Source organism: Dufourea novaeangliae, unplaced genomic scaffold (genome assembly GCF_001272555.1).
Source record: "Dufourea novaeangliae isolate 0120121106 unplaced genomic scaffold, ASM127255v1 scaffold147, whole genome shotgun sequence".
In the NCBI taxonomy this organism is placed as follows: domain Eukaryota; kingdom Metazoa; phylum Arthropoda; class Insecta; order Hymenoptera; family Halictidae; genus Dufourea; species Dufourea novaeangliae.
The window spans coordinates 1-225,814 of NW_015374029.1; the positions used below are offsets into that span (position 1 = coordinate 1).

General features: G+C 38.2%; 12 protein-coding genes and 1 non-coding gene across 16 annotated transcripts; 7 read left to right on the plus strand and 6 right to left on the minus strand.

Annotated features, from left to right (window-relative positions):
- Window positions 1–442: 442 nt before the first annotated feature.
- Trnat-cgu lies at window positions 443–514 on the plus strand. The gene has a single exon. It is a non-coding gene; the product is annotated as a tRNA-Thr (tRNA).
- Window positions 515–31,743: 31,229 nt separating this feature from the next.
- Window positions 31,744–45,765, plus strand: LOC107189405 (interferon regulatory factor 2-binding protein 2). Its single transcript, XM_015577930.1, has 5 exons — window positions 31,744–33,253; window positions 42,629–42,780; window positions 42,970–43,156; window positions 43,836–44,077; window positions 45,458–45,765. Exons 1-5 carry the CDS (start codon window positions 32,542–32,544, stop codon window positions 45,596–45,598), a joined length of 1,434 nt encoding a protein of 477 aa, XP_015433416.1. The 5' UTR covers window positions 31,744–32,541; the 3' UTR covers window positions 45,599–45,765.
- A 20,478-nt stretch (window positions 45,766–66,243) lies between these two features.
- Window positions 66,244–67,993, plus strand: LOC107189420 (inositol-tetrakisphosphate 1-kinase-like). Its single transcript, XM_015577949.1, is given in 6 exon segments — window positions 66,244–66,666; window positions 66,811–66,909; window positions 66,974–67,115; window positions 67,199–67,335; window positions 67,407–67,956; window positions 67,959–67,993. Coding segments are annotated over 6 exon segments (1,074 nt in total). The 5' UTR covers window positions 66,244–66,555.
- A 1,133-nt stretch (window positions 67,994–69,126) lies between these two features.
- On the minus strand, window positions 69,127–72,478 carry LOC107189397 (protein crooked neck). The gene is made up of 14 exons (XM_015577922.1): window positions 72,288–72,478; window positions 71,981–72,056; window positions 71,802–71,891; window positions 71,551–71,711; window positions 71,272–71,468; window positions 70,901–71,202; window positions 70,503–70,617; window positions 70,256–70,431; window positions 70,074–70,174; window positions 69,903–70,014; window positions 69,651–69,797; window positions 69,491–69,567; window positions 69,288–69,405; window positions 69,127–69,195 (listed from the first exon to the last, which is right to left on the minus strand). The coding sequence occupies exons 2-14, from the start codon at window positions 72,014–72,016 to the stop codon at window positions 69,127–69,129; spliced, it is 1,701 nt and encodes a 566-aa protein (XP_015433408.1). The 5' UTR covers window positions 72,017–72,056; window positions 72,288–72,478.
- Window positions 72,479–73,129: 651 nt separating this feature from the next.
- Window positions 73,130–77,764, plus strand: LOC107189414. Of its 4 annotated transcripts, none has more exons than XM_015577941.1 (8): window positions 73,130–73,190; window positions 75,390–75,590; window positions 75,749–76,192; window positions 76,289–76,476; window positions 76,564–76,686; window positions 76,810–76,917; window positions 77,018–77,316; window positions 77,589–77,764. In XM_015577941.1, the coding sequence occupies exons 1-8, from the start codon at window positions 73,164–73,166 to the stop codon at window positions 77,669–77,671; spliced, it is 1,473 nt and encodes a 490-aa protein (XP_015433427.1). In that variant the 5' UTR covers window positions 73,130–73,163; the 3' UTR covers window positions 77,672–77,764. The 4 variants fall into 4 exon arrangements, with proteins under 4 accessions (XP_015433427.1, XP_015433428.1, XP_015433430.1 ...); XM_015577942.1 differs by lacking the exon at window positions 73,130–73,190 and adding an exon at window positions 74,568–74,624; XM_015577944.1 differs by lacking the exon at window positions 73,130–73,190 and adding an exon at window positions 75,030–75,067.
- Window positions 77,765–82,172: 4,408 nt separating this feature from the next.
- On the plus strand, window positions 82,173–89,482 carry LOC107189424 (zinc finger CCCH domain-containing protein 18-like). The gene is made up of 7 exons (XM_015577953.1): window positions 82,173–82,363; window positions 84,515–85,545; window positions 85,654–86,147; window positions 86,238–86,500; window positions 86,600–86,995; window positions 87,746–88,126; window positions 88,472–89,482. The coding sequence occupies exons 2-7, from the start codon at window positions 84,531–84,533 to the stop codon at window positions 88,881–88,883; spliced, it is 2,961 nt and encodes a 986-aa protein (XP_015433439.1). The 5' UTR covers window positions 82,173–82,363; window positions 84,515–84,530; the 3' UTR covers window positions 88,884–89,482.
- Window positions 89,483–90,449: 967 nt separating this feature from the next.
- LOC107189425 (FIT family protein CG10671) lies at window positions 90,450–92,055 on the minus strand. Its single transcript, XM_015577954.1, has 2 exons — window positions 90,548–92,055; window positions 90,450–90,474 (listed from the first exon to the last, which is right to left on the minus strand). The coding sequence occupies exon 1, from the start codon at window positions 91,860–91,862 to the stop codon at window positions 90,648–90,650; it is 1,215 nt and encodes a 404-aa protein (XP_015433440.1). The 5' UTR covers window positions 91,863–92,055; the 3' UTR covers window positions 90,450–90,474; window positions 90,548–90,647.
- Window positions 92,056–93,021: 966 nt separating this feature from the next.
- LOC107189419 lies at window positions 93,022–95,322 on the minus strand. Its single transcript, XM_015577948.1, has 4 exons — window positions 95,078–95,322; window positions 94,649–94,979; window positions 93,994–94,545; window positions 93,022–93,901 (listed from the first exon to the last, which is right to left on the minus strand). The coding sequence occupies exons 1-4, from the start codon at window positions 95,213–95,215 to the stop codon at window positions 93,201–93,203; spliced, it is 1,722 nt and encodes a 573-aa protein (XP_015433434.1). The 5' UTR covers window positions 95,216–95,322; the 3' UTR covers window positions 93,022–93,200.
- A 2,730-nt stretch (window positions 95,323–98,052) lies between these two features.
- LOC107189412 (phosphatidate cytidylyltransferase, photoreceptor-specific) lies at window positions 98,053–101,723 on the minus strand. The gene is made up of 10 exons (XM_015577939.1): window positions 101,523–101,723; window positions 100,544–100,668; window positions 100,329–100,425; window positions 100,082–100,258; window positions 99,274–99,476; window positions 99,044–99,200; window positions 98,809–98,961; window positions 98,587–98,718; window positions 98,381–98,515; window positions 98,053–98,180 (listed from the first exon to the last, which is right to left on the minus strand). Exons 1-10 carry the CDS (start codon window positions 101,562–101,564, stop codon window positions 98,091–98,093), a joined length of 1,311 nt encoding a protein of 436 aa, XP_015433425.1. The 5' UTR covers window positions 101,565–101,723; the 3' UTR covers window positions 98,053–98,090.
- A 492-nt stretch (window positions 101,724–102,215) lies between these two features.
- Window positions 102,216–103,592, plus strand: LOC107189421 (glucose-fructose oxidoreductase domain-containing protein 1). Its single transcript, XM_015577951.1, has 2 exons — window positions 102,216–102,842; window positions 102,919–103,592. Exons 1-2 carry the CDS (start codon window positions 102,356–102,358, stop codon window positions 103,590–103,592), a joined length of 1,161 nt encoding a protein of 386 aa, XP_015433437.1. The 5' UTR covers window positions 102,216–102,355.
- Window positions 103,593–105,692: 2,100 nt separating this feature from the next.
- Window positions 105,693–198,788, plus strand: LOC107189399 (potassium voltage-gated channel protein Shab). Its single transcript, XM_015577923.1, has 10 exons — window positions 105,693–105,782; window positions 122,733–124,147; window positions 142,755–143,601; window positions 160,284–160,588; window positions 179,872–179,955; window positions 188,824–189,093; window positions 190,906–191,139; window positions 194,273–194,501; window positions 196,238–196,639; window positions 198,419–198,788. The coding sequence occupies exons 2-10, from the start codon at window positions 122,993–122,995 to the stop codon at window positions 198,655–198,657; spliced, it is 3,765 nt and encodes a 1,254-aa protein (XP_015433409.1). The 5' UTR covers window positions 105,693–105,782; window positions 122,733–122,992; the 3' UTR covers window positions 198,658–198,788.
- A 9,231-nt stretch (window positions 198,789–208,019) lies between these two features.
- On the minus strand, window positions 208,020–216,025 carry LOC107189423 (opsin, ultraviolet-sensitive). The gene is made up of 5 exons (XM_015577952.1): window positions 215,776–216,025; window positions 212,040–212,255; window positions 210,847–211,228; window positions 209,103–209,287; window positions 208,020–208,273 (listed from the first exon to the last, which is right to left on the minus strand). The coding sequence occupies exons 1-5, from the start codon at window positions 215,997–215,999 to the stop codon at window positions 208,165–208,167; spliced, it is 1,116 nt and encodes a 371-aa protein (XP_015433438.1). The 5' UTR covers window positions 216,000–216,025; the 3' UTR covers window positions 208,020–208,164.
- A 2,283-nt stretch (window positions 216,026–218,308) lies between these two features.
- Window positions 218,309–222,756, minus strand: LOC107189413 (FAD synthase-like). The gene is made up of 7 exons (XM_015577940.1): window positions 222,608–222,756; window positions 221,686–221,697; window positions 220,460–220,613; window positions 219,922–220,168; window positions 219,352–219,787; window positions 219,117–219,258; window positions 218,309–219,002 (listed from the first exon to the last, which is right to left on the minus strand). Exons 1-7 carry the CDS (start codon window positions 222,700–222,702, stop codon window positions 218,577–218,579), a joined length of 1,512 nt encoding a protein of 503 aa, XP_015433426.1. The 5' UTR covers window positions 222,703–222,756; the 3' UTR covers window positions 218,309–218,576.
- Between the last annotated feature and the right edge of the window lie 3,058 nt (window positions 222,757–225,814).

Genomic DNA, 225,814 nt, shown 5'->3' on the forward strand with positions numbered 1-225,814 from the left:
CATATATAGATTTTTTTATTTTTTTTTATTTTGGCGTACATTTTGTTTTATTTGAATAGCCAAATATGGTGTTTCTGAGTGCTGACACTATGTCGTAGCATCTCAGAGAAGGCATATTTTTTGGTTCCAATATTACAGAATTACCATGAAACTTTTATGTTCGCTGTTTAAGTAATTCAATTCCAATATTGTAACTTAAATAGTAAAAGTAATGAAAATTCCAATGTTACAATTTAATTAACACAAATTATACCACGTATAATTTCATAGCACTGTACTAGAAAATGCTGATACAGGTTTACATTGAATTTAATATTTCTCTTTTAATTTTGCATTGATGTTAATGCATACTTTTATTATTAATGTTTCGGTATTCACTGTAATTGTTATACACGTGGAATCCACACCTGATTACTTATGGATCTAAACAGGAAAATCATCAGCCTCTTTAGCTCAGTGGCAGAGCACTGGTCTCGTAAACCAGGGGTCGTGAGTTCAAACCTCACAGGAGGCAAGGTAAATTTTTTTCATTGGGGTTCACCTTTTTTTCACGATTATAGATGCAAGGGAGAGCCAAAAATTATTATTGAACCCCTTTTTCGGATAAAATGAATTGTTTTCCCATTATTTATCTGCCAGTCTCCAATTTTTTATCAGACGATATAGAAACTACACGTGCTTTGTATTGGTATGTAATAAGTAATTTACTATGTGTTACAGTACATATTTCTAGTCGATATTCATTTATTACATATTTGTATGTTTAATGTTAACTTATAAAAATATTTGTTTCTATTCGATTTTGTGTTTGATAATACATTACTGCTACTATAGTTTTCACTGTTACATCACTTTTCAACCAACATTCTTATGAATAAATTATTTAAATAAACACTGATCATAATTTAATATGATCACTTAAGTAATTATTTTCTGTGCAGTAGTTTAGAAGAATATTGAATATTACATAACAAAAAGCGGCACATATCTGATATATGATATTTATATTATCAAAAAATACATATGCATATACAGGGTGTCCTTTTTAACCGGAAACGCTGGAATATCAATAATACTAAGGAACTAAAGACATAAAAAAAGTGTTCTTACAGAAGTTGTTTGGTATGCAGAGGGACATTATGTGGTATACATAATTTTTTTGCAGGTAGAGTATTGGGGCAGATTGCAAGGTCATGTTAATTTTTTAAATGGAATGCTATATTTTTTTATTCATAATGTGACAGCATTTGTTGAGACGAGTTATAGATATATATATATATAGCTGCCAAAAGTTTCTGACTAAACTGTAATTTTAACATATCTTTTTAAAAATATACAATACGAATAAACTCTTAATATATTTACACATATTGAGGATATACTGGTTTCTCGGATTTGGTAATATTAAAAATTTTCTTGCATAAAAATAATCTATTCTCATGTTTCTAACAAAATATGGGCCTGACGATAAGTTATGACAAAGACACTGAAATTACAGTTTGGCCAGAAACTTTAGGCAACCACTGGTATTCATATAGGTAATATTCCATATCGCGGTGAACGGGTTAAAATTTGCATCGCCCAATTTTTCCATAATTATTTTAACTTTGAATATTTGAATAATTTTATTAAAAATAAAAATTGAACTTATCTTTCTTTATAAATTTCTTTTATTTATATTTAAAAGATTTACTTCCGTTTTCTTCGTTGTACAACTGCACATAAAACAAAATCACTATCTGACGTCATAGAATCCTATCAACGAAAGAAAAATCAATTTCTTCGAACGAAGTGGTAGAAAATGAAATTTGTGCGTTCGAATTACTTTCGAATTAGTCTGATTAAATGGAGATTGATATTGGGCCAATGGGATGGGATGGGGGAGGGGAGGGAAGTAAATAAATTAGGTAACGTCAATTATAAGAAATCGGTCTGAAAGCGATGTGCAATTCAGAATTCAGGCCGCGTGGCCCCCCGGGAGTCTGCGAATGCGTCCCACGTAGCACGAACCTGCGCGTTCTCGATATTCAGGAGTTACAGCGAGCAAGGAGGGCCGTACTGTTTCCGTAAAATGTCTGTAAAGTGGGAAACCGGCAGGTTACCGCGTAGGTATACAGGGTGTCTCATTTAAATTGACCCACTTGAATACCTCTGAAACTACTGACGGTATTGAAAAATATTTTAGACAGAAGTTAAATGGTATCAGGGGTCACACTTTTTGACGTGAGTACCTTTTTTCTATGTAGACGCGTAAAGGTCATATGAAGGTCAACTTTGTTTTTTTTAACGGAATCGTATATTTTTTAATCGTTCTTTCGAATCGTTTTTTCCTAAATCGGTTTTTTCTTTCAACTGAAGCAGTAATTACAATGCAGAGAACTGCTTTTCTGACCAATGACTTTCTCCGTCTTGAGAGGACGAACGGAATATACAGGGTGATAAAAAAAGCGTTCATAACTACTAGGGTAGACAATACACGCCAAATGTTGAAAAAAAAGAGTCCTAGTAATTGTGAGTCGAAACATTAGTATTTTCGAAGTTATAAACAATTTGTTGTTTTAATCTTCTTTATTTGTAATGCTATGGGAAACGTTTCAAACACAGTTCGAATGGTTTGAATGAATTTTGGGAAGGAAGTATCGTACGTAGAACATTTTTTTATGATCTTCTTTTCGAATTTTTTCTCTCAGACTGACGGTATTTTTTGTCAGAGAGCATAGATTTTGTTTACTTCAAATTCACCTCAAGGTCATTAGTTAGACACATTTGAATGCGTCTTAATACGTCCTACATGATGCACCACAACAAAAATACATGCTGTTTTACAAAAAAATACCGGCGACCTAAAAACAATTCGAAAAAAATCATAAAAAGAAACGTTCCATATATTATACTCTTCAAAATCATTCAAACTGTGTGCTGAAATATTTCTCATACTATTCAAAATCATTCAAACTGTGTGCTGAAATATTTCTCATACTATTCAAAATAAAGAAGTTATTTAGGTGTTCGGTCTTAGGTAGGGCACCCTGTATATTTCGATTTCGATGTTCCCAGTGTTCGCGAACATTTGCCGATTGCGAATACCACCGAGCGATAGACACGGTCCTGGCCCCGGTGTTCAAACCGGTTTTACCCGATCACGAGACTTTAGGCGATCGCTTACGACGTGGGCGAGGTAATGGTCCGTTCAGCTGAAAATCAAAATCCCCTGTGCAATTGATGCGCGTGTACCCTCGAAAAATAAAATCCATCTGTAAATCTTCTATCACTTCTTGCAGGATGTCAACTCCGCGAAAGCTGGAAGTTTCACACTGACTCTCCATATTTCTGGATTACTTGTAATTTATTATCAAATAATTTTCGAAACGTTTGGGGCGCAGTGAAATAAAAGTAAAAAAATTAGAAAATCGAACTTGAACGAAGCCTTTAAACGAGAATACTCGTATTTATTTTCGTCGGTGGATACATTCAGCATCGAGGGACGAACATAACCTTCAAAGTTCAGTCCCAGCGAAACCGCCGTTCCTTTAACTGTGACCTTGATTGACCGTGAGTACCTGTATTTTCGTCAACGGTAAGACACACTACACATTCATTGCGCGACAAGCATGTGTGCCTCCTGTTCATGATCGTTCAATGTAAAAAAAAGAAAAAAAAACGACGATCAATTTGCATCGACAGAGGACAGCTACGACTGATGCTTCAGTATGACTGTGAAAAATGTTAATTCTGTCGTCGAAAAAGCATAATCACAAGATTACGGTTTACTTGAACCACACCCCTCGTATTTTCTCAAAATTCAAATATCACTCCACCAGCACACACCCCCTCCCCTGCCCTAGTTTAACATTAGTCTGAACGCAGCACAGTGGTCCAGAATCAAAATTTCGCGGCTCATATGCTAATTTAGCTCGAACAATAAAAAATTTTGTAAACACATAAACTTCATTCAAACAGAAGTAGATAAATGAACGAATTTTTATCAATTTTCGAAATCCCCTTCAATGACGTCATCGTTCGCTGAACAGTGTTCTCAACATCTTCAAGAAAGACCTGAATTCTTAGGGGATATTTTCTGTATTTTCAATCGAACAAATCTTCCATGGTTAATAATAAGTCAATATGAGTGAACATTCGGGGGATAAAAGAAATTTCTATTTGACTATTCGAACTGCTAAATTTCGTTTCTGTATCACTGTGCATCACCTCGAACGGTTCCAGAGGTATGGACACGCGTCTACATATAATCTCCCGGCGATAAAATTGCGAGAATTACGCTCGCCCGTATCTTCGGCGGCGTCTATCGACGTCATAATTTTTCACTAACTTCCGACCGGCTAGGAGAACCCGAAAATTATGCCGGCTACGTAGGAGGGGGTACACAGGAACGTTTAAGTAGATAGAATACATACAGGTACATACGGTGGCGCGTCGAAGCGTGAGGGGCATACCGTAAGAGTCCTCTGATACGCTCGTGAGCGAGCCCCGAGCTTGCGACCGGTTACTCACGTTCTGGGTATGCGCCGCACATTCTCGCCGCTAGTATTCTAGTATTCTGTGCCGTGCTCAGGGCACCCTCGGAACTACGGGGCTACGTGACCGGCATGGGCGCCGCGCGGCTCTTTCGAGAAAGGCGCCTTCCAATCCACGAATCGCAAAATATTCCACAATTACGGAACTCACCGCGCGCGACGTACCTACTAGTACGTGGGCCGTTCCTTTGCCCCTCCCCCCTTCCGCTGAACGGAAGCACGAACGGTGGTCCACGAATCGATTTTTCGTGGGTGATCGAAACACGGAGACGCAGAGATGAGGTTAGGAGTGTTCGATTCGATTCTTCAGAAGATCGATTCTATTGCATCATATGTACTAACAACCGACAGTATGGACCAGGTCTAATAAATTAAATAAAGAGGTAAACATTATTCTATGAAGGGTTAACGAAGGTAACGTGTTTAAACTGATGGGACGTGATTTGTATATGTAGTAAATCCGTAACTTTTATTTTATCGTAACAGATTATAGAACGAGTTACTGTTCCATCAATCATGAACTCTGGTCTCATACTTTTGGCTGATAGTTGTATGTGGTATACAGGGTGTCCCATGCTATCGTGAGCACCTTTAGTATCTAACTTCGATATATTTTTGCACTAATCCCTCTCTTGTCGGTCTTTTATTATTTAAATCTACTCTCATACATTTGTGGATTTTTCATACTCAAGGTCACACGAAGGTCACACTATTATAGGTTATTGGATTGGTTTTTATCTCAACTATTACGCGTAGCTGAGAAAAATATGTAGTCCTATTTAAAAAAAACATTGATCACCTTGAAATTTCGAAAAGTATGACCTTGAGAAAAATGGTTGCTTATCATAGTATTTATTCCTCCTAACCAAATAATAACTTCCCCTCTCATTTGTCTGTATTTTCAAAAACGAGTGAGATATTGACGGTGCACACGTTAGATGGGCCACCCTGTACATGGCAGTGACGTGTTACCCAAGGGAGTCGATCTTCTGAGAAATCGAATCGGAATCGAACATCCCTAAATGAGATACGCGTCAGACAAGACTATAACCCAATCATGGGACTGACAAAGAGGTTAAGTGTAAGTGTGACGAAAGAAAACAATGATGGAGGAAGAATGATAATGATAAGAGAACCTATTAGAATTCCTATTCCTCGTTCTTTGCTGCTGCGTGCCAAATGTATGGCTGTTTGAATTGTGATTCAAAGAATATCCTTACACCGCTTCCATTCACTTGTGTAATCTTCGGTACCAATGGTATGTTGTGTAATATACGGAGATTTTTTTGGCATGTTTATTTTGTTCCTTTTACAGGTATAATTAATTTTCTCACGAATAAATTATCGAATCTTCATTAACTATGGTTCGATTTATTTCTCTATCTAGTGCGATTTCGAATTATTTCAAAAGGGAAACAGTAAACAAAACTTGATTCAATTCTTTCCTGACATACAGACTCCACTCGATTATTGTCCCGAACTCGGGTCCGCGCCGGGACAATAATCTTATAGGGAGAAATGCTTCAGATCTTCGTAAATTTGATTTTTGCCCAAAGCCCGAGTCTCGGCAACAAAAGCGGAGGGGCGACATGACGCCTGGACAATAATCGTGTAGAACAAGCCAGACGGTAATCGAGAGGAGTCTACATAAATCTTCAAAAAATGAAATTTATTCTAAATAAAATTAAATAACATTCAATCATAAAATGGAAGACCTAGATCTGGACCTATCCTCCCCCCCTACAAAATGGGGCCCCGGGCTGCAACCCCCCTAGCCCCGCCCTCTAATCCGGCGCTGTCTCTAGGTGAAACCGCTCGCGGTACAGTCACGTGCCCCCGTTTGGCGAAGCTAGGAGACTCGAGCAGCAGCAGCAGCAGCCATCTCTCCGTTCTCTTTATTTCGTGAGGCGACTCTTGTTACGCGGGCTGTGTGTATCGAAATACGCGATAAACCGCTTATCTCACACTGGCTACGACACAAACGTCGCGCGGGGTCGTGGCGAGATTCGGAACGGGGGGCTAGCGCGGGTATAGGGGGGTTACCTGAACGCGCGGGGAGGGGTTAGGGGGAGGGGACTTATCGGTATTGACACGCGAGGGCAACGTGACTTTCTAGAGAACCAGGATCGATACAAAAGTTTCTTTTACGTGTTGCACGCTCGTAGGCAAACGTACTTACGTTGCTGCTGTTGCACGCGCGACGGCGGCCGTTTTTCGTTCCGTGACCGCGGCGGAGAAAGGGCTGAAAAGAGAATCGGTAAACTTCGGTTCCGATTTCTTGTTGTCAGTTAACGATTTTTCACACAGGAAAGCCTGTTCATAGCTTAATGACTCTTAATATTCTTTAAGTAAAATGGAAAATGGAACTGTTTTTGCATTAACGTTACATCAGTTGATTTATCGGTTTAGAATTAATTAACTCTTATCCAGGGCTGGGATTAACCATTAAGCAAAATATGCAGGTGCTTAGGGCGGCAAGAAAAAAGGAGCACCACATAAATTTTTCATTGCTAAAACCATGGATCAGTTTCAACGTATGTTTTCAAAAATATACAGTGATTCTTCGATGAGTGCGGCACGAGCAACCGCGTTATTTCCGTCAATAGGGGAGTCCTAATGTGGAACCAATCAAAACAGCGTACACGGAAGCTAAGCAGAGGCTTACTTAAAACACCTTTCCACCTTACCACGAATGCTCTGAAGTGGACCCGAGCACGTCGCACTCATCGAGACATTACTGTAATACGAATAAACTCGTGATACACCCATATTGAGGATACATTGCTTCTTCAGATTTGATGATATTAAAAATTTTCTTTCATAAAAATAATCTGTTCTCCTGTTTCTAATAAATACCAGCCTGACAAAAGTTATGATAAAGGTATGGTGGAATTACAGATGGGTCAGCAATTTTTAGCAGCCATTGTATGTACACGCACGAGCAAACTCGGCTTCCACTAGGTGAAAAAGTGGCGTAAGAGTAAAGCCTCCTACCATTTGGTAAATTTATTTCAAGTACGGAAATAAGTGGTAAATTGAATGTTAATTTGACATAAATTTCAGTAATTCCCGAGACCAAGTGATAGAAGGCCCTTCTCCTACACTGCTTTTTCCCCTAGCGGAAGCCGAGTTTGCTCGCGGGAGTATATGGGGGCACCAAAATCTTTTCAGTGTTTAACACTAGGTTTACGGGACGCGTCATTTTGACGCATTTCGAATGCTTTCTAACCTCGAAATTCTCTATGTGGTATACCTATCTCTATAGCTATGCATTAATTTCAGAGATCATAAATTGTGTATTAGATAAAGAAGTTGTTTTTTAAAGAAAATCTGCGGGTTCGTTGATGCGTGCCGTGGAGATACCTACACGATAAGTGCCCGTAAACCTAGTGTTAAGGACCCTAAAGATCTTAACCGGCCCTGTCGTCATCTCCTCCCTTGAGTCAGTCACGAGTCGTGACTCACGACACATTTGTCACCTAAAAAATGATGTTATTCTGTCGTGCATAGGTAAATCTAACCAAGGCCCAGTGACTTTTATTTTCAAGAATTTGCATGTTAAACTGTTTCATTCCTCGTTATATTAATTTTTGTTAAGTTGGGAGAATGAGGGTCGGATAAGGGGTAGTCGCTGGTTCAAAAAAAGCTTATTGTATAACCTCCGGTGGGTAAAGTGTTAAGGCGGTGTTTCCATATAGACGGGTGTCGCAAGAGTGTGAAACACAGGATATGTTTGATATCGTATGAAAAATAACTTATTCCTTTAACGCGCCCGATATGCTTTGGAATACACTCTCGCGGTAATAAGCTTCTGCTTAACTGTCAGTCATTGTGAATCTACAAAGGGACTGATCGACAGTCTGGTTACGATCATTCAGTAGTCGCCAAACCGCGCCGAATTAACGCGCGCTTCTTTCACGCGATTCATCGGTGTATCGACGTTTTACGGTTATATTTAAAATTAATCTCTCCTTGGTATCGCCAGCCTGCCCCTGCATCGTCGTTTCCACGTACCCTCTCGATCCACTTCACTCTGAACAAAGAGAGTTGCTCTGAAATTATCCTCTGCGCGCTCTCGAATATTCGATACTCGTCGATTCGATAATCGATTCACACCGCGACCGATGGATCCACCGCTATGGCGCTAACAAGTGTCGCTGTAATATACGCTTTACTTTCGAAACTGCTGCGACGAACCAGGCATTGATCCGCGAGAAAAGAATATATTTCCCATTGAAGTCGAACCTTGGTGGAAGTTCCAAATAGAATTGTCGTTTCTGGTGATGATTAGACGAGGGATTATTAGCCGACATCCCCACATTGTCTGGCAGCTCACTTACAAAATGATGATACTTGAAGGCAGAAAGAATCGATCATACTTGTAGGGACTGATGACTGTGTATAGGCTGAACCGATTGCTCGACAATTTCAAAACTTTTGTTCTGTCCTCGTTAAACGATGATATCAGGAAGCTTGTTTACATGGTTCGAGATTGTAATATGGAAACTGGGAATGCTAGAAACTCAGGGGAGAACCGATGTTTCGGAGAAAGTTGTGAAAATATGGTATAGGTTAGGATAACGTACTTCGGTGTCCTGTTGTGTGTATTAGAGAATGGTATTTCTGTACCATTGGACATTTTACAAGGAACGACACCAAAGAAAATTGCTCTGTGAATGGAAGTATCGGATATTTTTGTGTCTATAAAAGATGAAATTGAAAATTAAATGACATATTTGTGGTCAGTGCCGCGTGTCGAGTGTTTTGATCCGTTGTGTTCGTACCGCGAACTTTTCACGTGTATAAATATACGTAAAGAGCGGAAACAGATTATGGGGCCTGATATGTCATCGTTATCAGATAGTAGTATTCGCTCATTCTCGTTCGTCAATACACGTCGCGCGCCACGAGTGTACGTATTTTTAGTCGTAGGAAATTTCCAAAGTTTATCTACGATTCATGTTTGTATCATTGATATACGTTTTATTTACACGTGGTCCCCATGCTCGTGGTGTACTCGTGTGTACTACGCCCGGCGTGGCTGTAGATTACTCCAAGACGGCTACGCGTCAGAATTACAATCTTACGAGCCGGATTACGCGGCTTATAAATATATGTATGTATATGTATATGCAACTGATCACGGCCGTTACCTCGACACTTACTCAGTTTCAGTTCTTCGAACGAAGTATTTACATGCACATTACCGCTCATAAGTATCAGAAGACCTGGTCTGTATATGAAGAAAATGTGAGGTTTCATATAAATGATATATTTCAGACAGCTTTTATCATATTTTTTTATTTCTTACTTTATGGTAACATAAGCATTGTCCATCCAGCTTTAACATTCCCTGAACAATATTTATTTCAGGCTCTCAGCCAATTTTGTAATGCCTTGATACATTACTGTATATTCGAGCAGGCCTGGATTAAGATTTCTGGGGCCCGGTTCGAGCCTTCTGAGACCGTCTTGTTTAAAAAATCGGGGGTGCGACAAATTTTTATAAATGAACCATAATAAAATAAATAAATCTTCAAAAATTGAAATTTATTCTAAATAAAATTAAATAACATTTAAACGTAACGAAATGAAAGGCTTAAAGGTTCCACCCTAGAAAGTGAGGCCAGGGCTACAGTCCCTCAGCTGTCCTTTGATCTGGCGCTCAAGTCAACAAGTGCCATAACATTTATAAGCAGGAGTGTATGTGTTCCAACGAAGTAATCCAGTGTTTTTGTTTTTAATAGAATCCATATTTCCCGTTGAAAATATAGGAAGCACTTTTGAGTTACCCTGTATACTCGGTTTGCTTACCATTACGTATCCCTATCTCAATGTTTACTACCCGCCAATTATCCATAAATGAACCTGCACTGAAATCCTTTATCAATATATTCTATGAATGAATTTTTAGGGGATCAGCAGATTCATGAAACGCGCTATCGTATTTCAAAATGTACACGAAAAAATATCCGCCAGACCCACCTTTTTTTTATCCGATCCTCGGTCAGCAAGGCCAGTGTGTAAGTATACACATTTTCGGGCAGAAATTAGGATGGACGACGTTTCGAGCATACCCAAGGTGATAATGAAATATTTATCTACGGGGCGCGAGTAGTTGCGCTTTTGCGCGCGTGAAACGCTAATTGGCTCATAATATTACGCGATAAACCACAGACACCGATCACGACATTGTAGCATACTCTATTTCGGAGCGTTGTTGCGCGTCGCGATATTGATAAACACACTATTTGAGAATGGGTAAAATAAAAAAAAATGATTGTTGGTTCAAAATATAATTTGAATATTTTTTTTCTGGAAGTTGATATTATCTTTCACAGTGTTCAATTTTCTTTTTTATTTTTTCAAACACAACACAGATACAACGTAAATACCGTTCCAATAGTAGGATAGAGATTTTCACTTAATTGATGCCTTTGTATGGTAGGATCATCAGCGACCCACTGATGAATACAACCACCGAGAATTGTTTACGGTGACAAAGTCTTGGCATGGCTTACAATCGCACAGAGTCGCCGAGTTTCACGATTCGTATTCCGAGGATTATGTCCATAGTTAACGAAAATAACTGTTTTAAAACAAACATTTGAAAAAAAGTTTTAAAAATAGAACTCCTTTTTTTAAATTTTTAAATTATTAAAGAAGAAAACGCGAGTGTAGAAGTAACTTTGACTGTCGAGAAAAATCGAAATTGTATTTTATTTTTATTCGGTGCAATTCACGGAAACGATCGAATGAGAATTACATTGGTTCTCTTATGAGCGACGGGGAAGCGTCGAAAGCGAAATTTAAAGTTGACGGTTCGATTATCCCGGTCCCGATCTTCATCAGATAACCCGATGGACAGGAAAAAAAAGGAAGGGAAAAGAGAAAACGTTAGTTTGGTTCGCACCCTCTTCTTTGTTTCGAGACGTGCGGCGCGCCGTTAAGCCCCTGGCTGAAGAAAACACCTGACGACACGCCAGGCGGAGGCCCGCCAGCCAGCCAGCCAACTAGTCAGTCCGCGCGTACGTAAGTACATACCTGTGGCAGGTGAATCGAGTCAGGTGCCCCAGCAGATGGGCGCCTTTACTCGAGAAAGCGTTATAAAAGCGGTCTATCATAAATGTAGGTTACTAGCTACGACCAACCGTCCGCTAGAGTAACTTCTCGCTATTTACGCGTCGCTTCGGATTTCATATTCAATGATTGACCAAAGAATTCACGCCTTGCGAGCTAATTTACGTATATATACTTGGGCACGGTTTGGATGCGTTGCAGCGAGGGGAATTAAACTCATGCCGGCAGAAACACTTTTTTTTCTAGATACACAGCGCGAAGGACAAAAGTATTCGTCTGGACATTAACACGTTGAGCGCCACGCGTATTTCTAAGACAATCCCGTTCAGGCCACAAAACAAATTTTATAGTTCTCATGTTACACGCTGTCAGCCACCGATGGGTGACGCGGCCTAAACGGAAAGTCTAGTGTCAGCCACCGATGGCTGACATGGCGCTCAACGTGTTAACAAACACATTGAATCATTGTGGAAGCATTTTTGGAACCGGACATGAAAAAATTATAAAGCAAGCCTACTCCATAAATCAATTGCTAACTTCTAACCTCAACATCGTACCAAGACACGTTGATAACATTCTGCAAGAGTATTGGAATTCTCAACACTTATGCAAACGTTGTTGAATCATCCCTCCTGATTCTACAGTTTTCAATCGCTTACCCATAATATGTATCTAAATTCAGTTAACAGTCGCTAATAAACCTTGTTGTTTATGCGACTTTAAACTTGCCAAAAAAAAGTATTCGTATATTGAGTGTGTAATTAAACCTGCCAATGGGACACACTCCGCTATTTGTATCGATAAGCTAGTCAATATCTTTTAAATTTGAAATATTCCATCGTTCCCTTCCCCCTGCTTTAAAAACAACTGACAACGGTTCGAAAACCAGGGATACATTGTATTAATGAAAAAAAACATTTCCATCGGTGTAAAGATTCTTGGTAGCCCCGCGAACTCGATTCCATTTGGAAACATAACCTAAGAAGCTCGCGTGATTCGCCTCTAACGCGACAGCTACGCCCTCCTCGGGATCCGACATTTCGGACGTTAATGGATGGCTTAACAGGAAATAGTAATTTTCTCTCGGGTCAAAGTAAAGAAAAAGATTAAACGTCCTTCGAGTCGTTTCTCGTCGGACGGACAGATATAACGAGTGTATATGCGCATCTTTTTTCTTTTTCTGTTCCTTTGGGGGACACGTGGCACGAGTCGTAGGCACGCACGTAGTGTATATACATATACTTATAATACGCGCATTTCTTGGTGTGCGCAGCAGTCGCCGCGGACGCCGCGCGTACGAGAGAGTATGTGCGGTCACGTGTAAGAATGGAATAGCGAAAACGTGATGCGATTATGCATTCTTCCGACGTCGTCATTTCTGGCTTGATATGGCCAGACTTCGTCGCTAGATATACATACGTATTAGCCTAACGTTTTATGGTAATTCCGTCGAAACGTTTTCTTTTTTAAAAGACGCGACGTAGGAACGTCGGAGGTCGGTAACACGACTATTAGTTTTTTTCCGTAACGGCGGGATTAACGCTGTCGCCGTAGGTTATGTGTTGTAACGATGGATCTTTGTGAGAAACATTGGACACGGTGACGTATAAGGTCATTATCGAAAGCGAAAGGACTGTGAGATAATAAAAATTTATGATTTTTTTTAGGTATTTGAAAAATTTCTCCAGGCATTAGAATTCTTTTTACAAAGGTCAACTAACCCTCCGTTGGCAATGTGAGTGATTAACGACCTAAGCGAATTCTCATTTTTACCGGATTTTACTCCGAAATTTTGTTTTTACTGAAAACAAAATTGAGACATTTGACTTAACGAACGATTGTGTAATATAGTAGAGACTTTGAAAAGTATCCCAGAATTTTGTCAGATTTTTTGAAAGCCTAAAATAGTAATGAAATTAGGTTTGAACATAAACGACCGTAGGTTACTTACGGAGTATGAAAGAATATGGTCTGCCCACAGAGGGGTAAAAATGGTGAAAATTTTATTTGATATTTATTTCGTCATATTTTTACGACGTACACGGAGGTAATGATTTTCGCTTCTGAATGTTATTGACGAAATCGACTGCTGCCCAATACCGAAATATGGATCGATCTAAAATTTCGACGGAAGGTAAACACAACGATAACGACATTAGCAGAACAGCTGCCCCGGAACATTCGATTAGATGCCACTGGAAAAAATTGTACGCCAGGCAAGATTTTATCACGTCAAATTACAGCTGGTTCCCATCCCGCACCTCTCGACCGTTCGTTCGAACGCGTCCATGTAGGCGTTTAAAAAAAATCGTCGTACAAGATACACTTGACGAATCACTCGAAACTGTTTTTGTTTTTCTTATCAGCTTTGTCATGTCAGACGACATGTAACATCCTACGAATTATCGTATGATCGATGATCGATGATCATCGTGGTCCTTTATAGAAACTCCCGATAAAGAATACGAAAAAGCGGTTGCACAGATAATTTCTTCAGGAAGAAGTCGGAAGCCTTATTTCTTTAGTAGTAGTGAAGCCTCCTAACCCTCCAGTTACACAGCCCAACGTGGGAACCGTGTTCTTGAATTTTGTCAATCTTCAGGGGGCTTCAGTTTATCGTGAACCTATCGAAATAAGTTAATTTTTGACAAAGGATGTACACAGCGATTTTTCTGTGATTTTGCTCGATTGTTTATGAGACCAACCGAAGAATTCTGCCGTACTTAGTTGATGCTACTTTTAGACGTTAAAGGTGAAAACACCCTTTTTATCCGAGCAACCCTTTTACTTATTCGCCTGTAATTTGTAAACTACAAAAGATATCCAAAAAAAGTTTAGACAAATTTTATACCGTTTTTAGCTATCCATGTATCGGTAAAAACAATTTTCAAAAAAATAAGTTTTTCGAAAATTTTTGTTTGTAAAATAATTTTGTTGAACATTTCTTCCTACCGATATAAATTTGTCTAAACTTTTTTTCGATATCTCTCGTAGTTTACGAGTTACGAGCGAATAAGTAAACCCTATTAGTAGGGTAGCCGCTAGACGCGTCATGGACATTTGAACAGGGACGTTTCGGATAGGAAGGATGGTTTCTTCCTTAATGTTTAAAAATAGCATCAACCAAGTACGACAAAATTCTTAGGTTGATCGTATAAACAAACGAGCAAAGTTACAGAAAAGTCGGCGTGTATCACTTCGCGAACATCTCTTCTGAGTCATTCTTTTCCGCAGTGCACTACGTACATATGTATGACCGTGTCATTCTGGAACGCTTTCTCACGACTTCTGGACAAAAGAACCACACGTACACACGCGTGTACCGGCCAAGTTCACAGTCGGCAAGTGCATTTTCACTTCGGGAGATACGCGAGGCTGCACAACGTGTATTACGCGTAGCGTTAAGAATACACTCAAGGGGGAAGTAATAGGGACATCCCTGGATCTTTGGTATATCGCGAAACCGATTTAACAATGCAACGAGAAATAAAAATAAGTATTTGAGCACACAACCTATTTTTCAACTTATTTCATAAATCTCGAAATTTCCGTTAATTGCAATAAGTTTTTGCGTAAGGTGTGATGCATATTTTAATTACCATTATTCAAAATAAGAGACAGTAAATCATCGATGATTGGTCGAAGGCTTTTCGGCACTGAGTGTTCAGACGTGATCCCCACCGGGTGCTTCACCGGTTCCACGGGACCCCCCAAGTGGTGGGGATGATAACTAAACACCAAGTGCCGAGGAGCCTTCGTACACTCATCAACGATTTACTGTATATTGGGTGTACCAAACGCCATTCCAAACTTTAAATTCTAACAACCTTCGAATGAAAGAAGTTACATCGAATTTTTTTACTTTTTTAAATTCATTTCATCCAATCGAATTTTATGATAAAATATTTTCCAAATGACCACAGTTATTGGCAATCACGTTACCGATTCTTACCTCAAATGAGTATAGAACACGAAGAATGTCTACTTCCAGTTTAATCGATAAAATTTCTGTCCGAATGGCCAGTGCCAGATTAAGGAGGGACTAGGAAGGGCTGCAGCTCTGGGCCCCACTTTCTAGGGTGGTAGGTGTTTTAAGCCTTCCATTCATGTCAAAAAATAATTGAATTACATGTTGTTTACTATTTCCCTTATGAAATAATTCGAAATCGCATTAACCGTAGAAATAAATCGGATGGAAGTTATTAAAATATAAGAAGTATCGTTAAAATGAAAGTTCCCAATAACATACTCCCATTCAACCAAAAGGGGCCCTCAAACGTATCATAGCCGGGGCCCCAAGAATCTGAAACCACACCTGCGAATGACCGATTTTAGTTCCTCCAAAGTGTTCATCTTAGCGCGAGCGTTGCGATCTTTCAAATAACCTAAGAAGAAAAAAAGAATCAACAAAAATTTCCATACTGTGAAAACACACATTTCAATTGAAATATCCGATAATTTGAAAGTCTCGAGCAATCGCTGTTTAAAGTTTGGAAAAGCGTTCAGTACACCGTGTAGGTGAAATTTACGCGTACACAAGAAACGGGTGGTTCGAACCGGATTTTCGTGATTACTCGTGTGTACATGCACGGCGAGAGCCACAGAGATCGAGTCGTCGAGCTGTGTTATTATCCAGAAAAGCGAAAAGCAATCGTTGTTGCCGAGTGATACACGGTTTCCTTTTTTTCTGTTCCATTCGCGGTGATGAAATTTATAACTCTTTGTCGTGCATGATAATCGTCCAATCTCGAGTCCGCGCGTAAAGTAATGGGGAACGTGTGCACGCGGTATCGCGAGCTTAAGAGAGGTTTTAAAGGGGTTAGAAATTAGACGCGTTGCGGAGGGGGGTGGGGTGGCGAAGCAAAATGAGAGGACGCCAGAGAGAGCGGCGAGGGCGGCGTCGTCGTGCGGTTCGTGCGACGAAGCATTTAGCCGAGAGATCGCGTGTAATACTCGCGACACACGCGACCGGGCAAACATTGGACACGCGACATCGCGTTCCAGAGCCGTTTCATTTCGGTTCGGTTCGTTTCGTTCCGTTCCGTTCGTCCCGCCTCGCGGCGGCAAGGGAGGGGGGCGTGCGTGTACACCCGATGTCACGCCATCACGCCATTAACCGTCCACCAGTGCAATATTGCACTCTCTCGCGGACCATCGTCTTGGTGGCATTGCCCCGCGGAAACTACTAGAGGGGACCTTAAGAAAAAAAGAGGTAGATGAAACTCAAGCACGAGCACCGCCTTGATTCGATAACACCGTTCGCCATTATTGTAGCCCCCGCCCCTCTTCCCCTCCGCATCATTGAAATGTATTCATCGACGTTTCGAATTGTCTTGAAGTTTCATGTTCCTCTGGTAACTTTAACCCCTCGAATCCATCCGAGTCTGAATTATACTAGAGTCGTGTGGAATACTTCGTGTGTGTGTATGTATATGTGCTTTTCACGTTCGTTCTACTTCATTCAGAGATAATCCTTTATCAAGCTGGATTAAGATTTTTCGGGTCCGGGTCTATCAAACCTTCCTGAGCCCTCTTTGGTTGAATAGCGGCAGGGAGGGGGGGGGCAACAAATTTTTGTAATAAAACACACAATAAAGTTCATAAATCGTCAAAAACTGTAATTTATTCTAAATAAAACAAAATAACATATAATCTCAACGAACGCTCGATTATAACAAACAATGCTTCGTTATATTTCAATAACTATGGTCTGATTTATTTCTACATTCAATGCGATTTCGAATTATTTCAAAAGGGATACAGTAAACAAAATTTCATCGATTATTTTTTACATAAATGGAGGACAGATTGGGGCCCCCGTGCAAAGTGGGGTCGTAGCTGCACCCCCTGTAGCCCGCCCTCTGATCAGGCGCTGGCCTGTGTGTACGTATGGTATCATCTTCGCAAGACGGAATGAGTAGCATCGACCCGCTAGAAAAACGGTAACAGTGGGACGGAACGTAAATTTCGTGTGTATAACAGGTGCATGACCGAGAAGGGGCTGATGTAACCTATTCTAAAAACGAGACCGCCGGCGCGAACCGTGGTGGCATTAACGCGCACTGCGCGTAGCCTGGAGAGTACGATGTGATATTGACCGAGGCGGGAACTGTAGCGTGGCGGGAGCACACACGCTGCATGCTCTCAGACAAATGGTGTGTAGCAGCCGAGAGAAAGAGAGAGAAAGAGAGAAATGAGAGAGTGAGGATAAAGAGTACGCCCCGCTAGATGACCGCCGGGGATCGGGCGTCGAGCTTGAGAGGCAGAGAGGTTAGGTTAGAACATACACATACACACACACATCACCCACACATTATACGCGAGGCTTCGCATCGTTGACGAAAGAGAACGAGAGAAAAAACATATGTAGAATATACAGGCACGTCTCGAATGGTAGACGGGGCCTCAGCCAGCCAGGCTGGTCTGCTGCCATCGTTTGCGCATGATACCTCGGACCACGCAAGGGGGAGCAAGAATGAAACGTGAAGGGAAAAGCGAGAAGGAACCAGTTGGGGAGGTTGGAACGGTTCGAAAGAGAGATGGGTTTGAAAATAAAGAAAAAGAAATGACTGGAAGGAAGAGGACGACCGAGGGGCACGCGAGGGGGAGGGGGGAAGGAGTTTGCACGCGGCGCGTAACCGGTTACGCTACAGAGGTAGGCGCGGGTAAGGTAGGCGAGAGGATAGGAGGAGGCAAAAGCAGTCACCCAACGAGCCAGCCGACTCAACAGCTACACACGACCGATGTCACCGTGCTAGTACATTCTGCATGCAGCAGACCTCCGTATGCAGGTAAACCAGCCGATCCATCGACGACGTTGCAGCCCTCTGTACGCGCGCGCGCACCATGTGCACGGTACATTACCCACCATAAGTTTCTCGATATTTCCGACTTTTCAAGGAAAAGAATCTGAAATATATCATCGAATAAAACCAATTTATTTATTTCAAATAGCCTGAATGAAAATCGTATTGAACATCAATCGGGATACTATCTACAGTTATATGGAACAATTAAAATACGTTCGAGTTTTCAAACAATAAGTAGTTTGCAGAATGTCAGTTATTTATTAGTGACAAATATGAAGCGAAGAGAATGCAAGGAATAAATAAGTTCAGCAGTACAAGTCGATCAGAGTTACGACTATGACAATGTAATTACCGCTAGAAAAACATTCTTCTGATGTAAGTTTAACAAGAACAAAAAAAATGCAAATACAACAAAAGTGATGGCTCTGCACTCCATGGTACAGGATACAGTGATGAAATTCAGAAATACAATGATAATGAAACGTTCCGTATCGGATTCCACCGAAGATCCAAATACTTATGGGCAATAGTGTATATGCATGCGCGCGCGGTTTCTTCATCCCCACGTAACGTCCCCCCCCATCCCCGTTCCTCTGCCAGCTACTCCCAGGGAACTTGCAGCATGACGTCACGCTCGTGTACGAGAAAACGAGATGAGCCATGCTGCGTAGGGAACCTCGGGACGAAGCCGTACGAGAACCGGGCGAGATGCTGCGCAGTTGGAACGGCAAGGTGCCTGACACAAGGCTCTGTCTCTCTTTCTCTCTATCTCTTCCTCTCTCCTCCCCTCCCCTTCCCCTCCCTCTTCGATCTTTTCCCGCCTTCGTTGCTCCCCGTCATGTGTTCCGTTCTCCGTTCGTCTTTCTGGGCTGTTTCTCTCCCGTTCCCTCTGCCTGTTTACAAACACGCGTAAACTCGGCCGAATACATGACATCATCGCGCAATCTCGTGAGTCCGACGCGCCGACGTAAGGACGACGTTCGGAGAGACGACGACCGTGTGGCGGTCCGCCGTTCTCTCGCTGGTTGGATCGATCTAAAGGCGAACGCTGTGTGTGTACTTTCATTTTCTCACGTCTCGAACCTCTCCAGTATGGAATCAATGTTGCCAGATATACATATAGTTGCACGCCCTGCGCGAAGTAGAAAATTCTGTAGTATTAAAGATGTATTCACGATTATCAAAAATGGGTGCCTACATAAGTTGTTCCAGGAAAAAGAACAAACTGTCCCTACCCCACCCCCCCTCCCTTCCGCGCGTGTTGGTGTTACAAGGGATCGGTGAAAAACGGTAACGTAACGCGTAACGCAATGTAGTGTACCGCCATTATCGCCACTGCTCATCGCTACAGTTCGGTCCCGTGTCACGTACTGTCCGTGACTAGTAACGAGTAGACGAGCTATCATGACGTCATCGTTATCAGTAGGGTACTGAATTAGGTCGCATATCGCGCGTATATTCTCTTCCCTTGGTCCATTTCAAACGGTAAACACACACACAACACCGGAAGGAGGAGGAGGGAGGGAGGGGGGGGTTGATTTAAAGGATCGTTCGTATCCTTGACGATTCTTCATCACGCGAACCGTGCAGATCGTGTCGTGTTGCAACTTGGAACAAATTTTAAAAGGTGTTATTTTTCACTTGCAACAACACGAACGTATAACCAGTTGGAAAGAAATTTTTCTTCAAAACGTAATACTCGTAACAACTTTGTGAGTATACTGAAAAAGCAACAGTATAATTGTATTATATTTGTAACGAAAGAAAAATTAGGTAATACATCTCTTTAAGTTTCACGTAGGTCGGAGACACGCCTTACCAATTTAAGATCTTATATTAAATTATAAATACAAAGAAAAAATACAATTGGTCTGTGAAAGGACAAAAGTCGTGCCTTTATTTTTCTAATTATAAAATCAAGAATGCTGAAATAACGAATAATGGTTTCAATTCCCTGTAAATTTTTAATGACGTATTAGGGGGCCAGAAAGTGCACATAGAGAAGAATTCACTGTATCTCTCTTATATACCCTCTACAGGACATTACACAACGTTTAACCGTTTGGGACTGTCCACAGGAGGTCAAGGACACGATCCAATGATAATGAATAATATAATATCCATAAATTTTCACCGATGTATGAGTATAAACGTGAACAAACAGTCAGGAAGTGCAATCGTAGAAATTCAAGCGTTTTACCTGAAAAGGTACATGAACCCCCCGACAGAAATAACCTAACGCAACCTCGGGTCAATATCGCAACGGACCCTTGAAGAGCGCCATGTTCTCGAGCCGGATAGTACACCGGTGAGGGTCGAGGGGGGGTGGGGGTAACGCTGTTCCGGCAAAAGGTTAGTAGAGAAGCGCCGGATTGATTTTCTCCGACCGAAGCGTACGTGTGTGACGTGACAGAATGATATTATCTGCTGTGAACAAAACGCGCGCGCTGCCTGTCACTATCGAACGAGAAAGGGCTACATTTTTGAAAGGAATTATGGAGAGAGTCTTCGCTCGGTGATGGATCTTTATAATTTATAACTTCCTCGACGAACAATGAATGTAAGGGGCGTATGTGTGTGAGTGTGTGTGTATAACGATATTTCCCCGCAATCAAGCGAATCGTTTGAGAAACAAACAAGGATTCACGTCAAATCTGCATAGGAGGCGATCGTGGCTCTGAATTTCTGGGCAACATAGAAGCGGGATCGACAACGCCGCCGCCGCCGTGGCGCGCGGTCGTTCGGCGATGTTGCCGTAGCCTCGGATGACGTCACAAGACACACGACTCCCGAAAGAGCACGTAAAGCAGCTCGCCGGCAAAGCCAGACTTACACTCGGGAAAAGTACAACGCTCTTCTTTGTTACCTCGGGTTAGGAATAATCGGGATATTGCGTCTGGTCGTTTCGTCTGCAAATAACAACGCGATTTCCTATACCGCGTGTTCGGGTTCGATTAAATGTATATGATCGTACACGAGACTTCGAGAATAATCTCCATATCATACATGACCTTATCATTCAGCAATCGAATGATATGTACCTTGGAACACGTTTGCCACCGATTGCCACATATACCACTACTCACAAGGCTTAGGACACCCAGTCTGACGAAGAAAATGTGACGTTTTATAAAAATAATGTTATTTTAGGCCACGTTTATTATTTCATAGACGCATAAGCGTTAACCATCAAGCTTTAACCACTTCAGGGACAAATTTATTAAGGCTAGAAGAAATATTTTTTTACTTTTCGGGTGTTTAATTAAAATATATTCATAAATATTAATAGCAATCAATTAGTAGAGTACTTTGTTTTGTTGGGGAATTTCCTAGTGAATATTTAATTACCGTTTTGGAATAATGCTTGAATGGAAGAAAATATAAACTGTACACGTGCGCACCAGATCCCTCAAGAGGTTAATATCCTCTAAACAATATTTACTTCGGACCCTCCAGTAATTTCGTAACGGCTTATAACTAGACTGCGGATGTTTATATATTTATAGTATCCCTTGACTTGCAAGACTTAACGAAATAAAGATTCCAATATAATTTAACATTATTTATGTATTATTATTCACGTATCAAACTCTATAGTATAGAAAATAAATTACTGCGCAATTTTGTTTCTTTCTATATTAATATCCAAAATTGTAAATTTGCATAAACATCCGCAGTTTACATAGAACACATTTACTGCATATTCGATAAATGTCCTAATACTTACAAGTGGGAGTGTATTTGTGCGAATCAAGATTGTTTGTATGTTACGTGAAAAAAAATCAGACGATGTTTATGTGCATGGGTACGTTTAATGTTTAAATGTTAAAGAAACACAGTAAGATCTGTGGAGATGGTCTACAAAAGAAACGGCGGTAAAAAACGTGTTACCCAGTTCCGTGTTTTTTTTATAACCTTTCGTATTGTTTCGCGCGTTTAGACTTTGATATCGTGTCACAATGTAACGATGCTGTAAATTTATGGACGATGCACAGTAAATTACCGATAAGTGTTCGAAAGCTTCTCAGCAGTGAACATTAAATATTTCATAAACTAATGACCGTATGTGGCTAAAACAAATATCGTTGGCTTCAGAATTCTAAGTTCTATCACTGTGCCAAACTACATTAAAAAAGTCAGCGTTACACCTGGGGTTCTCTAATTCTCACCGGCGAGGAGTCTCGCGAACACTCATCGATGATTTACTGTATCTACTGTCGACACTGTCAACAAATTTTCCAAATATTCTACACAACATATCCAGAAGACTCCTGCTTTTTAAGTTACATTGAATAGGTATAATGTAGATTGGCTAATTAAAAAAAGAAGGAGGTATCGTTTCCACACCCGATAAGAGACGTAGCCAGAAATTTGCCCTCGGTTAGGAGCAGCATAGTAACACACACGCTCTGCGTTAAAGAGACTTTAAATTCCGTTACGTAATCGTTCAACCACTGATAACCCTACGACACGTACCAGGTGTGTCCGGATATTTACTGTCAACTTAACTTATCAAACATTAACATTCGAGAAATTATCGTATACCGCTAGATAGAAATCTCAACTTTTGCAGTCCCCGGACTCGTGTATACCGTCAACGACGATCGGTGGAACGATAATAAGCGTTCGGCAAGATTGTAAACAAAGAGCTGTCTCATTCACGTAACTAACGAGTTTGTTAAAAAAAAATCATCCGTTCGAAATCGGTGATCGGCAAAAATCGAGATAACGGAAATTTCTTAACACATTCTGTTGATTTCTTTTATTCACTACATCACATAATGTTGTTTGTCTTTTTTTTAAACGTCAAATAATACATTGTAATTAGGGCTGTTACGAATAATTGAATAATTCGAATTTTTATTTTCAATCATTAGAGTTTTATAATAATGGTATAAGATATATTTACGTTTCAACGAAGAATTTTTAGTTTAATGCTTATTATGGTTAAAGTAACCAGACGTCCCGGATTGAAAACTATCCCGGAAAGTGTCTTGTTAGAATATATAATTCAGTGGAGTGTATAAAAAATTTTATATGAATAAACACAAAAAGATAAGTCCAAAACATATTAATGACGCATAATTAAATAAACTGAGAAAATACTATTCTCAAAAATGTGTTGACATTGTTTTGTGGACGTGTCCTGCATTGCAATGTAAAACGTCCGGTCATATTAGTTATGGTGATATAAAGCGTCACTAAATTATCCGCCATTTTGTTTAAAACAAATCCATCGATTTTGTCATATATAAGTCGATTTATTCATGAATAAGAACCGGATATTATTTTTTTTTATTCAAAGAAAACGTCATTGAGCGCGATCTGTCTACTGCGTGTCTCGACGTGGCGGAAACAATTTTGCAGTACGTCGAGTTAGATAAAGTCGCGTCCTATCAGTCGTTCCTATGAAATATGGTAACCTCCCACCGGTCTGTACTCGTGCATGCACACCTATTATCAACGATATGTAATGTCTTTCAGTGATTCCTGTTGTTACTAGGGCCGGCTGTTGTGTATAAATTAATTCCAATAATTACATATTTCACTTCACATTATTCACATAAATATCCATAATTCACACATCACAATGACACATTTTTTTGTCTGAAGCTTAAAATTCGTGCTCAACGAAACGCGTACAGTAATTCTTCGATAAGTGTTCGAAGGCTTCTCGACAGCAAACATGAAATATTTCATAAACATCAAAAAGTCAGCGTTCTACTTGGGGACCTCTCCTTCAGTGCCGTGGAGCATTCGAACACTCATCGAGAATTTACTGTAGTGACATATGTGAAACCGAATGAAATATAATCTACTAGAGTTTCGAAGCGGTTAAGAAAATAAGAATTGGGGGAATAAATAATGGAACATACAATTTTCGTTTTGTTAAAGACATGATTCCACGACTATGAATATTTCGTAGAAGCTAGTCAGATGAACAAAGTGTTAAAACTGAATAAATTACGGGATTGTTAAATACATAGCATAATCCACGATAATTACATGCAAGATATTGTAGGTACATAGACGGTATTCGATTCAAACAGACGATGAAACTTTCCATGAAGATTTACATTTTATTTGTTTTTTGTTTTTTTGCAACATTAATTTCTATTAAGATCTACGGTCAATTTTCGTTTACAAGGTGTCCTATACCCTGAACGAAGAAACTTGTGGTTAAAACTTTAATTGCAAACATCCAAATTTTCCGATAAACGATGCATCTGTCACGCTCAATGAATTCTTCATGCTTGACCGCGTAGATGGCCGTGCAACCAGCCACGAATATGGCCGAGTTATCATCGAACAGGTCACACCGAAATTACCAATCGATCGAATCTCTCTGTTCTTCTCGTTGACTCGTCACGTGTATGCAGGTTGTAATATAAGTGTTGTAGGACTCGGAAATGGGAGACTCGTCAGGTGATTTGAAACAACTTTCTCCTTAGCAAAAATGTCATCCGAGGCTTTGTTAACGAGGTATTAACGAGAAACCCTGACCAATCAGAGCGCGAGTCTGCCAGCCGAGCTCTGATTGGTCGGGGTTTTTCGTTAATATCTCGGTAACAAAGCCTCGGATAACATTTTTGCTAAGGAAAAACTTGCTCCAAATTACCTCACGAGTGACCCATTTCAGGGAAATACAACATTTTTGTTACACCCAGTATGCATAACATTTATACGGTAAGAGCTAGGGATATGTCCTCCACGCTGTACACTTTTCGTTGTCGTTTCGACCGTGGCTGTGAAAGGTCTGAAGTATGCAGTAATGAGCGATACAGTATCGATATTTCGAATATTGATACTTTTCAATTCAAATATCGATATTTCGTATTGATATTTAACGCGACAATATATTCCAATACCGATACTTAACCCATAAATATCAAAATTTCGATACAATCGCTGCATTTGCCATAACGTAAAGGTGCGTATGTATTTGTTGGATGTCCTCGTATCGTATCTCCATACTATACATTTTAATGCGCAACGTTGCAATGCTTGCCCGTCCATACGCAACTAGTGGATACGCATCTTAACAGGTCGTAAGAAAAATCAACCATGGCGAGCTCCCCATAAAGTTTGCGATTGATCAATTTCTTTTCCACATACTGTTATCCGAGAATCTGCATTACTAAATATCTACTCAAAAAAAATTATTTATTTTAATTTTTGGATTTTATTACTTATAATTTAATTGCAAGTCCCACCGAACGTGAACAACCTTTAGTATCTTGCTTGCTTTTGATTTGCAGAAAATTAATTTTAATAAAATTCAAATGTATCACCATCACCAGTCTGAAGTAAAAACATCGAATATGACGACCAACTCGCTATGCGCTCGTTCCAAGTCCCTGATCTGCGAAGTGGTGTCACACGAAGGACCCTCCCACTGTCCACGGCTCGCTGCTACAAGTATATCTGATCCAGCTCCTCAGCCTTGTTATCAATGTAATCTCCGAAAGATAATGGTCGATTACGGTTTTACGATAACAGAACATGACACGACACTTTTGCGTTCGAGTGGAATTTTCGAAAAATCGACCAAGTAAACGTAAAAAGACTCTGCTTGACGCCGAGACACAATGTCGTAACGTGTTTGCTTCTGGTCGTTTGGGAACAGGCTCACGGCAGTCTGAAAACACAGGAAGTGTCATTGACTTTTCCGCCAACTTACTTGGGTTCAGCTGACAGACTTTTTTTTTTTGGCCCCGAGGATTGCATCGAAAGTCCGCGGTTACGTTGGTCGTATCAAAACTATGATGTCAGGTGTGACGTCACCTTCTCCAGATACACAACGTTACTTGTTTAGCAAAGACACACAACATGCGAGGAAATATTTTATCAGTGATTGGAAAATGTTACTTCCTTTTTCGTGTCTTTAACTCCTTCGTGCATTTATGCATCGTGCTATTATATTTTTAGGTTACACAACGCGGCCGTTGAATTTTTTCAAGGTCAATTCATCTTTTTGTTAATACCACGTTGTTGGCAATAGAAGGACGAATTCATCGACATATAGCATGATGGGTATTAAAAAAAAGACCTTGGAAAAACTGAAGGTCACCTTGATGTCTAAAAAAACAAGATATGAAATCAAATTGTATGCATTCGATGCGGTCCTTACAATGCTATACAAGTAATTAAAACGTTTTTTGATACAACTCAGAAGTATGTGTTAGTTCGTATGTAGAAGTATGAGTTATTTTAAGTAATAGTTCTTATTGACTAACCCTGTATCTGTAAAATATTAAGTATAGAGTATAGATGACCGTCAACTTTTAGAGGATTTTTCCAAACTTCAAGTTTAAATTTTCCAAAAGTTCATGGCCATCTACACCCAATATTTTAGGTTAAGGACCTGCCCGCTACTTTTCTGCAAAAGCATGTTGAAATCGAAGTAGGACACTTCGTGTACTTGCCTTGTTGGTGCAGCGAATAAATGGTTGTTCGATTCCAGTTTCTAATAAGTTAGGCCATGAAAATGTACTTTTGCATTAACCATCCAGTTATGAATAATGCAATAAAGTAAACAATTTAACAGACTCGGCTGATTCTGTGTTTCTGATTTTATAATCATTTCAATGTATATATTCCACTATCCGTCATGGTTATGGACCCCGTACCGTAACGGACATATGAGGTTCCACTGTGTAGCAGTAAATACGATCCTTATGAAGCCATATTTACTAAATTATAGTATGTATTAGTCTGAACGTCGCACAGTAGTGTATACTACCAAAAACGTGGCAAAAATTCGATTCCTATGGAAACATCGTTTTAAAAAATTTATAATTTAAAAAAAAACTGACATCCAAAACAACGACGGTATAAAGTATTTAAGACAGACATTTTTTTCCATTTTTTGTCGGTTTTATCTTTAAATTTTTAAGGTTTATCATGTGGATATTATTCAGTGCGATAAGTACTTTATTCTAAATTAGAAAAATATAAAAAAATATAAATTTAGACGCTAATTATCACTTTTTTGTTTATAATTAAGGTCCTTCCAGTCCCACCGAATTTTTTTTCTGTCAAAACTAAACGTAAATATGAACATTATAATCTAAAAAAGGTCTGCGACTTTCTGTGACCTTCCTAGAAATAAGATCACAAAGTTTTTGAGAAAGATGTGATCATCCTACCTGTTCTTTTATCTAAGCAGTACATCCCCAAAATAACTCATAAAACAATATTCGAACGATGTCCTTCAATTATTCAAAGAACCGGTTGATCAATGAAATAATAATAAAATAATTTAATCTATTGAAAAAATAATTTTGTTTATCAGTTCCCTATTAATTAATTTTTTCCACGTTATTTTATATCACAAATCACAAAATATCACAAATGTCTGCTATAGAAACATTTTTGCAATTTTTTCCACGTTTCGGGGATTTTGCACCACTGCGCGTCGGCCATCTTTCCGAACGATCGAAATTTAGAGGGACTCTTATTTACGGTACGCGATAAAGAATTCAACGGTTCAATATTTACCAATTTTGTAATGTTACGATTACACTCGACGAAGCTTACAATACGCAACGGTCTCGGTGCAGATTATGTGAACATTTTTTTGTTTATCGTGCTTTTGCTCGACAGCGAGATATCAAAATCGGTTTTCGACATCGCGGTGCCCCGTTTACAGATGACGAAAACGATATTTATTATTACGGACGGAACAATAATCGCAGCACAATTTAATATATCTCCGCCGATAAAACCGTTGCCCCCTAACTATCTTATCGACGTTTTTTATCTTCGTTAATGCCCCGTTCTCAATCGGCTCGACGTAGAACGAATTCTTTTACGACTTTTGATTTAACGTGTACGGACGTACTGCCAACAAAATTGGTAGTACTATACATCTCTCAACCGATAACGGTCAGCAATACGCAAGCCTGGAACGTCCAGGCAAACGAAACGTCGCGATACGGATTTTATCAATGAGAGAGCTCGAACATTCAATCGGAAGCACATCTCCGATGGGTAGGCACTGGTTTTCGTATCTATGTAACTACATAGTTGTGTTTTTGTAAAGGTGTGTATTCACCGGCGAACAGTTCACGAACAATGTCATAATTTTTATATGACATTTGTATAACTACTTGAAGATATATAGCAAGAACAGGTCCAGAACACGATTCTCAGAAAGAACAATTCGTATGTACTGTTGTTCGCGAAAAACCAGTGGAGACGCGCCTAAAGCCCCTTTTCCTTTTCGCGGCCCGAGAAAAAGGTGATATTTAGGAATTTTTCTTGAAGACTGCAAAGAAGAATTGGTAAAAAAACATCATGGTATTTATTTATTATACATTCAAGTAATTAAAACAAATTTTACTTTCAAGTAAATAAAAAAAGTAGATATTTTTTTTTATTTACTTGAGTGTATAATAAATAAAGATCACGAAGTTTTTTTATCATATCTTTATTGCTATCTTCCAAAAAAAAATCCTCCATGTCACGTTCTTGTTGAGCTAACCTGGTGATCGAACTGTGCTCGCCTCTGTACGCCAAGCCTCCAACGATCGTTATCGCTTCCAATACCCTTATCGCGAAAGAAAACCCGATAAAAATGGCAGGCCAATATGCGATCACCGGGCTCGGGTTATGGTATAGAATGGCCATTGTTTACGTCATTCACTCCGTGTAATTTCATCCGAGTGCGCTTTAAAGGGCAACTATACGTAAACGCGTCACGACGAAAAATCACGCTCGATAATATTTTTCTTTCTGTAAATTCGTTTCGAAGCATTGAAAATTAACGGCAAAGTACACTGATAAAATCAGTAACGATACAGCCTCAATCCTCGGAATACGAACCGTCAAAGCAGACGGCTGGGTCAATCATGACCCATAGGTAACATTTTCACGAAATATTCGTTTCATCTGTTCCGTGACTGTGATTACTGACGGGTCACCGATGGCCCAGCCACAGGAACGCAAGGGGTACAGTAGAAATGGGAAAATTCATTATCTAGAGACGAAGAGTTTCGAATAATGAATGTACGATAAAGAAAAACAGTACTTCGTAATTTTTAATCCATTAAACGTGGAAATTTCAATTTTTTACAATAATATTTTTCCTTGAACGAGTTGATAGTTGGAAAACGATTATTTAAATCCCGTTAACTGTTTAAAGGTCAGCGTACCAATATTTGTTTACAGACGCACGTGTGTATAACCCTTTAAGATCACGGTTCGTGAGTAGATTTTCGACATAAAACCTAACCACTAATCAAACGATAATCGCGATAACGATAAGGCGAGATTAAATCGGTAAAACCAGTGTACACCACATAGGCACGAATAATCTGTATCTAGATTTTATTGTGAAAAGAATTATCGGTTTCGCTTCTGGTACTAACTTCTCGAGTCGTATGGATTATTATTTCGACATTTTGCTTGTTTCAGTAAATCAATTGTATTACAATACATTTTTAAAGGGATTAAGTAGTTATCGTTATAGATATCAGATAATAAAACATAAATCTATTTCAGGATTTTCTGGGGGGTAATAATTAGTTGATATCGTGTATAGCACGATGGAGTTTCATAATAAAGCATTTGAAATTTTAATCGTTACATAACAGGTTATGTCCAACGTAACATTAATCACATCAAAGGTTGTATATGTAACGTAGAATTTAGATCCACAAATGCTACAGTTTGCTGGATACCATCTCGCACGCAACACCGACACACTCACACACACATGATTACGCGGTATACCGCCTCAGTTAAGTAGATTAACAAAACATTGAGCTGAATTAGAGCGTAATCGGGTATTAGATCCGAGTCCGTGTTCTGTTAATTAAACCGGCCGAGAGACATCTTCATTCGATGTAAAAATCAACGAGATACCGTAGGAGTAAGGTTTTACTCGAAACGCATAGTAAGAAACAATATTTTTGATGTATTCTCCGTTGAAGCAATTCGTTACTTTCGAAGAATGAATATTGTTTATTGCTTACGATTTCGAAACGTTGAATAACAAATGTAGTTATTCCTTTGACAACGTATTACTATAGAAATGGGAATAATACTATCTCACTAGGTGACGATACGTAGTTAAAATAAAATACAGGCAAATATATATTATAATTATTTTACCCTTCTATAAATTATTTCACAAATACCAGAGAGTAAAATAAAAATTTCTCTCGTTTTTTGTAAGTAGATTTGTTAAGTAATAAATAGAATGCGGATGTTTATGAAAATGTAGATTCTTGTGCAAAAATTTATATAAATTGCAACTAAAATAAAAACTGTTCACTTTATTAAAAGTTCTATTCGCAAATAAAATAAAAAGTTCAGTGAACTTTATCAAAGATTTTGTTGTACTGAATTATAGACCATTATAAATATTATAAATGCATAAAATTCGCAGTGTAGTAATAAATAACAATATTGTTTAACTCGGTTTAATAGTTCAGTTCCATTATATTTTATAACCTAGTACATTCTATAGATGTATAAACTTCGGCAGTCGAATAATAACCATAGATCACAGGCGATAAGATATAAATGAAGAGAAGAAATAACAAACGAATTTTTTATTTAAATAACCACGTACAATAAAATGTCGTGTCAAATAATTGCTGCACGCCAGAGGTTACAAATGGGTGGGGTCCTTTTCCAATTTTTATGCGCCGTGAGATTTGTCTCGTCGACTTCTCCTCGCATTAAAACAAAAAAAAACGAAGCAGGAAGAAACAAAGACGGATGGTTGAAGTATATATACTGTATTAAATAATCTAACGGGGATAAACAATCGTCGGATTCAATTCACAGTACACGTTAGTAGAACCATCCATATTCAGTGGAAATCCAGAGTTAGGTTCGTTAGCAGCATTTTCTCGAGTGTAAAGTGGACCTCTCGTTGCGAACAGCGGGTATACACACGACGTGAGAGTGCGCGCGCCTTCTAATCGCCCCGTCTCTCTCACGCCAATGGGGGTATCTCGCGATCCTTCTCCCTCCTTATCGGTCTGCTGTGTTCGCCGCCGCGCTCAAGTCCCGGTCGCTGACTACGTGTCCCCCTAGGGCACCGGGCGATGCGCATGCGCAGCCTCGCGATTATGACGTCATGCACCATGACGCCACAACGCCCGATTGGCGGAGCGCGTCGTAGCCGTCGTTGTGTCGTCGTCGTCGTCGTGTCGAATCGTGCACCGTGTAAGTGGGTGGAGGGGCAAGGGGCTGGAACGAGCAGCAGCGAGCCAGAAGACGGGAGGGAGGGCGCGGGCAAGGGAGAGAGGAGAGCGACACCCGTAGCTTCGCTTTACCGCCGCATTCTCGAGCGTTCGTCTCCTCGTACGGCAACCAGACGAGCGAGCCGCACGTTGTCGTCGTGTCCCGCGAACCGCCTCGCGCATACGATTATTACTTTCGGTGTGTCTCGTGTTCAACCTAGAATACAGTTCCCTGCGCCTACCTGTGTGTGTGTGTGTGTGTGTGTACATGCATATTGCATTAACAACGCTTCTTCGTTAGCTGTTTTTTTTTTCAAACACGTCGATTCATACAGCTAGAAGAGGCGCACAAGCCGTGGCAAAAATAATCCTGGCGTCCGAATAATCGTGCTCCTTTTTCTTTCTCTCCGCGCGCGCTCCGCCAGCACGGCGCGCGTAGCCTATCCTCTTCGGGTTCGGCCGGTCGTAATTATATGCGCTTCGCTGCTGAAACCCCGGCGTACGGAATAATCGACGAACTACACCTCGAGCGTCGTTCTCGCCGCGTCGATTCCCATGTAACTGTGCGGCATCGTCGAAGAGTGGAAAAAAAAGGAGACGGTGGTGAAACATTCTTGGTGAGAATACGTTATTCAGCGCAGTGATTATTATTACCCTGACGGGTGTGAAGTTGGTTTACTTGGTGTTTTATACGCCGGAGGCTCGTGTTGCACGGTTTCTCGCGAATATGCTGTAAAAAAAAAAGGAATCGTCATCGTCTTTGTGCGCGTCGTTTCCGAGTGCGTGGGAAGAAGGATCGGGAAACGGGGGATATATAACAGTCGTGTTAAAGTGGATGTGGAGTGATAACTGGTACGGATCGTGACTCGCCCGTACATATATATACATATTCACAGACGGTACAGCAGTCTGGCAAAAATGATGGGGAAGAGAACGCAGTGCTACTTGTGCGATCTGCCCAGGATGCCCTGGGCCATGATCTTGGACTATTCGGAACCGGTGTGCCGCGGTTGCGTGAACTACGAGGGTGCCGACAGAATAGATTTGGTACTGGAGTCTGCTAAACAGATGAAAAAGGCGCACGGTTTTCAAGAGGCTAGATCCTCGACGTCGAAGACGTACAGAACGACCGGTCACGCCGAGCACAACGGCGCCACGAATTTGGACGTTCTACCGATACAGAACACCAGCCAGAGCCATTCGAGGCATCACAATATCGCCGGTTACTCGCAGCTTCACCATCGAAACTCGATCACCGAATTCAATTCCGGCACCTCGAGGCAACAGATCTCGCGGCAACACGAGGAGACTCATGAAATCCAAAATGGCATGAGGAGTAACAACGTGAGAATCCCGAACGCCCACCTAGCCGCCGTTGCGCATCACGTGAACCTCAGCCACAACAGAGGTATCGCACAGTTAAAACGTGGTATCTCGACCATCGACGAGGACGAGCACGCGGAGAAGAGGCTTTCTTTGGAAGAACAGCATCCGGTCAGGCCGCCATTGACCAGGGGCGATTCCTTGCCAGCTGTGAGCCTGGCCGTCAGCTACGTTCAGGACAGAAGCAAGGAGAAGCATCCTGTGAGGGCACCCAGTTTCGAGACCGCCACTACGTTCAAGTCGAACGGTGAGTTTCGCGGATGGAAACAAGATACGCTCGTGTTGTATTTCCGCCCGTGAAATCTGACAGTATCACACAAAGACCCCCCTCATTTTTCTCGGAACTTTATTTCTGTAGACACTGCCGTCCATATGTAATTTTGACACTGGGCGGAGTCCCGACCCAAGGAGTCTTTTATCACTGTTATTGATGCCATGAACAAGCTAATGGTATAATTATTTTGGGTTCGATATAGTTTCAGTGTAACGATATAGTTTATTGTTACGCCTAATATAGATTAATGGTTATTCAAGGAAATACTGTGGAAATTAGAGAAATATCGAGAGACAAAGAAAAAATTATGTGTGTCCAAATATCAATGGATGGTAGTGTGTATGACTGAACTGCTTTCGATTCACTGCGTTCAATGAAAGGCTAAATGATCGTTGGAAGACAATGTATAGATATCCCTAGGCATTTTAACGTTCGGATGTGTATAATTAATTGCAACCTGGACAATATCCGTTGTCCTTATATATATCACACGAAAGTAACGTATCTCGAGCGTTTCTCGAGCAAACGGTCTTTCTCGCGATTTTATCGGTTGGTAGTAAAAATAGGAATGCGTTTCAGTCGTGCGCGCGTGGCCATCTGGCAAGAGAAAAGAGCCGCATGCGTGTGTGTTAAAACACGCGTGTGCCTCCACAGCCTTCCTTCGGGCTTCGAAGAATCATCACGGTTAAAGGAAGTCGTGTCTTCTTTCTGTCTTTCTTCTTCCTACAGCTGGTTGGGGCTTGCCGACAGGCTTTTCCCTCCTCCTTCTGTTTCACAGCCGGTTCCTTCATTCAGGACGAAACAGCCAGTCGTCCAAACGCGTATACAGTAGACGACGTACGTTGAGCACGTGATGAGACGACCAAAAGATATACCCCGAGTTGCCGCGCCGTGACGTCCAATCGAGTGACGTCACACGGTATTTTTAGATACAATGAATGAGACCGTTGTGTTGCTTAATACAAATCTCATCGTTAAGCGAACATTTTGCGAGTATAATTTCACTAAGCGAATCGTAACGAAGAGAGTTGGGGGATCAGGCTAGTTAGAAAATGTACAACCAACAACAATGTATATGTTCCCAAAGTCCAGACCTTTGTACTCCCTGCGTATTATGTTTCATGAACCAAGCAGTGTTTACTACCTATTATGGATCGTGAGCCATATTACTTTCGAAACATGTGTATATATATATAGCATCGAATAGAAAGTAACATTTTTTTTCGACGTAAAATCATTCGTGCTGTTAATTTGTTAGTGTCAGTGTGGAGTACTTTCGTGAAAACCGGTTCTCGTGTCTGTAGCAGCGCGATTGTATTTTGCTGCATCGCGAAGGTAACTGTAGTATGGCCCCCTTTTTCTTGCGCTCTTTTTCATAGTAGGCTCTCTCATTGACGAGGCAGAGTTGACGTTGCTAGAGTTAGTTCGCGCTGCGCGTGTTCGTCGTCGTTCGTGTTGCCCGCCACCTCTACGTACCTACGTACAACCGGGGTGACCTTGGTCATCGACCGTTATTTCGACACTGGCCACTTTCTAATTCGACCTTAACGCGTGTATGTGTGTGTCTGTTTACGGTTATCGAATGGCACGCTCGCCGCTGCAGTGCCCGTGCAGGACAGTCGTCTGTTTCGCCGCGTCTGGAAATTTTTCACTCGTACTTACACGGGGGTGGGGGGGGGCTCAATTATTACCATGTATTCTGTTCAAATATATTAGTTATTTACCCCGTGGTGTTGTTAACGCCGTCTGTGATATTTCTGTCATCGACGAAAAAAGTCATATTGATTTTCTTCATTCACGTTTTTATTACGTAACCGAAATTATAATCGTGTTTTTTAACCTAACCTGAAACGTAACACGCGTCGCACCAGCTGAAAGTAATACAATACATCTAACGTGAAATTCTATAAAAACGAGGGATTTGCACTAATTAGTGAAGAAATTCGCAAAATTTATTGGACTTTAATTTTATTAGACATGAGTAGAAATACTTCTGTGAACTAACGGCAATAACAGTGTGGGTTTTACCTCGCTTCAGGTATTTTTGTGTTACCTGACCTTAAACCGTTCCTCCGAGTCCTCATAGTAACGTCGAAGGGGGTAATTTACAATTTTATTATCAGCCCTCGAAACGGTCTAATGGAAAAATCAAGCGTCGGTAGGATCCTGTTCCAATGACCTAACGGATTTTTAAAAACCGTTCCATTTAAATTGCCTGGAGGGGAGCTATAGAAATTGTACCGGATCAGGTATTTTAGAAACGGAATGCACGGTCCGTTGTCTGTACGATATAGAAATTCATTTGTAGCCGTTCAGGGATAGCTAGCGAACCGTTACCCTTGTTGTAAATACTGTTGAGCCGACCTGACCCAAGATACGTTAGAATTCTCGCAGAAAAATTTTTATTCCGGCCTTTTTATTTTTATTTCTGTGCTTTCATTTTATCTTCGAAGGTATCGTTTCCGCTCGAGAGACAACATACACGTTTACGTATGCGCGTTTTTGATAAAAATAGATTACGGTTGGCAAAGATTAGGGTCTGGAAATAAACACCGGCTAGGACAGAAAGTTTCCGAAAGTGTGTTCTGTCGCCATTTTTTTTCTCTCTCTTTCTCTTGCATAGGCTAACGCTTGGTCCCGATCGAGGCTCGTGCCTGATAAATTCAAATCGGAAAAAACGATAAATTTATCACGTGATCGGTTTCGTAATTGTATTTATTGTACACGTTACGAATTTGAATAAATGTGCGCGCCTCGGGTATCGTGAGCAGACGTAACAAACGCTCGCCTACCTCGTGGCCTTATCTCGTTAAACAGTGTATGTATATCTATATGTAATTCTGTGCGTAGAATTGTCTGACCGCATGTATACGCCATTGTATTTTCCCGTCTCGGTTATACTTCAATTTATTTTTGTCCGTTTCACGTTCTGTCCGTGCACATTATAAACTCCCGTCGCTCAATTTTCCATATACGTATATTAGGTGTACAAATTAATTCGCGACTCCCACAATTAAATATTGATTCATCACCGCCATCATTTTTTCGAGAGGGTATTCGTCAAACTACCCCAGAAATAGCGTAAATGCGCAGAGAATGGTGAAGAATATTTTCAAGACTACACTGGTATTTTGGTTTTTTGAAAGTAAATAAATATATGAAAAGGATGCTACGAATTAATTTGTACACCTAATAGCGAAGGAAGTTAACTTATACAGGATGTCGGCGCGAACAGTGTACACTCCATGTTTCCTAAACTATTAGAAATACAAGGAAATTGTTTACATAAGATTGAATGGCACGAGGGGGCTAATTAACGGCCTAGCACAAATGTCTCTTAGCATTATTATTTTAAGATATTGAAGGTCAAGTTTGGTTTTTTAAATGTAATTGTATATTTCTTTTTAGATCACTTGATAATTTGTTTCAAGACAAATTCAGAAACCTTTAATATATATACCCTTTTTCAAAAAATTTCTGAAATATTGCGCTTACAAATTTACTGATTACGTGGCACTGAGGCGCTAACAAGACCACCTCCGATACTTGCTACTCGAGCAGGTTTTCTTCCGTTGAAAATCAGTAAATTTGTAAGCGCAATATCTCGAGAACTATTTGGAAAGGATGTATACATTAAGGGTTACCGAATTCGTCTTAAAACGCACTACAAAGTGATCTAAAAAAGAATGTATAATTCCATTTAAAAAATCAAACTTGACCTTTATATCTCTTAAAATACTAATGTGAAGAAAAATGTGCCATAGTCCGTTAAAATTAACCCCCTCGTGCCATTCAATTTTATATAATCAATTTTCTCGTATTTCAAATAGTTTAGGAAATAACTGACTGCAGACGGTTCGCGCGGACACCCTGTATACACGTCGAGCACTCCTACCCGCTAATGGAGAGTAAAGTGCATAAAAGGCTTTCATCAATTCCATAGATTAATCTGATACAGGAATATATTGAACCGAGGTCCTCTATCATATATAATATCCTTCCCCTTTATATTTATTTTTTTCTTCATTGTTCAAACCAATGACCTCTCTCTTCTACATTCAATCATGCATGCACAGCCGAAGTAGGTTTTTGGAATGACAAGAATCTCGCGCAATTATGCGACGGAAACCACGTATCGTTTTACGCCCGATTGGTCCGATACACGTACATAATAGTATATAAGTATATACATATGCATGCGCAACACGAAGCAGAGAGAGACCACCGACTTGTGAGAAACGGCGCACTCCGTCAACGGTAGTAACAAGAACGAGCTTTGTCTTATTTCGAAATGATCGCTGCTACGCTTCGCGAGTTCTCAACTGTACTCTCCATCGATCCACCGTGTGCACAGGCACAGAGAGAGAAAGAGAGAGCACGTACACATACACATTGCCTTCGTCCTACGTCACTGAACGATTATCGCGTTCGTCCCGTCGTGCGTGGCTGCTCGTCGCGTATCATATACCGGGTAGTTCTGTAAAACACGTCATAGAACTAAATTCGAATAAATGATCAAAATATCAATTTTTCTCTCGATCACTTCGAGGAGCAAACAATTTCACGGAGCTGCCCATAACGTGTATGTCACCACAGTAATATAGCAACCTAACCCCCCACATTATTCTTACTGTATCGTGTATACTTTTATTGCGTGTTCATCCCTTACAAGCCCGATAATTTTGTTTCCCGAGCCCATAAATTCAACACTACTTTGATTCCACTATTCGCAAAGAAAAAACATGTTCTTTTCTCGTTTCATTAACAGTGCTTTCAAGGTTATCTCCGTTGTGTGTTCCTAAAAACTTTCGGGCCACTGTGTCTAGAGGACGCGTCAGCCGTGCAACGCGTGTGACAGCGGCGTCAACGACGTGCGGGGCTGGGTTGGGTCATACTTTCGAAACAAGGCCACCGTGTATAGTTGACCGGTTAGAACAGGCGATATACAAAGTGCAGAGTGTGACTAAGCCGGGGGCCGCCTACGTGCGTGATGCGATGTTGTGTCTCTCTGTTATAAAACCGCGCATGTGCGTCGTCCTCTTCCATGCCCCGACGACGACCGCTTGCCTCCCTCCTCACCCTACCGCGTGTCAACTAGTTTGCTTCGCTTCCTCTCTGTGGCCGCTGCAGCAACGTGTGCTACGTTTCTTCGCATGATTCAAGACGGATAGAGAGGGACGCCTCGGCCAGCCGGCGGTCCTCGCTCTATCAGAGTCACCGCGTCACGGAAAAGTACCGGTCACACGTCTTCTCGATGACAAACCACACACACAGGCACACACGATCTCTCTAGTCGTGTATGTGAGAGAGAGAAAGAAGACCTTGCGGTGTGACTCGTACGCTTTGGCTCCGTCAGGGGGTTAGGAGTGAGGGGGTGAGGGTGGGGAGGATCTACGTGTGGATGCTGCGTTGCACTGGAATAGCTGGGGATAGGAGGATATCGCGTGTCACGGTCCTACCGTGGAACGTGACGAAATCGTGCCTTTTAATATCGATTCCGTGCTTATCTCGCACTGGGGGAATACGATTCTCCGTATAGGAGGGGAACGGGAGTTTGGAAACGTGTAAACATCGCTTGGAAAAATAATGAGATGATAACGCCGAGAAGTAGTGCGTTGTCAGTAAATTCAGAAGAGACCGCTGGGAAGACTGTGTAGAAGATTTCTGAATCCGGTAGCTTTCCTGGGAATTAGAAAGTGCCTTCGTGATTGATTGCCATGAATGATTGCAATTTATTAGAGTACAACCACTTATAGAAAAACCTGTTTTTTTTCTCTTTCTTTTAACCCTCCGAGTACTTAATCTTTTGTGTACCGTCTAGAAATACCTTGGAAAATATGCATTCTTGAAGATATCTATTAAAATTGACACATTTGTTTTAATAATTATTTTACGGTTTTTTTGTATTTCGTATTATATAAAAAAAGTGGAAAGAATTATTCTTTCGTTACTTTGTTATATCGGCTCAAGGTATTTGTGGCCCCAAGATGTTTCGGCTTGTGGCCACCAAGAGAGTTAAAGAAAGTGAACATGAAATAGGTTATGAAGGCACGCTAAGTGTATATTTTTTACTGTGCGATACTAATGTTAGATAGTTGTCCAGGGTCGTGACGATATTCAACGCGTGGGCAAGAGCAGACACTTTTTTTCGTTCTCGAATATTGATATAAGAGTTTTGTAAATTGGAGAAAACCAGGCGGCCGCGTGGTTGTTTGTTGACCTTTCTTAATGTATAATCGATTCGGTGAAGGAAGAACGCGCGCTTTTAACGGCGGCAACAGACAGCACGTTTTCATGAAATATTAAAGAGGTGGTTTAAATACCTGCATGTTGTATTTAATGATCGATTTTGAATAAAATTAACAATTTAAAGTATGTATCGTAACATTTCATGAATTTACTTTATATATACGTTTTTAAGATTGAATAACGTATCCTTGAAACAAAACAGACTATTTCTTCTGGGAGTGTAATGATATAACTTTTTTGTAGAGGCTTTACGGTTAATTTGAAGGTTACATGGAATATTCTTTGGTGTTCAGTAGGTTAAGAAAGAAATACAATCTATATAATTGTAGTAAAATCATACTATTTTTGCTATCGTATACATATCTATAACATCGGCACTATTTGAAATTATGACAACGTAATAAGAAAATATTATAAAATTATATGGTAATATGTTATCTAAAATAAAATATTATTTAACCCTCGATGACAGACGTGAAAGCCTATGGCCAGGTCACGTGTGACCCATACTAGGCACTATATACACACATATGAAAATATTACATTCCATTACAAACATTTTATGAAGAATAATATAAAATTTGCATTTTCGTGAAAATTGATTTTCGTTAATTCGTCAGACACATCTTCATTCCTGAATCAACATCGAGGCATACTGAACGAAGTGACCCAGCCATTGTTATGCGAGGGTTAATATTATATGTATACATGTATATGTCACCGTATGGCAGCACACGATAATATATCGTTAATAATCATAAAATATCCATGATATTATCCCTCCGTTGTCACACACCTTTATTTTTTCGGAACGAAGTCGCCACATACTGGGTCGATTCGACCCAAGCTAATTTTCAATCTGACTGCTGTTAAAAATCTGTTAAATTAAGTCGAAAAAATTCTAAGATAATGTTTATACATTGCAGAATATATTTTCATTGTACAAATTAACATTCAAAGTATCATTATGTTTAAAAAAAATTGTCGAACAAAGTTTCTTTTACGATACACTGAAATTATTACATGGCGCCAGTAGCACCATATTTTCAATGATGTCACAATAGCACATATTTTCCTTCAAAGTCATATTTCGGGTCATTTCGACCCAGTGTGACAGCCACGGGTTAAATTATGATAGTGCGTGGTGATATTGTACACTGTCGTGCAAACTTGACTTCCGCTGGAATTAGCGTTACTTCAAATACTGAAATAAATGTTAAACCGAATGTTAATTTGGTATAAATTTCAGTAACTCCGAGACCAAGTGGTAGGAGGTCTTTCCCTTACATCACTTTCTCCCCTAGCGGAAGTCGAGTTTGCTCGCAGGGGTACACAATCATCGGTTCGTATGTTCCTAAATATGTATAATATCATCATGTGTATTCTTACATGATATCTTACGATATCAGCATAATACACGACACGGTGGTATCATACGAATTGAATTTATGCAACGGGATCCTCGATATTCACGTGTGTCTGGCATTAATGATTTATCGGTTGTGGTTGCCCCAAGATGGCCGAAGCGCCGTGGAATCGTAAACAATGCCAGAATGCGTAACCTCGTCCCTGTAGTATTCAGGCACCCAGGAGGGGGGGATACTCTACATTCCGCGGTGTGTACAGGCGACGATCGCGTCCATGAAAAGTAAATAAGTCACGAAAAGCAATTCCGTACACAACTCTCGACCCGATATAACACCGAAGGCACGTTCTTCTTCCACGGGCGTGTCTTCTCCTTACGGAATATAAATCCTCTGCCCCCGGGAGTAATATTTGAAATTCGCGCGATTTAACGGACAGCTGATAATTCAGCAGAGCCCGTAGTGTGTGGCGTGTTCGTAAAGTCGGTCGAACTCACCCCCCCCTCCTCCCGCGTCTTTGAGCGCGTTTGCAGAGAACGGCGTTCCCAGGACCGATGCGACGGACAATAAAAAAAACAGTCGTCGTGCGTGCTCCCCGTCGTCAATCCGTGTGTAATCACGATTCGACGGAGGGACCAAAGGATATCTATGTATTTCTGTCTTCCCATCTGAATCATTTGCCTTGTTAAAAAGTCGTGTAGCCAGAAATACTTTTGATGGCTGTGTTTCCGAGAAAAATGGTAAATAGATAAGAAACCAGCTTCGGAAGATCGTACGGGCTGTATTCGACGACGCGACTAGCGATCGCGTTCCGTCACGTCACGATAGATAGCACCGCGGACTTGTACACATGGAACCAATACGCACGGAACCTACAGTGAGCAGAAAAAAGTATCCATACATCCATGATTCTTTCCATAAACTAACAATACTGTTTGTAGTGTAATAACAGGTTAAAAATGATCATCGGGTTATTATACTTCTGTATAAAGCTGACTTGTTTCAGTATACTTGGGAGTACATTATTCTTGACTTAATACTGTAGATGAAAATAGTATCGTTGGTTTGTGATGAGTAGACAGCGGAAGTTTATACAAATCCACAATTTCAGATACTGATATCTAAAAATTAAAATGTAGCAGAATTTTGAATTCTCTACTAGAGGCTTTACTGCGTTAATAGTAACACATAATAGCATTAAACTTTATTAAAACCTTTATTTTATTGCATTTCCCAAGTTAAAAGATGCTATAAATGCATAATCATCCCCAGTTTAGAGATAAGTCACTAGCGCATGGATATTTTTTTCTTCGACTGTATATGCACGGAATCGGTACGGACGGAACCTATATCACCGACGAGGTATAAGAATAGACCTAACATGCAATGTAATTTTCTGTCCCATGCTTCGGGGGCGTCAGAAGCCTCCGTAACATTTCATTATTCCATTCCTTGCTAGCGAAACCGGGGTAATAATGTATGTATGTATCGCTATATGCAGTCACGGGTGTGTGTGTGCTGTGCGTTATCACGGTGTCGAACGTAGTTCCTGAAATCGGCAACTTTTATGTAGAGGTGCGCTCAAACCAGCGTGATTTCCATGGGACACTAAGTCCCATAAGATGTTAGGTCTATGCTTATATCTCGTCTGTGCCTATACGAACGGAACCAATAGCGCGCAAAACGTGTGGTGTATGCGTGTCTAGGTGGTCCATTGAACTAACTCGAATTTCAGGATCATACGTTGGCCCCTCCATCCCGTTGGCGCCGGCGAACGTGGCGGCGAACGGCGGAGGCTCTCCGCTTCGTCCACGAACGAGTCCTCCGCCACCGCCACCACCCGCCCAAGAAGGCTCGAATGATAATCAGCAATCAAATCACCACCAGGTAATTAAGTTCATATGATAATCTTAGGAAAGTGGGGGGGGGGGATTCTGGAAATCCCATTTGCATGTCCAACCGATCCTTAAACGATATTACATATTCGCGGGTTCTCTTGGCGTGCAAGGTTGTTCTATTTATAGATGTTTGTATCCGCGACAATGCAAATCGAACCGTTAATTATTTACTCTTCAGGGTTCGACGAATGGCCCGTCGCCGATGGCCGCGCTAATGTCCGTCGCTGACAATCTTGCGTCACCGGAATCGGTGCCGCAGCCACCGAACAATCCAAGCCCGACCAGCAGAAGCCCTCCGACCACGGCAACGAATGTCCAACAACGAAGCGCATCCAGAGGTTCGCAGCACAGCCCGAACAGTTCAGGTAAAAGACGACAATACAGTTCCGCTCATCGAGTATTAGGACGTGTTTATCGAGTACGCACTATAAATTTGACGAGCCCTTACGAAATTAGTTGTTTAAGGGATATACAAGGATGTCCCAAAAATGTGGGACAATCTGTAACATGCATATTCCTCATGCAAATACAAATCGAAAAGTCCTCTACCATTTTGTAACCTTTAGCTCCATTTCTGAGATATCAACAATTAAACAAACTCCAGTTAGCTGAGCGGTCGGCCACACGTGCGCGCAGGAACAGTCAAGAAGCAGAGGCCAGTCAGCTGGGTCGCGCGCTTCATAACTGTGTGTCTGCGCACACGTGTGGCCGACTGCTCAGCTGATTGGGGTTCGTTCGACTGCTAATATCTCCGAAATGGAGCTTCAGATTACAAAATGGTAAAGGACTTTTCGACTTGTATTTGCACGAGGAATATGTATGTCGTAGTTTGTCCCATCATTTTGGGAGACCCTGTATAATTCTTACGAAACACATCATATTTTCTTTATCTGGACCAGTTGGTCCCCAATACTTATGAGCGGTAGTGTATATTCGTATCCTGTCACGAACACTCTTCCTGTTCTGTTCCTCGCGTAACAGTGGCCTCTTGGAATACGTTTAAATAAGTGTCTTGTTTTTCTTTCTTATTTCTTTTAAATGTAGGATCAGGTAGGAGGTCCAGTGGCTCGAGGCACGTGTCGTCCACGACCGTGACGACATCGACCGAATTAGCGGTCGCTCAGGTCCCCGGAGCGGAACAAGTGTCTGCGCCGATACTGAAATGCACCCTGTGTCAAGAACGGCTCGAGGACACGCACTTCGTGCAATGTCCCAGCGTACCGCATCACAAATTCTGCTTCCCGTGCAGCCGGGAGAGCATAAAGAGACAGGGTGCCGGCTCAGAGGTACGTGTTCTTTACAGTTTCTTCATTTTTTCGATTGGGGTTAACACTTTACTGACCGGTAGCCTATTTAATAGACTCCTAAATTTAAGTACATACAGAGATAAGAAGCTTTTTAATTTACTCTTAGATTAGGGTTAAAGCGCAGTGCCACATAACCACTAAGCAAAATAAGTACGTGTTTAAGGCATCGAGGGAAGGGAGCGCCACAGACATTTTCCATTGCCATATATTTACCATGGACCAATTTCAATATATCTTTTTAAAAATATGTAATAAGAATAAACTTTTGATACACCAGTATCGAGGATACCATTGCTTCTTCAGATTTAGCGATATTAAAAATTTTCTTGCATAAAAATAATCTTTTCTTCTGTTTCTGACAAATACATGCCTGGTAAAAGTTATGACAAAAGTACTAAATTCTTTTAGGTGCTTAGGTCTCTGAAGGTCTTAATCCGGCCCTAGGTTAATGAAGGAATTGTTACGTTTTTCTATTAGAGTTCTTGCTATTTTTCATGAATGTAATTTGCTTACTGTGAAATTGAACCTTTCAATAATAGTTCCCTGGCTTTTGATTGTTGCGGATCTACCGAAAATCTATTGAGTTGCAATCCGGTGGGTAATGCGTTAATACACCACAGACGAATGTCCTTCGGTATTAAACCCGTGTTACGCCACAGTCGGTATTGTTTGACAATTTATGTGCATCTATCTTTTTCTATTGCTCGAAGAATTTTAAAAGCGAACGAATGCATGTACGTGTGATAGTCGGGCGGAAACGAAGTCAGCCACAACTGGTTTAAGTGGTTACCCCTTTGCGGTCCTATGTCTAGTGTGACTAGGGATAATGATTTTGGTCTAAAAGGTCCAATGCCCAGTGGTAAGCTGGACAATGATTTTATTCTATTGTAGTAGGTACAATGTCCAGTGTAACCTGAACAACGATTTTATTCTAGTAGGTCCTAGGTCTAGTGGCGACATGGACAATGATTTTATTCTATTGTGGTAGGTACAGTGTCCAGTGTCAACTGTACAACAATTTTATTTTAGTAGGTCCTAGGTCTAGTGGTGACCTGGATAACGATTTTATTCTAGTAGGTTCTATGTCTAGTATGACTAAGGACAACGATTTTACTCTAGTAAGTTCAATATTCAGTGTGATTAGGGACAATGATTTTGTTCCAGTAGGTCCTATTTCCAGTGTGACCTGGACAACGCTTTTATTTTTACCCTGCGTTGGTGTGTGTACACTATTAAAATACTTACGGACCGCAAAGGGTTAATATACCGATTTAATCAGCGCGTGGAGGGAGAATCCTAAAACCGTTCGTGATTCGGTTCGGGGGTAGTTCATGCAAATCGTCTTTTTCATTTTTCCAGGTTTATTGCCCGAGCGGGGAGAAGTGTCCGCTGGCGAACAGCCAAGTCCCGTGGGCGTTCATGCAGGGCGAGATCGCCACCATTTTGGGCGACGACACCACGGGCTCCGGTCTGAAGGTGAAGAAGGAGAGAGAAACTTAAAGGGATTCTCCGTAAACAAAATGTTCAATCGGGGCTCAAATTTTGCACCCTCGCCAAAGGAGGGTTGGAATCATGGTGGAACCGTGAGGGTTCCACCGAAAACACACAAAATACAATTTTGGTAAATGGTGGTGATCGGCATGTTTCGGCCTGGGTTGGTGTGTGGCCAAACATGCCTCGACTCGAGCCAAAGACGTTGTCGGTGGTAAAAAATTGGATTTTCAACGAGCGTTTGTTGTCTTCTGACGCGCGTCAAATATTGTTCGAGGGGTTGCAGAAACCGGACGATTTCAGTTTCCAGCGTGTCGGACGCGTACCGTACGTGTAATACGTCGTCTTCATCGCTGGGGGTGAGATGATCGTTCGGTTCCCCTGGCGCGAGACAACGAATTGTGGTTTCGATCGGATCCGGTCCGATCGAATTGTTTTTTGACCGGTCTTGAGAAGAAGTCTTTGGCAAATTTTGCACGCTGGCGTCGGTGCTGCACAGACACAAGGTGGCATATATAGAGAGGAGGAAACACATACGCGTTGTACATATATGGGATTATCTGTAGAACGGTTAATTGCCCGCGGCGAAAGATGTGGAATAAAGAAAAAAAAAAGAAGGCGAGCAAGAAAAATACACGTGGGTGGTTTTTGTCGGATTCCGTACGAACAAAAAAAAATGTATAGAGAGGAACGTCGTCGCCGGAGTAGGCGAGACCTTGTGTCCGGTTTGGGTTTGTACTTAGGCTCGATGTGTGGCCTTTATTGTTTGTTGTAGCGCGAAACAGTTTTCGCGTAACTTTTTCTTTTTATTGTACAACGTACCAGCACAGACACACACACACACACACAAACAACACACATTCGTACACACACAAGCCATGAAGGTGCTTCACACGTATACATTCGTACACACACACACACACACACACACTGATAGACACACATATAAACACGTAAAAACATGATGATACCGTCACAGAATTGGACGGTTGTGTATTGTACTTTATTTTTACCACGCTGCATATCGCGTGATTCGCGGATTAACCGAAGTCGAGCCGCACGCGTGTCGCTTCGGTGGTTGAACCGATCCGGCGGCCAGGATACCCCTCCGACGGGTTCGTCCAGTTTCTAATCGTTTATTTGTATACTCTTTCTACTTGTTACACAACTCGTTGTATCATAAGAGGAAAAACAAAAAATAAGAGAAAGGAAACAACGGCGGATCGTAAATATTTCAGGACCCAGCGTACGGGTTTTTTCTTGTACATTGTGTATATGTGTACATACCACATTAATTAATAAAACGTATGACTAAAGGAGTAACCATTTTTAAGTGTACAAAAGAAAAGTTACATTCGTTTTTTTCGCGTGTTATTATCGATTTAAATTATTATCTTTCGTTTCTGTATATGTATATTTTTTTTTCGTTCATTTACCATTCTCTCTCTCTCTCTCTCTCTCTCTCTCTGTTTCGTTTCGACTCTCCGGATTTAATGGGGCCCGATTGTGTACCGCGCCGCCCAAGAGAGCCGTTTCTACGCTTTAAATTTTCCTTCTAGTTTTCGTGAGACGTTCGAACACACGCATAATATCGTCTTTTTCTTTTTGATCGTTTCCCCCCTCTCTCTCTCTCTCTCTCACTCATTCTCTCTCTCTCTCTGTGTCTATCTGGAGAAGATTACGGATCGATTGCGTGGAATATCATAAAACCTTGTAATCGAAAACATCATTGAGGGGGAGGGCTAGCATCGTTCTTGTCCAATATTGTGCTGGAGAAAACGAAAGAAAAACAATACGAAAGAAGAAACTGATCACGATATATCTGGGATTATTTGTGTGTGTGTGTGTGTGTGTGCGTCTGTCTGCGTGTGTAACGTTCACTTTTCGCCTTTAGTTAATCGCTAGACTTTAAGTGAGGGCCTTTTGGTTTTTCATTTTGCCGATGAAAATAAAGTAACGCCCGTCAAATAGGAACCATACACTCGCTAATGTCTAAAAAGAAAAAAACGTTAAAAGGGGGGTGGGGCGATAAGAGAGGAATCGATAATGCAAGAGAGAGTAAAAAAAAAGCAAAGACAACACACGTTTGTCGGTTATCGTGTTCCCGGGGTGGTAGAATCCTCGTCGCGTGTGTGTGGACTCGCGGGGCGTGTCGTGTGCGGTTCTTCTTTTTGTATATACGAATTATATATTTGTACAAAACGGATCGGCACAATGATAATGATGAGCGGCGAGAAGACGGTTCTCGCGACAGATACACGATCACGTCGTCGCACACTGCTCCAAAATCAAAATATAATAGTTCAAATGGTCAAAAACAAAGAACTTCTATTCTAAAAAAAAAAAGTCAAATCAACTTTATTATTAATTATTGAAGATTCGTTCCATACATTAATGTTCTCTTTCGACCCTTTTGTATCACTAATCTGTCAAAAGTATAAAAATTTCAGACTCTTTCACACGATGACGTCATCGAAAAGGGGGTACCTAAAATTGACAAAAATTGTGTTCATTTACCTACTTCGATTTGAGAACAAAATTTTCGATTCCTTAAGCTGAATAACCGTATGAACCGCTACATTTTTATTCTGGACTACTGTGCGCCGCCCCTCAGGAGCTTAAGTTTTGCGGTCCTCCTCCCCCTGCGCGTCATCTTGTCGCGCTGGCGGGGGTGATGAGAGAATAGCTTCTCGGGGGATATCAGTTTGATCGTGAATCACGGCGTTGTGTTTGATTTTTCACGTTGTATCCGCGGCGAAACAACCATGTAGAGAGGCTATCCGCGTAGGCGTAAGCGAAAACTGTTTGTACCGAAATATCGTGTGGAAAAAAATTATCCGAGAGTATGGGAGAGAGAGACTGAGCGCGCGTGTGAATGCGACCGAGATACCTAGAGAGAGGGAGAGGGAGAGAGAGAGAGAGAGAGAGAGAGAGAGAGAGAGAGAGAGCTTGATCGAACGACAGAGAGAGAGAGAGAAAGGAAGAGAGGGAGGGAAAGAAAAACCGAAAGGGTAAGGCCGATGATAAAAAAGGAGCACAATTGATCCGTAGCAATACTTACAGAGGCTGTACGTGATATTTTTTAGTCCGAGGCGCGCAGGTAGTTTCTACCTTCGATGTAAAAGAGTTGATCACGAAAAAAAAACTTTAGGGTCTCAATCCCCCCTGCCACCCATCCCCCTATGCAGAAGAATTTTCGTAGGTAAACAGAGACGATTGAAAGTTAACGAGAAATAAAAAACAAACAATGGCGGTTGAAACTTTCTCACGCAGAGACGAGATCTATCTTTGTGTTTTGTCACCAGTACACTGGGATCCCCTAGGGAACCGTGTGCGGTTTTTTTTTTTGCTGGCTTGTGTGTGAAAGAGGGACATGGTTTTGTTCCTCGTGTTCCCTCTGCCGCACCGGGGTACAGACCACATCGGAGGTTTCCGATTTTAGTCGTCGAATTCGTCGTCTGAGTGCCGATCGTTGCCCAGTTTCCGTTCACGACCATACCCTCCCCTTAATGTCCCATTGTCTTTTACCTCCCCCCGCGTGGATCGATCGTTTTTAAATCGCTTGCTCAATTTCCCGAAACTATTTTTGGACGGATGTTTTGCGGATCAGGGCGATAATTGGTTCCGGACGCGCGGACCTGTTTATATACACCACACACAAACACACACACACACATTGTTGTTCTTAACTACCCACGATTCTCGGTCGGTCAGACGAGCGAAATTTCGGGGGGAGGATCGCCGCGAGTAATAGACGCTGGACCATCCGGTTTGTGTACTGCCTCCCCCCCTCTCCCCTTCCTGTAGGCACGCACGCGGTCATAGCCGATTGCATTCTGTACTACTTTGTCCGGGTCTCGGTTTGTCGACGACCAACAAGCCATTTTTTTTTTGCGATGAACTTTTTTGGAAACACGTTCTTTCGGATATGAAGAAGCAACGCGCTCCGTTAAAGCGCACAAATAATTCATACATACGTTTGTCGTGTGTGTACCGGACGACACGAAATCTCTGTTCTTTGCAAAAAACCGCAGTCGTGTTTTCCACGGACACACGCATCACTTGTATCCGTTCGTTCCGTTTTATTTTATTTTTTTCTTTTCTTTTCTTTTCTTCTCTTTTTACTTTTTTTTTACGGACTTCTCATATAGTCACGCAGGACAACTACACACCGAACGGAGATAATGCGGAAGTACGAAACAATACGTCGAATAGCAATTGTAGTAGTGGGTAATGAAAAAAATTTTCTAGTATACCATACCTCGAGGAACGCGTAACACTGTACTGTTTATCGTATGTATGCAAACAATGCAAAAGCAAAAATATATGTGTTGATGTGTAACGATTGTGCGTTTTTTTCACCCTCCTTCATGTTCCGTCCGTACACGCTACACGGCGATTCTTTGATTTCCTCCTTCGTCCCTGTGCGTGCTCTCGAGAGACGCCATTTTTTTTATTGTTTAAACTTGCCTGTAATTTTGGCCCGCCGCACAGTGGTATATAATGACTTGTTTCTTTTCAGATCAGTCTACAGGTCGTAATTTTTGCGGAAATTTGATACTCTTTTTGTTTTTTTTTAATAAATTTTTCGTAATGAAATTCTCTATCGATCTGTTAAGTCGAAATCTTCAATTTCGTTGCTACTTTGTTTATATTTAACGAAACATACAAATTTTTAAGATGATCAGTATCTGTAGGTTTTTGTAGTGGCTGGTTACGCATTTGAAGTCAGATTTTGGAAATAAAAAATGGCGAATCCAATATGGCGAAGCAAAATTTCAGAAATTGGGCTTATTTGGAAGAAACCTAGTGTGTATAGATTTCCGGGGGCGCTGATTATGAATATGAAGTAATTATTGTGAAAGAACAGGACAACGAAATGCGTAAATTTTCAACAATTGAGATTTTTTAAATAAAATTAAATAACATTTAATCATAACGAAGTGGAAGGTTCAGAAAAGGGCCCTAGAACATGGGCCCCAGGGCTACAGTCCCCCGTAGACACCCCCGCCCTTGATCCGGCGTTGAATTGAATTGTCTGTTGTCACATGTTTTGAATTTTTCGATATTTACGACGATTCGTCTTCCTGACTGTAGTTCGATACTTTTTTACGCAATTTGTAAATTTCAATACAACAGGATCGAGATATTCGACGTGTGACTTTAAATGGTTTTAAACGAATCTTTTACTTGTTCCAAGCGTTGTACTTGTTACTATGATTTACTACGAAGAATTGTTGTTTATCGCGTGTGCTTTATCGTTTTACGTGCGCTAACCGACGACCACCTTTGATCGTGCAAGCACGAGTGGACAAAACAGGTATCTCTGATTTACGCGAAGTTTCCGCAAAATAATGAATTTTTTGTGTAACGATACGACTCTGGTATACTCGATGAATTTATCGTTAACGACAGTAGTTGATTACTACAGTGTTAAAAAGCCAAAGTAAAATTGAAATTCGATTCTGGCAAAAGCAAGTTATTAATCTATAATCTACGTTCATTGCATGTACATTTTTTTTTAGTCAATTTTAGTACAGAATTATTCGTTTACTGTTCGAAATTTAAAAATTCCCGCCAAATTCACGGGTCAATACTGGACACGAAGGACAATGTCGATGACAACAGGGGAACTTCCGGTGTATTCTATATTCTCTAAAAGAGCTGAGAACAACCTACCACCAACCCTGATACATTTCGAAGTTTATAAAAATTAACTTGTATCATCTGAGTTACACGTTTGCGACATTTTTTAAAATGACATTTGCCTTTTTAGAGAGAGTCCCTTTCAACAGACTAAAGTTTGAAGAAAATCGAATATACCGTCCGAATTGTAAACTATTACCCGAAACCTGGACAGTTGATGTTCTTTCCCTGTTAGATACTGCTGCTTTTCACTAGATACATATGTATCATTCGAATAAAATTCTGCCCAACTCTGGCGAGGATATGGAGCATCATCGGATCGTGTGTCTCTTCGTCCTTCAGTGCGTGCTCCCCCCCCCCTCCCCCGTCCCCTCCCGAAACGTGTGTGTATACACGCCTGGGGACACGTACGTAGTCCGCGTCCGTCCATCCGGTCATAACACTCCGTTACAGGAGGCTTCCTGAACTTTGTGAAAATCAATGCCAATGTTCAGCTGTTGTGTGCATGAGATAGGTGGGCCAGAGGCGAGGGAGAGAGAGAGAGAGAAACAGAGAGCGAAATGAGTGAGACAGAACGAGGGGTTGCCCGGGGCCGTCGAGGGGCGAGGACGGAAACGGGAAAGCCGGGGCCATATTGATCTGTCGCTTCCAGACGGTTCCCGAATGCCAGCCACGCTTCGCCGTCTGCGCAACGGGTCCGTGCTTTAAAGCGGATGGGACGGGCCGTGCTCGGTCCGTGCACGCGCAAAACGTACGATGATACCGGGTGGCACGTGCGTACACGCAACCAGAGATTATCGTCGTGGGTACAGTTTCATCTGCGAGGTCGGTTCCCGAGAAATCTGTCGCGGAAAAATTTATCCTCTCTCCCTCTCGACCCTGTGTGAACGACTATCGCCATTGAACTTTTCTCGTTTTGCAACGCCGCGTCGCTGTGTGGGTCGATATGCGGATTCCTCGTTCACTGTTGCCGCCGTCACATGATGGAACTGTATTAGACATCAGATATAGCCTTTTAATTTTTTTGGTTTTATATGTAGGTTTGGATTAAGATTTTGGGGCTGTCGAACCTTCTGCTAGAGCCCTCTTGGTTAAAAAAACGCGAAAACTTTAAGGGCTGATTTCACTCCTTCAGAGTGAAAACGGGCACGAAAAAAATATCGTTTCAAGCATAGTTCAATATGCTCTACAATCGTGCGAAGTTTCATTAAAAACAGAATTGTCGGGTTCGGAACCTTTCCTTGTTAGAAGAGAGAATGTGGGGCCAGGAGTTACAGCCCCCCTAACCTCTCCCTTGATCCTGCGCTGAATGTACGCGGCTACTATAAGTGGTCTCCCGCTAGGTCATCTTTTGGAACGGCACGTCACTACATAATAATATTATAGTAGTTTTCCTCGTATGTGACAGTTTTCAACGATACGCCCCACTACAGTGGCTCACTTGTTTATTTCGTGTTGAAAAGGCGTGTATGTACTGACCGTCGTTTACGTGACAATCCGTGGCACAGCTGTCCGTACAGCGGTACAGTTGCGCGACAGGTTCCGCCGAAGCTGAGAGGTTATAAGTATACGATTGAATAACTTTTCTTTTTGCACGGAACTCCAGAAAGTCGTATGGACAAATATAGTCCACTAGGGAGTCGACTAATAGCATGAGGTGTGGGAATGGAGAAAAGGTGAAACAGATACACGAGAAAAGGAAGAGGGGAGAAAATGGAACGTTGGAATATTTATTTAGTTAGGGATTGCAGGGAAATTCGAAAGGGGAGTTAGGTTAGAAGATGTAGTTGACAGAAGAATGGCTTGGAAAGCTGGAATTGAAATGAAAAGAGAAAAAGGGAGAAGTGCGATATGGTTATGAGAAATAGATAATAAGCAAAACGATAAGTAGAGCAATAATAGAAGAAGTAATGGTAAGTTAGGAAAATAAGACGGAAAGGAATGGAAAGATAACGTGAACGAGACCGAATGAGTGGATTAAATTAGTTCTGTGGATTTAGGTTAACTGTAAACCAAATGCAAATTTTTTCTCTGTGAGGCTGAAATAAAGAACATACACACACGAAGAGTCCAAGGGAAAAAATGATCATAGTCACGAAATGTAAAATTTTTAGTATTTAAAAAACAAATTTTGTGAACGGGGCATTCCATACAAAATCGGACACTTTTTGGAATAACATTTTGGATTTTGTTGACACTTGGATATGTTGTAGTCTTTAGTGATATATGAACGTATCTTGAAAGATTTTTGGAAATCATTTAAATTATTGATTCTACAGCTATCTGAAATATACTGTCAACCTTCTTTCAATAAATCATAACTGTTGAACTAACAAACTAATCAAAATGAGCTTTGTGGGTGCTTATGGTGGAGACATAAGAGTACCTAATAAAAATTATTTCAGTTAAAACAAATACTTTTTAACCATTTATTTTGCAATTGTTTTAAAGAAGTGCAATTTTATAATAGTAGGACCCAATTTGAAAATTTGAAAGAAATGATGATATAGTCCTATTTGTTCTCTTTATGGACAAACTTAAAAATATGGATATTTAAAATTGGCCATACCATCACTATACACAATCCAAAATTTACAATTCTTCTTTTATAATCCGTGTCTGAATCTTTTCAAGAATATTAATCATTCATAAATTTTACGAAAGTACAATTTGTTTTTATAGTCCAAACTTTCGATCTATTGAGTTGGACTCTGATAATTACAATTCTTGTGGCATTGATCGTTCATTCCCGAATCCACGAATCTTTGGCTCTTAATTTTGTCTGGCCTATGCTCGTTTCTCCTATAGTTCTATCAGATGATGCTAAAATCTCAGTTTCGGTTTAGAATGGACTATGATCGTTTTTCCGCTGTACTCTCCACGTATGTAACGATATTCGCGTTGACATTGATGTGTGAACAATTTGATTAGCGATCACCCAACCATAGAAGCACAGAGGTTAAATAAATATGCAAAATCTTTGAGACAGTTTGTGTTGTTTTTTTTGGGGGGGGGGGAAGTAATTGTCTTTCGTGGTCTTTTTCCATTCCGAGTTTGTAAATCGATAGTGACGCGGGGGTATCAGGTCCAGTAATCCCATGAAAAATATCGTCCTAGGCAAGGGTGCCAACGAGAAAAAAACAAAAATCGCGAAATCCAGGAAATAAATATTTTTGTAAAACACAATTAGTAGGATTGACGGGAGTAATAAAACTGCTGGGTCAAAAAATTGCGACGTCGAATAAGAAAAAAAAAAGTTAATTATATGCACGTTCCTAATTCATGTCATTCGTAATTCATTCATCTTAAATAGTAAATACCACATTTGTTTTTTTTTTAAATTATTTTATAATCTATAGTCAATGTATTTCAATATTGCCGCAAAAAATTTGTTAAAATGCTGTTTGCATGGAAAACGAATTTTCGGTACGTTTTAGGGATTTTGCACCACTGTGCGTCGTGATACGTGTCTTTGACGTATTGTTATTGATCATAGAGTCCCGGGGCCATTAAAGCCGGAAGCCCCGTCGGAGATGCACTAACGTCATCGCCCACGATTTTCTTGCTACACGTGTACTTTCCCCCCTGTAAGAATCGATTCCGCCATTTTGTATAGCGTGTTAGGTTACACCGCGTGAACTCTATCGATGCTCGATATAGAGAAAATCCGTTGGAAACGAATCTGTTCCAACGTGTACATACATAGTGCCTGTGAACTGTACAGAATTGAAGGTAAATGAATTATGTTAATAGAGTGGTCTGAATGTTTTACAATGCTTCAAGCTGCACCGATTCAAGACTCTCAGAACACCCCTCCATTACTTTATACACATTGAACACCATTGAACGCCATCTGCAAACGACATATTTATTCTGTAATTTGTTAACACGTTGACTGCCGCAGTGAAAAAAGCAGTACGTAGCTAGACACGCTAATTCTTAACAATTCTAACTCCATTTTTAAAAAAATTTCTTTAATCAATCTATGTGCGTGTCATTGATCCAAAGAACACAAATTCACCATAATATAAAGAAAATTCAACCGAGAAAATAATAAATATTCTTCCGAGTTCTAACTCCGAAATTTTGATAGTATTTTTTTTTGCTTAATGGTCGTATCTCCAAATGCTAACAGCAATCAAAAAATTATCTTGACAATAAGATAAAATTTTGTTAAATATTGTAGTAAATATCTATTCCGTAGATGATGTTATAGTGTCTTTCATTAGTTCACTACTTACCTTAACATTAAACTTCGTAAACTTTAAACTCAGTTTCCTTCGGTTTAGAAACTAGTAGAGATAGAACAATTAAGAACTAAAACGACGTAAGCGACGATAACAAAACGATTATTTGACGTGCAACAATCGAATATTATCGCGTATAGTGGGCTGCAAGAACCAGTATTGGAGGAAGTACCATATGATGAATATGTCAATGGAACACAGTGGAACCGTTACAAACGTCGTTGTCGGAGTCGACACCAGGAAGAAAGAAGCGGCTCCCTTTAAGAAGGATCGATATTTACTATATATAGAGTACAGATATATGTACTTCTCGGCGTATCCAGGATAGAACGTAGAATGCCTGACGACGCCAATGCGCGATGGGAAGGGGCGGGGTAGGAGGGGGAGGGGCGAGGCTTGATTTTCTGCCCCGCGGAAAGAGGTGGAAAGCCCCGAGGGCAACCACCCCGAGCACGTAAAACGCATAACTTGATTGTCATCGATTCGTGAACTTGTATCCTGTAGCTATACGCTCTCCCTCCCCATTTCATTCTTGTACACCCCCTTCTGTGTATCCTTATCGATAAAATTTCTTTGTGATTACTAAAGTGCGGATGTTTATGCATTTGTAGCATCCCTTAACACGAAAAATGCAACAAAGTAAAGATTTGAATAAAGTTTAATATCATTTGTGTGTTAATACTGACGTATTACAGCTTCTGGTACAAAATTCAAAATTCTGTTCCATTTTAGTGTTTAGGTATTCGTATCTAAAATTACGAATTTGCATAAACTTCGGTAGTCTAGTAATTACATATTCGAGTCCAGGTTTTTGTATCGGGTCACCGAATGATGATTGATTATTTTCTGAAAACAGTAATCGAATCAATGTAAATAGCGTACGGTTTTTGTTACGGGAGCGTGGAATTTGTTGAAACAAGAATTTTTAGTGTTATATCGCTTAGCCTGTACAATTGTACATGTACAGACTATCCCCAAGAAAGTAATCGATCATTTTTTGTTTTTTCTTGGATGAAGTGATTATAGATTTACGATTCAGAATAATGTAAATGCATTTGTTTTTCATATAGCATTCACTTGTAATGTAATTTGGTTGTAACAATTGTTTTCCGTATTCTTCCCTTTCTTAACATTAGAACCACCGACGATAAACGTATCTATTGCTGTTGGATTGATAAACACGACGAAGTTTTGAAAATATACAAATTCGTAAATTAACGAATTTCTTCACTTTCATATTGCGATAAAAGCTGTGAAAGCTCTGAGATAAGCATTGTTGTAACATTTTAAAAATCGTCAGAAGAAAGTAGTATGTAACAGGTACATTTTGACTGTTTTGGTGGTTTTAGTGTTAAACCCCGAATCTGATAACGATCGCGCATGTATCTTTGAACGGTGGTACACGCGATTGTTCGACCTCGCCTTCTTGTTTAATTATTTCCCATTTTTTGTTTTTCTATTTTCGAATGTTTAATCGAGAAGGTGGAGTGTAGTTCGTTTAAGGGGTTACACACCTTTAATTTGTTAAATAAAAGGGAAAATTAAAAAGTTTTTTTGTATATGCAGAAATATTGTTTATTAAAAATTTAATATATGCATCTTATTATATTTTATTTTCTTAGTGATTTCTGAAAATAAATGAGTTATATATCTATCAACAGAAGGAAATGGTTGCCATTTAAGAGCGTTTTACTGGAAATACAGTTTTTAAAATCGGTCCCAGAAATATTTAAAAGACTACTGTACCAATCTGGGATCAAACTTTGTGGTAATATTCTTAAGACTAAAATCTAGTACTTGACGAAGCAAATTTTTTATTCGTGTATTTGTAATGTTTTTAGTAACAAAAGAAGTTGACAATTTTTGACGGAAACTACAAGTTTAAATTTAAACAATCAACATTTTGTAAAATATGGATATTTTCAAAATTGGTTTCGGCAAGTACTAGTTCCTTTTATCTACTTTAATTGTCCAGGCGTTATCCCCACCACTAGGGGGGGGGGGAGGCCGTGTAACCTGTCAAGCGCATACTTTATTGCTTCTCCGCTTTTGTTGCCAAGGCTTCGGCTTCTGGCAAAAAAGCGAATTTACAAGGGTCTGAAGCATTTCTCCCTATAAGATTATTGTCCCGGCGCGGACCCGAGTTCAAGACAATAATCGAGACGAGTCTGTATTATCATTTTAGAGTCGTGTTGCAATTTATTCCAACAATTTACCTTAGATTTAAAAATATGTATTACTTTGGGCCAGGATTTCGACGAAACCGGCCATTGTGTGATGCCTTGCCCATCTAGTACATATTTTTTGTTACTAATGATTTCTTTATCGTTGGAACAACGTTATGGTAATATACAAATGTTTATTTTTTAAATTGACAAACTGCCTGATTTATGTTGCAGGAAGAAACATGACGCTCTAGACTATTTGGATCTACCTAAGGACAACGTTTCGTCGGCGCCCTGCCACCTGAAAATGCGCTCGCAGTCTGCGTGCGATTGTTATTGCAAAATTGGCGAGTCAACTGCTCGACAGAGGAACGGGGCACAATCGGACAGAAGCCGGGTCAGGCTCGTGACATCGAAAACTTCCATTTCGAGGACGGACGCCATCAGGAGCGCGAAGAATGTTCCGTTTACACCTGCGAATTCGGTTCAGGAAGACCAGGTGATTTGCTCGATTAAGTTTATTTATAGAATGAAAAACGGTATATAGGGTATCCCACGCAATTGGGGCGAGGTGTGTCTTTGAAACGGAAGGAGATAGAAAAAAATTTTCGTTAAGCAAACTTGAACGGTTAGAGTAACAGCACTGAATATGAGACCCCATTTATGTTTGATTAAATATCATGGTAATTGAAACGGAAAAAATTGAAAGTGTTTATGCTACTATACTCGTTATTCATTTCAAGATAGGGTAAGGGAGATTTTGTAACGGTTAAAGTCGAATTTTAAATGATAATAATATTGATAATTATTTGGCATATGAAAATTACATTTTTTAATATCTATGGATTGTTATAATATATAGATTTCAATTTGAAAAATTAGAAAAATATAATTAATTAAATTAAAACGAAAAAATACAGATTTCACTAGTGAATGAACAATATTAATTATTTGTTCAGGTCACTCGAATCAATAACCTGAAAATTGTTTGAATATCAAACAAGGAATTGACAAAAATCAATATTTAATCATTTGCTCACTTTAGTCACTTAATTTACTCGGTTTTATATACAATGTTCATTCACTGGTACGTGTTCATGTACTGGTGCGTTCAGCCTACTTAGTGACAATATTGAACCTTGAGTTTTTTCAAGGTCGGTGCATCTTTTTTTTTAATATCACGCTGTTGACAATAAAAGGACGAATTTAACGACCTATAACATGATGGTAATAAAAAAAAGATGCATTGACCTTGAAAAAGCTAAAGATCACCTTGATATTTGAAACAAAGAGATAATGAAATCAAATTGTCTCTTGAAATGGTATATGTATAAGTCATTGAAACGTTTTTTGATACAACAAGTAGGTTATGAGTTATTTTAGATAGTAGTTTTTGTTGAATCATCCTGTATAATTTCTATAAATGGAATACACAATGATTTTCTACTCATTCCGGTTTCAGCCTGGCACTAAAGGGTTCAGCGTGACGGTTTCAGTCTCTCCGGTCCTCAGCCCGGAAACGTCGGCGGCTCTGGAAGACGTGGAGAGACTTGTGAAAGACGCGCAGATCCAGATCAACGCGATTAGCATGGCCGGCAGTTTCAATCGTCCGCAGACGCCCTTGAATGCGTAAGTCCCTTTCTTAATGTTTAGTCTCATTTCAATCGTAAGAGTCCCACCTGACATGTTAAACAAATTTACTGATATCTCAAAAACTGTTCACTTTAGATCTTATACGATATAATACTTTTTTATGAAGTATTTGATACTTTATCGAAATTCAGGAAGAAATACTGGGCATGCAATTAAAAGTAAACCGAACGTGATCATTATATCTTGATAAAAATGTAACACAATAAAAAACATTATTGCATTATATGTACTTCTTTATACCATGCAACTTTTGTTTAAAATATTTTTTCACACGACCAATAATTTACGAGTAATTAGAGGTGATCGCGTTAGGTGAACCACCCTGTACATACAGGATGTCCCAAAATGATGGGACAAACCGCAACATGTATATTCCTCGTGCAACTACAAATCAAAGAGTCCTTTACCGTTTTGTAATCTGAAGCTCCGTTTTCGAGAAATCAGCAGTCGCACGAACTCGAATCAGCTGAGCGGTCGGTCAAACGTGCGCGCGACCCAGCTGACTGGCCTCTGCTTCTTGACTGTTCCTGCGCGCACGTGTAGCCGACCGCTCAGCTGATAGGAGTTCATTCGATTGTTAATATCTCGGAAATGGAGCTTTAGATTACAAAACGGTAAAGGACTTTTCGATTTGTATTTACACGAACAATGTGTATGTTGCGCTTTGTCCTATCATTTTCAGACAATCTGTATATTAGTGTACGTATAATTCAAATGTAAGGTTCGACGAGACAAAGGTATAGATGGATGAACGAAAGTTCTCATTTCACAAACCAAACCCACATTTCCATATCTGTCAGGATAAATCAATAATAAATAATAATAATACCACATCCTGTATAGGTACCCGGAGGAGATATCCTTGGACGACGAGAACGATCAATTGTTGTACATCCGCGAGCGTGTCGCCGATAAATTTCAAGAGGTGAACGGTTGGATCAACCAGCCGGATCCCAATAGCCAGACGATCGCCCACGAAAGAGGCATTCAGGTGAAGCTGAAGAGGAGCACCGATTTTTCCGCGTCAAGATTCAAGACCTCCGTGGAACGCCACAAGGAATTCTCCCATTACGGTCGAACCGTGATCCAGGATCCAGGAATCTCTAGCGTGATTCCCCTGGGCAAAGAGAAAGGATCCAAGGAACCAAACGGGATGCCCTGTCGCGAGCTCGAGAGGAATACGAGGATGACAACGTTCTCCGTTCAAAACTGTCCACCGGTCAGCATCAAAGGGGAACTGACCTCCCAAAACCTAGAAAACATTCGCATATCGCCTGATCCATCATTCGTCCAGGAGAACGTAAACGTTGGAACGTACATAGTCTCCCGTGATCCGTGGATCGAGGATCGGCCCTCGGTTCGGAAAAAATTCGTGAGAATCCCTGGAAAGAATGAGGTTCCCAAAGGGAGGAGAAGATCGACGCCTGTGAAGCAAAAGGAGAAGAGAACGTCCAATGAGACGGATGGTAGTGTTAGTTCGACGCTGAGCTCGGTGTCGAAAGTGAAATCGGCGGAGGCTTCTAAGGTTTCTAAAGTAGAAAACAACGAAAAATGTGGTGACAGTGTGAAGATAGCGGATGAGAACGTGGAAATCTTGAAATCCACGGGTCTACAGGATGTCGCAGTCGGTACTGACGAGCAGAAGCTAGAAGATCGGGAGATACAGGTGGAAATCGATCTTGTCCCACGGAATACAGACGATCAAGTCAGTCAGGGTCAAGTCACAGGTCAAGGGGCTTTGGGTAAAAGCGACCAAAAACAGGTACGGTTCAAAGAGGAGATTTTGGAGAGGATCGAGGGGGACGTACGGGACCAGAGGTCGACTGTCGAATCGAAAAATGAGGGAGAATGTCAGGAAATTGTCAAAGAAACTGTAGAAATATTCATCGAGTCGGAGAATGAACAAGATTCGAAAGAGAATCTTCGTCGATTCGTTGGTCCGTCGACTTCGAGGAGGCTCGATCTGTTCCGTGATTGTTCGTCGTTCTGTGAACCGAACGGAACGATACAGAGGAAAAATAAACATATAAAAAACGAGAAACGCGAGGACGAACATTGCAAGATCGTCGACGAACAGTTCGCCGATCTGCTTCGCAAGTATTGCAGTGAAAATGAAAGCGCGGCGGAGAATGGCGGCCATCTTGTTTCCTCGAGCGTTGATTCATCCGCGGCATGTTCAGATGATTCAGGGGATCTGGACGATCTCTATTGTCCTTCCATCGATCGATTGGACAACGTTTTGCTGGCTTATAATAAAGCGATTGACGATGCGTCACGAACGACGCGAACGATCGAGAAATACCTGTTGCGGCCGGAACTCGAGGAATTCTTAACGAACCACGTGACCACGGAGAGCAGCGAGTCGTTCAAGATGGCGGCGTTGAATCGTCGAGAACCGGGAATAACGAAGCCAGATTCCTTGAAATATTTGCACGACAAACAAAAAGTCGAATTAATGAACTCGACGAAGGATCGACAACCCACGAGGAATAAACAATCGAATAAAGAACACAAGTGTCGTAAGCCTCAGCCAAAAATCACCGAACCGACATCGTTGAAAAAGGCTCGATGTAACAAGGCGGATAACCAATCGAGAAAAATGTCTGCCCTCTCGAAGAATCCCCGTAGAGCTCCGTTACAAACTGATTCCACTGTTGCGAAACGATTCTCGGTCGGTAATTCGAGAATGTTATCGACAGAGATCGAAGATTCGAACCGTTTCCGCGCAACGGACGACAGCTCGAGCTTGGCCTCCTCGATGAATCCCTCGAGCACGGAAAATAATACGGAGGCAATTTCGAAAATTTCGCTGGACAATTTTCCCGAATTATCTGCGGATCGAAGAACCAATATGGCATCCATACAGGACGATGGGACGCAAATGGACAATTTCGACTGTACAGCGTTCCGTGACGTTCCGTTTCTCGATGTTGTAAAGGAGGGATCGATGGACAGAACGAGGATTACTGAGCGTTTGATTCACCGTGTCCTCAAAGAGGAGACCAGGGCGATAGAGGACGGGATCAAGAATGCTCTTGGCGTCGATCGGATCGTGCCTTTATTGCTGAAAGGCTTATTGGGGAACATACGAAACGGCAATTCGCCACAGAATTTGGAATTATTGATCACGGAGAACGGATCGGTGAACAATGTCGCATCGAATGTTGACGCGATCGAGACCGCTCGAGTGACGGACAATGAAGAGAAACAACAGTCGAGATCAGTGTTGCGAGCTGATACATTTCGGAATAATGGCAAAGCGATCGAAACGAACGGCGAAACGGACGGTAACAAGAATCCCAAGATCGATCCCGTGGACGATGTCCAAAGCGAATCGTCCTGCACCAAACGAACCGCGTCACGCTCGAACCATGAAAATTTAACGATCGACGAGGTCAGTAAAATTCATTCCGACGTCGAATCGTTGAATGATATCTCTTATGGGAGTGGTAACAGTGACTTGAACAGAGATATTGATAATAGTGGAGAAAATTTGGAATGTTCGAAACGAAAAGGAAACGATGTTGCGACCACGAGAAAAGTTTTAAGCATTGTTAATGAGAAAATGGAGGACGAAGATAAAAGTGGCAATGATCAGCGGAACAGCGTGTCGGTAAATACAGATGAGAATGTTGGTGCTGTGGATAAATCATCGGGGAAGAATGAAGACACCGGAAGTACGCAGCGAAAAGAGGCCTTGAATGTTTTGGTTCCGTGTAAATTAACGTCAGAAGCGAAAAACAAGAAATCTGTTGGATCAGATTTGGACCAGAATAATGTCCCCGTGGAATTTAATGATAACGTCGGAAGAAATTCATCTTGCGATTCCTTGCACGATTGCGTGTCCATTCAGTCCTCTCCGAGACACCTGCCGAAAGAATCAAAGATGGCGGAACCGTTTCGCGGAACCGACACGAATGAACGAGTTCCCGAAACGAATAACACGATCGATGGTATCTCGAACGGAGTCACAGGCCGTAGAGGCGCGTATTGTGGCACGTTCGCGAAAGAAAAATTTCTGTCGGACCTGTACGACGATATACGCGAACAACTTTTGCGATCCACGCTCGACACGAATCGTTCGAGTGCGATCGAACAAAATTTTCGGTACGAAAATGTTATACAGTTTACAGGGTGGATGCACCAGTAAATGAACGTGCACCATGGAATGAAAATTATATATAGAAACGAGTAAATTAACCTATTAAAACAAGTGAATGATTAAATATTAATCGTTTTCAATTCCTTGTTTCATATTCAAACAATTTTCGCGTCGTTGCATTGGTTATAAATGTTATTATTATTAGAAATAAATTACACCTTTTCCAATTTTTCAAATTGATATAGATTTATACGTCACAAAGGACTACAAATATTAAAAAATGTAATTTTCATGTGTCGAATGTTTATTAATATTATTATCATATAAGATTCAACTATAATAGTTAGAAAATCTCTTAAGTGTTCATTTATTCGTGCGTTTACCCTATATAAATTTTAATTGAAATCGACAATTTTCGTTTGCCTTTAATTATTGATACGTTTACTACATGTAAGTTCGTTTTATTGCAGATCATCCAGAAGTGTACCAGCGACAGAATCGAACAAAGTAAGCGATCAAGTGCTGCTAGTCGAATATTTTTCACCGCGATTATCGATGCAGAATTTCTATGAAATTAATGTTACCAAAACATTAGTCGAACAATCGAACGTCTTGAAAAAGACAAAATGTTATACGAAATAAGAAATACGGGAATAGCTTCGACGACCGTTTTGTTGAAACATAGGGTAAATTCAGGAGAGACGCCTCCCTTTTCGGTTGTGGGCCAATACAGACACCTCTCGATTATTATTCCGAACTCGGGTCCACTCTGGAACAATCATCTTATAGGGAGAAATGCTTCAAACCCTCATAAATTCGTTTTTTGCCCGAAGACCGAGCCTGGGCAACAAAAGCAAAGGGGCAATAAAGTATAAGCTTGGACAATAATCGTGTAGAACAAGCCAGACGATAATCAAGAGGAGTTTGTAACTTTTTTGGTTTTGTACTAATTGATACGATATTATTATTATTGCAATAATACACTCGTGTACTACGAAAAAATAATACAAACAATTTTAAACTTTTCTCATGTAAAATTAATCAAAATTTTAAAAAACGAAAGATTGCTACAGTGGCGTCTCTCCCATATCGTGTAAGAGAGATGCCATATCCACGAGATGAGATCTCACATACACAAACTTCTCTTTCTTATATTTTTTTTCTCTCATATTTTCTCTCCCGCAGTTGTTGCATCGTAGGGCATACATTGTGCAGGGTTTGTGGAACCATTTTTGGCATTTGATCCAGTCAGTTTTCTTGGTGGTAGGAAAATAATTTTCCCAACACTTTACGCAATATTATATTTATAGTTTAATATTATAATTGTATTTTAATATTGCATTTCGATCATTGTCTTATAATGATCGTGACGTCTCTTCTGAATCTACCCCAATCAGTTTCGCGTGAAAAATTCTTTATATTGCTTCGCATTTTCGTAATTTTTGCAGACAGAAACATCATCGAATACATCCCGTTCCGAGGGTGAACTCTGCGTGCCAAGCTCCAGTTCCTACTCTCTCGGTGAAGTTAAAGTGCTCGGCACAGAGGAATGCGACAGTAGCATTACAGTTTTCATTACGAAAGAGATGCTGGCTTCCTGGAACGAGTCGTCGAAAGTGAGTATAACTGTTCCAACGATGTGATTATTATTATCATTTATTTATCACGATCTCTAATCCAGATAGCACATGACGCCCAATGACGCCTTGAAGACAGCTTAAAGGCGCCTTAGACCTAAAATAGCCGTAAAATGGGCGTCTTCAAGGCGTCTTGTGCTATCTAGAAATTAATGTAATATTACTACCAAAATATGTATAATTAATAAACTGCAGACTCTCTGGAGTTGTGAGTTGCGTGCAACTGTATAAAAGTCAGGAGAATCATCATTTTTTTACATCTTGCCGAAATTGTAATATTGCTTTTTCCAACGAAATGGCGACCATTCAAATAAACATGGGATTTTTATGAAAACGTTTAGGTATTCGTTGAAAAATTGTAATAATTGAAGATTAAATCTTGTAAATAATTGAAATATTAGAATTGAAATTTGAACAAGCGTGATCACCAGAGACCCTATAATGATACTGAATGTATCCTTCGCGGATTTCAAGTACATAAATCTATCAATTATTTCGCAAAATGTAATGTCCGCCATCTTGGAAAATTGTACGTTGGGAAAGGCACGTTTGAAATTTTGTATTGTAGTTCGAACACTTCACCTTCATCCACTTCTAAACTGTGGAACTAAGGTTATTTTGTGATTTATCGAGCTTAAAATTTTCATGATATATTGTTGAAGCTTGAAACTTTTCGAATATAGGTATGGAAATAAAAAGAAAATGATATATTCTCCACTTTTCTACACAGATATGTACATAAGTACAGCCCCTTAAACTTTACCAAGCTACTATTTTTAACATTCCTGTATTTTATAAGCGCATAATGTATTCGTACCAATTATATATGTTAATTGCACTTTTTATATTTCCAGTCGTTAGTACAAAGTATGGGGGAAATTTAGAGTTGCTGATTTGATGAAAAACCCGCTATCTAGGATACGCCAATATGGAATACGTCGTAATATTGCAACCAAAAATGCAACGTCGGTGACGTAGTCTGTAACATGTATTCGTGCTTCCAGATGAATAGAAAAAGAAATGCTTAACAGCAACACCGGATCATTGTAAATAAAAATCTAATTTCAATGGATTATGTAATACACTAGATTGCCACGAACCCGTGTGTAATTAAACAAGAATATCGTAATAAAGTCATGTATAACATGTGACCGACACTGTTATCTCGCTAACCTATGATCGTTTATCGCGTTACATCCACGAAAATCACGTGTGTGATGTCTGTGCGTTCCATTTAAATATAGAAGAATGAATATACGTTGTAAAAACTGGGCGCTAAAAGCTTAATGATTCACAGAGCGTAATAGCGCGGTGACAGATGGATTTTTTTGAAATGTCACAAACATAACCTCATGTTTCGGCGAAAATATGAAATTATTCAATACATAGGACTCTTGTAGACAACACGATTAATAAAGTACCGTTCATATAACGCGACTGGTAAAATAATGTATTGTATACGTTTTAATGGATAAGCATTTTATTCGGCGTGAGGAAACAGTAAATAGAAAATAAAATGTGCGACAAGCATGTCATCGGTTATTGGATATCCGAAAAGAAACGACAGAAGTTCAATTGGAATGATTTTTATAATCTCTGTGAATCCGAAGGTTTTCAGTTAAAGATGGTAAGTAGATTTACTACGGTTTTCTTATTATTATCGAATAATTATGGCATACAAACTATCGTGGTAGTCCAAGGTTATGTATACATACTTCTATTTTGTTCTTTTTCCTAATAACGTATCCTAAAAGGAATTCTTTGGTTTCAGATTGATGTAAACACTGATCTTGAATCTCAGGGACCATTTCATGTTTTTATACATAAACTGACGCATAATCTAGCGCATGCAGAACATGGTGATCAAAATGTATGATAAAATTCTTTAGTTTCGTTGTAATTCGAGCTCTTCTAATAATTTATTTCTGTAACAGGCCAAAACAGTTATTTCAAAAATAGAAGAGTACTTCTGCCAGCATCCTGAAATAATAGTTATTGACCCTTTGGACAATATTAAGATTTTAATAGATCGTTATAAATACTATGAACTCATAAAAGAACATGTACAACTTAATGGTAATTAAAAAATTACGTCACTTCATATAATTTTACAATATAGGTGTGAATCGTAGCAACTAATTCTGAGCCTTAATTTTTAGATGTATTTACTCCAAAATTTGTAGAAATTACGAGTAAAAGTACTGTTGAGAATATATCTCTGTTAAACAGGGCAAATATTAAGTTCCCATTACTCTGCAAACCAGTTCTTGCTCAGGGTTTCAGTGACGCGCATAAAGTAAGGATTTTATTCTATCTGGGGAAGTGTATTTGTATACAAATACATGTAATTTTACTTTCAATTTTCAGATGATGATAATTTTCAATGAACAGGGCTTGAGTGATTGTCAGCCACCTTGCGTGGCACAAGAGTTTATCAATCATAATGCAATTGTTTACAAAATATATGTAGTTGGCGAACATTTTCATGTAGAGGAGAGACCAAGTTTCAAGAATTTTTATGAAGAAGACTGTACTTCGTTAAACACAATATTTTTCAACTCGATGAATATATTTAAGAGTGGTTCTGAATCGAAATGGTCCATCTTATCGGAAGCAGACATTCCATTAACAGTAAAACCGGAACATGAAACATTAGAGAAGATTGTCAAAAACATCACAGAACTTTTCGGACTACGTTTATTTGGTGTTGATGTTGTTATCGAAAATCATACTGGAAAATATGCGATTATAGATGTAAACGTATTTCCGGGATACGTTGGTTATCCAAACTTCTTTGAACAGTTACTAGAATGCATTAGGAAATTGTTAGTCGAGCAAACCAATTCGCGACAAGATTCTAAAAGCTATACATTAAAAAAGTGTTTAAGCGATGATCTAGATTCTGGTTTTGAAAGTGATGAAAAAAGAAATATTCTACAAAGACAAATAAATAAGTATGACAAGCAACAGGTAAATTAAAAGAATGGATAACTATCAAATGATATTCCGGTTTACTGTATTCTAACAAGTACAAAAAAGTATTGTTTAAAGAAATAATACACTTTTTTTTTATAATACAACATTTTCATTTATTCTTCTTTTCACAAACAACATTTTAAATTGTTGCAATCAGAAATATTTATTTTTTTTGTACATTCTTTATTTGATTATTTTTTTAGTACCTTATACAGTTGTAAAAAGAAACTAATTCGTTTGTTGTTGATATTCAGTTATTTTAAGAAATTTGCCCTTTGTGGTTACAAACGCGTAAAACGCTGACTGCCAAAAAAAATACTTTTCACTTATACATACACTGTGCTTGGCAGTGATCGACGGAAAGTTCGATGAATAGAATTTGCAGTTTAAATTTACATTTTCATAGTAGACTATAAAAGTGTACATCAGCATTCAGCGAGAGCATTGAAAACATGTAATAACAGAGTTATTAAATATCGTTAACTTCCATATTTTAATTATGTAGTTGTTTATCGTTTATTACACCGCGATTCGTTTCATTATTGATACGTAAAAGTTCCAAGTACAAATATTATGTCTAACAAAACGAATGTGGTATCATAAATGCTGGTTATACTATGGAATTTTCTAAATATACATTTTTTTTAAAGTTCAAAAAACGTGTTCATTTATTCACATGTGTAAAAATAGAATATTAACTTATATATACAGAAGCAATAGGAAACCTTTACATTGAAAGATACAGTTACACTCTAACTGTTAGATTCCGATTGAGAAGTATTCATGCCTGGATTAGTTTCAGTTTTGTCGTTAAGTTCTTTTTGTTTCATCCAGGCTTTTGCAGACGCCAAGAATTTAAGATTGGGCCTCTGGGACTCGTCTTCGGGGAAAACAAAGTCGAACACTTCTTCCCAACCATCGTCACTCTAAAAATGAAAGAACAATGTCTTACTGTTTCCTTGGAAGAATACAGAAACAAGAACAGTAGCTTTATTTACCCCATCTTCTCCCACGATGCGTCTTCTACGTTTAATTCTTCGAGGCATTTTCTCCATAATTTTAGTGCGAGTTTCGTCATCTCCTTTTTCATTTTCAAAATCTCTCCATGCTTCTAAAAGCAGCGCTCTGCTTTCTTTATCACCACTTGATATAATTCAAATTTGGCATACGCGATCCAGACCTGAATAATATGTCGTATTCAATGATAGTGTAAAAAAAAAGAAAAATATTACGATTACATAATTCATGTTTCAGTGCCATTGTCAAACTTACCTTCACGTGAAGCGTACGTTCTATCAATCTTTCAAATAATTGTCTTGCATTTTCTGTTTCATCCTGCGCTATTTCAAAATCAATATAGGACTTCCATAGAAGTTCCGGCATGTCCAATCTACACATTAAAAATAGGAATGTACAATTTTAATAAAAACTACAAATTAAATACTGTTCACTATAGTTACTTTTAAACATTTTACCTAGGCTGCGATATAGCTAATTCGTAAATAGCTCTAGCACGCTCTACATCACCTAAAAGTGTTTCCAACTCTGCAAACTGTTTGAAACAAATTTCAATAAGTACTCGATAATTAAAAAAAAAATTAAGACAAGTGATTAGTAAAACTTTGTTTCGCATACTTTCATCCATGTAGTGCAATTCTCTGGACCAAATTCGAGAAACTTTTGGTATAAAATTCTACATCTATCGAATTCTCTCAATTGTATTTCTAAGTCGATGTATCCACGGTATAATTTGTCTCTAGAAGAAATACCTAATGCCATACCCTAAAACAGTTTCAAATAAAATAAATAAATGTTTTAAAATTGCAGGTGAATTGTACAAAATGCAGAAGTATATATTCTGTCAAGTTTTAAAAGTTAAATACATACCAACGTTTTTCTAGCCGCTGTTAAATTTTTTTGTCTTATCTCGAAATACGCATAGAGCAGCCAAATTTTTGAAAAAGTGAAATGTTTATGAGGTATTAACTCTAAACATGCCCTGAAAAAATATTGATTTATAAATCGCTGTTACAGTTTTTGAAAAAAAGTATTAATTACCTGTAGACCTGTCGACATCTTTCTATATCTTCAGTATCGAGTTCTTCAAAAAGAGCATAGTTTATCCAAAGATAAATGTATCTTCTCCAAAACTGTTTTTCCTGTAACATGGAAGTATGGTAAACTTATATTAGCCATTTCAATGTGAAATATAAAATTACATAAAATGTGTCATCTCTTACTTTGGTCGGAGGTACATTAGCTATAGCCCGTTCGTAAGTTTCTCTGATAATATCTACATTTCCTTCAGACTCCACTAATCTCAAGTAGTCAAACCAAGCATCATAATTCGAAGGATTTTCGTTTACTTCTTGCTCATATTGATACTTCCTTTTGCTGACAATTACATCCTCAATACCTATAACAGAAAAGAATGCAATATATAGAAAATTAGTTACAACAGTTTATTATCATAATAAAACGTAGTACCTGAGCGATCTCCATATTTCTTTTCATGTATGGTATATGCTTTATAAATTTCTTGTGTCTTCTCTTTTGGAATATGATCCAATGCATATTTGTAAATTACTCTGGCTCGATCATGCTACAAGAAAACATGTTTAGAATATTTTACCTTGAAATGGAATTACTTAACACTAGGTTTACGGGACGTGTCATTTTGACGCATTTCGAATACCTTCTAATCTCGAAATTCTCTATGTAGTATACCCATTTCTACGGGCACGCGTCAATTTGACGCGATCATAAATTTAGTATTAAATACAATAAATTGTTTTTTTAAAGAAAATGTGCGGTTTCGTTGACGCGTGTTCGTAGAGATAGGTATATAAGAAATGTTCATAAATCTAGTATTAATATCGATTTACCTCTCTTTGTCCTTCTTCAAATTTCGCAAATGCAATAAACAACTTTTCATCCAAACTTTCATCACCGTAGAAGTTAATAGCTCTCTCATAAACACTACGAGCTCCATTTATGAATCCGTGCGATTCCTCAAACCGTGCATACTTTATCCAATGTTTAACATCGGGGTGAACCATCACAAATGTCTCATAAATTTGTCTGGCTCTTTGTATTTCTTTGTACCTCAATTCGAACTTAATGTACGTTTGCCAAGCCTGTTCATCAGGTTCCCATTCCATCCACCTTTCGAATACTTGACGTGCACCTAAATACATCTACATGTTAATAACTTCTTACACAAAACATCAAACGATCGATGAAACTGCAACTTTACCGGCAATATTTTCTAACATTTCTTCCATATAAGTATATTTATACCAGAATTGATTTGCTCTAGGCAATATAGTAACTGCACGGTCCCATAAATTTCTGGCATGGTTTACTTGACGATTTCGCATTTCCATCTCTGTGTACTTCAGCCATAATGTAATGTTTCTGTGATCTACATCTAATGCTCGCTCATAGATAGAGCTAAAAGTTAAATACACAGTTTTCAAATAATCTACGTCAGCAATTTCTATTCAAAAGTAACAATGAACTGTATATATCATACCGTGCCCTTTGTATCTGCTTCTGACTTTCTTCCCACTGAGCATACTTTATCCAATTTGAGATTACCATACGATTCTTGCGGATATTGTCTTCAAAAGCTTTGCGCTTACGATGTTGATAATCAGCTAATTCATGAGGATCAGAAATTTTTTGTTTTGGTGGCTAGAGAAACATATTAATAGATTCATTATAAATTATTCTTTTAGTATTTTACTTCTTCATAAAATATTAAAGATCAACAATAATAGTTACCGGAGGTAAAATCTCAAGATCTCTTTCTTTAGCCTCCCGCAAAAGCTGTTCTGCTGTTATTTGAATTTCAGCAGGCGCTTTATTCTTAACCTGCAACAATTTTAATAATTCCATGTTACAAAATCATTTTACTATGTTGAAATATATGAATATACATTTGAAAAGGAAAGATTAAATACCTTAGCAACTTTTGGCATTTTCTGAGACTTCTCCATGGTGTTTGAATTAGTTACACTTCTTTAAATATGTAAGCCGCTGAAGTAAATAAAATAAATAAAAATTACTTAGCAAATACAAAACAGTTCATAAGTGTTCTGCAGTACAACCTTAACTTCCACATTTTTGGCGGTGAAGTAATGGATAGTTGTAATAAATTATCATAATGTTATTGTTTTTTTACATTGCATATACTACATTTCTTCAATTGTTAGAACGCTTCAGGGTACTTTATAGTAAATAAAAATCGATAGGTTAAGTTCAACTAACCTATATTCCTATTCTTGTCGTTACTTTATGGTAAGCAGCCTTTACATGTCATTGATGACTGCATTTCCAATATTTTTATTACTAGACTCCGAATTTTATATATTTACGATAGGCATAACTGAATAAACGACACAAAACAAAAACCTCAAAAAAATTTGCTACAGCTTGCTTGCTACACTTATTTTATTCTAAATACATGAAGTGGCTTCTACCCCACTACATTTACAGAATATTTGGGGCGAATACACAATTTATTTCAGTAATTTTTGTACACTAAGATTGCTGACACTGTAATGCTATTGCACGCGCGAACATTGCACTTTTTTAAACAGTTCTCGCATACAATGATGAAAATTCATACGACATTAACGCATTACTGTTTCCAATACATATGTGAATTCATGTAAGATGAATAAAGAATTCAATGCCCGTGGAACAGATCTAAAATTAATACAAGATTGATGAAGAAGCATATGATTCGTCGGTTGTCATAAGTTAATTTTCTCACAGTGAAAACAGTCGCGTGACTGGTATGATAGTGACGTTTGTAGATCCGTGACGTTTGCACGGGAAACGTTTAGTTGCAAACGGAAAATTGTCAGAATAGCATTGCTCGAGCGATTTCAGAGCGACGTATCCCGCAGGTCCTTCAAAATTGACCATCAAACGAGAACGAATGAAAAGATCGCGAGGGGTTTACACGAGAATTTTCTTTCACGTGGGCTGCACGAAACAACCGTGGATGAACGCGTCGGGTCGAGAGAAAGATAGAAATAGTACGTAAGAAGGAGAGGTTAATTTGTGCACGGAAAAGAGCCAGAGAAAGAAAGCGAAACGTAGAGGAGCCGCTGAGTGAATTGTCAAGTGAAATCAGAAATGGCTGCCAACGAGCAACAACGCAAGGTGAGTAGGGAGAAATACATTGTATTTTTCTCGAATTCCGAATGACATTACGGTACGTTCCAATGATCCGTCCGATCCGTAATATCGTCCGGAGGCAATTTTTTCGGTCGGAACGGTCGAACGCGAAATTTGTTTGCGACGATTTCGAATGAAAGAACGGGATCTGTACGACGTCTTGGGGACAGTCATACTAAAAGAAACAACGATTGCCGAACGTTGGTTCTGAGTTGATAAATATTTGACAGCGCGGGGGATCGTGGAATAGAGTGTACGAAAAACAACTCGAGTCTTACGCGGACAGGAATTCTTCAACGATACGTTCCACTTCATTCAAATATTTGCCAGATCATCGATGCATAGAAAGACATATAGATTGCTGTGTGCAGTATTTACATTCGTACGAGCAGCTGTCAGTAGGCGATCGGAAAGGTGTCATGAAATCATGCAAAACATACGTAACGCACGGTTCTCCTCGACGATCAGTTCGCAGAAAATGTTCCATCATTTTTGTCAAAATTATTAGAAGTTCGTACAAAATCTGACAGCGATCGCGCGACTTTGTCAGTCAACGTACAGTAACGTTAACGAAAGTTGCTACGTATGACAGGCGACGTACCCTGACAATTTTGATAATGCTTCCTCCATTATTTTCTTCGTCAATATTCTAGATCGACGATTTCCTCGCGAGATAATTCGGAATTTATAGAAAAAAAAAAATAAAATAATAAGATGATTAGTTGACATAATCTGGACTTTGTGCGCTCGAGGTAATTAGACACAATACGAAAATTAACATATGCCTGCTATGACGACATTATATCTGTAAAATTTTTATTTTTTTCTTCGTCAAGATCGGACTGGTCATTCTTTAACAAATTTTTAATTACCTACTATCGCGTCGCTGTCGATCGAAGCGAAAGATATTTCGAGAATACGGGGGAAATGCAACATTCTCCCGAGATTGAATTTTTACCAAATCGAGCATTTGTAAATCGTTCTCCTCGTTACACCATAAATAGACACGATTTTCCACGGATTTATCGCGGAACGGTCTTTTTTTGGAAAAATCGTTCGTGCATTTTCATGGACGTCACGTAGCGCTGTTAAATACCATTCTTCCAACGATTTATAGATGATGCTGCAATTTACATTCGATTTCATAATAATGCACGGAATACAAATTAATGCTTTTACTACACGCCATATTTCACAATGAAGTTTACTTATCAGAAAGGTGAAAACATGAAAATGATAACGATGTCTAACAAAAAGGCTGTTCTCGACCGAAACTAATATTTTTCTTTTATTTTCTCCTTATGTACACACGTATTATGTGTATTACATATATATGTACAACGATCTCTTGTTGTGTTCATTCGTTGATTCACGTTTACATTTCGCGATTACTTGAATAACATTTAATTAAGCATGGAGGTGAATAGAATGGCAGATAGGCCAAGAGATATTTTAAGGAACTTATATCATTTTATCATGTACATTGCAATAAAGTATTTTGAGGAAATTATTGTATATTATTTTTTTTTATAAAATATACCTCGTAGAAAACGGCAAAATATTTACATAACTTTTGTTTCCATATATTGGAAGAAACAATAATTAAAGAAACATATGTTATTTATTGCTGAAAGCAGTATATGAGTCACAGTTGATAAATGCCCTATAACAACAATATGGGAAAAAATTTATAAAATATTCTAGTGCAATTTCTAAGAAAAAAGTGTGTAATTGTTGGTGACACTACAGTAATAAGAAAGTCATTTTTAAAAATTATATTTGATACAAATAATAAGTTTCAATGGATTATCATTATATATTGAACTTCTACATAAGTATATGTGACCTTAGAAACTGTCAAGGTATCTGATTTTGAGGCTTCACAAGTGCTATAACATGACTGAAATTGTTGTGATGTAAAGATTACAAAAATATATTTATTTCTGTACTATTATTTGACTGTGTCACATTCTTATAGGTAATAAAATAAATAATTGACCATGAAATGTTATATATATATATACACACATGGTATGGAAATTCTAAACATACAGTAATACTATGTGGTTATTGATTTATGTAATATTTTGGATTTAAACAAAAATAATTATTTTATTCAAATATCATTATTAATAAGTGTTTATGTTTGTGTATATATTTAATGAAATTGGATTGAATAATTAGGAGCCACGGGAATTAGGAGAACCAGCCCACCATGCAAGAAGACCTATGAATGCATTTCTTATTTTTTGTAAACGACATCGTGGTTCAGTGCGGTCTGGTTTCCCACATTTAGAAAATCGAGCAGTCACAAGGGTTCTTGGGGAATGGTGGGCCACCCTTCATCCAGATCAAAAAAGTTCATATACAAATTTAGCACAGGAGGTAAATCATTTACAAAATGAAACCTTGAAAGTCTATAAGGTATTCGAATGTTGTCTAAATTGTTGATAAGAATCGAATGTATTTGTTCAATTTTATTGAGTGCATGACATTTGGTGATTGGATTCAAGTAAAGTAATACTAGTTTAATTATTTTTCAGTACAAAGATGCATTCTTGAATGCAAATCCTGATTTTAAATGGTACAAATTACCGGCACCTCCTTTACGTACTTTGAATACTAGGCCTACAAATAAAAAAACAGAAACAAGTTCTAATGAGCAAGTTATAGAAACTGTCAAGTCCGAGAATGAGTCTTCCGATTATTCAAAAGCTGACAAGCAAGATGGACAATCAATTCAGCCGGGTAAATTAGCAGATGAATCCCAGATTGGTGGCCTCAGTTCTTTGTTCACACCTCAGAAACTGCAAATAACTGACGAGCAAGCAATTGTGATTGAAAATGATAATGAAGTTCCAAAACCTCCTCAGAAAAAATATGCAGATTCGTCGTTTTCACCCGATCAGAAAAAAGAATGCAAAGCTGATCTTTTTGATGCAAAGAAAAGGAGAAAGTCTGAATCGAATAACAATGAGCATCAATATGTAAGAGTGATTGTCCTTAACATGTAGTTTTATAATTGGTATAGGTACTTTATTTGTTGAGATCATTATATAACTGTAATTAACATTAAATTTTAGGACACAGATGATGACAAAATGGAAATAAGTAATTTTATAACTACAAATATGCCTTCAGAAGAAACTAATTTTAGAAGCGAACGAACATGCAAAGGTTTACGTTATCAAAAATTCCTTGCAGAGCAAATGAAGAATATTAATGCACCAGGGCAGCAACCGAAACGAAGACGACAAACTGGAAATCGTAGGTAAATATTTCTTTAAACTGCTGTGTACAGTCAAATTGTTAATTCATTGTTCATATTATAAATTGCCTTAACTAATACTTTTGCTAGCACTGATGGACAAACGAACGAAAGAAGACATTCTATTTCATCGAATGTCAGTGAAAAAACTGATTCTTTGAGTAGTGAAGGTGGAAATAGTTCTCGTGGTGAATTGGAACATCTTGTAGAAAGGTAAAATTAACGTCTTTCTTTATATTCGAAATTTTTCAATTGTAAATATAACTATATAATACAAATGTAAATTATAAATAAATGTATATACAAATGAGAAAATAATGTGAATACTGCTTAAAGTGCCGAAGGGAATATTGAAGCTTCAAAACCAGAAGAAACAGAAACAGAAGGTGCAGAAGGAGAATTAGATTTTGGACCATGGACAGCACGTAAAAGATTTCGAGCTGAGTAAGTTTAATGTTGTATTGATTTGAAGATATTATGCAATGAAATTATACGTGCGATGAGCATACATTACCGACTTTTATGTGATGTCTTTCTTGTTTAGGGATTTTAATTTAGAAAAGAAAATCGAAGCATTACCATCTTTAAGTTTAGAAGAATTTCAGGAAAAGAAGAAACAACAACGTACGAAAAAGAAAAAAATCGTACAAAAGTATAAAAACAATTTCAACGCTAATGGTCAAGCGAATGGTTCAAATAATCGAACAGAACATGAAAATGAGGATATCGAGAAAGGGCTTCTGGTTGGAAGTCAAAAGAGGAAAGCACGGAAACAGAGCATTACGCGTAATGCAGCAGCTATTAATGATTCCACACAAATTGAAGCAGATGAATCTAATAAATGTAAGTATATATATATTTAATTAGTACTACAGTGGTCATTTATTTTTATGCATTTCGTTTTATTATACAATAAAATCGTGTACAATGAAAATATGTTGTATGAAATGGAACAAATGGAATATAGCTTACGCGTTACATTTTTTACAACTTTTATTAAATATTAATTGACCTATTATGGATATTCACATGTCTACGATAAAAAAATATGTCTACATTATTATCTACAAAGTAATTATATGTGTTAATATAATTATTCATGTAAATATTAATAGCATGGTGTGCGTCGCCGGACTTGGAAGCGCTGGCATGTCTTGCAGCAGTTGCCGCCAACAGAACAAAACTTACGAAAAACTAATATACATAAGATATATTTTTCGATGTGTAGCGGCTATTCGCGATAAGAGTTTGCACTATGCAAAGCTAAAACCATATTCGTTTATTTCTTTAATATAATTTTTTATTAGCAAAATTATTGAAATAATTGCTTTCGATTGCTGTTAAAAACATAATAACAATTCCAACCGATCGAAACTGTACCACGTTATTATTGTTAGTATCTATGTCGTTAATTGCTGTTAATATGAATATTACTATTTTGACTGCTACATGTTTATTTCACAACTCAACATATAAAGATATTTCTTTTATGTTGCATAAATATCCTAGAAACGTGGTCAGATAGACAGTTTCGTCTCTTCTTTTCTTTTTTGTATAGTTTGTTAACGAATAATGTTGTTACTATTAAATACTGAAGGAAGATTCTAGTTTTCACTTTTGCGTTGCGTGTAATTATTAAAATATCTCGTCATATGTTTCTATACTTGTTAATAAACACCTGCAGTGCAGATGATAGCCATTTTATCTAATTTAGAGAAGAAAAAAAAAGAAATGCCCGCATATTGATGTTCATTGGGAAATGTTTTGCTACTTTCAACAAAGAACAAATGACGATTATTTTCACATAAGACCTGATTAGGCAAAATTATCAATGAACGAAAGGAAAAGAGTATACTTACAATAAGAGAGTGTTAGTCAATGTGTATTATATAATATGATGTTGGAAAGGCAGGAGTCGGATCTTGCAAAGTAATTTTTCTAATTACAAAATATTATAAATGTGATCGAAAGGTAATAACAACAAAGCCGATGAACAGGGCATTTTTATCATATCGATGTGTAGTAATGGTAACATGTAATAATTGAAAAGTCACTTGTTACTATTTTTGTTATTATCATCGGCATACGTTTAATCTATATTTCATTATGTTCTGTAAACATTTTATGTACATAGAAATAGGTGCAGTATTATGAAAGATATCCTTCACGATCTGAATATCAAAAAAGGATATAATCAAAATATACATGTATAAATATATATGTATATATATATGTATATATATTTATACAGATATGCAAGACCACTGTTTATACGTTGTACATGCGTACATCTAAACATACGTAACAATGTAACTTGCGAGAAAGTATAGAATATGTAAATTTTATTGTTAATGAGTGTTTCGTGTACTACGAGAACGTGTGTATATATGTACGCATGTAATTTGATAAGACTACATATATATATATGAATGTATATTTATAATATTTATATTAACTAACTATTATTTTAGTATTAAGACCATGAAAATGCGATTCTGTGCTCTGTTTGAGAAAGTAAGAGACTCGTCTGTGATTTTGGCTAAAGGAGTTTTTAATATTTTATATTTTTCTATTGATTTTTCTCTCCTTTTCTTTCTCACCTTTTTATGTTCAATGAAGTCTTAACTCCAGTCACTCCAGTAAAATGATAGGAACAACTAATGTTAGTAAATTCCTGTGTAATATGAAACTAGTATAACTGATTATATTTCAAATGTGCCTTGAAGATATATGAACATAGATATTAATCAATGACCAACAATATATTTTCGATTCGTTTCACAAATTTAACTGTTTTTTGGCTTCTACATTTATACCTCTACATTTTCTAAGTGTGGTTAATGGTACATAACTATAGTGAGGCTTCATGGCCAGCGTCCGAATACGGGAAGTTTTTGAAAAAAAGAATATCAAGGGAAAGTGTTTCGAATTTTACTGCACAAACATCTATGTACCTAGCTTTAAAAATATAATTTACACGAACATATATATTATATATGTATGTATATATATATACATACACTCACATACATTTATGTATATGTATATATGCTTGTAACATATTGTATACCGTTTATATGAATAATAAAGATATAATATTTTGATGTAACTTTGAAGTTATTTGTTATATGATAAACATATAAAATTGCATTACTTGTTATGGATTTTATATATAATTTTCATAATTAATATATATTGTCAGAAAATATTGCGGTAAATAATTTTTATTAGTAATAGACTTATTTGGTTTTGTTAGGATAAAAATAGTAATTTATATTTGTTGAAATGCATCATTTTCCAAAAATATACATATGCTGCTTATACACTCTCTTCCATTTTCTGCGGATTCATGTTTCTTTTTACCATTATATGACTATGGAGTGAAGCACAAAAATAATAATTTTACAATTTCGTTTTATTGTTCACCAATGTTAATGTATTGTAAAATGTTACCGTTCTCTTCTCTATTAAGACTAACAAATCAATGTGTGTGCATGTGTTACATGAAAAATTAATTTCTGCAACATGCTACTAATATGTACTGTGTATGTAAATGTATATTAATATTATATATACGCATCGCGTATAACAAACGTAGAAAGATTTGTGCTTCAATTCAAACTTATTTAATATTAACTATATTCCTTATTATTCTGTTATACTTCAAATTTGTTATATTTATTGGATCAATCATTAAAGATAATATGTTTAAATTAATACAAGTGCACGGAAACCGCTATAAGTGTTTTGACTTTCTAACAATGGAATACGTGCTACCATTAAATTGTTACTACATATTTAAATAGTTGCAAATCGAAATACATTTGGGTGCTTTCCGTATGTGTAGTAGTATGAGCATATTTTTTTCGGTAGAAAGGAATTCATCCATGGTGATAAAATCTATCATTTGAGGGGAATATAACTAGATTCCCTTACTCTTTCTTGAGTTACTACTAGAATTTGTAAATAAAGTCCTTTGTTACGGAGGTTGTGTAGCTGTAACTATTAGCTTCATGCCATAGTCATAGAAATATAGACCAATATAGACTACGCGTCAGTCTGAAACGGACGTCCCAAGTGTCCAAACTGGTATCAACTTTAGAAAAAAGTAGATAGTTTTCGGACGAGTTGGCATCTCTTTCTAATATACCTAAGTGGGGAGCGCCTGCGCATTAACTGGAGGGGAAAAATGTAGAATGACTTTTAATCTATAGAGTGTAGTGTATAAGTATGTAGCAAAACCATGAAGTTTTTAGATTCGTATCTTCAGTTCTATAAATGTTTAATTCACTTACTTGTGAACAATACGCATCGAATTTATCGTCGAATTTTTTTTGGCTCCTCGCCACAAATGCAACGAGCTGCAGCCATTAAACAAATTAATACTTTTAACCTTTTCGAAAATGTTTTGATATATTCTTGTTTACTGGTTGCCATGGATGTCCCCTACGGTTGTTCCATTACTGCACTCCTCAGTATGCCAGCGGGAATGAAAATTTCGGCGACAAACTTATGAAACCTTTATGAAGCTTTGAAGATCGAACGGAAGATTTGCAAGTTACAGAAGAAGAAATTATTTGCGACGGATAAAGTACAATATTTTGTAAGCATGAATAACATCTGAGCGTACTTTTACTGAATCTACATATACAAATATTATTATAAATATATTGTGAAATCATGTACATAAGTAGTACTTAAGGCAATTATTGTTCAATTTATGGAAATACTATTACAATATATTATACCTTTCACTAACTAGCCCATATTAACCATAAACAAATAAATAATAATTGTTAAATTTAGGTCAAATTGCAATAACGGTAAATTTAAAGTTAAAATTTGCTAAATTTTTAATTTGAAATAGCGCGGGAAAACTGCAAAATCGTGATTTTACTAAAATTATGGTAGCCATCTGGTAGCGGAAATTGAAACTAATCCAGAATTTTTGCAAAACGCGCGGGAAACTGTAAACGGGGGGCGCCATCTTGCGCCGTCTTCAAAGCTTCATAAAGGTTTCATAAGTTTGACGCCGATTACAAAAGGACGCTTAACCACCAAATATTCTAATTGGGCCACCAATTAGGAGAAGGCGTTTCTGCTTCGACTAAGCCCTCGTAGAGCAAAATCGGTTAAGAAATATAAGTTTTATTCACCAAAATGTATTTCAATATTGCTGTATTCACTTCTCAACCTATCCCAGGTTTCGATGCTTGCCGTACTGCAGAGGTACGAATTTTTATATATTCTGCTTTAATTACTGGCTACCAAATGTTTCAATTAGGTTACCAATCATTAGCACACCTTTCTACATCGATCGATTCATCCGAAAAGACAATCAATCCAGAAATATCTGTTTTATCAACTTTAAACGTGCGTTGGTACACCTGTATCCTGAAATGTCAGATGACCACATCGTTTTTTTCATTTTTTCTAGAAATTAAGTACCACCAAATGTTGTAATTAGGCCACCAATAACCACCAATCGACCACCAATCGATTGAGTATAACGAAACGTTAAAAAGTCATAATTGTCCAGCTATCTTTACAGAGGAAAAAACAAAGGGTACGTGCAGTTTCGGAACAGAATGTCTATTGGAGTCTACCGTGTCTACTATGACGGTGGTTCATGGTTTGCAGTAATGAAGGACTTTCGATTCCTGCGTTCCATGAATTTTTCGTTTGTGCTTTGTCCTCTTTAAGACTGATTCCACGGCGATCAATTAATTTCGGAATTAACAACGTTTCGTCTTGGGATAGAATTAATCAGACAAACGATAAAACGGAGACGCATCCGAAAAGTCTAATCGTTTTATCTGGGTGACGCCGTCGGCCTAAAGCCTCGGAGCCTTAAAATCTCCAAAGGCCTACAGGCGTACGCGCAACCAAGGTAAGAATCCTACAACACGTTCTTAGCAGATTCACGAAATATTTTGTACCTTTTTCGAGAACGGTGCACGAAATTCCGTGAAATCGTTCGTTTGGAATTTTACAGGTTGATTTGCAATAATGTCTAAAATCAATACAGTGTTAACCTCAATACACCCATGAGAATACTTGAATAAACTTGGACTCAATGTAAAGATTAAAGTGCATTAGGGTTCCGTAGTAATGACTTCTCGATACAATTAGAAATTTGTGTTCGAAGAAAACAACGATATTTTTTTACTTCTTGACGAATTCAGAAATTATTTATTAAGAAAATATAGTATAGTTTGACTGAGCACAGCTGATGGCCAAAGAAGGAGACAAGAGGACTAGGTGGAGAAGCAAAGACAATTGTAATAAAATTTTTGGCAATCAGTTGAGCAAATACTGTTCCATTGATATAATGCTCATTTCATGTGAAATATACTTGGAGGTGATAATATGAAGAGGTAGTGAGTCCAATAGAACTATAAAGAATATATGGATTTAGTAGTAAACGAAGAACATTATCAAAATAGGGAACTCATGCCTCACTTAATGCTGTGCAAAACATTCATATATTATAATTTCTTTGTAGATTAATTCTGAAAATTTTTAAAGTATTAAAGTTGGTTCCGGGCCCTAGGACTTTTTAGCAAGGCATAGTTTGCAATTGAAGTAATTGGAGGTATATTATTTGTATCTACATATAATATTGCAAATACATAATGAATCATTGCATAATATTACAGTTGATGGTTTATTATCTCATTATGTTGTTATCTCCAGGTACACATGTGCTTACCTATAAATAATGATTTGAACTGTTGTTTACTACACACAGCTAATCGTAAAACCCCTTGTTGAGCTTTTATTTCATAACTAAAGAGAGATACATACATGAATAGATAGAAAGAGAGAGAGAGAGAGAGAGAGAGAGAGAACAATCATTGGGCCTCCTATTCTTCTACCTCTTGTCTCAGTATGCACTGATTTCAACACAGGTGTATTGCCCAGCTATACCACCCAGCTATACCATTCATGATCTATGAAATCTTATCTAAAGTATGATTCAAAACTAATTATTTGAAAGCGATTTTGATATTTTCAGATTATTACATTTATGTAAGGTTATATTCTTAATTTAATTATTTATCCTTTGAGTTGCAAGAATATGAAATTGTTTAGACGCAGAATCGATAAAAACAGGCGCATTTGAATAAAGCATACATTGATTACCAATTTAATAGTATTTTTCATGATTAATACTGATTTGTCAGACATTATTATTGCAGTTTGTTTGATATATACATGACAAGTACTAGATATGTTAAATTAGTAATGTAAAGTCTAATGTTTTTAAATATTGAATGTTTCTATTACCTTTCCTAGTTGTAATAATACAGCTTTTACTTACTGTATGTATATTAATGTAAAATTGTATTTTCATTATTTTGCTATAGTAACAAATTATTATTAATCTTTTTATCTCCATTGCTTCTTTAGTACTCATGATAAATGTATGATTAATATTAGTGTTGTACAATCTTGTTATATTCGCTGACGAGAACAGTACTTCAGTTTATTATTTCCTAAATTTTTCCTCTCTTCCTTTTTCTTTGTCTTTCCATATGCCCAAAAGATATTCTTACAGGTTGAAAGTCCGTTCGTTATAGTTTCTAGTGCAGTACAAAACGGTTTGCAGTTTACCGGTATTTCTTAGTTTGTGTTGTGTTCGAGTTGAAAAAGTTTAAAACGTAAACAAAAAAGTTCCGGGCAAGAAATCCTGAAAAACTAACAGTATTTATTGTATATGTGAAAAAAAGTTCAGTTTAAGTATAAAGTATAAAAGTTGCTAGTAACGAAAAAGTTATCGACGTGACATAAAAAGTATGTTCGACACGGTATGGATCGCGCGCGTTGTGCCTTCAAGAGCGAGTACTGCACAGGCTCTTATTGATACAGGTAAGCCCTGCGCTGCTACTGATGCAGATTTTACAGTGCTACATTCGGTCGGTACGGCTAATAAAAATTCACTTCTCAAGTAAGAGGAAATAATGAATTGTTTTAACGATGGTCCCGGTCTTGCATTAAATTTTATTACAAGTATTGTAAGGTTATCACTTGTTTACAGGCTAGAATAATTCATCATGTCAGACTCTGGTTCAGAAAGTTCCTCCTCAGACGGTTATGATGGAAGAAGAAATCCAGTCACGTCTGTTGACAATGTCGCATCGCCGACATACTCGCATCACTCATCTGTGTCGGATCGCAAGTCTAGAGGAAGTTCTATTTCTTCAAGAGGAAAGTCCCCAGCATCTATAATATCTGAAAGGGATTCAAAATCACCAGGATATACACCAATATCGCCTAAGTCTCAAAGATCTGGGTTAGCATCTCCTAGCGAAGAATGTTCTCCCAGATCTATACGCAGTTTGTCAAAATCACCACCTAACACACCGAAGTCGTATCGTTCAAGAAACAATTCTTTGGATTCACCTAGAAGCGATCGTAGCATGTCTCATTCACCTATACCAGATGAAAGATCATGCCCATCCACTCCTAATGACTCTAAATCTTTGCATCTCGAAGACACAGAAGCCAAACAGTTTGACCTGGATATTGATGCACAAAGGTCTGGCGATAATTCTCCTAAATCGTATTCTTATAAAAATAGTGAATCAAGGCAAAGTTCACCAAAATCTCCAAGGTCTGGACATAGTTCACCGAAGTCATTAATGTCTGGAAGAAGTTCTCCAAAGTCAGGTCCAGCATCTCCTATGGATGATCAAGAGTCAGACAAACATTCACCACCTCATTCCCCACCAACGAAGAGTGGTTCGTTTAATGAATTGGATGGAGAACAAATTTCGGACGGAGATATTGAGGACGAACCCGAGTCGATAGCTAAGTCGAAGCCTGCACCAATTACACATGGTGAAGATTTATCAGATGTTTCTGATCTAGAGAGTATGGATGGAGTCGATGGCAATGGTGAACGTGAGTCAGAACTTCAAGAAAATAAGCATAACGAAGAGAGGCGTATAGGAAGCAACGACGATAAAGTAGAGAAAGAAGATAAAAATGCACAGGTTGGATTAACAGAGGAAAGCGAACAGTTGGACTTTGAAGCGGACGGTCAGTGGAAGGATGAACGCGATGACGGTAAATATTTTACAAATGTTTAAAGTAAAGAGTAATTTTACATAAAGTTTGAAAACAATTGATACAATTTACATTTGATATAAAAATAATTAAATATACTATTCTCAGGAGAAACGGATGGACCAATTCTGAAAGAAAACAAAGACGAGAAGGATGGCAAAGATAGGGACAGAGATAAGGATAAGATCAGGTTAAAAGATGGAGGTGATGGAAATGACAAGGAAGAAGGGGAAGAAGATGGAGAGAAAGCGGAGTCTGAATTAGAAGAAGGCGAGCTGAGCGATGGCGATGATGCTCGCCCAGAAGAAACAGAACCAAGGCCCGTTTGCCGGTTTTATAACCGCGGTCAATGTACATGGGGCGTTAGTTGTCGATTTTTACATCCAGGTGTAACAGACAAGGGTAATTACACCATGTTCGATATGGTGAGACCAATGGCATATCCGCCACATGCAACCACTCAGCATGAGTTCAGACCACATATCGATAGGCCAAATATGGTGCGACCATTGCCTGGTTACGGTGCACCGTCACATACGCCAAAAATAGAAGAGCTTCCTACCGAATCTGCATGGGAACGTGGATTGCGACACGCTAAAGAAGTCAGTTTGTGTCCCCACAAAGTTATTACACATAATCACAAATATTAAACCGCAGCATTATAATTAATGTTTACTTATATCTTCGTATAGATGATGCGCAAAGCGAACAAGCGTAAAGAATCGGACATGGACTTCGAAGAGAAGAAAATGAACTTAAGCTTAGGACAAGATGAATTGGACAGAGAAGCAGGTTATTATGTAAGAGCTGCTAGCCCAGAACCACCTGTTGAAAGGTGGCCGCCTCGGGAGGCTCCTCGAAGAGTACCACCGCCAAGAATTACACCTGAACGATATGTCGAAGAGCCCGATCCTTACTATGCACCGCCGGCAGCACCTCCACCAGAGTATTACAGGTAATACTCGACGACTGTAAAACAGCTTCTAAACACATTTGTTTCCTATTCTTAATCATTTCCTTCTAAAAACACAATATTCGTTCATTTTTTCCATAGGAGAGTACATTATAAAGCAGATTCTCGCGTCGCTGAGTATCGAGAACGTATCGATTACCATGCAGTACCTCGTGGAACACCCCATTCTGTTTCTCCACCGCCACACACACGAGATCGTGAACGAGAAAGGGAACGTGAACGTGATAGGGAACGAGAGTATTATGAGAAATACGAAAAGAAACATAAGCGTCCATCAAGGGAAGTTATAGTGGAGCGTATTCCACCGACAAAACCATGGCGGGAAGAAGAACCACCACCGGTAGAAAGGGGTAGAGGAGATGAATGGGCAGATCCTTGGATGCGGCGAAAGTCGCCCAGTGCTGTACGACGAAATACATCGTCCCGACGTTCACGAAGGCAATCGTACTCCTCAGGTTCTTCATACTCGTCGTCAAGGTAATATTTATAGTACGATCATTTGAGGGCTCCAGTACAAGAGGGAGCTGTCACAATAGTATCGTTGTGAGATATTAAGGCTATTACGAAAAGTAGTATACACCATAGTACATATATACAATCATAGTACAAGCAGAAATTTTGCCACGTAGTTATAAATTAAGGGAAAGTAACTAGACATTCAAGAGGTGCCAGGATGAATAAAAATCTCAGTTTTTAATTGCACTGGATCCCTCATTTAATTTTTCATAGATACAAATTCTCTGGCAACAGCAGCGTTCTCTATTACCACCAGATCGTGTTGTTATTAGCACTGGTGGTTATATAAAAATTTTAGTGTCGAATTCAAGTTACAACCATGAATCGTAGGGGAGTCCAATAGCAGCGGGCTTTCCAACATTTGAGAAAAGTGAATAGATATTAATTGCTGCACTGTATATTGTGACAAGTGGTCTGTTCCATACATAAATTAACATTGTCTTTTATGGTTTTCTGTTTCTTGATTCTAAAACAATAACAGTTAGAGAATCTTAAGCTTTAAGGTTTACATTCCTCACGCTATTTGTTCTGTTGTATGACCCACTATTGCACTGACCCCTTTAATTTATAAGTGATAAATAATAATACGATTCATTTGGAAATATTGTATAACTTGTACAATCCGATTAAAATTTTTTTTTTTTTTTTTTTTTTTTTTTTAATATTTCGTGTCTACAAAAGACATACAAGTGTACTGTATGCTCTTTTTAGTTCTAGCCGTAGCTCGAGCCGTTCTAGCTACAGTTCTTACGACTCCCTATCCAGGTCCCGTTCACCATCCCCTCCCTCTAGAACCCGTGGTGCTGGCAAAGGGAAAGCAGTCGTGTCGTCGCCACCCACAAACCCTTCAACTGTCGCAGCTGCTGCGCCACAGCGCGGTGCGATGCTAATGAACCCACCTGCCCCTTCTCCTCGTCCACCCAAAGGTTCCATTTCGCCCACAACCGGAACGTTGCACCGGCGTGCAGGACTCAACCCTCCTGCGCCGAGCCCGCTTTCCTCTCATCAACGACACCACGAGAAGACGAGGGACAAAGCGGCCATAGCAGCGGCAGCTGTAGCAAAAGTTATCAAAAGTCGATCAAGATCCAGGTAAAAAAAAAATTGATAAACAATGCACAGAACATACACATTATCAGTACAATGAGATACAGACTCTAACTATATTGCCACTAGACATATTGCATAGACAGAAGCACTTCCTCTTTCACTAGTACTTTCGAGCACACAGATTTGCGCAGGCGCTAAGACCGGGGCTATGACGACAGAACTTAACACGCAGGGGGCTCTGAACTCATTGCCATTTTACTCCCCTACAGCCCTGACCATGGCAGTATAGTTAGAGTCCATTGTATTTACAGCACGCAACAGTTATTCGATGAACGTGTAGTGCTTTCGGGCCGTTTGAGTACGTAGCAAACATTTCTTTTTGTCTAGATCTTCGCACAGCAGTTCAGGGTCGGAGAGCAGCGGTAGTAGCAGTGATTCCAGCGAATCGAGTTACTCGTCCTCTTCCAGCGAGACCCGTCGTAGAAAAGGTTCGACTCCGCCGATAACACGGAAAGATTCGAAGGGTATCGACGCTTTAAAACTGAGCGGCACCAAGCAACAGATCAAGCTCACATTGAAGCCGACTAGCAATGCCACGGCTGTAAAAAAAATCGATCGGTCCGGTATGATGGCCGGAAAGAAGAGACCGTTAGAATCGCCGCCTTTGATCGACAGTAAAGCGAGCGTCGCTGCCGCTGCGGCGAAAGCAGCCAAGAAAGCGAGTTCAAGGCGAGAAGAATTGTTGAAGCAACTTAAAGCGGTGGAAGACGCAATCGCTCGTAAGAGATCAAAGGTCTAATAACGCGGCTTGTCGCCTCGAAGGTAAATACGTACCTACACGCGTAAATATTTCGTAGATGTATCGTGTAATTAATTAGCCGCTGTAAACGTAATGCCGTGATACGCTGACAAAAGATCATATTGGAAACGGATGCGTTTCCAATTACACAGATTGTTCGAACCGCGATATCAACGTTATATCTCTTAATTTTTTTTCTTGTTAGTAATATGTAAACAGATACAATGTTGAACAAGCCTGTCATATTGTACAGTTTCTTCATCGCTGGAAGTTGATACCCATATGTGTATTTTCACATATAAGATATTCTACATGTACATGTGAAAACGTCGAGCATTGAAGGTTTTTTTTTAAGGATCGATTAATTACAACGATCTGTAGAGATAGAACGAAAAAAAAAAAGAAAAAGAAAATAAACTACTGGACTACGTCGTGAAAAATGCCAAACACACGTAAATATAAACGAACGTGTAATTTATTTATGTATGAACGACGACGGTTTTGTTGAAATACGCAAACTATGTATGATCATCACAAATCTAACATTTTCTAAGCACGATATGCAAGCAAGTTTGGTGATATTGAACGACAATAAGATGTCGCGCCTGTACAAATAATCTATAATTTCTTCTTTTTTTTTATTTTGTTAACAAATTAAGTATACATTTTTTAGAATAGTAGTTGAAAAAAATCTGATCATTCGTGCAAAGTAAAAGTATTCACAGATATTAAAATCAGAATGATCCGTAATGAAATAGTTCATTCGTTGTCAGATTAAGGGAAGGACATAAATTCAATATAACTAAACATAAATACACAATAAAATGTACGTATCTTATATTGCTGCTTTTTACGACGTTATATGTGTGGAACATAAAAAGTTAAAATCTTAACGCTTTCATCACAAAGCATTAAAAAACGAGTAACTACTAACTGTCGGATTTTATACTATTCCTAGAATAGTAGTTGTCATATTAAAATAAAGAAATTTGTTGGACGAACGTAGCGACGCAAAAGACTATTAAGGAAAATGTATTCTTTTATACAACTTTTATAGGCTAGTAAATTAATCCTACATGCAACAGCAGTAGAGTACATAAAATCTGATAAATTCGTAAGAAAAGGAGACACAGATGTGACAATGTATTTTGTACTTTCCACAACAGATTATATTAAATTCGTATTACAAGCACCTTATCAACTTATGGGACAAACACTTTGTTAACAATAAAGTTTATTAAATACAAATTACAAAACAAGGACATACAAGATGTATCCATAACAATAATTGTACTATATAACTATAATCTGATTGGTTAAACAATCCATACAGAGGTAGAAAAAGAACACGTATGTCGTTTAAATATACTGTATAGAAATCTACATAGGTGCAATTGTTTGCGATACTTACGTAATTTAAATTTTTATCTTGAAAAAGTAGTAATTTTCTCATTTATGCAAAATATCACCAACACCGCGTATAATTTATGGAGAATTTCAAATACGTATCTGGTATGAATCAGTACACCGAGACTTAAGAAAAATCCGTTCCCCAAAACCTGTTAGCGTTCTTTTTAATAAGTTACGCCTTCTGAAACATCGTACAATTAAAAAATAATGCTATTGTAGATTTGGGGAAACGTTTTACGTTCGGTACACCTTACATTTGCATGTAATATGTGTATAAGGAAGCCACTTAAAAATATCAGAAACTTTGACCAATCCAACCAATAAAGAAAAGAAGCTCAGAGTCTTTGACAATTTTCATATTCTAGAACTTGTTACATCAGAATCCGATTGTCTGTTGATACTGCTCGTATCGGCATTATCTTGGTTCATGCGAATAGGAAATCCCATAAATCTATTTGTACCATTCAAAGTGCTGCGTCTCGACCTGGTCGAGGTGTTGTTATCGTAAACCTTCACCTCGTTATATTTAAATAAACCATCACCAGGCGGGGGTAACGAAGCCTTCGACGACTTATACCACCACTGGTACGTAACGTACCACGTTAAAACGGCGACTACACCGCCGATGAATTTTTCTATCATAATGTGATAATACAGCATCGTAGACACCAGCATAACATCCCAAAGTAATTGCTGTAACGTCATCGCGACGAAAAGTCCCCTGAGATAAGGCGTGAGCGCTTTATGCGCCTTCTTCAAGATTTCCAAATCAGAGTTCGATAGATTCCGAAGTGGTCCGCTGCTGGGATCGTTTGGAGTGATTCGCGAGTGCTCTTCCCGCATAACCAGATCTTTTATACCCTCCCATCCGACTAACGACGAGCCTTCTTCTGCCAGAATTAAGCTCGAGTATATCAGAATGAACGTGTGTCCGGATATATCGAGACCACTCCAAAATCTACCGGACTGAAGGCATTTCGTTTTCGTTTGCAGTTGAATGTCTCTTGTGTTAAGGCATCGGCCGTAAGTCGTCTCGATGTAATTAAACAGTCTGATCCACATTAACCATGCAATTGTTGCTAAACCCAGTCTGGCAAGGTGTTTCAATAAAACAGATCTACGGCCGCAGCCAAGTGTGTGCGCAGTCAATGCAACCCATGGAACGGTTACGGACAGCAGCCATCCCCATCCCCACTTCACGAAGTATTGGTTAAGCGCGTTATCTGAACGCGAGAAATACGTTCTTGGCATTGTCATAAAGTCTGCTATGAGCGATACTACGAATATCGCTCCGCAATATATAGCAACCTTGAGTCTTGTATCGAATAGTAATGATTTCTTGCAAACATGTAAAAACATCGTTACGAGGATAAGTCCTATGGAGCTCGGAGCAGCGGTCGGTCGTGTTCCGCCTCTGTCCTCTTGAGTTGAATTTGGACGGAAGTTTAAACGACTTGACCTTACATTACTTGCCGTTGAACCAAACATCGTGGAATTTCCAAGCGTCGTATGCACACTTCTTCGCTTTCCCGTAGCCATCGTATAACCAGTACAAATGTTATCGCACATACGTCTATTCGTACCTCGGACATACGTTACGTAGCCGCATGTCGAGTGATTTTCTCTTACACGATTAAGGTTAGATTTTTATTTCCTTTTATTGTTTCTTTCACATAGAGTTAACACAGCTTTGATATATCAGTTATATGGATCAACAGCTGGTACAAATGATCAGTAGGATTCACACGCACTGTATAGAACACCCGTTACTGAAAATAGGACTAGATACACTGTGGGCAGTACGAGTGTGTGACCCACACTGATTTGCTCTGTCATCCATGGTCAATCATCCCCACTACTATTCTGTAGAAATGAATTCAAAATTTATCGTTGTTTTCCTCGTTTCTTTATTCGAATGCAAAATATTTCAAATCATTTTATTGAGTTTTAAATAAAGTTTTTGCACAGCTTGTAAAATTAACCTCCATTGCCGTGTGTTACGAACTTTTTAATTTACAGATGGTATTTTCATAATGATTACGATTATTTTCATTAAGATTCTTTTATTGCAAGAAAAAAGACTATACAATTGAACATTTATCAAAATGTAATTTTTATAATAAAATATCATACGTAGGGTCATATACAGTTAGTACCGTTTATTTTGAAGTTAGTATACTTTCATTTACAAATGAGAAGTTTTACAAGAAAGAAAACAGACAAATAATATTGCAGTCTGGAATGGTAAATGATTAACTTACAATAATATATAAATATATAATCTCCAATGAAAAGAAAAAGTAATACAAGTTTGACTAGAATTAGATTTTCATACACTACCAAGATTCTACGATACTGCACTAGCATTAGTGTGCAATAAGCTCTATTTTATGTAGGAAACAATTCATTCGAAGTGAACGGTAGATTTACATGAAAAAATCTCACACTCACTGTTAAGTAATATTAGAAAAGGAACTTTGCTATCTCTTTCAGAACTTTGTTAAACATATGTAATTTATAACATGTTCCTTAATAACATGTCAGTAGTTTTGCAAAGTTAAATTTTATACATATGCTCATGAGTCTTCTATATAGCTTTTGCAAGGCACCATTGAGAGTTCATTTAAAATATGTAGACGTTAACAATGGCTGCTTATTATGAAAATTATTTTTAAAATCAATTAGGCAACTATGAAAACTATTGTTTTACTATTTTTAATGTGTTGACTAGTTCTAATAGATTTATGACCAGCCACCGTTAATAACTTCACATAAATATATTCATGAAACGAGCACACGTTTTCGTTTCCTTTCGTTGTTGTTTATTATACACAGTTTCGAGCGGTGAAGCTGGACAAGTAATGTATGTAGAAACAAGAGTAGCTGTTAATGAAACGTAAAAAGACATTAGGCATTTAAGCGCGTGAAGTTAGTCACGATTGAATCTAATTTTACAACTTGCACCTTAGACGTTAGTACTTTTGGTGATTCTATATCGTATGATGACCAGTAAGTTATTAATTCTGGAAATCCATCGTCACTGATATAATCAATTTTGATTGAACTAAAACGAGCACGCGAATTCAAATTGGGTTGACAGTCTGAACCGTGACACAATTGAGTAATATCACTCTGACTTGTATTCATGACTTGCACCTCTGTATAATTTACAAAAACTATTAGTACACTTTCTATTAGTCTTCTCTCTTTAATTTCTTTTACTTTCGTTGTATGCTCAGACATTGTGTCAACCCACTGCCAAAATTTAATGGCGAATCCAGAAGTGTAAGGATTCTTAGACATAACTAAGAAAGCTGGTTTCGATACAAACGAATTTGGGCTAACATGATCCCATATGGTTACTGGTTGGTTCCCAAATTTTTGCAATGTCAGATTTACACTAGCTCTGCAAAATTCTCCAGGACACGAACCTTCATTTTCTATAGATAAATAATGATACGGTGTAGGCTTCCAACTGAGTTTATCATTATCAAATTTTAAAGTTTCAAACAGCCGGAATGTTACGGATTTTGTTGCAGTCTTCATGTATGACTCTGGTAACTTCATAGCATGAAGTAATCCAACAAAAGTCATTGTGCTAACAACACCTGCAAAGAAGTAATATAGTTTAATATGGAAGAAGTTTAGCTTTCTAAAATTATTTTTTTATACAAATTTCTTTAAATATATTAATATTTACTTTTTCTGTTACTGTCGGTGCAGATATAAGATATAGTATGATTAGAGACAAGATTATATATATTGATCGATGAACAGTTTCCAGGTGAATATCTTCCTAAGAGATGACCAGTCCCTCCAGATAAAAGAACAAGATTAGGCATATTCTTTATTGCTACTTCTACACTCAAAAAATCTGCAACTCTATCCGAATCAATATCTGGCAAAATTACAGGTAGTTTCTCAAACGTATGAATTTTCGAGCTCCAATGTATAGTGCCTGCAATAGGTTCAATACTAGCTAAAAGACCTTGATCACCAGCAACTATGCAGTCTGGTTTTCCAGATCGGTCAGTATCAACTGAAATGCAGTCTATTTCAGTAGGTGGTCTTTGCAATGAAACCAGCCATAATGGTAAACCACTGTTTCCTTGCATTGACATAACTCCTCCTCCGTCTGCTGATATTTGTCCTGGATCTTCATTTGAATCATTTCCCCTGTATTTTTGTCCACGAACAAGGAATATAAGATTCGATGGTTTTTGTCGAATAATAGTGATAGGCCCGTGTAATTCTAAAAATATTTAACAAACGTATGTATACATTTTTTTAAACAAGCTTTCCTTATAGTACAATTAAATCGAAGAATTATACGCATTAAATATTGTTAGACTTACCTACTCCTTGCAAAGTTTTATCCCATGATATGGATGACTGAGGTTCAGCAATGGTTGGACATACCATAGAGTTATCGCATGGTAAAACATACAAAAATACAACTATTGTTACAATACATAATAATATCGATATAACCAAGCAGAAACGTCGAAGAAGAGACATATCACGTGGTTTCCATAAATCATTTTGATCGTTCCCTTCAATTACCATTATTGGTATATCGTCTCTATAATATTTAAGCATGTTTTGTCCGTTTTTCATGCGATTAGCTGCATTTTTTGTTTCATCCAAGGGATAATATACTCCATTTTCGTGAACTATTCTCGATTCCTACAATTTTTTTTATTCATGATACATGTCTGATTTCATTTAGAATTGTAACATTGGATATCGTTGTGAAAATAGGATTTCTTCCAATTTCAACTTACCGCTAGTGCATCGCTAGTATGGTCTTTAGGAGCTTCGTTTTGATGGGCCAAACAATCTTCTTCATCTTCGGTATCAGTGTTACTTATGCTTTGCGGTAAAGGCGTATAACCCTTACCACCGTGATGATCAGTGGACATGTCAAATGAATTTTTTGTGAAATACCACCAAATTCGAAACCTTAACTCGGTGTTTGTATATGTACATATATTTATGTCATTATTGTGTAGTAGCACTGTCGACTGCAAAGTATTAATAGAGAGTGAACGCAGTCACAATTGGATACAATCAAATAACAGATTACAGAATTACCAACGAATGTTCGTAGCAACTATACATATACTTATATACATATATGTGCATGATATCCGAAGGAAAGCGGTAGCCGTGAATTTAACAATATTTTACATTTATATGTCACATGTATATAGGTTTTAAACTAGAAAAAGTTTTCACTGTGACATCAAATAAAAAAAATACTAAAACTCAAGCTTTCATTTCGACAGAACGATATTTTGGTTATACGATTCAAGTTCCTCGAATGAGATATCCTACATAACTATTTTAAGCGCGAACATTGGACGGATGCAACGGAACTGATAACATTTCTGATTACTTTTGAAATAACAATAATTTTCTTATTGTTATCTCCTATATTTCAAGAAAGCAATTATGAAATGTAGTTTACTCGTTGAAGCTTATATTCAATACATTTCAATAAATGAAAAACTTTTATTTCGGATGTAAATAAACTTCTATATAATTCAGCTCTGAAACGGTTAAAATTACACTTAGATGATGAAGTAAGTTTCTTGTCGATGAGATATACAAGTTTCAAATGTTTAAAAATTCATATGAATGTGTATAGATATACATATGTATGTATAAAGATGATCGCTGCTACGTCAATGATACAATGACGCTTCAATAAGTGTACATAGATATATCTATATATACAATAATTATGAGCCGACTTGTTTTCTCTTGTTTGTCTCGTTTGATCTTGCTTTTTATTTCATGTATAATGTTAACTCCTATGAAGAATAGTTCTAATAGTTTTTTTTTTAACTAAATTTTTCAATAAAATAAATTATATTACATTCGACGGGGTAAAAAATGGAAACACAGAGAATAACATTTACAAGAATTGTCTTTATTTCTTTTCACTACTACATAAATATATTATTATATTTACATTTAAGTCACCTGTATTTAAGAATCTATAGTTGTAATAACATATCTGCTATATCATAAATCTTCCATCTATACATGTGTATTTTATTATGCTTTCTATTAAATAAATATACTTACATTTATCTATTTACCTACTACTGTTCACTCTCGTTTTGTATACACATACATATATGTTTAACATTGTATTTTCAACATTGAAACTTTCCTTAATGTATAAGCATGAGGTGATAAAGGAAAGTACAAATATTCAATTTGGAATTAGGTACATTGTGTAATTTGCTTACAAAGCATACACGATTTAGCGTTGTTCAAAACATATATAAAATTTCAATTGGAAATGTAATGTAATCACACAAAAATATTACTATTTGTGCCATGCTGACATTTTCTTGTCTACAATTGTATAACATTCATTTAAAGATCTGCTTATTCCTACAAACAATTGGCACAATTTCAAATAGGATGTGGAATAACTTGGAACACAATACTTTACCATATCTCTGAATACTTATAATTCTAGTAAAATTTTCCATTCTTCTGGTAAATCTAAAAACTGTTTTACTCTTTCGTTTACTAGTCTACAATATGGAAAGTAATCGTAATGCGCTAAGTGAAAAAATTCAGAATATTACAGTAAAAAAATAGTTACTGTGAAAAACAGTTACATTTCCATTTAATTATTTTCTTTAGTTTTGTATCTAATAAAATAAAAAATATATGGAAGTATATATACTTTCTTTCATCTTAATTTTATTATAAACTTGAGAGTTAGAATTAAAATGTAAGCAATGGTCAGTGTCATGTTCAGTAAATATACATTTGATAAATTCATACGTACCACAATTGTTAATAAACACGGATACTATTATTTATTAGTATTTACAGGAGTACTACATATGTTGTTATATTTAAAATATATTTCCAAAGAAAATGTTGTCCCAAAACTATTAATCTCGAAGTTAGTACCATAAAGACACACGAACATTAACATGACACTGACAATAAAAAACATGTGATAAAAATCACTTTGTTGATTTCTGTTGTTAACATTAATTTATACACATTAATTACACATACATAATGTGTAGATTACAGAGGTAAGCTAAAGAAACACTTTTCCCATTAATGTGGTACAATCAATAATATTCTATCAAAAAATATGGAGATATACTGATTTCGCAAATAAACCTAGTAATAAAACTATTTAGTGTTATGCTGTGTTTAAAATTCTATGCAGAAATACATGGACTGTATGCGAGATTCATTTCTAATACTATGAATCTTAAATGCACAATTAGGATTTAAAAATACATTGAGATCTGATTTAAGTAGATACATCTGGTTATGGACCAATACTTATAGAAAGTTTATTTTCATCGATGAGTTTACTATTATGTTGTGATGTATAAAGCAAGAAAACATGTATTTCAGATATCTGTAAGAAATTGGAAGTTTTTCTATAACACACAGTGTTTTCAACATTCTTTGGTTTAATCGACACAAAAGAAATTCTTCATCGAATTTCTATCATCATCACAGTTTAATAAAGATTTTTCCTCGATAAAAAATGGATTGTTTGTTGCGGAATGCAAAGAAACTGCAAATGTTGCATGGCATGTTTCTTAATCTGCTAGTTGTAAAATAAGCCATCATAATTTAATATGAAGTTGCGATTGATATCGTTAATGCAGTCTGTATAAACATACATTGCACACAATATTCAGTTACATGTTAAAAATGACAGGACACTGTCTTTCCTAACAGTTCTGTTTACTTATAAATAAATCATTATTATTAATAATTTCAATCAATGGTGGAGTATTAGTAGACATTCAACAAACCCCTGTTTTGTAGAGAATCCCTTAATGTTTGAAATAGCTGTAGCTGCTGTTCCGGTTTTAAGCTGTACACCTGTATCATATGAAGTCGAAATAGATACAAAATCAACAAAAAGTATGTAAATTATGTAGATCATTTTATAGATATTTAAACTTGCTTATAAATAAATGCAATTTCACTCTGAATTCGATATAAAAGGCTGTAAACAGTAATTCGAACTGTACTTCTAAATGGCTTTTTCCAATAAGTTATTATTTTATTATACACTTTACCTGCTGCAAAAGTTTCTGAGGTGATGAAGTTTGAATAAATGAAGATATATAGACGTTCACAAACGTTGCCATTAAATACTGACAATCGAATCTATCCATTATTCCTCCATGACCAGGTATAACATCTCCAAAGTCCTATATCAATTACATGGGAATGAAAAGTATTGTCATTTATCATGAAATTTTTTGTACAAAAGAAAAAATACCTTAATTTTGAATGCTCTCTTAAAACCGCTGGCAAAGAAGCCGCCGAAAGGTCCGATTACAGAACTAAATACCGACATTGATAATGAATGAACTAAAAAGGGATACAGTGTTATAGCACTCCTTCCGCTAATCTGTGACAGAAAAATATAGAATTAAATCCTTTGATAGACGTTTTCATAAAATGTAAACATTCCTAATTTAAAAAAAAAAAAATGCATTACCATTTTCCATACAAGTTGCATGCTGTTAGGCAACGTGTATTCCTGCGGTTGAAACAAAATGGATGGTTCACAGTCCATAGTCATTCGTCCTAAAGCTTCACTGTATTCAATAGGACAGACGAAGTAGCGGTATTGACACATGATGTACGATACCTAAAATGTACTTTTTCTTATTTATATTTACAAAAATGCAATTGCAGACAATATTTTTGTTTCGATGTAATGAGAACATTACCACTAAACCAAGTACAACTGTTGAAAAACCACCACCGATAAAGCCTTCCCAAGTCTTTTTGGGTGACAATTTAATTAATGGTGTTTTGCCAAAGAAGAAACCAAACATGTATGCCATCACATCGTTTATCACTATCATACTAACTGGAACAATAAACCTAAAAATAGAAAAAAAGAAAAATTATAAAATAATTCGTGAGAAAGATTACTTCATGTTGACGAGAGACTCACCATATCAAACCTTCGAAAATGTTCTTAATTATAAGATAACTTTGCGTCACAACAATAAGCAGAGCCACATGCGTCCAAGCAAATAAGGAAAACTGTTTCATATAGTATTTCTTTACAAGTGACAGTACAAACCATACAAAGCCAACAATGTATAGACAAAATGAAATGAAACGATGATAGGTAACAAGTACACGTAAATATTCCTGGAAAGACAAAAACATTTGTTATTAATCATTGTATGTACATTTAGAAAACTAGAGATACGTTACTAGAAATTCAATCAAGACAAAGTTCAGAGGAACTATAATTAATGACACACAAAGATGTATCAATTTTATGCGTAATTCGTTTCTATGAAAGTATAATAATAAAACTAGTAGACTGTTATAGGAAGTATTACGAAAATATGAAAACTAATGTCTTTTGTATTGTATAAAAGAGAAACAGCATCTCATATGTACAGATCTAACAGAAGCCTCACAAAATAGAACTGGAAGCCATACAAACTATATAAAGATAATACTTAAAGGAGCTTTGTCCATTGATTTTATGCCAGTACTGTGTATATGTTCATAAAAATGTATTTCATGATCTAATTTAATTATTCATTAATACCAGAATGGACTGAAAAGTTTTGCCTTCTCTATCATATGTTTTGTTTCAGCTAGTTTCTTTATGTTTTATTTAAATACCTTCCTCTATTTATTTTTTACTCAAGTAGAAACAAAACTTTTCAATTTCGTTCTGTGTATATTCAAAATCTATCGTGTTAATAATATTAGTTATAAAATTATGTTACAGTACTCACTGTTCGATTAATCACTACAGCAAAATAGTCCATTAAATTTTCTCCATAAAAGAAGTAATTGGAAGTAATTAAGAAATACCACGACAGTGACCTAAACCATGGTAAACCATGAATTCTATAGACAGCATATCCAATGTTAATAATTTCTTGGAAACATTTTACTTGTACGATCAGTGTCTATCAAAACAAAAATATACAGTATTACCTTATAAGATTATATCAGAAAATTCACAGAAAAGTAACTTACTGTAGCCATCAGTGCTAATGGTCCAATATAAATGATACCACAAAATCCAACAATCATAAATAATGTAAAAATACTCCTAATCACCCAATTTTTCCAGCTGCAAAATTTAATAACCTTTTATATGTAAATCACGCACACATTAATGCATACATTAACATATGCAATTCACACTTATCGTTGTCAAATAATTGGAATTGTTAATTTGAGAATTATACCGATCGGGTAAGCCGGAAAGAGCTGAATCCAAAATGTGTGGAGTATGATCGGTTCCTTGTGGTAATGTCTTACCCAGTTCTTCCACTTCCAATTTTGCATCATCCTCAGACTCCACATCTTCCTTCTGTATAATGTAATATGGAAATTGTTTAACAATATCAGTGTAATAAATGTAGGTATAATAATATACTTTTCTAAATTAAAATTAAAAGTGACTATTGTAAAACTTTATTCATGAAGGTTAATTTATAAAAATATTATTAATATTTTACTTATCTATAACGTAACTTCTTAAAAGGAACTTTACATTCATTTTAATTTCAATGGTGTACACGGAAGCAGTGTTACAGATATTTTTGTGAATTTACATTTTCATACATTAATTTATACAAACAGAAAGTAAACTGTTTTATTTCCTACACTAATGATTTTGTTAAAATAAAAATGAAAAAACACATTAAATTTTTCATTTTATTGTTTTGCATAATATTATACTATTGTCAATATTTATAAAAATATCTACAAAATTATTAATTAACAATAGATTTCATATATATTATTCAAAGCATAATTAAATGGATAGTTCGAATATGTGATTCATCTAAAAAATTAAAGTTTACTTATACATCAAAGATTTCATAAAAAATATGCAGTTTCCATCTGGATAAATTTTTCGTATTCTTAAAAGCTTGAGAGATATTGTAAATGTATAATCGCTACAGTTTACATGCTAAATACATTTCTATAGCTACATCATAAAAATAATATCAACAGCTCAGTGGTAGTAGTCGTAATGGTTTGGCATTAGTAGCTGTCACAGTCGTCATCCAATTCGTTTAATATGTATAACATAAAAGACAAAGGTCAACTGGCAGTTAATTACGGCTAACGATACCGGGATGCAGAAATAGCAGGGCAAAAAATTGTCACGCGGTCGATTAAAGACAAAGTCTGGTCGCGAAATAGAAGTCCATTTACCTGATTGTCATTTTCAATAATTCTCTTACGAATCTCCGACATATTTCTTTCTTTACGTAGTTAATGACTTGCGACACGTGCACTCGTACAGAAAACTTAAAATAAAAAATAGCACTGTGACCACTGATTCGTATGGTTCGACGGTATATTTACATGTTTAAATAATTAATTGAAGGGAGCGGACGTGACAGACTACTATCATCTTTGCGCAAGGCAAACTGACAGGTTAGCGCAGGCTACAATCATCGTTGGTGCTCGGTTTGTTTCGAGCTCTTTCGGAAAATCAATGATAAAAAAGGGCTGAATGAAAACTAACAGTGCGTTTACAATACCCCTTTATCGAGCGGTGTTCGGAGAGAGAAAATATCAGTGATGTATACAAGTTGTCCAAAAATAGGTGTAAGTCCTTGAAAGGGGTGATTTGAAACAATTTTTTCCTTAGCGAAAAAGTTTTTCGAGGCTCTGTTAACGAGAGATTAACGAAAAAATTTGACCAATCAGAGCACGAGATTGCCGGCTGAGCTCCCGCGGTAGCGTTGGCTACGCGCTGCGTTTATACTGCGAATGTAATATGAATTTCATAGAATATCAAGGCGAAATAAAGATACATGTAATACCGCCCATATCGTCTCAATTAAACGCGTGTTCTGTCTTGAATACTATATATACACAGTTTTTGACAATGTTCTGTTTGTTATGTATACGAAAGATAAGCAGAGAATACCGATAGAAGTAAACACGAAATTACTTTGAATTATTTAAATTGTGTTTTCAATTAAATCCTAGATAAAAGTTCAATAGAACCAGAGAATAGAAACTTAACAGAACTGAATATGACACTGCCAGGTATTGGAGTGTTTGGTACCGGGAGTATCGTGAGGATCATTATTCCGTTCTTAAGGGAAAAAGGGTTTAAGATTGAAGCTATCTGGGGACATACCCTGGCAGAAGTATCAGAGGTTGCAGCTGATCTTGAAATTCCATTTCATACTAGTCGAATAGATGATGTACTGCTTAGGAAAGATGTTGATTTGATCTTCATCATGTGTTCCCCTAGTTTACATGCACAAATTGCAGTGAAAGCTTTAGGAATTGGAAAGCATGTTGTGTGTGATAAACCTGCTGGTTTAAGCCAAAGTGACGCCCTAAAAATGGTACGGGCTGCGCAGTATTATCCTTCCTTAATAAGCATTGTCAATCACAGTTTAAGATTCTTGCCAGCATTCGTTAATATGAAACAGGTTCTAGAGGAAGGATACCTAGGTGGTCTTGTGACTGTAGTAGAAGTTAGAGTACACATGGGCAGTTTATTACACAATGGTTAATATCTAAGTGCAGGATCTTTGTAAAGAATATCTGAAATTTATTTTGAATATAATTTCATACATTTTTATAGGATATGACTGGTTGTGCGATGATATAATGGGAGGAGGAATTTTAGCTTTGGTCGGAAGTCATGTAATAGATTTAATCTTTCACTTGACTGGCCAACGTGCCTCTAGAGTACATGCAGTAGTTCGTACTTTCACCCAAACTACAAAGCACATAAATGGAATAAGGCATGTTACATCACCAGATTTTTGTAGCTTTCAAATGGAGTTGAGTGGTGGTACTTTGGTAACAGCAACTTTGAGCAATCATTTACAAGGTCAGCTTTCCCAAGAGGTATTAATATGTGGAGGTAGTAATCATCTTCTTGCACGTGGTGGTGACTTATACGGCTATCGCAACGGACAAGAAGAAATGTTGTATGTTGATACGGACGACTTGCAAGATGTGACCTTTTCTATTACTGACTCTGTTCCAAGACCTTATGTCAAAGGATTAAGAAACATGATCTCTGCATTGAGACAAGCATTTCAATCTGTAGAAGATAAAAGAGGTTGGATAAAGGAACCAGTATTCTCTGCTTCAACGTTTGAAGATGGTTTGTACGTTCAAGCAGTCATCGATGCACTGCGACAAAGTAATAAACGACGGGAATGGGTAAAAGTTAATATATTAACAGAAGAACCGGATCCAAACCCTTTGTTAAGTGCAGCTGTTAGAGCTACAGCAATTTCAATATAAAGTGAATGTTGTATAAAGACTGTTTTAAAATTGAATGAAAAAGTTTAGAGCTTTTAAAGAGTTGTATTCTAAAGAAAAATCTAGTAATTGTTAATTATAATTTTCACTAAAAAGGCAGCTCTACGTATAAACTAACATATTTTACTAAATTCAGATTTTCAGAAATTATTTATTTCATTTGATATATTAAAAGTACGTGAATTACATTGTAAATATGTGCATAAATACGTATTATATTTAACAAATTTTGTAACATATATGCATTCATGTAGGAAATAATACTTACACTAGGGTAACATCTTGACATTTATATTAACAAAACGACATACACATCATGGAAATATTTATTTATGTATCAATGAAGCTATTTATGTTTCAATAGTCTGAGTAATATAAAGAAATATATTTTCTTGTAAATAAAATTTGGTATATCTATATTTAATATTATCTCACTAATCCATTATTATTAATTTATTTCGTTTTATTATTCATTCAAGTTTTCAATGAAAAAGGTGTATATTTAACAGAACAAATAAAACAGTAAATAAGCACAAATAAAATAGGATTGCAATTGCTTTTTATGTCTTAAAATGAAATGTCAAATTTTGAAATTATATACATTTTTACTTATTTATGTATGGAATGAATAACTCAGACCTTGTTTATGACATAAGTCGGTGGAAGTGTTTATTTACTAGAATCCTTCAAAGTTATACTATTCAATAACAGGAATTAATTACAGTGTATTAATTAATTATTGGAGAACGATGCTATTTGGCATGGGAAAGAAAGTAGAGAAATATAGGCTGAATTAAATAAAAAATATACTGTGTTAATATCAAATTGTTTATTTCAGTTTTCGGCATCGATATTGTTCAACAATAAATATTCGTTATTCTATTTATTAATGATATTTTGTAATAATGTTTGATTTTGTTTACAGTCGAGCGCCCAATGAGCGTGGTGGGGTCATCTTGTAGTGAGATTGTTATACTGTTTGGCTAGCAGCTTGGACATTTTGTCGTAGATGACGCCAGCATTCATTTTTCTGTGCTTTATTTGTTATTTCCATACACATTTCATTATTGTAGCCTATACTACGGTTTTTGTTGCTACATATCTTTTTTGTGGAATAAGTCCAATAAGTAATCTAGATTTTTGATTGTAAATATGTTAGACTTTTAATTAGATCATCGACAAACGATAAAACTGAAAGTAACCTTTTATTGAATCATTGAACACTATACTGAGTTATAACTTCCAGGTCATAAACATTATTCATGATTCCTGTAACTACGAATGTTTTCGCAAATATACAGTTTCATAAGCCAGTTTACAAAAATTATCACGAAAGCAATCATAAAATCAGTCGCATTACGAACCAACAACGCCATCGATTCGAACGTACCGCGTGGGTCCCTCGGAGGACGATACGCCCGTTCTGCGCATCCGGTGTGCAGGAACGCGCACGCGCAAATTATCCTACAGATTCAAAATTGATATCGAGCTATCGGAAGCTCGCGAAAAGTGGAAAGCCGAGGCGGCATAGGTGGAGGTCAAGTTTTCATCACACGCGCGATAGACACAGGGTAGCATTACAGTAATCCTCGACGCAGGCGCATATCTGGCTGAAGTCCAAACAATACCTCTGTCGGCGACACAGCGGTCGCAGCTATAATAGTAGTACAATTCGTATCGTCATCGCTACCGGATACACGATCGGCGACGGTTCGTGGGTAGCCATCTGTCGTAACCACCGTCTCGCCTCGAACGATTCGAATAACATCAGATAAAAACGATTCTCTCGGCATTTTCTGATACGACATCGAATCGTTCGCGCATCAATATGTGCCGTACACATATTTAAGACTCGTCTCGTCCGCTCGGTTCCATCGGGGAGATGGAGAAACGTGAAGTCGTTCTCTCGCGTTGCACCTAAGCTCTCGGAGCTATGCTACATTGTCCATCTCCTAATCGATAGACGCGCGAACGTCGATTGCAGCGCTTGGTGTGGAACAAGTGGTGGTAGTACGGTGTACCCCTCGTCACTCTTCGTCACCGATTGTCGCTACTCGTCATACGGTGCATTTATTCGTCGCCGCGGTAGCCCACGACAAGATGCGGTGGTACACCATGGTGCACAACGTCTTGTCTTCACGGGGATATGGTGACCGTGCTTAAGTGGAGGAGGTAAGTCAGTGAAAAAATTTTGCGTGTCCCGCTGCTTCGTTTCTACTGGCTTACAACGTCTATTTCCGTATAGTAGCTGCTTCGTTATAGCACCGTGTGCCGGCACGCGTCAAATACTGTCCCCGAATAACGCGCGTACAGACCCAGATAAAGTCGGAACCACTCTCAGCTGCTTGCTCTTGAATCTGTCAGAAATCGTCATAGTCCGCGCACGTTGCACGGAATTCCACCAAAAATGTGCTGCCCTGTCACTGATCTGTCAGTACACGACGTTCCGTTGTTTCACAGTGATGTGCGGGTTATATTAATAATTATTTCCAAAATTTCGCGGCTCTATCCTCGGTCGAAAACATTTCTGTTCGCTCATCGTTTGCATTGCTGGGTGACATTTAACCTTCTTAGTGATAATATTTGGTCAGATATCTGGTGAAGATTATTGAGACTAAATGAATCAGGATATTAATTTTGCTTGGAATAAAATGAAATATTTGCTTGGTGGAAAATGAATGGACATTTGAACGTACGAAGGTGACCATTGTCCCCCCTCGCCCCTCTGTTATAAATGCAAAGCATGTAGAACTTCTTCAGTTATTTTTATGGGACGACGGGATGGTTAAACTTTGCGTAGTTAAAGTGGTACTTCGATCTGTGTAACTGCATAGAATTTCAAAACCAGAGACATGTATGGTGATCTGCCGTTTATTTCTTACTAACCAAATATTATTTTGTTGTCATCGTGGCTTAATCGTTACAGCAAATTTACAGAACATAGATGTCCTTTTTCTTGTGGTAAATTATTAAGAAATAATGTGACTTAGGTGACGCGCAGTCGCGAAGGGAAGGCGTAAGGTGAGAGGTTAACTCTCGTTTCGAATTTTCGAATTCGAAAATTCAAGATGTCACCGAACTTTCTATACAACCTGACAGTTGATTCTACGTAAAAAGAGAAACAGCTGGACAAGGTATAATAAGATTTTCTCATACTGGACGTTAATAATGAAACGTAATCCGCATACCTGTGCAGTCGACAGTCGTTTAATTTATACGTCTGACCAGCACAAGACACTTCTACTTATTTTACGCAACTCCGATGGTTTCAGTATCGAATCAAATCGGAACACCCGTCCCTGTTCACTTACATAATAATAACAATATTACGAATTTATTACACGTATTGTCATGTAAATACAGATTTCGTGGATGTACACGACTATGTAAATTATTTGTATAGAGATTAATAGTTTACCTACCAGAGATTATTTTAGTAAATTTTCAGTTTAAAAGCAACTTGTTAATATTTTCGTTTATTTTATGCGTTATCAGTAGTTGTCCACGATAATTCAGTGTAAAGTGATAGATGGATAATTGATTAGGGTATACTATTATTATCATCGGTGACTAGAGTAAGTAGAAAAAGTACGTACTAATCAGGCATAGGACTGGTGGCTCGAGGATTCTTCGAAATCGATTTGCCCAAAACCTGTATTTTTGTTTTGTATTTATTTTTCATAAATAATCGCCGGCTTGACAGGTTGTCCTAACAGTTTGGTATCCCGTGTAAAACCGCTTTGCAGATCACACAAGGAACCAAATTCGTAGGAGTCACAAAAAGAATATTATACTCAAAAGACGAAAATACCGTTAGTAGAACGTGAACAAAATCTTGCTTGAAATGGAGCAATATTGATCGATGACAGTTCCAGTAACGGATCGTCATAGCCGGCGGCTGGGTCAATCTTGGTCCATAACAAGATCTCACAGAGAGACACTTGTTATCGCATAAATCAAGTTCGATGACTGCGTTCGTCGGAGGGGTCAACGGTGACCCAGTCATAGAGAGTTTGACCCAGATCACTTGTCTCATGGATGAATTTGAATTTTTCTTCCGCTATCACCACCTAGCGGAGAATTTCCGAAACTCTAGCGTTCGAGTACCTTCAATTGACAGTAAGCGGGTACGCTACTTCCAAAACGGTAACGAAAATTACCATTCCGTTAGATGTCAAAAAGTGTTAAAAAGCAAGTCATTGTCGGATTATTCGTCCACGAGAAGGGTTGTCTTTAATTAAGGGGTTAACGAGGTACATTTCCATGTGATTTCGGTTTCTGTGAATTTAACCATGAAAAAGAATCTCGCAGACACGATTCGCGATCTATTATTTAGTTATTTAAGGGGAATATACATACATAACATTTAATGAAAATAAGATTAGAAACAGTTACAACAATATATTATACAGTATGAAATTAGTCGCGATAGGAAATTTTTAATAAAATATTAACTGAGATTAAACAGCTCTTAGTGCTCTATGTAGGGATGCCTTAAAATATTCAATAGAGCCACTGAAAAAGTCAATCAGATTCGTGAATTTATTGGCTGATTTCAGGATTCGATAAATTGGATTACCTGAACATTATTTTAACAAGTTTTTACTATAGCATAATAAAATATATGATTCTTTCTAACACACCTTGAAGGAGCACAAAAGTAAACGAGCTGCAACAATTGAGGACATGAGATCGGACCATTTATAAGCTTGAATAAGAAAGAAAGATCGTTGACAATTCTGCGATCAGACAAAGAAATCATATTTAGTGTGTTTAATAAAGGTTCATAGTCGTGATCATTACGCCGCACAGAATTATCCAGTCTAAAGGCAATGTACCTGATAAATTTATGCTGCACTCTCTCTAATATTAACTCATATTTTGAAAATTGAGGAGACCAGACAGTTGAAGCTAACTGAGGCCGGACTAATTTTTTCAATTTCTATAAGGGTAGGGCTTATACAGGGTTATATAGGGCGAAGGTACGACTGAAAATATCGGTATAATACCGGTATTTTACGTTTCGGTAGAAGTCCTTGGTTGTACCCTCACGAGCAAACTCGGTTTCCACTAGGCAAAAAATGATGTAGGGGAAGGGTCTCCTACCATTTGGTATCGGGAAGTATTGAAATGTATGCCAAATTAACATTCTGTTTAATATTCATTTCAGTTCTTGAAATAAATTTATCAAGTGGTAAAAGGCTCTTCCCCCATAACACTTTTTCCCCTAGCGGCAGTTGAGTTTACATATCAGTGTACCTATTTCACTATTGTTCGACTAGGTTCACCATCGATCTTCACCACTGTTGCCTACAGGGGGTGTGTGCGAATACATAGAGCGATTCGACTTCGCTTGACCATTCGAAGATGGACGGTTCCGATGGTTATACAAACATCCACGGAGTCTGGGTTCCATTTGGGCCCTTTGTGTGTCGTTTCTTTAAGTGCATTACCGAAATGTATTTTTCCATTGAGAGATTGCCATGCCTTTCTATCGGGACTAATATAAACAACCACCACCGTTGAATCAGCTGTCTTCGGGCTCTTGTGTTCTCGAGAAAGCGAAATGCCAAATTCCATTATGTAGGGGAAAGTGTTGTAAGATTTATTATATTAAAGAGAACCACTAATTATTTACATTAATTAAAACATTATTTAATTATATAATAATATAACTTTTCTGAATATGCATTTATAATTTATAATTCGTAATTATTAAATTATGTAAAATAATGACTTAAATGATGGAAATTAATCGTTTTAATTTTTCTATCTTAATATTTTATTTTTTATTGTTATTTTATTTTTATTGATACCCCAACATTTTATTTCTTGTTGATATTTTATTTAAACCTTTTGATACATAAACAAAAAAATTTTTTAAAATAAATTTTCGTTGTTCATTACTTTGTCACATTTTAAAACAGGCGAATTTTAATATTTTTCAATATTTTCCCCCAAAAAGATGCGTGCCCGATCTCAGTTTTGTGCATGTTATAAATACAGCCCACTCTGAGCGTATGATCTTACGTTAAACCCATCCGGCCAGCGAAGCGTGAATAAAGTGCATAAATTTCTTTAAAATTACCTTCAAAGTTATCCCATCAGTTTTGGCCTATTAGGTGGCCGTTAGACCGTTAAACACGCGGGGCAGAAAGAAGAATGCCCTACAATGTCGGCATTTGACCAAGTGACCCGATAAAACCAGAAGCCAAAGAGACGAAAAACAATAATAATAATATTTATGGAACCGGCTCGTAGCGTCGTAAACGATCCCCCGGGTGTGTTACGAAATTTTACCTAGTTTCGTCGTAATTTCTTCTTTTCCGAAATTCACGGTCCGATTCTCGCAGTGGCGCCTCGCCACTCAGATGATTTGGACCCGGTTTCGAACGTTCTTAAAAGCTAAATTATACAGGACGTCTCAAAACAATTGTAAGTCCTTGAAAGGGATGATTCCGGGGGTGATTTGAAACAACTTTTTCCTTAGCGGATAAGTTCTCCGAGGCTTTGTTAACGAGATATTAAAGAAAAACACCGACCAATCAGTGCGCGAGTCTGCCGGCTGAGCTCCCGCGGTAGCGCGTAGCCAACGTTACTGCAGGAGCTCAGCTGACAGACTCGCGCTCTAATTGGACGGGGTTTTTTGTTAATATTTCATTAACAAAGCCTCGGAGAACTTTTTCGCTAAGGAAAAAGTTGTTTCAAATCACCCCCGGAATCATCCCTTTCAAGGACTTACAATTGTTTTGAGACGTCCTGTATACCCCGAGACCGCCGACTCTCTGTGTATCTTACGACACTCAGCGAATAATTTTGCTGGCCATAGAACCGTCGTATTGACGCCCAGCCAAGATCCAGACCCTGGCGCATACGCACAATGAATAATAATAACAATAACAACGTCTTCATTACACAAACAACGGAGCTGAGGGGGAGTAAAATAGAGGAGGGGTAGGGTTGAACAATAAACTGCGAGTAGCGATTGCATAACAGGCGAAAGGTGTACGTACCTATAATTTCTACTGGACTGCGGATCTTTATGCAAACATCGATCTTTAGAGATTTATGTCCAGAAACTGAAAACCAATAAAAATTCCTTTACTACACTGAAGGTTCTACGAGGTCCCGCGTAAAGTGGAAATTATACAAAAATTTGTCGAACTTCGCAATATAATGAATTTCAAATAGTCCAGTAGGTACGTCATAAGTGGATAAAATCCGCAGTGTAATTGTCACATAGGGGAGATTCTGAACAAACGTAACTGTTATAAAACAAATGCCAATCGACCAACAATCCTTTCATCCCATCTTTATGCACAAGTTCCATATGTCCACCTCAGCTGTCGGGATTGTAATTTCGTTAAACCAATTTGCCGGTTTACCGGTAATACAGTTGTTGCCCCCCCCCCCCATTTTTATTGCCGAGGCTCGGACTTCAAAGAGTTATGCGCTATCTGGGCTAATCCATCCGACATCACAAAAAAAATTCAAAAGTTACTTAGTCTAATTTTAAAAAAGTTATTCTGTTTTAAAGGATGTACGGAGACTTTTTTGACTGACTGGACATCTATATTATACTAGATTGCTAGCTTCCTTATATAAAATGTCAATACATCATACAAACCATCTCATTCTGCGCATGCGCAGTAGTGCGATAGATATTGTTAATAGATTCTTCATAATACAGTTACTCTAACCTATAATTACAAACAAAGTTTGTTTTTAGATAATAAAATTATGAAAAATTCCTGTTAAAATGATATAAGTATATGCTGTTTAACTATATGATGAAGATTCTATTAACTATATATATCACATTGCTTCTGCGCATGTGCAGAATTAGATACTTTCCAGATAACACATGACGCCTTAAAGACGCCCATTTTACGGCTATTTTAGGTCTAAGGCGCCTTTAAGACGTATTCAAGGCGTCATTAGACGTCGTGTGCTATCTGGGTTTAGTGTACACGCTTTTAGAGGACATTTTGTGCAAGCGAAATTTAGGGATTCAGCAGTGTAGTATATAATTATAGAAGTCTGTGGTAATTATTCGATTTAGTAGATTCTTGAATATTGGCGGGAAATCATATAGTCGTTTGAACGCGTTTTACGGTCGTTATCGTCTTTGCTTGTAAGGGGTGAGTTTACCCTGATTGCCTGAGAATCAGAGGTATCATCGTGAATTTTTTTCCAGGAATACAATAAAGTAAACTGGAAATAAATAATTGAAGCCTGTAATATATGGGGTGTTCACAAGCCAAAGCGACTAACTCCATTTTTCTCGAATTTTGTCTCGTTTCAGTGCCAAAGCACTGTTTGATTGCTGCTACGCTTATCATATTTGGAATCAATTTTCGTTACAAATTTTATGGAGTTAGTCACTTTGGCAAATCAACTTGTCTCGTATATGTGCGCTTAAATATACAGAAACATATAGTTTTTTTATAAAAAATGGCGGTGCTAGCGTCGCATCTGTAGAACAACGTGTGCCGTGTTGGTTTGCGTGTTTTTATTCTACTTTGAGTTCAATTACCAACCCTAATTCGTTGTTTATGTTTTTTTTTTAGATTACAATGTTCTTAGATTCGAGGACGGTTCACTTTCAAAGAAAGAAAATGAGGAAATTAAGTATTTCGAATTTTTGAAAACACGATTTAAGGGACGGGCTCAGAAACCTTGATACTGTAAACTTCGTACGGAGGAGAATTAGGTTCGGTTTCGATCGATTAAATTAAAATTAGATCGTCCAATAATCTGAAACGTAACGGAAGAGGAAGGGTAGTTATCTATTAATAGTAGCATCGATATGCCGAGGAAAAGAGTCTAGATAGGAATAATACTCGTTCGAGTTGGATAGTTCTTATTTTATATAGAGTGAATGTCCGTCTTTTTTTACAAAAGATCGATGTAAATAAGAACATATACGCAGAAGAAAGAAATGAATGGGATGAAGTGTACAGTGATAAATATGTGACGACTACTTAAGAGCAACTTGTAATTCAGACGGTTAAATGCGTTTAAGGGGTTAGCTAATCCTGACCGCTTGAAAATTATATACGTACGACACTGAATGTTGTCTGGGAATACAATAAAATAAACTGGAAATCAGTTGCAAGGGCCCCAATATGTGCGTGTTTAAATATATACAAAAATATCTTTGTTTTTCATACAAAATGGCGGTGCTGGTGTAATGGGTATAAGAAAAACAAACTACCTTGTTAACAAATCTTTAATTAACTAAGATTTGAATCTAAAGTGTATTACAATTATTTTAATTATATGTATCTGCACATAATATACTCTTGAGTTTAATCAATCTCAAATTTCTTTTATTTTTAAGAATTATTTTTTTATCCTTCTATTGTTTGTTTTAGTATTACACAAATTTGTAAATAATTATTGTAAAATGTGTAACTTTATTTTGTGCAACTCACACACCAGGTATAAATTACGTAGATGCCTGATGGGGAGTGTTATGGGCGAAAGTCAGGGGACTTGGCTTCACCCCCCAAAAAAAATTCTAGTTACGCCAATGCTTGACCGTGTAGATGGGCCTTTTCCTGAGTTGAAACTTCACGTAGGACTCAATATTCTCAAAGGGATTCGCATCTGGAAACGATGCCGGTCAATCCATCGTAGTGATACCATTTTGCGTTTTCGATTCCGTGCAAAGGCAGCTGCCATGTTTTGGGTCGGTGTGTCCCTGAAGCTCCCAGTTGCTTCTGTCTTGGTTAACCCTTGTGTAGGCAACCGGGTAGCAATTTCTAAATTTGCTTTCACAATTTTTTATGTTCTTGTCTAAAACAGCACTTGGTATATTACAGATAGGGCCGTTCCTGGCGGGGGTGCTAAAGATCCCCCCGCACCTGGGTGGCCAAACCCAGGGACGGCCGCAGGCATAGGCTTAGCCACGGGTGGGCCGACGGAAAAAAGTTGCTTTTGCCCACCCTACAAGAAAAAATTGCATTTTACCCCCCCCCCCTTCCCAGAGTTATAACATTTTTGCGCAATATTTAATATTGCAGTATAATTTGAAACACGGTCAACAGCTCCGATTAATAAAACGCATACATTTTCAACGATTTACCACTTTAAAAATAAGATAAAGTGTGTCTGGCTACGTACAGCCTTTTAGCCACCCCCTGTATGGGAACCTGGCTACGCCCATGGCCGCAGGTCGTATATAATATGTAAAATTCTAATTAGCAAGTATAATAATCAAAACAGTTCTAATAATTATGAAAATTTTGGAGAAACAGAATTTAATCAAATTAATTTTATACATAATATGTGTTACACTACTCATGTACAAGTATGAACTATCCTTAGGGACAGTCCAAAATAGCATATGATATTTAGTCATATTTATTGGATGAAATTCGTGTAGATTATTAATAGTCTATATTATCAACTATAACACCATTATTACAAAAGCTATACGTTAGTTTTGTAGTTACATGTAGAATTAAATATTCATTTTAAATAAAACCATTTATATTTTAAGGATCTTGGTTTCATTCTATCAAAATAAAAATTAAAAAATATACCTTTTACATGATAAATGTTAAAAAAAACTATGTATATGTATAGATGTAAAATAAACACTACATATCAAAAATTTAAATAATATTAAATTAATAAGGGCGGCGATACTATTTTTGCACCCAGGCGGCCTACAACTCAGGACCGGCCCCGATTACAGAAAGGGAAAACTAAGAGTTTCGGAAAAGTATGAAAGTAAAATTATCTATGTTTATCTAATCTGTCAGAGTCCATTCTGACGTCTACGTCCGTCCTACGAAGCTGAACCGGAGCTTGATGTAATGTTCCCGTAAGGGTTCGTTGGAAAATGCAAACGATCACTGTATCCTTGTCTGATAACATCGCACGGGTTAATCCTCTCCCCGGCAATCATCCACGGTTCCAATTTTTTTAAAGCAGGGGTCGGCAAACTGTTTTTGTAAAAGGCCAAGTAGTAAATATTTGAGCCACTAACAGCGTTATAGCTAAACACCCGTTATAGCGCGTACTTTGAAATTTGAAAAAATTTGAAACTGTAAAATCTATTTTTAGCTCGCAACCCGTAGTTTGCCGACCCCGGTTTTAAAGGGTTGTACTCATTTCTGGACGAACGTCGTAGACTTCCCAAATGCCTTTGCAGCTTATCTGAAGGGGGATTTTTGGTCCATTTGCATGATCAACGAGAAACACTGCTTCATAACGCTTGAGATATCTAGTATACATGGTATAAAATGTTTATTTTGGCAAAACTAACGACTACCTTGACAACAAAGCTGACATTGAGCAAAATAGCATAATTCAAGCTTTCAAACGTCTCGAGATAGATGGCGCTGCGATTAGCCGTTTAAAAGTTCTGGCGTACACTTTCTTATGGAACGGATTGTAAAACGATAAAAACAGGGATCTTTTATTTCCTAGAAAAAAATTTGACGGGGTTGGTTTGTTGTTTGTTATCAAATGGATAGGAGGTGGTCGTCGAGTATCTTCCCCCCCCCCTCTCGTTGTTGGTTGCATCGTGGGCCATCGTAGACGATCGAAAACGTGCCCCCAATAACCAACCTGGAGGGATAATAATTCAATCGATAAACTCGAGACAGGTCGCGCATAACGAGCAGGCTACACGCCCAGGTTTACTCGTGTGGAGAGAACCCCGTGTCTGGAATTATGCCACCGATAAATGCCACACTCGGTGACATTTTAAGTTACACACTACACGCGAAATATATCGAGTGAATAGGAATTTTACGTGGTCTCGTTCCACTGTACAGTAAATCCTCGATGATTTTCACTTTAAAGGTTATGTTTTGCGCGCGCGGTTAGCTAAGTGTTAATATATTACACAATTTAACTTAGCATACTGTCAGTGCTGGTAGTTGTAGTGTTAAAAATGCAGCGTTACAAGTGGGAATCTCTCCTTGTTATTGCCGAGGAACCTTCGAGCACTCATCGAGGATTTACTGTATATCCAACCGACAATCGTAATATTTAATGTCGTGATTTGTTCCTGTTCACGCTAGTGATTTTGAATGCGAACCTAAACAAAAGAAAGAAACTCTCTCTCGCTGTAAGATCATGGTGAGCTCTGTTTCGCGCAGTTCCTTCCGCCCACGGAGGATCGATCTGCGCGAACCGGATACCGTGCAGTGTATGCGAGCCCAGTTGTTGCCTCTCCAGTCTCGCCAGGAAGGCTCGCGGGGGAAAAATCACGTCTTTGTCCGGTTCATCCCGGAGATGACTCGCGACCGGACCGTGTTCCGCCGCGACACGCTGACTGGGGGCCAGTTCGCCGTTGCTAGAACGAGATCATCGATCCTTCTCCTCCTCCTTCTTTTGTCTTGCTCTTCGCCCGTACTCGTAACGGCTTTTCGTTCGTTCGTCGATAGAGTCGGGGACGTAAGGACGGGTCGAGCCGCCCGCAGGTGTTTATTTTGCTACTTAGGGTATGTTTCCCAATTTTCGGAGGCTTTAAGCCAGTTTGCGCAATTGCATATTAACGAAAAAATACTGCTACATGAATTTTCATACTCTGAAAATCAATATTTGTTGCTAAACAATTCTGTTTGTTTTAAAGAATTTTTTTTAATTAATAAAATTAAATCTTTGTAATGTATTGAGTTAAATAGAAACAGATGTTTTTGTGGGTATTACGGAGCTCTTTCCGTAACTGCACGTGTATTTCGGTGCCCCCAGTTTTGGAGCCTGTCCACGTTTCGGTGCCCCGGATTACGGTGTCTTTGAATGTCGCTCCTAACCTAGCTTTTGGGAAGTAGGGCTGTTTTGTTCCAAATATTGTTGATTTTTGGTAAATCAATTAATACAAAAAGACACACGTAATGTAATAAATGTAATTGATGTAATATTTACAATAATACACTTTTGGTTTAACGAGAATGAGGTTATGGGGATGACTCACGAAGGCTCCGTGTTACGGACAAGATGGAAAATCTCGCGGCATTACAGAATTTATTTAATAGGAAAAATAAATATGTTTCTAGTTGCTGAATTAATTTTTTTTAATTATGTTATACTTTTTTAGGATATAATATGCATTTTATACAGTGAGTATGCTGTTTAGAATTTTATTGATCTGTATGAAATAGTTCAGTAAGAATTTCTTAAGGTTCAGGACGTGGAATTCTATGAAATCACCGAAAGCGTAATGCATATACATAACTTCTAAAGTATGCATTGTATGAAAAATTTTTTTATAGAAAAGTTGTATGGTTTGGAGGTCTACATAATGTAATGCATATATTTTTTTTGTAAGTGGAGGCGTCTCTGAGATTTGAAGGTCAACTTCGTTTTTTTAAATGGGATGCTATATTTTTTATGCCAAAATGTCGAAGAGCGTTAAATTTTGAGTAAAAAAGTACTGACCTTTATTGGCGGTAAACCTAATAATTAACGAATAATTTCACATTGTTTCTTGAAAATGGTCTGTCTCTATCAAGAGAAAACAGAATTAAGTTTGAGACTTTATCCCTTCTTGCCGAAATTTTCAATTGAACGTCTCATTTCTTTAGTAATCAAACTTGCAAACTAAACTCAAATTTCGCTTAGTGGAATTAGGTTTAGGATAAAAGTGTATACAACAATAATTGTAGCTTGTTCTTTTCTGAAACACAAGCATCTTGTCCCATGTTGCTGCGATCAGAAAACACTGAGATATTTTAATTTCCGTGAACCCCCGAAACTGCAAGAAATGACGTTCCCCACAACACAAATACGGTTCTTACGTGCACACAAAAAATCATTAGGATAAACTGACGCTTGTTTTTAAGTGTCAACACGTGAGGGTAAACATACATAAAAAATTAGATTTTTAAAAAATAATCGAGCAATAAAATTGGACCAGTTCGCTTAGAATGACCCAGAAGAAATATTATTTTACTATAAAAATTGGAATTTCCAGGTTTAATCAATTCGAAATTGGCGAAGTACTTTTTACTATGACCCTTACACCGGAACATTATTCTCGGATGATAGCCCTCTTTCTTCCGTGTCGTTACAAATCGGCGCTATCGGGCACACTCGGGGTGTGCTGCCAGCTATTTAACGGAGATCAGAAATAGTCCCATGATCACAAATTAGTCACACAATCCGCGGTAAAAATAGTTATGGCCGCCCGCTACAACAGGCCGACTGGTTGTCTGCAGTTGCTATTGGTCACTTCTCGTCTTATCGGACACCGTTCCGATCGTTCTTTCCACAGATCGTGGATGCAGGGGTACGGATAGTACCCGTCGACTTTGCGAAAAACAAAACTTGCGTCAAACGGAAATTTCTTTACTGATAGCAGACCTGGGCAAATTTTATTTGTAACGAAAATAGGAAGTAATGATTTGAAATAATTTCTTTCGGAACTTTATTTTCAACACGATTATTTGAAAATCCAAATATTACCGATTCATTTGAAATAATAGCAATTTCAAATAATGAATTATTTTGTTACTTTTGTATTTCAAATTTGGCAAAAGAAGTAATACTCAAAATAATATGCAACAAAGAGATTTTATTGTAAATATCGATACTTTTGTTTCGATACCGAGTATTTTTAGTATCGATATTTTCGGTTGCGTTATATACTCGGAATCGAAAAAAAGTACTCATACCGAATGGAGCGAGTAATCGATATGAAAGTTAATGAATGCGAAGGTGCTTGTCGTCCAGTTATATTACTTTGTTAATATATGTCCGTTAATAAATGTTTATTAATAAAATATATCTTTGTTAAAATTAGACAGGGACAAATTCATTATCTAGATCAAGAATTTCGAATAACAAGTAAAACATAAAAGAGCAATTTATCATTTTTCATCGTTTAAACGTAAAAATTCCAATTTTTATAACACAATAATATTTCTGCCTGAGTCGATATTTGGCGAACAGTTATTTAATCTCATAAAGTGTTTAATGTTGAGGATGACGCCTTTGAATACTGTAGCTTTCCACTATATATTATTAAAAAAAATTCTGCTCGATTCTGGTTCAAATATATTATATTAACAAAAAAAATTTGTATTCATGTTCCTTCGATAGAAGTAGGTATCGAGACTTCTGATACGAGACTAAGTAAATATCGATAATTTTTTTTCGATACGTGTTACGAGTAAAAGTATCGATACCTTGACGGTACCGGTTTATCCCTACCTAGGCGATGCTCCAAATTCGGCAACCTTTCCCTATATATCACGCGTGGTCCACCTGTCGACTCATTAGCGCGAAGTCTTGTCGCGTGAAAATTCAAAAGAACGACTTCCGTTCCGTTATCGAGGCAGCAACGGTTAATGGTCGTCGTGGCCTTTCGTCGACACGTGATCGTTCCCGTTGCATACTGATCTTTCGACCCCACGAGCGCGCGCGCAATTTAATCAGGACTATCGAGACAGGTGATTTTCGCGGTGTATCTGGGTCGGGGAGAGTATATTGACCTCGCCTCGGTATAAATAGTACCCAGCCGTGTACATAATTGTTCGCGGGAAAAACGATTTTCGGGTTTCCATTATCGAAATATATCACGCTAGTGTTCGGGACTGATACTGGCCGTAAATTTCGATTTGGTGTCGAGTAGTATCGAAGAGATAGGTATCGAAAAGTATCGATATCCCTCTCGATACTCGTACGAAAGTATCGATACTTGTTTCCATACTTATACGACAGTATCGATAAATCTTTCGATACATATACGAAAATATCAATACTTGTTTCAATACTTAAAGGAAAGCATCGATTACCTCTTTCGATACATATACGAAAGTGTCGTTACATGTATCGATACGCCTACAAAAATACTGGTACCTATTTGACACTTCTAGAAAAGTACTAATGTATATTTGATAAGTCTGGAAAATAGTGATACCAATATTGTAACGATGACATAGAAATTCATGTATTCATAAAGTCCTCGAAGAATTCCGTTCTATCGTTCATGGTATCGATACCTACTTGGTTGCTTTCGAATTCATGTATTGCTTGGTATCGCTTCAAAGGACATCGGAATGTCGATTGAAGAGGTATCGGTATTGAAACGCTGATACGGAGTATCAAAAACTTCGACGCTCTGCGAATACGTAGACGTATCGAAACAGGTTTCGATACTTTCGTGTAAGTATCGAAACAGATATCGTTGCTTTCGTATAAGTATCTGAAGAGGTACCGATGCTTTCGTGTCAGTATCGAAACGGGTATCGACACTTTTGTATAAGTATCGAGAGTACTTAGGTATCGAATTGTTTCAATATCAGAAATACGTATCCTATCAGTCTCATCACTAATAACTCCCAGCAGCCGTCCCTCCGTTCCCCGTTCAACCGCGTCTTCGTTAGGTTCTGTCTTTCGTTTTTTTTTCTTCTGGCGAGCAGTAAAGAAGGACTGTGGCGACGGGGGTGTCACGCACGAAAATAGTAGCACGCCGACGATGATATCAGATTTGATATTTGGCCTCATTAGAAACGACCCAGGCAACCACGCCGTTTGTCTTGCAGCTTTCATTCGCACGACAGGGTACCCGCAGCACTCCGCCGGTGTCTATTTAGTGACATTCTTCCGCGGGCTGGCTCACGTGATATACACAGAACGGTGTTTAGCTACAGGTGTTGGAAGCTTCAATACGTTGGCGCCTGTAGTCGCAGATCTCTGCGTCACGGGCGGGGGGGGGGCTAAAGGTGTAACGCCACATGGGTTCATTTCACGCGAATTCGGACACTTCTTAGAATGACGTTTTGGATTTTAGTCTAACTTGGATATGTTGTAGTCATTAGTGATATACATATAAACGTATATGGAAGGATTTTTCAAAATTTTGACAATTGTTGATTTCACAGTTGTTTAAAAGATAGCGACAACCTTTTTGAAATAAATCATAACTGTTGAACTACTAAACCGTTCGAAATGAGATTTGTGAGCACTTACAGTGGAGATATAAGTGTACCTAATAAAAATTATTTCAGTAGAGAAAAAATACTTTTTAACCATTTATTTTGCAATTTTTTAAAGGAAATTCAATTTTATGATAGCAGGGCACTGCTGAATTTTTTTTTAATGAGGATATAGTCCTATTTGTTCTCTTTATGGACAAATTTTGAAAAATATGTTCATTTCGAAATTGACTATATGAAAAGTAATTGAAGTTAACCCTTTAAGCGTTTTATTTCATTTTGAAAACGTGCACTTCTGTGCTTAATTATTTTTAAGCTATGACGAGTATATTCGACAAAATCAGAGTGAATGAATTTGCTGTAGAATTGGAATAAAAATTGATAGCACAATAGCCGCACGCCCGGTATAAAGTAAAATTTTTAAAATTATATTCTTATATTTTATGTCTAATTATATAATAATAAAATAATTACAATACAAAAAATAAAAATATAAATAAATATAAAAATAAATATAACACCGTATACTTTATAAACAAGAAAGTATTTATAAAGTGACTCATAAAAACAGGAGCAAAAGTAAGAATTTCTATCTTTTCTTAAATATCTCATTGGATTAAGAATAAAATAGAAATATAGTCCTATATTATATGTATTTCACAGAGCCCGTATATAGATTATTAATGCATCAAATGAGCATTCTAGTAAATGAAAGACATCATTACTAAAACAAAGTGTCTCTCGTGATTGCTCATAAGTTGTAAATAATTCTCAAGCGAGAGATGTTTTTGTTCGACGATCGTATAATTTTTTCTCCATTTCGCTTGAGTTCGTTGAAACCGGAGCAATCTAACGATGTAGTGACCAGTGGGTTATTCGAGGCTGTTAGTGTCGCTATATTTTATTCCGTTGTATACAGTATCCTGGCACGAAATCGAGCTAATAACAAGATCGACATTACGGTATCCGAATAATTTATTTTTCTAGACGAGAGGCGAAAGAGAGAAACAGTATTCGTTTCACGTTCGTCTCGACACCAGTCGTCGCTCTAGTTCTTAATCATTCTATCTCCACTAGCTTCTGAACTGAGAAAACAGAGTTTAAAGTTTACGAAGTTCAATATTATCGAAGCAGGAAATTAGTGAAATAATCAAACATACTATAATATCGTCGATTGAATATCTGTTTACTACAATATTTAACAAAATTTTATCGTATTTTCAACATAAATTTTTAATTGTTGTTAAGTATTTGGAGGTAAAACAAAAAAAAAACTTTCAAAGTTTCGGAGTTAGAACATGAAAAAATATTTGTTGTTTTCTAGGTTCAATTTTATAACTGTTGAACTAACAAACCGATCAAAATAAGTTTTATGGGTGTCTATAGTGGAAACATAAGAGTACCTAATAAAAATTATTTCAGTTATGTAGGGAATATGTACGGATCGATGTATGTGTGTATGTGTATCGAGGTGACTCGACGCATGATATACGGCGGATCAAGAGTGTGGCGAGGCGATTCCGTTGGCATCGGAAACAAAAGAAGCGCGATTCCAACTGTCACGATGCGTCGCGTCTTTGGATGCCAGTTCGTCCTTCACTGCTCATCTCCATGCTGAGATCGAATAAACACCACTTATAATATACAGTTTTCTTTATTATCGCCCATTCTACAGTTAAGAAAAATATTTTTGAACCATTTCTTTTGCAATTGTTTTAAAGAAATGCAATTTTATAATAGTAGAACTCAATTGAATTGCAAAATTTGAGGGTATAGTCCCATTCAAAAAGATGCCCACTCTCAGTTTAGTACATGTTATAAATACATGTAATTAAGTTAAACCCTCCCGCCAACAAAGTGTTAATAGTTGTAAACATTGCTGCAGTATCACAGCATTTCTTTATGAAAACTCAGGAAATCATCGATGAGTGTTCGAATGCTTCCAATGCTTGCAACGAGGTTTAGCACAATGATACAGCTTGGAATGACGATGCCAATGATCTCTGTTTCAGCCGCGTATGGCCATTAGTTTGTGAAATATTTAATGTTCAGTGGCTGAGGAGTCCTCGAACACTCATCGAGGATTTACTATACCACGGTATCTCGTATTAGCCGCATGTTTCATATTCGGTGCCGTTGCTCTCTGCTATTGCACTGACCCACAATCGTTCATCGATCATTCCCCCCTCTGCTGACATTTCCCGAACGGAATCTGTTTCAGATTATGGCGCGGTCAAGCCGGGCCAACGCGAGAGGACAGACGTAGGCACGGATGAAGCGCAAGAAGGGTATCGAGGACGAGGAGGAGGAGGAAGACGAAGCAGAAGAAGACGAAGACGAGGGCGACGAAAAGGAAGAAGAAACTGACGAAGAATCCCGAACGAATACACCAACCACCGTCGTACGCGTACACGTGACACGCGAGCACAGTAGAACACGCCCCACTCCTCTGTTATCATCTCGGCCCGTGGGGGCCGTTTGATGCTGACCAAAAAGAGATTCGAGGACGATCCAACGCTGGCGGACGGGGAACGTAATGGGGGCACCGTGGTCACGGGCCCGGTCCTCACCTCGTCGTCCACGTGCACGGTGCCTTATATTGGCACAGATCATCATTATCATCATCATCAGCAGCAGGGCTTTCTGTTCGAGGGTGGCGGCACGACGACGTTGCAGTGGGCCGGTGCAACTGTCCCGAGCTGCACCGGTATCGGCGGAGGCGGCAACTTCGGTGTTGTCGGCACGGGGGGGAACGGCGGTGGAGGAGGGGTTCTTGCGTTAGGAGTGGTGAACATGGGCGGCGGAGGCGGAGGAGGCGTGGTCGTCAGCGGTAAACAGACCGTTGGCGGCGCGGGGGGAGGAGTCGTCGGCGTGACGGGGGGTGGTGGGCCGGCGATCGGTGGTACGGGTGGGACGAACAAGGAGGTCCGTTACGCTCCGTTCCCCTCCTCTGTGGGCCAAGTCGGTGGTAACGCGGTCGGATCGGTTGTGACGTTGCCGCCTCTGCCGCCGCCTCTGCCACCGCCCCCTCCGCCCCCGCCGCCTTTGCCACCGCCGCCGCCTCTGCCGTTGCAGATGCAACAGCAACGGGCATTTTCGCGATCGATGACATCGCTACCACCCGAGCCGTTCATGATCATGCGATCGAAAGCCCTGAATCGTCGCGTCTCGATCAACGTGGGCGGGGTGAAACATGAGGTCCTCTGGCGTACCCTGGAACGGTTGCCGCACACGCGTCTCGGCCGTTTGAAGGACTGCAACACCCACGAGGCGATCACCGAGCTGTGCGACGATTACTCGTTGATCGACAACGAATACTTCTTCGATCGTCATCCGAAATCGTTCAGCTCGATACTGAACTTCTATCGGACCGGGAAGCTGCATCTGGTCGACGAGATGTGCGTATTGGCGTTCAGCGACGATCTCGAGTACTGGGGCGTCGACGAGCTCTATCTGGAGAGCTGTTGCCAGCACAAGTACCATCAACGTAAGGAGCACGTGCACGAAGAGATGCGAAAGGAGGCGGAGTCCCTCAGGCAACGGGAGGAGGAGGAGTTCGGGGAGGGCAAGTGCGCGCAGTACCAGAAATGGCTGTGGGATCTGCTCGAGAAACCGACCACCTCGATCGCCGCAAGGGTGAGTTGCTGATCGTCGTCGCGAAAACGCGCGCCGCGAAACATGAGAGAACCACGTGTGTCCCTCTTCGGCGTATACAGGGTGTCCCGAAATGATGGGACAAGGCGCGTCATGCGTATACCCCATGGTAATACAAATCGAAAAGTCCTTTACTGTTTTGTAATTCGAAGCTCCATTTCCGAGATATTAACGGCTGAACGAACTTCAATCAGTTGAGCGGTTGGTTACATATACGTGCCGGCCGCTCAGCTGATTGGAATTCGTTCAAACGCTGATATCTCTGAAACGGAGCCTCGAATTACAAAACGGTAAAGGACTTTTCGATTTGTATTGGCACAGGGAATATGCATGTCATGGCTTGTCCCATAATTTTCGGACATCCTGTATGTATGTACCTTTTCTTTTAGATCTCGACGATTCCGAGATATGATATTCGTCGTCGCGCTCGTGGATTCGATTAGGGCTAATATATCAGGGTTATCAAAAGGGGGGAGGGTATTAGATGCTTCCGCGATCGTGTATCGTTCTGGACGGTGAAAACAAATTGTCGAATGGTATTCTGAGAATCGGGCTCTGAGCCGCGAGGAATTTGAACTTGGGCCAAAAACCCGGTTGCTTGCCGTAACGACTGCTGTGTGTCACACGGCATTGACGGTTACCCTCGCCCCCCTCCCCAAGGAGTCGGCCGTGTGTGTTGTTGATCGTGCTTGAAATTCTTTCAGTGTGTCGCTTCGTATCGGTTCGGACCTAGTTTCTGTGTCACGACAGAGCGCACCGTAGGGGGTCCACGCGCGATTAGACGCTATTTCTCGCTGTTACGTTCCTTGGGGATCAGATTGGAGAGGAAGTTTTTGTCACCCGCGTGTTTAACCCTTTCAGGGGCAAATTGTTCTGCCGAAGAAAATATGAAAAAAGAGTAGGTCATTTGGCGTGGATGCACTAGTGAATGAACAGGTACCAGTGAATGAACATTATACAGGGTGGTCGGTAACTGGCGTTACAACGGGAATGGCGGTGATTCTACGTGAAAAAATAAGTCGAAAAAGTGGAATAAAAATTTTTTCATATGAGATTTTGTTTTTCGAGAAAATTGACTTCGAAAATCAATCTGAAATGCGTGTATTCATCGTGTGGTAGTAAGTAGAAACGGAATGCAATGCACAGACGCGCTGGTCAAGGCCTGTTCAATTGCACCGCGTAGCCAACGGATTTTCAAAGTGGATTTGCTCGAAAACAGAGTCTCAGATGGAAAAATTTTATTCTGTATTTTCGACTTATTTTTCGATGTAGACATCACTTTCTTTTCCGGTTGTACTACCAGTTACTGACCACCCTGTATACAGGGTGTCCCACTTAACGTGTGCATCTTCAATATCTCACTTGTTTTTGAAGATACAAAAAAATGTGAGGGGATAATGTTATTTAGTTGGAAGGGGCCAATACTGTAATAAGCACAATAGTTTATATCTCGAATTTTATAGGTCATCGGTGTTTTTTAAACGGGCCTACATATTTTTATCATCGTGGCGTAATAGTTGAGATCGTTTGAAAATAAGTAATTGATTAAATATCGATTTTTTAAAAATTCTTTGTTTCATATTACAACAATTTTCGTGCCACTGGTCAAAAATGCTCATTTACTTAATATTGTTCGTTCACTGGTGACATCTGTAATATTTCTTATTAATTTAATTAATTATATTTTTCCAATTTTTCGATTTTAAATCTATACGTTATAAAGCGATATACATAGATAAGAAATCTAATTTTCATGTGCCAAATATTGATTAATATTATTATCATTTAAAATTCGACTATAATAGTTATAAAATCTTTTAAGTGTTCATTCATTGGTGCGTTCACCCTATAGGTCTTCGAAGGTTGCTGATTACGATTCTGAGTTCGGAATAACAAAATTCAAAATGGCAGATTCAATAATGGCAACTATTTTTTCGGCTAAATTCAACATTTCGCGTTCAATTTGTACAAAACCGAATATACAAAGATACTGACTGTCAAATTGCACAAATAGATCGGAAAAATTGAAAAAAAAAACAGAAAAAAGGGGGTGGTATGTACACATACCATAACCCCTGAAAGGGTTAACTGACGACGAACCATAATTTTGGTAATCTGTGACCTAGAGTTTTCTCTCGATTTTGGTGTACGATCGATAAATTCGATTTTCGATTCCCCTTGCGATCGAGGGAGGGCAAGGGGTGAGGGAGCTGATTTTCATTTTTAATTTTTTTCTATCTCTCTATCCGTTCGTCCAGAATTGATTTGCACGAGACGCAAAAAAAAAGTATGAAAAATCAAAGGATAGGATCTGCCCACGCGGTTTTACTTATCACCCGGGAATCTCGTCGCGATTGTGTTCACTAATCCACTTACGATGTCTCTCCACGTTTACAGTTCGTACTTGGAGCCCCTCGGTTTGACGAAAGGTACATGGCTAAGTTGACAGTAGAGCATCGAGTTATTTTCGACGTAGCTCACACCTTAATCATACCAAATAGACGAGAACGTAGTTGGGAACGTAATGTTCTTCCCGATCGTATGCGATCTCTTCGACACAGTCTCTCTGTAGATCGTTGAACTTCGCGATAGCGTATTCGGATCGAACGGGATTTCGATCTTGGCTTATCGACGGTGTTTTCGTTCTCTTCTTTCACCTCGAGGAATGAACCGAAAATATGATTCTTTCCGTGTTATCCCTTTTTTTAGTTTTTAATTTGTGATCCATACATTATTCTTTTTTCACCTCGAGGATGAACCGAAAATATGATTCTTTCCGTGTTATGCCTTTTCTTAGTTTTTAATTTGTGATCCATACATCATTGTTTTTTCACCTCGAGGATGAAACGAAAATATGATTCTTTCCGTATTATGCCTTTTTTTATTTTTTAATGCATGATCCATAATGCTCTGTTAAGGCTAATCGACGTATCCGCGAAAACGCTGTTACAATAATAATTATAATATTTATTCATTAACGGGTTATAAACCCTTTGGTACAATATACAAGTATGCGGAAGTGTAGAGGACAAATAGATAAAATTTAGATATAAATAACGTGTAAAGATATACGAGAGTTTACAAAAATTTATAGTGCTATACGGAAAGTTTAATTAAATTTAACATAGGCTTCATAGAAAAAAAAAGGTTGCGACAAGATCGAAATCACGTGGATTCGAGCATAGTTGATCGATACCCATCAATCAGACTTGAGTTTAGAGTAAACGCCCTCATCTTGTTATATACATAGTGTCGATGCATTCGTTCGTTCACATTGATCGAGTTCTACTCTTTAGAATACCATGTAAATATGTATACACGCGTATATACATGTATTGTGTAAATATATAAACCTTATATCTATATATATGTATATATGCAGGATGAGTCATTAAATCGATCCCTGCCCGCGAATATCTTCGAAATCGTTAACAATACCGAAAAATGTTTCAGATAAAAGTTGGACGGTTTCGAGGGGCGAATAATTCGATGTAGCAGTGTTTTTTCTAGGTGGACGCGTAGAGGATATACGAAGATCAAAATTGTTTATTTAAATGGAATCGTATATTTATTAGTACATTATTCGATGCAGCCGGTCATTCCCTTTAAAAGAGTATTAACATATTTATGCCGAAAAACCATTAGTTTCGGAGATATTTTAGTTTCAAAATTGCGAATTGGTACTAGTAATACGAATGTTTACCATTTTAACACCGGAACTACCAAAGCATTCGAAATGTCTCAGTCGTAAACTCGTCGAAAGCAAAACTTCTTCAAAATTTCTTTTACATATCATTTAGCAAACGAATCTTCCTAACTCCACAAAAAAACTCAAGTCACTTGGTAAAATTTTGAAAAAACGTTGGTCTCTTTGTGCCACGACATTTTCTACTCACTGTATCTCCTAAACTGAATTTCTTTTTTTTAAATAAAGAATTACCAACTGCATCGATTAACGCATCACAAAAATATACGATCCCAGTTAAAAAAGAACAAATTTGACCTTCATACATCCTCTACGCGTCCATCTACAAAAAGAAACTATACTTAAGTCAAATTATTCGTCGCTCGAAATCATTCAACTTTCATCCGAAACATCAGTCGATATTGCTAACAGTTTCGAAGATATTCGACGGAGGGAGCGATTCAAATGACTCACCATGTATACAGGGTGAGGCACCTAAAACAAACCACTTGAATATCCTGGCTGTTACTGGTGACAGAGAAAAATATGTCAGACCAAACTTCCATGGTATCTCGATAGTACATAATGTAATGTAAATACTCTTTCGATGGGTGGACCCGTAGAGGTCATATGAAGGTCAACTTGGTTTTTTTAAACGGAAAGTCCTGTTATTTTACATACCATCCAGTAGAGCGTTTTAAGATACATACAATTTATGAAGGCACGTAAACAAAACATGTCTTTCCATTTAAAAAACACCAAACTGACCTTCATATGACCTCTACGCGTCCACCTATCAAAAAACTATTCACATCAAATTATGCACTCCTCGATACCATGCAAGTTTGGTCTGACACATTTTTTTTCTATCACCAGCAACAACCGAGATATTCAACTGGACTGGGTTAGGTGCCTCACTCTGTATGTAAATGCGTGTGCGTGTGTGTGTGTGTTTATGTACAGAAAAACACACGTAGAGAATTAAATAGAAACAACGCGCGAATAAGACACACACCCACACACACATATAGAGAGAGATCAAAGACTGCTAGACGACGCCGATTGAGTATCCTGCTGATTTAACTGCCGTGCCCGGTTGTGTCGATGTCTGTAATGTGTATTTTATTTCTAGGTGGTGTTTACTGACCATCTCTCCCCCCCCCCAACTCCGTTTAACTAATCTCATATATACATCACGTGTAATCCAGCTTCTTATAGTTGTTTGTCGCGTTCAGAGTGTCCGTCGCCTAGAAAATAATACATCGTCATCGTCATCAACATCATCGTGTCCATAATAATATAACCACCCCTTAGTGAATAACCGAACCGGCGGTGCTCTGTCGGTCGGTGATCACCGTGTATGATGATAATGGGAGTGCATAATACGCGATTACCAGGTATCACGAAAGGACTCTTTCTCGACACCGCTCCCTGTGAGATGTCATATTTGATGATAACTTCGAAAAAAGAAAAAGATGAAAAGAAAACAGCAAAGACAAAACCCGGAGAGCAACAAGTCTCTCGATCGGTAACCGTCTAAAGCAGTGTTTCCTAACCTTTTTTGGATCGTGCTCCACCTGAACACTTAAAAAATCTCGATGCTCCCCTAGAATAATAGCGAATTAAGTTCTGAAAAAGCTTAATAGCTAGTTGAAATAACAAAAAGGCACAAATGAGGTGACGAATATCAATAATTCGCTCATTGTCCCCTGGAAATATTCAAATTGCTCCTCGGTCGGGCGTACGCCCCACGTTGGGAAACACTGGTCTAAAGGATTCGCGCGTATACGAGCAGCTGGCGTGTCCAAACGCGACGAATCCGGCGTTGGTACGAAAAAAATAGAAAAAAGAAAATTACACATCGACACGATATTTAGATCTGTGTTATCGTGTGCTGTAGCTTTAATACCCTAACTCCTAGAGGAGAAAGTAGAGCATGTATAGAGGATAGCCCTAGATACTTTAGCTACCTGCCCCAAGAGGATATATGTCCCATTTTCGGGTCTGGTAGACGTCGGATTCGGTGCGGGCGCACGGCCAGTTCGATTCGGTCCTTTTTCCAAGGCACTCGGGCGGCGCAGTTTCATAACAAAATCTACCCAACACACCACAGACAATACACATTGCACACACTGTTGCTCTATGGAATGATACAACATGATGCGGGGGATAAATGAACCCAGCATAGCTGTGTGTCTCACCCCCCCCCCACCACCACCACTTCCGAAAACGCCATCGACATACCAATCATGTCACTTTCTCTGAATGTGGAGCAGTCTCTATCTGAACCCTCTCTCTGTCTGTCTCACTCTCTCCCTGTTCACTTGTATCCGTTTTACTGTGTCCCCGCGTCGGGGGGAACCGACACGCGACGACCAACGACCCCATCATCACCATCAAGGATCAGGGGGTCCTAATCCCGACGGGTAGTTTGCTTTGATCTCTGCCGCGATCACCACCATCCCCCCACCTAGCCACCGCTGCATGCTGTGAAACGCTTCTCCACGGATCGCCGCAAAATAGGAATTAGCCAGATCCCGTAGAAGAAACTCTCCGTGGGCGCAGGGTTGCCTGAACTAGGGCGAACGTAGGGTGGAAGGTCCGTGTGACGTAGTAGTAGAGAGTAGTGGACGGGCGAATTGACTAGGACTGTTACAAATATTCGAATAGCAGTAGAATTCGAATTTTATATTCGAATCATTCGAGTATTTCGAAGTATCCGAATCATTCGAGTATTTCGAAGTATACGAATCATTCGAATATTTCGAAGTATTTGAAGTATTCGAAACATTCGGAGTATTCGATATATTCGAATTATTTGGAGTATTCGAAACATTTAGATTATTCAGAGTATTCGGATATTCTATGTGATAGAATTTTGGATTGTACTGAATAGGAATCTGTTCTAGGTATCTGATCTAGATCGCAATATTCGAAGTATTTGAAGTATTCAAAATATTCGCATTATTCGGAGTATTTGAATATTTGAAGTGACTGAATTTTGGACTGTATTGAATAGGAGTCTGAACATAATATATCATTTCACACTTTATCATGAAAGTCTTTTCACATTGGCCTTTACAATTATTTGTTTTTCCAACGTTAAATTTGAATTTTCGCTATTCTTTGGTGAAGTTATAAATTTTGAAAGGAGAGCTATTATTGGTATTATTAAAAATTATTCGTATTCGAAATTATTCGAATCATTTGAATAGTTCGAATATTCGGATACTTACAATTATACAATTATAGCGAAGTTTCTCGAACTATGGTATAGTGTCTCCAGGAGCTACTGTGACTTTATAAAAACAGTAGAGGTTCAATGTGTGTGTTAGTATGCATCGAGTCCGGTTATAGAAGGAACATGTAAAATACTGGAGGATTATTCACTGTATGAGAAAATAGTTCAGATAAGAAGTGAATGGTTTCAAGGAGGGCATAATCTGGCATGATTAGTTTTGATTGCAGATGGCCAGGTAGAGGCCATACGAAGGTGATATACGTTTTTTCAAAGGGAACCATACAGTTTTAGATACAATACTCGAACCGCCTGGGTATATTCTACAAAAAAGTATTAACCTATTTATGTTAAAAAATCATTAGTTTAAGAGATATTTAAATCGTAATATATATCTCCTAAATCTGAACTAATGACTTTTCGACATAATAAGGTTAATACTTTTCTGTAGGGTATGTCCAGACGGATCGATTGTTGTATTTAAAACTATACAATTCCAATTTAAAAAACTTATCTTACCTTCGTATGACCTCTACTTGACCATTTACAAAAACTAATTACACCAGATTATGCCCCCCTTAAAACCATTCACTTCTTGTCTGAACCATTTCCTCGTGAAATAGATAGTTCTCTAGTAATTGGCATGTTTCTTCTATAACCGGACACCTTGTATAGCTCTATACGACACCATGTGACGTCACATGGCCTTTATTTTGAAGCCTCCGTCTGGTAACTCTGCTCCCCGGCGAGACCACCGTCCATCGTATACACGTGTGTATTATGCGTTGCTGGGAAGTTGTCCCAGCGGGGGAGACAGCGCATGAGCAATAGGCGCAAGTGCAGGGTGAATCTTTAGCTGCTGGGGTGGAAAAGTAAGCCTGCTTTGTCGTCCAAGTGCCGTGACCCTAAACGTATCATCGGTAGCTTACCCCCCCCCCCCCCCCCCCCCCCCCAGACAAACCGAGAGAGAGAGAGAGAACAGACACTCGGTCTGTGGCTGTCATACACACACACAGGCTGCTCAGCAGGTGGGTAAGCTACCGATTGACACGTTTAGGGTCTCACGGTACTTGAACGACAAAGCAGGCGGAGCTTGCCTTTCCACCCTGGCCGCGAGAAATTCACCCTGTACAATAATGTACCTCTCTTACAAGGGAAGGACCCGAACTGTCCGATTCTAACGGGGTTTCATCAAATTATAGTATACAGGTTCCTAATGATATACAGGGCGTCCCACCTAACGTGAGCACCTTCAATAACCTTAAGTTCTTGAAGATACAAAAAAATGCTAGGGGAAAGTATTATTTAGTTAGAAGAAGCAAAAATACTATGATAACCAATAATTTTTCTCAAGGTTATATTTTTCGAAATTGCAAGGTCATCGATGTTCCTTTTAAATGGGACTACATATATTATCAGCGTCGTGAAAGACCAATCGAATGATCTATAACAGTATGACCTTTATATGACCTTGAGTACGAAAAATTGATAAATGCATGAGAGTGGATTTAAATAATAAAATAACTACGATGGAGGGATTAGTACAAAAATGTATCGAAGTTGATGGACATTACTTTGAGCATTTGTTAAAATAAATTTTCTGCAAGCCGAAAGCAGATAAGGTATTTAAGGTGTTCATGTTAGGTGGGACACCCTGTATTACTTTTACGAAACATCACATTTTCTTCGTACAGATCTGGTGTTCCCGTGCTTATGAACGTTAGTGTGTAGGTCCCCGGCAAATTTACGATCTCTGCACAGTACATTTCAACCAAATAGGGAACACATGTGTTCACGTTTGCGTCAGAAGAGGGCGGGGCCTAATGGGTATAGAACCAATCTGACCCATCGGGTTCCCTCCGCGCGACTCCGCTATCTTCCGAGCAACGCATGATACGAGAACGTGTTTCTTCTCCTTGATGCCTCGATATTACGGAAACTATTATTATTGATTTTCCACTATATTTAAACCGCGTTAGGGCCGCCGAGCCGCCGGTCAATAACTGCTGCCCGGCCGCTTCGGACAGCGGATTGGGTGTAGTTGTGTATACATATGTTACAGTAAAAGCGTTAATTCAGTATATCTATACATTTCCTAGTTACTGTATGCACTTACTAATCTGGTTAGTACATGTATTGACAGGGAACGAAATTTATAATTTTACTAGTTAATTCATAAAATGTACATTTTTGATTTACTGAAACTGTGCACAAACAAAAATGCGTTGATTTCGATAAACACTTTTGCTAGCGTTTGTTCATATGAATTATACAACTTACAAATTTTTGTTTAATAGGGACACTTCTTTACTTAAAAAAAAAAGATTTGTTACGATACTGGCCGAAATTCGTCTCAGTATCCGCTAAAAGATGAGCGTAAAAAATAGATGTATCTATAAAAAAACTGAAGGTGACCTTGGAAACTCTGGAAAAAAGGATTCATAATAAATTTGCTAGCATTAGAATAATCGCAAAAATCACTAGTAGACAAAATGAAAGAATCTCTTCTTGTTTTCGATTGTTCACGTGATATTATTGTTCGACGTAAATAATACAAAAAAAATACAGGAAAATTATGTTGTGCAGGGATCAAAGTTTTCGTAATTTTTATCCGATAAAGTCAGCTTTCACTTATTGCTGCGCCCACAAATGGAAAGGTTCACGTGTACTGTTCATTTGAAAACGATAAGAATCACCTGATTTCAATTTTTGTATATACTGTCATGTTTAATTATGGTGGTTCATTCGAAACAACAGATTGCTATATAACCGTAAAAGTGAAAATACCTTTCAAAAACGAATACTCTCGTCTCTATACAGGGGGCTTCTGAAATGGTGGTACAACCCGACAGGATGTGATTCCACGTGAAAAAATAAGTCGAAATTGTGGAAAACATTTAATCGTGCGATGCTTCGTTTGCAAGATAATCAATTTTTAAAATTCCTTAACACCTGTGTATTCACACTGACAATAAGTAGAAACAGAATGCAATAAACAGACGCATTAACTAGGTCGTATTCGATATTAGCACGCATTAACCAAGGCCTATTCGATAACTGCGCGCGTATTTAGCAGACTTACAAACTGGATTTCCTCGAAAACGAAGCATCGTATGAAAGAATGTTATTCTACATTTTCTACTTACTTATGCATGTAGAATTACATCCTTTCGAGTTGTACCACGGAAACATTCTGTATTGTTCACGGTATCGACTTTCGGCACAATCGATTCGAAGTTTACATCAAAATTCCGTTTATTTATATCTGTCAAACGTCGAATTACTCACGGTAAGCTGTGGTCCTGAAAAGAGAGAAAAAAAAATGCACCACTGTGGATACACCCTAAGGGTGAATACCTGGCGTGGGATTCGTTCATTAAAAAGTTACCGCCGCGAGGAAGTTGTCCAAGTCCGATTACGCGCTTTGTTGTTTTAGGTGAATCACCTACGCCGAGTGTGTAGAGCCGGTTCACTCGATGGTAAAACCTAACTAGACGATAGCGTAATTGAATTAGAGAAAACTAGAGTGACCGAGGCGTAGGATGATCGACGTGTTTGATAACGACAGGGACAAAAGGAATGGGTAATTGCCGCCCGTAATATTTCACGTCACGGAAACTCATTAACGTAACTTTCCGCGCGTAATTTAAGTGCGGTGTATAAAGTATGAATGGAACGACGACTGATAACGAGAAAACAAAAAGGATCGATTTTATCGTGTCGAACGAGAGAAAGAACAAAAAAATACACGGAAAACATTGCTTAGCGAAAGATCTTAGTTTTCGACGGGATCGATTTTGAGAACTATTCGATCGGGCAGTTGATCTAAGGTTTTTGGTTCTTGTCCGAAAACTAATCTCTACATTATAGTCTGACAAAAATTGTATAGTCACTTTGAAACCACAATTATGAAACCCTGTTGTCACTTCTTCATAAAAGTTCATAGAAACAAAATCTAAAATAGAAATGCAAGAAGATGCATTTTGCATGTTTTAAAAAGAGTTCCCAATTTCATGCCTCTGAATTTTATTGCCTAAACTGTTTTCAGTTGGTTAAAATATATATATGACTTTTATATGTTTATTAAAATGTTTTGTTTACGAAAATCAAAAAATAATGTTTTCATCGAGTAAAAATAAAACAAAGCTGCGGTAGCGTGTAGCCAGTGTTACCGCGGGAGCTCAGCTGACAGACTCGCGTTCTGATTGGTCGGGGTCTTTCGTTAATATCTCGTTAACAAAGTCTCGAAGAACTTTTTCGCCAAGGAAGAAGTTGTTTCAAATCACCTCAGGAATCAACCCTTTCAAGGACTTACACCTATTTTGGGACACCATGTATAAGTAGACCATGTGTTGAATATACGGATTTAACGATTATAATATCGATTCTGATGTTTCGATTAGCAATTGGAAAATAATATTCGAAGTAACGATATCTCGAGTGTGCTCAAAGTGTTTTCAAAATATTGCCACACGTAACAATCAGTCGAATATTTATCTGGGATAGGTTTTGATCATCAGTCAAGTGTCTCTTCCGTGAGTCAGTTCTATTCATGGAACACTGTCGTCTATTTCCTACGCACTATTTTCTACTTCGTGTTCCTAGGAAACAGGAAATAGATATAGGAAGTGGGAAACGAACGGAAATCGCGTAAAAACATTTAAATCGAGTCTGTGTCTATAAATAAATATTGAATGTTAATACGTCCTATGAACTTGAAAGCATTAACGTAATATTCTTAAATTAAACAGCGTTCATGGCCTGCGTGAAATTAGAAATCATTCGACTCGCCGTTCGGTTAATTCGTTATTTTGTTTTAAGAACATACCAGAACGCGTAAATTCGCAATTGTTTCAAGTAAACACCAGTTACATACATGGTTTGTTTCCAAAGTTTCCAAATTAATGTTAAAATAGAAATTTTTTGGTACGATATTCACGCTTTTTTATTAGCAATCATTCAAAGTGTTGAATATACAATCGTTCATGATAATTATACAAACACGGGATATAATTCAATAATTTTCCTTTAAGATGACGGAAACGGTTGTTGTCGAAGCCCTATGAATTTCCAAATGGTTTTCAGTTATCGTTTCTTTCTCTTTATTTCTAATTTTTGGTAACATTCTATATGCAAAAATAACAACAACATGAAAAGTTACGGCTGAGGATGCGAACAAGTAAAACTGCATGATATCATAGGGAAGCTAATAAACTTTTATATTTCAAACTCTCAGTAATAATGAAGAACAAAAGGGTAACTAAACCTTTGGTCTAATTGAACATTGATATAAAGTAACGATTTTGTTAGGGTACAATTTATAAACTTAAAAAAACAAATAAATAATACAATTATTTTCTCATGTGATCTATTCAAGCAAAAAATCACATTATAGGAACAATCATCTTTCGTAAATATCGATTCTAAGTCTTAAAATTTACTGATAGCTTTTTTCCTTACATTTCCAGAGTTTCTATAATCATTGTGAACAGTCATATCTATTTAAAAGAACACGATATTTATTATTTGATAACGAAGGACATCATAATCAGAGGCAGTTTTTCAATGCTAAACAATTTTCAATATATTGATACCGATGAAAAGCTCTGAAGTCCGTTCAAACTTTCCTCAGAACTGTTAATTATTTTCGCTATTGAATGAATTACCATCGAGGCAAGATTAAGGTGCGAATAAACAGAATTCCTTCGACCCTCGACGCAACCAGCATAAAAATGGCGTCTCCCGCGAAGTTCCCCCAAAACAGAGTTGGGCACGATTTTATTCGAATAATATATACATAGTGAAAAGCAGCAGTAATTAACAGCTGAGCTTTAAACATTCAATGAGATTAAATAATTGTTTGCCAAGTGTCTAGACATTCAAGAAGAATGTATCACTTTATTATAAAAATTCGAATTTTCCACGTGTAATCGATGAAACCTGGCGAAGTACTGTTTTTATCTTTTATTCGAGACTATTTATCTAGATAATGAATTTGCCCATCTCTGTCTTCACCCTATGTCCTATTTTCAAAACTATGCCTAACCTATTTCTTTTCTTCATACTTGAATCTACACATTCAAGAAGAATATCATTACTTTATCATAAAAATTCGAATATACCACGTTTAATCGATGAAAAATAGCGAAGTACTGTTTTCATCTTTTATTCGAAACTATTTATCTAGATAATGAATTTATCCATCTCTGCCCCGGAAACTTTCATCTCGAGATTTCGCTGTTTCTCGGGAACGAACCTTGTCCACCTGGTTTCCTCCCTCTCACCTGTCTCCCCCCTCCTCTGCCTAATAGAACCAATCGTAGCCATCATAATGCCACCGCACTACACGCAGCTTTCAGCAACAAAATTATTCCACTGTCTAGCACAATACTTGCGCCGTCGTAAGCCTGCTCAGTAAATCCTGGATAAGTATTTGAAGGCTCCACGGCACTAACAGGGATACGTCCCCAGGTGTAACGCTGACTTTTTAAAGAAGTTTAGCACAATGATAAAGCTTAGAATTCCGAAGACAATGATATATGTATCAGCCGCATGTGGCTCTTAGTTTACGAAATATTTATTGTTCAGTGTCGAGGAGCCTTCGGACACTCATCGAGGATTTATTGTACGTAAAAAATGTCACTCGACAAACCTACTGCTGAACAAATTCTCTTATTCGACGATATCCTACCTATTTGTCACTGTATGTGACAGATCAAGAAACCTATTTCGCCGTAACCAAGTCGTGTACAAGCAATCGCGGTTTCATTGCATGAGAAACCGTATGGCGAGTTGCGACGCTCGCCATTTCGTTTTAACTATCTTTGCTCGTTTTCTTCACTTATTGCTTGGTTGTAACAGTTACTGCTATTCAGCTCGAGCGAACTCGGATGCCAAGCACCCAAAGCATAACCTTTGACTGGTCATTTGCCTTAGAGTCACGTGGGTCGGCCACCTGGGGTTTATCAGACCCTATATGAAAAACGTGCCATAATCTACATTATTATTAATTATTTATTAATATTTCTAAAATATTTTTAATAAGAAATTTATTGTATTATTAACTATTGCGAACACGTACATTATGATTGGTACATACAAAGTTATGTTTTTCAAATTAAAACATAAAACATTGTTTTTAAATTCTGAAAACAAAGCAGAGTACAAAAGAGCACTTTCTAACCAACAAAAATTAGAAACCTTCTAAGTTCTTATAATTTAATGACGTAAACTTTACAGTCATGCGGTGCACAAAATTCGTACGACTGAAATACTGTAAATCCTCGATAACTGTTCGGAAGGATCTCTACGTTAAATACCCGCGTTTCCATGCCCCACTATTAGGGGGTTCCACACTGGAAGCTCGGTCCTTTCTACACGACATGAACTGACACACAATTCATGTTGTGCAGAAAATCGTGTCCATCTACGATAAGTGCTCCAACGTGGTCCCGAGTTTCGAGTGTTAATCGAAGATTCACTGTATTACGAAAGTGTTTAAAGTTGGGCTGTGGGTTTATTAAACCACACGTGTCCAGTCGAAGGTGAAACACGTATACAGAGGGACGGGGAAAAGCTTTGATTCGATAAGTGCTCGAGAGTAACAAGAAAATAATACAAAACGCACAAATCACGTGATAATTATCGATTGCACGATCACTAGACTGCGAAAGTTTATGCAAATTCACAATTTCAGATACCACTACCTAAAAGTTACAATGCGGGTAAGAATTTTTTAATTTTACGATAAAAGATTTGCTACGTTAACGTTAACGCATAGTTGAACTTCATTAAAATCGTCGTTGATAACATTTTCCACGTTAAGAAACGCTATAAATGCATAAACATCCGTAGTTTGGTCGTCGCGGGATAGTGTTTCGCAAGATGGCCGCCGCTTGGCTTCCGGGCGCGCGTACGCGTCTCTGCTACCTCGCAAGTCCAAACAATGCGTGCGACGCAACAAAAAAATAGAAAAAGTAAAAACGCCTGGTTTTTTTTCCGCTCGTGGAGGGAACGGTTCTCCGCTATGACCGTTTCGAGACGGAACGAATTGATTTCGCTTTGTAGCGATTGCGGCTAGCCTGCCAGGGTAAATACAAACAAGGCCCACGAAACCATTTTTTTGGGGGTGCATTGTGGGCTTGCACGAGGGTGGATAATAAAAAGGGAGCGGGGTTTTGAAGGGACAAATCAATATGTGTTAATACCGCTTGCCGAACAATGTGTATTTGGCGGAGGAGATACAGCGACTCTGTGGGATCCTGGGGGATGGTATATATCCGGTGTAGTGTACCAAAACGACGGGACGACACTCAGGAGGGAGATACGTGTGGTAAACGGAACCACCATTTTTGGGCTGTTTAGTCTCGACACTTCAAACGGCTTAGCGGCTATAGATCTGTTAATTCGATTTTCGTTTCGCTACGTTGAAAGATAAATAGTTCAGATTGGGGATATTTTCTTGAGCGTTGAAAATTGTACGAATAATTGACTGTTTATTCCGGTTGTTTCCATGTATGGTAAAGACGCGCATAAAGAATATAAAAAGGATTTCCGATTGCAGAATTCATTCAGACGGGGAGACTATTGATTGTTTTTTCAATAAGAATCACTAGAAATACTAATAGTTTTAGCCGTATACGGTTGGCAACTTGATTAAACGAACTTGTGAATCGCAATTGTTAGTGTTGTAACGTTCACCAAATATGTTTCGGTAGGCAAAGTTTTTATTAAATAATTTCACTTTTTATCGTTAACCATTGTCCTCCTTCTAGATTACATTGTAATTTATTATTCAAAACTTTAAAGCTACATGGAGTCTTGATACACTAAAGAATGAATATTAACTTTGTGAAAATACTGCAAGTACATTACCTTTCTTAAATTTAAATTAATACAGAAGAAAAAAAAATAACCAACAATTTCCATTACTGCGTCGGTACTCCGAGCATATACGGAGGGAGTGAACAAAAAATAGCCTCGTGATCCCAGAATCACCGCGATCAAGAAGCAGATCGAAGTACCGAACCAGACAATCGGGGTCGCTGTACGCGTCTCTTCCGCCAAGTATACATACTTGTAAATGAGTCGAGCGACGTCGGGCAGACAGCCTTCAAACGACGAGAGACACACCAACAGCCCCATTGGTGTGCCGAAACGCTGCGCGTTAATACGTTTCTACAGCAGTTTTCAGCGACTCTGTTCCTCCATTGCGAGTTCTCAGTTTCGCGGAAAGTGCTTTAGAACGTTGATTAACAGTCCGCAGTGTGCTCCCTGCTTTCCCTAAAAAACAAATTCGACGTCGTCCACTGGCGTTTGTTTGTTACGAACAATACGTTGGTTTTTTTTTCGGACTTCTTTCTCGCGCACGGTCGCGTTTTTCGTCCGAAAAATGTTGTTCCCAGCAGCATCGCGAATCGTGGCGGCGCCATGTTGGATCGATCGTCGCGCCATCTATCGACGGTCCACTCAGTCTTCACGATCTTGTGCTTCCGATCGTCGTCGTCGTCGTCGTCCTTGTCGTTGTCGTCGTCGTTCTCGTTGTCATTTCGATGTCGGTTTCGACGTCGCGACACGCTTCTTTTGTACGTATTTATACGCAAAAATGTTGTTGCTTGCTTCCGTATATATACGTTTTTCGGTCGTCTGGTGGCGTTTGCAGAAGGACGACCGTTTTTTTGACCGCTTTTCTCTACCTGTATTGACGGTGATTAAGTATTGTTGTGTATTTTGGTGTGTACCACTTGAATTTTTTGCCGTAATTTTGTAGCTGTTGAACGCTTCACGTCGCAAGTGAGAGCTTCGAGTGTTGGTGTTTACTACTGTTTTTTCTGCGTAGCCGTTGTTGCGTAGAATCCAGCAGCAGCGCAGAGAGGCTGAGTAACCGTTGATCCCGTTGTTTGTTGATTTTTTTCTCGTTCGGCGGTGCTTGTCGATCAGAGATCCCCCGTTCGTAGCGGTTCCACAAGGGTCATACGTATGTATAGGGGGACTTTTGCGTCCGTTTAGGGTCCGCTGATTCTTCGTCGAGTACTATTTTTCAGGGAACTTTATGAAATCTTACCGTGCGATGATCATTGGTACCATGTGATTCAGAGGTGTTGGAATTTTGTTTTGTATTTACAGTTCGTAGCTAGGAGGATACACTCTTCATCTTGATCCACGGAGGTGTGCAGATTGTTGGATCAGTATTTTCCCCATTTGCTTGCTTTTACAGAAGTACCAAGAAATCGTGGTGAATACCGTTATCACTCTCGAATCCGTAATTTTAATGTTTCTTTGAGACGGCAAGAGAAGTTCGACAGAAATGGTTCGTTCTATATTTTTCTAAACGACGGTTCTTCTGTTCTCGTGTAACCGAAAGTGTAAGTTGAGTATTCCTTTTGGACTATACGATTTCCATTATTTTTCGTAAATTAATGAAAACGTCAAATTTTCGCTACATATTAGTGTGCCGAATACCAGCAAGCATCGGGGATGTCTATGTACACGAAAGTACATACACTTCTCCAATACGTTTCTCTTGTCTGTTCATTGTAAACTCTCGTGTTCTGTGTATGCATACGAAATTTCGAAAATTTGCAAAATTACCAAAATAATGGTACCTCTGGTCCTAACCTTCAACTGGCTACGCGACATAAAAGTGACTCCACTTCCAAACGACTATTTTGTGCTACATAGTAGCTGTTCACAATTAAGTACCCAACCGATTTCTGTAAAAAAAACGCACTTATTATATTTGTCGGTGTTTTTTTGTTATCACCATTAGTGATAGAAAAAAGTGACGTCACCAGTTGAAGGTTAAGGGCCACTTCGACCAACTTCGATTAACTTTAATCGACGATTATCTCGATCAGCAGTATGGCCAACAGTAAAACTTGCAACTGATGTTGTTCTGAACCCATCTCTGCAATGTGCCCTATACTCTGTGAATATCAAGTGATGCCTTGAAATATCGAAAACATAGTTTTACCATGAAAGAAGTTATTAAGTTTTTTTTATTTATTACGAGGGTTACGATATAAAATGGTACATAACGAGAAGATAAGTAAAGAACGACATACAGTCAAAAGTTTCATCGTTGGCTGTACTGTCGATCGAGCTAATCATCGATTACAAGTTAATTCAAATTGGTCGAGATGGCCCTATATGAGTATTTAATCTCCGCACGGTACGTTTGAAAAGCACACCGAATCGTATCGAATAATCAATTCGACAGTGCAGTATCGACGTTCGAACCTGTCTCGAAGAAAACGTGGCCTCATACAATCCAATGATTTGCACACCACGGGTACACGGAACTTTCGTTATATCAATTGTTTCAAGTAGTACGGGTCAGTAGAAGCAATTACCTTACCTCGAGTAATATCTCACCCTTAGATGATTAGTATTTCCCGTCTGTCGATCAGAATCACAACGAGACGCACACACACATACAGACACGATTCAAGAGGCTCAACGTTAAAATACAGACACAGAGGACAACCAGACAGATCGACGACGGGTTAGGTTATGTTTCTCGGTAGACTGTAAAAAAGCGCGCGCGTGCGCTCTTCGAGGCCAGTGTTCGATATTTTTTTTGCTCTTAGGTTGTTGTTGTTGTTGTTCTCGCCACCGATCAGTCGGAGTGCCCGTTTTTTTGACCGGTTGACCCGTCGCTTTTCCAGGTGATAGCTGTGATATCAATACTCTTTATTGTGCTTTCGACGATCGCACTAACTCTCAACACCATTCCTAGTATGCAAGTGAATGATGAGAAGGGGAACTTTCAAGACAATCCGCATTTCGCCATCGTGGAGGCGGTCTGTATCACTTGGTTCACGCTCGAGTACGTACTCCGGTTTAGCGCGTCCCCGGACAAATGGAAGTTCTTCAAGGGCGGTCTGAACGTGATCGATCTACTGGCGATACTGCCGTACTACGTATCTCTGTTCCTGGTCGAGACGAACAAGAACGCGACCGACCAGTTCCAGGACGTGCGCAGGGTAGTGCAAATCTTTCGTATAATGCGGATCCTGAGGATTCTGAAACTGGCCCGCCACTCGACCGGGCTCCAGAGCCTCGGCTTCACGCTACGTAACTCGTACAAGGAGCTGGGCCTGCTGATGCTATTCCTGGCGATGGGCGTCCTCATATTCTCGAGCCTCGCCTATTTCGCCGAGAAGGAGGAGCCCGGGACCAAATTCGTAAGCATTCCAGAAACGTTCTGGTGGGCGGGCATCACGATGACTACCGTCGGATACGGCGACATCTACCCCACGACCCCGCTCGGCAAGGTGATCGGCAGTGTGTGTTGTATATGTGGTGTCCTGGTAATCGCGTTGCCCATTCCCATTATCGTGAACAACTTCGCCGAGTTCTACAAGAATCAGATGAGACGCGAGAAGGCGCTGAAACGACGGGAGGCCCTTGAACGGGCGAAACGCGAGGGCAGCATCGTCTCATTCCATCACGTCAATCTGAGGGACGCGTTCGCGAAGAGCATGGACCTGATCGACGTCATCGTCGACACCGGTAAGCGTACGGGGGTGTTTGTGTGTGTGTGTGTGTGTGTGTGCGCCACACTAACCAGGAATGGTATTCTCCCCACCCTCCACACCGGTGGTTTACGTTAACCGTAAGCTCCACCGCTCGAATTTGGAAATTGATTCGAATGAATTTCTGTTCGAGTGAAAATTCCTTTGAGTCGATTCATACTCGAATTGCAATCGACTCGAATGAAAGTTTATTTGAATCGGTTCTTATTCGAATTGAAATCGACTTGAATGAATTCCTGTTCGAGTGAAAATTCCTCCGAATTGATTCGAATGAATTCCTGTTCGAATGAAAATTCCTTCCAGTCGATTCATACTCCAATTGCAATCAACTCGAATGGAAGTTCATTTGAAACGGTTCTTACTTGAATTGAAATCGATTTGAATGAATTCCTGTTCGAGTAAAAATTCCTCCGAATTGATTCGAATGAATTCCTGTTCGAGTGAACATTCCTTTGAGTGGATTCTTACTCGAATGAATTCCTGTTCGAGTGAAAATTCCTGGATATCGATTCTCATTCGAATTGAAATTGACTCGTGAATTTCTATTCAAGTGAATATTCCTCCGAATCAATTTATATTCGAATGATGTTTGAGTAATGGGAACCATTTAAGAATAAATAGAATAGTTTGTTAGAATAAGAATTCATTGAATGGATATTCTAATCTCATGATATTAGAAGTAACGCGTTAGAATAGAAGAAACAAATTATATCCATTGCATTGAAAATTTTTGTTTTACAGCATTTTTTTTACTCAGAATATCCGTGGAAGTAATTTTTTCAAATCTTTTAACGCTCATTCTGAATGATCTTGTATAGAATTTTCATGCAATTACTGGCCGAAGTTCTGCTCGTGGATCGTGAGTGCACGGAAAGAAATGAAAGTTAGAAACGTTTCATTCTGTTGTAACATTTTTTGGAATATTTATTAAATTTGCAATATATTTCAAATGACGATGGTGACCTCGAATTCTTTTAATGAAAAGTTATAGTTTTTTTTTACCATTATCGGGAGCGGAATATGCTTATAATGTTTCAGTCCCTATTTCAAGAGCACCCTCTACATCGTACTTATATTTTCATCCATTGGTGGCGTGCACATTAAGCGTGCGATACCACTGAACATTTATAAAATAATATCAAATCAATCAATAAACAAAAAACGGGCCATCACTCGTACTATTATAAAGAAAGAATATAATTTTCTATTTCAAAAGAAAAAACACTAATAACGGCTTTCGTTGTTCGAGGTATGTTGCAAATTAAAAAAATAGATATATACTTATAAAAAACGATATTTTTTTCTCCCCACACGCTTACTATTTACGAAAGAAAAGCCATTAATCGCGTGAACATCCTGTATACCTTGAATTTTTTCAAGATATCTGTAGTTTTAGTTTCTTTTCTTGATCCCGGACAGGCTGTACCAACTGACCCCGATCATTCCGAGGATATCAGAAAAGTGTTCTGACAATGAAACTAGGGGGATACGAAACTTTAAAAAATTATTTGTTTAAATAATATATTAAAATTTTGAATTTTTTGTTTAAGTTTCTTATGTGACTAAATTCCCCATTCAGAAACAGATAATTGAAAACAAAGATTGTTTCCCAATTCCCTCTAGTTTCGGAAATATTCCAAACGATATATTTTCATCTCTCAACTTTGGGGGCTTTGTCAACCTCATAACATGGACGATGGCTGATAAACAAATACGTGTTAAACACGTTTTGGAGCACTATCTCCTGTATAGTTTCATTAAAATCGGCATGTGAGGGTTTGGTATGTTCCTCTGTAAGACAGGGTCTGCTAGATGTAGCCTTACTGATCAGTCCACTAGCCCTAGCCTTTTCCCTTTCCTTCCTGTTGCCTTTCCTTTTGACCTCTTTCATTGCAACCGCCATAATTTATTTCTGGTTGGACACTTCTCTGTACAGTAAATCATCGATGAGTGTTCGAAAGCTCCTTGGCACTAAGTGTTAAGACGTCATCCCCATCGTCGAACGCTTTATTCGTTCCACGAGAGATTCCCAACCCCCCCCTCCCCCCCCAGTGGTGGGGATGACGTCTGAACAGTCAGTGCCGCGGAGTCTTCGAACATTTGTCGATGATTCACTGAGTTCTCTTGCTGAACAGTAGTTCTTGGTTGGTCGCGTGATTTGGTACAGTCTGTACCATATATGTGTACAGTTTGCGACATGGAATTGGCCTCGATGGGTGGGGAGAGAGCGGCCTACTTCACGCATCTTCCTCTCCTTGGCAGCGCAAGCTTCTAGTCGTCGCGTAGCTGAAACGCATTCGCATTCATTGGTTAGATTGTTTTTTTTCCTTTCCTTTTAATTGTTAGTCGCATTTGATCGCGTAAGTGTGTGTCTAGAAGAGGGGGAGAGCTCGTCGAGTCAAATTCCATATCACATACTGTATATTGTCTCTGCCAGCTTTCGTTTGGTCACGAATTTCATTCTTCGACTGGAATTTGATACAAGCCGATTGAAAGGGTATCTATCCTGCTAAAAATTGGTAAAAGTAAAGGTTATAAGGAACAAGTGCATTTATACATGATCGTTATTTCGTGTTCGTACGTGATTATTTGAAGACAAAATGAATATATCGTAAGTTTGTTTTTCTAATAAACGAGGTGTGTATACGTCGTTGGACATCCGTTCTCGAAGTTTTTGTCCCTCGAAATTTGGAACTTTGTGTGTGTAGGTAACACAGGTAGACGACCGCCATCCTGTATAATATTCGAGAAGTTGTTTACAGTAAAGTCGCGCTAACTGCGCGAAACTCGGTACCACATACGGGCAGTAAACGTGGACTGGTCGAAAGTTGCATTAGTGTAGCCTCTAATAATTAAGGCGTAAATAATTTATACGCCATAATTACACGTATAATTATACAAAATAGTTTATAATAAAAAGCGTAAATAAGTTATACACTCGCCTGGTTCCAAGGGGGATTTCCGCGCAGTTAAAGCGACTTTACTGTTTCAGACATTGCACGGAATCGTTGAAACGCGATGCATCGATTGTAATCACGCGGTTTTTTCGAATTCGAATTCCAGTTCGAGAATGAAGTTCCCAGGATCAGGTTCGTTCGACCATCTCGATCATCTGTTTTTGTCCATTCATGTGATTTACTAATATCGATGTCTGAACAGTGTCCCCGAAAGGAAGTCGCAAATACAATGTTGAACAATTTATCAACCCTGACGCAAGAATGATAAATTTATCAGTTCTGGCGCAGAGGCAAGGTGATTGGGTCGCGGGTAAAAGGTCCGTTGCGTGTACACGGAATCGCGTCGGGACTCGAAGTATTACTTTCGAATAATTATCGAATTTAAATAAAACGGATCTCACACGCCGTTCGAACGGTTTCGAAACGAAAGGCTAGAAGTGAATCAATTTCTGATGAGAATGCAGGACAAACGACACCTTGAATTCGTCGTGTCCAACGAGCTTTAAGGTTATTATATCGGATTAACTATTATGGAGCTGATCGCAGTAACAATTTTTCCAACTACCACGAACGAAAACTATCTTGAGATTTAAATTTCGACGTTTTGAGTGTTCTACTTATCGAAGACTGTCATTTTCGAACGTTGGATAGAATTTTAAAAATATCTATAGAGGTAAGGTAAGCTTCTATACTTGGTTCCACCAGAATCTGTAACTGCTATTACTGTATTTTCACGCCGCGTACCCTCTACCGAAATGTAAAACGCCAGCAAATCATTTAAAGCGTGTATAACGGGTGAACAGTTTCTAAATCATTGACGACATGTAATCATGAAATACACTCTTATACTATGCATTCATATTAGTGTTTCACTGTGTATATTAATGCAGTGAATAGTACAGTGGAAGTGGTGGCGCTCGCGACAATTCTCAGCTCAGTCGTATGCGCAAAACAGTTACAGACTCTGGTGGAACCAAGTATAGAAGATAACGAAGTGAATGCGTGTTAATTGCGGGGTTAGAAATTCGAACGGAAATCGACGAAGAAGCGATCTTTACAGCGAACGGAACTGGCTTTATTGAACCGCGAAGCATCGTGGCAAAGACGACGGACCTTCTGCACCGATCTAATAATACATGACCACGCATATACGAACACCGCCCTCACTCTCTCTAATCGACTTTCTCATTAACGCAACTGCACCGTATCCATTTACGTACACGAGTTCTGCGAGACACAGCATCGGAGCAATCGTTGCACCGCGACCCCACCCGTCTGCATATATCTTGACATATTGTCTCACCGGGTACATGGGAAAGTTCTGTCATTCTTACCGTTCCCCTTTTCGTTCAGTACACCAATACATAATCCATTGTTTTGTACATATATACAGTATATAGAATATATACAAGAACATAGTTCCGATTCAAGACGCAAGTCCGCCATTTTCCATTACCCAAAATGGCGGACGGTGATGAAGAGGAGGGACGAACGTTACCGACCCAACTTGGACTTTCTATAAACGTGAATCATTGATTCGACAAAAGTTTTGTATTATTAAAACTTTTATGTTATTATTCAATTTTATGTAGTTATTAAAGTATTATTATACTTTATCTGTCGGTCGGTCAGTCCGCTTATAAGTCTATATATTATACATTAAGTCTGTAACTTAATAAATTACAGTTTTAGAGCGTAGTCGAATTAAAATTTCACGTAACCATCTTTGACATTCATGAGCGGTTGCAGTGTTCCCCCTGAATGTTTTACACGAACCCTTGGCAACTCGCCCACTAAGGTATACTCACAGTGTATACATTGTTGCGAGTATGTATACATTGTCCGATAGACATCGATGACGCTACCGAGAGAAGTGGAGCTCAGACTTTGAGAATTACAACTTACAAACACGTGATATTCAACTTCCCTTTCGTTCGATTAGATTATTTTCCACGAGAGTTTTCATAGAGATTTTCAATAATAGTTAACCCTTTCATTGCCACTGTTGCCATACGGCTACGAATTCTAAATTCCGAAATAAAATATTAGCAGGGTGGGTGCAGCAGTGAAATGAACACGTACCAGCGAATAAGCATTATATATAAAACCGAGCAAAATTAACTTAATAAAATAAGCAAATGATTAAATATTGATTTATTTCAATTCCTTGTTTCATATTCAAACAGTTTTCGCGCCATTGATAAGAAATCTTAATTTACTGGCATATGTTATCCACCAGTGAAATCGGTATTTCTTCTTTTTAATTTAATTAGTTACATTTTTCTAATTTCTCAAATTGAAATCTATAAGTTATAAAAAGGTATAGGTATTAAAAAATTCTACTTTTGTGTGCCAAATATTAATTAATATTATTATCGTTTAAATTTCGACTTTAATAGTTAGGAAATCTCTTAAGTGTTCATTCATTGGCGCGTTTACCTAATCATATATTTTTTCATATCTGTGAGTATACCGAGTGTCCCAAAATAGATATAAATCCTTGAAGGGGATGATTCCTGGGGTGATTTGAAACAACTTTTTCCTTAGCGAAAATGTTCTCTTAGGCTTTGTTAACTAGATATTAACGAAAAACCACCAACCAATGAGAGCTCGGCTGGCAGACTCGCGCTCAGATTGGTCGTGGTTTTTCGTTAATATCTAGTTAACAAAGCCTCGGATAACATTTTTGCTAAGGAAAAATTTGTTCCAAATCACCCCACGAGTGACCTATTTTAGGGACCTACAACACTTTTGTTACACCCTGTATACATAACAGCTAAAATGTCCAACGATTCACATCGCGAAGAAACGAATTTCAGTCGACAATCCTGTAACAGAAATAATGTAGAAGTATAAGTCTTGAAATACAAGTCTATATAATCCCCCAGAACAAAAAAAAAGACTAGACAGAGCTTTCCCACAGACCCAATCCGTGTGTGTGTGTGTGGCTTTCCGCAACCGGGCGCGATCACCCCCCCCCCCCCAACCAACCACCTCAGGGGTAAATCACATCATTCTCTCTGACTCGTGATCCGGGGCTTCGTGTATCTAGTTCTTTTCCTCGTTATGCAATCCGAATTCCCCTATACACCCCCCTCCCTCGAAATTTGCTCGAACGAATCGTCGTGGAATCTCCTGCGTCAAGGTTGATGAATTGGTTGGCGTGAAAAACGACGAAAACGAAACGGATTGTGGAACAGGGGGAAAAAGAAAAACAAAAGAGAAACCCCAAAACAGAGCCAAAGAGAAACGGAAGAAGAACCGGAACAGAAAAAAAAAGAAAAGAACACAATGGATACCCGAGCCTGTTTTCAGGTCACGATATGTCGTCCGGCGTGGATGGTACAAGCAAGGAGGGGGAATCGGTGTACGGGCGCAGCCCTGCCCAGACCAGGTCAGGCTGTTATCCCTAGCATATCCGAGCATATAATTATATGTACCCCCACGAGCAAACTCGGCTTCCGCTAGGGGAAAAAGTGGCATAAGAGTAAGGACGTACTACCACTTGGTAAATATAATTCAAGTACTGAAATAATGTTAAAATGAATGTTAATTTGACATAAATTTCAGTAATTCCCAATTCAAGAGGTAGGAGCATAGTAGGAGGTCTTTCCCCTACGTTATTTTTTCCCCTAGCGGAAGCCGAATTTGCACGTGAGGGTACACTGACGTGCAAACTCGGCTTCCGCTAGAGGAACAAAGCGACGTAGGCAGAAGGGCCCCCTACTCATTTGGTAAATTGATTTCAAGTGCTGAAATAAATGTTGAAATCGAATGTTAATTTGATATAAATTTCAGTAACTCCCGAGATCAAGTGATAGGAGGCTCTTCCCTTACGCCACGTTTTCCCCTAGTAGAAGCCGAGTGTGCTCGTGAGGGTACAGTACTCTTTCTCTTTCTCTTTCTCTCTCTCAATAGTACACTGAGTAACCGGGGCTGTAGGGGAATTTTTTCCCCAAGAAACATACAGTGTCAGCCCCTCCACCATCGAGTAGAACCTCGACATTTCAAAACGAAAAGGAACTACAGTAAATCCTCGATGAGTGTTCGAAAGCTCCTCGGCCATTAACTTCAGAATTCCAGGGTCTATCACTGTGCTGAACCTCATTAAAAAGTCAGCATTACACCTGGGGACCTCTCCTTGTCAGTTACGAGGAGCCATCGAACACTCATCGGGGATTTACTGTACTTTGTTTTTTTTTTTTTATCAGTTTTGAAATGTGAATGGAAACGTACTTGCTCAAATGGTGGTGGCTGCTTTCGATCGCGACGAAGGGGAAGATTATTAGAATGGTCCTTATAGTGACGGAACTATTGGGAGAGAGTTGTAGTGTAATACGGTCCCTCGTCGCTGGTGCCTCGCGTTTTTTTTTATTTTTTTCTTGTTCCTGCTTCGCTTCCCCGAGACCGGACCGGAACAGAACGAAAACTGACCTACCACGCCGGACAGACCGAGAGCCACTGACACGTGGACCGCCATTGATTAAAAAGAAAAAAGGAACAGTAATGTCTCGATGAGTGCGACGTACCTGGGATCCGCTTCGGAGCAATCATGGCATGGTAGAAAGGTTTTTAGCCCCTCATAAGTTTGTTTTTTTGCCCGAAACCGAGCCTCTGCTTAGTTTTTGTCTATTCTGTTTTGATTGATTGCAGAGGGGAAAAAGCCCCCGCCCCCCAGTGGTGGGGATGACGCCGTTGCTCGTGTCGCATTCATCGAGGAATCACTGTATTCAGAGACGAAGAATGTGTCTTCTCGATCTGGTAAACATTTAACTCATTCAGTAGTCATCAGGTGTCTGGGTATTTTTTTTTTTTACTATTTTCAGCCCGGTATCTCGGAAGCTTTTATCCAGCTTCACATATACCTTTTCAGCTACCATGATATCGGGCTCTGGAATGTGTGTGTGTTCTGTAAAGGCTTAAGGGAGGATTCTCGTGTAACAGCTCTAGGTGTAAGTGATTTTTGCAAATTTTTCTTGAGAAAACTATTGATAATATGAAAGTAAACGAACTTGACATATAAGAAGCCACCCTCCCAGATGACATATGACGCCTTGAAGACGCCCATTTTAAGCCGTCTTTAAGGCGTCATTAGGTGTCATGTGCTATCTGGGCTTAAATAAAACAGAAATTTATTTTTGTTTGAATTCTGATTGTTTATTGAATATTTTACAAGTCTTGTGATGATCTTCGACGATGTGACCATTGTTGGCGTACAGTGTGGCATCTGCCATAGGCATCAGAATGCAAAAGCTAAGTTTTCTAAAAGGATAGTTTACGCTGGGATAGTGTCTATTTTGAAAGAAAAATACGAAAAATTAGAAATGTTATAGCGTTCAAAAGAAAAATTGACTTCTTTCGGCAGATAAGTTGAGTTTGTATTGTTTAAAAAAATATTATTAATTAAAAATAAAATACAAGTTAAAGGCGTAATGCCTCGGGACATTTTGTAACAAATTGAATGGGCTTCGTCCGAAATTGATCAGTCGATTAGTTTTCAAGTTATCCTGCAAGCCAATTACAAAAACCTGGTTTCGAGAACACCGCGTTTGAGGTTATGTCGCTTATCGTTTCGAATTCCGGCGCGACACGCTAAACAGGTTATAATTTTTTTATTTTTTGGAATTTGACTTTCAAATTTTAGGAGCATATTTTCGAAATGTTGTACCTTCGATTCATGTAAAAAATATTTAAAAATTTTTTTTTAACCTGTTACACGAGAATCCCTCTTAATGCTTGTCGTAGCATGCGATACAGCAGACCTTTCTGCTAAGGAAGGTGTCAACTGAATACCTATTACGGTAAAAGAACAATACATTTCCGAAGTTGAAAATTTGGAATTTTATTACAAATTCATCTCGTAAAGATCTATCGGAAACGCTTATTGAAGGTTATGAAGACGAAAAAAAAAAAGTTAAAATATGTTGAACAGTGTAATAGAAACAACGAGTGTTCAAGCCCATATGTCTATATACATGTCTATCCGTATTAACAAATTACGGATGTTTATGTAAATATAGATTTTTACGGAAATTGGAATCCAAAAAGAATTTGTTCTCATTGGTTTCGTAATGTTTTAAGTAAAGTAAAAACGTCATTAATTTTTATTACACATCTCACAGTACTCATTTTCCAGTAATCGTTCCACAGTAGGTACTCATTTTTTAATAATCGTGTGTGCTATGAATGCATGAAATTTGCAGTTCAGTTATTAACGTAGATCGAAACTGAATGTATTTGATCGCGATACCGTGCAAACATTGGCGGTCAACGTGTCAGACAGCACCACATTTGTCTATCACCAAGATTGTGGCAGCCGAGAAACCAGTTCCAAACTTACGGTTGTGATACATTATAAACACACATTATACACATGGCCGGTGCATACACACGCATGTGTCCGACGTGGATGGTAAGACAGTTTTTGTTATCCGGTGTACGTGCAATAACGCTTGGCCGCCTATATTCCTAGCAAAGCCTGAGGGAGAAAAACAGCCTACCACGCCGGACCGACCTCCAGTCCAACCACCCCCATCATCTCATTTAAACATCGTCGCGATCGAGCACGTACTCTTAGTGGAGGAGACTATTTATTACCGACTTAACTATATTTTATTTACCGACCTGGGTTCACGTGTTTTTAGACGAAAACTTCCGAAAAGCACCCACCAATTCCGAATGAACTTTTTCTCTTGAACTAAATAAATTCTGAACGACTTTTATTCATAAACAGTCTCTAACCTACTCTGAATGACTTTTTTTCTCGAATTAAATCAGTTCTGAATGACTTTTTTTTCTTGAACTTTCTCTAACCAAATTTGAATGGCTTTCTTTCTTGAGCTGTCTCCAACCAATACTGAATTACTTTTTTTCTTGCATTGCCTCTAACCAACTCTCAGTATCTTTTTTTTAGAACCAAATCAATTCTAAATAAATTTTTTTCTTGAACTGACTCTGACAAACTCTGAATGGAATTTTTTTCTCGAACTGTTTCTAATCAAGTCTGAAGGATTATACTGACCAGATAGAGATTTTACAAATGTAGTAATGTCCAAATATTTCCGTTCATGGTACCGAAACGTTCAGATTTCTGGGAAAATTACGGTACGTTTTTTAACCTTTTTTTGTTAATAACTTTCTAATAAACAATGATTGGTTACCTTGGTGACCCGGTAACCATGATAATATACGTCATGGTCAGGGTCATCAGTTGTGGATGCTTTTCGTAAGTTCACCCACAAGTTTTCCTGAAGGACACATGGGTAGCTCCTAAATATGGAAAATATATGCAATATGCAAGATACGCAAAATAAAAGAATATGTTTTTCAAATCCTCTAGTAATGAAACATACAGGGTGAGTCAATAATAACTACTATCTATAATAACTCGTTACCTATTGATTGTATCAGAGAACGTTTTAATGAATTATATAGATACAATTTGATTTTATTATATCTTATATTCTTTTAGATATCAAGGTGACCATAAGTATTAGAAAAACAATGCATCTCTTTTTATTACCACGTTGTTGCCAATAAAAGGACCAATTCAACGACCTACAGTATGATGGTATTAAAAAAAAGATGCATTGACCTTGAAAAAACTCAAGGTCACCTTGCTATCTAAACAAAAATAATATAATAAAATCAAATTGTTATCCATCCGATGCATCCCCTAAAATGCTATACATATAATTCATTAAAACGTTTTTTGATACAACTTACAGGTAACGAGTTATTTTAGATAGTAGTTCTTATTGACTCGCCCTTATATTTATGTCAAAGTCCCATTTCTTCAAATCCATTTCTCTAAAATATGCATTTGCGTAGTCTAACTAATAAAGACACTGAAATTGTCAGAGGCTAACCCGTTAATCCTCTAATGTGCATCTACGAATCTGGATCATCATCAAAATTGAATTTTTGTACCGTCGAAATTGTTGAAATCTATCACACGCGTATTGAATTGACCAGCAGCACTCTGTCCCAGATCGGTTGTTCGATTTCACCGTCTTGGGTTTCGTCCCTTCCACCGAGAGTAAATGTCTGAACACTCGACACGCTCAGCACGATCGATCCGCCGTGCCCCCCTCCCCTCCATTTTTCCATCACACGCGGAAATTCGAGCCTCCTGCGTCACGGCTGATAAACTTATCTACCTGAGCGAAGCAGACGTCGAATTTTTGTCCCCGGATCGTCCGGCGTGGTGGTGGGCAAGCAAAACACGGTACACACACCCGTGGATGATACTCCGTTCGATCGATCGAGGGAAAGAACACCAGAGTCGTAAGAAATCCATCGCGACGAAGTGGAAAAAACAAAACACTTACGCTTGTGTATACTGCCCTGCTTACTTAAAATGTCTAATTTAACTTTTCAACGACCAGATCCTTGAATTGTTATTTAAAAATTATAAAACTGATATTATACAGGGTGGTCTAAAAGTCACTCCCCACGATTTTTCAGGGAGTTTCGATAGCCGGACAAAAAAACTGTTTCGAACAAAAGTTAATCGGCTTCCAATTGACTACAAATTGCAATATTACGAATTCAAGAAAAGTTTTTATTTTTAATGAAAACTCAAGGTCACTTTGACTTTTTTCAAATAACACTATGTATTTTTAACTGTGTAGTATTCTAGGCGACGACGAGACGAATTCAATTCAGACAGTCCTGAGTTATGACTTGTGTTTATGCCTCAATTATTTATGTTCAAGATACGTGTGAAAAAAAAAATATAAATATGATAAAATGGTTTTTTTATATTAAAGTGGCCTACGATGAGAAACAAGTACGACACAAAGGAAATGTTCAAACCTTATTTTTCTTGGATGTCTGAATATGTCAGTTAAGACAATTAAGCTAAGAAGGGCAGTATAGTCGTGACCGTTGAATCGGTAGAATTTGTTTAAATTGAAAAATTTCTTATGTTTAACGCCTGCACATTGTGCTTGTGCGGTCGAAATGTTCTGCTTATCTAGTTGGATCTGACATTTTTATGTCGAGTAGAATGAGTAGAACTTGGATCCTCGATCGTAGGATCGAGATCCTGAGGGACAATGGTTAACCACTTAACCACTGGAGATCGTACATAGGCCATCTCATCGCTGCTTTGTATTATAGTTGACTGGCTGTGAGAAGTAGATAAAGGAACAATGTTTCGTTGATAGAGAACGAATCAGGGGTCAATGAAAGTGTAAACCTTTATGAAGTTCCATTATACATGGTGTCCCATCTAACGTGAACACCTTCAATATCTCACTTGTTTTTGAAGATACAAGAAATAGTGAGGGGAAAGTATTATTTGGTCAGAAGCAACAAATATTATGATAAGCAAACAATTTTTTTCAAGGTCATATTTTTCGAAATCTCAAGGTCATCGATGTTTTTTTTAATGGGACTACAGATTTTTATTAGCATGGTGTAATAGTTGAGATCAAGACCAATCCAATGACCTATAATGGTGTAACCTTCATGTGACCTTGAGTACGAAAAATCAACGAATGTACGAGAGTAGATTTAAATAATAAAATAACTATCTTAGAGAGATTAGTGCCGAAAACTTATTCTAACTAATGGTCAAATGTGATGTTCATCAACTTTGACACATTTTTGTAGACGATAAATGGTTTTCGTACTCCATCTGGAGATAATAATACTAAATGATAGTGGATTTTTCATACTTCAGGTTACTTGAAGGTATATGTATACTGTTATAGGTTATTAGGTTGATCTTAGTCTCAACTACTACACTATGATGACAAAAATATGTAGTCCCGTTTGAAAAAAAAAATATCGATGACTTTCATACTTCTAAAAATATGACCTTGACTTAAAATTTTTTACTTGTTTGCCCCTTCCAACAAATTTTCTTCTGACATTTCTTTGCATTTTCAAAAACCAGGTGAAATACTAAGGATTATCACGTTAGGTGGGACACCCTGTATAGTGTTGTCGGTTAATGATGACATGAAAAGATGATAATTACTAAATGTTATCCTCGTTGTAAGATAAGTTCTACTCTCGATTGCCTGAATGAAGTTTATCTTTCGAATTTGATTAAAAATCGTGAACTGTAAATCCACTTCAGTGTTCGAGTACTTTTGTTCTCGAAACAGCTGATGTGTCTCGTGAACAGTGCAGAATAGGCTTTTGATTAACTAGCAATAATTGATAACTACTGTTAACAGTTCTGATGTAGCCAGTCAATTAACTCCCTATCTCGTGGGTATCGACTCTGTAAACAATGGTACATCTAATACAGATAGTATTTACAGGTTCTTACCGAGAATCTCCCGTAGTTAATTGGTTAACGAAAACGTTCCGATTCAAAGGTGAATGGTACAAGATCGTCAGTTACCTTTCGACATTCAAAATTCAACCGGAAGACGGATTCTTTGAGTATCCAACAATTTTACACGTTCGTGTTCATGTTACACACCTGGTCTCCACGAACAGAATAACCTTTCATAGAAAATTGAATATACAGGGTGTCCCTCCTAACGCGAGCACCTTGAATATTTCACTTCCTTTTGAGGATACAAAAAAATGTGAGGGGAAAATATTATTTGGTTAGAAGGAGCAAATACTATGATAAGACAACATTTTTCTCAAGGACACATTTTTCGAAATTTCAAGGTCATCGATGTTATTTAAACAGAACAATAGAATTTTTCATCAGGGTGACGTATTAGTTGAGATCAAGACCAATCCAACAACCTATAATACTGTGACCTTCATGTGACCTTGGGTACGAAAACTCCAGAAATGTATGAGAGTAAATATAAATAATAAAGTAACTACGATAGAGGGATTAGTCGCAAAATGTATCAAACTTGATGGACATTACTTTCAGCATTTGTTAAAATTGATTTCCTGCAAATTAAAAGCAATTGAAATACTACAGGTGCTCGTTTTAGGTAAGGAACACCCTGTATAGATAACGAAGTTCGATCGCTAATATTGTCGGTCACACAGTGTCTCGTAAACTGAACACAATGTGTTAGTAAACCCTCGAAGCTTAGGAGGATGATCCCCATATAGAATATTAGCGTGTCGGAGGGACCAACAAGCTTTGACACCTTCTACCATCCTCCTTCGAGACGTTAGCTTAACATAGCAGCACCTGCTGTTCCCGCTCTCTTCCTCATCCACCTAACGACCAGCCTACCACGCCGGACCAGACTGAGGCACTGCTCCCATTATTCTATCACCAATACTGCTCATCGAACCATCGCTCTGCATGCATTTTTATTTCTCTGTCTCTCTCTACTAGGGCTATTGATTTGAGCTGGGGGTTTGCAATAGGTGCCCAGATAGACGAAATTCACCCGGGTATCCGTTAGATAGGCTTAAAAAATAATTCACATCTGCAAGATACTCGGATAGAAAAGGCTCTTAGCCATTTTGGACGTTCTCGAGCGACGTCAAATAACAATCGACCATTCCCAATTTGCGATTCTTTCTCATCTAACTGGGTATCTCACGGCTACACCCGGACTTCACACGGATTAGGGATAGGTCCACGATCGAACAGGCTCCAACGTAGATTTGAAGCTTCACTGTTGACCGTGTCCTTATAGAATTATTTTCCTAATGTTCCATAAGCATTACAGCCTAGTTTCATCAGGTGGTCGAATACAGAGTATCAGTGTGTTATTCGAACCCTATTGAAGCTAACTGCAGTGCCTGTGGAACGTTGGGACATTAATTCCATTATGAACACAGCTTATATGCGAAGACTTTAACAGTGAAAACTTGTAGGCTTGAGCATGTATCAGCTTCTATGAACACGAGAGGTTTATAACAGTTGGCTAAACGTAGTTGAAATCTGGGGAGATGTTCAAAGTGAAAGTTGAATCTGGGTTGAAGTTTATTAGGTTAAGTCCCTTAGCTTTTCAAGCGACTTGAGGAGGGCAAAACATCAGAAACTGTGGGACAAGTAAAGGGCAACTTAAAGCCTCCGACCTAATTCAGACTGGCTCGAGTCTGTTGAATACTTTGGGTCTGACCATAACCTCGACACGCCTTATTAGACCTTCGAACCTACAGTTTAAACCTGCTCTAACAGATCTCGTCGGAAGTGCAAACATGTTCGAAGGATCGATCACCAGTGATAGGGGTAATCAAAGTCGTTTCTAACGGATTTCGAACATCCGACGAGAAGTTCAAACGACAGTCCAAGTCGAGTTTGATCCTCGAGCAAAGCTACCGAACCAACACGATCGTGTGTGAACTTTTTAAAAAAAAGTTTCTCGAAACATGTTTAAAACTTTAAGCCTTCGACACTGAACTCGTTATTCGGGCTAAGGCCCGAGGTTCGAGGGCAGTTTGAAAGTTTCAAACATTTTTCAACGAACTGTTCGACATGTTCACACGCGCCAACTGCAGTCTGACTGACTTTGCCCAAGAATGAAACTCGGCATGGGCTGTTCAACCCTTTAATGGCGTTCGACGAGTATATGCGTCACGAAGAAATGATCACTTTTTTGGTAATATCGAGTATACTCATCATGAAGAAATGGCAAGCTTTTATGTAATGACGAGTGTACTTGTCATGAAGAAATTCCCACTGTTTCGGTGATGACAAATATACTCGTCACGAGGAAATGACCACTCTTTGGTTAACGACGAGTATACTCGTCACGGGGAAATTACAACTTTTCGTGTAATAACGAAAATATTCGTCATAAGGAAATGACCACTCTTTCGTGTAATAACGAGTATATTCGTCATAAGGATTTTGGTTAACGACGAGTATACTCGTCACGAGTAAATTACCACTTTTCGGGAAATAACGAGTCTACTCGTCATAAGGAAATGACCAGTCTTTCGTGTAATATCGAGTATATTCGTCATAAGGAAATGACCACTTTTTGGTTAACGACGAGTATACTCGTTACGAAGAAATGATCACTCTCTGGGTAATGACGAGTATACTCGTCATGAGGACATTACCATTTTTCGGATAACGACAACTGTACTCGTCACGAAGATATTACCACTTTTCGCTTAATGACGAGTATGCTCATTACGAGGAAATGGCCACTTTCGGTAAACGACGAGTATATCCATCATCCCTTCACTTCATTACGCAGATACAGATTTCCAAACCAGGGACTTCTACCGAATCGTAAAATACCGGTATTATACCGGTATTTTCGGTTGTACCTTCGCCCTATATAACCCTATATAAGCCCTACCCTTATAGAAATCGAAAAAAATACCGGTATTTATTTCGGTTTCCGTAATATATCGGTTTCGGTATAGCTTTGATAACAGAATACCGGTTTAAGTCCCTGTTCAAAAGTACACAAAATTCCACCATCCAAGGGGGTTTAAACTTTTCGTGTTCATACTAAAACCAAACACGTTTCGAGTTGTTCGTTCATGAACCCATCGCTGTCAATCCATTTTTCATTGGTCATAAATCAACAGCTCTACTATCTCCCTCTCTCTTTCTACTATTTCTCTCTCTTTCTCTCTCTCTCTCTCTCTCTCTCTCTCTCTTTTTCTCTCTCTTTCTCTATTTACCATTCTCTATTTCCATTGGAGTACACACCGTTCGACATGTCGATCGTGCGCAAACATCGAGCGCGAATGGTGGTCGCAAATCCTTGCGTCAAGGTTGATCGGTCCCCGGTAACGGCGATTCTAAAAGTCGTGTACCCCCCATGGGCGGGGACGCGGACGTTGCTTCCAGGTCACAATATGTCAGGCGTGGATGGTAATAGCACCGAGGGGGAGTCCGTGTGCGGCCGCGGCCCAGCCCAGACCGGGCCCGGCTGTTATCGTAACTATGAGCATTACAGTGTCTCGCGGCACCGTCGCAGCGCCTCGTCCTGTTTCCCGAATATGCCGAACGATCTACCGCCGAACACACCGGACAGCCCGAATCGACGTCTGTTGGACTTCGCGCAGAGTGTTCCCGGCACGCAGAACGACGACTACTTCCAGGACGACGTGCCCGCCCAACACGTGACCAACCAGGGCAATACCACGCCTAGCGTAAGTCCACGACTAGCGCGTGTCTGTCTCTTCTGTGTGTGTCTGTGTATGCGTGCGCGTGTGTACGTACATGTGTGACCCCGTATATTACACGTGGCCGCCTGTTCTGTGTGATCCTCGATGTGGTTTTTACGTGTTTTTCCTTGTTTTTCTTCTGGTTTATGTGTTGTGTGAAACGGGACGCCTGGACCCACTAGGCATGCGCGGGCCATTCGCCGTTTACATATACAGGACCTGTTTTGTGTTGGTCCTTTGTATCAGCCGCGGGGTTTGAAAACTGTTATGAAATATCGATTTTGGTTCTTGAGACAGTTTCAAGGAACCGTTGTTCTGTATGAACAGTTATACAGAAAACGAAATTTTCGTGTACAGTAAAATCTGGATTATTGCGTTTTCAGAATTAAAGGAGATATTCAAGGAGCCACGCTTAAATAAGACACCATCTGTATAGGCTGTCTCATACAAGCCGTAGCGTTAAAAGAATTGAAGATAAAGAAACATTTCATTAAGAAAAGTTAAATGATTTTGAGTAAGGAGGCGTTTCAAAGATTTCAAGGTCACCCCTATTTTTTCGAATGGACCTATACATTTCTTTATATACTATTCGATGGATTTTTTAGTTCTCCGCAGAAAAGTATTAAGGTACTTGGGTCGAAAAATAATTAGTTTAAAATGTATTTTAATTTCTGTTACGAAACATAGTATAATATTTGGATCTAAGGCTAGGACGTTTCATCTCTATGTCTTCGCTCGTGTTTACTAATTTTACTCGTATAAGCTCATAATTTTTCGACCCAAGTATCTTAATAGTTTCCTGTAGAGAATGAAAAAATGCATGGGACGATGTATAAAAAAATGTATAGTTAAATTTAAAAAAAATAAAGATGACTTTGAAATCTTTGGAACGTCTCCACTTTCGAAGAAGACATACCCACCACGTGATCCATCAGTGGAAACCATTCGATTTTGCCTAATGAAAATGTTTTCTATTTTCTACCGTTTAAACGCCATCGAATTTTTGAGAATTAATCAGAAACGCGTGTATTCATCACAGTAGCAAGTAGAAACGGAATGCAATGATCAGACGCACTGGCAAAGTGCATCTATCTAGCAGACAAAATCGATTTTCTCGAAAACTAACACGAGAATGAAAATATTTTATTGCATATTTATTCCTTATTTTTTCATAAGGAATCACGTGATGCCCATTTTATTACATATTATTCAGCTGGACCCTGTACTATCGAAACGTCACCGCGGTCGCATTGGGTGTGAATTAAGTAGAGAAGCCTGATATTGGTCAGACTTGGCAAGAATGCGCACATGAATATCCTGCTTTCGTGTTTCACGGTGTGTGTGTGTGTGTGTGTGTGTGTATGTGTGATCACTGGTATTTCGTTTCACGAGTTTATAACGGTTTCACAGATCACCGGTACGAGAAAAATAAACATACAGGGTGAGTCAATAAGAACTACTATCTAAAATAACTCGTTACCTATTGGTTATATCAGAAAAGGTATTAATGAATTTTACGGAACATTTTAAGGGACGCATCAGGTGGATACAATTTGATTTGTTTATATCTTATGTTTTTTGAGATGTCAAGGTGACCTTGAGTTTTTTCAAGGTCAATACAACTTTTTTTTAATACCACCATGCTATAGGTCCTTGAATTCGTACTTCTATTGGCAACAATGTGGTATTAAAAAAAATATGCATTGACCTTGAGAAAACTCAAGGTTATGTTGATATCTAAAAAAAATATATATAAAAAAAAATTGTGTTTTCTAAACGTTTTTCGATACAATCAATAGGTAACGAGTTCCTTTAGACTGTAGTTTTTATATGTATTTTACAAAAATTATTATTGTCATATTATACCCCCCACTATACTGAACAACTTTTATTAATCAAATTTTTTCGTATCCAAAAACAACGGAGATATTTAAGTCCCATTCTTATTAGATCACCCTGTATGTCTATATAAAAACCACCGGTATTAATGGGTTATCCCTTGATTACCTTTAAATCGGCGTTATACGCGTCGAGTCATTCGAGACCCTGGGAAGAAAAATTTCCCCACTAACGTCCAAAAAATGACTTATTAGTAGACTGCGGATTTTATGCATTTATAGAATACAGAAGTATGTGGAATACAATAAAAGATAGAAATTCGATCAAGTTTAATCAATTTTTCATTTTACTTTTACCCACTAAAATCCTTGTGATAAAAAAGAATGTTCTGTTTTTACTCCCATTTTTATAAATCACTTCATAAAATGGCATTATGCATAAAAGTCCGCAGTCTACTTATTAGATTCCCACCACTGGGGGGCTCCCCTCTTGGAACCAATGAAAACAGAGTAAACAGACAACTAAAGAGAGGCTCGGCTTCGTGTAAAAAAAGAACAAATTGATGAGGGACTGAAAACCTTTCCGTCTTGCCACGAATGCTCCGAAACGGACCCGAGTTCGTCGCACTTCTCGAGACATTACTGTCATAAGGTTACTCGTAAAATTGCTCTTGCCTCTGAAACAGAAATCTTTTTCCTCGTTTTAATTTTCTCTCTGTTTTAATTATCGACATATTTTTTCATCGTGATAATTACCGATCGAGATCTGTACGACCGTTATTCTCGTTTTGTAAAGTCAATACGTAAATCTGTTCCCAAGCGTTAATAGGCTGTGTTGTTGTCGGAATGTTTGCTTTCAGCCCCGATAATCGTGAACACGGTAACATCCAGTGCCACCGTTCCTGTTTGGTGTCCATGTAAATGTGTTGGTATTACTATGTCGAATAGCCCCCGATTTTCTGTTACGCCAACGATTTAGCTGTTGTTGTTTAAAACGAATTCACGGGCGTTGATACACACGGAATCACGGAGAATATGACACGATGTGTACCCAAGCACGCCTAGTATGAACAGTGTTGTTCTGTTTCCTTTCTGTTTCTCGATTTTTCGTTATTACATATACATAGAAGGGTGGTGACGCACGCCGAGCATTATTCGTATTAACGTCGAGAATTCGACGGGACATCTAATAACAGAGATTATTCAGTGGACTTAACTTTCAGTGTGATACTCGATTTTAAAGGATGAAGAATATATTTCGAGTTATTTTAGTTACATGTATCATCCGTTTATTTATTATTGGTATTTTATTTATACAGTGTGACTCCAAAATAGTTGTATGTCCTTGAAAGGGGTGATTCCTGAGGTGATTTGAAACAACTTTTTCCTTGGCGAAAAAGTTCTCCGAGGCTTTGTTAACGAGATATTCACGAAAAACACCGACCAATCAGAGCGCGTGTCTGCTGGCTGATCTCCTGTGGTAACGTTAGCTACGCTCTGATTGGTCGGGGATTCTCGTTAATATCTCGTTAACAAAGCCTCGGATAACATTTTCGCTAAGGAAAAAGTTGTTTCAAACCATCCCAGGAACCCCTCATTTCCGGGAGTCGAAACATTTCTGAGACACCCTGTAGTATACGTGTACATGTATATGGTTCGAGGGCAAAATAGTGATGTAGATTTTTATTTTTTTTACTTTCAATGGAATGCATATATATATAATGCACGGAAAAATGATTTAATTGCTAAGTAACATATATAATTAATTTTATTGTATTAATTGTTAATTTTTATCTTAAACTTATAATTTTAAATAATGCTCGTTATAATGTATTTTAGAAGTTAAAATTTTTAAAAATTATTTGAATGTTAATTGAAATGTTGATAACATTCAATCTATAAGTATTTCCTTTTACAACTTACGTTAATTATAAAAAATAATAAGAACAATGGATATCCAGCGAGACATCATTTACTTAGTGGAATTACTGCTTACAAAATAAATTTTTGAATTATCTAAAATTACCTTGTGACGTCACACGAGGGTAACTTTCCCCGTTATTTTTGCTCCACTTCGGCTCCCGAATCCGTATCTACAGGCCGTGTCTATAAGTACATATGTATGGTCGAAGGATCCAACAGACACACACACACGTAAACACATGCAAAAGTTTCTTTAAAAAAAAAACGAGAAAAAGAAACTCCTGACTTCGATATCTCTGCTGATTGGGAAAGAATTTTGCTCGACGTGCAGCCTCTATCTGTTTGTCCGCTGTCTGTCTGTGTGTGTGTATGTGTGTATGTGTGTGCCTGCTTGTGTTTTTGCCCGGGACATATATAGTATATACATCAATGATCGATTGGAGTGGTGTGTCCCCGTGACATGCTGCGAACTTTCTTCGGTATCAGCGAAACGTCTGCCAGCACATCGAATTTCGATCTGGCACGAACCTCGGACCGAGTAAATATTTTTCCCAGGACTGTCGTTTCTTTTCTTTTTTTTTTTCTTCTTCTTTGTCACCTTGTAACAACTTCTGTTCGCCGTTAATGATTCTTTTCCTGATCGTCACACTCTGTCGATCAGGTGTGTAGAAATATTTACTCGACGTGTTACGAATATTACAAATCGTTCGAGACCACCGAACGAATTACATTCGATTTAAAGGTACGATGGTACATACGTTGCATTATAGGAAGACAAACGCTGTGTCACTCGATTCCGTCGAGATAGAACGCGCTGATCGGAGATTTACAAACCGATTTCGCGTTTCGATTCAGCGTGAAGTCGAAATCAGAGGATTACGAGGTGTTGCTAGAATCGAGAGACAGTGAAGACACATCGGGTGTGTGTGTATGATCCGAGACAATTGATTTGTTAGCCGCGTATTGATAGCCCTTGCAACCTGCAGCGTGTCCAAGTGCTTTTTCGTACGGGGAACGTGTTGTTTCGACGATCCATTGACAGAACGGTTACCGTTAAGTTTGTTCCAAAGTCAGAAAATGATCATTTTCGATTTTGCTTTGTCCTAAGCCAGAAAATGATAATTTTCGATTTTGCTTTATCCCAGAGACGAAAAATGATCATTTTCGATTTTGCGTTATCCCAAAGTCAGAAGATGATCATTTTCGATTTTACTTTGTTCCAAGTCAGAAAATGACCATTTTCAATTTTACTTTTCCTAAAGTCAGAAACTAATAATTTTCGATTTTGCTTTGCCCCAAGTCAGAAAATGATCATTTTCAATTTTGCTTTGTCCCAGAGACGAAAAATAATCATTTTCGATTTTGCATTATCCCAGAGACGAAAAATAATCATTTTCGATTTTGCATTATCCCAAAGTCAGAAGATGATCATATACAATTTTGCTTTGTCTCAAGTCAGAAAATGATCATTCTCTATTTCACTTTGTTCCAAAGCCAGAAAATGATCATATTCCATTTTGTTTTGTCTCAAGTCAGAAAATGATCATTCTCTATTTCACTTTGTTCCAAGTCAGAAAATGACCATTTTCAATTTTGCTTTGTCCCAAGTCGGTAAATCATAATTGTCAATTTTGCAGCTGCTTTCCAAAGTATTTTTAAGTGAAATGTCTTTTCATGTATAAAATCAATTTAACTTAAAAATTTGCAGCGCTATGAAATCGAAAATGATGGTTTACTGACTTGGGTCAAAGCAAAATCAAAAACGATGATTTTCTGACTTTGGGACAATGCAAAATTGAAAAAGATCATTTTCTGACTTGGGACCAAGTAAAATCGAAAATGAAAATTTTCTGACTTTGGACAACGTAAAGTTGAAAATAATGATTTTCCAACTTGAGATAACGCATAATCGAAAATGATCATAAACTGACATCGAGCAAAGTGAAATGGAAAATGATAATTTTCTGATCGGGGACAAATCGAAAATGATCGTTTTCTGACTTGAGACTAAGTAAAATCGAAAATAATAATTTTTTTACTTTGGGACAAAGATACCCCTGACTGAGACAAAGTAACTCCAACTTGCAGTACTGTAAACACCACCCCTCGCCTTCTTATCGACTGACAGTGTCTCTGTCGCACGTTACTGCGGCCTGCAATGCTCGCTTGTGAACACTTTGTTGAAGGATCGTATTTTCCTGTAGTTTCTTTGTTTGTTTATTTGTCTTTCCATTTGTTTTTTTATTTTAACGTCACACCAGGCACGGAAACTCGGTATAAAGTCTGTAGAACTTCGTTTTGAACGTAAATGTCGATCACGTTTTCTTGCATGTGTGCATCGCGTGTGTGCACAATCATCACTTGTTGGCGTTAAAGGTTCACACTCTGTATAGAATGTTAAATTTTGCGCGATTTGTCGCTGAAATACGTTACGGTTTTCGAGTTCGAAAATTTCATTTCAAGTCACGATATTTTCAGTCTCGTTGGGATTTCAATAACACTGTTGACCACGCAAAAATTTGGAAATTTTCAATGTGCGTTTCTGATAGATCTTTATAAGCTGAATACGAATATGCAAACCGTTTCTTTCCAGCATGTCTAGTTTTTGAAAAAAAAACAATTTTTTAAAAAATTACAAATTTCCAACTGTGGAGCTCTGTTGTGATTTTACAGTAATAGTAATTCAGTTTCTTTTGACACGGAATCATTTTCTGGACTCTTCCGAATGAAATGATATAAATTTTTATTATATTATAGACATCTAAATATGTTTAAATAATGCTCGACGTGAAAAGGACACCGAAAACGCACCAATTATTGCTGATATTCTTCAATTTATTTAAAAAACTAAGGGTCAGACCTTTTTGCTGAGGAAGGTGTCAAGGAAAGTTGGAAAATAAATTTTGTAAAAAACTCGGAAGATTCCAGAGAATTATTTCGTGTCAAAAGCAACTGAATAACTATTACTGTAAAAGCACAACAAGCTCCAAAGTTGAAAATTTGAAATGAAAAAAAAAATTGATTTTTTTCAAAAAGTGGACGTGTGGAAAGAAACGGTTTGCAGATTCGTATTCAGCTCATAAAGATCTATCAGAAATGCCGATTGAAGGTTATAAAAACGGAAAGAAGTTAAAATTTGTTGAACAGTGTAATTAAGTACCGTGGAGTCATACGGCTAACCAAAATATATTTTTTATTTACAATATAATGATGAATGATCAATGGAAATGTCGTTGAATCTCATAGATGTAATTTTTATACATTATTAAAATGTATTAGCGGGTGTTTAATACCAATTATTAATATGATGCGTTATTGACTAAAGAGTCAGGCACGAACCACCTTAAGTGTTCATTCATTGGTGCGTTTACGCTATTTGTCTGTCTGTCTGCCTGTCTGTCTGATTAAACGTAAGCGAGCAAATAATGAAATTAGTGTCCCGCGAAGGTATGGTCGCCCCGTCCTCCTCCCATTGGCGGTAATAATCTGACAGATTTCGTGTCGGTATGTTACAGGCAATGTCCGACAGCGCGCATTGAACCGCCCTTCCGTCGTTGAACAAAGCCGCCTGAAACGAAACAAAACCTATTCGTCGTCACGCACAGATACGAATTAACCTGGTTACCTGTCGGACCTTGCCGAATCTCGTTCTCTCTCGGTCGCTGTTTTTGCGTATACGAAAACCAAAAGAGACCCAAACGACGAAAAAAAAAATAATAAAAAAACAAACGAAATTGTTGCTTGATTACTCGAAACTAAACAACAACAACAACAACAACAACCAACACACAATAAGGAGATTACGCGTCGATCGAGACGGACCACGAAACGAAAAAGAAAACGGTCCTCGAGACGGGGATTAAGGGTTCTTCGGCGTTCTCCGGAAGCGACGACCCGGAAGTGGCGTGTACGTGTGCTTGCTCGTCGCTGAGAAACGTCCATTTTCTATCGAACCGAAAACAAAACGAGAAAGACAAAAAAGAAAGCAAAAACGGAAAGTGAACGAACAAACAGAACTACGAGTGGAACATATCACGAAACGTGTATGTGTGTGCGTGTGTGTGTATGTACGTGTATTTCACGAGGGAAATGCCCAGGAGACGCCATTTTCTTGTGGTCTCCCGATGGCCACGGTTGCCGCCGTTCCCGAGAAAGGCAACGACTAAACTCTGTTCCACGCACGGTCGTATACACAAGTCCGAAAACTACCGTGGTAGGGACGATCACGTAAGGAAGACCAAAAATTTCGTCAATCTTCCGCTAGCCACACAGCGCTGCAATCGTATTGACGTAAAACGTACATGTTTTAAAAGCAAGAATAGGCTCATGCGCCCTGATGTGCCACAGGGATGTATACGACCGCGACAGAAACCATGGACTTAGGAAGTAGAAAGAGCAAAGTCCCATTCCTATGTAGGTCCATGATTGAACCATAAGACTGTAGTGCCCTCGCTTCGTGGCAAAGTTCGAAAGTACACTTGGCGTCTTTAAGGGGTCTCCCTCCTGTGACGAGTCAAAGATTAGGCGAAATTCAGGAATTTTTTTAGAAAAAACTATGAGGTATATCGATGCTAAACTTTTTTCTATGAATTCGTATACACTCATAGGATAAGCTTAATTTTTTTCATTTGAACATATAGTACAGATTAAAAGTTATTTTAATTTTCCGGGACTGCCTAAAAAAAAGGTGCATCCATGGCTGCCTTTATAGCAGCTGTCTACGTTATCTCAAATTACAAATTGAGAAAGATTCTTAATCTGTATGAACGTGGCTATCGTCTGTACTGAAAAAAATATTGAAAAATAACAAAATGGTGGAGTCTTGTACAAAAGTGCCGATTTTAGCGAAAAAAGTCGTTCGTTTTTCAATTTGCAAAATTCGAATTTTGCGAATGTCGACTTCAATCTAGTACCGGATAGAACTATGCACCTACTAAACATGCTTGCATAGTTTCAAGTCACTCCGTCAAATAGTTTCTGAGATATCGTGGCAGCCATTTACAAAAATGTCGTTTGAGAAAAACGCGTTTAAAGTTTCGAATTGAACCTGCGTGCCTCTTCGGTTAAAGGCTAATAACTTCCTTATTATTTCAAATCGGGCAAAATCCTTTTGGAACTATGGTTTTGAAATATTAAGCCTTGAGAAAATGTAAACAAGAAAAAATCAATTTTTTTGATCCGTCACAGTAGGGAGACTCCTTAAGGGATCTCCTCCACCACGGGAGTCTCCGAAGCTGTGTATACGACCGTGGTGCCAGAATAACTTCGTTTCACGCATGAAATGGACCTAAGAGGGCGTTGCAACGTCTAAACCCCCACTTATGGACTGTTTTCGTTCGCGCCAGTGACGTCACGCGCTTGGGCTATATTACGAGCAATCGTATGCGTCCGAATCGGTCGGCAGTAGTGGGGTTGCGCAGATCGGTCGAAAACTCCGAGTGTGAGGTTATTCTTACGTGGAACGGAGTTTAGATGTGCGTGTATTAATGTGGCGGACAGACAACAAAGATGGACATGGTGATCGGGGAGTGTGTGAAAACAAGTGAACTCTAAACTACCTGGAATACGCACTACGGGCAGAGTTGGGCAGAATTTTATTCGAATAATACATAGTGAAAAGCAACAGAATCTAAGGGCATCGTTCTAAGCTTTAAACAGTCAATGAGATTAAATGATTGTTTGCCAAATGTCGATTCATTCCAGATGCAGTATTATTGTGTTATAAAAATTGGAATTTTCACGTTTAAACGATTGAAAATGGTGAAGTGCTTTTTTATCTTTTATTAGTTATTCGAAACTCATTATCTAAATAATGAATTTGCCCATCTCTGACTACGTGTATAAGAAATTCGACCCGTCATTGTAGAAAGAGAAAAGAAATACAGACTCCTCTTGATTATCGTCTCGCTTGCTCAACACGATTATTGTCCAGGCGTTATCCTCACCACTGGGAGGGGAGGGGGGAGGCGTGGAACCTGTCAAGCACATACCTTGTTGCTCCTCCCCTTTTGTTGCCAAAGCTCGGGCTTCGGGCAAAAAGCGAATTTACGAAGGTCTGAAGCATTTCTCCCTATAAGATTATTGTCCCGGCGCGGACCCAAGTTCAGGACAATAATCGAGAAGAGTCTGTACCGCAAGGATCGAAATAAACAGTTATCTTTCGTTATTAAACAAAATTCTGTGTGAATTTACACATTTCGTTTAAGAAAATATCGGTTCCTGTGGAATTTTTATGGAAAGAAATGTTACGCTTAAAAACTTCTTTATTAATTGTTCTCATGGAACAGATGTTTTAGAATCTGTATAATAAAAGTTCCATGGAAACAAAGTATTTAGAAGTTATTGGTTGTTATTGTTAATTATTTTAGAACGTTTATTAAAAAAGATTCTATAAGATAAATAAAAGTACCAAACTATTAGGTAGTTTTATTTAACAATTTAATCTCATATTATTCATATGTTTATTTAATGAAATGTATGAAAATCATAAAATAAGTAATTAATAGTTTCATGAGAAGTATTGAACAGAAAAGAGAACTTGCCAAGAATAATACTTAAATAACATTTTTTTTATAACTTAAATGAATCGAAATACATAGAAATTCTATAATATACTATATACATAATATGTATATTTCTATATTAGAATATATGAATACACACTATACACCTACGTATTACTTTACTATTTCATTTTTGCTACTCAACGTGATAGTATTATAACTATAATAATATTATCGTATTAATATAATTATTTAATATTGTTGCAGTACTATTCAGTGAATAGTATCCAGTATTTGTTACAATGATAAAGAGCTTTTTTAATATTGATAAACAAAATATCTGTTCCTGTTACAGTAAAATTTGTATTTTTATATTTTACAAGTTCCATTCATATTAAAACCTTTATTTATCTATTCTTATATGAATTTATAATATGAGAACGGTTTTTAAAAAAGTTCCACGGTCTATGTATTAATTAAAACCTATTAAAAAGTTTTATAACTTTTTCGATCCCTGACATAACGGATATCTGTGTTTCACTTTTACCACATGTGACTAAGATATAGTCGCATGTACAAAACTTCACGTTTGCATGGTTGCTTCGACGAAAGTTCCTTTTTCTTAACTGAAGCTTGTGTATATGTATATTATTTTATGAATTAACTAATTTCTTTCCCAAAGATAAATTCTTCTGTACGGTGTATAAAATAATTTTTTCGTTAAATCTTTTGCAAAATTTTAATTGTACCAGTTTGTTTGTTTTTTAGATGAATAAATATTATATCGTCTGATAATGACACCGAAAATACCCGAAACGTTACATTTCAAACAACAATTGTTTGTTAATTTTAATTTTGAGCTAATAAGGCCATCACTTGTAGTTATGATTAAATACATATTGTTCTAAGTATGACATTAATTGTGAGCAACAGTTGAGAAATGATCCTCTACAATCACAATATAGCGATGGAAAATTCTCCAATTATTAAACAAGTCTTTATTACTTAAATAGTGTATTTGATATATAAACATTTGTACAATTTAAACAAAAATTATGTATTACAAAAATTTTTACTAAATTGGAGTCGTATGCATGATTTCAGGGTAGTCCACGTTTATACCTGCTGGACCTAACTCCACAACAGAGTTGTATATTTTAAAAAAGGATAAAGATACATAGATGCTTCCCTCTCTACCCATTCCAGTGCGCATTGCACATAGTTTAGAGTTCTCTTCAACATTGCGTTTCCCAGCCTTCCGTTCGGTCGATGGTATACAGGGTATCCCAAAATGATGATACAAGCCGCAACATTCATATTTCTCGTGCAAATACAAATCGAAAAGTCCTTTACCGTTTTGTAATCCAAAGTTCCATTTCCGAGATATTAACAGTTGAACGAACTCCAATCAGCTGAGCGGTTGACCGCACGTACGCGCAGATACAGTTAAGAAGCGCGCGAATCAGTTGAGTGGCCTCTGCTTCTGCGCGTACGTGTGACCGCTCACCTGATTGGAGTTCGTTCAACTGCTAATATCTCGGACATGAAGCTTCGGATTACAAAATGGTAAAGGACTGTTCGATTTGTATTTGCACGAAGAATATCCATGTTGCAGCTCATCATTTTGGGACACCCTGTATACTCGAGCGGGAACAAGGAACACCGAAAGAACGTTTTTGGTTTCGTTGCATGTTACGCATAAGCTTTTTTCGTTTTTCGCGCGTTCCATGGTCTTGCCCCGCGGCTCCTCGATCATAGTGTCCGTTTCGTGTGCGTGCATCAAGCTGTCACACACATAGAGCGCGCGAAACAGCGACTATCGTTCCGTCCCAGCGTTATTACAGATCGCAACAAACGTACTTTGCACCGTTGGCATCGATTTAGATTAATTTTATTATTTTTTTTTTACACATACAGGGTCGGCCAGAGTTGGGCAGAATTTTATTCGAATAATACATAGTGAAAAGCAGCTCTATCTAAGAGCTTCGTTTTGACCTTTAAAGAGTTGATGATATTAAGTAATTGTTTGTCATATGTTTTACTCGTTCAAGAAAACGTATGATTTTATTATAAAAATTGGAATTGCCATGTTTAATCGATAAGAAAAATGGCGAAATAGCTTTTTATCTTTTATTCGTTATGCGAAACTTTTTATCTAGACAATGAATTTTGCCCATCTCTAAGGTTGGCCGAGATTCGCTACATAACCTAAAAAACGGGCGTGCCTGTGTTCTCGCGAACCGATCAGAGCGGTGCAACAAGATAGGGTGGACGCACCAGTAAATTAACACGTACTAGTGAATGCAAATTATTTATAAACGGATAAATTAAGTTGTTAAAATAAGCAAATTATTGAAATCGACTTTTTCCAATTCTTTGTTTCATATTCAGATAGTTTTTTCGCGTCATTGGTTGGAAATGTTCTTTTATTGGTTAATGCTCATTCACTGGTAAAATGTGTATTTTTTCATTTTCTTAAATTGATTTTTTTTCAAACGAATTTCAACATTTTTCCACTTTTCCAAACTGGAATCTATAAGTTATAAAAATGTATAGATATTTAAAAAAATCTAATTTTCATGTGCCAAATATTTATTAATATTATTATCATCAAAGTCTCTTAAGTATCCATTTTCATTGGTGCGTTTTTACCCTATTGTGAGGATGAGGATTCCGATCGTACCGATCCAGTCGGCACTTTCCAACTGTACATTCCCCTTCCTGTTCGTCCGTGCGTGAACTTAATTCGCAATCTTTCCCAAAATATGGAACATCGATTGGTAAGATAACATTATTTCAACATCATGATTGATTTTTCAGGACACAGTACAGTATTCCGTCGATCATTGTCTGACTAGTTCTACACGATTTTTGTCATGGTGTCATCTGCACCACTGGAGAGGGGTGGGGCGTGGAACCTGTCAAGCGCATACTTTGTTGCCCCCCCCCACTTTTGTTAACCCCAATTTTGCAAATAACAAATTTACAAGGGTCTGAAACATTTCTCCTGTTCGATGCTTGTCGTGACGCGGACCCGAGTTCTTGACAATAATCGACGGAATACTGTATCATTCGCCTCAGGGTTACATCGTGAATATCTCGTCTCATTCCCCGTGAAACTTCCTTTCGTAACGCAGTTCAGATCCTTCTAGACCAGCGGTTCTCAACCTGTGTTAGTGTTTTAGGGGTATGCAAAGAAAATTGAAATAACAGTAACTATATAACTAGACTGCAGATGTTTATGCAAATTTCCCATTTTGAATACCGATACATGAAAAACAAAGTTGAACAGAATATTTTTTCCTGTACCAGGGTTTTTAATACATTCGTAAAAATACGTAGGTATTAATAAATTTTACTATAATCATTATTCTGCTACATTTTGCTAGTTAGGGAACGCTATAAATGCATAAACATCCGCAGTCTATATATAACTTACAACCATTTTTCTAATTTTAAGGAGTACAATGTTGGGGAAAATGGCTGTCAAGTGATACGCAAATCAATAAAGGTTGGGAACAGCTGTTCTAGACGAGAACACGTGAAATCTTTCCGCAACCGTGTCTTTTTTTTTATCCATAGGTTAATTAGCGTGTAGTCATTATTCGATGTAGATATTATCGATTGTATATACCGGGACGTGTGTCCGCAGATGTTTGATGAACGGACATACCCAAGGAGACACATGTATGTGTGTGTATGTATGTGTGTGTGTGTGTGATGGCTGCTCAATTCAATACTCGCATGGACCCTGTTATAAACGGACACGATTCACGATACTCGCGAAATCGTATAACATATAGCAGATCGTCTCCATTATAATCATCTCTCGATCTCGGTAGATTAAACTGTATTTACAGTATATAAGGACGACAGTTGAGATACCTGGTTCGTCGAAACACTGCCTGTACGATACTCGTGTTACACGTTCACCTCGCGCCGGCTGGAACAACCGAGAACGTAAAATATGTATACTTGTAGGTAGTATATCGCTGGATTTATTGCTGGGCAGTTGTAATTTTTATCTGTTCTCGATCGTATTTCAAGGGGGTGCATACAGAGGGCGTTGGACTGCTGAAATTAAAGGTTTTTCTTTTCGGGGGATTGGATCGCAAAGTGACTAATAAACTGAAACCATTTGCACGTCTCCTGAAGTGGAACCACTACAGTTGATTATCGATAAGTGTTCGACAGCTCCACGGCATCGTGTATTTTGGAGGTTTTTTTTTTATTTTAAAATACGCGTTATAACCACAGTAAAGAACTGTAAAACTTGCGAACGATTCGAATTTTATTAATGCGCTCTTCAATCCAACCTAAAAAAACCGTTCGTGTTGGCTGTCTGATACCTTCTGTAGCCTCTTAATCTGACGGTGTATACGGGGCCCGTCGAAGCCGGCGACTGGGTTAATCGTGACCCGTGACAAAATGTCTCATTGGACGCACGTATATACGCATAATGTATACATACATTCGTGGACCGGGTCGTCGGTGACCCGGCCATAGGAACAGCGAAGGGTTAATTGTAAACACCACACAACTCCATTCTTATAGTAGAAAGAAAACGTTCTTCTTGTAATCAAAATAAAAAAAAAACGTTCATTTCTAATCCGACACTATGAAGATTTATGATTTGACACGTTTTTCCGCTCCGTTCGATGGAACCTCGAGGTTGATAGTCGATGGATACCCCACAATGACCACGCGTGTTCGAAAATGTTTGTTTCATTATACGGTTGAGACCAATTCACGTGGCACCTGTTTATCGTGTATTACCTTGTTCCTGGAAATATTTTCCTGTGGATCGGAGTTGGACCATTGCAGTTAGTGGGGTGAAATAAAACGATAGCGAAAGAAAAATGTAACATGGTGCTTGGAAAAAATAATAGTAAAATGTACAATTGTTTGGCGAATAATTGACATTTGTTTCGCGAGGGAACGGCAGAAAACGGAATAGTTCTGTCTATAAGCACGACACTTTGAAGATGATATATTGGAAGATGTGCACTTGAAACGACACTGTTATCGTACGAGTAAGTGAGAATTTAAAGTCCCGTATGGCAAGGAAGTGAAGGGAAGCATAGCTCTGTCTATAAACACGACACTTTGTACAAGGTACATGGAAATATATACACGTAAAAAGACTTTGTTATTTCAGAAGCAATTGGGAGTTTAGAATATCGTATAACAAATATGTAGATAAAAGAATAGATCTGTCTATAAACACGATGCTTTGAACAAGGTACATGGAAAGACAAAAAAGTAAAAACATGGCTAGTTTTGTCTATAAACACGATGACGCTGTGAACAAGGTACATGAAGAGACATTCACATAAAAAGACACACATTCACATAAAAAAGTATTGCACGAGTAATTGAAAGTTTAGAGAATTGTATAGCAAAGTAGAAAGAGGAATAGCTCTGTCTATAAACACGATGCTTTGAACAAGGTACATGGAGAGACATATTATTGCACGAGTAATTGAAAGTTTAGAGTCTTGTATGGCAAAATAGAAAGAGGAATAGCTCTGTCTATAAACATGACGCTTTGAACAAGGTACATGGAGGGACATACACTTAAAACGACACTATTATTTCACGAGTAATTGCAAAATGCAAAGTCTCGTAAGGGTAGAAAAGGAAATAACTCTGTCTGTAAGCCCTTCAGTTTTGTTCTTTGTTAGAGACTATTCTGTCTATAATGTTTCGATTAAGGTATGTCGAAAAAATTGTATGCAAAAAATAGCGTTTCATGTGCAACAACAGGACAAAAAAAAGTAGAAGATAAGCGCCTCCTATATCAGTGTCTCTGACCGTGTCGGTGGTTTGTGTCACACTATACCGGGTGTTCCGTTAATTCTTTACTCAAGTTCGACGCTAACGACTTCGAGGTTTTTGAGGACACCCTTTTACCTTTACATTAAAAAAAAAACAAACGAAACCGTCGAGACGATTACGTTCATCTTTCATTTCCAAGGAGTTTCGTTAATTTTTCGTGATCAGCCTGTTTCGATACGATATCTGTAACAGGCGATCCGATGTGCAATTGTTATGGATCGGGGAAAGAAAGGACATAGACAGAACAGCAGGTTTGGCTAACTTCTCCGCTCTCGTACCTCGTTCGTAACATTTAATCCGCGTAAGTAACGAAAAGCAATTCTGACGTCCGTCCACACAGAAGACCGATATTATAACGAGGTAAAAAGTGAGTCAATAAGAACTACTGTCTCAAATAACTCATTACCTATTAGTTGTATGAAAAACGTTTTAATAAATTATGTAGCATTTTTAGGAACGCATCAGATGGAGACAATCTGATTTCATTATACCTTATTTTTTTTCGATATGAAGGTGACCTTGAGTTTTTTCAAGGTCAATACATCTTTTTTTTTAATACCATCATGCTATAGGTCGTTGAGTGCGTCCTTCCATTGGCAACAACGTGGTATTAAAAAAAAAGATGTATTGACCTTAAATAAACTCAAGGTCACCTTGAAAATCAAATTGTATTCTTCAGATCAATCCCTTAAAATTGTACATAATTCATTGAAATGTTTCCTGTAACAGTCAATAGGTAACGAGTTATTTTATGTAATAGTTCCTATTAAGTCACCCAGTATCTTGTTCACCACGATGCGTTTCACTGTCACTCGGTTTACGTACCTCGTGGAACACGTTTTATCACGGCTCACGGTCCGTAAAATTCATAAATAACGGTATCCGAAGACATTATAACCGAAACAATATACTTCAGGGACATACTTATCTCTATTATCTACCAATGGTCCGTGGACATTGACAGAAAAAGTTTCAACGGAGAAATCGAGAAATTTTTGTCAACCATATCGTTATGGTCCAATGAAACGTTCGAATAAGAAATTAGTACAGTATCCCATCGATCACTGTCTAATTGGTTTTACACGATTTTTGTCAGGGCGCCATCACTTTTGTGGCCGTAGCTTGGGCTTCGAGTAAAAGACAAATATACGAGGATCCGAAGCATTTCTCCTGTTTGATACTTGTCACGACGCTATCTTGACAATAATCGACGGAACACTGTATCTCTTGTTCGATACATTTCATTTTATCGATTACTCAATATAACACTTCGATTTTTTTTCATCAAAACACCCAGGCTATTCGTCAAAAGTCTAAAGTACAGGATTACATATTACATATTTCGATCTTTGCACTTCAAAAATGGCTGCACATTTCTTTTAACAATCGTATCTTTCTCTACGATAAATTACATTTAATACCGTTATTTACGAAATAATCCACGTATCACACACCGTTCCTTTCTGTAATAGATTCAACATCACGTTTTCCTTTTCACCCTTTGAACACGTGAAATATGTGTTTCTGTATATGTATATAGTATATAAATGTCTCTCTCTCTCTCTTTCTCTCTCTGGCTCCACGTGATCATACGTCGCCTCGTTTAACCCTTTGAAGCACCAAGCCAAGGCAGTTTCCAGTTCCATTTTTGAAAGTAAATAATGAATTTATCCATTGGGAAAACTTTTATTCGATCTTTCTACTTAAGAGGGACGATAAATCTACGTGAAACGCGTGCTTCAAGGGATTACTCGGGACATGTTCGCTCGTTCGAGAAGCGCTCGAATAATTTCGTGACGATCCGACCTCCACCCCATTGGCCGAATCATGATCCACGATCTACAAACAGAGCTGCGCAACTGATTGCTCGCCAGCATTGATCAGGAGAATTAATTAACGCGTACAGGGACGAAATGACGTCATATAGAACCAGATACAGAGTGTCCCACCTAACGTGAGCACCTTCAATATCACACTTGTTTTTGAAGATACAAAAAATGCGAGGTGAAGTATTATTTGGTCAGAAGGAGTATTTATTATGGATAAGCAAAAAGTTTTCTCAAGGGCATATCTTTCGAAATTTCAAGGTCATTTATTTTTTAATGGGACTATATATTTTTATCATCTTAGTGTAATAGTTGAGGTCAAGACCAACCCAATGATCTATAATAGTGTGACATTCATGTGACCTTGAGTACAAAAAATCGACAAATGTGTGAGAATAGATTTAAATAATAAAATAACTACGATAGAGAGATTAGTGTAAACATGTGTCGAAGTTGATGGACATAACTTTGAGCATTTGTTAAAATAAATTTTCTGCAAATCAAAGGCAAGTGAGATACTAAAGGTGCTCACGTTACGTGGGACACACTGTATACGAAAAATGTTCTGGTTTTGTCATTTTTTTTAGAGATATAAAGGTCACCTACATTTTTTAAATGGAACCACCCTTTCTTAAACACCTACAATGATAGTCCCTTTCATTAGGAATTCAGTGACTATAATTATTCAAGGTCATTCAAGGTCACATAAACATTCAAGAAAAGTAAAGATATTTGAGGTGCAAACGTTAGGTTACTCACCCTGTATATGTTTTCCGAATGTATCATACTAAAGAAAAGTACTATAATTTGAAAATCCCGCGTTAATAGCACCTCCAAGATTTTCGTTTACAGCCATTTTTGCGATTTTGAGGGATTTCAGGCAACAGTGTTTACGAGAATCTTGTAAGAAATTTAGCAATACTGGTCCCCTATAATAGTAGTTACTCTGCTACGACTCGAGCGATAGTCAATCCTAACCCAGACCATAGTGGGGGTGACTCGGGAGGGGAAGTTTGAGCCGTTACTTTGCTCGTGAGCAATCAATTTACGCACAACTCTGATCTACAATTTTGAAAAAATCGTACCTTCTTTTTTCTCTCTCTCTTCTAATCTCAGTTATTTAATTCCACACGATTCTACATAATTATGTGAAATTGAAAACAGAATTAACTTAATTCCCCATCGATGAAACATTCACGAAATGGAGGACCTCACAAAATAGAAAAATAAAGAGAGAGAGAAAATATGTGAACGAAATGATCCGATCGCTTCCGACCGCCTGGCACCGTGTGTCGTAAACGTGAAAAGTAAAATAGGAAATTGTGTGTGTGACATTGTAGGATGAAGAGAAAAAAGACAGCCGAAAATTCGAGAAAAACGATGAAATACCTAGCGAATTCGAGTGTTGCTTTTGTACTACGAAGGTATTTACGATCACTAACGTTCATTCCTCAGACGGCATTACATACACCAATGGGCTGTCGAGAGCGAGTTATCCTTCGAAAGGGGGGTGGGTGCGACGAAAATCGGTCTAACCGTTCTTCCGTTTACGATATTATTCATGTGAAATTGTCATCGGTACATTCTTCTTGCAACCATCTTTGTTACCGATGTTTCATTCGATAATGTCTGATCGAAATCGTTTCCGCGGTACTATTTACCGACTCGTGTAATCGTTTTGTATGTTCGTCACCCCCGTGTGGCTTAACCGTTGCACCCTTATTCCGTCAATAATTGTTTCCGTCTTCTACGGCAAACGATGCACGGTTTTATTCGATGTGTATAGTCCACTGGGTGTATGCACTGCCCCCCTCCCCACATCCGACACCTTAACAACCCCCTAATCTTCCAACCCTCTTCATCCTTAACCCTCCGTGACCCCTCTCTGGGTCTTTTATGGCACAAGCGAAATTTCACGCTCAAATGTCACAAAAACGAAGGGATTGCTACTAAAAAATAAATCTTTTAATTTTAAAAACTATCAGATCGTGTAGCAGAGACCCTGGGAAGTATTCCTGAATTTTTTCCGACTTTTTGGTACCCTGTAAGATAACCTATAAAATGCGTCTGGACATGAAAGATTCAGAGGGGTGACGGAAGCAAGTAAAAATAACGTGGATCACGGAGGGTTAATATTATCAAGAAGCACACCAAAAAGTTTGTCCGTTGACACGACACCAGTTCGTTTTTGGAACCGCTTTAGACGCAACCGTAGAGCTCGTCTCTTTCTCTGTTCTTCTCACCACCGCGTTGATTTGAATTTTGCGCGGGAACCGCCGGCCATTTTGTCAGCGAAAAGGCGGTTGGGGCGTCGCACAGTAGGACGAAACGGATAAATCTCTGGACATTCAATTTTCTTTTAAACAATTAATCGTCTGTATAACTCTTTTTAAATTGTGTGTTTTTGAATGAAGTATTCAACTGTTTTAATCGTTTGTTTAAGTAATATATTTAAAAACTTTACTCTTAACAGTCATTTTTTTTTGTTAAGTAATTGAACTTGAGGTTTTCCATTGTGTTAAATAGGTGGTAGCTCTAAAAAGAGTTGATGTTATTTTTAGGGTAACATTTTTGAAATCAATGATAATGATGACTGACGGATAAAATAAAAATTCCTTTGAATCATTCCATATTATTTTTACAATAACGAAACTGTAAAAATTGTGCGTAACATTAATTCAACGAGCGTATTTAAATACATAGGAGGGAAATCGAATTGACAGACGACATTATAGACACCATCTATAGACACCATCTATAGACACCATTTATTCACAAGATTGCAGGTTAACGCAAAATGTTTTTACAGGATCTTAAAATAGAGACTTTGGGTATTAACCTGGTATAAATAATTCTGTGGGACTCTTCGGATTTTTTACTATATCAACAAAAACGTAAGATTGTTTTTAAATAGCGAAATTTCCAAAACTAATCGTCAAATTCTACATTTCTGAATGATAGTCAGTAGCCAAATATGTGTACAATAACACGGTATAAATGAAAAACATGTTTTAAATTGAAATATTAAATGTTTTAATTCAAAGGATAAGTGCCTCGAAAAGTGTACGCATAAATCGTTGAAAAATTAGGTTTTAAACTACTTAAAAAAAATTTTTCTTTGCGATCCCTTGTTCGTTATTGCCCAAAGATTACAGTAGGATAGTTAAAAAAAGTCAAAATCCAAAATTGAAATTTTGGTCCATATCCCAATTCTTCCATAGTTCGTCCCATTGTGCGTCGTTAGGCGCGGCAGCCGATCGCGTTAACCGTTAACTGGTAAGGTGGAGTCCCAAGGAACCTCGCGAATATTTTTCGAATACTTTATCTTTCTTCGATTAATTTATTGATTTTATTCGAATAAAAATTACTTATGCAGATGCTTGTTTATTCCGATAGTTTCTCGAAATGAGAATGCAAAACAACCCTAGTTGTCTAATGAATGGACTGCGGAAGTTTATGGAAATAAACTTCGTAAGAGATCCTATAAATGCATAAACATTCGCAGTCTACTAATTAGCGATCAGATTCGTGTATAGTAAGATTTGTTTAATAAGTAGTAAGGAATAAGATTTCCATTTCGACCAGTTAAAGGTTAAGGCTGGTTCACACACACGTCCATTAAATTTAGTCGAGTGGCGAGTAAGTTAGTAACTTACCGTCTTTAGATACTAAAATTTAGTCGAGTAGTTTAGTAAAACGATTTAGTCGGTTACGTCGATTTCATTAGATTTTTCTAGACGGGGAAGTCTATCCAGTCCGATACAGAGGCGTGCAGATTATTAGACTCGAGCCGGAAGAACCATTTTTTTTTCTCTCATAAACGACGTCTTATTAACAATATTTTATTTTACAATAAATTTTTGTAAATATTTCCACTTAATTGCACATTTTACAACTTCGACCGACGTGTCACTTGCACGTGTTGTTACAACAACGTTCAATACGATTTTTAATATTTTATTATATTGTTATTATTTCGGATGTCCTTTTGACTTTAATCATTATTTAAACATATACAGGTGTCTATAGTACAATAACAATTCACAATCATTTTATTCGTGAGAGTCCAGAAAATTGTTTCGTGCCAAAAGCAACTGAATAATTATCACTGTAACAGCACAAAACATCAGCAAAGTTGAAAATTTGCAGTTTTAAAAAAAAATAATTTTTTCAAGAACTTAATTTCTACGAAGAAAGACGGTTTACAAATTCGTGTTCGGCTTGTAAACATCTGTAAGAAACGTGTATTCGAAAGTTAGAAAATAGGAAAATAATTAAAATTTGTCGAATAGTGTGATCATTTACGATGAAAACTGTGCTTTTTCGTGGAAAGAAAGAGAAGGTACGAAACAGTTTTCCACGGAATTTCTTATCGTTTTCTATCTATTACACAAGGAAACAAATATTTTCCTTTTTTTTCACAATGATCTTTTGTCATTTCGTAAAAAAATGTTCAAGAACAGAAAACAATGGATCGAATCAAATAATTTGCACACAGTCTTGTAGCATGCGAAAAGACGGTAGTGGGTAGGCTTAAAACGTCTCGAGCATTCTTCGTCTCAGGTAAATCTGACCGAGATTTCTCTTTCATGCCGTACCATTGTCTGTTTCGCGTTTTGATTGAACTCGTTCGATTCGGAATTTCTAAAATCATTGAATGAATCGTCGGACTCGTCGGAATGTTTCGAATAGATTCAAGAATATAGAATTTCGACGACAGCACTTTGCGATGGGCGATACAGTATCGATATATCGGAGTATCGATACTGTTGACTCCAAATATCGATATTTTGTATCGATTCTTAATATGACGATATATCGTTGCATCGACACTTGACGCATGAATATCGGAATTTCGAAACAACTCTACAAAACTGTTCTCATTCATTTGAGTGTATTACATTTTCTCATTTTCTCGAGTTGAGACAATTCTATATCAGGTAGCGATAATGGCAAATAACAATTGAAACCACACTGAGGCCATCGACAATGGACAATCAACATATAACAACATTTTATAGCCATTTATTTAAGCCTTTTTTTAGTACAGATTACAAATAATGAGTTAAAAGTATCGATAATCGATACTGACGATATCGATACTTCGTTTCTGATATTTTAGCCGTATAGATATTCTGACCTCCGATATGTATCGATACGAAATATCGATACAATTAACATGTATCGATACGAAATATCGATACAATTAACATGTATCGATACGAAATATCGATACAATTAACATGTATCGATACGAAATATCGATACAATTAACATGTATCGATACGAAATATCGATGCCTTGCCACGAATGCTTCGAAGCGGGCCCAAGTTCGTCGCACTCATCGAGACACTACTGTATCTTTTAAACAAATTGGAGAACAGAAAAATGATGACTTAAACCCCACCTGATTTCACCTGGACTATACTATATTTCATTTTGAACGAAATCTCTGACGTCGACCGCTAAAAGTGATCGATTTGACGTGGAATATGACCCTATCGAACGAAATTCAACAATTCCACAGAGGCACCCATACCTCGATCGTGTCTTTACCTGTGCGGAATAAATGACCATCCAGTTTGTAAAAACGTGTAATCGTTTTTACCATTGTATAAAATTTATCAAAAATGTTTTCCAGCGAAATGAAACAAAGAAACAAAAAATGACGATAATAACAGCAAGTGATACGGCATGAAGGGACATTCGCATTGCTTCCATGCCTGCGAGGAAACTTAGAATATAGTCGCTAGTTCCCCTTATCGAACGTTTACTCGCTCGGATGGCAGACGATTTTCATTTCTAGACAGCCAGTTATACTTACGCGACTTTTGATACATATGAATCGAATAATCCGTTCATTTTTCTCACTGATCTTTTCAACTTTTTCTCCTTGGTTCGTTTGTGGCTGCAATAGAGCAAGAAACAGGCGCGGACAGTAGGTACACACACACTTCACACTTAGTTCACCAATTTTCTACGAAGCATGAAACCGGAATGGTCTGGTAAACGCACAACAACACGTGGTCTATCTAATCCTTTAAAGCCTGAATTATGTTACAATTTTTATTTCAGATACCATGAAAACTGTTTAAATAAAGTTCTATTTATTGTTTTTTTATTCAAGTACAGTGATTCCTCGATGAATGCGACACGAGCAACGGCGTTATTCCCACCACCTAGGGGGTATTTAATATATAATTAAACAATAAGCTGCAGACATTCAGGGGAATACCTATCATTTCGGAACGAAAAGAATTTTCAAAAATAAAAGTTTTGACATAGTATTAGGAAATTTTATTTAAGTTAAGATTCAAAGTATTGAAGTGAGAACGAGTAACTTCCTTTTTAAATAATATTTAATTTATTTCAAGAGACACGAATGGATACAATTTGATTATTTTATATTTTATTTTTTTATTTTGAGATATCAAGAGTTTTTTCAAGGTCAGTGCGTATTTTTTTTATTACCACGTTGTTGCCAATAGAAGGACGAATTCAACGATCTATAGCATGATGGTATTAGAAAAAAAGATGCGTTGACCTTGAAAAAACTCAAGGTCACTGATATTTAAAATTAAATAAGATTAAAAAAATCAAATTGTATCAAACCGGTGCATCTCTTAAACGCTGTATAATTCATTGAAACGTTTTTTGATACAACTAATTATTAGTTATTTTAAATAGTAGTTCTCATTAACTCACCCTGTATATACAATCGTCACTTTCCAATTTCCAGAGCGTACAACGTCCAGGTCGAATTGGCGCTTCTCGTTTGGTCTTTCTTTTTGTTTTCATATCTTCGTCGTAGGATATCGAACAACACCAATATTCTCGACCTCGTTTCGCGACAGAGAAATCTCAACCACGGAATGTGACGCTTTTTTCTCGAACAAAACGATCCGAGCTTGGATCCGTTTAAATCCATTATACGATCGTGGGATGAAGCACGATGGCGGTGTAATCTTTTCATTAAAGATACAGGTTCATTGACTATGGTTTGGATTATTTTTGGAATAGTTTTTCTCTTCCTGTCAACTTCCTTTAATAGCGCCATTTACAGCTGGCATTAAAAAAAAACTGTTTTCCGTAACTTTAAACGATAAATATAAAGTACTGAAACTTTCATAATGATGCATTTAATAGTTTTTATTGTAATAAATTCAATGTAATGAAATTCAATTTTATGTAATTCCCCCCTTACATTGGCCTTTTTAACCGATCGAGAAGAAATTCCACGGGCGAGTCGTATAATGGATTTCGCAAGTATGCAAAGTGCTTCTTCTTTCGCTGCTCGTACCCCCAGTCAAAGCATGCGTTTTTTAGCGATATACACGGAACGTACTCTCGAGCAACAAGCACGATAGAAAGCATATCCCCCCATTGGGATGATTTATGACATGTCTCTCTGTTATGTGGAATCGGTATGCGTGCGAATATTGTGCATCATGGCAGATTTCTGACTACTAAGCTTTTCTGGAACGACTTGACAAGTATTGTGTATCTGTAGTTCGTTTCGAAACGTCACGCAGCCTCGATTGCAGCCAGACCGTTATTATAGTTTGTTAATATAACGCACGTTATTATATATGTACGTTTTCACCTCTGCCTCTCTCTAACCCACTTTAACCCCCTGAAGACGGATGAACTGGGATGGACGCGGGAGACCCGAGTGCAGGGTTAGTTTTGACCCGTCGTAGCATTCGTACGGACAGGTTTCAAATAGAAATTTCGCGATAAAATTTTACTGTACATTTTCAATTTCGTATGCATATATACAGGATATCTAAAAATAATGGGTCAAGCCGCATTATGCATATTCCTCGTGCAAATACAAATCAAAAAGTTCTTTACCGCTTTGTAATTCGTAACTCCATTATCGAGATATTAGCCGTTAAACGAACTCCAATCAGCTGAGCAGTCGGTCACAGGTACGCGTAGGCGCAGTTAAGAAGCCCGCGACTCAGCTGACTGGATTGCTTCTTGACTATATCTACGCGTACATGTGACCGACCGCTCAGTTGGTCGGAGTTCATTCAACTGCTAATATCTCGGAAATGGTGCTTGGGATTACAAAACGGTAAAGGACTTTTCGATTTGTATTTACACGAGGAATATACATGATGCGAATTGTCCCGTCATTTTGGGACACCCTGTCTATGTATACAGGTTCACCTAACGTGACCATCTTAATTGCTCGTAAATTATTGGCTGTACGAAGGAATATTTTAAACAAAAATTGCATGGTATCAATAACAATAAAAATGTATCCACAATAATGTGTTTTCCACAAAAATTTAATACATTTAATAAAAATGTATTAAAATTATATTTATTGATTATAAATAATAAGTTTTGTAAAAACACATTCACATCATATTTGTTTCGTAAAACCACATTTTACATACCTGTGTAACTAAACAGAATAAGGGAATAGCCACGTACGGGTCAAAATGTCCCTGCACCCGCTGTGTACGAGGGGTCAATCGACCGGGTGCGAACCCGTTCCCCGGACACACCAGGCGAGTATATAACAGCTACGAGCGTAGAAAAGGCCGCATCGATCAATTAGATGTCGATTGTTTAGAGAGCACACAGTAATTTCGTGTTTGCCCCCTGTCCCAAAAAAAGTCCACACACAACCATCACCAGCCCCCACTACCCTCTTTCTCTCCACTCTTAGTGTACATAGCACCCCGACTGTAATCTATTTTCTCGATTAAGTTTCGATCAACGAGCGCAACTTTCGTCGTTTCGTGAACCCGGATAAAGGATATCCTCCGAAAGACGATATTCAACCGTCGATTTTTCTAGTTTCTAGCCGGAAATCTTTTTTTTTATTTTGTTATCTTTTGAAAAAGACGAGATGTTGAAAACGAATCGAATGTTTGGACGTATTGGATCGAAAAGGGGAACGATTATCGGTGTATAGACAGTGTTAGACATTAATATTGTCAATTGAATCCTTGTTGTAGGATATACAGTGGGTAAAAAATGTATTCGCACGCCCTTTAAAACTAACTAACATTTTTAAAATTGTACCGTGTCATTTAAGTTCTTTGTGAAGTTAGAAAGATTAGTTTACTAAATGATGTGTATACAAATTTGGAAGAAGTTACAATTTAAAATTTTTTTTATCTGAGATTATAATGAAAATTTAAAAAATATAGTTTTTAGATGTATGTTAGTTATATACATGCTGAAACTAATTAAAAAATTTTTTTAGAAAATTTCTTCTCACCAGTATACGGACAATTGCAAACGATATGAAAGTCTCAACTTTTTTTCCGATACCTTTTGCAGTTCACGAGTTACAAGCGAGTAAGTAAAAGGGATGCTTCCGATAAAAAGGGTGGTTTCTCCCCTAACATTTAAAAATAGCATCATAACTAAGTACAGCAAAATTCTCAGTTGATCCCATAAATAATCGGGCAAAGAAAAATCGGCGTGTATCACTGTGTGAACATCCTTTGTTAGTTCGTCATGTAAAATCCACGCCTGTGTGAAAATGTTCCAAATTTTTCTCAATACTCCTCTATATCTACGCGAGTATCCGCTACCTGCTCGTCACTAGACTCTCGGCTCTTCGTCTTTCCTCTGTAAAAAATCGTTCGTCTTTTCGATCACGCCGTCGAATAATTAACCCGCCGCATAGTCACCTAAAATCTCCCGAACAAATACCATAAGAAGACAGAAATAATGAAGCAAAATATTTTTCAAAGAAAAAGAAAAACGGAGATATTCTTTCCTCTCTTCTCTCTCAAAAAAATCGTATGTTCACAGTACGATGAAAATTGCGCGGCATCTCCCGACGCGTCGATCATACATGTACAGTAAATCTTCGATTAATGCTTAAAACTCGGACCCTCTTTAGAATACTTATCGTAAAGGAATAAACTAGAAGCGATTAACGTAGTGATTTTCCTGAGCATTTAACGTAGAGATCTTTTAGGCACTTAACGTAGAGATCTTCCCGGGCATTTATCGTAAAAATCTTCCCGTGCATTTATCGTAGAGATCTTCTCGAGAATTTAACGTTGAGGTCTTCTGGGCATTTATCGTAGAGACCTTCCGCGCAATTATCGTAGAAAGCTTCCCGTGCATTTATCATAGAGATCTTCTCGAAAATTTAACGTAGAGATCTTCCGGGCATTTATCGTAGAGATCTTGTCGAGCATTTATCGAGAATGTACTGTACTACGGTCCATGGTCCGCCCCCCTCCCGTCAGGATCCATGGTCCGCCCCCTCCCCGGGCAAAGCCGAAACTTTTCACCGTGGTCGGTATTTCTAGGAGTACAAAGACTTCAGGGACGCGGAAAATATAATGCCGTTGGCGACCAGCGACTTTCGTACTCCGATCTGCCAGGAGATGAGATCGATACGGTCCGGTATGTCCGTGGAGCCGCCACCGTCTTTGTTCTTCGCCGAGGCGAAGACCTCGCCGATCGTCCAGCCGATGGAGATCCAGCACGGCGTTTACGGGAAACCGTACAACGAACAAGGGAGCGTGGATAGCTCCGATACGTACGCCAGCTGTCAGACGCATCCGTCTCAGTCGCAGGTATTGGGGGCACAATAATCCATATGAAATCCTAGAAAATTATCTTACTATCTCCAGGAACTCACACGCTCTTAAACTGGTGCATTTCAGTTACCTTACAAGAGAAGGCACAGAAGTGTCCCCCTCCGATTTCCATGAAACTTCGTATGTCTGTTAAGCAATCAAAAATAAGGGATACGTATTTTCTTTTATCGGCTGATACGCGACTTTAAAGGGTGTAACCACTCCTCGAAGTTTCGACCCGAAAGTACTATCTCGAAAACCAGAGGAGATACATGAAAACTTCTAATGGACGAGGTTTGCAGTTTTTTATGTAGAATAATATGGTACGAACAAATTGTCCGAAATATAATTTGTTTATAACAAAAAAATTTCGGATCGAAACTTAGAAAGGTGGTTTACTTACTGTGCCAGCCACACTGGTAGTTGGAGCGCAAAGTGTTAAAGGTATCCCATAGCACACTAACTGCGAGGTTTACACCAGACATATACAGGGTATTACACGTAACTTGACCACCTTAAACATATCGCTTATTTTGTATGATAGAAAAAATATCAGATGAGAAAAATATTCTGTTCGAAGGCGCCAATACGGTGATGGGCCGAATTTTTTTCTCAAGGTCATTTTTTTCGAGATTTCAAGGTCATCGAATTTTGTTTTAATGGGACTACATATTTTCACTACAATACTCTTATAGCATATAAAAAAACAAATCCAACGAGGTGCAATATGTTGACCTTCACGTGACCTTTAGCGAAAAAATCATGAAATGTTTGTCAGTAAGCTCAGTACGCGTTCGGGGACGGTAAATGAAGGAATTTCAATTTCATTGGAACAGTGTACCGTGTAATTGTCCCTGGTGCTTGTAAACAGACATTCGAAGGGAGAATTCCTTTCATCGGCAGAAAATATGCGACAAAGGGTTCTACATGAATGTAGATCAATTATTGCAGAGCAACTTAAAAATGTACAGCAAGAATTTATTTACCGCCTCCAAAAATGTATCCAGGTTCATGGTGCACATTTTGAACACCTTCTAAAATAAAGATTTAACTAAAGACTGTTCCAATGAAATTGAAATTCCTTCATTTACCGTCCCCGAACGCGTACTGAGCTTACTGACAAACATTTCATGATTTTTTCACTAAAGGTCACGTGAAGGTCAACATATTGCACCTCGTTGGATTTGTATTTTTATATGCTATAAGAGTATTGTAGTGAAAATATGTAGTCCCGTTAAAACAAAATTCGATGACCTTGAAATCTCGAAAAAAATGACCTTGAGAAAAAAATTCGGCCCATCACCGTATTGGCGCCTTCGAACAGAATATTTTTCTCCTCTGATATTTTTTCTATCATACAAAATAAGCGATATATTTAAGGTGGTCAAGTTACGTGAAATACCCTGTATAATAGACTGCGGGGTCTTATGGTAGGGATGAGGTTGGCAGTAAAGTGAGAGGATAATGCATGGAGTTACACACTTCTCTTTCTAATGGGACTGTTGGTGGGGGATTCTCCTGCGGCTGTGTGGAGGCATTACATGCGTGCAGCATTCCTTCTCCTCATCGCCCTCCAGTCGCTTTCTCCCCTCCCTCTGCGATATGCAAGCGAGAGAGGAATGACTCCATCGCTACTTCTATCCTTCGGTCTCGCTTCATGCCTACCATAAGACCACGCAGTCTATTATATGTTTATAGTTCACACCTAAAGTCACTATAGCTCAGGGAGGCACTATACCTAAATCCCAGCGTGTATTCGAATCGGCGTTTGACGTCCTTAATGCAATTTGTCCCTCCCCCGATCCGCAGGGTGATCTCACCGAGGAGACGGACACCAATAATCTCTACGTGAACCCGTTGGAGGCCGCTGAGAAGTGTGGTAACCGTGTAAAGAAGTCCGTTTCCGGTGAAGTGGCCCGTAACGGGGCCAACGACGCGTCGCCCAGCGTCGAGTCGTTAAAAGACATCCGCCCGATGACAGACGGTGGCAAAGTGACCCTAAACGATACGGTGCCCAAACACAGGAAAATTCGTATCCAACAGGTGAGTCCCCCCCACCATCTTCTTCCATCACCGGTCTCTATTATCCTATACAATTTTGGTCCACATCTCTGTGTACTCGCGTCAAAGAACATCAACAAGGAACGTCTAAACGCATCTCTATTTTGTCCGTCGAAAGGATACGGAGTTGCTTTCAGTGTGAGAGAAAAATAAGAGGAACCGGGTGGATGGTGGATTTGGTTCGAACGAAACAAGATGGCGCCGCGAAGGATTCTAATCGTGGTTCTCGTGGGAGAGCGGTGGTCTGGTTAAATTGTGACAGTGTCGCGCCACCCGTGAATAGTAGGGATCCTCTCGTCGAATGTAAATTCCGAGAGATCGTTAGAAAAGAAAAAAAAAACAACTTTGGTATGTATATATCAGCGAATAGTATAAAGGTGAAACCAGGTGATACGCTCCACGGTCGTCGAACGGCCTGGCTACAGTAAAGTCTCGATAACTGCGCGCGAAGATCGACAGAGTTAATACTCGTCCGTCGTTCCCGCTATTAGATTTCTTTGAACCAGTCAAGCGAGTAATATAACACGCCTGTGGCTTCCCTTTCAGGAGCCGATGGCTGAGAAAGTTGGAAGCTAAAAAAAGGTATAATTTGAATTATATTTTCTTACTTCGTGTTAACTTATGCTCTGTTCTTATCGTTTCTGATGAATTATAAATGATCCAACTTGTATCCACATTATTCTATTTTCGTTCGTAATTTTATTTATAATTTTCTTTTGCGGGGGACAAATGAAAAATTAATATAATTCGACAGATAAGACAGAATTACTGAAGACTTATATTTTTTCCATTGAACTGTCTTTAAGTGGGGCGTATTGTCTAGTTTTACCTTATAGGTGTGCAAAACTCTATGAAACGAGAACTTTAACAGCTGTCCATGAAGTGTCCGTTTTTTTTGTGTGTTTAACTTGACGAACCGTTGAATATGAATCTTTCGGTTGAATTGTTTAGAGAATTGGGAATTTGCAAAGTCTAACAATGCGCATGAAAGATTCTATTAATATTTGTGTGTCCTAATGTTTATGAATGAAACCCTGTTTTATATTAATTGCGAAGGTGTACCCGTCACAATTGTCACAGAATCAGTAGATACGATAATACCGACAAATGGTAATTCTGTGTGAAAAACATATTAAGGGAATGTAAAATTTTTTTTTCTTTTCTTTTTTATTATCTCATATTTTAGAACATCGTCGCTTATTCCGCGATTTAATAACTTCCGTTTTTCTTCACGACGATGTCATACGTTTATCGTGACTCTTTTAATGAAGTATTCACCGACTGTTATTTGTAATAGGGAGTCCTACGATTTATAGCACCAAAAGAAAAGAAGGAGAAAAAATGGTAATTCTCCAGCAACACAAAAGAAATAGGAACTATGGAACAGAATTTTCTTCGTAAATATAACAATAATCTGTATAAAAATTGCACTTTAAATGTAGAAGCAGAAACGCGCTGTCACCATTTAGCCAGAAGATCTTTGGGTGCTTTCTGTATATGTATATATCAGACATGGGCAAATTCATTATCTAGATAAAAAATTTCGAATACGGAATAAAAGCTAAAAAAAAGTACTTCGCCATTTTGAATAGCATAATCGTGAAAATTTCAATGTTTACAATAACAGAACACATCTTTTCGAATGAGTAGACACTTGGCAAACAATTATTTCATTTCATTAACTGTTCAAAGGTCAAGATGACGATCCCATATACTGCTGCTTTTCACGAATAAAATTGTGCCCAACTCTGATATGTATACAGAAAAATCTGTATTCTACAGGGTCGACCAATAATAAATAACATTTTCGCAATTATAGTAACCCAAAAAAAATCCCCAACCGGCGGTACGCCTACCCACAAGAGTGAACGTGCTTGGTGTTTTAGGGTGGTTTACGCGAAAAGAATTGATATAACAGCAGCTATATAAATTATAACCATTTTTCTAATGTCAGGGAGTACAATTTTAGGGAAATTGGCTGCCAAGTGGTACGCAAGTAAAAAAACGTTGAGAACCGCTGGTACAGAGAACGGCTGTTCCGTTATTCATGTATTATTTGTACGCGGTGCGCGATAACCGGCACGTATATTTTGTTCTTTTTTTTTTTCGTTCCTTTAGTCGATAAGCTTTTAGGTCAGTCTAGGATTCGCACCCCAAGATACGTGCAATAAAAGTCTTTCGATAGAATTCCCATTTACTTCGTATTTTTCGCAAAGAAAAGAAATTGCGAAAAAAAATACACCTTTGATTTTCAGGCTCCAAAGTGTGTTAACCCCTTAAACCTTTATTTCATTTTGAAAACGTGCACTTGGGTGCTTCATTATGTTTAAGCTATGACGAATACAGTAATGTCTCGATACGTGCGACATACTCGAGTCTACTTCGGAGCATTCGTGGCAAGACTAAATGGTTTTCATCCCCTCGTAAATTTGCTTTTTGCTCAAAGCCGAGTCTCTGCTTAGCTTCTGTTTACTCTGTTTTGAGTGGTTCCACGGGGGGGCTCCCCCAGTCGTGGGAATAATTGCCGTTGCTTGTGTCGCATTCATCGAGGGATCACCTGTACACTCGACCAAGACAGAGTGAATGCATTTGCTGTGAAATTGAAAAAAATTCTAATAAAACAACAAACTTATTATTGCGACTTAAGCGCCATATTGCAAAAAAAAGTTACAGCCTTATAAAACAGCCCTCATACACTGAGGAGCAAACTCTGCTTCCTCTAGGGGAAAAAGCAATGTACGGGTATGGGTCTTCTACTACTTGATAGATTTATTTCAAATACTGGAATAAATGTTGAACTGAATGTTAATTTGGCAGAAATTTCAGTAACTCCGAGACTAAGTGGTAGAAGATCTCTCCCTTACATCACGTTCTCCCCTAGCGGATGCCGTGTTTGCACGCGAGGGTACAATACACTGCTGCATATTAACTTTTTTTTTCTTTGTATGTTTTTTTTTGTCCCAAAATACTCTAAAATGTGTTAGAATTACGAATAAGATTTTCATTTTACCTAAATTTTACTTTAACTACCAGATGCAAATTCTGTGTGTTTAATGACGAGTATACTCCTCACACGTGGCCCCCTGTATTAGTTATTCGACGCGGCTGATTGCAGAGTGTAAGACTTCGCGCACAATTTGTCAGCGACTTGGAAACCGTGGCTGCAGCTCGTAGCGTCCTTGCGAAAGATGACACTCCGGAGAACAACAATTATTACGGTGGACTCCGCGGTGGTAGACCGTTCGCGACCGCCAATAGCGGCCTGGTCTCCGCCACGAGGATCCTGAACCATCATCTTTTCGGGACTGGGAGCGGTGGCGGTGGCGGGCCCAGACATTACACAGGTGGGCGACACATTCTTAGTTTTGTGTGAAATTGTGCGATAACATTGTTAAAAAAAGTTGTTCTTTTAACCCTTTGACACCCAATGTGTAACATTTACTGATTTACGTGGCACTTGAGCCGTTGACAAGACCACTTCAGATGCTTCCTATTTGAACAGGTTTTCTTCCACTAAAAATCTATAAAATACATAATTCCATTTAAAAAACCGAACTTGATCTTTGTATCTGTTAAAATAATAATGTTAAAAACAATTCATCATAGCCCGTTAATTAGTCCCCTCGTGTCCTTAAACTTTACGTAAACAGTTTTCTCGTATTTCAAATAGTTTGGGAAATGACGAACAATACACTGTTCGCGTGCACACCCTGTATATGAATTCGTAAGGAAGGAATACACAAAGCCACATGCAATTATTTCATTATAGAAGACAGAAATCTAAGAATAAATATTCGAGTGGGTATAAAATGCCCTTTCAGGTTCGGCGCAAAACTTACGAGAAAAGTTGAAACAGTGACCGTCTATGCTTACTGCGCGCATGTGATCTCGAGTTTCGCGCAGTTAACGCGACTTCAACTGTATCTAGCTTTTATCAGCAGGGATTCGTAGTTTCACTCGACGCGAAGCAGATCTGAGCATTTTCGATTGAGAAATTCAAGTAGTATTACTATCGGGCATCAGTTAATCACATGTTGAACGTATTCTATCCCCCGTCCCGTAGCGCGTTTCGATCACGCAGTCTAGAAATAATTCGAGTCACGTTCGCCCGTCGATTCGCCCTTCTATCGATTACCTCTTACTATTCTGGGTCAGCGCTCTTACCCTGTATGTATAATATACATACAGATGAGGTTCCGAAACATGTGGATGTAACTCCATCGATAATTTCAGAGCGCCAAACTAACTGGAACGGTCCTCGATGAGAGACCCATGTAATAATAAGAACCCCGTTGAATTTCAGAACCTCTTACGATTAATCAATTGCAAACGCGTATATCTAAAAAGATATTTCAACTTAAATTTCTCAAAATTATGTAACATTGGCACCTAGGACTTGAGCTTTCTTCTCTATGTTCTCGCGTGTGTTTCCTAATTCTATTCTTTTCTAACCCATATTTCGATTTGCAAATCTAAATAGTTTTCCAGACCCCTTATTTCTGGAAGTGATAAGTGCAAATTAACGTGCTCTGGAAAAATTTCAAAATTTGACGACATAATAAAAGATCGCATAAATTTTCAAATAATTGCATTAACATTAAAGCGTGCTTGCTTTAAGGTTCAGGGAGGGCCACTGTGGCCTCCATAATCCGAAGAAGGGTAGGAACTAATCATTTTTCGACCCAACTACCTTCACCCTTTATCGTACAGAATTAAACAATGCATCGATTTAACAAAAAAGTAAAGATGACCTTGAAACCTTTGAAACGTCTCCACTTTCGATATCAGAGAGACTAACACTCAACACCATTTAATTTCTCCTACTGAAATTTCTTTTCTATCCTTTACCCTTTTAACGCCACGGCTTGTCACAGTTGCATCACACACCCCCCGTGTACACCGTGAACTTATCCGACAACCCAGGGACATTGAGCCATATTGGTAGGGGTCAGGGTAGCTATTTCCACAGTTTAACTGTGGTGGCGCCCAAAACACTGTCACAATCGGTCCCATTTAAGTGTCCACCCCCTGGTACGGGCGCGCATAGATGTGAAACGAAAGAACGATGAAAATTTTTCAGGGACGAACGCCGAGAGCAAGCTCTCACTATCCGCGGACTCGATAGACGGCGAGGGTGTGCCGTTCATAGATAGGCACCGTGTCTCGAAGTCGATTCTGAAGAAGTCCGAGAGCAGCAGCAACTACTACAGCAACCAGGGGGACTCGGACACCGAGAAGCTGATCACGGACAACGCGTCCACGGTGAGCGTGTGCGACAACGAGACCGGGACCGGCGGTGTGTTCCCTGGTAGCGATGGGACCAGAACCAGGCCACCTGTCTCGCCGTTGCTCTCCAGGCAGGTATTGGAGTCGATATTCCGTACGAACAACAACATCGAGAGGGAGGACGAAGTGGAGCCGGGCGACGAGAAGAACTGCGTCGCGAAGATCGCCAGGTCGATATTCGACGAGGTTCTCGAAGGTAAATTTTTGGGAACAATTTGACTGTCTGCTGAACTTTGACGAGTCTGACAAGGAGTGTATTTTAGGTGTCCGCCTCCGATTGCTTTGGTTTTCGGATATGTTTTAGAGGACCGAAAAATAAGAGATACGTATTTTTTTATAGCGGCCCGTTTTCATATTTAGGGGGTGAAACCACCCCTCAAAGTTTCGACCCGGAAGTACTATCTCGAAAACCAGAGGAGATACATGAAAACTTTTAATGCACGAAGTCTGCGGTTTTTAATGTAGAATAATATGGTGCTAACAAATTGTCCAAAATATAATTTGTTTATAACAACAAAATTTCAGATAGAAATTTCGAGTGGTGGTTTCACCCCTTGAAGTCGCGTCTCAGTCGATAAAAAAAATACGTGTCCTTTATTTTTAACTGCTTACCAGACATACGAAGTTTCATCAAAATCGGAGGGGGACACTTCCGTGCCTTCCCTTGTGAGATATACACGTAGTTTCCTCCAAAAAGGTTCTCAAAATGAGATTTTTTTGTTATAAACAAATTGTATTTTTGACAATTTGTTAACACCAGTTTATTGTACATAACAAACCATGAAAGCCACCAATTGAAAGTTTTCATGTATCTCCTCTGGTTTTCGAGATAGTACTTCCGGGTCGAAACTTTGAGGGGTGGTTTCACCCCCTAAATATGAAAACGGGCCGCTATAAAAAAATACGTATCTCTTATTTTTCGGTCCTCTAAAACATATCCGCAAACCAAAGCAATCGGAGGCGGACACCTAAAATACACTCCTTGTGAGTCGTGATCAGAATGTTGGGCCGAACATGGATATCACGAGTCGGACTCGTGGTCACAATTTCGGGCCAATTTAGCGTTAGCGTTATTCTACACTACTGGATCGGTGAGGACCTTCAAAAGAATGTCATCGCGAAGTTGACCTTGAACTTGAAATTCAAGGTCAAAGTTTTTTTTTATAACATTATATTCTACTCAGCATGGGGATGAAAAGTCTAAAAGGAACCATGGGTCGCTACTCGACCGTTGTTTTGGAAAATGATGTTAACGTTGCATTGGCATTCGTACTCACGTTATTTGCAATATACGTCGATTTTTCAGTCAAATGCAAAGTAAATAGCATTTATTGTCGCACGTAGATACTCGAGATACACGATTATGTATCCAATATATTCCTTTCTTTTTGTTGTTGCTAGAAAACGTTCACAGTTCGTTGTCCCATGTATGTATGAATGGGTGAACGTACACGCAACGCACAGATCAGGCATCCCATGTAGTAAAGTCGTCATAATTACTTGCAAACTTGGAAACTAGTTTTCCACCCGTATCAAATGCGTTACCTTGTCCACCCCTATAATTGCACGCAGATCCGGATTAACATTTCTTGTGGCCCAGGGCTATTAAACTTTCGAGGGCCCTCTTGGTTGAAGGGGGGGGGGAGGGGAACACAACTTTTGTAATGCAATATATAATACAATGCATAAATCTTAAAAACCTAAAATTTATTCCAAGTACAATTAAATATCATTATTACATTTTAACAATTTTCATCCGATTTATTTCTACATTCAGTACAATTTCTAACTATTTCAGAAGGGAAACAGTAAATAAAATTCCATTCAATTATTTTTTGACATAAATGGAAGGCTTGCATCGGGGCCTTCCTTGAAAGTGGGACCCAGGGCTATAACCCCCCCTAGCCCCCGCCCCTTAATTCGGCGCTGTTTGCATGTCCTGTATAACAAACACAGCTTTCCGGAATTCTTCCAGAGGAAAAGCACACGCAGGACGAGGCGCTCACGGAGAACAAGAACAAAGACGAACGTAGGCGCCAGAGGGCGCGGTTAGAGGACTCCCCGAGGGACAGCCAGATGATGCTGATATGCTCGACGCGGCCGTACAAGGTAAAGAAGCAGCCGAGCAGCGACGAGAAACGCAAAGCGAAGACGAACAATCACAAGGCCGCGGACACGAACTGTCTTCCCCAGGACCACCGTTTCTCGTCGTAGCGTAACACTACTCGCGGAGCATCGTCCATCGTCCGTTTTCGAAAAGCACTGACGATCGAAAGTCGCTACGCGATCACTGCGAGTCGATATATCGAGACAGGCCGATAATCGAAATCGCGCTGCGACGATTGCCCACGACTCGGTCCGGTATGTGTGTAAATACTAGGGACACAGAAAGCAGAGAAACGCCTGGGGAAGAAACGAAAATGGTGTCGCAGTTATAACCTTAAAAAAGGTTAGGACGTACGAACGTTCGACGATTAAGGACTGGAGAGACAGATCCGGGTAACATGGAGGCACCGGCGGACACGTAGTTTGCGAGAAAGGAACGCGTGATATTTTTTGGCCGATGAACTCTTGTGGTTCCATTCGAGTTCGAAAAGAGGAGTGAAATCGACGAATTAACACTAGGTTTATGGAACGCGTCAATTTGACGCATTTCGAATGCCTTCTAATCTCGAAATTCTCTATATGGTATACCTATTTCTACGGATACGCGACAATTTGATGCTATCGTAAATTGAGTGTTAAAAGAAATAAGTTGTTTTTCTTAAAAAAAAATGTGCGGTTTCGTTGACGCGTGTCCGTAGAGATAGGAGTATAAGAAATGTCCGTAAATCTAGTGTTAAGGAGGACGATCCGCGCGGATTTCGGAGATTAACGAAGTACGGATAGCTCTGATAGTAACGGTAAGAGTAACAATAATGGTACACGAGCAAATAAATCATTAGGCAATACGCTTTTTTCTTGTTCGCTGAGAGAGAGACAAAGAGAGAGACGTTTCGTGAGACGCTGTCTAGTCACACATGCAAGGTACACGTGTACACAATAAACACACACACACACAGAAAGAAATAGACACTGTTAAACACACTCCGTTCGCCTAAAATCGTTGATGGTAGGACAGCTTTCCGTGTCGTGCGCGAGAAATAATCGTATGCCAATTAACCTTTTCGTTGCTGGCAGATTTCAGACGTGAACCACTGCGTAGCAGACGATCTGTCGATTTCTCGAGCCGCGGGATCGAACATGGAAAACTCTGCGCAAACGATTACGATTATGGGAAATTTCAAGCTACCCGGTGGACAACAGTCGCGAGCAGTGTTATTGGTCTTGCGAACAAATAACCTCACCGAAAGGACTACAGTAAATTCTCGATGAGTATTCGTAGGCTCCTCGGCATCGACGAGGAAAGGTCGTTCCCAGGTGTAACACTGACTTTCTAATAACGTTTAGCCAGTGATAAAGCTTGGAATTCTGAAGCCAATGATACTTGTTTCAACCGCATATCGCCATTAGTTTATGAAATATTTAATATTCAGAGCCGAGGAGCCTTCGAACACACATCGAGGATTTACTGTATACCCTTTACGAAGGTCCGTATTCGCGAGAACACACAGCGCCAATAGCGACCGACACCTGAACTACGTTGAGCGTCGATAGATGCGAACCGCGCGCAGTATGAATCTAACCTTTTACTAGAAGTGTCTATTGGTGCTAATAGCAACGAAAGGGTTAAACAGCCGGCATACCCGATAGATTGTGACTTTATCCGCTGAGTGTCTTACGTACAGAGTTAGATGATATCGTTGTAATAGGGGGCGTTAGAGGGGGCCCGACTGGTCTCGTTGGAGAATCATTATTGGCTTGGAAGAGCGTGAATCGCGTAGATGGTGACTGCGACTCGATAACTGCCCTTCCTGAAGTTCCAATGTTTGTACCTTTTGTAGGTTTATCGGAGCGTTCTTGAAGCTGTTCGATGAAACTTTGCAGATTCGTGGGAGAACGTATGATAGAGAGCACAAGAAATTAATTTTTAGGTGAAGTTAAGATTGTTGCTGGTCTGGTAATACCATTTGATATTTTCTATAAAACATTGTTGGGTAACGGGAGATCTTTCAGATGAGTGGATATAGAACCGTTTCTAGTCAGAGAAGTGGAGTAAACGTGACTGTAGCCGTGAACACGTAGAGAGGACTGTCCCTAGTCAGACAGGTAAAATATATACCATTTAGGACAGACAAGTAGAATGTGTGCCATTTAGGACGGACAAGTAGAACGTGTGCCATCTATGACGGACAAGTAGCAGGTGTGCCATTTAAGACGGACAAGTAGAACGTGTACAATTTAGGACAGAGAAGTAGAACGTGTACCAGTTAAGGCAGACAAGTAGAATGTGTGTCATTTAAGGACAAGTAGAATGTGTGTCATTTAAGGACAATGTAGAAGGTTCGTAGACAGGCGAGTAGATTAAGGCTGTCTTTGTCAGACGAGTGAGGTCTGGTAGACTGTTGGACGAGCAGTGCTAGATTTGTTTGACGGCAGCACAGTAAAATATGAACTATTGTTGAACACAAAGGGGAAATCGTGATAGTCTCTGAATAAACAGGTACAACGTAAACTCGAAAAATAGAGAGGATTGCTATGTCTCTTGTCAGATAAGTAAAGTATGAATTATTCTTGAATAGAGAAGAAGTTAGTATCGTATCTGGTCAGATAAATAGTACAAAGTTTAATGTGAATTATATGAGTAGAATATAGTCCCAACTTAGTCAGACAAATAGAGTACAAATACGTTTTAGTCAGGCAAATAGAATATGCTTCCTTTTGTATCAGACAAATAGAATATTCTCCCTTTTGGACCGAATAAGTGAGGCGTAATCTGCTTTCTAGCCAAAGAAATAAATCTAACAAACTAATTGATAATTTTGTACATATATATTTTTAAGCATCTGAGGTGTAATTATTAGTTGAATTTTTTTAAGCCTCTTTACAATCTTGCAGAGCTTCATTGAACATGGACTTGTGTACATAATCGTTCCAATAATTTTTACATCTTTTTAATATTATATACATATATTTTTTCATATTTCTTGTGGTACTAATAATTTTTGTACACAAACTTTGCTCTTTAATGAATATTCAAAATAGTAATTAAATAATAGTTACATATTTAGTATGTTTATTATGTTTTAAAGGTATATATATATTCACTGGTTAATAGAACATGTACAAAGGAACAAACAAGTTTTATTCTTGGTTAACAGAATTCATTACTTTTTAAAGTTTAATAAATTCACTGGTTAATAGAACACGTACAAAGGAACAAACAAGTTTTATTCTTGGTTAACAGAATTCATTATTTTTTAAAATTTAATAAATCCATTAATGGTTCTTTCTTTATTTTACTAATTACATGTAATATTGAGTACCTGATTTTTATAATCATATTCTTACCTATAATGATTTCTATTAATTTACATAAACATAGAAGTAACAAATGTAAAAAAATGTTAAAAAGGAACGTCATACTGTATGATGCATCTACCAAAAAAGTCTGTTTAAAGTTTGCAAAACTGAATGTCTTCTATGCAATTATTTTACTAATTCTTTCTGTTTCTGGAAAGGTCTAGAAAAGAAAGCTACTTTTCTGTTTCTGTTTCTATCAACCAGTTGTACCAAAAATCCTGAAACGTCTTGTACATTGTTGCCAATTAATTCTTGTAGTCCAATTTAATACTCAACGTCATTCATTTCTTCCCAGTAACGTCTGTCGAGTCTTTCGTTTGTTGATATTAACTTTACATCATTCAATCAACATGGAACTTCACTTCCACAGAGTTGCATCTATCCTGTCACGTTTTTCCATGCTAACTAGTGTACTTTAAAATAAAGGTACATTACCGACCAAAAGTTTGGACCACCAGAATCACCATTTCCCTTTATGATAGAAGTCTGACTGCTAAACTGATGTGAGATCTTTTATAATCTGTTTTTAAGCATAAAGATTGCAACTGTTTAACAGTTACTTTATAACATATTACCATATCATGAGCATCATTTGCACAATTATGCAATAATCAATGCATTTAATGTTGCAGTCAGTTACTAATCAATGGAGGAACCACTTGATTTTCCTTAGATTGTTGAAACAAAATATCTAAGGCAAATGTGATGTATTTTTTACCTTATGTATTTTTACTTACAAAGAAATTTCCATAATCATTGTTCTCAGAGGCTAATATTAAATTGACTGAAAAATTGGAATATTCTCAGAGAACAGTACTCCATTAGTGTATTAGAATACTGTTGCCTAAGAATACTCTTTCACTTTCCAGACACTTCCAAACTATGATACATCCCCATACAATAAATTACCTCTCTGGTCAGCCTTCCTCAATCTTTATATACACTAATATTTTCCCTTCAAGTTATTTGAACGAGTTATTTCCCCGTTAATTAATTTTGTGAGATCCAGGTCCTTAACTTTTGTCCGGTAGTGTACGTATCGCGGAGGAACAGTTCTTAGGTGAACCGGAAGTCCGGTTCCACTTGCAGGACCACGCGGTTCTACGATTGGGTCCGATCGTTCGTGACAAGTGGACTGCGGATATTTATGCAGATTCGATTCCGATCAAAATGACAACTCTGATTAAGCAGAATAAAAAAAAAGCAAAACTAAAACTTTCTGCAGAATGTTGCGAAAAGGTTACATATACCATAAGAAATATCAGAATCATACTATCAACGCGTTTGTTAACACACTGGCCTACCGATAACTAGGAATCTCGCTTTCACAGTAAGTTTTCCTGGTTAATGAGTGCATTGTTTATTTATGGTTTCCCAGGTGACAATATTTGTTTCGCATTCGAGTACGATATTATCAGCAGAACTTTACCGTACGCCAATGTGTTAATATTGTCGGATGTTTTAGGTTATTTTTAGGTTATCCTGCACACTCGCCGACGCATAAAATCCGCAGTCTGTTAATTAGATTACGGTCTCACGAGTTAAAAGAAGTGTACTTCGCGCGTGTTTTAGATGCATTGAAGAGAAAAAGAGAGAAAGACAGACGAAACACAGAGAGACAGAGTGAAACGCGTACGCGACATGCTCACGTACAGGTAGCGAGCGCGCAAATATCAGATGTGTATATCCAGGTAAATATCGATGTTTAGCCGCAGGCAATGATCACGTTCTTTCCACGGGAAGATTTTACACCATTGTTTTAACGATGAGGAAAACAATCAGGATGTAACCAAATTTCGAGTCTTGCAGCCTTCGCCGAAACGATGCATACCTGGTGAGATGTGATTTAAATCGCGTTCCTACATTCCAACGGCGATTACGGGAGACGATCGACCCAACCAGGTTGGGTTAGGTCAACTCTCGCCGTATAGATCGAGTATGGATCGCGTGCTCAAAAGAATTTCGGCCGATTTTCGTTCAATCTTCTCCGAAAAATTTCACCATTTCTCTTTCTTCGAAGTGGTGATTTTATATGTACATTTTTTCTTCTGTTTCGTCGGTGTACGAGCAATCCCGAATTTCGTTATTAATCGTGTTCACTAATATTTGTACCGGCTGAACTTTACTTTTCCGGAATTCAGAATCTGTATTTCGCTTTGAATAAGTGATTCTTTTTTGCAAGCACATTTGAATTATCCCGCCAAAACGAACACTACCGACGTGATCTTGCAAACAGTGACACCACTGATTGGACGAATTTGGATAGAAACCAATATGGCGTTAACTATAACCTGTAAAGTACTTTAGTTTTTACAGGTTTTACATACGCATAGCTTTTGAACCAGTGGATTCCTAAACTTAAAACTTGCATTTTCAAATTCCACTCGTTGAATATTACCAGGAGGTATAAAAAGAAGTCAATCATTTTTGATCCGGCAAAGTAAAGTTTAATCTTTGTACCAATTACCATTTTGAATTCAATTTTTTGTAATTTTTGATTATTCAACAACCGGCCATTTTTGTGAACGCACAAGGTAAAAATAATCATGTAGATTTCGTAGAATTTGCAGTTTCCTATTCTTGACGGAATATCGTATGGCATTAATGAAAATTTCCGTGAAAATTGAATAACAATTTGTTATAAATTAACGCGTAAAAATGTGAATTTTGTATAAACGTCATCATTCGAGAGATATCATTTCCGAAACTTTTAAAGGAATTTCGAACAGAATGTCAAATTGAACATACTATATGTATATGTAGATGTAATCTATCGGGCTCCATTTTTAGGCAAATTTAATATTGATTTCTTATTCTTTATTATGCTAAGTATGGTGACGACATACAACCCGATTTAAAATTGTACCATACAAAGGGCGGGATGCGGTGGAATACTGTCATTTGAACTTATTTGAATTATTTTGGCAAAACGAAAACAGTTAATTGAAAATATTAAAACGATACGGTACTAATTTGTCAAGGAAACGTTCTGCTTTATGATTACAATTGCGTGACGACTCTCGAATGAACGTCGTTTAAATGAATTTCGATAACCATGAGAACGACAACTTTGTTCGTATCCACGAAAAGGATACCCGCAATAATTGCTTGTGTACCGACGTGACCAGGAATTTTGATATTTTCATTCGAGAGAAAGGAAAAACACTTACGTCTCCTACATTTTTAGACGAATCATCTGTAATATACATATCTCTAATGGCATTTCTATTCATTGTTATCGTAGACGTAGGGAAACGAATTATTGTACAGTCGCAGATTATGTGAGCGAGAGAGAGAGAGAGTGAGAGAGGTAGAGGAAGAAAAAATGGTAGATAGTCCCCGCCGCTTGGGGATCATTGTTATGCTGGTGGTCTAAAGTTCACGCCTCGAGTACTTTTTTAATATATTTATCGTTATTTTCGACATTGTATACGAATCGATGGGCGGGCTGTTCTGGAAATCAAGGTTTCGCTTCGATCACAATTTTTAGGGTATACTTACACGTTGACTGCCAGCTTCGAGATAACTCGTACTTGAAACATTGCAAACATGCTGGATTATTTAAATACCTCTACAAAATTTTGACATAAGATTAATATCACAGTATAATTTAAAACAAGACAACCAATCTCTATTAATTAAACGCATATATTTTCAAAGATTTATGACTTAAAAACGAAATAAAGTGTATCTGACTACGTACTGTCTTTTCCACTGTGGCAGTCAACGTGTTAATCGACATATTTACAGGAATAACGAGTGAGAATATTTTGTAAATAATGGGAAAAGGTCAGAATAGTTCCGTTCATTTTTCGCGAGTCTATCACGATTAAGCCGATAACTGTTGAACCTTACTACCCATTGTAACCAAGTGGTCCTTATATTAAATTTCGGTAATAGTGTACAAAGTCGGTATCTCCGATTTTCTTCAAACTTTATTATGTTGAAAGGGGCTCTTTAAATAAGCAAAATATCATTTTAAGAAATGTCGCAAACAATTCTGAAAAATTTTTTTTTATTAAACTAGCTCTAACCAACTCTGATCAGTATAATGCTTTGAAAATAAACAATTATATCTCTTTTTTACTGTTTACAGCTTATGTTCTTTCACTTAATCTACATTTATAGTGACGTTTAGGTTAGGTTACAGTTACAAATTTAACTTGAAATTAAAGGTACTTATAATTGTTTGCGACATTTTTTAAAATGATATTTTGCCTTTTTAGACAAAGCCTCTTCAACGCATTAAAGTTTGAAGAAAATCTAAAACACTATTGCCTAAATTTCAGTTGAAAAGGACAGGCGTGTTATTCTCTAACATTTTCACGGGTTTCGCAGCGAGAGACCGATTCATCGTTTATTATTGAAAACTTCCAGAATGGCCCCCCCGCGTACGAAATAACATTGATCGTTTCATATTGTTATGGCGTTGTACTTATTATTCGTGCGAATCCCGTATCGATGGGGTCGTTCGAGCCGACGTCGCGCGTGTTCTCACGTCTGTCCTGAGCGTTATATCGTTTTTTCGTAACCTGTCAAGGTCCATTTACAAGGACATTTCTACGACAATTTCGATCGTTCCTCGTCTTGTGTTCAAGCTACACGCACAAGTCTAAACGAAACAAAATATTGTATTCCCAGATAGTACATGACGCTTAAAAGACGTCCATTTTACGGCTATTTTAGGTCTAAGGCGCCTTGAAGACGGCTTAAAGGCGTCTTAGATCTAAAATAGCCGTAAAATGGGCGTCTTCAAGGCGTCATTTGCTATGTGGGTTTCGTGATCGAGAAAACGGAATACGAATAATCAAAATTCGTACAACCGTGAGCGACATGTGTGATGTTGTATTCGCGGCAGTTTCGTTTACAATCGAACGTTTTAAATTAAATGTTTCGTTTACAATCGCTACACACGACACACGCCTTTACGTAAATGGACCTTCGCACGGCAATCGAGTCGCGATACATCTCGTAACCGCTTCGAGTTCTCCGGAAGTAAATCAATGTCTTCTGTGAATTTAACATAGCCGAATGTAGAAAGTTCCTAGGGAAGTGTACAGAACCGTGATCTATTAATTTATTATCGTAATTGTATATTTAGCACAGTTAGCGGTGACATAGTACAAAAGCGAGCGAGCGAGCGAGCCACAAAAACCGTTAGGAAATGCGATTTCGTGCGGCCATCTAGGCGGCTCGGCCGGTAATCCAAGATGGCGGCTCAGCCGGTGATCCAAGATGGCGACGGTGCGACGATAGCCCGGAATTGGTTCGAGACGACAGCGGAAACAGAAAAAGACATTCTTTTCCCGTTCGAAGAAGCTGACTTCCGTTACGAACCGCGATACTTATTGTCGTCGATTCGATTGGCCACGACAATAATTATCCTGTTCACGATCGATCGGGCACAAAACAGAAATCGAAACGCGCAAAATCGATGTGTTGTCCCGATCTTTCTCCCGTGATTTCCCTGCCCGTTTATTATTTTTTTTTCGTTCCTACATTGTTTACTCTCGCGATGTTATCGAAATGAAAATTTGTACGAAATCGACAAACCCCGCCCACATTCTCGTCTTGTGGTTCAGGGAGGTATATCTTGCTCATTGACAACGATTTCCGTCTACGCCTTCGAAATTGTAGTGTCCGATTGATTTCCAAAAAAAAAAGAAGAAAGAGAAAAAAAAGCAACAAACACACAGTCAATTCTCGATTACGCGATCTAGTTAACACGTAACGAACGATCCTCCCCGTCGTGATAATCGGGGACGTTTACCAAGCGCTGGCCGATCAGATTTAGTCGACATTCATGGTATCGTTTCGGTTTTGTTTCTCGGATTTCTAAGGCCTAGAATCGTAGCTATAAGGCGAGTAGTTATATGCATAAGCGAAAATAAAGTTGCAATTTGTCAGTTTTTGTTCCTTAACGAGAACCGCCTCTTCAGTGATCATCGGCGTGATATCCCATCCGATTGTGTCCAAGCTCGTTCCTCGTTAGCGACTTCGTGCGACCGAACGAACGGTTCCCATTCCTCGATTTTTCGGTCTAACGAAATTGTTTTTTTTTTTTTTAATAACCATATCAAAGTGACAAGAAACCGGGGGACCAAGCGTGCCAGGAAGTTGCTTTATTGCAGTTGCTTTCGCTATACAAGGATCGCGTATTTTGAACAAAGTGAAAACATAGCGTCGCCTGAGTGCCAAATGTAGTTTCACGTCCCCCAAACGTTTGTTTACCAGAAACAAACGTGCTTCGGTCGAGGTCTAGCTGGAGGCCGGCGGTGTGTTCACGGTTTCAGTCGTGGTGCTCTGCGAGTCGGACACCGGCTTCTCTTGCAGCTCGAGCCACGGTAATCGTTTCTGCAGCTCCAACCTGTCGCAAACAACACCGTCTCAATTTAAATGTTCCTCAGTGATTGTGTTCGGAATATTATATTATTATTGTCGATCCTCGACGAACGATTCGAAGGTCTGCTCGAAGCTAGCTGGTAAATTGCTTTCCCGTTTGTCGTACGGAATTCGAATTCTTACGGTTACGTATGCACGCGAGTTTGAGATGTCCACGTCGCGCCCTGTGGTAATGGTAGTTTCTTCTTTTATCGGCAGATGGTCAAGCAGACTATCTACGTTATCGACGAGAGAGAGAGTCGATATTGTGGAAATCGTTATAATCGTCGAAGAAATTAGATTCGCGTTGGATGATTTCGTGTTTCGGAGTTGGAATTTTTGATGATTTGAGCCAAAACGAGGAGGTTAACGTAACTTCGGTTAACTCATAGTTTCCCAATCTTTTTTCGCTTGCCTCTCCCTCTTCAAAGTGTTTCCTTGTTCAGCGCCCCCTTTGGGTAAACGGGGTTGGCGAAATTTCAAAGTGTAGTTGTGCATGTCATCCTTGAATCTTGGAAAGTTAGATTGAAAATAAAGAAAATGAGATAACTACACACCTCCGTCCCCTAGATCTTCCAAGATTCAAAGATGACACGCACAGCTACACTTTGAAACTTTACTAATAGAGATAGTTTACTCGAAGGTAGCGCTGAATAACGAAACACTGAAAAGGGGGAGGTGAGTCAAAAGGGTAACCTAACCCTAACTGGGGCCCAAATACCTGGGGCAGTAAGAGAAGTAGACTTTGACGTACGAGGGTACGTCGTCCGTTGTAAACCGGATTAAATACGATTCTTGGTGACCTTTAAGCTTACCTGTATCTTGGATGGCTGATAGCATACACGTACGGGTCCAAGCAAGCAACAGCTTTGCACGTACACGCTGGAATCATTGTGACTCCGGGTGTCAGCAGAGCTTTATTGCCAAACGCGCCAATCATCGCCATTACGCCGTACGGGGTCCACGAGAGAATGAACAGGAAGCAGATGGTGATGGCAGCCTATGAACATTAAGATTATTAACAGAGGTTACAGATCAATCGACTTTGCAAGAGAAGCTTAAATTGGTTTGTACAGAGCGTAATATTATTATGTAGGTGTACCAAAACAAACTGATAAATATTTTCTTTCATAATATCGCTGTTCGTTCCTGTGGAAAACAAAGATGTATACAGACCGTTCCATAATATTCACGGACGCGAAAGAGATTACGCGAGTAAAAAGTCTGGAATACATTTTTCAGTTAAAATACGTATAACGGAATAGTTGTGAGCAATAATTGAATTACTTATTGGTACACCTAATATATATATTTTTATACGGTTCGATTGATCCAGACATATTATTGAACAGTAACTATACTTCGTCCTTGTAGATGCAAACGTAGGTTGCCTGATTCTATTACCACGTTGACAAATTTTCCAAATACAGATTAAAACAATGTTTCGTAACATTGCGATCATTTTCACGATGGAACAAGCTACGGAAATATTTCAAGATGGCGGAAGACCGACGGCCTGAAACCTTTCATCTCGTGAATCATCCGACTGTGCGATTATTCGGCCGTTAAAAGTGTCGTGCACCTTGATTGTCCCCGTAATTCGTCAAATTTGTCGGCACACGGCTGTTTCCGCTTCCTCGACGTGAAGACTTCTCGAAAATTGACATTCCAGACACTTTGTCCGCCGCCATCTTGAATTACCGGAACTGTTCCCTGTATTTCTTCAAGGGAGAAACTACATTAAATCTTTCACGACAATGAGCCTCGATATTTTTCGAAAAAATTCTATACTTATATTTTCAATTTTCAATTTACTTCTATATTCCAATTCCACATCGACATACCATTGATACAGCCAAAATGTTACGACTCCCAGGTCAGTTCTGATTACAATTAAACTCCCGATCCTAATCCACGCTCTATGATCAGTATATCTCGTAACTTTTAATCTTCTCTACGAACATAATAATTGGTTCTTCGTACAAATACTTCCCTTAATTTACAGTGTAACTCCGAAGTTACCAGTATTAAAAAAAAAAGACTAACGCGTCAGTACGTGGGTGTCCGTACAGTAAATCATCGATGAGTGTTCAAAGGCTCCTCGATACTAAACATTAAGTATTTCATAAACTGATGGCTGTATGAAACTGAAACAAGTATCATTGGCTTGGAAATTCGAAACTCAGGACTCTCATCGATGATTCACTGTACAGACTTCTGTCGATTATCGTCCCGAACTCGGGTCCGCGCCGCGACAATAATCTTATAGGAAGAAATGCTTTAGACCCTCGTAAATTCATTTTATGTCCGCGGTCCGAACTTCGGCAATAAAACCCAGATAACACATGACGCCTTGAAGACGCCCATTTTACGGCTATTTTAAGTCTAAGACGCTTTTAAGCCGTCTTCAAAGCGTCATGTGCTATCTGGGAAGCGGAGGGGCAACAACGTTGCGCTTGACAGGTTCCCTTCCAGTAGTGGGGATAACCCCTGGACAATAATCGTGTAGAACAAGCCAGACGATAAACGAAAGGGGTCTGTAAACGGAACGAAAAATACCTTTGCTATACGAATCTCCGCGCTCTGGGTGTTCGTGCCAGCGTTACTTCGCAAACTGTCGACGTTCATCTTCTTCGCCTGTTCCCGTAACGCTTTTTCGTGGTTCACGACATGGCTGACGATCTGGCTGTAGTAGTAAATTATAAGCAACATCGGGATCGCGTAAGAGAACGTGAATATGGTGGCGACGAAGATCCGTATCTCGCTAGTGTCGGTCAGATAGTCGAAGGTACAACTGGTTAGAAAACCTTCCGGTACGAAACGACCCCAGACACCCATCACCGGCATCAGACCCCACGGTATTGTGTAGGTCCAAATCAGCACGATAAACAGCATCACTTGACCACGTGACAGTTTACCATCAAGAGGCCTTGCTATGGTGCTGGGAATAGAAGAAAAGAAAAATTGAGTCGTCACAAACAAACCCAACGACTAGACTCTTGCTCATAAGTATGTGTACAGTCAATCATCGATGAGTGTTCGTACGTATACAGTAAATCATCGATGAGTGTTCGAAAGCTGCTTGGCACCAAGGATTGAAACGGTTCTGAAAATGACTGTTTCAAACTGTTGTATAACAATTTCGATTGGAAGAGTTATGAAAAATTTTCATTCTGAATAACTGTTATGAAGGACCTAAATTTCAGACTACATCAAGTTTCAATTACGGTTCTTATATCAGCTCCCATATCAGTTCTATAACCGTTATTTTTTAGGTTATAGAACCGATTCTCGTAACGATTGCACAGAATTTTGCAATAAATGAAATCACAATACATTACGTTTATAGATCACTGCATATATATATAAACATAATTTTTTTGCGAAGTATGGTAAAATTTTGTTAAGCAGTTGAAAATTTATATTAACGAACACTTTTCGCGTTACAACATAATTGTATATACAGGGTGTACATATATTTACCTACTTATTCACAATGATTTTCAAGAATTTTACTTATAAGTACATAGTAATTTATGACTGGAATATATTGCGATTTCATTTACTGCAGAATTCTGTACAATCGTTACGATAATCGGTTCTATAATCGTTTTGGAATTTATATAGAACCTAAAAACTAACGATTATACAACTGATGTGGGAACCTTCGTACACTCATCGTTGATTTACTGTATTGCTTCGGTTTTTGTGTCTTTATCTGTAAAGGTCACAGAAGAAACCATTGTATGTACCTATATCTATCGTAAGCTATCGCCGCGTTCGTGATGGCGGCCCCGATGCCGGTCAGGGAACCGATGAAGCCGAATATCTGGCATCCCAAATGACCCAACGCGAAACCGGTGTTGAACGAGTTGTATATGAAGATCGGGGTCTTGATCATCATGAAGAAATCGCATATCGCGAGGTTCACGACGAACATGTTCGACGGTGTCCTTAACGACTTGGCGCTTAAGATGGTGAAACAAACCAGAAGAACAGACAATTAAAACGTGCGCATAGAGGTAGGTGGTCTAAATATGGGCCAGGTATTTTACGTTCAGGATTCATTGTCAAACCTGTCGAAGGTTTTTTAAGATGTAAACACTTCGAGATATCGTAAACATGTTTTCTTTTGTTTTTGAGTCGTAGTTTCATCGCTATTCCTGTTACGGTGAAGCGCCTAACATAACCCTATATTTTCAACTAACCCATATTTAGACCCTAGTTTGTACTTGGACCACCTCATATACTTTCTGTAATTATTTTCTACGCTAATCGAGAGGAGTCTGTATATATGCGAATAGACGGACAATCTTCTCACAAATAGAAATATTTTTAGAAAAATAGCAAGACCAAGCTAGACGTTGGGTTACAATCCGAGATTCGAAAATGGAGATGTAAATTATTCAAATGCAGAGGTTTTACGTGTTCAAAATGGGAAAATTGTGAAGAAGTTGCACTATTGTACTTCTAAACAGAAATAATAATTGTTTCAAAAGTTTTCACCATACAATTAGCTTACGATTTGCTTGCAGTTCTGTTCTGCATATAGACAAACTTTTTTTTTCAAATAAAATAATTAAAAAAAGTAAAATGGATTTAAAAAATTAGTTTTCTACGGTTTTATGACGTATAAAATTGGCAGTTTGAAAATGTTTTATTATAATTATTATTTATATTTTTTTATATCTCCGTTTCGTGTTACCGTGCGTCATGCATGAACTATTATTATTATTCGAACAATTTGTTTCTTCAACCGGAGAATAACGAACAGGAAAGGAAAGACATTTCTGTTCGTGAAGCTTCGATGTTCGCCAAAATGGTTTACGCAACCGGACATTACGATATCGCGTCTCTCACACTATGGAGAAACGACATTAATCCTCCCAGCGACGAACAGTGGGTCAGAATGGCAATCTACACGCAATTTAATTTCTAGGACACAATTGATACGTCTAATTGGGAAATACTTAAGACAAAAGTTGTAGCTCTAGTGATACTCTATTTTAATAACAAAAATTTTTTGTAAACACTTTTTATTCGAGGAAACGTTACTTAAAAATAATGTTTTTATATTTATTATTTTAAAATATTTTAATTTCCAAAAACAAAAACTTTTTAACATGCTCCTCTGATATTTCAACAAATAATATTTTTTCTTGAAGTAACAAGAAGACGTGATTTTTATGAATAATACTAATATACGAATTACACAAAACAGAAAATATTACTACGGATACACGAGAATACTTTTCTTTATACCGTTTCAAAGTATAACATTGTGAAGTGCAAAATTGGAACTAGTTTTTTTTAAATATAACTTAACTTCAATTCAACGTATTATTTTCAATTGTTAATAACTCACAAATGTCCACGTGTATTTGCAAAATTTTCAGATTCTCAAAATCATACATAATCTTCTAATCCACTCGCTGCATTTTTTTAGTATCTCGTACAAAAATTTTGTACAGTGGCTGCCAAAAATTCCTGGTCAAACTGTAATTCCATCGTACCTTTGTCATAACTTTTGTCAGGCCCGTATTTTTTAGGACCAAGAGAACAGATTATTTGTATTCAAGAAAATTTTCAATATCACCAAATCTGAAGAAGCAATGCATCCTGAATCTATATCGAAGAGTTTATTCGTATTGCATATTTTCAAAATGATACGTTGAAATTGGTCCACGGTGAATTTAGCAATGGAAAAGTTCTGTGGTGCCCACCTTCCCTCGATGCCACGAACACGTCCCTTAATTTACTTGGGGGTATTCCCACTCGGTGGCGTCATTTGTAAATAGTGATGGGCACCATCGACTAAATTAAACTATCGACTAATGATTATTTAGTCGCAACATACTATCGACTATTTAGTCGATAGTTTTTAGTTGACTGAAATGTTGCTTTATAGGTTATGTATAGATTATGTCATCAACTTTTCAGCACCATTGGTGTATTTACCTTTTGGAAATGTATTAGTTCATAGATAGAATTTCAAAAATATAAGTGGTAAACAAGTTTTTTTAAACAATTACTAATATTCGATTTTTTGTAAGCTATTTAATATTGGCACTTAAAAAATTAACTGCTCTAAATTTTGTATGAAAATCAATTAGGTTATAAGCAATAATTTGCACAGTTATTGGTAATGCATAAAAAAATATATGGAAAAATTACAATTCGTTTGCATCGCGAAGAAAATAATCAAGATCCAGTCAATAGCGATCAACAGCTCGATAGTTCGAGCGTGTCGCTTGAAGCGACTAAATTTAATCGACTAAAGTAGTCGCTTCAAGCGACTAATATTAGTCGCCTGAAAGTAATCGCTTCAAGCGACTAATATTAGTCGACTGAAAGTAGTCGCTTCAAGCGACTAATATTATTCGCCTGAAGTTAGTCGCTTCAAGCGACTAAAGTAGTCGACGATTGAAAAAATTAGTCGACTGAAAGTAGTCGTTGGTTACTATCGACTTAGTCGATAGTTTTTAGTCGATGGTGCCCATCACTATTTGTAAACGATTTTTAGAACTAAGAATTCATAGACCAAAAATAAGAAATAAAAAGATAATCTTAATCAACATAAAACTGGCTATCTTATGAAATACTATGAAGCAGAAAAAAAATTTTTTCAACAAAGTGGTAGCCATGTAAAGGAAAAATTCATTAAATTTGCAACTTCTCCAGGCGATAATTAAAAACTATTGCAGACATTGATATGATATAGAAGTTAACAATATAAAGAGATTTTATACGTATGTCAAAGCTGAAGTAGATTGGTTAATTCATTATTGAGACATCGTGGCAACCAATTTGGAAAACATGGTTTCGAGAAAAAAGCGTTTACTCGTGCAGCGGTGCACCGTTTTCTCTCAGTCCAGATAGAACATGACGCCTTGAAGACGGCTTAAAGACGCCTTCGACCTAAAATAGCCGTAAAATGGGCGTCTTAAAGGCGTCATGTGCTATCTGGGAGATAACACATAACGCCCATTTTACGGCTATTTTAAGTCTAAGGCGCCTTTAAGCTGTCTTCAAGGCGTCATTGGGCGTCGCATGCTATCTGGGCTTGAAATCGTTATAACTCCGTGATTTCAACGAATTGAAGCGTATCACTTCGGGAACACATTTTCGAGTTGTTACACTTTAAGAAAATACATTAAAAAACACAATCGATTTCTCGACACCACCGAATGGAAATGCCGCCTTAATGATAAATCCAGTCCTGGTTAAATATTTCGCGGATGAGTAAACGAACTATTTCTAAACGTTTCCAATTCTATTACCAAAACTTCTTGCACTGTCTGTATTACAAAAATATGGCAAAAAACGAAATATTTTCAAGCATTGCATTATTCGAATGAAATTCAGCCAGAGATCGCCAGAATGGCCCACTGTGTTCGATCACACACGCGCACACACGACGGTACCACGAAAGCATGACAAAGAGAGAGAGAGAGAGAGAGAAACTGTGTATCGGCGAAAAAAACTTACGCGCAAAAGATCCATATCACCAATCCGTTCCCGAGTAAGGCGAGAAAAGTGAAAAGGACGTAGAGGAGGGCCAGTAAATAGTGAAGGGAGGGATTCGGCTCCGGATAGACCAGCCAGTGTTCCGGTATGTGAATGATCTCCTCGGCTGGTACGTTCCATCCGAGCATCCGCGGCGGCCCAGCCGGCCCGTATCTCGCCTCCCAGTGAACGCTGTCGTTCGACATCGTCGCCTCTCTTAACCGTCCGCCAGCCCCTCTCACCTTGATAACGGTTGATCGTACGGCCGTTTTATACCCCGTTCGTCGCTGCACCCTCCGCCCTCCCTCCGTCCCACCGTAAAAACGACGAAACCCTAATCTGGGTGGATTTTGCTGGCTTCGCTGCGGCGGATCAGCCGGGGATCATCCCCTAGTTGCTCTTGGTCAGCAGGAAAATGCGCGTCAAAGTCATCGATGGGGGGGTAGGGGGTAGGTGGAGAGGGGAGGATGGTCAACCAAGATCATCAGTCGATGTACGGAAGACCGTACGAACGGAGTAACCTACCAAGAAACGGGGAATTCCCCTCGAACTTCATCTGTGGTCTAACGTTCTATTTAGTGTGGGTTCGATTGGGTATGGGGCTGCGTCAAAATGTTCGTTTCATTTAGAAACACATCGTCGTTCCACCTAGTTCTCAATTGTTCTATCTCCACTACCCAGATACCACATGAACGCCCAATGTTGCCTCGAAAACGGCTTAAAGACGCCTTAGACCTAAAATAGCCGTAAAATGGGCGTCTTGAAGACGTTTTGTGCTATCTGGGTAGTTTCTGAACTGAGTTTAATGCTTAGGATGTTTATTATTATAGAAGCCAGGAACGTAGTAATATATTCAAACACACTGCAATATCATCTGCTGAATAGATGTTTGTTGCAATATTTAACCAAATTTTTATCTTATTATCAATTTAAATTTTTCATTTATGTTAGTATTTGGAGATACAACCATTACCCAGATAGCACATGACGCGCAATGACGGTTTGACGACGGCTTAAAGACGCCTTGGACCTAAAATAGACGTAAAATAGACGTCTTCAAGGCGTCATATGCTATGTGGAATGAGAAAAAGAAGAACTTTCAATGTTTCGGAGTTAGGTTTTCAAACGATATTTGTTGTTTTCTAGGTGGAATTTTGCTTTGTATTATGATGAATTTGTATTTTTAGGACCGATGAGACGCAACCCAGATGGCACATAACACCTTGAAGACGGCTTAAAGGCGCCTTGGACCTAAAATAGTTGTAAAATGGGCGTCTTCAAGGCGTCATATGCTATCTGGAAAGTAGATTGATCGACTAAATTCTGTTGAAAAATTGAATTAGAACAGTTAAGAACTCGGGCGACGACATATATTGTATAGACAAACGATACATAAGACAGGTGGAATTGATGATTCGATAAGAATAAATAGGGACTTTTGTCACGGAAATCACGAATTTGGAGTATTTACGACGTATTTGCCTCCTTCCGTTATTTGATCAAACGAACGAGTCTTTTCCATGATAAAATTCGCGAAGCAAGGGAAATTCATGAGAGTTTTTATTTGAAATTTCCTAAAGTGAAACGAGACCGAGTAAATGTTTCTTCTGATTAGGGGGTATATATCATACTTTTATGAACGGTTGGTGTAGAGTGTAGTTAATGCGTGTAAATCTCGACAATATTTTTTTTTTAATAATGTAAGCCAATAACGCGAGGAGCAATTGATCGAAGTAGTAGACTAGATTGATTTTGCTATGGCTTTGAATAAATGATTTTTACGAAGTAACACGTTGGAATTTCAACGAAGCAGAATTTGAATTTATTTCGTCGACTACGAACGGCTACGTTTTCGATAGACGCCATTTTGAAGTCCTTTTGTGACATAAATGGTGTAAATAGATGATTTTTACGTAAAACTTAAACTAATTAAGAACTTGCAACGTGAACTAAACATGAATTGATATACAAATCTGGATGGATAAGTTCGATTCTAGCAGAGTAAGGATTTTTATACTGAATGAATTGATGAGATAAAGCTTCTGACGGGAAACTGCCAACCGTTTGCGTAGCCTAATGCAATAAAACCCTGATTATATTGGTCCGTTATTGACGATACAATTGGCAAGGGTAGTTGACACATTAGTCGATAGAAATAAATACTCGTGATTTACAGTTCATGTACATTTTATTTTGTGCATACACACATTTCGAAATGAACGAGAATCATTTCGCAAGAATTTTAAAACTAATACAAGCTGGTCTTTTATTATTGCAATACTTTTATAATCACACGTTGCTGTGCGAAGAGATAAATTACAAAGAATACAAGAGATAAAAATTACAACAAATCATCATATTCATAATCACTAACAGATCCATAGAAATTTCTTTCGTTATCATATTCAATTTTATTCGAGATCAATTAGACGACGACAAATACTTCTAACTACAGAATTAGAAATTATTGCTATAGAAGTTCCATGTCAATGCACAGAACTTCGTTATCGTTTGCTATAGTCAAAATTGAATACCTAAACCAGTAGGTGCTGCTTAATTAAATAATTAAGTGATTTATTTTCCGGTTGCTTATTCGTAAAAATATATAGTGAAGTATTGTAAATTGTGCATTCAATCGTATACTTTAAATTATACGAGATGTAAAATATATTTCTTGTCTTTTTGGTAAAAGCGTTTTCAAGTTGCATAGCACAGACAAGTCGTGGTAAGGTTCACGCCATTTCACACAATTTTATCGCATGGAAATAAATGTGACATTTCATTTATACTCTGCCTTGCCTTTCGGTCGACTCGTCGACCAAAGTGTAGGCCGGAAGGTAGGACGAAGAATTATTCGGATTCTTCAATCGTGGATTCGGTAGCGTAGTGGACTTCGAACCTAAACTTGTATAACCTTGATCGTACAACGAGCAGTATGGTACGTTGTGTTTCAGCAAAAAACTCCACACTTGCTCGTACGTCCAGTTTAAAATAGGATTTACACGAATTATATTCGGCCAACCTGGATCGGTTTGCGTGAAAGGCTTTACGTTCTCTGAACCGGGATCACCCTTCCTCATTCCCATCAGGCTTGCTTTTAAATTCTTCCTTTCCTCCACCAGCGCACTTAACGCCGCAATTATAGGACGTTCCTTCCTTATCAATTCTAAATTATAATACTGAGCGGCTTTCTCGACGAAAGAATCCACCTACAAAATTATTTTAAAAAATCATTCTAACATAAGGGCTGCAATTGTATGGAAAAGCGTACGCGTGATTTTGTGAATGAAATCAATAGGACTGATTTCAATAACCAATAGTACCTCTGGAAATGAATCAGCTGTTACATACAAACATAACAAGGACGGCATGTTTCGTAATTTTGCAATAGCAGCGGCCAAATGTAAGACCACTGTGCAATCCTTACCACCATTGAAACTGATAAAAATATCTTCCGGTTTATACCTAAAAATATAGAGTGAAATAATAGTATCATTGTTTTTATAAATTTATTTTGTGAAAATAGTCTACCTTAAGTTCTTTTGTCATAAAACTTACGTTTTGTAACATTCTTGCAAGATATCCAAAGCAGACTTCACATGAGCTTCATCATCGGCTGCTTTTATAACAGTTCTTGCATGGTAATCAGTAAATCCATTTTCTAGAGTTTGTAACTTTTGACCAGGTAAAGAATACAGAAGTTCAACTTTTGCTTCTAAAACGTGTTCTGTTTCCCCTTCAAATGTGATTCTCGTACATGGTTCTGGTGCTGTCTGTGGATAACTACCAATGAGGACTTTATCTTTCCAACGTTTTGCATGTTCGTCCAATGTTTCCACGATAGATAATTCGTCTAAATTAACGTCTATGTACTCAAAGTGAACAGGAGTACCGTGTTTTAATTTTGGTACTATCACATCAACAGCGGGCTCAAAATATTTTGGTGAGCCTGGCAACACATACACGTTCTTCGCTTTTATAACTGCATACTTTCCTGAAATTGATTTAATTTATAATTCTTAAAACGATTTCAAAAAATTCTTTCGTTACAGTTAAAATATTTAATGAACGAATATTTCGTTTGAAATAAAATTAACTGCCAATATTTCCTGTTAATTATTAACTCACTCTGCAACGGAACATAAATAAGTTCACAAGGACTCGGTACAATAGCAAGACGATAGCGTTCGGGTTGATTGGGAAAGACATCTGCAAGAACACCAACCAATTCTTCATGTTGTTCAAGTTTCAATCCCAAACCCTTGGCCACACCTTCGTATGTTACATCATCGTGTGTAGGTCCAACACCACCAGATGTGAAGACAATAGAATACTCTTTGGAAGCATCACAGACAATCTTTGAAATTCCATCTACCTAATACAAAAGGCTACATTACACGTAGTGAGATTCTAGAGACCATATTCAATGAGACTATATGTATAAAAATTCTTTAAGAACATTTAATCTTGAAAGTATATGAAAATACGTCTCAAGATGATTTTACCATTTTAATTTATAGAATTTATTTAGAACTCTTCATTTAAAATATTAAATTCGATGATAACGTACACGAAATATTTCAGTCGAATAATTTAATCAGTTATATTTCACGTGAAAATTGACAATTTTTTTAAAAATAATATACTGATCATAAAATATACGCACAACATCAGGTATCACGGTGACTCTCTTAAGTTTAATGCCAGCAGCTTGTAAACTTTTTGCTAGGTATGATGTATTTGTATCAATAATTTGTCCACGTAAAATTTCATCTCCTATTACAATCAAACTGGCAGTATGAACCTCCATGGTGGTCCTCCTACATGAAATGAAAGAAAGATATGTGAAATAATAACGTGATACAATTTGTATATATTTTCACGCTTTGTAACTTTGACGTAACAATGGCGTGGGTATCATCAATTAAACGAAACTCAAATCTGAAATGTGTAATTGTGATTACACTTACATAACTGCTTGGGATAAAAATGAGGTGATAGGAAACGACTTAATAAAACGATTTTTTCATGAATTACATTTATTTTATGTAACAATATCTCTCCAAAGAAACCTTACATAAAATAGAAATTACAATTGTTTTATTACACTGTATAGAGTAAGTCAGTATTATTATACATTTTTATTAATACATGATAACAGCATATATCTTAGATAATAGGTACAAAGTGTCTATCAAATTTGCATTTGTCCAACCAAGGATGTTGCTGCATCTGTTTGCACTGGTGTTCTATTGGGCACTTTCTTCTTTTCTTCGGGTTTTGTATTTTGTACCTTCATCTTAGACTTGGACTGATGCATTTCTTTACGTAGTTCCAGAAGTTGTTGATCTATCTGAGCTGTTTTATCCTTGTTTCCTTTACTTCCTTTCTTTCCTTTCAAATCCAACTATTAAAATGAAGGAAAATTGCATGAAAAATTGCAATATTCACATTATACAAATATCAAAAAAACAGTTGTATGCGAACAAAGCTCATGTACACACTAATTCATTATTTATATTTAATTATATTATTATCGCTTTAGTGTTTGTAGGAACACACTTACGTTTTTTAAATTAGACACCACCTTCTGTGCTTTTGCTTTCAGCTTAACGCTACGAACTGTTGCTACTTTGAACACATTCTTGCTCTTCTGATTCTTTTGTGGTCCCTTGTTCTTTCCCATTATTTTCTGTAATATTATCCCTTGCAGATATATTATAATTATTTTCCAGTTTTAGTTTCTTCAATGCTGGCTCCTCGCCTTTTAAAATTCTTTCACTTAGCAGGAAGGAAACACGAATCATTTCTTTGTATGGAGAAACATTTCTAACATTGTGTAAATCGACCAAAGACTCTTGCAAATTACAACCAAGTTTTTCTTCTACTAACAACTGTCCAAGTCTGCAAGCATCTTCTCCTTTGTTTGCCTTCACAAAGCAATACAGATGTATAATCGGGGGTTGAGAACACATTTTCTTTACTTCATCCTCATTGAAACATTCATAAAACACATCCATAAATTCAACAGCAAGACTGGGCAAATTCATTACTATATGTTCTGAACCAACTTCATTGTTAACTCGTCTGCTTAAAATATCATCTTTCACGACAGTTCTTAAAAATTCTCGGCCATCCATATTAAAAGATTGATAATTAGACTTTATTTTATTAATGACAAAATTCTTTTTAAGCCATTTATAAGATTCAGGATTTAAATCATTTGCAAACACTTTAACTCCTTTCAGAGCAGCAGGCATAAAGTTCCGTACTTAACCGAGAATTCCAGTAAACTTGAGAAAAGTCTAACTCATATGTAAAACCGTGTTCTTTTATTACTGTAATAGTATTCTTGTCACCAGCAAGTATCTCCATTGTGAAATGTCTAAATGTTGTATCAATTGTATTCATCTTGTTCACAACTGTTTTAGCAACGGGTAAAGTATCGAGGAAAACCTGACCAATAATTGTCTTATATGGTAAATGCATATCACGTAGATTTAAATGCACAATGTGGCCTATCAGACTGTATGAAGTTGGAACTTCAATTCCTTCAGGCAAAATAGCTTTTAATAAGTCATTAGTATGCCAATTATCATAGTTCACGTTTAAATCTGTTATCCCAAATTGTTCATATAATCCTGACAATTGTTCTCTGTCATTTTCTGAGAAGTCTTCAAACTTTTGTATCAAGTTAGGATTCAAATATGCAGTAATTTTATTATCTGTTGTCTGAAATCCTTTGAAATTCCTTATTTTGAGTAAATATTTTTTCAGGACTGGTCTTACTTTTGAAACTTTAACATCATGAAACCGTAAAAATGGTAACTTCACAGTAGTTGTAAATGCTGAACGATCCAAACATGTCATTCCTCGTACTGATTCCGGAGGAACCAGCAAAGAAGTCATTTTAATGTGATTTAAACGATATTGAGTCCACAAGCATTGCTTGAGTAATGTATTTAAACATCTATACTTAATCATATGTATAATATTATACCCTACAAAGAATGTCTTATTATCCCATTTTCCTAAAAATTTTTCTCTTATGTAACATATGTTATATACATTTACTACCAATAATCTAATATAAAGTTTACTAAAGTCTAATGAGATTTTCATTTTATTTGAAATTTGACAGTACCCTTGTAGTGTGAATAAGTTTTCGTTACTTCAGTTTTTATAAATCCTCACAAAAAGTTAAGTCTACATAAACATTCATAATCTAACCATGATTGTAATATACTGTAATGGAACAAAACTATAAAAAATATATTAAATTATGAATTAATACGTCGATATAAAAACTACAGGTTTGATTCGATTATTATGAGCTTCTATTTAATTTTACTGAATTTCATAATCGTCCATTTATTTATTAAATATAATGCTGTTTAAAGTTTATATTCAACACAATCTGTGTTTAGAAACATATTTTTTTTCATAAGTTCGTGTAACAGAATATGAAGAATAAATTGATTTTTGCAATAAATCTAATAAACTAATCCTACAGTCAAAAAGAATAAATCGTTATTTACCTTTACGTGTTTTGTCTTTCGTAAACTACAATTCTTCGTACGCAGATGGAAAGGTCTGACATAGGATAAGTAAGGTTATTAATTCCACGTTACAATGATAACATTTATAATTTGTATAGGTTATGTCGTGGGCTATGTATAAATAAGTATGCCAATAACAACAACTTTCTTAAATAATTTGTGACGACAATTTTAGTAAAGTTATTGACATTTGAAAACGTATATATAAAATACAATTAAAAATTTTGTCTAGCAATCTCAAATTGTTCTTCAATGGTTATTTTTGCAAGCACATTTGAATTATCCCGCAAAAATTGCCGCTGCCACTAGAGATGGCGTGCAAAATCAATAACGGTGATTTATCACAGTGATCGCCGAATTACGATCACGGTTGTGATTTAACTTCATTCACGACCGTGATCGCGATTTTTTTATCCTGAGTGAATTTGCTCACTGCGATCGTAAGTCCTTGATCTTTAAACAGAAAAACGTATTCAATATGATTTTACGATGAATTACATTACTATTCGTGTTTGTAAAAATCAGTAGAAAAAACAAGAAATTCTAAATGAATGATTTGCTAGGTAACATGTAGATTATAATTTAAAATCATTAATTTATTCATTATTCTGCATTGTTTGTAATTATTCCTTCAGTGTATACGATATAACCACCGACTAGGTATGGAATACACCTACATATCATCCAATACTTTTTCTCTGTCCCACGTTCATCGGGCTACGTAACCCTGTTACCATTTTAGTGTCAATACCCGACGTTACCGATAAAGCATGAATTCTGAGTATTATTAGCCAAATGAAGTGTTATATATTCCATTCATATTACGTGTATCTATATGATTTGTACAAGACAATTTATTCTAAATGCATTGTTAATGGACATTTTTATTAATGTTACTTTTTACATGTCCTTGTTTTATTCGTTTTTATATCTTGCCTTACATTTGTGTATTTGTAACAGATAAATTCAGAATAGATGTAGTTTCATAAATAGTTTATCAAATCTACCTTTTGGCCGTTGCGGGAATGCCTTACCGTAATGAGCCATCTCGTGGCCGCGGATTCCGGGAATCGGGTGACGTCACAGCGTGCGAGCGAGAGCAGTAGAGCGAGCCGCGGTATCGGTGCTCTCCGTCGGTGTTGGAGGAATTTCAGGGGTCTATGGGGGGAGGTGTGCGAGCGAGAGAGTACGGTAGAGCGTGCCGCGGTATCGGTGCTCTTCGTCGGTCCAACACGCTAGTGACGTTGCGTCACACAGTTCATTGACCTAGCGTGTACGCAACAGGAACAACCTGCGTACGCCCAATACATCACAGCGTCGTTAGCTTCCTCACTTTCTCGTGAGCCGTCGCGGAGGGTGGGCGCGCGTCTCATACTCGTCCTTTCTCTTGTTACTAACCCATTGTTTGTTGCAGGCATTCGACAACCATCAATTTATTTACTGTGCATATTGTTGTCTCCTCTCTTGTTACTAATCCCTTGTATGTTACAGATGTTCGAGAACCATTGGCTTCGATATTTATTTTCTTGTGTACTGTGATTCATTTACTCTGATTTATTTACTCTGATTTCTATACTGTGATTTACTTACTGTGTATATTATTAATCTATTTACTGTGCATATTGTTGTCTCCTCTCTTGTTACTAATCCCTTGTATGTTACAGATGTTCGAGAACCATTGGCTTCGATATTTATCTTCTTATGTACTGTGATTCATTTACTGTGATTTATTTACTGTGCATATTATGTATTCTATGTGTATTTTATAATGAAAAATATTTTTCCAAACAGTTATTCCATCAAAAGAAGACATCGATCCACGTCTACATCTTCAAATCGTGCGTTTACCACTGCGTTAAGTTACTGTAAGTTAAACTTAAATCATAATTCGATATTCATTGTTATATTCATATTCATCATCACATCGTTTATTATTAATTTTAGTCTATCTATTAATAGACTTAAATTGTGATCAGCCATTGTGCATACCAAGTCATTATTAATTCATTTTGCTCGCTGATTTCTCTACACAGACTTGGGGTACGGGCAGTGGGCCTGTGCACTAAGACTGTTTGCCGATCCCTCTGGTTTCTATTGAGAAGCCAGATATCGGACGTGTTTAGTCTTTGCCTGGTAAGTAGGATTTGGAGAAAGACTCGTGCGTGCCAGGATACGGAGTAGTCGGGAGGCTGCTCCGTAAACGGACTCTTAACAGGGGATCTCGCTTGCACTACCATGCTTGTGCACTCTTTTGGTTCGGGTCTGGTACGCAGGTGACCAGCCCAAAGCTCCATGACAGTGAAAGATGGATCCGGGTTTGCGAGGTTGCGCCCGTCTTTCCTATTTTCTTAAACCAGGTTCTGGCGACAACACTTTCATCGCGATACTTGTTCATATAATAGTTTAACGTGGTTCATCGTAGAATTAATTTTTGGCTTGGTATATTAGGTGCGTAAACGAAA

Excerpts from the sequence above, each read along its gene's own strand:
- LOC107189405 (XM_015577930.1), top strand. The coding sequence starts at position 32,542 with ATGATGGGGAAGAGAACGCAGTGCTACTTGTGCGATCTGCCCAGGATG. Across the intron at positions 43,157-43,835 it reads GCACAGCCCGAACAGTTCAG|GATCAGGTAGGAGGTCCAGT; the intron begins GTAAAAGACGAC and ends TTTTAAATGTAG. Across the intron at positions 44,078-45,457 it reads GACAGGGTGCCGGCTCAGAG|GTTTATTGCCCGAGCGGGGA; the intron begins GTACGTGTTCTT and ends TCATTTTTCCAG.
- LOC107189397 (XM_015577922.1), bottom strand. The coding sequence starts at position 72,016 with ATGGAGAAGTCTCAGAAAATGCCAAAAGTTGCTAAG. Across the intron at positions 71,712-71,801 it reads ATCTTGAGATTTTACCTCCG|CCACCAAAACAAAAAATTTC; the intron begins GTAACTATTATT and ends ATGTTTCTCTAG. Across the intron at positions 71,469-71,550 it reads AAGCAGATACAAAGGGCACG|CTCTATCTATGAGCGAGCAT; the intron begins GTATGATATATA and ends TTTAACTTTTAG.
- LOC107189414 (XM_015577941.1), top strand. The coding sequence starts at position 73,164 with ATGGCTGCCAACGAGCAACAACGCAAG. Across the intron at positions 76,687-76,809 it reads TTGGAACATCTTGTAGAAAG|TGCCGAAGGGAATATTGAAG; the intron begins GTAAAATTAACG and ends TACTGCTTAAAG. Across the intron at positions 76,918-77,017 it reads CGTAAAAGATTTCGAGCTGA|GGATTTTAATTTAGAAAAGA; the intron begins GTAAGTTTAATG and ends TTTCTTGTTTAG.
- LOC107189424 (XM_015577953.1), top strand. The coding sequence starts at position 84,531 with ATGTCAGACTCTGGTTCAGAAAGTTCCTCCTCAGACGGTTATGATGGA. Across the intron at positions 85,546-85,653 it reads GAAGGATGAACGCGATGACG|GAGAAACGGATGGACCAATT; the intron begins GTAAATATTTTA and ends TACTATTCTCAG. Across the intron at positions 86,996-87,745 it reads TCTTCATACTCGTCGTCAAG|TTCTAGCCGTAGCTCGAGCC; the intron begins GTAATATTTATA and ends TGCTCTTTTTAG.
- LOC107189425 (XM_015577954.1), bottom strand. The coding sequence starts at position 91,862 with ATGTGCGATAACATTTGTACTGGTTATACGATGGCTACGGGAAAGCGA.
- LOC107189419 (XM_015577948.1), bottom strand. The coding sequence starts at position 95,215 with ATGTCCACTGATCATCACGGTGGTAAGGGTTATACGCCTTTACCGCAA. Across the intron at positions 94,546-94,648 it reads TAAAACTTTGCAAGGAGTAG|AATTACACGGGCCTATCACT; the intron begins GTAAGTCTAACA and ends AAATATTTTTAG. Across the intron at positions 93,902-93,993 it reads CACCGACAGTAACAGAAAAA|GTGTTGTTAGCACAATGACT; the intron begins GTAAATATTAAT and ends ACTTCTTTGCAG.
- LOC107189412 (XM_015577939.1), bottom strand. The coding sequence starts at position 101,564 with ATGTCGGAGATTCGTAAGAGAATTATTGAAAATGACAATCAG. Across the intron at positions 100,669-101,522 it reads TTATTGAAAATGACAATCAG|AAGGAAGATGTGGAGTCTGA; the intron begins GTAAATGGACTT and ends TACATTATACAG. Across the intron at positions 98,181-98,380 it reads CTCAGAAACTTTTGCAGCAG|GTGTACAGCTTAAAACCGGA; the intron begins GTAAAGTGTATA and ends CATATGATACAG.
- LOC107189421 (XM_015577951.1), top strand. The coding sequence starts at position 102,356 with ATGACACTGCCAGGTATTGGAGTGTTTGGTACCGGGAGTATCGTGAGG. Across the intron at positions 102,843-102,918 it reads GGGCAGTTTATTACACAATG|GATATGACTGGTTGTGCGAT; the intron begins GTTAATATCTAA and ends ACATTTTTATAG.
- LOC107189399 (XM_015577923.1), top strand. The coding sequence starts at position 122,993 with ATGCTGACCAAAAAGAGATTCGAGGACGATCCAACGCTGGCGGACGGG. Across the intron at positions 160,589-179,871 it reads AGGGCAATACCACGCCTAGC|GATGAAGAGAAAAAAGACAG; the intron begins GTAAGTCCACGA and ends GTGACATTGTAG. Across the intron at positions 179,956-188,823 it reads GTTGCTTTTGTACTACGAAG|GAGTACAAAGACTTCAGGGA; the intron begins GTATTTACGATC and ends CGGTATTTCTAG.
- LOC107189423 (XM_015577952.1), bottom strand. The coding sequence starts at position 215,999 with ATGTCGAACGACAGCGTTCACTGGGAGGCGAGATACGGGCCGGCTGGG. Across the intron at positions 211,229-212,039 it reads ATAGCTTACGATAGATATAG|CACCATAGCAAGGCCTCTTG; the intron begins GTACATACAATG and ends TTCTATTCCCAG. Across the intron at positions 208,274-209,102 it reads ATCAGCCATCCAAGATACAG|GTTGGAGCTGCAGAAACGAT; the intron begins GTAAGCTTAAAG and ends TGTTTGCGACAG.
- LOC107189413 (XM_015577940.1), bottom strand. The coding sequence starts at position 222,702 with ATGACTTCTTTGCTGGTTCCTCCGGAATCAGTACGAGGAATGACATGT. Across the intron at positions 220,169-220,459 it reads TCACCGTGATACCTGATGTT|GTAGATGGAATTTCAAAGAT; the intron begins GTGCGTATATTT and ends CTTTTGTATTAG. Across the intron at positions 219,788-219,921 it reads TATTTATGTTCCGTTGCAGA|GAAAGTATGCAGTTATAAAA; the intron begins GTGAGTTAATAA and ends AATCAATTTCAG.